At 39.4% G+C, this 237,043-nt stretch overlaps 14 protein-coding genes and 1 pseudogene across 28 annotated transcripts in view; 9 read left to right on the top strand and 6 right to left on the bottom strand.

Moving 5' to 3' along the window:
• Positions 1-15,683: 15,683 nt before the first annotated feature.
• On the bottom strand, positions 15,684-25,546 carry LOC144635861 (DDB1- and CUL4-associated factor 4-like). The gene is made up of 14 exons (XM_078494981.1): positions 25,058-25,546; positions 24,884-24,888; positions 23,970-24,130; positions 22,594-22,667; positions 22,369-22,480; positions 21,277-21,338; positions 20,879-20,957; positions 19,077-19,129; positions 18,538-18,608; positions 18,174-18,263; positions 17,639-17,739; positions 17,301-17,474; positions 16,756-16,873; positions 15,684-15,910 (listed from the first exon to the last, which is right to left on the bottom strand). The coding sequence occupies exons 1-14, from the start codon at positions 25,360-25,362 to the stop codon at positions 15,714-15,716; spliced, it is 1,602 nt and encodes a 533-aa protein (XP_078351107.1). The 5' UTR covers positions 25,363-25,546; the 3' UTR covers positions 15,684-15,713.
• Positions 25,547-25,840: 294 nt separating this feature from the next.
• LOC144635830 (XK-related protein 6-like) lies at positions 25,841-27,714 on the top strand. Its single transcript, XM_078494947.1, has one exon. It carries the CDS (start codon positions 26,332-26,334, stop codon positions 27,523-27,525), a length of 1,194 nt encoding a protein of 397 aa, XP_078351073.1. The 5' UTR covers positions 25,841-26,331; the 3' UTR covers positions 27,526-27,714.
• Positions 27,715-33,364: 5,650 nt separating this feature from the next.
• Positions 33,365-41,369, top strand: LOC144635812 (cytosolic phospholipase A2-like). Its single transcript, XM_078494925.1, has 13 exons — positions 33,365-33,490; positions 33,915-34,030; positions 34,126-34,163; positions 34,368-34,503; positions 34,651-34,787; positions 35,635-35,860; positions 36,590-36,707; positions 37,212-37,349; positions 37,794-37,907; positions 38,686-38,943; positions 39,504-39,691; positions 40,157-40,346; positions 40,941-41,369. The coding sequence occupies exons 2-13, from the start codon at positions 33,926-33,928 to the stop codon at positions 41,180-41,182; spliced, it is 1,890 nt and encodes a 629-aa protein (XP_078351051.1). The 5' UTR covers positions 33,365-33,490; positions 33,915-33,925; the 3' UTR covers positions 41,183-41,369.
• Positions 41,370-42,508: 1,139 nt separating this feature from the next.
• On the bottom strand, positions 42,509-88,714 carry LOC144635778 (uncharacterized). Of its 12 annotated transcripts, none has more exons than XM_078494865.1 (68): positions 88,356-88,522; positions 87,234-87,347; positions 86,478-86,602; positions 83,249-83,329; positions 82,981-83,099; positions 82,124-82,184; positions 81,476-81,529; positions 80,914-81,003; positions 80,635-80,679; positions 80,317-80,494; positions 79,765-79,862; positions 79,473-79,583; positions 79,236-79,292; positions 78,832-78,865; positions 78,621-78,700; positions 78,435-78,503; positions 77,955-78,056; positions 77,718-77,793; positions 77,345-77,451; positions 77,150-77,270; positions 76,760-76,785; positions 76,186-76,354; positions 75,956-76,056; positions 75,340-75,453; positions 74,179-74,235; positions 64,916-64,949; positions 64,714-64,793; positions 64,513-64,581; positions 63,909-64,010; positions 63,712-63,787; positions 63,451-63,557; positions 62,788-62,908; positions 62,472-62,497; positions 62,122-62,275; positions 61,414-61,514; positions 60,617-60,733; positions 60,326-60,382; positions 59,828-59,861; positions 59,612-59,691; positions 59,194-59,262; positions 58,372-58,467; positions 57,986-58,061; positions 57,762-57,868; positions 57,463-57,583; positions 57,332-57,354; positions 56,929-57,103; positions 56,335-56,435; positions 55,642-55,755; positions 54,237-54,293; positions 53,973-54,006; positions 53,455-53,534; positions 53,150-53,218; positions 52,877-52,978; positions 52,184-52,360; positions 51,590-51,707; positions 48,615-48,643; positions 47,645-47,902; positions 47,440-47,527; positions 47,248-47,342; positions 46,833-46,946; positions 46,375-46,431; positions 45,917-45,950; positions 45,503-45,582; positions 44,962-45,030; positions 44,771-44,872; positions 44,386-44,461; positions 44,103-44,215; positions 42,509-42,639 (listed from the first exon to the last, which is right to left on the bottom strand). In XM_078494865.1, exons 3-68 carry the CDS (start codon positions 86,577-86,579, stop codon positions 42,517-42,519), a joined length of 5,967 nt encoding a protein of 1,988 aa, XP_078350991.1. In that variant the 5' UTR covers positions 86,580-86,602; positions 87,234-87,347; positions 88,356-88,522; the 3' UTR covers positions 42,509-42,516. The 12 variants fall into 12 exon arrangements, with proteins under 12 accessions (XP_078350991.1, XP_078350999.1, XP_078350994.1 ...); XM_078494873.1 differs by lacking the exon at positions 87,234-87,347 and having other exon boundaries at positions 47,645-47,796; positions 47,836-47,902; XM_078494868.1 differs by lacking the exons at positions 87,234-87,347; positions 88,356-88,522 and adding an exon at positions 88,697-88,714.
• Positions 88,715-91,219: 2,505 nt separating this feature from the next.
• LOC144635851 (uncharacterized) lies at positions 91,220-93,918 on the top strand. Its single transcript, XM_078494973.1, has 4 exons — positions 91,220-91,559; positions 92,385-92,477; positions 93,167-93,292; positions 93,630-93,918. The coding sequence occupies exons 1-4, from the start codon at positions 91,491-91,493 to the stop codon at positions 93,726-93,728; spliced, it is 387 nt and encodes a 128-aa protein (XP_078351099.1). The 5' UTR covers positions 91,220-91,490; the 3' UTR covers positions 93,729-93,918.
• Positions 93,919-94,913: 995 nt separating this feature from the next.
• On the top strand, positions 94,914-101,727 carry LOC144635852 (DNA-directed RNA polymerase II subunit RPB9-like). Its single transcript, XM_078494975.1, has 6 exons — positions 94,914-95,081; positions 95,196-95,250; positions 97,460-97,533; positions 100,639-100,713; positions 101,057-101,108; positions 101,490-101,727. The coding sequence occupies exons 1-6, from the start codon at positions 95,017-95,019 to the stop codon at positions 101,547-101,549; spliced, it is 381 nt and encodes a 126-aa protein (XP_078351101.1). The 5' UTR covers positions 94,914-95,016; the 3' UTR covers positions 101,550-101,727.
• Positions 101,728-108,799: 7,072 nt separating this feature from the next.
• Positions 108,800-112,420, top strand: LOC144637176 (uncharacterized). Its single transcript, XM_078496310.1, has 2 exons — positions 108,800-109,012; positions 109,647-112,420. The coding sequence occupies exons 1-2, from the start codon at positions 108,847-108,849 to the stop codon at positions 112,418-112,420; spliced, it is 2,940 nt and encodes a 979-aa protein (XP_078352436.1). The 5' UTR covers positions 108,800-108,846.
• A 2,108-nt stretch (positions 112,421-114,528) lies between these two features.
• On the bottom strand, positions 114,529-116,511 carry LOC144635824 (carbohydrate sulfotransferase 1-like). The gene has a single exon (XM_078494942.1). The coding sequence runs from the start codon at positions 116,344-116,346 to the stop codon at positions 115,093-115,095; it is 1,254 nt and encodes a 417-aa protein (XP_078351068.1). The 5' UTR covers positions 116,347-116,511; the 3' UTR covers positions 114,529-115,092.
• A 5,225-nt stretch (positions 116,512-121,736) lies between these two features.
• On the top strand, positions 121,737-142,303 carry LOC144635858 (papilin-like). Its single transcript, XM_078494980.1, has 19 exons — positions 121,737-122,058; positions 122,697-122,780; positions 128,132-128,250; positions 128,717-128,771; positions 129,035-129,137; positions 129,552-129,682; positions 130,579-130,696; positions 131,288-131,368; positions 131,759-131,922; positions 132,968-133,109; positions 133,607-133,733; positions 134,951-135,155; positions 135,750-135,923; positions 136,770-136,949; positions 137,740-137,922; positions 138,453-138,594; positions 138,937-139,383; positions 140,094-140,612; positions 141,543-142,303. The coding sequence occupies exons 2-19, from the start codon at positions 122,709-122,711 to the stop codon at positions 141,704-141,706; spliced, it is 3,126 nt and encodes a 1,041-aa protein (XP_078351106.1). The 5' UTR covers positions 121,737-122,058; positions 122,697-122,708; the 3' UTR covers positions 141,707-142,303.
• Positions 142,304-144,639: 2,336 nt separating this feature from the next.
• On the top strand, positions 144,640-162,785 carry LOC144635631 (uncharacterized; annotated as a pseudogene). Its single transcript, XR_013567386.1, has 6 exons — positions 144,640-146,323; positions 147,711-147,828; positions 154,106-155,304; positions 156,219-156,252; positions 157,254-158,477; positions 160,134-162,785. The product of XR_013567386.1 is annotated as an uncharacterized LOC144635631 (transcript).
• LOC144635630 (von Willebrand factor A domain-containing protein 5A-like) lies at positions 162,133-164,766 on the top strand. The gene is made up of 3 exons (XM_078494717.1): positions 162,133-162,150; positions 163,137-163,615; positions 163,703-164,766. Exons 1-3 carry the CDS (start codon positions 162,133-162,135, stop codon positions 164,463-164,465), a joined length of 1,260 nt encoding a protein of 419 aa, XP_078350843.1. The 3' UTR covers positions 164,466-164,766.
• A 5,161-nt stretch (positions 164,767-169,927) lies between these two features.
• Positions 169,928-195,221, top strand: LOC144635777 (uncharacterized). Its single transcript, XM_078494863.1, is given in 23 exon segments — positions 169,928-170,074; positions 172,013-172,178; positions 173,108-173,211; positions 173,801-173,878; positions 174,306-174,393; positions 174,823-174,920; positions 175,356-175,455; positions 175,770-175,893; positions 176,768-176,826; positions 176,907-177,034; positions 177,509-177,547; positions 178,133-178,188; positions 178,674-178,772; positions 179,659-179,773; positions 180,675-180,779; positions 181,304-181,355; positions 181,907-182,010; positions 182,759-183,560; positions 184,122-184,196; positions 184,354-188,219; positions 188,221-193,527; positions 194,269-194,353; positions 194,708-195,221. Coding segments are annotated over 22 exon segments (11,754 nt in total). The 5' UTR covers positions 169,928-170,074; positions 172,013-172,162; the 3' UTR covers positions 194,962-195,221.
• Positions 195,222-196,219: 998 nt separating this feature from the next.
• LOC144634801 (uncharacterized) lies at positions 196,220-206,804 on the bottom strand. The gene is made up of 10 exons (XM_078493834.1): positions 206,601-206,804; positions 205,698-206,498; positions 203,935-204,169; positions 203,515-203,690; positions 201,580-201,810; positions 200,837-201,042; positions 199,522-200,059; positions 198,651-199,023; positions 197,948-198,121; positions 196,220-197,181 (listed from the first exon to the last, which is right to left on the bottom strand). The coding sequence occupies exons 1-10, from the start codon at positions 206,760-206,762 to the stop codon at positions 196,514-196,516; spliced, it is 3,564 nt and encodes a 1,187-aa protein (XP_078349960.1). The 5' UTR covers positions 206,763-206,804; the 3' UTR covers positions 196,220-196,513.
• A 14,384-nt stretch (positions 206,805-221,188) lies between these two features.
• LOC144635800 (poly(A) polymerase type 3-like) overlaps positions 221,189-237,043 on the bottom strand; it is an 81,293-nt gene continuing 65,438 nt past the window's right edge. For all 3 annotated transcript variants that reach the window (XM_078494903.1, XM_078494906.1, XM_078494907.1), the window contains one exon: positions 221,189-222,340. In XM_078494903.1, coding sequence (XP_078351029.1) covers positions 222,251-222,340 — 90 coding nt within the window. In that variant the 3' untranslated portion in view covers positions 221,189-222,250. The remainder of the gene's footprint in view (positions 222,341-237,043) is intronic.
• The window catches only part of LOC144635805 (poly(A) polymerase type 3-like), a 45,487-nt gene continuing 40,552 nt past the window's right edge, over positions 232,109-237,043 (bottom strand). The window contains exons 19-21 of the mRNA XM_078494916.1: positions 233,033-233,183; positions 232,378-232,517; positions 232,109-232,263 (exon numbers count right to left, since the gene is read on the bottom strand). Of these exons, the coding sequence (XP_078351042.1) occupies positions 232,132-232,263; positions 232,378-232,517; positions 233,033-233,183 (423 nt within the window). The 3' untranslated portion in view covers positions 232,109-232,131. The remainder of the gene's footprint in view (positions 232,264-232,377; positions 232,518-233,032; positions 233,184-237,043) is intronic.

Below are 237,043 nucleotides of genomic sequence, written 5' to 3'. Positions count from 1 at the left end.
CAGCGTGGTTCAATAGTATATTCCTGTTTTGAATTAAGCTTGTTTTATGAAACGTCATAAGGTTAATCTCTTGTTTTCCTTAATAGCTTTACACGATATGTTAAAAGTTTTTATTTTCCTTTTTATTTTTGAGTAAAATTATGTTATGTTATGTTATGTTAGCATGAGATAGACTCACTAGTCCGATCGGCAAGTACAAGTCCTTGCAACGAGATCGAAGCACTGAACGAAGGTTCTATGGTCGTTGAAAACGAGCATGCTGGCTCCCCTGAGCTTCCCGTCGAACAAGACGATAAACAAGAAATTAAAAAGATTAAGAAGAGAAGGTCGCTCGGCTGCCCGGCTTGGTTCAAGAGAAGACGCCGAAGAACATCTGCAGTGGCGCCAGCAAAGAAATCAGGTAAATATAATGATACGTGCAAGTAATATAAAAAATTTATACACTAGTGCTGACTAATTTGTGCAATTTACTTAAAGGGACACTGCCACGAGCTTCACTTCAAAATTTGAGAACCTAAAGACGTATCAGATGTATAGAAATCTACGAATAATGGTCCAGTTTGTTCAGAATTACTGTAACAGTTTACTGAAGCTGAAACTTATGATGTTTATGTGATCCCTTCAGGAAATTCTGTTTGATCTGAGTTAAAAACGCAGGCTATTTTTTTCAAGTTCTGCCCTTGTGGCCTGGATAAACAGCTAAATTAAAACACATCTTCCATCTTCCTGCAACACACGCATTCTGCGTTGTATCTTTACGAACGCTCTCCGCTAATCTCTGATTATAACTAGTATAATGTTTTAGACGCATTTCGTGTACAGGTAAGATAACTTTTTTACGGTACTGTAATTTGGGAGCGGTTCATAACTGGTGCAAAGGGAGTTATATTGATCTGTTTACAATAAAGTATCTAAGGCCAAGTAAAAAAAACAACAAATGTTTCTAGTCCCCGCCCGCTTCATTTTTGGGGCCGCTTTTTCTTAATTTTTGTTATTGGGCCCCGGAAAGTTGGAACGAACAAAAATAAAGGCGAAAAATCCGGACGAGAAACATTTATTCTTTTGTTAATTTGGCCTAACAGTAAACACAAATTGAATAGAGCGGTTTTCAATTGAGTGTCGTAAAACCAAAACCAAAGTAATTACTCTGGCCAATCACAAAGGACACAGATAATCCAGTGAACCAATCAAAACTCGAAGCAAATACATGTAGCTGGCACGAAGCGCGGAAAAACGTGCGCGAGCGAGTCACGATTGGTTTTGGTTTTACTACTGATTGGCTGAGAAAGTGGCGCGAGATTTTTAAGCCAACCACCAAGCGTAGTAATGCAAAATAAAAGCAAACGCAATTTACTTTCGACACTGAATTGGAAACCGCTCTATATATCCAGGTGTAGGGTTTGAGTAAGTTAGTCAAACGACTGCGCTAATAATCCTTTATCGTTTCTTTCAGAAAAGACTCCACAACACAAGTATGCCTTCGAGGCTGACAGTGGAAATGTGGATCCTTCATTCATCTTTAAGAGCGGTAATTTAGAATAAAAAAGAACCAAAAACAGGATAACCCGATTGGGTGTCGTATTACAATTTTGGTGGGTGGAGTAAAAGTGGTAGACCTTTTACAAACCCGTGGTTGTATTTTGCATGGTTGATTTCACAGGGCACGTTGACGTTCACGGCAATGAAGTGTTTGTCATCAACACAACAAAAGTCCCGAAAAGTAAAGACAAGGAGTCCGTGAAAATGATGTGCAAGTAAGTACGCATGCGCATTTTTTACAGTGATTTAGAACCCAGGTCCCACCATGCGCTTTGCGAGATCACACTGCTCATGTTCATTAATAAGATCGAGACACACTAGGCGACAAGTCGCTACAACATGTGGCCTCTTGTGACATGATGCCTTCCTGGAGGGTCCTGAAGGGGTAAAATGGGAACTGGGATTTGCCCATTTTGACTGGGATTTGCCTATTGTTTCACTGGGAAAATGGGATTTGGGTCACTGGGATTGGGATTCAGAAACAAAAAATGGGAATGGGAAGAGTGTCAGTAAATGACTAAACATACATATTTTATGCTCTGTAATATTCTTTAAGTCCGGCATAGAATAGTTAAAACGCTGAAAAAAATTTCGCGACACGTTAATTTCGCGATTTTGCGAGAATAATGTATTTTGAATCACTTTAATTTCGCGTTTTTGAGTAAGACACAATTTACATTTCCTTGGCAATATTATATTACTTGCTCTGGAATTAAAAAAACGACTTCATCAAAGGAACAATGACGTCAAAATTAACAAAAACGCAAGGGCGGGACTAAATCTTGGCAATAGCAACAACTGAGCAGTTCTCACAATGTCTACAAGTAGGTCATGCTTGTACGTGCATGAGTTATTGTTCTTGAATTAATTGACGATAACATCAATCTACATTGAAAATTCCTTCCTTTAGTGGTACTAAACTCATTCTTTCATGACCATTGAGATATGTGAGTCACTTAATTTTCGCGTCATGTTATGTTCGCGACACTTAATGTTCGCGTCACTTTAAAAATCGCGAAAATCGCGAAATTAACGTGTCGCGAAAATTTCATGTAATAAGGTAGTAAGTTGTTGTCAGTCAGGGTAGTGGTAGGTAAGGGATAAAAACTTGATAGCTTTAGTTAAAGCTACTAAAAAATTCTATTATTCTCTACAAGACAAGTGAACAAATGAAACTTTAATGATGATCTCAACAGTATTTTTGATAATAACTTGCAGAAATAAAAACATGATTTTGGATAGTCCAGTCCCTACACTATCCCTTTTGCGCCCTATAAAGGGGTAAAACCCAGGAGCGAGAGGTGAGAGTTCAGGATAACTTGTATGTGTATGCTCAAAACAAACCAATCAAAAACGACAGAGAAGTGTAGCATTTCTTACATGTAATGTGCACTCTAGGGTAAAAATAGCTCGCTAAAATGAAAAATTCAACTATGCAACCAAAGTGCGCAATCTGCAAGAAAAATTGTCGTAACCTGTCTAAAGTCATAATTAAAAGAATAGGTACTAAATCCACAAATACTAAATTTTTGAATTTATCATCTGTACGCGTGCATGTCCAAAGGTTCTGTGGAATATGTTTTGGTTTCCCCCTTTTTAAGGGGGCGAAGGGGGAGGGCGGGACGACGGATTTCTGGACATGCGCATGCAAGTTATTTCTGGACTGGCACTCCTGCGCCTGGGTTAATCCCCTATATAGGGCACCGAAGGGGAAGTTCAGGGAGTGGACTACATTTAAGACAATCAAAACAACACTGACATAATGCGCTTGAGACCAGATTTTCCACGCAGTGGGAATTTCACTCCTGGGACTGGGATTTAGACAAAAAATAGGCTGGGAAATGGGATTTGGGCAAAATTTGGCCTGGGAAATGGGATTTGGGCAAAATTTGGGCTGGGAAATGGGATTTGGTACCCCCCCTTCAGGACCCTCTTCCTGTCCTTACTCTTTGGGATCTTAGATGTGTTTGTCACCAACGCTTCTGATTTCAAAGACTTTGGACAAGGAGGTGAAGATGGTCACGCAAGTACGCATGTGCATTGTTTTTTAGAGTGATTTAGAACCCAGGTCCCACCGTGCACTAATCTATCATCACTTTCAGGACTAGTACATAAATTCTGGCAATGCCACCGTTTTCTGCACTTAAAGTGAAATTGCAATCTATTCCAACACCTTCACTGGATTTTCAGCTAGCGCTAAATGGTGGTGTAACTGCCGTTTTAAAATCCATTACGGGGACCAGTTGTTCAAAGGGTGGATACATGGTATCCATCTGATAAATCTCTGCCCAGTGGATAACAAAATAAATTGTACTAGTTTTATATCATAAAGTTATTATTTAAACAGTAAAATGCCTCGCAATTCCGAGAAATTGCTATCCTTTTTTAGAAGAAGGAAAAAGTTCAGCTACGTTTTTCAATATTTTGTCTATGTAGTCAAGTTGAACATTTCATTGAGAAGCACCTATCCACAGAGAAGTTTGGCCTTCTGATCCACGGCGTTGATGCTGGTAGTCGAAGCGCAAAGCTAAACAGTTTGCAGCTCGCCAAACAGTTTTACAAGCTATTAAAAACTAGGTAAGGGCTGTTTAGAACAAAGCATTTTCAACAAAGACTGCCTTACAGAGGCGTTAAAACGTATGCAGCATTTATATCAAAATGAGTATCGCATCTCCACTGCACAAAAATTCACCGTGACTAGCGAAATGGCTCAGTGCCCTTTTAGGCTGGGCTCGCTTCAAAACGAGTACGGTTTTCTATCAATTTGCTTCTGCTGTTTGGAATTGAGTAATTTCTTTCTTTAGAATAAATATGGACAAATTCTCAGCGTAGAATATAAAATAATCATAGGAAACATGTATTTAGCAAGCAGTCGTGACTACATTCACGGTGGTATTATGAGAATTTATTGGGTACAAACAAAGCAACCTGTTGTTGCTCCTAAACGAGCATACACAGCCATTTTTTCTTATAACATAGGCAAACGGAATCGACAAACACATTTGACAAAAATTTTGGTACAGGCTGTATTTCAGCAGAATAACCCTAATTGTTTGAAGCAGGGTATCCTGGGTTCCAGAGGTTTTTCTAGCGCGGTTATCGGGGTCAGTCATGTCTTTATTGTACGAAATCTGTTTGCAACATAAATCAGAGATGTACATGTGTTAAAAACTGTTTTCGGATAGAAGCGATAAGCCTGCGTTATAAGACCGAGGTACCAACCCACTTCTTAATGGGGAATGGGTGGGCGATAACCCTGCGTTGGTCTTGCATCCCACATAGGGAAGATAAGAAATGCTTCACTGCTACAGAAACCATGATAAATCAATTAAAAAGTTCGTCTTCTCTTTGAGCGAATCAGTGTTTTTATGGGGTAAAAGACTTATCAAATGTAACATTATTAGTAAGAAAATGTTAATAAAAAAAAAACACTTTAATTAACCTGTTCTAGCCAACCTGTTATGGTATATGTCATGTATTTTCAGTTGTTTTCTATTTTTCCAGCTTTGTCGATAGATTGGCATACTGCCTAATCTACCAGCCTGAATTCCGACTCAAGGCAGCTGTAAACCTGTGCCTACCCTTTCTGGCGTAAGTATGAGTATGATTTTGTTTGTTGCTTTAACCCCCTTAGTGCTAAATTATTGAAGTTTTCTATGAAGTCGTTGAGTTTTCACGCTTGATATGCGCTCTTGGCATGCTCATGGTTGCTACAACCGCCAAAAATTGCTCAAAAATTTCGAACAAGCACTTTGTGTTTTCATTTTTTCGCTAAGATGTTTTTTGTTTCATGCGAACCATTGTGCAACAATGTCACACGGGGCTGTGAAACTTTTGCTTGTTATCGTTTACATGTTCTTAAACTATACCATTTTTTGTAGGAACGAAATTGAGCGTAAAGTGACATTAACGAGCTCACCTCGATGGCTCGTTATCCACGGTAAGTATTTATTACAAACATTTGCTTAAAGTAAGCAGGTTTCAAGAGCTGTTTTTACCTGAAAAAAAAAAAAAAAAACACGGTAATTTCCTTTTACTTTGGTTTTGGATTACTACGCTAATTGATTAATGATTGACTCACAAAATAGAACAGTTTTCAATGTTAGTGTCGCAAAACCAGAAGCAAAGAAATCCCTCTGGCCAATCACAAAAAACGCAGACAAACCAGTGAACCAATCAAAACTCAAAGCAATAAATCATATACATGAAGCCGACACGCAAGGCGCAGGAACACGCGCGCGAGCGGTTTTGGTTCTGATTGGCTGAGAAAGTGGCGAAGATTTTTACAGCAATGCAAAATGCAAACGGTAAATTGCCAATTACACTATAAAAGAAAAACCAAAACCAATTGTGTCTTAACTCGTGCTTCCTTTCGCGCGGTTAGTGGCCACTACATGTAAGGCCAAGTAAAAAAAAATGTTTCTCGTCCCCGCCCGCTTCATTCTTTAGGGGGACCGCCTTCTTCTTTTATTATTTGCTATTGGAGAAGTTGGAACTGAAAATTTTGTAAGAGGTGGCTTTTTTCTGCGTTTTAACACGAACTCTGGCCAAAATTTCAAAGCATTGTACGCTAGGGCCGCACTTGATAGGTCAATTTCCTTGCATGATTTATTTTGCAAGTTCGCTTCTGGAGAATTTGACGATGGAGGAAATAACAAATAAAAAAAATGCCCGCCCGCTCGCCCTTTTTTTATAAAAATCCGGACGAGAAACATTTTTTTTGGCCTAATGATTGGCTTACTGAATTGTAAGTGTCCCTTGACTGGTGAATGGTCAGAGTAATAACTTTGGTTAATGCTTTAATTACGACACTCAAATGAAAACTGCACTATGTTTTGATAGCATAAGTAACGTGGGTGATTTACATTAATAACAAATTCTCCATGCCACGCAAATTCTGCTGCAAGAGGGCTACATTCATCCAATTACGAAAAATTTCAATAATCTTATTTCTGAATTAATTTCTTTCTTTTTGATTTTTTCAGGGATCCCAGATACAATTTTTATGGAGAATCAATTTACTTGTTAAATTTTTTGTTATGGCTAATATCAGTGTTCCGGATGTACTGTATTCTTCTTCTTTTTGTAAAAAACTCCTTTGAATATTTTTGTCAGGCTTTTTATCAAGTTTTTTGAGCATTTTGAATAGTCATGGCTGTGGTCCGGTCTTTGGCCACATCCAACACTTTGTTTTGTATTTTATGTTATTGCATTAATTACCGGAATACGAAAGGGGAGGCAATGTCTTTCTGGCTAATCTTAAATTCTTTTTTTTGTAAAGAATCTCTTTGATTTTATTTATCAGGACCTATCAGGCTTTTATAATTTCGTAATTCACTTATATTATGGGGAAGGGGACGGAAACATATTCTAACATACGATGTAAAAATTTCTTTTCATCAACTGTTATATTCAGGATTATTTCCATATTAATATAACTTTAAAGATGTTCCACGGGGTTCTGTAGCCATTACATTGGGCTCTTTTCAGAGATAAAGGGTGCTTTAGTGTACATGTTGTTGAAATTTGTAGGTGAGAACTGCCATGTTAGGAAGCCTGGAAGGTGTACAATCAAGCGGCTGGTGATGTTGGTGGTGGTGGGGCATGGGGGGAGGGGAGGAAGAGCACACAAAGGGTGAGTCCTAGTCTCTTTCTTTCCATCTCTTTTTTTTTCTCCTCAATAATCCTTTCTGTTCTTATAAATTCCCATTTCTTCCTTTTTTTACAATCCCCATTACATTCCCTTTCCTCAATTCCCATTTCATTCATTTTTCAATTCCCATTTCATTCCCTCTTTCCAATTCATTCTTTTTTCCAATTCCCATTTCATTTCCTTTATCCAATTCCCATTTCATTCCCTTTTCCCAATTCTCATTTCATTCCCCTTTTCCCAATTTCCACTTTATTCCCTCTTCCCAATTCCCTTTTTATTCCCTTTCCCAATTCCCATTTCATTCTTTTTCTCAATTCCCATTTCATTCCCTCTTGTCAATTCCTATTTTATTCCCTATCCTCATTTCCCATTTCATTCCCATATCTCAATTTTTTTATTATTCCCTTTCATGAATTTTCCTTTTGCAAATTCTCTTTCCTCAATTCTACTTTTTATCCCCTCATTTCAATTCCTTTCCTCTGCTTTATATTATTCCTTTTTTTCTTCCTTCCTTTCTCCTATCCTCTCCTTTCCAGCTCTTACTTCCTTTCCCCTATCCTCTCCTTTCCAGCTCTTACTTCCTTTCTCCTATCCTCTCCTTTCCAGCTCTTACTTCCTTTCTCCCTCTCTCCGTCACCACCTTTCATCCACCCTGTGCTTGGATACACCTCAGACTCGTGGTCTTTTTTCACACTGCTGACTGGGATGTTGCTCACCATAATGACAAGCACTAACTGTGATGGCTGCAAACAAAGTGGGATTTTTCGATTAAGGAGGACTAGAATGCCAAAAAAGATGTTTTATATGCACAAAATTAATCTGGAATTTTAAACAGGCAATTATTACTTCAATACTTTCTTTTTCTTATTTTCTCCTCTTTATCTTCAATTACTATTTTTGAATTAATATTTATCACTACTTTTCTGGTATTTTGTCTTACCTTCAAAATTAATGTAGCATAAACCTTGTCAATTGTTATATAAATTTTTTCAAGTTTATTATTGTATCAGTGTGCAGTAAATATTCCCTTTCTTTTTTCTAATAAAATAAAACGTTTGTTGTACTATTTAATTTGTTGTTCTTGAAATCAGCTTAATCTAGAAGCAGTTTTAAAAGGAACTTAATATCAGTGGCTGTTAAAGTTGCACTTACTTTTGCTGATATTAAAATACCTCATTTGTAGGGCATATTTCAGTATTTGTAACATACCGGTATGTGTATACCAGCTGCATCCGCTCTTTGGAAATATCAATTATTTTCAGCTCGAAAATAGTAAATAATATATCAATAAGCAAATGCCTCAGCTATACCCGTATGTTGCAAATAAATACGCCCTTGAAGTATTTCAATATGAAACAAAGAAATTACTTTGTCAACCTAAATTTTCTTGTTTATTGTACTTAAACAAATTAAGATGCGGACAGCTCGCTTATAGGTGAATATGGAAAAGTTGCTGTCAATTCAAATGGAGATCTGGATTATTTGCCCTCCCTTCAAAACAGAAGGTAAGCTGCTTGGCTCACATTAATTTATGAAACTATTAATGGTAAGTCAGCAAAAGAAATCCCAAAAGATACATTTTTACTTTCGCCTGGGAGTATCTTTTTTAACCATTCTCCAGAAGGCTTTTGGATCCCCGCTGTTATTTTCAACAAGCTTTCTATTGTAAGTACTTCTAGCCTTTTTGACTTTGCCAGTCACTTCTTCGCTATTGTTCGTTTATCTAGCCTTTTTCAAGTAAAAGTCACGTTGGCGTATGTCTTTCTTAATTTCCCGATTCATCCATGGACAATTGTTCACACCACGTACTCGCTTTTGAATAAGAGGTGTGTGCCTGTCAGCGACAGCATGAAAAGCAGAACTGAAATTCGACCACATATTGTCTACCGTACTTGGTAATTGTTTTGTTTGACCACTGGGATTGCCTAGTGAGTCCCAGTCGACACATTTCAGTTCCTCTGGGCAACGCACGTTGCTGCATTTACAAGTTGGGTAAAGTCAAGACATCTCAGGATCGATTTCAGTTGTTTAATGGATGTAAGTACTGCTATTTTTTTACTTCTTTTCATGAATTAATTCCATTTAATATTTTTGTCCTGAAGGCGTTTTTTTTTTAAGTTTTTTGTTTGTTTTGAATATTCATGGTTGTGGTCCGGTATTTGACTTCATATTTCAATACGAAACAAAGATTATTTCATCAACCTAATTGTTCTTGTTATTTCCCCTTTCATTTCCTTTCCTCAATTTCACTTTTATTTCCCCATGTCAATTCCTTTCTCCTGCTTTAAATCTCCCCTTTTCCCCTTCTCCCTTTCTCCTTTCCTCTCCCTTCCAGCTCTAACTTTCTCTCTCTCTACCACCACCTTTCTGACCTTTCATTCACCTGTGCTTTGATACACCAAACTCTAAACCTGTGAATGAATGTTACTGCTTTTGAATCAAAGTTGAATATTATATCTGGTTTTGGTTTTACGACACTCAACTGATCGGTTAAAACAGCTCTATGCTTTAATAACACAAGTAAATATTAATGTCAGTGATTTATATTAATATGTTAAACAGATTCTCCGAACCAAGCATTTTCTGCTGCAAGGGCTACATTCATCCAATATTATTATGAAATTTCAATAATCGTATTTCTGAATTAATTTCTTTCTTTTCTGATTTTTTTTTCAGGGATCCCCGATACCATTAATAAAGCAAGTTCTCCAAAGTGGATTGGTTTTCCAGAAATTTTTTTTTCTGGAAAACTAATCCAATCTGGAGAGCGTGCTTTTTTATATATCTTTGTTTATTTGTATTTTTATAAGAAATATCAGTCTTCTGGATGTACTGTATTCTACTACTTTTTGTGAAAAACTCCTTTGAATATTTTTGTCAGGCTTTTTATCAAATTTTTTGAGCATTTTGAATAATCATGGCTGTGGTCCGGTCTTTGACCACATCCAACACTTTGTTTTGTATTTTATGTTATTGCATTACCGGAATAGGAAAGGGGAGGCAACGTCTTCCTGGCTAATCTTAAATTCTTTTTTTTTGTAAAGAATCTCTTTGATTTTATTTATCAGGACCAATCAGGCTTTTATAATTTCGTACTTCACTTATATTTTTATCAGTTGTTGCTTAAAGTAGGGAAGGGGATCGACGGAAACATATTCTAACATACGATGTAAAAATTTCTTTTCATCAACTGTTATATTCAGGATTATTTCCGTATTAATATAACTTTAAAGATGTTCCACGGGGTTCTGTAGCCATTACATTGGGCTCTTGTCAGAGATAAAGGGTGCTTCAGTGTACATGTTGTTGAAATTTGTAGGTGAGAACTGCCATGTTAGGAAGCCTGGAAGGTGTACAATCAAGCGGCTGGTGATGTTGGTGGTGGTGGGGCATGGGGGGAGGGGAGGAAGAGCACACAAAGGGTGAGTCCTAGTCTCTTTCTTTCCATCTCTTTTTTTTTCTCCTCAACAATCCTTTGCGTTCTTATAAATTCCCATTCCATCCCCATTTTTCAATCCCCATTACATTCCCTTTTCCCATTTCATTCCCTTTTCCCAATTCCCATACATTCCCTTTTCTCAATTCCCATTTCATTCCCTTTCCCAATTACCATTTCATTCCCTTTTCCCAATTCCCATTTCATTTCCTCTTCCCATTTCATTCTCTTTTTATTCCCTTCAATCAATTCCCCATTTTATTCCCTCTTGTCAATTCCTATTTTATTCCCTATCCTCATTTCCCATGTCACAATTTTTTATTATCTATTTCAAAAAATTTTCCTTTTATACATTCTCTTTCCTCAATTTTACTTTTTATCCCCTCATTTCAATTATTTTCCTCTGCTTTAAATATCTTTTTTTTCTTCCTTCCTTTCTCCAATCCGCCCTTTCCAGCTCTTTCTTCCTTTTCCCTCTCTCCGCCACCATCTTTCATCCACCCTGTGCTTTGATACACCTGTATATCGACCCAGTGTGAAAATAGAAACAATGTAGTTGGAGGTCCTCCAACTACATTGTTTCTATTTTCCACTGGGTTGACATTCGCCATACTGACAAGCACCAACTGTGATGGCTGCTAAGTACCATGGGATAATTTAATGCTCAGGAGTACCAGAGTGCCAAAAAAATATGTGGATACCGGCATTTTTTTCTTCAATCTGGTTATATACTTAATTACTTTTTTATGTGTATTTATTGTGAATTCATCATGCAACATGACAACCAAGTCAAAGCACTATTCAGCTTGTTTAGTTTAACACTGTTATCAGTATTTTTTCCCAGATTTTTACTGTAAATATTTTAATACTTTTTTCTCGCAAAAATAAAAGCTTTGTTGTATTTAATTTGTTGTTCTTGAAATCAGTTTAATCTAGAAGCAGTTTTAAAAGGAACTTATCAGTGGCAGTTAAAGTGGCACATAATTGTTAAATTTTGCTGTAAATTTAAAAGTTTCTATAAACTCAACCGTTGCTGAAAATTCAAATGGCAATCTGGATTCAGTCATGGCCCTCTCTTCAAAACAGGAGAGCTGCTCGCCTCATATTACTTCATATAAAACTTTCATGGTGAGTCAATAATAGAAGTCCATTGCTTTATAAAAAGGCCCATTTATTATCTTTGACATTATCACAAAGACAAGCTTATCAAACTAACACTGAACTCTGAACCTATGAATGAATTTTACTGTTTTTTAATCAAAGTTGAAGAAACTTTTCAAAGCTAGCATATCATTTGTTAACTATGTGATCGTTTTTCTTTGTTATTTGTTCAATAGTTTTACATCGGTTTTAATTTTTTAACAGTTTATGTTGCTTGTTGTTATTATTATAATTATTATTATTCATTATCATGATTAAATTTCATCATCATTATTATTATTATTATTATGTTCTTTACGTAATGTTTGCTTTAAGTCCTTAGCGCCGAGACCAAACCATGGTCCTGGGGCACTATAGGGTAGTCAGTTTTTAGTTTGACAACACCCTTCTCAAAATATGCGCTGCACCCAGCAAGGTTATCTTTTGTAGTTGACTGATACTTATTTGGCCGGGGATTCTTCCAATATAACTCTCTAGTCCTTTTTTGATAGCTCCAAGTGCTCCAATGATAACTGGTATCGTTTCCGTTCTCATGCCCCACATTCGGCTTGTTTCGATTTCCAAGTAATTATATATTTGGATAGTTTTTCAGTGACTTTCCGGATGTGTTATTATTATTATTATTATTATTATTATAAACTATTATTATTACCTGCTGTGATGTGGAATAACTTGAGGTTACCTCAGATTACATTGTATTTTTTGACACTGGGATGTTTACATTATGGTTAACATCCCAGTGTGAAAAAAATACAATGTATGAAGCATTACTATGCTCATTGATTGACCAAAAATAGAGCTGTTTTCAATTGTGTCGCAAAACCAGGAAGCAAAGTACCATCACAAAAACACAGACAAACCAGTGAAGACAGTGACCCATTTAAAACTCGAAGCGATACATGTAGCTGGCACAAAGTGCGGGAAAAGGTGTGCGTGCGGTTTTAGTTCTGATTGGCTGAGAAAGTGGCGCAAGATTTTTAAACCAATCACAAATCGTAGTAAACAGAAATTACCAATTAGAAGTAAAACCAAAACCAACTGTGTGTTAACTCGTGCACGGTTTTGCGTGGGTAGTGGCGACTACATGTAATGATTGGTTTACTGAATTGTAAAAGTGTCCCTTGTGAATGGTCGGAGTAAGTACTTTGGTTTTGGTTTTATGACACTCAACTGAAAACAGCTCTATGCTTTAATCTGATTTGAAATGTTGAAATGGGCCCGCAAAATTCGCAATATTAACCGAGTTTTGAAAATTATAATAAACAGGGATCTCTTGGATGAAATGTTGTCTTTTGTATTGCCTGTTTCTTCCAGTTATAGGGCCTTTAAAAAATGGAAATCCGGGCGGGAGGGGGTCCTTGAGCTTGGAAATCCGGGCAGGAGGAAGGGTCTAGTGATCTGGGGAATCTGGGCGGGAGGGGGTCAAAAATTTTTGCCATCACCCAGTAACAGTGATATTACTTATAAATTTTTTTTATAAGTAATATCAGTGTTTCTGGGTGTACTGTACTTTTACTTTTTAATTTGTGAATTAAAAAACGCCTGACACAAAATATCCAAAGGAATTAAATTCCTTTGAAAATTTTTTGTCAGGCGTTTTTTAACAGTTTTTATTCTTAGAATATTAACTTAGAATATTTACAGCACACTATACAATAATTTTCTATTCCTTTCTTTCTGGAAAAATAAAATGTTTTTTTTTGTTGTTGTTCTTGAAATCAGCTTAATCTAAAAGCAGTTTTAAAAGGAACCTATTAGAGATAAAGAGTGCTTCATAATACAAACCTAATTTTTCTTGTTTATTGTACTTAAACAAATTAACATGCAACTAGATGTTGACAGATCGCTTATAGGTGAATATGTTAAGGTTGCTGTCAATTCAAATGGCAATCTGGATTGGCCTCCGTTTCAAAATAGAAGGAAAGCTGGCTCACCTCGCATTAATTACTTTATAAAACTATTCATGGTGAGTCAATAATAGAAATCCCTTGCTATATTGAAAGGACAAATTATTTTTATCTTGGATCTTATCACAAAGACAAGCTTATTGAACTTACACCGAACTCTAACTCTTTGAATGAATGTTACTGTTTTTGAATCAGGCAAAGTTGAAGACACACATTTCAAAGCTAGCATATCATTTGTTTTAATATTTGTAATATACATGTGATCATTTTAGTATTATTGATAGAAATGTTTTCAATATTTTGTTTTCATTTTTTTTTTAGTTTATCTTACTTGTTGTTGTTGTTATTATAATAATAATAATAATAATAATAATAATAATAATAATTATTATTATTATTATTATTATTATTCGTTTTTGTACAGGGAGCATAAATATGAAACTCTTTCAAGACTCAGAACCTGAAATCAGCTAAATCTAAAATGTTTTTAGATTTGGCTGATTTAGGCTTCTGTGCCTGGATGGGTGTCAAATTGGAACATAATCTTAGATTAATAACTTAAATTTAACATTTAAATATAACAGAATGCAGGAGCCCCATAATGAGAGGTTTGTAAACATAATTTCGCTGGTGTACTCATTGTACTTTGATAAGCTTGTACTTCCTGTATATTTACATATACCGGTAGCTTTCACAGAAAAGAAGTTTTTCTTTGTTACTTATTGTACCCACTGTTAGAATAAAAGTAAAAGGATCCATCCATCCATCCATCTCAGTCAGTCAGTCAGTCAGTCAGTCAGTCAGTCAGTCAGTCAGTCAGTCAGTCAGTCAGTCAGTCAGTCAGTCAGTCAGTCAGTCAGTTGTGCCATAAATATCAGCCATGTGTAGTTCCAATTATCCACACCTCCCCCACAGAAGGGATTTTTCCTCACACCCCACACTCCTCTGGAAATTCCAATTATATAAGCTTCTTAATTTAATTTCCTTAAAGCTTTTGGTCTTTGAGACCCCTCCCACCTCCAAGAATTTCCAATTCCTTCTGTGGGGTAGTATGGACATTTTCTGGAACCACACAATAATAATATTAAAATACAAGTAAAAAATTGACTTTGTTCAAGTTCCTTTTATTTTTATTTATTTTATACAGTCACCATCCAATTGTGCAGACATGTGAACAGAAAACAGAGTCCAGATGATTCATTTAGCATTCAAAATTTATTATTTTAAGAAAATTCCCTTATTGAAATTATATTATGTTGGTAATTTGTTTATATCCCTGTAATTGAATTATTCTCTCTAAACAGTCATCGGAAGAGATGCATAGCCTTGTAATGGCAACAATAGAATGTCTGATTCCTATTAGTACTTTGAAGTTCATTTGTATCAGACATTGCATACAAAAATAATTAACTTTTAACTCTTATCTTCCTTCTTTTTTGAGTCGCTGATGTGTTATTTATTTACCTCACCATCAATATCAATGTCTCAATTGTTCCAGAAAATATCCATACCTCTCCCATGGAAGGATTTTGAGTTTGAACTCTCCCCCCCCCCCCCCACACCCACTTTTCTTTAAAAATTTTGGCTTTTAAGACCTGCCATCCCCTCGGCATAATTTTCCAATGACCTTGCATGGGATTATTAAATTGACAGTAAACTTTGATAGGACCAAAATGCCAAAAATTTTTGTTTTGGTAGAGACAAACGTGAGAAATTGCAAAAATTGTAAAATTGTCTGTATAGAGTTCCATATTAATTTAATTAATATGGAACTCTATACAAGCAATTTTGTCTCAAATTCTTCCTTTTCCTTTTTTCTTACCTTTTTTTTAAAATTAGCGACAGCTTATATACTTTATTACTTTTTTTATTGTATTTTCTGCCTATTTTGCTTTCAACATGGTGGGTATACATATTTTCTGAAAACACACAATTTTGAACAATTCTGTACATGGGACAATAATTATTGTTGCTTTGTGTTTTGATCATACATGACCTCAGCGATGAACCGTAGACTTCAGTATGAGTAAGAATAAATTGAGTCCCCTGCACCATACAACAGTCCCGGCATGCCACCTTTCCCACCCCACTCCTCTGAGTAGTAAAGAGCAGGAATGGGGCTGAGTGTCTTGTCGACAGTTGTGGGGAATGGAATAATGTGAAGCAGCTCACCACTTCTAATGCTCCAGATACGCGTCATTGAATCTATGCCAGCTGTAAAGAGTGAAACAGATAAAGAGCTTGTAATTCATGCCATTTTACAGTATAACAAGTTCAGGCAGAAAGGTTATTATTAATAATGTTTGACTGTAAACCAAATTTTCATAAAGATAATTAGAGAACAAATTAAGTTAAATAAAAGAAAATCAAAACTGTGAAGGAGATTTTGATACATGGCCTTAATTAGCTTAGATATTTACAATTTTTATTTCTCTTTGTACTCCACAGTTTTTGTTTTGATTGCGAAGATATATATCAAACATTTGAGACAGTGTTTCATTGACTCTCCAAACAACTTGAATTTTGTCAAAAATACTCTGCTGTGTGTTGTATTTCAACTCTCATTTTGGTGTTTGGATATCCCAATCTAACACTTTCTCTTGTGTTTGATATAGTTACATCAAGCATCATACAATGCAAGACAAAAGTAGTTGCGACACCAGTTGAAGCGAATTTTTAATACATAATAATTTGTTTAGACTACGTCTTGTTCATCTAACCCACCCTTTCCCAAGCAATGTCGCAAAAAAATGTATGTCCTAATTTTGGTGTGTGGGTGGTCAGGCCATTTTCAACATTGCGCGGAGAATCTAAGTATTGTGCCAAGTGTCAACATTATGACCCGCATTGTAAGTCTGCAATGCGTGCAGAGATGGTCAAGTAATCTATGAACGTCATAGCTTCACAATGCAAGAAAAGATAAGTTATTTGGCATTATAAGTCTGCAATCTGTGCAAAGAGAAGTTATCAAGAATCAGATACACAATGGGTGTACGATGCAGAATAATTAAGAGGTTGATCTCTGGAGTGATTATGAACAAGTTACAACTGATGCTCACCAGCAAAGAGAAGTGAATCTGTAGGGTCCACATAGAAGGGTAGCCCATGTGTGATCTCATTAGTGTGACCTCTGTAATCCTGTACACAGGCCTTCACTCTAAGGTCCCACAACTTCAGCTGATAAGGAAATACTGAAAATGTTAGCTACAGAGATATTGAGACTTTATTAACAAGCATGTTAAAACTTTAAAATGTGAAGATTAATTATAACGTACAAGTTAATTGTTTTCCACTATCAAATTCTATGGGAACTGTGACTAAAGTGTCCCGGCAAAGCCATGTTCATCTCTAAAACCAAGAGATCATAAAATAACAGGGTTTACACAAAGGGCATTTCAATAAATTTTCAGTTTTTGATACCCCTGTGTAGAATATTATGGTTAAAGACTAGTGGCTTGCAAAGCACTGGTACCTGCACAATCAAATAATGGCACAGGTTTTTTCATACCATAAACTTAGAACTCTCATAACCATTCTTTCAGTCAGGCTATGATTAGTTAAACTCTGTGCACTCTATATTGTGCCTACATTTTCAACACCTTACCGATCCATCCAAACCGCTGGCCAGCAAATGGTTTTCATTATGCAAAACACGTATGCACGTGATTGATGCCAGTGCCCCCTGTCTCAGGCATAAGACTGGCCAGTTAGAACCCAAAGTACGCACATCACATGTGCGTATACAGCCATCACGTGATCCATTGTAGAGAACTGGGTTCTGAAAAATCAAAATTTTTAAAATTATTAATAAACAGAAAACCAAAAAGCATATTATATGGGCAGATGTCCTGAATGGATCTGTTAGTAAAAGAAAAAATGATCAAGCTGTAGGGGAAAGACTGCATTGATTATACCATCAACTTTTTTATATCATCAACTTACACTCCAAGAGAATTCCTGGGCAAACACATCGCTATCACACTTCACATGTATTACGCGTCGCTTTGTGGTCACATCTAATGTAAGGGCTACCTTGCTGGCTCCTGAAAAAAGAGACAAGTTATTGGTAGTTTTAGCATGAGAACAATGAAAATAATTTCAGGAAGACTTTCCAGTTTTCAAGAAAGGTAGAGTTTGCATTGTGACTGGAGTCCCATACAGCCAGACCTTATTCTAGTTTCTGTAGCGTGAAGATAATAGGGTAGTATTAATTTTTTAATCTTTTCTATATGGGATGGTGTCCATTGCAGGGAACCGTTACTCATTAGCTTAAAATTTGATGATATTTATTTAATATACACTTGGGTGAAGAGAGAGCTAGATTAGAGTTAAGTGCCTTGCCCAAGAACACAATACAGTGACCCTGGCCACCTGGCACAAACCCAGACTGCTGGAACTGGGGTGCTCCCCACTACATGCATTAGCCCACATCCTCTTCCACACCACATCATGACTCATCTGCAGTAGGCTTACATACCGATACTAATCATGTTACTATACAGAGGGTTTCTGTTCCAGGAGTTAGTCCACACTGTGCTGCCATGAACAGAACATCTGCCAACTATACCTGAATAAAAAGGATGAATTAAGTTTTGAAGTTTACAGTTTTAATTAGTTCATTGCTTTCATTATCATTGCCTCATTCTCAATTGAACATGATAAAAGTTTGATTAAGTATGCATGTTTACCTGTTATAAATTATTCCATTAAATATTTGTAGAAAAAATTATAAAGAATCACTATTCAAGCTGTTCCTTTACTGATTATAATTAACAGTAATGTAGTCCTTTGCACACATTGCAGGCCTACAATGCTAGCCAACATATATTTTGTAAGCTTACGTTGTGAAGCACCATCCACTTCAAATATCATGGTTTCCCCAGACATACTTCCATATCCAAGTAAAGATACTCTAAGTTAAAAATGTTAAGGAAAATTTCTTCATGACCATTTAAAGGGAACAAAGGACCTGAGTTGCAGGTCATGGCAGCGTCGCGCTTTGCGCGACTCGCAAAATCCCCCCGAAAAATAATCCGCCTGTTCTGCAGGCTAGGCTTGAACCCAGACTGCCTACATGTAGTCTGACATAAAAATACAGGGTAATGTCAGTGGGTTTTTGAGTAGCAGGTTCCATCCAAAAAGTAGGTGGCTATGAAACACTCAGAACTTGATAACACACACTCAGAACTGAGCTACCAATACTCCGAGTAGCCAGCGCAGTATTCGGAATAGCTGGTGAAATGCACCGGTTGCCGGCTTATTTTGACAACCCTGAAAATGCACTAACAATCAGGCTATTGCTACACATCTCAACTGAAGAACAAGAATACTATTTGGCTAATATTAGCAATTCAAGCTTGCTTAATATTGCAAAGGATACATGTACATATTCTTTGTTTCTTTATGTGGACTCCAAAGAAGGCCAGTTATTTTCTAGAAGACAAATCAACAATAAATTAAATCAGTGTACTTGTTATGGTATCTTAAAACATTTTTGTTAAAAAGTCAGAGAACACATGAATGCCTATGAAGTGTTAATCGAGTCTTACAAATGTGTGTGGCAGCGAGGCATGCAAGGCATGCAAGGCAAAGCAGCGAGGCATGCGAGGCGAGGCATACAAGGCCTACTCCAGATCAAAAGGCTAACCGCAAAATACATTTAGAAGCTAACTGTAGGCTAACCAGAGTGTCATTCAGGCTAACTGAAGGGCTAGTTAGGCTAACCGGATTAAAATGCACGCTTGCTGCCTTGCACTTTGTGACGACCCATGTCAATCACTTCCACTACTGTAAAATTAGTTGCGTTCGACGAAGGAGAGCGCAAGCCTAATTCTGTTTTGCGTCCTGTGTCTTTTGAGTTGGTATGCCTGTGCACTGTTATGCGGAATGAATCGAGCCGTAATGCGCGCGGGTGTATGGACTCCAAATTGGCTGCCCCGATTGATTTTAGGGGCAATTCTCGGCCGGGAAACTGGTAGCCACAGATGGCCTCGATTTCATGTAAAACAAGATGGCGTCCCAAACGCAGCTTAGAAACATTATTTTGCTTGAAAAAAAGGGTTAAAAACGTGTTGTCAAAATTGTATTTTTGCCAAAAATGTCATGGAGAACATTAGAAGGTTATCATCCAAGGTAGCAGAGTTGTCTTCAGCCACCGAACGTCATAAAAAGAGTGGAAATCGAGTAAGTCGATGCGTAGTTTCGTACGGAGTTCGTTCGTAGGTAAACCAGCGTATTTTACTGCAATTATTATATGTTGCACAAAACTACAAATTGTTAGAATTAAATGCATCGAGAGTGGGTATAATACGGATCTAAATTGTTTTATCATTTCTTTGAATTTGTGATATATCGTTTATTCCTAGAAACACTATATGTTTTGACGAGGAAATCGTTGTGTGAATGTAATATGCGTGTAGTGGATTACTGTGTGAATTATGTCTGTGGAATTTTAAATAGAAGTAAAACTATTTCCAGACGTTTGTGGAAAACGATAGTGCCAAACGATAACAGGTCAAGTGAAATAAATAATTTTTTTTGTGTACATAACATTTCATTCATTCTATGTTCTTTTGGCTCGTCACACAATCTTTCTCACACTTATCCTCCTCGCGTTTGGTTTGGTACTGAAGCATAGTAACTAACTTTGACATAAGGCACACTACAAGTAGGCCGACCATGTCGGTTTTTTTGCCACTGCCTGCTTACCTTGGGTCTATTTTACCTATAGGTCGAACGCACTACCCTGATCTCTGATTACTACTAGTTTTAACTAGTAACAGCAGCAGTGGCAACAATAATATATAGATTTAGGCAAGCCTAAAAGCGGAGCTCCCCATTTATTTAATTTTCACTGGAGCTTACAATGTTTTCATTCTAGTGAATAAGCGGCCAAAGTACTAATGTTTATGGCGGTTTATAGGTTCAAGACAAATTTAAATAGCTCACGGTTTAACCGAATGTCAGCAGTACGACAAAAATAATAATCTTAAAGCGGGGCAAAATCATTACTCATGGCACGAAAAATTACTTTAGAGTACAGTAAATTATCTGCTTTCTAGCAATAGAAAATAGTTGCATGAATGATTATTGCAAAATGTACTGAGAGGGTTGTACTCTGTAATGTACAGTGAAGAACAGATAGGAAAAGAGCATTAAATGGAAAATTAACTGCTTGCTCACCTGATTTTTCATCATAGCCATATTATGCACAACTTCAAGGTTATTGTTTTTGTCTTTTACAAGGTTATGAAATTGGACTCTGAGAAAATACAAAAAAATACATTATTAAACCACAAACAAAGCAACAGTACAGTCATACAATTCCTTCTTTCACAAATCCATCACGAGAAAAATTATAAAAGGTGCAGATGAGCTGGATAAAGAAAATAAGGGAAAAAACTTTCAAATTTTTTCTTAAAAGTTACCGGTACATAAAAATGTGCCATCTACAAGCAAATAAATAAAGTTAAAAATCCCTCAATATTTGAATTGAAATAAAATTTGGAAAATAGGAGTGATATCATGAATGTGCATTGCTTTGCTCTCTCACTGAGCTATATGACATCAAGATTGCTTACATTTGGTTTCCTGTAGGTTTAGTCTCATAGAGGGTGAGAATTCTCTCATGACAAGCATCTGGCTGTTAATAAGACAAACCAACACAGTTACAGTAAATAAATATGGTACAAATGCAAACTTGATTATATAGAAATGTATTAAATGATTATTATAAGCCCTGATTGGTCAATAGCTACATTTTTACAGCACTGACCCCTCCCATCTAAGTAACTTTTTTAAAATAACCACTTCTTACAGAAAATGTTGTTCCAAAAAATACCCATTTACCCATACTCCTCTTTCCAGGGAAGGTGTGGGGTAGGTAGGGTACCGTAATGATTCGATTTAGCGCCCTCCTTCAAATAAGCGCCCCCTTCCGAATAAACGCCCCCCTTCGAATGTGTTTTTGTAAATAAGCGCCCCCACTCCAATAAGCGCCCCCATTCTAATTAGCGCCCCCGTTCTTATAAGCACCCCTATTCTAATAGGTGTCCCTATTGTAGATAACTGCCCATACTGAAGTCATTGACGTCAACTAGATAAACTGCTGACCGTTCGCCGTACAGTTCATGTATATATTTACTGCTAAAATAAACAATTATTTTAAAAGTAACTGAACTTTCAACAATTTTTAACTGTTACAGTTTCTGTTATTGTTAGATACATTTGGTTGTTTCTCAAGAAATTAAATAAGCGCCCTGTCCCGAATAAGCGCCCTGTCTCGAATAAGCGCCCTCCCTCGAGGTGCCAAAAGTAAATAAGCGCCCCGGGCGCTAAATCGAATCATTACGATAGGTTAAGTCTGCATTTGGACCTAGTGACCTATCAGGCCAGAACTTATCTTGGTTTCAATAGCATTAAATGACTAGGAGTATTTCTTCTCCCCCTGGATGGGATGCTAGTCCCATCAAGTTGGTAAAGACAGGCACTGCAAGATTCTTGAAGTGTCTTTCCCAAAAACACAATGTATTGACCTTGGCCTGAACTTGAACTCAGACTGCTCAATCTGGAGTCCACCCTAAAAATCAACTAGTTAGAAAAAACGAACAGGTTGAAATTAGAAATTAACTGAGATCAAAAATTAGCTGCAACATAAATTATCTACTGGTTACCTCTATTCTTGAAACTGAATATCTATCCATTGGAAAGAAGTTATCGGAACTAGGATCTAGGGTTAACTTCTGCTTGACTTTTAACAGACGAGAAAGCTTTTCTAACATGTTCCTGTGAAGAGTATATCAGTGTATATTAATTAATTAAATACACAAAATTCAGACTTAATCTGTGGTTATTAAATAATTGTTTCATTTCTCATATGATACATTTTTTTCACTTACTGACTGGGTGTCTGTGAGAGGGAGCCATATTCTCTGTGTTTGAGGTTGTCAGCTATGGATATTCTTGATGGTTTCTGAAAGTTTACCAAATGATGTCAATGTTACTCTTTAAGTAGCCGATATATAACAGGGTCCCCCTATAGCTTGTGGAGTGTAGACTAGAGAGAAAAAAGGGGGACGCGGAGCAAGCTGGGCACCGTCTGGGAAGGAAGATAGAACATGCTCATCTTACCGATTTTTTTTTTTTCAGCTTGCTCCACTCAGCCATTTTTTCACCCTTGGCTAAACCTCATTGGTATATACTAAAACAGTGGATAGCGTTTTTGGCGCACGCTGATTGGCTACTCAAACTCTGAATATCCTTTGCTATTAACCTCTGAGCAACGGGCATGGAAAAATTGTAATCTTTGAAGGGAATAAACTAGTCAAAAATCATTCTTTTGGGTTATATTATCTCACGGTTTTCGTATACACTAAAACAACTAGTATTCACCTCAGTGTCCGTGGCTGGTGGTGGATATTCACCTCACTGCTTTGCGTTTGGTAAATATCAACCACTAGCTACCTCAACTTCGGTGAATAGTTGTTAAATATTCTTAAAGATATTAGAACAAATTTTGACCACTGCTGGGTTTAAGAAGTTGTAAACCCACACTGATTAAATGGAATTGCAATATAGAGGGTGAGATCAGATACAGTCAAATCCTCTCTTGTGAACACCTTGCTGTTACCTTATTGTTACTTATTTTCGCGGGCACTTAATTTCGCGAAAATGTAATGTGCATATTTTGCGGGACTTAATTTTCGCGATTAGGCCAAAATAATACATGAAAACAATTAAAAACAAGTCAGAAACGTTAAAAGAATAAATTTCCGCGGTTCTTTAATTTTACAATAATTTGAAAATCGCACAAACTGCGAAAAATTAAGTCCCGCGAAAATAAGTAACAATAAGGTATGAACACCCCGTTATTACAGACATGAGTTGCAAAATGCAAGAGTTTAAGTCCTGGTAGTTGAAATACAGAAAATTTAGAACTCCTGCTTCTAGGGACTTCCTTTATTACAGTCACTAAATTGTAGTCAAAGGTGTCTGTTATAGTCAGTTTCATCATCATCATCATCATCATCATCAACAACAAGCAACAACAACAATACTTTATTTAACCATGCGACACCTAGGAGCGCAAGCGCTCGTTAAAATGTGTGCATGAACGCAAAATTGTATCATCATCATCATCATCATCACTGTTATGTCTTGATCTTCTGTGATAGTGCCATTTGGAACACTCACCAAATGCTTTACCATAGAGTTTTAAAATTAAGAATATTACAAGACAGAGAAGACATAAATAAACAAATATAATATTACTCACTTTGTTGACTTTAATATTGCTCGGTATTACTCTGTTTTGGCTGACAGATGATCCATCTTTCCACCCTCCACATTGACATTTAACAAGCTTCTTGCCTGGATGATCCTTGGTGATTTTAAAGTAACGCTTTTTCTCTGGGTCATAGTAAAACCCTGGAATTTGTATTCATAGTTAAGGAATGACAGAAATGACATGTATAAAAACTGACCTACAGGGCTAAAAAAATATGAGCAATGAGCAAAATCTCCACTTGTATTATATGTTAAAACATCTAATAAGGGATAAAACATCTAATAAGGCATTTATTATTCCACTATTTTTTCAACATGAATGGCATTTTCAGTAGAATGCTTTTTTACCGCACGAACCAACCCACAGCAGGTAAAACCTGTTGATCATGTGGTACAGCAAAGCATACCATGTGATGCAAGTTTAATCATCGTGAAGATGGTGAAAAAAATCTTGGCTGTCCCGGTCTACTGTGAAGAGTAATGATATTCCATAAAGGTCGGGACACACTATGCGACAAGTCGCTCCGTGTATACTGCTTACAAACAAGTCGCTGCGACAAGGTGTTTGTTTGGTGCACAAACAGTGAATTTGGAAGAGTGGGAATGCGAACTAGTTTTCCATATTCAATATGGCGAAATACATGACGCGCTCTCATTGGTTAATTCATATTGTGTCGCAGTGACTCGTCGCAGACGTGTACACACGCTGCGACAACGCTTCTATTGCTCATTTTGTCGCTGCGAAGTGTCACACAAATTCAAACCAGTTTGAATTCGAGCGACACATCGCGGCGACAAAATCCTGTCACACAAGGTGACAAGTCACAGCAACACGTCGCTGCGACATGTTGCAGCGACGTGTTGCCTAGTGTGTCCCGGCCTTAAAACTAAAAGATGTTTCATCTCGCCTCAGTACCAGAACATTAGCTGACAAATTACGTCAGCTATTGTTCTGCTGCTGAGACATCGATTGTTATTGATTTTTGTCTCATTGAATTGGGTACCTAGGGGAAGAGCACTGTTGTAAATAACTGGCACGTTTTTTGACATTATTGATTATAAAAGGATATCTCGAACACAAGAGTTCTGAGGGGTTCATTCTCCTCTATGGTTTTGCCTTTCACACAACCTCTCTCGCTAGTCCCTGAATATGGACCAGAGGTATACCTTTCAGTTCTACCTCGTGACGACCGCTTTCGTCTCGACGCTTTGCTAAAGTTCATCATTTTAATGTTCAGCTGAAATGTCTTTGATCTTCCTTGAGCTGGAATGTTAAATTTTCTTCCACGAACCGCTACATTGCGGCAGCGAGTAGCTTGCTCCCCATTATATACATCGTGGTTTGGCATCAAAACTTCGTTTTGACTCATTCTGCATTGCATCCAAGCTAAAAGCACATTCAAAAGATGAAGCTTTTTCCACCGTCGGCAAGGATAGACCCAAAAGGTCTTAATTCATCAGCCGTTCACGTGTGTAGTTGTCTTGTTTCCGTGTTTGCTAAGCCGACATCTGTCCGCCATGTTGAAATGTATTTAACGTTCGCTCCCGACCCACGTGAGTATTCCTTTGTCAATTTTTATTGCGTGACATGCGAAATAATAATTGCGTAACCATGCCATTTCAAATACATACCGCATTTTCATTTTACATAACTAATACTCCAATTTTTGTCGAAGAAAATAAAAGACATTTGGAACGCCTGAGGTATTAATAATTAAAGGCATAATTAAATAAAATAATTAAAGCATTTTCTACTTACGAAAGCCGATTTTAAAACACACCCCCACCCTGTGCGTTTACTTTTTACCTTACATTGACAATGGCATTGACGTCTAATGAAAATTTGCATGTGTACGATTTTCCTTTTTGAAAGATTTCTTCCTAAAGACTTGTTTCACAAAATCGAAAGGTTCTGATTATTTGTTTTTTTTTGTTCATCGATCTAAGCTAAAAGCATATCGATGTAGCAAGATTATGGAAATGCGCCGGCTGTCTTGTTTGCAAAGTGATTTAAAATAGTCACGAAAGTGAAAACAGGATTCACACTGGAAGACTGAACGATGATTCCATCGAACCCTTTTGCGATCAGGATGAACGCAGGAACAGAAATACTTTAAGGATACAAGACACTAAATGACTGATAAAAGGTAAAGAAGTCGAGTAGAATTGTTTATTGATACACGCGTTATTGATGATACGGTATCTGTCACGCAAACTGGTAAATAATTTAATCTGCGGTTCGGTTGACAACAGGCAAAGGAAACGATACACCAGAGTCTCGCTGGAGCTCTATTTTGCTTGTTTTAATTACATCTCAGTTCAAATCGCTGTAATGTTGGCTTGATAGCGGCATGGCAGAGAATGCTATACGACTTGGTCAATACGAAATCCTCAAGTATTCGTTTGGAGCTCTCCTTACTTGTTCCGACGTAGCAACCGACATTTTGATAGCAACAACTTACTATCAACATCACCAATACGTCTGGTTCAGCTTTTGCCTCGCGTTTGCGGTGTTACCATCGTTTCTGCTAACCCTAGCATACCTTTTACAACGTTTTAGACAAGAAACGGCCATCACGCTTGTGAAACGATTTCTATTCTTTGCCAATCCATGCGGATCAGGCATTCTAAAGATCAAGCTTCTTCTTGTTTGTTTACGGCATTACGATGAAGTTTGGAGCTATCAGGGCTGGCTTGTCGACGACGAAAAGCTTCGGCAGGACTACAGAGCGGAGAAGGTGTACCATTATGTAGAAGGGCTTTTAGAAAATATGCCGCAGATGATCCTTCAGATTTACGTGACGATTATTCAAGATGAGAAAATATCTGATTTGCAGATTTTTTCAATTTCTGTGACATTTGTTAACCTTGTCTGGGTATTGACCCTGTTCGAATACAGCAGTTTTGTCAAAGAGGCTAAACTAACCCATTTCATTGCCGTAATATTTTACAACGCTTGCCTCATTGCGGCACGTGGGCTGTCAATCGTGACTTTCCTTGTCGCATTTAAATGGGTTACTTCAGCGGTACTGGCTTTCCACGAATTCGTATGTGTTTCCATATATTTGTACAAAAATCACGATTACTTTACCGAGAAGGAGGTATGGTGGATTGCCTGCCTTCTAATGCCTTGCTACATTTTTGTTTACCTGGGATTCAAAGTAAAAGAGCTGAATCCCAAATTCTTTGACATAAAACTTGGGCGATCCATAGTTTCTTCATCTCTGTTTTACTTTTGTTTTATAACTGAAAACGTTCTCATGGTTTCGTTATTTTTCACGTGGTCAACGGCAAGCGATTCCAGGTGGGATCGATGGATTTCTAAAATTATCACTGTCTCTGTGATTGTTTTATCTATATTAGGCACAATAGTACAGCTAATGTTTACTTTCGTATTCTTTCGAAAACCCCCGCGAGTGAGGCCTTATGAACAAGAAATCCCAGGTATAGAGGCACATCTCCATTCTGACAATCACGCGGGCCAATCAGAATCACAAGTAAAATCAGGCAAATCTAGGTATGGTCCAAACTTTCCCCAAGAATAATATCAATGATATAATATATTACAGAAATAATGTAAATCACGGGTAACCACTGAAAGCGTACCATCAGTCTGCTGTAAAAGAGTTCGTAAGGATCTGCAGGTTATCCTGGACTCTCTCTTCTCGCGCCCAGGTTCAACACCTATACGGGGCGGGCGGAAGAGAGAGTTCAGGGACTGGACTAAAGAATCTGAAATTGTGGAAAAAGATACACTTTTCCTACGAAAAACTCAAACTCGCCCAAAACGGTTTCCAGGAGCCTTCCAGACGTCGAAAGATAAAAACACGACAGGCGAGGTTTTAACACTTTTATTCACTTTATTTGCAATTTTTCGAGGGAAAGGGTCTTAAATTCCCATCAAATTTCAGAGCATTCAAACTCATATAGTATACTGGTAGAGCACTTTGGTTACCTGTGTATAAATAAGCAAGAATAACAAGAATAAGAATAACATGCTATAATAATATATAATAACAAATCGCTATATTATAAGTATATTGTGTCTTTTTTGCGCGTGTGGTAATTGTGGAGAGAACCAGCTGAGAAAACCTGATCGATGTAATGAGTGATCGAATTCGTGTCTCTTCAACTTGTGAGTGAACATGATCTCAGTTTGCGCCCGTTTTCAGCAGTTCGTGATGAGAATTAGTCTGAAATTCAGCCGTCCTCACTAGATGAGAATTTGCACCTCTTCAGCAAGAGATGTAACTTTGCGCCTTTTCAGCAAGAGATGTGAATTTGCGCCTTTTCAGCAAGAGATGTGAATTTGCGCCTTTTCAGCAAGTGATGTGAATTTGCGCCTTTTCAGTGAGAGATGTGAATTTGCGCCTTTTCAGCAAGAGATGTGAACTTGCGCCTTTTCAGCCAGTGATGTGAATTTGCGCCTTTTCAGCAAGTGATGTGAATTTGCGCCTTTTCAGCAAGTGATGTGAATTTGCGCCTTTTCAGCAAGTGATGTGAATTTGCGCCTTTTCAGTGAGAGATGTGAATTTGCGCCTTTTCAGCAAGAGATGTGAACTTGCGCCTTTTCAGCAAGGGATGTGAATTTGCGTCTTTTCAGCAAGAGATGTGAATTTGCGCCTTTTCAGCAAGTGATGTGAATTTGCGCCTTTTCAGTAAGAGATGTGAATTTGCGCCTTTTCAGCAAGTGATGTGAATCTGCGCCTTTTTAGCAAGAGATGTGAATTTGCGCCTTTTTAGCAAAAGATGTGAATCTGCGCCTTTTCAGCAAAAGATGTGAATTTGCGCCTTTTTGGCAAGAGATGTAAATTTACGCCTTTTCAGCAAAAGATGTGAATCTGCGCCTTTTTTGCAAGAGTTGTGAATTTGCGCCATTTCTGTAAGAGTTGTGAATTTCCGCCTTTTCAGCAAGAGATGTGAATTTGCGCCTTTTCAGCAAGAGATGTGAATTTGCGCCTTTTCAGCAAGTGATTTGAATTTGCGCCTTTTCAGTGAGAGATGTGAATTTGCGCCTTTTCAGTAAGAGATGTGAATTTGCGCCTTTTCAGCAAGTGATGTGAATCTGCGCCTTTTTAGCAAGAGATGTGAATTTGCGCCTTTTTAGCAAAAGATGTGAATCTGCGCCTTTTCAGCAAAAGATGTGAATTTGAGCCTTTTTGGCAAGAGTTGTGAATTTGCGCCTTTTCTGTAAGAGTTGTGAATTTCCGCTTTTTCAGCAAGAGATGTGAATTTGCGCCTTTTTTGCAAGAGATGTGAATCTGCGCCTTTTCAGCAAAAGATGTGAATATGCGCCTTTTTGCAAGAGTTGTGAATTTGCGCCTAATCTGTAAGTAGTAAGTATTTGCGCCTTTTCAGTTAGTACCGTGAATGTGCGCCTTTTCAGCAAGAGATGTGAGTTTGAGCGCTTTTTCAGTAAGAGATGGCGCCTTTTTTTGGCAGTGATCACTGATCTTCTCCTGTGTGTGCGCAAAAAATCTATTTCTCACGCAGCCATCGCACATTCAGAGGAAAAGGCCGGAAAACTCTGCGCGCCTTTTGCGACACAGTGGCGCAAAAAGGATAGGTGATATAGAACCTCGGTGCGTTGTCACCAATCCTGCCTCAATCCAAGCATGAATGATGAAACCCATCACCCAGGCCTTTGCTCCCTCTTGGTATATCCCTCGTACCTGTATCTGTATCTTCGTCCATGCCAATGCAACGTCTGGGAGAGAACTGTCTTAAATTGTTTTTCAAGCTTCGAAAACGATATCATGCATATAAAAATCCTCTTTGGGAGATCTCTGAGATCTAGTTTCGTAATTATTCTCTAATCCTTTTTCCACTGGTTTGTTAAAAATATCCAGTGAGACCGGCCAATATTTTTTGTTTGTGTTGTTATGAATTAACCAAACACGTCATTACTACGTCATCGGTATCGCCGCCAGCAACGAGCACACGTCTAAATATTTGTATTAACTAAACTTAAGTAAGTAAGTTTCACGTATGTATAAGAAAGTTAAGCACAATTTAGATGTCCATGACGTCACCTAATACAATAAGTCGCTATCAGTTCAAGCAGTGTTTAGTGTTGTTAAACAAAGTTTGAGTCTATTGTTGCACGCTGTTAATTGTTTTACCATCGTTCAACAATGAATATTGACACAGCACAAACTGCTATTTCGTGCCTTTGATTTATCACTGAAATACCTTTAGGTAATTCAGTTAAAGGTGTATGAAGCGGCTGTAGATCATGGGTTCTAGTCCTTCTAAAAAGGTCTCTCAGGTCACAGTCAAGAACCCAATACCTATGCGCTTCAACAATAATGATGTTCAAGCAACAAATACAAACGGAACGGTTAATAAAGGGCTAGATAACAGAAACGTTGCCGGAGAAGATTCCACGGACCCAGGAGTACAAATCACGCAACCTCAAGAGACACAAAGTTTGCCCGCTCATCAAGGTAAGCCTGGCAGCGTTACAAAACGAATGCTTCCCTTGGTTTTATTTTTATTGTTTGTAGCTGCCTGAGCACTTAGTTGTTGTGTTGAGTTGTCCCTTGAGTTTGGCAGAATACTCTCATTACTGATTGCAATTGTCGTCCTATGTAAAAAGTTTTTGAGAGTGAGTAAGAAAGTCAGTTGGAAAGGTTTGCCACTGCACTTTTAGTTGTATTCATACTGTACGTTAAAATCAAAGTAAAAATTGTACACATTTCAAATTTTACGAGTACTGGAACGATGTAAACAAGGTCAGTATGCAAATTTTCACTTCACGCTTCATTACTTTTCTTTTGAACTTTTTTTGCAAATGTAGTTGTGAATTTTCAAGCGTCGTTGCAATGGACTTAAACTGAAATTTATAGCCGAGCTGGTCTGCCGAGCTGTCACTTTCATATTTAGTTTTTGTTTCAGTTGTCTAACAAATTTCTGACATCATTTTGTTGGCTTTCCAAACATGCATCCAATCAAATAACAAACAACCGTAGGCGCTTCTATTCTGTGACCACAAAGGCGATGACATAAGAGCATAAGAGCCCATTTTCTTAATTTTCATTTCCTCTTACCGACCATTTTACACTCATATTGCTGTCTGAAACAATGAAATTTATAATGTCACTTGTTATGCTCCATAAATTGTTACGGAACACCAATACTCGGGCCGTTATCACAGCGCTATATAAATAATGTATTTTTTAAAACTTAATCGATGCCAAAATATACGGCGTCAGTCATATAATTACGGCATATAATTATGCAGACGAACACAGTAGAGACATGGATGTTTAGTGGCTGGCACCAAACGGTTGAAGATTCAAGGCTTTTGTGGAATCTGCCTTCGTTTGCTTGGTTTAATTCCGGATTACAGGGCTGCTCTTTACCTAAGTGTATAAAAAGATACCAGCGGTTTGTTTACCTTGACAGTGTATCATGAAAAGAAACAAACAATACACTGCAATTTTCACCTGTGCAGAGAGTCTTGTTTTTCTTCACCTTGTCTTAAGTTTTATGGAGGTTTTCTCCTTTGAATGCTGAGTTTGAAGTCGACTTTCTAATGGACCACTATATGACCCAAGACAAAACGTGATTACAGTTAATGTTTGTTAGTGGAATTAAGGGGCATTTTTTCATACTAGTGAATCCAAAATTAAAAAATTCTCACGCAATTCAACAATATCGCAATGAATTTTCAGTTATGAAGGCATCTAGAATATAAGCTATACATGCATAATCAACGTATACATGTATGCATTGCGAGCCTTACATACCACCTGTAGCACTAGTCATACGGTTGTTCTTCGAGCCTGTTTATGCGAAGAAAATTTGTCCCTGGTAGGAGGGTTGCCCTCTTCTCCTAGCCGTTTCTTAACGCCCGTTTTATCAGAAAAGTTGGTCCTGCCAAACGAGTCAAAACTTGGCCCTCCCGGTTTCACGCATGCTCCGAATTTCCGAACTTGTACCTTGAAGGCGAGTCAAAAATAGCCAAAGGGTTTATATAGAAAAAAGTTGGATTGCCCCCTTGGGTCACCCTGCCTTCAGAGCGAGTGACCCTCCACCCAGGGTCACCCTACCTACCCCCTCTCTTCCCCAAGGAAACTTTGCGATTTCTCTTCTAAGCCGCCCCCACCAAAAAATGGTACTCAGTGGCATAAAAAAAAACAAAATACAATTACAAAACAAGGTGCAATCGTGAGATAACATTACCTTGTATGTAAGGTGAAACAATTAGACTAGGATGGAGAAACTAATCCGGTGCGCCATTAGGCTCGTGATGTGTACCAGGACATGATTTTATTTTAAAGCAATCTGTTTTATTTATATTTGGTCTACAGATGCGAGTAAATCACATTTATCGTCTCCAGAGGCTAAGGAGGCGATCAAACCTGCAGGATCGCAAAATGATGTTAGAAAACAACCAAATTCCTCTCCCAAAATATTACAGGTATGATATTATCTCTGACATTGTCATAAGAATATTTTGGATTTAAACATACATTGTACATTGTTTTTAGACTCTAAATAGTCCCTGTTTCCCCTAACCTGAGATAAGAAAAACAAAGAAGAACGCCTGATCGCAAGTTGTTTCCTCTTACGGAATCCGGCGAAAGACACGCTTATATGCTTTGTTTCCTTGTTGCTGGATAGACTCTACCTTTACAAAAACTCTGCCACTAATCGAGCGTAGCGATATCTTGACGTGTGTTGTGTTGACCTGTTAACGAAGTTTTCTTTGTTTAAATTACAGGCTTCGTATCGTCCATGTTTATTACTAGAAGTCAAAGTACTTCGTGGACATCATATCACGTTAGGTTCATTTGATGACTTACGTAAGTACTCCTCAACTTTTAGTCTCGCTAGTCTCCGTGTAGGGGGGGCCAACCTAAAATAAAGTAGGTTGAACAGTAAAAATCAGTATCAACGCTATTCGTCAATGGCGAATCCACGATTGACTGTTTCAAAAATCGGTTGGAACATTGTAAAAAGATGTACAAAAATTGTGAAATACGAATTGTCTTTTTAGTTTCTTAAAAAAGTTCTGAAAGCTTTTCTGGCAGCAAAAAGGACGATAAAAAGGTATATTTTGCCTACACACGAAAATTAAACTATATATATCTTCCATCTAACTCTTATAAAAATAGTTTGGATTCGATGCCGGCTCTAAAATACCGCTTTTTGGCAGAATTGGGAGTTAAATTAAGCCGCTTGCAGGTGAACGGGAACTACAAAAAGTGACACAAAATTATATCTCCAGAGATATTTACACTATACAGTTCAGTTTCTGGGTCAAATCCTAAACTACTGCAATGCGATTTGTAACATAACAAATTTAACAAATTCTTGACGTATTTATGTCTTATATTTGCGTTGTCTCTTTTCTAGTTGATACACCGGATCCATATGTCCAGCTGTTTATTCCAACATCGCCACACGGCAAACGAAAAACAAAAGTTCAAAGCAACACAAGCGATCCAACATGGGACGAAGTCTTCTATTTTTATCTCGATCCGGAGAAGTTGAATTTGTTACGTAAGTGACACGGGCAACGTAAGAACACAGCCGCCTCTTATCTCTCCTGGTTTGACCCCAAAAACCAACCAGCCAGCTAAAACTTAACTAACAAACCAGCAAACAAACAAGCAAACAAACAAACAAACAAACAATCAAACAAAACAAAAAACACACAAAAAACGCCTTGCTCTGCTAGAGTGGTATAAAAGGCGATGCTCTGACATCGTTGTTTCAAAATAATCAATTGTGCTGAATCCTTATCGGTTTTATATATATTTGCAGTTGTTCTCAAACTTTTTGTACAGGCAGTCAAATCTAAGGTGGCGGACACAGTGTCCCCCATTTTGGATTTGACTGCTGAAAGGCCCTGGACCCGAGTGGGGACGAGATTGAAGACAAAATTAATCACCAAACGATTAAAGTTTTTATTTGTCTTTTATAGAAATAACACTGATGGAATCGGATATCATAAAAGATGACTTTGTAGAAACAGAAACTTTCGACCTTGGAACTTTGGAGATAAACAAGACTTGCGCGAAGACGTTCACATTTCGTGAGGTATTACACGAAGTAACACCACCTCTTGTTGTCGTTTCTCATGAAGGCCTCTGCACTTGTAATCCAGAACTGATTGTATTTCAATTTCAATTTAGGTGTCAAAAGTCGATATGGAAATGAAGGTGCAATATTGGTGAGTCCCATATTTCTCTTTCCGTTTGGATTGAAAAAGTTGTACTTGCATTGTAGCTCATAGTCTCCTGGTCGTCACGCAACGATATTCTCATCACTTACGCGTGACAAAACCGAACGGCTGCACTGAGGCGACCTCACTAGTTTTTGTCTAACTACATTACATCAAGTATCCTGAATTTTTGTAATTCGTTTGTTTTTGTAGCACTGCACCGACAGACATGCGTTACAGTACAGAACTTTGCCAGGAGGAGGAGAAATTTATTCTGGAAAGAAAAGATTTTGTTTTTGAATCCATGAAGACATTTCTTGGTGAGCGCGGACCACAAACAATCGATGAAGTAAGTTAAAACGAAGATATTGGTTGTTTATAGTATATAAAATTATCATCCTCGTCGATCGTCGTACAGGGGATTTCCTCCGAATATGGCTCCTGCTTATCATAGAATTGATATGATTGTATTAATCTCTATTAATCTGGTTCCCAGGTCCCGAATGTCGCTATTCTGGGGTCCGGTGGTGGATTTCGCGCCATGGTGTCACTCAGCGGTGTGTTTTGTGCTCTGAAGGACATGCACGTATTAGACTGTGCAATGTACACGGCAGGACTGTCTGGTTCAGCCTGGTAAGTCTTGGCACAGTACGCAGTACTTACTTATCCTCATCGGGCCCATGAGGACTCTTGAGCACACAGCAAACAGTACGCAGTATAAAATACTGATCATTAGATTTGTGATTTATTGATACTGATTGGGGTTCATTGTGGACATCTGACGCTGAACTGAAAATTTAGGCCAAATAATATAAATCTTTAGGAAGGCTTCCAGTTGAAAGTGGCGCGGAACGCAGTGTTTGTCTGAAAATTAGACTAATGATCATCCTCGGAGACCCAGGGTCAGTTAGTGGGGGCGGGGGAAAGTCTATACGGGCGAAAAAAAAATCGGCGAAGAAAAGTCAAGAACGAAAAGACCGGTAAGAGATTGTCCCCAAGGGCTCTTCTTTTCGTTCTTAACTTTTCTTCGCCGATTTTTTTTTTCGCCCGTATAGACTTTCCCCCGCCCCAACTAACTGCCCCTGCAGCTGGGTCTCCGAGGATGACTTATGATATGTTCACGATCTGAATAAGCCTGTATTAGGCATCTTAAGATGGAGTCGGAGCCGGCACGCACTTCCTTATTCCGTTTGTTATGCATGTAGCAAGGAAATTTTCCGGGGAACTTTCAGACAGGTTCACAGCATAAAAATGTGCGACTGTACGCTTTCTAACAAGTATGATCAATAACATAATTTGCTACTTTATGTATCTTTGTTTAAAGTTTGAAATTAAAATTTTACGAAAATAATCTGACCTCGCTTTCCCGGTACAAACTGTATTTCCCACGCGTCGTGTTTCGGCCCTTCTTTCAAAAAAAGACCGCGTCTGTCATATCTCTTTCTCGCGCTCACAAATGATGGCTTTACGATTCTCCAAGGTACCTCTCCACGCTGTACTCTCACCCTGAATGGCCCCATCTCCATCCAAGAGTGATCCGCGACACCTTGAGGGACAACATTAGCGATAACTGGATGTGGCTAATGTTTACACCTTCCTGGATGTACAGACATCTTAAAATAATTGTGGAAAAGAAACAACGAGGACAGCCAGTTAGTTTTACCGACTTGTTTGGTTACTTGGTCGGCGACACGATTCTGAAAGATGTAAGTTGGTTAAATAGCAGGGGCGGGGGGTACTTCCTATATATAATGGAGTATACGGGGAAGTTCCGCCCGAAAGGGTATCTTTTTCAGGCAAGACGTAGGAGTTTCTTGAGTTAAAGTATAGAATACCGAAAAACGGTGGGAAATCTCTCATTTAGGTATTTAAAAGACCTTTTCAAAACATTTCGAAAAGACGCTTCTAACAGTTGATTCATCTAAGTATTTTAAGGGGGTTACTCAAGCTAAGTGAAACGTTTTGTAAAAGGCACTTAATTTTTAACGGAGTATAGAAAAAAGACGCATTAGCTAGAATGTCCATTGTAGGTATGTGATAGAGGTGCGTAATATATAAATTGGTGATTGTTTGGACCTCGGGGCGGAGCCTCCCTCGATAAAACTCTGTTGATAACTCCGTTGTTTTAACAAATATTTAAAAATATTTTTGATTAACATTGTAATATACAGCACTACGTGTATGCAACATAACACCACCAATTTTCTTGTATTCAATTCATTTACTTGTTAGCTGTTTGTAACAGAAAATTGAATAGGTTTACCATTTTATAGGCCAAGCCGATTGGCTGAGCATGCGGCTAATCTGTCGGCACACACGAGGAGGCCTGTTGCAGGGATTTGAAGGATAAAGAAATATTTTTCTCAAACTCTTTTTGATGGTATAGGTTTACTATTTGTTCAGTGATTGATTTTCCTTTTCGTTTTTCATCACAGCGCGACGAAATGCCGTTGCTAAGTGAACAACAGCAAAAAATCGAGAGTGCCGTGGTTCCTTTTCCTCTGTACTGCTGTGTACATGTGAAAAAAGATGTCCCTGCTAAGAAGTATTGTGGTGAGTTCATATGTCGTGATCATTTAACACTATCTGGAATATTACCTTAACATCAGCTAAAGGTATTATCATTCTGAGAGGACTACTCTACCTTTCACAAGTGAAAAAACACTGATTGTGCGTTTTACTCCAAGAGTTATGTAAATACAAGCACTTACCCATTATTGTGACTATTGTAGTTAATAGTCAACGACACTTTTCACAAAAGTTAAATGTCCTTTGCATATGCGGACTTCACGCGGAGTTCCTCTAAAATGCAAGCAACTACAGAAACTACCTACCTACACTTTGTAATGAGAAGGTCAGGTTGCCTGCATTTCAGCCGCTTCTGATCATAACTCCCAAGTGAGTTTCTAACCAGCTATAGGCGGCAGCGAAAGTTCAGACAACACTGAGTTAAAGATCTATCAATACTCTTCTTGAGCTCCATATTAAATAACATAGTTTTTAGGCTAGGTAGGAAAAATGTTTTTTTATGTGTTTAATTTGGACTTTTACCTACAGAATGGCTCGAGTTTTCGCCGTACGAAATAGGCGTAGCACGATATGGGACATTCATGAAAACGGAATACTTTGGAAGCAAGTTTTTCTGCGGCAAACTAGTCGGACCGTACCCTGAACCTCCTCTTCACTACTTACAAGGTAAAATGAACACTCACGTATCTTCTAGTAGCCCTACTGGACTAATGACGTTATAGCTGATGGAATGACCGATGGAAGACGCCATTGATGCCAACATGGTTGACCCCGATGGCGATGAAGACATCGATGTCGAACTATGAACGACATCTCTAGGCTTTACATAAGCGCAGTTTAGATTGGTCCCCTACTTGCAAACTCTGTTTTTTATCGTACTCCGCTTACACTACTCTTCTTATTTGTTTTGTTGACGTTTAACGCTTCATATCTATTTAACGCCCCTCCTAGGACCCCTAAAATTTTATAGACGCCCGTGCGTTTAATAGCTCATTTACCAACCGCAATGACGCGGTGTGTCAGCCTCGTCCCCCTGGGGACGAGGTTGGCGATGTGTTTTTTTTTGAAATGAAGAAAGGTTCGACCTCTGTAATACTGATGCGCCCGCAGGTATATGGGGCAGCGCCTTCACCATTGTACTACACCGTGTTCTCCATGAAGCAAAACTTCCCAGCGACACAATCGACGATATGAGTAACCCTGGAGATCTGAGAGAAGAGCTACGTAAGTAATGACCTTTTTGTCTTCATTCTTTAATGTGAAAATTTCAAAATTGAAATCGAACCTGTGCTATGCTTCATATATTTGTCTCATTAGCATAAGCGCTTCATTTTCTGATCGAGCTAACATAAATATCAATTCTGTATATTGAAAGGACATGGCAAAATGTAAATAATGACGTTAGCAAAGATCGCCCTTTGTGCATGTGCAGAACGGTCATTTATGTGAGTTCTGCCAGACAGAGCGCAACTTACTTACATCGCACGTTACTTCCAGTAACTGGTATCCGTATACCCCTGGGTGGAGCAGGTACTGTGGGAGCAAGGTGTCATTTCTAACAACTCAACAGAATGCTCCGACCAGTGCTCGACTCTTCGGGATCCGTCTATCCAAGTTGAACAAGGTAGCCCTTTTGGTTTAGGCGCGTCTCTAACTGTTTTACAGAAAAACAACCGTAAATTAGCGCGACACATTCAAGTGACAAATAATTCACGCTCAGCATTTATAACGCAAACACCATTAAGTGCCTCTCTCCTCCGCAGAGGTTCCCGATGGGGCGTTCGGTTGTACAAAAAACCGCTGGGCATGGTGAGTGCAGGCGCATTACAAGAGAGATCCACTGCACGGGTAGATCCACTCCCGCGGCCGCTCTCGCCGTTTTATTTCGCCTGCACTCTTTTCGTACAGCGGACTCTCCCCACCAAAAACCTCTCAGGAGCCTCTGCGGAGGAGAGAGATTAAGTGCAGTGCATGTCAATTCACCTTTCTCCCTGTACTATAGGAGAAATGATTGACGGGAAGGATGATGATGATGATGACGATAGTGACAGTGACAATGAGGATGATGATGACGTCACAGACAACAACAACACAAGCGGTGAAACTAAGGAAAAAGATAATGATGACGAAGGTTTCTTCGGACGCTTCTTTGAAAATCTTGTGGATAAGCTCGCAGTGTTAAAAACACGCACTGGTCGAGCAGGCCTGGTACATAATTTTCTTCGCGGCCTGCAAATATTAACGGCCCCATTTCTCTCAGGTTTGTTGTCTTTTTAGAATAGCTTTGTTCTTTATTTTTTTTATGAAGGCATACATAACGTGTATGATTATTTCATCAGTTTGTTGGCCAGCAAATTTTGTGGCAAATCGACCAGATTTTCGTTAAGGGTAGACTTTGTTTAACGAGGGTTGCACATAACAGTCTTGCGACTGACAAAACCTGTGGCCTTCGAACTCCCGTTCGAATTGGAATTTAGAAATGTTGGTTTTTGTGGAGGGAGGAAAACCGGAAAACCGGAGAAAAACCCTCGGAGCAATGGTGAGAACCAACAAAAGACTCATATATGACGCCGTTTTCGGGAAACGAACCCGGGCCACTGTTGAAGACAAAGCTTGAAAACGTGTGGGACTAAAATATTATTTTGTTTCACTTTTTCGTCTCTCTACTGTTTACCCCCATGCATATTTTAGTTCTGGCAATGCATCAGTTTGACGAGTTTCTCCAGTTCTTGTCGCCAGGCTTCGCCAGGCTTGCATTACTATGTAAGAAGGGTCACTTTTATTCAGGAATTAAAGAGTTCAACCAATTCTGTTTCGCAGGCGAAGCTGAGGATGAGACTGATGCCGCTGACGAGTTAGCTCTCACATCCAGTCACATATACTTGGTTGACAGCGGGCTCGTGTTCAATTCCCCGTACCCTCCCCTACTGAGGCCTGAGAGGAAGGTGGATGTCTTTATCTCTTTTGACTTCAGCGCACGAAAAAGGGATGTTGAATTTCCTTTCGAGGTAAAGAAGTGTATATTTCATAACTACTGAAACGAGTAGCATGCACTGATTTTTTAGTTTTGTTCCATTTTGGTTATGCCATTATATAACGTATCATCCGATTGGCTGGCTCGTTTTTTTGCATGAGATCTATTGAGACATCCTTGCTTTAACGTCAACTTTAAAAGAAACCCAGTCGCGTAGCGTGTTAGGCTACAGCGGTACTTGATACAAAGAAATTATTTAGACCCTTTCGATTGGCTTCTTCCAGAGCATCGACCTTATATAAGCAGCACTTCTCCAGCAAACCCAGTTTTTGGGTTCCGCTCCAATGCAGTCTCCTGCTCCTTCTTATCAGTTACGTTGTCGTCACGCAACGCTTCTTCTTGCCCAAGAGGAATGTTGCGTGACTATCTAAGTAACGGCTGTGATTTATTGAAAAGAAGGAACTGCTTAGTTTGTCTTTAATTCTTTTTGTCCTCTCAGGAACTCTTATTAGCAGAAGAATGGGCCAAAAAGAACAAATTAAAATTTCCTCCTATTAAAGCCGAACAGAAATACAAGAAGCACGGTATGAAAGAGGTGTACGTGTTTCGACATCCTACAGATCCAACATGTCCAATCGTCATCCACTTTGTGCTGGCAAATAAAACTTTCAAACAACAAATTAAGCCAGGTTTGGCACTTGTTTATTTGCTTTTCTTGTTCGTTAAATATAATGCTAAGCCTACCAAACGGTTTGGGAAGCGCTGTGGCCTAATGGTTAGCGCGCTGGACTCTGGATTGAGAGGTCCCAGTTCGAGTCCTGCATGGCCGACAGGGGTCATTGCGTCTTGTTCTTGGGAAGGGCACTTATTTCGCCCCCTATCCATGTCCAGGAGTAAAATTAAAATGATTACCGCTATAGATTAAACGCTGGGGGTAACCCTGCGATTGACTAGCATCCCATCCACGGGGAATAGTAGAAATTCTCCTTCAATTGGTCTCTGCCAGTGCTATGGAAACCGGCGGAGAATAGCTCTGGCCTGATGGGTCACTAGGCTAGAATGCAAGCTTTACCTGTTACCCATCACCCAGGCCCCAGTTGTTGGAAGGTTGGATAACGCTATGCACCGGATAAATCACTATCCAGTGGATAGCGCAGTATGTTTTGTCAGCACTTATCCACCGGACACTGGTCGATTTATCCGGTGGATAATGTCAACCACCCTTTGAACAACTGGGGGATGATAATTTTTTTGACAACATTTCTTTCTCTTTAATTCTTTAGGCATACCTCGAGAGACAAAAGAAGATAAGGATTACGCTAACTTTTCACTTTTCGAGGATCGCCATAACTGGTACAGCACTTTCAACTTTCATTACCGCAAGGAACAATTTAATCGGTTGGCGGATCTTAATGAATTTAACACGCTTCTTGGTGAACAAACTATTAAAGACGTTATTGCTGAATGTGTACAAAGACGACGCCAACAGCGACTACAGTCTCCGGAATCTGAAGTACAAAGCTGATCGTCTTAAATCATGTTATTCTTACACGCTATGAACTTATTGATACTTATTATAAAAGTATGCAAAAATTATTTATTTACCCCTCAGATTCAAAACGTTATTTATTGAAAATATGTTGAACTTTGTTATGCGATGAATGTGCGCTCTAAGTTAGCGCCAATTTTCTGACGGGAATCCCAGTCTCTTTCATATGCCGCCCCGGGCTTCTATAATGCTAGACCGGTGAACTACCATGTAGAGAATTCAATAATGAGCTAGGACTGCTCGTTCTACGGATAATTTTATTGAATATACTACAAATGTGTTCAACTATCTGCCTTAAATTGTGGATACATGTACATTTAAACATGTATACATTATGTATCAGTAAAATAGTCTTGCCTCATTGGTGTAATTGTATTACAATCAAACCTGTATAAAGCAGTCAGCTTCTACGTCAAGCTGACATTTTCGGGATTAACAAGGAGGTTAACATCGGAATTATCTAACTTGGTCTTGAGGTGTAAAGTCTTTTATACATGTTTGATTGTTGGAATTGTCTACACTTGCTAGAACTATATCTATTAAATATATTTTGTCCAGGAAGTAAATATATGATGTAACAAACATATTCCTTATATCCCCCGCCTCTTTCTTTAATTTTTTGACTTCCGGCGTAAGGAAATTTTTTAATGTCATAAAGTATAAAAGAACTAAAATAGTCAAAAAGTATTACAACGACGGCTCACTGGGCAATATGCGAGCCTTATTTCCTAGCTTTTTGTGCAGTTAGACGTTTAAAATAGATTCTGCTGTTGAACGTGATTTCAAGTGCGAAGTTGAATGATATAAAGTGCATGTATGGAAATATATTCTATATAGTTATTAAAGCTATAAGAACGTAGATTTCGTAATGAAAAAAGTCTGAAAAGAAACCTGTCTGACATTAATAATGAATTCTCGAGAAAACTTTAGCTCATACGTCAAATACAGCCTGGTACCAGCTTCTGGGAACGAGAACTTCTCATTGTTAACCTGTTTTGAACTTGTAGAGAGACAACCCTTTTAGGTCGTCAATAAGATAAACTTGTTAAATACTCTTCTATTCTACTTTTTCTATTCACTATATATACAGTAACAATGTAATACAAACGCTAAATAACTTGTTATCTGGAACAGTTCCATGAACTTTCAGTTTTGACTTTCAAGATCTTTAGAAATGATATATACACTACTTTCCCTCTTGGTTTTTATTCTGAATCTGATTTCAATATTTTTATAAATATTGATATTGATTTTCGAAGAAATGTTTTATTAATTTTTGCAATCTTTTTTTTTCGCTGCATATTGACTGCCTATTCACCGATGATCTGAAGCAGAAGTTTTTCCAGGTCTCCTTTCAACTCGTCCTGTACCGCTGCTTTCAGAGTCTTGCCTGTTTTCTTCTCATATTCTGTTTTGATCTCGGCCAAATCAATCTGAAAGGAATTAAGATAAAGATAATATAAATAAAGGCAGAAGTGCGAAGATATGTATAATTTTGGTTTTTTTTTTTTTTATGTAACTACTCAGTTCGTTTAGTTTATTTCTATTTTGGGTAGTTTTTTGGCCTATTTTAGTTAACTCATTTTATGCTATAATCATTTAATTTTATTTTGGGAAAATTAAATGGTTGTTGTTGTTGCCCAGAATGACAGAACTAAGATGAAAGTCAGATGGAACAATTAAGATCTGAGGAACTCGAAGAAATGAAAATAAATAGGCCTTATCATGGTTTTCGATGCCATTTTGACGGACAGGCAACGCAGTAAGAAATTTCAGTGTTTGTATGGGAATCCGACGGCAAATATCTTTTACAAATTGAATTCTGGACAACTTATGAATTGTTAAGTTAAGATACTACGCAAAAGTTTTTATTCGCCGAGTTTGAAAGATGTAGCTGGGCTAGAAAGCGTTCGGTTACGTTTTTAATTTCCCATACATTTGTCTATATTTTTTTCCGCATGATTGACGCGGTTCGCGGGAAAAATTATAGACAAATGAATTGAAAGATTAAAAACGTAACTGAACGCTTTCTAGCCCAGCTGGCGTCGAAAACCGTTATAAGGGACCGATCGTTAATTACGTCCCAGGGGGGGGGGGGGGGCGGTGGTTTTCAAAAAAGTGTAGTGTTTCAAAACTGAACCCCCCCCAAAAAATTTTTAGGTAAAAATTATACCCCCCTTCCCAATTCTTGTTTGAATAATGTACCCCCCCCTCCTGAGGAGGCCATAATTCTCTCCGTCCTTCGACTCCTTCCTAAGACAGATTTTTTATCTTTTTTATTCTCTCGTTTATTGTTTGTATTATTTTACATTGTTTAAAATATTAAAGTTTAACTGTTTGTGTCTGTCAATGAAATTGTTGTCGTTTTTGCTTTTTGAAATTTCATATAGTTGTAGGTGGTCTAGTTAGGGTATTGTTGATAAGGCCCTGTGTACGAGGCTTGGTTACATAGCATTCAATATGGCTACTTCCAAATCATACAAAGATGTATTTGAAGTGAAGGCGTCGCTGAATTGGCAGGAGAAAAGGTCAGAAGTTCGAGAAAAGACCATGTCAAACAACCCTTCCCTCGGGACCCGAAATCGCGTCAAATTCTTTTCTTTTGGGATCGAGGATAGATCACTGACGTCAAATTCCCTAGACTGCTGTTGCTGTGTCATAAAATTTGACCCCCCTCATGTTTTTTACCAGAGAAAAATTACCCCCCCCCCAAAAGGGGCTTGTTTTAAAATTGTACCCCCCTCCAAAACCACCGCCCCCCCCCCCCCCCCTTGGGACGTAATAAACGATCGGTCCCTAAGGCCTATTACACTGCGTGGTGACAGGAAAAAATACGGGGAAGTTGTACGTCTCTATATACTCTTCAGATATTGTATTTTTCCCCGCTAAAACTCACCTCTGATCTCGTGACAACAATACGAGTGATGGCTTTGCTGTCAGACGTGAAACCGCTGACGGCTTTCTCCAAAGCTTCAGCAAAGAACAGAGGAGGATTCCTTGTGCAGCGAACTAAAATGACCCAAGAAAAGGAAATGTTGTTAGAACTCAAGTAAAATTTTTCTAATTGAGGACTTCAGTGACACAAAGATAATGAACCTGAAAGACTTCCCAAAATCAAGTTTCCGTTGGAAGTTTTTGGGAACATTTCACTTCAAGTGTCTAAATTATTATTACTATACCTATTGCCTCGATAGCGTCGTGGAAATCTCCGGTGAGCTCGTCATTCACAGAGTCCATGATATCAGTTTTGGCAACCTGAGTGATTTCATAACAAAAATAAATTTAAGTTAAAATTTCTACACTTGCGTTACAATTTAATAAATGAATTAAGGTGAGAGTGGGTTGTATACAAAATCAAAGCATATCTTATTTATTATAGAGAAACCTAGAAACCAGTTTTTTCTCGGAGAAGTGATGTCGCCATCAACTGGCGCTTGTTCCCCCCGACTGAGTAAGAGAGAGACCTCCGAACTTGAACGTGGTCTTGCAAAATAGCGAAATAATGAGACAAATGTAGGATTTATGATCCCCGGTTCCAATGAAAGCAGGTGCTTTCATACTCACATGCTTGTAAGCTTCAAACGTTGCTTGAAGTTGCGTGGTGCTTCTTGTTGTAAGAATATTAACAAACACGGATTCGTCTGTCCCCCATTTGTCCTCCCCAGCCTGCAGTCCAACAAAGAAATGAGTTTATCTCATGTCGAAATTAAAATCAATCATTGTACAATGCATCCTTTTTATCAATATTGTCTTACCTCAAACAGTTTTGTTGCATCTTCATAAGCAAGATTCTGGTCGACTTTTTCTGAGGTACTTCGCTTTCCCTGTGGAATAAAATACGGCACAGTTAGGGTTAGGGAAGACTATCAGAAGAGATAACTGATCAGGCAATTTATCAATCGCTGTATTAAACCATTTTCACAGGCTCACTGAGATAGTCAAAAGCGAAAGGTCATGTCCAGTCTATGCAAAAGAATACTGAAAAGGTGAAATGCGATTAAAAACAGTTAAACGAATTACAAAAAAAGATGATACTATTTTTTTTGAAAGAATCCAGAAGAGGTAAAATGCGATTAAAAACAGTTAAACGAATTACAAAAAAAGAGGATACTTTTTTTTTTGAAAGAAAGCTACAGATAACAAAAGAAAGGTTACCAAGATGACGTTTTGTCGCCCGTACACTGTTGCTGTTTTCATATAAACATACGTTACAGATAAAAATCAATCAGTCCCGGCTATGCATAGCTATGGTACTGTACCAGCAAGGTGAGCACAAGATTTAAGCTAGCGTCCTACCTCAGCCAATTTTATTAGAGTAGTTTGAAGGTCTCCGCTCGTTTCGCTTTTTATTTCTTCCACGAGTTCTTTTCCATGAGCTATTACAAAAAAAATATTGAAAAACAGGACGTTAGATTTTAATTTTTAACCATCGCACCTACAAAACGAAGAATAACACAGTTATCTGACAACCATGGACGGATTTAGCGGGGGTTCAAGGGAGACATGCCCCCCTTTTTCCTTGGAATTGTTTTTTTTTTTTTTTTTTTAAAAATAATGTAACCAATCGTCTTTCGAGAGTTTGTTGTGGGTATGGAGCAAGGTTACTGTTTCGCCAAAAGGTTTGCGCTCCCACCTTTCTGAATTTTCTAGATCCGCCCCTGACAACAGAAAAAAGATGAGTTAACTGATGACATTAACATTTGTACTTACTTTGTTTGAACGTTGCCTTGATCGCTTGAATTTCCTGCAAAAATCATGTAATCACGGTGTTAAACTCAGTTCACAGGCAAGCTCCAAACCTCTATTCTCTTAAGTGATTTTTATAAATCTGGTGATACATCAAGTCAGCTTCCCGGCCCTAGTCGTTCATTTTCAGTAAATTTCTTCCTTGGAACTGTGCTTTTAATTGTAAGAAAGACTCTTTTTCATCCGAGACTCTGTCAGAATAGAAAGACTCGATGAAGGAAGAGACAGTAGCAGTATTATACGTTTTTTAGCCGCATAGAAGTGATATTAATCGAATATTCAGATTTCATTCATGTCTTGACCGCGAAGCAAACATGCGCACAGCAGTTCTGGCCATGTGCTTACTTCTCTTCATCAGTATAATGCACTTTGCGCTTTTACAAAATGAAGGTTTAAAGAAAGTAAGATTTAAGAGCACTTACCTCGGAACTTCGCGAAGATAAAATCTCAATAAGCACTGCCTCATCCGTTCCTAGTCCCTGGAAATTAAGACAGAGTTTTTCGATGTCGTGAACAAAAGGCTACTTTTTTCATTGGGGCCAAATTAAGATACAATAAATAAGCGCGGTATATCATCATTTGGCTCATGATGTTGCCACTAGAGATCGAGATTGGTGTACATTAATTATTCTTCATCCAAAATGGCTACATCGTGAGGCATGCACTGAAGGGAAATATGCTTTATTACTGCAGGTTTATTAAGTTCTGAAGAAACGACGTTCTTCAACAGTTCTAATGAAAGATTAAGAAATGCGGGAATATTGTTGTAATCATAACCTAACAGGTTCATTATCTGTGTGAGATTCCTCTGACCCGGCAGTCCTTTCGTGAGCATTAAATGTTTGATTAGGGTTTGTTATTTGATTATCGCGGGACTTACCGACATGGCGTCATGGAGTGAATTAGCGTCGAATAATTCTGGCGTGGACATCAAAGCGATAATGGCATCTTCAAACTTTCCACCCAGTTCTGACTTCAATTCATCAACAAGGTTCTGAAAAGAAATTACAAACAGTTAATGGCGAGGAAATGCATATTTACAATAACAACACAAAATAAGTTAAGGACTAAAAGAATACCTTAGCGATAAAGCACTGATATCAGTGTCTAAGTTCTCCTTACATATGCACACATTTTATGGTACATGTTAAGAGAATTTGACTTTAGGTCAGCAGAAGTTCCCTGGTGATCATTTCTTTTATTTCCATGACTTGCATGTTTGACTAAGTATTGATATTTTACGGAGAAGTTGGAGGTCCATCGCTTGTGTTAAAAATATGAAAAAGGTAGCTAACCTTGTTGTACTCCTGTTGAAACTTTGCAGCAATCTCTTGTCGCTGTTTATTGGTGCGCGCTCCAAGAACTGCCATGATGGCGTCCTCGTCACTGCCTGTATGGTGTGAGATGAGGAGGTTATGGCGTCAGACATTTATAAAGATAAACATAATCTATACAATATTAGTGCTATAAAATAGTGATTTTCTCACCAAAGCCCTTCATGGCTTTCTTTAAGGCCTCAGCATCTTCTGCCGCATTGAAGTTAGCCGCTGGCTTCAAGGTACCGTGGTACTCGGGCTAGATATGAAAAAAAGGTAAACTTCAGAATAGTTTCAACTTGTGTTATAATTAAATTGTGATTGTTAAATCTGTTTTTGTAAAGAGGCGCACTTTAAGTCACTCATACTCGCCAACCTTTTTCTCAATGGTTAATTGTGGTCTTTCCTCCTTTTTCTTTTCTTCCTGGTTACCAGACCCTTCATCATTTCCTCTTTGTTTTTCACCAGCGTCTGCAGATTGATCTGAAGCTGTTACTTCCGGCTTGCTTTCAGCTGGTTTTTCTGAAGCTGCTACTTCCGGCTTGCTTTCAGCTGGTTTCTCGCTACTCGGTTTTTCCGAAGCCGTTTCTTTCGGTTTGCTTTCAGCTGGTTTCTCACTGCTTGGCTTTTCTTCCTGCAAAAATCATTATATACAAGTTTATTTTAATTGTTTGCATGCCTTCCGGTCTTCATAACCATCCTAGATCCCAGGCTCTCTCTCCTTTTCCACCATTGTTAACGTCAAGGGAAAACAAAAAGAGGAGATAGCCTGGGATTGAGGCTGTCTAAAAACTGTAAAACGTCAAACTCGTACCTAGGGTGTTCAAGTAACTTTGAATACGACATTGACGTAATGTAGCATCGATCTCAAACATGACTTGCGCACGAGAGGAGAAACACTGGAGGTTGAGGTGGGAGGAGGAGTGGGGAGGGGGGGGGGAGGGGGGTGGGTAGTGGATAACATGTCTACAAAATTTTGCTTATTTACGCCTCAGAGTCCCGGTTGTTCGAAAGCCCAATTATCTTAATCCAGTAAGAAATTTTGTTTTTTTGTTTAGGATCACGTGTAGTGCTCTCTATTCCAACCTCCTTTTCCCTCCCTTTCTGCGCCAATCATCATCAAGACCTCAGTGGCATCATTTTAAAATCTTTCAAGCGTTCAGATATAAAAATATTACGCTTTAGGTGGACAATTTTAACATCAATTGAATCCAGGATTTGCTTGTCAGGGAAATACCTAGAGTTGCAGCAATAAAAGCTCAATTCCGTTTTTCAAGATACCTTTATACGTTTATATAATAGTTTTGACAAGATTAACAGAGAGATCAACGGGAAGTACTTTTTACCTTTTCTGGTTCTTTGTCCGGCCCTGTGTCTGTAAATAAACATTTATATGTTAGAGAAAAGAGTCAGTAAAAGCAGTGTTAAAGGGAGAAGAATATTAATTAAGTCAGTAGAGTACAACAAGTTAGTAAGGGGAAGAATGACGATTTCTGCTGAATTAAGAACGTTAATTTACCAGCCTTAGCTAGTATTTCTTATATTATCAAAGGCCTGATTGAGAGTAAGTTCTAATATTAGACATGTTAGATAACGTATCCTTCTCCACATTCTACTTTTTTTTGTCTACCATGTGAACAATAGAAAGGATGGGTCGCGGACAAGAATGTCATCTCCAAAAATGGCAGCAGGGACAAAGGATGCTTACTAACGTGTCATGCCACTAATACAACTTGGAAAGTGCTCGGGAGCGTTCGTGCGATTTTCTGGTTGGCCACACTACACTTTGCATCCGTGTTTGGTTCGTCACGCAATTCTATCCCTTCCACTGCAAGGATTGTGTGACGTGTGTGACTTACCAGGTTGCGAAGTGGACTAGTGAGGTCAGAAATGAAGAATATTCTTGCGCCTAAGTAAAATTCTACATTCATGTGCGTTTAAATTCACCGAGATAAATATTGCACAGTGACACACTGGTTTTAGGGTGATTCTGTGTTCGTTTTTTAGTGCTGTTTTACTATGTACCCTGTTCTGCTACGTTTTGACGTAGAAAAGATTAAAAGAAGTGAACTGCAAATAAAACCACGTAAAACGAACACTAAGTTGTGCGACAACGTAAACTTTCGAAGATAAAATAACACTTCATAAAACAGACGGACAACATATGTCAAATTGCCTTGTTCACAACCTCTTGTTTTCGTCACATCGAGGAACAGCTGAGGGTAGGGGGTGGTTGAAACCTAACCCGTCCCAAGTTTAACTCCCGTCCGGGGAGAAGTGAGGGGGGGGGGGGGAAGAGCAGTACACAGAAAAGGCGGAATGTACAGTACCAGAGGTATAATCGTCTAGCAACCTTTGGAGTTTGGAGCAACTATTTGTGGAAGTTAGGGAAACGCAACGCAACAGGCGGGAGTGGAATACCTTTTGAAATTATACGGCAATACGCACGCGAAACATCTGTCCTTATGTGCAGAGAACGTTGAATTTATATTTTGTTGCTCTTCTCTATAGCCTTAATCAAAAGAGGTATCTGCACACGCTCAAGAGAAGTCCAAGATTCAACTCGAAATATTCCATACTGATGACGTAGCTCTACAGAAATCCGTGCAGTGTCTCTGATTGGTTGTTGCTTGCGCGCGAAAATTCAAAACCGAGAAACAACCAATCAGAGATACTGCACGGATCTCTGTAGAGTTACGTCATCAGTATGAATTTCAGACGTCTCCTGAGTGCGCGATGAAAGACGTCCATTTAGTCAGGCTACTGTTTGGTGTCATTAGCAAGGCGAAGCTCACCGAGAAGGGATGACTTGGGTAAAGGGTTGCTGTATGCAGGCAATGTTCATGAAATAGTCTCTACAAGTACGTAACTGGGGTGTTTTTAACTCGTTATATTAATTAATGTCCTTTCACCGGCGTTCCAAGTACCATCATGTTAGGAGTAACTACACAGCAAAAACATAATACTTGTTTGACACTTTGACGATCTTTCAGTTTGACGTTCCGTAACTTAGCTTAAAGAAGTCAATTTAAACTATCGTTTCAGTTTCAAAAAAATAGATGAAGAACGTTTTTCTAGTGTCTCCTGTTATTTCTATATCTTATTTATGTGACCATTGCTTTCAGATGGTTTATTTTACAAAAAAATTATATACGCAGCTGAAAAGTCTTGTTTTTGGCAATCACCCCCCTGAGGTGATTCGTTATAACGTAACATTCCGATAATATGCGCTTTAAACCGTTTACAAGGCATTTTAGTGCGTGGATTTATTTTCGGGAGGGGGAGGTGGGATATTATTGTAAAAAATTCTGCGTTTCAAAAATGTTTCGATTTCTACTTGAAAGGGTTGTTGCGTGTAGAAAATTTTGGGTGCGTGTTAAAAACCGCGTGGTGAAACCGCTATGTGAACATTACCGGAGGATTTGAAACATAAAACAAGTTCTATAGTCGTTGATTGAACAAGGCATGAGTCTTATATAGGACCTCTTCAATTCGGGGCATATAATCGGAAAAGGCAAGGTATCTTTCCTCGGAGGATAAAATTATGCCCACCGCTATATATTGGGGAGGGCTGTTTAGAGGAAGGATATTTGGGTCGGAGATTGGCGGGGCTTATTTTTAAGGGGGATGGGGGGTCTTCTTATCGTAATTTTTCGGTATTTAGAGAAAATAATTACAGTATAAACAGAATATAAAAGACAACATATATGCTGTCAACAAATCATGAATTTTGTAGTAGTTACACAGGTACAAAGCGCCTTAAATTCTCGATTTTGTGGTTGCCACATTTGGCCCCTAAACAAAGATGGCGTTAAAAACCGTGCAAGGGTCTACTTATCAAAGAACTATAATAAGTGCAACACAAGTGCTGTTGTTAATACAAAGTGCTTTTTTACAAGGTGCTTATAGAGAGTGCTTTACGTGGGCCACATACTTTACAAGGTGCACGTGCAGGAACCTACATACCTCACCGGGATCCTGCTGGTCGGTTGTGTAATTATATTACCTCATACAACTTATTTTACGACTAGATTACATCAACAAATATACACTGTATGTACAGGTGATAAGAAATACAGGGCCAGTTTTTCTGGCTGAAAAAACCAGGTCGAGATACGATATATACATTTATATAAAAGACAATGCCGTAATAATTTAGATATCAACCTCAAAATGACTCCGCGAGGTTCAATAAAACCTGAAAATGCGCTAGATAATTTACAAAAGATATAAAAATTGGAATATTCTAGTATAAAATGCGAATGTCACACGATTAATATAACTTTTTTTGACTCGATTTAGGACTTGACTTGTTTTATACCTTTTAATTTCGGTAAAAGAACTTTCTTCAATTCATTGCTACATTTCGTGTCGATTTCGCCAGCAAGCTTCGGTTTGTAGGTTGCGTTGTAGGATTTCTCTATCTCAGCTATCGCACTCTAGAATAAGACAATAAAAAGGGAGTTATCAGCCACTTAGTTAACTAGACGAAACAAGAGAAAGAAAGAAAGAAAAGCAAGGAAGCAAGGAAGTAAGGAAGCAAGGAAGCAAGCAGGCAAGCAAGCAAGTAAGAAAGAAAGAAAGAAAGAAAGAAAGAAAGAAAGAAAGAAAGAAAGAAAGAAAGAAAGAAAGAAAGAAAGAAAGAAAGAAAGAAAGAAAGAAAGAAAGAAAGAAAGAAAAGCAAGTAAGTAAGTAAGCAAGCAGGCAAGCAAGGAAGGAAGTTAGTAAGGAACAAACAAACGAACAAATAAACAAACAACGGATGTCATTGATAACGTTCCGTCGTGGAATAACTAAAGTTACATTAAAAAAAATTCAAAACTGCGTGTATTATCACGTAGTTTCAGCCGAAACAAAGATTGAGAAGTCTGATACTATGATAAGACGTCCAAGGACACACAAAATAATATTTCACCTCTCCCAGAATAATCCTAGCGACAGAAGGTGTAGATTTGCCATGAAGTGCAACTTGCAGCTTGTCCGCGAGGAACTGGTTCTGGTCTCTAATGCACTTAACAAGAGTCTGCAATCCCTCCCGCAGGTCACCTGACATCTCAGAATCTATTGTTTCTTCCATTTCACACTTGGCCCACTGGAAAGTAGAGGCAGCATAATGAACATTTTTATGAATTATTTATTTTTGCGGTAAGTGAATTTATATCATACATGATTACTGCAGGGGACCTACAGTTTAAAACTGGCAAACCGGTTTATAAGGTTTGTTTTGTGGAGTTTGGTGAGATGGCTTAAACCAGTTCAGGGCATTTTGCAGATGATAATAGGATTCAAAACGCTCTAAGCTAAATTAAGAGATGTGAATGTGACCGCATCCAAGTTCGGTCACGGATCGGTAACGGCTTAAATCGATTGATCCTAGAGAAACCGATCTACTGACATACTGAAAGAAAACCGACTAACCAACCGACAGACAGACAGAAAAACGACCGACTAACTGTACGACTGACAACAGACAGACAGACTGACAGAACATTAAAACAGCAGACCGCCCAACCTACTCAACCAACCGACCGACTGACTGACCGTCCAAACAAACAAACAAACAAACAAGCAAACCGTCACAAATTTTCCCAGCGAGTTTCGTGTTTACCTTCTTGTATTCTGGAAGCATGGCTTTCAGCTGAGGGAAACTGCGCTTCGTGAAAATCTCTATGAATGTTTCTTCGTCTGTGCCCCACTTCTTTATACCAGCCTGAAGTGAAGAGGAACACAATAAAAGAAAAACCCTTAGACTAACAGGTTTTTCGCATGTTCATCGTAAGTAAGAACAAAGAACTGATTTATCATCATAATCTTTATCAACTCACAACAAAACGGCCGGTATCGCGGATTCGCTGTGTTACTCATTTGACGTTATGCTTACCTCCAACAAAGATTCGGCGTCTTTATGAGCTAAATCATCGTTCACCTCAGTACTTTCGTCTCGCTGGCCCTGAAAACAGTGCATGAGTAGAAGAAGGACAGCTGAATCAGACGTTTATCCAGTTCATCTCGTGTACTCAAACAGACAACACGAGACTACCCTTCCCCAGTATTATGAACATTTTTATGAAAATTTTTTGCGGTGAGTCCGGGATGTTGATTTGCGTGAAATCAGGAAGGTAACAGACTTTTCTTTTCTTTTTGCTAATCACCCGAAGGACTCTGTGGAACATAGTAAACACAAACCTTGCAGAGTTCAACGAGTAATGTTTCAAAGTCGCCGCTTGTGTCATCCTTGATAACTTGCTCAAGCTCCTTTCTGTACTCTAAGAAAAAAAAATTTTTTTTAAACACACAATACCTTATTATAGGAAATTAACGATACATGTTATTAACGCGAATTTCAAAAATTCGCGTTAATTTTATTTACGTTAACACGTTTACTACAAGCATCTGACCAGAAATTTTCTTAAATTCGCGTTAATTATATTACGCGTAAATTTTGTTCGCGTTGTTAAAATGCTTCGTTATATTCCTATAATAAGGTATATATTTTTTAAATCTTGTAATAGATATAGTTTTAATACATTTTTTTATAAAATTGTAATAATAAACGTAATTCAGTCCAAGGACTGTTAAGTGTTATAGTTTTTAATACACGATTCTTCTTCTTCTTCTCTTCTTAAAATAAACTATTAATACCAGCATTCAACTGTTATAAAGTCGTCACCGAAAAAATACCGATATTATACAGAATGTCTTACTTTTCTTATAGGCTTGTCTGATGGCTGCGATTTCCTGGTGAATTAAAAAAAGTTTAAAAGTATTTCGTCATATAGAATTCGTTTCCAAGTATTGGTTATCAGCAAGTAAGCGAGGTTGACGCCCTGCGTCAAGGGACCCAAAGTCACGCATACCGATACTCGACTCGGTGACGTCTGAAAAGTCATCACCGAGTCGAGTAAAGCACGCTTTCGACCAAGATCACTGGGGAATGAAAAGGTCCTTCTTAAAAAAATTATACTTACCGCATTTGTTCGCGTCGCGAATATTTCAATCAATACGAGCTCCTTTGTAAACAAACCCTAAAAAGATCAAATTAATTAATGTTTAACAATTGAGTAAACGACTATTTACATCAACAAGTTTGATTGGTCAGTCAATTAGGGTTCTGTACGAGATGACTTCATAACTTGAATCAAACGAAGACAGCAGTGTGCAATAATTTTAACAAAACGGCAGCTGAAGTTGTATGAGTAAAAAACAGATGACGTAACTCTATTGTTTCTTGTACCGCCTCTAATTGGTTGCTGCGTAGTTAGGAATTTAAAGGAGCAACGTCACGATATTTTAAGTCATTTTTATGATTACTTTAAATTTAAGGAAACCTCAAAATAATAGTTTTCTAACGTAGAAAAACAACAAAGGGGTAATAGAAACGCGAAAATAAACAAGCATGGTTTTGACTGACCAAGATTGAGACGGATTACGAATGACAAACTTGAAAAAAACTTGCCAGTTTTTTCAAGTTGCGTTTTCCGTGACGTAGCTCCTTTAACAACCAATCAGAGACACGACACGGATCTCTGTGGAGCTACGTCATCAGTATGGAATTTTTCCCGTGAGCGCGTGAAGATATCAGAACTGGAGAAGCCTGTTAAGGTTGTGGTGTAAATGACATTGCAAAAGGCCCTCTTAAAGGCCCTCTAAACACTTGAACACTGCGAGTGTTGCGTGACTTGAACACTGCGAGTGTTGCGTTACATTATAATTCATTGAGTCGTACATGTAGTATGTTCAACTTTCTTATATGAGCCTGCAATCCTTGTGGTTGCCTCGTGGTTGCAGTTGGCCGCCATGTTTTTATGTAGAAAGAGATTTGGTGATTAAAGCCTAGTATTTCTGCAGGCAATCGTCTTCTCTCATTCACAACAAAGATTATTGCCCCCAAATAGAACTGAACATAGATTTTCAACCAAACTTTGCCTACTTGCAATTGTTGATTACCTTAAGGGGACTTAAATTATGAAATAAAAAAGTGGGGTCTCCATATTTGTGTAGGAGCAGGAAGACCTTGTATGGTCTTGTATATACCGCATAATTCCTTATTATTCCCTTGCGAGTACTGGCAAAGTACATATTTCCAGTGATAATTTATTTTTCAAACATAAGAATTAATCTGTTTTCGTTTCACAGAAAGAACTTGATCGCTACACCCAAAATCTGAGAAAAAATTAATAGGTCACCATACTCGTTTACGAGAAAGAGACGATTTATTTTTCTCGCGTACTAAGCCGCATAGAAAAAAGCCGCCATTTTGTTTATGTGCGCGCGCTAATTACGCGTAAACTGATTCTGCGCAGTAAGGATGCACAATGCAATACAGGGCAATGACCTTAAATTTAAAAGCGACAGCTAAGGAAAGCAACTCACCTTCATAGCTAGATGCAAAGTCCTCGCATCATACATAGCTTTGGGTAAAGACAAGGCGGCTAAAGCTTCGATAAGATCTTCGTCTAGTTTATCATCCAAGGATTCAAATAATTCCTGTTGAAATATTGAAAAGGTATTGATGTTAGATATTTTGTTACTCTTCCGAGCTAAAGATTATTTTTCTACATTTGTCCCTTGAGTTACTGGCTAACTTGTTTTGCGCTGTTTTTGTCACATTCCTACTTACAAACTTTAGTCACTTTTCATCATTGATATATACTTTAATAACTGTTGGCTCTTAGAAATCACTTTTGGTAGTTCTATGGTAACCAATTCACTTCGGATCCTAGGAATGCCAAAACTGAAAACTGGGAAAATCTCAAATTTTAGTGTAGAAAAATACTGTGAAAACAACAGCACCGCAAGTACATATTGTTCAATACCTTTCATTTGAATGGCGACACTTCCAGATACTTCAACATTACAGTAGTAACATTATAGTTTTGAGGGGGAGAGGGTTGAGCAATTACCCAAACAAATTCCAGGCACAACAACAACAAAAACAGCGAAAAAAAATTCATGCAAAGCAAGCCACGCAAAAAATTCTCGCTTAGAAATATTGCCCAACCCTCCCGGCCTTTCAAAAATATAACGTTCCCTCCTTAGAAACACATTACGCTCAAGGTAATTCACCATTTCATATCTGGAATTGTAATCCTCCACGAGTTTCTTGGCGTCATCTTTCTTCTCCAGATTCCTGCACACAATCTCCTTGATCTTCTTTTTATTATTAGCTTCGGAGGAAAGAGAAAAAAATAATGCATACCGTATTTATTCGATTAAGCGCCCTGGGCGCTTATTAAATTTTTGGACCTTGAGAGTGGGCGCTTATTCGAGGTGGGCGCTTATTCGAGACTGGGCACTTATTAAATTTTAACCATTTTCAGCAAGTAGTAAGTTCATTTTGCAACAAAAACGATGCAGAAATTTAACTGTTCGTTGAAAGTTTCTGTAAAATACTAAGAAAACTCGATCTTCGGGGAACTCTTTATGTAATACTTAGTCAATTTCAATCTCATTGTCCACTAATCAATACTCCTCTTGTGCACTTCAGTTTTTTAGGAGGGTGGGGGTGGGCGCTTTTTCGAGGCTGGGCGCTTATTAACTTTTCTTACCTTCAGTGTGGGCGCTTATTCGAGGTTGGGCGCTTAATCGAATAAATACGGTATTTACTAATCGTGCTCTGCTCGAAAAAGTCATGTGACTATAATGATTGACAGGACTGACCATCAATGGCTTCTCGGAGCGCGGAATATTCTTGTTTGTCGTCTTGCTGACTTTTCTTTTGTTGTGCAGGTTTCTTGTTAGCAGCAGGTTTAGCGTCCGCTTTCTTTGCCGCGGCGCCATCTTGTTTTCCTCCAGCCGCTGCCTTCTTGTTCTTCGGATCATTGCTTGCTTTTTCCTTGATTGGTTAAAATACATATAGCAAAAACCAGTGAATACCATTTTTCTGACACGTAACAATCGTTCGTTCTTTCGTTCGCCCGTCCGTCCGTTCGTTCGTTAGTAAGTTCATTCGTTCTTTCGTCCGTCTGTCCGTTCTTTCCTTCGTTCGCCCGTCCGTTTGTTCGATTGCTCTTTATTTCGTTCATTCGTTAGTTCAAATTTTGGTAGATGTGACAATACTAACCTTTTCTTTCTGTTCCTGACCCGCTGTAATAAAAAAAACAAACAAACCACAAGTTACTTAGGGATTCCAAAAATCAAAAAACGAAAAAAAATGGACTAGAACAAAATGAATTCAAATCTTAAAAGTTATACCTTTCTTTAGTCTAGGAAGGATAAACTTTTTCATGTTCTCGCTGAACTTTGCTTCAGCATCTTTGATGAGATCTTTACCAGAAAGCTTTTTGTACCCTCCTACCATGTCTGCTAGCTCGGCCTGAAAAGAAAAAGAATGTCATAAATTCCTTCTGCATGATGTGAATACAGCAAGAGGAGTATTTGTTATTTCATGGCCTACCAAGTTCACGCGTGTGACACAAACGTGCTGCGATTTGCAAGGTAGCTAATTCATGTACGAAAACTCAGTACAAAATAACACAATTCTTTATGTTTACCGTTGTACTCGTAAGAATAACGCGGCCTGCCGTGTTGGTGTCACCATCTTGTAAAGATTTCTGAAGTTTAGCAGCGTAGAAAGTTGCAGGATCTCGGGTGTATTTCACTAAAAAGGAAACAAGAAAAGTAAAAATATTGTTGAGAACATAGTGTAACGTTTTTACCACTGAACGCACGACAAGAAACCAGTAATAAACGTGACACTAAAAAGTTGACACTTTACCTAATGCTAAGAATCCTTTTTCCAAGTCTTGGCTCATTTCCTCTTCAATGGCTTCGTCCATTTCTTGGTTACAAATCTACAAACACAGAGTAAAAAAAAAAAGATAAGGATTGTCTGTCCTTTAGTGTCACAGTCCATTCCAAAATCGAAAGTAAGGATCTAATCTCAAAAGAAAAACAATATACCCTCCCGGTCTAAAAAGATCCAAAAAAGCCCGGTCTGAATAGGGTTAACTTCCTCCTCCCCCCACCTCCCTCCCCGGTATACTAAAAAGCCTGGCCGATCCTGCTTACTGGACTAAACCGCTATTTGCAACAAAGTGATGAGACTCTCAGGCCAATATCAAGGGCATACTGATGCTTTCAGTGCAGTTTGTTTGTGTTTACCTTTTTATATTCCTGGAACACTGCTTTAAGGTGAACAAAGCTTCGCTGAGTGAAGACTTGAACAAATTTATCTTCATCAGTGCCAAGATAACCAGCCTGAAGTTATAAATAAAAGTAAAAAGAGATAATTTTGAGTGAAAACTGGAGTTATTAGCAGCTCTTCATACTTTAAAAAGATCAATTGCTGAAACGCTATAATTCTTTTACAAAGCGTGTTAAGTCCACCAACATATTTTCTTTGTAATCTTTTTAAATTATGTACATATTTTATTACAGTATATACATTTTAAGGTCTTTTACCCCCCCCCCCCCCAAGTTTTCTATTTTTTATTTCTATTTAATGTCTTGCAGTGACGGGAGTATGCCTCTCTTTGCAAGATCACCGTCAATGCAGATGTAGATGTAGAACAGGCTACTCCATGCTTTGGTGAAGCGAGGTACTGTGAGGGATAAGTGTCTTGCCCAGGTACAAAACACTAGAATAGTAACCAGCTCAGTTTTCTCGATAAAGAGTCTACAAAGCTAAAAACTAGGCCACCGCGCCTTGGTGTTGCGGGTAAATGGGATGATCAGAAGGTCAACCGTGACACTTAATCAACATACCAAAAAATTCTATGTGGAATGTTATTGAATAAACGGAGAAAAGAAAAATATGATCAAACCCAGCCATAACCAGCACTTCGATATGGTTGAGGATAGATCCAAATAAACAAGAACAATAGCGATAGACTTGCCAATCAGTGAGAATGCCTCCCCGCCTCTTTTTTGTGTGGTAACGGTAAAATAATAATACTTCATCAGATAACAATCACAAGTGAACACCTGCATAAGAGCTTCTGCATCCTTCTTGGCTAAACCTCTATCAACTTTGCTGGATTCGTCTCGTTTACCCTAATTTCAACAAATAACAATTAATAATCATCGTATCCTTGAAACAAAAACGTCGGCAAACGCCAATTTGATAGAGAACTTTAAAATACTAGCGTGTATTTTCACGACGAATAAGTTTCACAAGTTATGCAAGTTACAATACAGGATCTGGATAAATTATACAACAGCGTTAAATTATTTGAATCCATTCATAACAATAACTTCTTTCTGGGGAATAGAACATATGTTCTTCAGGTTCTTATATCGCGAAAACGTTTTATGTGAAATTTCTCAGTATTGCCCTGTTTTGCTGCTTTCACATGAAGCCTTAATGATGGGGAAATGAAAACATTTCGGCACCAATACCAACCTTGCTTAATTCGACCAACAGACATTCAAAATGGCCACTTGTGTCTCCTTTGATATCCTTTTCTAGCGACCTGCCATACACTATCAATTAAGAAAAAAAAAACACAGTTCAGTGATCATCATCATTATCATCATTGTCATCGTCATCATCATTAAAAGTTACGAAGTCAGTCTCACTTCACGTTACATAATACTTGCAAAAATTACTTCTACTTACATTCTGTGTATGTCTCTTTTATTTTGGCCAGTTCCTAAAGGAAAAAATAATTTAATTAATTTAGTTAGTATAAAATGACTGCTGATATAATTGTAACTCGAGAAAATAAGCAGTCAGAGAGCTTATCGACTGTCTTTGCTTAAACTTGGACTTAACTTTCCGTTCAGCCAATCGATCAAACGCTTTTTTCGGGGCGCTCACCATTTATCACTGGCTCGTCCCAAGTTGTCCCTCTTTTGAAAAAAATGTTTTTCATTAGAGACAACTGGGACCGAATTAGCACATTTATTTCTTTTTTCTTAGACTTGCTCCTCCTGAACTAGCTCTGATGTAGAACTAGTGCTAACTAGTTCTATAGCCTTTCTAAAGCAGTGGAACGTAGAAAGAAAGCGCGAAGGCTTTTCGGTTAAACAAACAGAAACAGAAACAAACAAAAATGGCGGCTTCTTAGAATATTAACTTGTACTATAAGATCTATCATGAGGACATATCACTTACAGCGTTATCTCTGGAACAGAGAACTTCTATCAACACATCTTCATCAGTACCCAGGCCCTATGGAGTGATTCAGAAGAAAAAAAAACACTTAAGAGTTGCACTTACTATATAGATTACTTTAAAAGATAATACTACCGAACTAAAATGCGCGAGAAAACACCAAACCCTTATTGAACAGATCAGCCTTTTCTGTTAAAGCACACATACTGGAGCAAACTTTAGGACTCAATAAATAACGTAACACCTACTAGTAAATGAAGGCTGACATCATGTCCATGTTTCATATCTTACCTTCATGGCATTGTACAAAATTTTCGCGTCATATGAAGAACTTTCCATGAACAGAGATTCCACGGCGTCTTGTAACTGTTCTTCTTCCAAAACCGGTTTAACAGCTTCCAGTAAGTCCTACAAGCAGTGAAAAGATATTTGTACATCACAGTCTTAAAATTAACTAAACAAGACAAGGAAAGATTCCCAATCACAGCGCGCCTTATATCTCAACAACCCGACTATTAACCAATCACAGTGCGCGCAAAGTTATCTTTACTAGCTCCATCCATGTAATGGCAAAATGCGGGTAAGAAAAATTCCCAGTTAATGCGTGACACTTTCAAAATAGTACTGTAAAACAAAAAAATAAAACAATTGTCACAAAAGTGTCAATTTGTGTAGTTTACACAAACGTTTTAAGCTCGGCTCAATGCAACCACAGGGCTTTTTTCATTTCATTTAAACTGGGCGCGCACGCTCAGGCTTCCGCGCGCTCATGGGCCTTTAAAATCTAACATGCGATCGCGTACACAAATGGAAAACGGTTTTACACTGAAGAAGGGCTATGCCCGAAACATTTGAGTAAACTACACAAATTGACACTTTTGTGGCAATTGTTTTTTAGTTTTTTTTGTCTTATATTTCTATCCACGTAATCCAGTTTAAAAAGCTATTATTGACTTGTCATTAGTGATTATCAATCATTACCATAAAATACCAGGTACCTTCCAAATCGCGCTGTCACAACTACTCAAGCTCAAGCGCCATACAGCCAAAATTTGTATTGATCTGTTAGTGATTATCAAGGCCCCTACCTGGTCGTGTTTTTCTTTGTATTTATCTTTCAGTTGCTGTATTTTAGATTTATCATCGCAGTGTTTTGCTAAGATGTCCACAACCTTGTCCTTATCACCAGCTGTTACACAAACAACAAGGAAAAGCAAAACATTAATCAACAAATTAAACCGTCAGTGGTGCGCAAAGGATCTTAATAGTAGCAGGTAAGAAGGCAAAAAATGCCGACGTAAGGACGTAACGGCTGTTTGATTTAATAGACCCCCTTTACCACAGCAGTGCAGCAAAATAACATGGTTATGTTCAAAAACCTTTCAGGGAAAAATTAATAACTATTTTTGGGAGGCGGCAAAAGAACATTTTGGGAGCTGGTAGAGTTAAACTTTTGTAAAAAACTGCGGGGTTCCAAAAACAAAAAAACACGGGCAATACTACAGGAGGATAGAAAAAGGAAACTTAAAATAAATAATGGGCCATTTTCGAGTTACCCTTTCCCTCTCTTTCAAAACGAGTCCACGTCCGAAGCCATTCAAATAAAAATGAGTTTCACCTACAGGTCCATTTTTTTGCAAATCAAACTCACTTTCATTTGAATGGTTCACACGTAGATTCGTTTTGAAACAGAGGCAAAGTGTAACTCGGAAATGGCCTATCAAGGAAGAAGAGAACAACAAGGAAGAATTATCTAAGCTGCTGGTACATAACAGAGTGGATTTAGTTCGACTCACCATCGATAGCTTTACGTAATTCATCCGCGTCTTTCTCCACTGCAGCTTCTTTGTTCTCTTCCTTGTTTTTCTCGGCATTTTTGTCGGTTTTCTTGCTGTCCTGTCCTGCTGCAGCTTTAGGTTTTGCTTTGGCCGCGTCTTGTTTCGCTCCAGGCTGTTGATAACAATATAAATAAATGTAAGCTTTTGTTTATACGCCATGTTGCTTTTTATACAACAAGTATTGAGCTAACATGGACTTAGATACGCGCAAGTGTTCAAAAATAATAATTAAGGTAATTATATTATTTAGTACAAGGCAGAGAACAACTTGAATGGCACTTGTAAACAGGTTGAGAACAAGGCTTTACCTTCTGTTGTTGTTTCTTATCTTTCCCTGAGAAAAGAAGGAAAAAGGTCGTAAATTATGAACATCATTACGACCAAGAGAATATTGGACAGGCACGCTTAATCACATAGTAGAACACGCCAAATAATATCAAGTGACCAACAACCTAATTAATAAGTTGATTTCGCCTCCTCCCCCTCCCTATCTTTCTATGTTTAATTAACGACAATGTGTACTCGACTATAAAGCTGTACGTCGAAAACTATACAACTGTCGTTTCGCATTTTTATTTACGACATAAGATTACTTTTTTATTTTTGAGTAAAAAATCTATCCACCTCTTCCAAGTTTTGCCATTATCAGCGTCTTTGTATCTCCTTTGCATTTCTTGTTAACCTCATCTGCAAGTTCCACTTTATTTGCTTTCTTGTAGGCCGCTGCAAGTTCATCTAGCTGCGCCTAAATAAAATAATTTTCAATTGACCTAAGTATAAAGAATGATAGGGAGGCGTGTTGGCCTAATGATCGAGCGGTCCGGGTTCGAGCCCTGGGCTGGGTCATTGTGTTGTGTTCTTGGGCAAGTCACTTTTCTCTCACAGTTCCTCTTTCCACCCAGGTGTATAATTGGGTACCGGCGAATTAAAGCTGGGGGTAACCCTGCAATGGACTAGCATCCCATCCAGGGGGGGGGGGAATATTTCCAGTCGCTTCATGCTACGAAAACCGGGATAAGCTCCGGCCTGATGGGCCACTAGGCTCTAACGCAGACTTTATAAAGAATGGTGGTCAAATATGTACAGTATAAGTGCTCAACCTTTTTATAATTTATCGCCAAGCTCGAAATATAAATTCTCCTGCTGAATTCCGCGGATTTTTTATTATGTTAGCTCTAAGAATTTGGTGGTACAACAAGGAAACACTCGCTAGTTAAAGGTTTAAGAAAAATCAGAACAGCGATAATATAGCATCAAATACTAACAAAAGACATATAAGATCATTACCTTATCTTTGGTGAGAATAATTGCTGCTACAGCCTTTGTGTCTCCTTCCTTTAACGCAGCCTGGAGTTTGTTCAAACGGAAGTTCGTTGGATCACGGACACATTTAACTGAAACACAATAATTAGGTAATGAATTTTTTGCTACATTTCATTCGAATATGATAAACTTGTTAAAGTTTACAACGGGTCAAATATGGCGATTCACGTTATAAATAGCTTTCATTAAGGTCTTATATCTGAAGAAATGTTTTATTGTTCATACCTATTGTCAAAAACGCTTTTTGTAGATCGCCATCCATCTCAGCATCGATCGAGTCAGCAATGTCTTTATTGGTTAGCTGCAAGCCAAAGAAATCATCAGCATAAAGTACTGGACTTAACGTTTATATAAACGACAAAAACATGGTACAAGCCAAAGTGCCACTTCAACTGTGTGGAATTTAAAACATCATCTTTTACCTTTTTGTACTCAGGGAATGTTGCGCCAAGTTGTGGACGGCTTCGTTGAGTGAAGATACGAATGAACTTGTCTTCATCAGTACCCCAGCTACCCACACCCGCCTAAAAGATTAAAAACGTTTTCTTAACATTCCTTATTTTGCTTAAATATCTAACTCCAGTTTCTGTAACAAGGGTTCGACGTTCGAGTATTGTAGTCGTGTTTATATATTTTTTTTCGTGACAAATTAATTTTTTACGTGTTTTTAGTTGTATGTTTTAGTTTTTAGAAGTTTCTAATCAATGCTAATTATTCAATAATAATTTATTTTTATTATTTTATTCTAATATTTTGGACTCATTTTGATGCTATATTTTTATTCCAGGGCCTCCCTAAAAAGCACTTCAGTAAGTGGAGCTTCCTGCATAAATATTATACATTGTAGGCTAAGAGCCTACAGCTAATTCTGGGAATCCGCGCAGCCAACAGATTATCAGTACAGTGTTATCAGCCTCAGCCGATAACACTTACCTTGACCTCGATTATTCCGGATATCACAAAAACCTCATCCAATAATTGTTTATAATCTGTATTATTGTTATTCGTGAATTATCATTAAATCACCTCTTGAAGCTCCTTAGCATCTTTTTTGGCCATCTCCTTGTCAACTTTGGTGGATTCATCTCTTTGACCCTAAAATCAAACAGACAACAACAGTGATCGTCATTTATCAACAACAGCAATTGTGTTCATCCAAGCAACATAAAAGTGTTAGTAATATCATGATGGAATTAAGAGTTACTCAGTAAGAAAACTTATTCGTACTTTATTCAACGTCACAAGGATAGTCTCCAAATCACCACTTGTGTCTCCCTTCAGATCTGACTCTAATGAATTGTCATACACTGTGGAGAAATAAAGCACAGATTGCAGTCGTTTTTTTAGTGTCAAGCTTAGTATGAGAAATAAGAATATTAAAAGAGACATAACGAACTACAAGCATAAAAAGGAGTGAAATCGTTCTTACTTTTACTGTAAGCTTTATTGATTTCTTTCAGTTGCTGTGTAGAAAACGACAAAATAATTACATCAGTAACTCACATAATAACACGACTAAGTTTAAAACTGAATAAATTGTACCATCCGAGTAAAGATAGCAAGTCTTCGATCAATATAATCGATCGAAAGCAAAAGTACTGTAGTCACATTATAACTGGTATAAGAGCAAACCGAGCGCCACACCTTGGCGACCAAACCTTTCTTTCGTAGTACTGTAACATGTTCTAACTTATATTTAATTAAAGTTTGCCACAGCTATTGGAAAAATAACTTACCGCGTTGGTTCTTGTACACAGAACCTCAATCAACGCATCTTCATCAGTACCAAGATCCTGCATAAAGAGAAATAATAGTCATTAAAACAATGCAGAACACTCATTCGACAACTAAAATTAACCTTAAACAAGCGGGGAATTTCGAGAGGAAAAATTTGCTTGGCATAAGGGATAGCATGTTGAAAGGAGAGGGAAAGAAGAAAATGCTTGCAGGCAGCACTACAAACCACGATACAATCACGTGCATGTTCTTACTGACTATTTTAAGCGTTTACATCCATGTTTTATCCGGTATCGACTATTTACGAAGGAACAAAATGTCAAAATAAAGAAACTTCAACTGGGAAGAGAGTCAGAGGTTGCTGAGCTAACAAGCTGGCGCGAAGCCTTTTTTATATGGCAACAAGAATCACGTGCAAATGTTTTCACTTAGAAGTTACCTATACAGTCAAACGAGCGGTCCGTACGGAGGCTGTAAGGTTCCTTAGAAGAAATTTTTACATCCCATGTCAGGAAATTCAGTGGGCATTGTTCATCGCAAGAGTTAACAGGCCAGTGCTTTATGTGGTGTCATATATCAGCCCCTTAAAGGGAACTTCGGCTATAAAACAGTTCTGGCCAAAGTAATAAGTTTACCACCCGCAACTTGCCTCAAAAGCAGAGGTTCCCTTTAAGCTATTACAATGTGTATGAAACTCATACTTTAAAATGGTTTCTCACCTTCGTGGCGTTATAAAGATTCTTAGCGTCATATGCCGCGCTTTCCATCAACAACGATTCCACGGCCTCTTGTAAATCCTCATCTAGTATTGGTTTAAGCGCATCAAGTAAGTCCTGAAGACAAACGCATTTGAAAGGTTTAAGACTTTTGAAATAGATTGACAGTGCTGAAACTTAAGGCGGAACTGAAGATTATTGTTAAAAACTCTCGGCTGGTAGAGAATAAATTAATAAATACTACAATAGGAAATCTTATAAGCCTATTAAAAATGAAAGAAAGCAAACAGTAGCTGTGCTTACAAATGAAATCAGCCTTAAAGATGATTTCCATTCCGTACTGCACAATCTCTGTCTGCAATGTTAATCGGAGCCTCGCAGCGCTTGTTGTTGTTGTTGTTGTTGTTGTTGCTCAGCTCATCGAGCATTACTGAACGAAACGCGCAGTACGTAATGGCGTATTAAAAAACTTCATGAACGCTATTACCGAAGTGTAACGTCTAAACAAATTTCGAACAAAAATGAAAGCAAACCTTGAGATTGCGAAGTACGGACTGGAACCACCTTTAACTAACAACTAAGCTGGACGTATAAGTAGTAGATAAAATACGAGCGGGAGATTTGTATGGGCGTTTACAATGGCGAGCCGATAGGCGAGCCATTGTAAACGGCCATACAGATCGGACGCGAATATTTTATTCTACTTGTGAAATGAAAACAATAAATTGAATGCAAAGTATTGTTATGCGAATCAGTAGAGATCTGTATCAAAAGTTAATGAATACTAATTAGCTGAGCAGGAGTCTGTATCAAAAGTTAATTCTATTGTTTGATTTGTATTGGGGTTTATAGTTGTGTACATGTGATCTGAATACAGTGCTAGGATTGGTTTGCACCCTTATGAATAGTTAATGAATTTTACAACATACCTTATTATGTTTTTTCTTGTACTTGTCTTGCAGTTTTTGCAGTTTTGATTTATCAGCGCAGTTCTTCGCAAGTATGTCCACAATCTTTGTCTTGTCTTCAGCTGAATAACAAAAAAACAGTGTCAACAAAACGCGGCTTTGAGGTACGTCGGCATTAAACTTTTTTAGTCCGATTAATCTGGCTTAAAGGACACTGAAACTGTATTTACAGTTTGAGAAGTCCCCCCCAAAATTGCTCTTTTAGACGTCGTTTATTACCTTCAATTGCTTTATGTAATTCATCAGCATCTTTCTCCAGGGCTGCTTCTTCTTCTTTGTTTTTCTCAGCACTTTTGTCGGTTTTCTTGTCCTGGCCAGCTGCAGCTTTAGGCTTTGCTTTGGCCGCGTCTTGCTTCGCTCCAGGCTGTTGATAACAATATAAATAAATGTAAGTTTTCGTTTCTATGTCATGTTGCTTTTTATACACGACCAAGATTAATTACGAGACCCAGTGTGTCTTCATGGACTAAGATACGTGCAAGTGTTCAAAAATAATAATTAAGGCAATTTAATTTACTACAAGGCAGAGAGAACAACTTACCGTAGTGATTCGATTTAGCGCCCTCCTTCCAATAAGCGCCCCCTTCCGAATAAGCGCCCCCCTTCGAATGTGTTTTTGTTAATAAGCGCACCTATTCCAATAAGCGCCCCCATTCTAATAAGCGCCCCCATTCTTATACGCACCCCTATTCTAAAAAGCGCTCCTATTGTGGCTAACTGACCCTACTGAAGTCGTCGACGTCGAAAAGATAAACTTATGAACATTCACCATACCGTACATGTTTATATTTACTGCTAAAATGAACAATTCTTGTAAAAGTAACTCAACTTTCAACAATTTGTTACTGTTACAGTTAATGTTATTTTTAGTTATTTTAATATATATTTAAGTCTTGTTTTGAACATTTGGTTGATTCGCAAAAAATAAATAAGCGCCCTGTCCCGAATAAGCGCCCTGTCTCGAATAAGCGCCCTCCCTTAAGGTGCCAAAAGTAAATAAGCGCCCCGGGAGCTAAATCGAATCATTACGGTAAATACCATACAGAATGATATAAACAGGTTGAGAACAAGGCTTTACCTTCTGTTGTTGTTTCTTATCCTTCCCTGGGAAAAGAAGGAAAAGGGTCGTAAATTAAGAACATCATTACAACCAAGAGAATATTGGACGGGCACGCTAAATCACATAGTAGAACACGCCAAATAATATGAAGTGACCAACAACCTACAGTCGAAGCTCTCTTAACGGACACTCCCGTAAGCGGACAGCTCTACTTACGGCCGCCTTGTTTGAAACCCCATTTTAACTTCCATACAAACTCTGTATTTTTACATTCTCGTAAGCGGACATTCCCGTAAGCGGCCGCGGACACTTTCAGAGATTACGAATTAGACTTTTTCTGTTTTTTAAGCTCCCGTAAGCGGACAACCCAGAGAAAATCCTATTTACCACTTCTTCACCTTATTTTTATCAATGAACTTCACATCGCCGTTCATCACAATGATTTTACAGTAATTACAGTACCATATTTCAGTGCTTGTTTTGTCGTCATCCACGTCCGTCCGGTTATTGTTAGCTGGGCAAGCTCCCTTAAGCGGCCATTTATCCCCCACACATCTAGTGGCCGCTTGCGAGAACCATTCTCGTAAGCCGCCAGCTCCAGTTACGGACACTTTTTTCGCGTCCCGAGGGTGTCCGCTTACGAGAACTTCGACTGTAATTGATAAGTTGATCTCGCCCCCTCCTCTTCCCTATATTTCTATGTTTAATCTATGACAATGTGTACATTCTTCCAAGTAAAGCTGCACGTTGAAAAACTATTCAACTCGCTTCGCATTTTTTATTTACGACATAAAAGTACTTTTTTTTATTTTTGAATAAAAAATCTATTCACCTCTTCCAAGTTTTGCCATTAACAGCGTCTTGGTATCTCCTTTGCATTTCTTGTCAACCTCATCTGCAAGTTCCACTTTATTTGCTTTCTTGTAGGCCGCTGCAAGTTCGTCTAGCTGCGCCTGAATAAAATAATTTTCAACTTTATCTAAGTATAAAGAATGGTGGTCAGATGTGTACGGTACAATAACGGCTCAATCTTTTTATTGACAAGGTCAAAATACTGAACTTTATCTGAAACTTTATGAATTTCGCTCTGAGTATTTGGTGGCATATCAAAGAAATGTACCTTGTAGTTAAACATTAAAGAATCAGAATAACGATAGCAGAGCCCGGGTACCATGCCAGAGCATGAAATTCTTCGTGAGACGCCGTCACGCACAACAAATTACCTTATCTTTGGTGAGGATTATTGCTGCTACAGCCTTTGTGTCTCCTTCCTTTAACGCTGTCTGGACTTTGTTCAAGCGGAAGTTTGTTGGATCACGGACGCATTTAACTGAAATACAATAATCAAAAGCCCTCTGGGCTTAGTGTCTCGTGTCACTTTTTAGAGTTTATTTAAAAAAAGAGATCGCTTTTCACGTCTATTTATTGCTTGTAAAGTTGATCAGTTATATAACTCCAATAAGAGCAGAAAAAGATGACAGACATTGCACTGTATTGCACTTTGGTTCACTAAGCATACATTCTACTGTATACTTATACTATGACTTCCATGTGCTTTCTTCACGCTATATGAGATATCGCTTTGGGTGTTTATTCGTGAACGCTTAGCCTGTTAAGTGATAATGACATGCGAGTGGTGATGATTTTGTTAATTCTTATAACCTCTTCTCCTGATTTAGTATTGATATTGTGAGGAGAAATTTGGTTTTGGTCACTCTTGAGCCGGTCTTAATGTTTTTGTAACGCCAAAGCTACAACGCAGCGGCTGAAGAACGTGTAAATTACAGTCATTTTCTTCGCTATTTAAATCTACTGAATGAAATATGCTGCTAGGTTCTGCTTAATAGAAAACATTCGATCTTGCTTGACACGTGATTCCGCGCGAACGTACGCAATAAACTATGTAGTAGTGTTTAACTCGCACAAATCTCACTTTTAAAGAGAGACTTTAACTTCTACACAGAGCTTACTATGCTGTACCATAACTGGTCATAACTTTAAAATGGTTGGGTATTCAATCGACTAACGATTCAAACGATTCAAACCTTTTGTTCAAACGACATGTGTTATGTGTGCAAGATTAACTTTGACATTCAATCCCGACCAACTAATTGCTTAGATTACAATCCCTCTTTAACCCCGATACAATCTGTTGCCGCGGCTAAATTTAAAAAAAAGTTGTCTGCACAAAGATAAGAACAATGCTTACCGATCGAACAACTGATATTTACATCGTCCTCTCTTTCAGCAACATTTTTACCATTAGATACTAGTTACGTTGATATAAAAGCTATATCTGCTATATTCCACGACTGTAATCTCTATAAATACAGTTGTTACAGTAAATATCCTGTTGAAACATCCACCATTCCAAAACTCTCAAGATAAAATAATAGATATCAAATGAATGCACGCTATTCTTTAAATTGGCAACGTGAAGCTGTTATTCTGATACATCTCACAATTGCACAAATTAAAACTTTACAAGCGACCACAAGACAAGATACTCCAAAGAGATTTTAGAGCTTCATGTTAAAAACTGCTTTTCTCGCTCAATTTAAGTTGCGGTATACTAGCGTTATATGCACAACAACGACAACGAAAAATTTACAGGCAGGTCCATCTAATGACATCTTGTTGATTATTAGACACTTCTGCTTTTCAGATCCGTTCTAAAACTCATCAATATAATTTCTCTCTTTCGGTTAGTACATTGTATTATGCGTTTGTAATAACCTGGTGTATTTCATTCTTCTTCTACGCGTTTTCTGCTTGAGTTACAATTAATTTCATTGATTTTTAGTACAATCTTGTCGGCAAAGGTTAGAATGTTATTTTAAGAACGTAAAACTTGTCTGTATTTTTTTTGATAACTGCTGGCTGCAGCTCAAATATATCCAAAATTGAAAAGCGTACAGCTAATTTAAAGAAAAAAATGCGTCACATCTACGTGTATTCCTCTTAAGAGCTTCATTCATGCACTGAAAAGGCTGTTGTTGTCGTCTGTTGTGTCCATTGTAGCGTGGAATTCACAGCAGGATATATGAAGCTACATGTAGTGCCTCTTGACTCAGGTCAATCTTCGGGTCAAGAAAATAAAAAAGCAATGTATGTTTTGCGCTTTAGATTGACATTTCTGCTCTTCAATCCTAAGAAAACTCATCAAATATAATTTCCCTCTTTCGGTCATACATTGAGTTCTACCTTTACCTCAGAGCCGAGTGTAAACGAGGCCGGGCTTTGCAAATCGAAAGTGTAAATGTTTCTCTCGATGAATCAGAACCGCCTGAAAAAAGAAAGGCAAAAAAGTACGACTCCAGACTGGCAGAGTTCTTTTATTGAAATGTGGGAAAAAGTATGGAACAGCACAACGCTAGATTTGAACAAACAAACGCCACAGTTGACATTTTTAAAGATTTGGCATCAAAATAATTGTCTTTATCTAATCGTTTATCTTCTGTTATTAAATTGTTGTTATTCATGCCACAAAGGTCACCCCTTTCAATACAAAGTTGTGCAAAAGTCACGTAGCAATCATAGTCTTTTTAATGATGCTCGTTTTTTGTTCAACCTTTTTCAACGCAATTCTCCAACGAACTTTCAACATGCCAAATGCTCGTTCCACTACAGATCGTAGCGCACCGAACTTTAGGTTTTAAACTTTCGCTGCTCCTGAGTCAGGCGTCCTCTGTCCGGGTAGGGTTTCACTAGCCAGTTCGTTAGCGGATAGGCACTGTTGCCAGCTAAAGGAGGCCTTAATTCTGTTCCATTTTTATTGCCTGTTAGACCACTTAAAATTTGCTCGTTTGCTGCAAGTTCAGAAAAAAACGTCATCTCTTTTTAGCGTGCCTGTATTTTTACATAATAAGCCCTTTACAATAAATACTCCTAACTTACTGTTTGATAAACCAGCGCTTTAGTTGCGACCTTTGTAAAGAAACAATTATTCTTTGATGTGAAATTCCGGCGGCATCCGATCACAAAACAAATGTTAACATGGCGGGAAAATTCCGCGGCCTCACAAAGCAAATGTTGACATGGCGGGAAAGATATTGACATGGCGGGAAAAATATTGACATGGCGGGAAAATATCCCCCTGTACAATTATCTCGTGTCGTCATGACAACGTCGTCATGACGACACGAGACAAAAAGGCAATACGTTTTTCTATTGTTTATTAGAACATGATAAACTTGTGTAAGTTTACAACAGGTCAAATATGACGATTCATGTTGTAAATTTAAGGTATTACACCTGAAGAAATGTTTTAATGTTCGTACCTATCGTCAAAAAGGCTTTTTGTAGATCGCCATCCATCTCAGCATCGATCGAGTCAGCAATGTCTTTATTGGTTAGCTGCAAGACAACAAAACAAAACAAAAAGTATCAGCATAAAGTATTGGAGTTAACGTTTATATAAACGACAACTGGTACGAGCCATAGTGCCACTTCAACTGTGTCAACTGTGCGGAATTTAACGCATATCATGTTTTACCTTTTTGTACTCAGGGAATGTTGCGCCAAGTTGTGGACGGCTTCGTTGAGTAAAGATAAGAATGAACTTGTCTTCATCAGTACCCCAGCTGGCCACACCCGCCTTAAAAAAATAAAAAAAGTTTTTTTCTTGACAATCTTTACTATTTCCGTTCCTATATAACTTAATTTCTCCCAGGAAGCGCCACCAAAGACCAAACTCCAGTTTCTATAACAAGGGCTCGACGTTCGAGTACCGTACTCGGGTTTATTTTGTTTCGTGACAAATTAAATTTTGTACGTATTTTTTGTCGTATGTTTTAGTATTTGGGCGTTTCTAGTCAATGCTACAATAATTAGTCAATAATAATTTATTTTTATTATTTTATTCATATATTTTGGACCCATTTTGATTCTATTAATTTAATTTATTTCAGGACCTCCCGGAAAACCACTTCGGTGAGCGGAGCATCCTGCATAAGGATTATCTTTATTATTACTGATTATTTATTTTTATTATTATTAAATCACCTCTTGGAGCTCCTTAGCATCTTTTTCGGCCATCTCCTTGTCAACTTTGGTGGATTCATCTCTTTGACCCTAAAATCAAACAGACAACAACAGTGATCGTCATTTATCAACAACAGCAATCGTGTTCATCCAAGCAACATAAAAGTGTTAGTAATATCATGATGGAATTAAGAGTTACTCAGTAAGAAAACTTATTCGTACTTTATTCAACGTCACAAGAATAGTCTCCAAATCACCACTTGTGTCTCCCTTCAGATCTGACTCTAATGAATTGTCATACACTGTGGAGAAATAAAGCACAGATTGCAGCCGTTTTTTTATTGTCAAGCTTAGTATGAGAAATAAGAATATTAAAAGAGACATAACGAACTACAAGCATAAAAAGGAGTGAAATCGTTCTTACTTTTGCTATAAGCTTTATTGATGTCTTTCAGTTGCTGAGTAAAAAAAGACAAAATATAATAATTACATCAGTAACTCAAATATTAACACGACTTAATAAGTTTAAAACTGCACGCCATAGCAAATCAAGTTTGGTCAAGGCAAGCTCCGGGGGGGGGGGCACTCCCATATATGAGCTATATAGGTATGTGCCGCTGTGAAGGGTAGGGTTTTCAAGCAGTTTAGTCTGGGATAGGGTTAAGAAATCAGAAAGTTTTGGTTTAGAAAAGGGTAGCATTTGCCGGAAAACTGATCTGTGTTATGACGAATTTAGTCCAGAATAGGAATAGAAACTCAGAAGAGAAAGAGGCTTTCCTAAACGTAAATAAAATCATCGCAGCATCGTTGTTGACAGATGCTTTTCCATTAAAACACTGATAGTGATACAGTTCTAAAAAATGCAAGTCTGGGATAGGGTAGGGATTTACTGTGTCTAGTCTGGTATAGGGTTGCAAAAATCAGCTGAACATGGTCTGGTATAGGGCAAGGGCTTCAAATTCCCAGCGGCACACCCCCACCCAAAAATATACAGGGTGCCCCCCCCCCCCCCGGGGGCAAGCTAAGATCACTGAAAGCAAAAGTAGTCAGATTATTAATAACTACAATGTATAAGCGTAAACCGAGCGTCACGTAGGCTACAAAATATTTTTTCCGACTTTTCTCTGGTAACATGTCTTCACTTACGTTAAATTTTAGCTTGAACAGCTCAGTATTGAAAACGCGCTCCATTATAATTAGTTGTAATTGATCCATTTTAATAACTTACCGCGTTGGTTCTTGTACAAAGAACCTCAATCAACACGTCTTCATCAGTACCCAGGCCCTGAAGAGAAACAATAATAATTTAAACTACCTTATTATAGGAAAATTAACGTTTGTGTTAATTAAGGTATTTGAAATTAACGCGGCATAAATTAACGCGAATCGAAGGAAAAATTACTTCCCAATAAAGGAAATTAACACGAAAGAGAGGGTAACATTTTAAAATGAAGGAAATTAACGTGACGTATACAAAGAAAAACAGTTGTTGAGACAACAGGAACAAGTCTATTTCAACACTAGGCGTATAATCCGAGACGGAAACAATGTTCGCGATACTTCGAGCGTTCTTCACAGTTTCAGTGATACCAGTAGATTTCCACCCTGGTGAAATAATGCTTTATCCTAGGAGATTGGAACGTCTGGACTGTATCGAGAAATTGGGGCCAAAATAATGGAAATTAAGGTAGCGAAAATCAACGCTCCACTTAAATAACGGCGCGGAAATTAACGTTAACAGGTAAACAAAAATTAACGCGACTAAAATTAACGCGAATTTTTGAAATTCGCGTAAATTTCCTATAATAAGGGATGTAGAACACTCATCCGACAAAGAACATTCACCGAAAGCAAGCGAAAACTTTCGAGAGGTAAAATTTACTTGGCATAAGAGATCGCCTACATCCACGTCTAATCTGTATCGACTATTTACGTACGAAGGAACCGAATGTCAAAAAAAAGACATCTCACCTGGGGTTTTTGAAATAGCAAGCTGGCACAAAACCTTTTTTTTAGGGAAACGAGAATCGCACGCAAATGTTTTCATTTTGAAGTAAAGAGTCAAACGAGCGGTCCGTACGGAGAGCGTTAAGTTCCTTAGAAGTAACTTTTACATCCCATGTCAGCTGAATGATAATAATAATAATAATAATAATAATAATAATAATAATAATAATAATAATAATAATAATAATAATAATAATAATAATAATAATAATAATAATAATAATAATTTAATTTAAGTGTCAGGGTAAGTATAACAGAAATTCCAGTGCGCATTGCTCATCGCAAGAATTACCGGTCGTCCTGTGCTTTATTTGGTGTTACATATCAGCCACCTAAGCTATTGCAATGTGTATGAAACTCCTGCTTCAAAATGATTTCTCACCTTCGTGGCGTTATAAAGATTCTTAGCGTCATATGCTGCACTATCCATCAACAACGATTCCACAGCCTCTTGTAAATCCTCATCCAGTATTGGTTTAAGCGCTTCAAGTAAGTCCTGTAGACAAACGGATTTAAAGGGTTTAAGACTTTTGAAATGGCTCGACAGTGCTGTAGCGTAAGGCGGAACTTTAGACTATTGTTAGCGGCTGGAGAACGTTCCTAGTCTTACAATATGTGACATTTTCACCCTCTCAATAGTAGAGGAAAGCAAATGCTAGCCGTTCGTTCTCTACTCGGTCACCTTCTTTTGACATCCCGCTTAGAAAAGAAATTAGCCTCAAGCCTCACACGAAGGGATGTTTAAGCCTGGTTCTCATATGATCGTCCCGATCGTCGCTGTCGCTTCTGTCGCTTCAAAAAGTTTGCTTGCTCCAATCACCTCAGACTTTGCAAACGATAGAAGCGACAGAGACGATCGGGGTGATCATATGAGAACCAGCCTTTACTATCTAAGGTACAAATTCCAGGACAAACTTACCTATTTCTTCATTACTAACGCCACACCCAAGTGTAACGTATCAACGAATTAAATACACTAAGCTGGACGTCTAACATACCTTTTCATGTTTTTTCTTGTACTTGTCTTGCAGCTTTTGCAGTTTTGATTTATCGGCGCAGTTCTTCGCCAGTATATCCACAATCTTTGTTTTATCTTCAGCTGAAAAAATAAAACAACGTCAACAATATTGGGCGTCAACCCGGCTTTGGGGTGCGTCGAGGATTTTAGTGCGACTAATGTAGATTAAAGAACACATGTATTGTAATTGCGCTTTCAGACGTCGTTTACCTTCAATCGCTTTATGTAATTCATCAGCGTCTTTCTCCAGGGCTGCCTCTTCTTCTTTGTTTTTCGCGGCATTTTTATCAGTTTTCTTGTTGTCCTGAGCTGCTGCAGCTTTTGCTTTGGGTTTGTCTTTAGCTGCATCTTTCTTTGCCTTGTCCTGTTTATCAGCAGGCTGTGAATCAGATCCAAATAGCTTTCAGTAATATTGTATTATATTACATTGGATTGCATTTTATTGTATTGATTGTGTTGTATTGATTGTAAAAGTACAATCCGCAATCCGTACTGGAAGTTGCAGCTTGAATTGCAGAAGCTTCACGCCATACCCAGAAGCGAATATAACATTGAAAATGAAATTCCTTAGGATATTTTGGGAGTTTTACTTCGAATTTTTCTGACTCGAGCTTTCTTGCCTTGGTGAAAAAGAAAATGTTTTCAACCCTCCCTAGATCGTGGGAAGGTTGTCTAGTTTGCGCAAGATTGTATTTCATCACAACACCAATTTGCGGTGTATGAAAATTGAATATGATCCGATCAGCATGTCAGCTTCAGTATATTGACATCAAGTAATACTCACCTTCTGTTGTTTCTTTTTGTCTTTGCCTGCCAAATTAAAACAAGAAATTTAAAAGGTGTCCTTGTTAGAAACATCAAACTTAATAAAAAAAACTAAATTGCTCTCAAATAGGGCCACAGTACATACGACCGATATTACATGCCAACGGAAAGAAGGTATAATAATTGTTTTTTTCCAACTTAATTTACAATCTTCCTTCTATTGAGGGATGAAAATGTTAATTTTTTTATAGGGTTTGCCGGGTTTGCAAGAGGGAAAATCAAATGATAGTATACCTGAAAAGGCATCAGCTGGCAGCAAAGAACGACGCGCAAGCATTTGTATCTTGTAGTTTACATGCCATGACACAAATCATCACATCATTAACAAACAAAACAAGATTATACTCACCTTTTCCTAGCTTCGCTAGCATAAGATCTTTTAAGTCTCCACTGCATTTCTTGTCAATTTCATCTGCGAGTTCCACCTTATGAGCTTTCTTGTACGCTGCTGCAAGCTCGTCCAGCTGCGCCTGCAATAGCATGGAGAAGCAGTCAGCGGGTCGTCAAGTCAACCTCAAGCTTAAAGTGTCAATTTTATATTCACCTTATTCTTGCCGAGAATAATTCTTGCTACAGCTTTCGTGTCGCCTTCTTCCAGTGCTTTATGAAGTTTGTCGGAGTGGAAACCAGTTGGATCACGGACGCATTTCACTATTGAGAGAAAACAAACAATAGTTACATCTTAATCTGATAACGACATAACAAAAGTCTGTTAGTGTTGTCAAAATGGTTGCTGCTCAACTGTGAATTTTCGCACGCAGGTAACAACCAATCAGAAACACTAACGACCTCTCTAGAAATACGTCATCAGTGAGGAATTTTTCAGGGCGAAGAAATAACTGAGTTCGCGAAGATATCTTTTTACTGAGACTTCAAATCAAATTTGGGATTTAAATCTCTCTAGAATAAAAACTAACCTAGCGTTAAGAACGCTTTCTGTAGATCTCCGTCCATCTCACTGTCGATTGAGTCTGCGATATCTTCATTAGTCAACTGCAAATTGTGGGAGAAAATGTACGAATTAGCTCACCAATGAGTAGCTTTTATTTTAGGTCCGTCAGATTAGCAGTTACTAACTACTTCTGCGATTGCCCCTCATGTTATCGAGGTTGATTAGGGTTTTCTTAATACTGTAACAATTATCACACTCTTACTTGTTTGTACTCAGGGAATGTTGCGCCAAGTTGAGGACGGCTTCGTTGAGTGAAGATACGAATAAACTTCCCTTCATCAGTACCCCAGCTGGCAACACCCGCCTAAAATCAAACGATTAAAAAGAACTTTTAAAAAATCAGTATTTGCGATGGCATTATACATAAACTAAACTTAAGAGTAAAAGATCTCCTTCTCGAGTGAGGTTTTACCTCTCAGTATTCATCGTAATCTATAATCTAAATATACGCAATAAATAAAAGTAAACAAACTAAATGCAACTGGTCATCTGAACGAGGCCTGCAACGAACGAAGGAATGAACGAACGAATAATCGAGCTGACGAACGTACGCACGCACGCACGCACGCACGCACGAACGAACGAACGAACGAAAGAACGAACGAACGAACGAACGAACGAACGAACGAACGAACGAACGAACGAACGAACGAAAGGAAGGACAGAATAAAACACTTTTTACCTCCATTATTTCTTTTGCGTCCGACTTGGCTATTTCCTTGTCGACTTCAGTGGATTCATCTCTTTGACCCTATTAAGGTAAAAAAACGTTTGAAACCTTTGAAAACAGCTTATTGTAAAAATTCTATGACCACACTTTCACCTCTCTTTTAAGACACTAAAGTTAAAAATGCATCGAAGCTCGTACCTTGCTAAGTTCCACAAGTAAAGTCTCCAAGTCCCCGCTTGTGTCTCCCTTCAGGTCCGACTCTAACGAGTTCTTGTATTCTTGGGAAAACAAAAAGTACACCAGTTTAGAATAGAACTGTAGGGAACACAACTTGAAAACGTCACCTTTGTATTGTCTATGATTTTAAGTGAAAAAAAAAAAACAACAACAACAGCAACAAACAACTTACTTTTATTGTAAGCCGCTCGAATATCTTTTAGTTCCTGGACAAAAATAAGAAGAAATAATCAATAAAACAAGTAAGCAAGGTAAGTGTTTACGAGCTTTGTGTTCAACAAATTCTGGCGCGCTAAACTTCGGTTTTTGTAGAATGAAGTGGCTAGGAGTATTCCTTCTCTCCCTGGATGGGATGCTAGTCCATCACAGGGTTACCCCAGCAGTCTGTTCCCTTACAATTAGCCAGTACTCATTTATAGTCCTGGGACTGGGAGGAGAGGCACAGTGGCCAGGCCAGGGCTCGAGTCGGTACCTCTCGATCCAGAGTCCAGTGCACTGAGTATTCGGCCACCGCGCCGTCCACAATTTAAACTGACTGTCAGTGACTGTCAGTTGATACATGTACACTTAGCTTACCGCGTTTGTTCTCGTGCACAGAATTTCTATCAAAATGTCTTCATCGGTTCCCAGTCCCTAAAAAAACATAATTTTAGGACAACAGTGTTAAACAATGTCAGGAAGTATATAAATTTAGTGAGTATCAGTGTTTGAAGTCATACTGACGGCAGATAACTAGTAGCAGCAATGTCCTTAATGGCGACAAAAGACGTCTGTTATTCAGGCTACGCGGAGAAAATCAAAGCATCAACTCACCTTCATAGCTTCGTAAAGTTTTGTAGCGTCATCCTCTGCACCGGAGCCGAGACTATCTAAAACTTCTTGCATCTCTTCGTCTAGTTTTGGTTTAACATCCTCCATCAAATCCTGTTTGGTTTTTCATATGAGAAAGGAAACGCAATTGGATTTCAATGGAACGACATGAAAAACGCTTTTAAATACAAGTAGAAAACTTCTTAAAGTTATCGATAAATACGAAACTCCTTGATGCATGTTGATTTATAAAAACGTTGAATACATTCATTCCCAGCCTTTCCATTATTCTTACCTTATCGTAGAGTTCTTTGTACTTTTCTTTTAACTTATCCAGTTTCTTCTTTTCAGAGACTCTGCCGAGGATTTGAAGAATCTTTTCTTTGTCGTTTTCTATGGAAGATTAAAGACAGAGAAATAAAGACGTTTGAAATAAATCAAACAGAAAGTCTCGCTTACCATACTTTCCTCACTGCTAGCTATTTTCAATCCGACTGTCCGCAAGAGGGGTAGGGGGCGTTTGCGACCCGCACTTCCTCCTTAATATTTCGCACAGTTAAAAATCGCGAAGCCGTTTTGTATTAGAAATCCATTTTTATTGGCGTCAACTTGTGGATATATGGCTAAACTTTAATGAAAAAATATTTCTTGGGGTGCCAGGCCGTATTTTTGAATTGTGCTTGCGAAATGTCGTCGAACGTGTATATGTTTTTCGTAAGGCCTTTCACCGGAAACACATACCGAAACAACGATTTTCTGGGGCACTATAGTAAACGGTCCTGGCGCAAAAGAAATGGAAAATAGTGTTAACTTGGATATGACTAATTGTTCCACTGAGCTATCTCACCTTCAACGGCTTTGTGAATGTCCTCAGCGTCCATGATTACAACATGTTCTGGATACTCGTCTTTTTTCTTGCCGCCATCTTTGCCTTTCTTTTTGCCATCAATAGGCGGTAACTTCACCGACTCCTCTTTTTTCTGTTTCGCTTTTTTCTCGCCGCCTTTCTCGCCATCTGGACTGTCCTAAAGTTTTATAGGATCCAGAATAAAACACGTGAGCTATCGCCTCGTGTCGAACGTAAGAAAAAACAAAACAAAGAAAACAAAAAAACGCTGAAAATGCAAACTATGATCTAAATCATTTAACAAGACTGTTTACTTACAACAGGAGGTAGCTTTTCCCTTTCTTCTTCATCGCTTTCCTCCTCCTGTGAATTATAAAAAGCATTTTCGGTTAGTATAAATGGGTAAAGGAAATGTCTGCTCGGCTCCAGTCCAACAGATCTGAAAAGATAGACGGCCTATCCTAGAAGGTGTTGACTTTGTGTGGCATGGAGCGACTAGGGTATTCCTACTCCACTGGAAAAATTAAAATGTGAAACTTTTTATCAAGAGTTTATTCTACTGTTCTACTTTTTATGTGCTAGTGTTTTTTTTGTTACCTCCTCATCTTCGTCCTCAATTTCATCATATTCTTTTGTTCCGCCATCTAACAGCCATAAGTAGTACTGGTGCTTTTTATAATCTTTTTCCTGCAAATGACAAAGAAACAAGCTTGTTACAATAAGGGTTTACTATAGTGGGTATATAGTAACCTCAATTTGTACTAATGCGCGCCTTTTCCGCTCTCGGGTTTTTTCGCTTCTGGCTCGACATTCACAGGATCTTAAGCCTAAAGTCATTCCTCGGCTTTCCTACAGGAGACCAAATAAAGACCGTTGAGGTCTAATTAAGCTGCAAGGAGGCTGTACCAGTTTGATTTTCTTTTCCATGTCGATAACCCACCATAACACCGTTAGAGCTGAGCAGCAAGAAAAATTGATAAAAGAGAAGTTCACGGTAGTTTTCCAGCCACATTATGGAGAAAGAGAGAAAAATGGATTTTTTTCTCGAAACGATCTTTCCCTCACTCCCTCCCCCACACCACCCACGTGCACGCGCCCAACCTGGCATGCAGGTGCATGGTTTTATCCATTTCGTCAAAACCTGGCAAGAGTTTCTTACCCATTTGTCCACATCGTAGTATGGTTGAATGTTCTTCAGTCTCTCAACCTGTTTCTGAAAATACAAAAACATCCAAAACAACAAGTTATTGATTATGTACCTCTAGTATTACTAACTTTATAGGAACGCACTGCGTGCAAGGGACACAGAGCGTGCACTTGCAGTGTTTGTACTCATTGCGAGCCTATAATTCTGGCATTATAGGCACGCACTGCTTGCAAATGAAGCGACATAACACTTGGACTATCATGTTTGCAGCTCGTCAGGTAGATTGATGTTGGAGCCGTTTAAGTCTTGTTTGGCCTTTTTAATCTGGAATAAGGCACGATTTTGGCCGGTAGGTATGAGCACACAGTGAAACTATTAGACAGTGGTTGATGAAATTGACAAGCTAGATTTTCACATAGCTGTAGCAGTAGTGGGTGTAGATTTTTGTATAAGGTCTGAGACACTGTGTTGAGAAAATCATGTTTCATTTTGTTCCAAAATAGGCAATGTTAAAAGTATTCTGTACCATGCTTTTGTGTTTCTACCACCAGTCATAACAACATTTACGTATATATTATTATAAGAAAACCCAAATCTAAACAGTATTAGCAGTTAATTGTAATCAATAAACAAAATTAAAGTTAAGATCTGAAAACAAACCTCATTTTCCAGTTTTATTCTTCTTTGTTTTCTTTCCCGAAAGCTTCTTAACCTGTCGTTACTAAACAGAAAAAGTAGAAACATGGAGAATTGTTCAACTCTTTAACTATCTTGAACAGTATCCAAAGTAATGCTATGGTTTAGCATTAGTTTATATTAATTTTTTCCAAAACACCAATTGCTCACCGTTGAGACTCAATTGTAAGTTAAAATAAAAATTTAAGGAGTTTACATCCAATAATTGGATTCTCCTAGTCTCCTAGTCTTGCATAAGCCCAGTTAGTTGTTTATTAGCCTTAGGGTTAACTTCAACAAGAACATTTCACTCTGATAGTCAATTGTTTCAATTTTTTTTTTACATTTCCAAAATAATTCAATGTTTAAGGATAAAACAAATTACGGATGCACTGCGAACGTTTCGACACCATCATGGCATCATTGTCAAGTGACTAACCCTAGTGACTTGACAATGATGACATGATGGTACTGAAACATTGTCTTCATAATTTGTTTGACTTGACAATGATGCCATGATGGTGTCGAAACTTTGTGCATTCATAATGTGTTTATCCTTAAATTGTTGACCAAATGTACATTAATTCAATGTTTTATGCTAAAAATCAATCAATCAATCAATCAGTCAGTCAGTCAGTCAGTCAGTCAGTCAATCAATCAATCTGTTGAGAAGTCAGTCAGTTAGTCGCCCATCAGTCAGTCTGACCTGCTTCGATCTGTCTGTTGGTCGGACATTGGACGGTCAGTCAGTTGGTCAGTCATTTTATCACCAGGTCCATTGGTCAGTTGGCTGGTTAGTCAGACATCCTGTCAATGATTAATCATTTATTTGTAATAAAAACCTTGGCTTCCACTGCTTGTTCCAGTTGTCTACTCTTGCAGGGGACTGCTTAATTTTCATCAACTGTGAAAGAATGACTTGATTTTGCCGATCAATGGCAGCTTGCCTCTCCTGCTGCATCTGTGTCAATTTAATGAGAAAAGAAATTCAAAAGCTTAACTTATGAAGTTTAAACCTACATTTGCCCCACCCACCTATTACAGAAAACTTCTTTCAACTGCAGACACTGCATTTAAATCTCATTTTAAAGTACAATTCAAGCAACTTACCTGTATTTTTTTGACTGACAGTTGAAGATGCTGATGTTCTTTCGGCGGCGTAATTTCAAGAAAAGGCTTTACATTTTTTAACTAAAAAGAAAAAAAAAGAATAATTAATTTAAAAAATAATCGACGGCATAAAGTTTGGCTTTCTTTCTCGTCAATTTAAATTATGGAAATATTTTTCAAAGGCAGATCTCTCTGGAGACTGACATAAACGAAGTATATTTTTGTCAGTAGTAATTAGTTGACGTTCGTAAGTCTCTTGAGAATAAACCTTTTTACACCGTAATGGGAATGTATTTGTTTAACGTTTACATCTTTCAGTTCTCTTAACGACTGTAACGAGGAATGAAATGTAAACCGAAAGTGAAAGTTACGCGCATTATTCCTGATTTATAATATGTAAATTGTCGCAGGTAGTATATTACACGCGCGGAAAGAACGACTAGAACAATTTTGTAACACTTCGTTGTAATCGGTAATTTGATCAGTAGAGCTGATTGAAATGTTTGGCGAGATAATTATATCTTTGAGTCAATACTTCCCAACAACAGCTGAAAACACATGGACATATAACGATTGATCAGAAACGATTATAAACGTACAAGACAAACTGTTAAAAGAAACAGCTGTATTAAATTGCGAAAATATATCAGAGCGAATTGCTACGACAAAACGATATTTGATTTATAAACCTACCCGTTGATGATAATCTTCGTTTTGTCGCCTTCTCAATCGCCGATCGATAGGGTTGCCTCGAAATCCTGTACTCATAATGCGTCAAATAGATTTCACTGTTTGCTCATTCGATGTTTATGTCAGTCCGCTAGCAAACACGATCGTTAAATCTAAGTTCGCTGTTGACAGTCTGTTTTCTTTGCGAAATTGATCGGGTCGACAATTAGGTCGTAATCCTCGCGCACGTTCGATAAAGCGTTCTTTATACACGAACATAAAAAGAAATGGCTAGAACATAAAGTGATGTGTTCTGCCTTCATTATTGTTTTAGCGACGGAGTGAAAATTACCTTTGTTATTCAAATTTGAAGGTTAACTCAGTTTGTCTCGAGGAAAACATACGGATCTTCTTAGCAACTCGGTTTAGGACTGGGCACCGGCTGCCTTAGTCACGCCATCCAAAAGAATGCGGATAGCGTGACTAGAACACGCATGGACGCTTACCACTCATTTCAAAGTATCTGAAGTATCAACTTTTATAATATGCTAAATGTTCTTGTTGATACGGACTGTCACGCAGTTTGTAGTCTTACAGTTTCGAAGTGAGAATTAGCATTCTTCCATTCGGCGTTTCTAGGAATTTTGATCATTTTTTGTCTGGCGTCTCTGACTATGTGAAAAGACGCCTACAGTAAGGCGAAGCACAAACCTTGGTTTTTCATCAAAATTTCCCCCGTCTTTTAACTCGCGAGACTCGTGGCATCATTTTAAAACATTTGCGCAATTTAAATATTGAGCACTACAAAAGTCCAAGGACTATATGCAGTTTCAGATCAGAACCATTAATAGTCTATTAATCTATCAATTACAAATCATTGATATCATAACCCGCACAATAAGCGGTTTCTTCTTCATGACAAATCGGTTATTTAATTGAGTCGCTAGTCACTGGTCATATTATTCATGTTGATTGCTCAGTAGTATGTGACTGATACGCGCTGAGTGACGATCCTTTATTTCTCCTTTCTCATCACTTTTGATAAGAAATTAATCAACTCTGCGAGTCACAGAAGTAGAAAAAGTTACCAGAATTATTGGTTGCTTTAAAAAGTCCCACGAAGAGTTTTCAGTGACGTAAAAGTTAGCTTACGATACTAAGCAATGATCAACATATTTGTTGTTTGATCAATTAATATTTACCTTGCTTAAAAATCGTCAAGAGCTAAGGTAAATAAATCTCTTGAACCCATGCCTTTGTCCATAAGTGAACGGTCTACAAGTAAATTATCCTTTGTCGCTTTAATTCTGAATTAACTGTACGCGAATTGGGCGAAAGGTCGAGAACGGCATTGAAGCCTTAGCTTCAGTGAGAACTGATTATCAACTCGATTTATGAATCACGCAAACGCTGGCTGATCACGTTATTATCAATATCTTCAATCATATTTAACGTACCTTTTCATAATATTCCTCTCTCCTTTCTTCATTAATCCTTTTCTCGATTGTTTTATTACACGAGGGCATCTTTTTCCCAGGTACACAGCTATGCATGTTTTTTTTTTTTGCTGAGATGTACGTTTCACCGTCGGTCTTTAAAATGGCTTCCAGGAAAAAGTCACGCGAACTTCGGGAACTGATTAAAAACGCGCCCAATAGATAAGCTTTCCAAGATTTCCGGCCTTTAGATGTCTCGAAGGATCGAATATATAGAATTCAACGCTTTTTATGTACAAATGGAAACTGTTTCGCTGTTAAATAAACAATCGCGTGCCGAGTAGATGTTGTTTTGTCATGACGACGCCAAGTCTCTGTCCATTTGCATGCAAAGTGTCTCTAAACGGAAGCTCTTTCTTTAAAAGTGTTCATGTGGAAAAAAATGTGAAAAATAATAAGGCGTGACTTATTTCTGAATTTTTAACAAAAACTATAAAGTCCCTGAAGCCGGTTATAGTTATTTTCAACAATTAAAAAAAGATATCCAAAAAACAAATTGCGAAACTGACCTTTGCATTTTCTAAGTTGGTTTCTGGACGATTCGAGCAGCAGATAGCCTCGGCCAATTTTTTATTGTAATAATATAATATGCGTAATTATGACAACTTAGACAGGTGAAAAAGTTTCTACTGCTGGATCATTATGTGACTGTCAGCTATAGCTGGCAGGAGACAATTAACCGCCAAAAGCTAAAAATACAGCATTTTTTCTGTTAGCTCCTCGGTCAAATAAAATTAATCATAATCTTTTCTAGTTGATTGACCGAATTTTGCGAATTTGGGTTATTTCACAGTTTCGCGACGAAGAGTTTTTGGCCAGAGATCAGCCGAACTCCGTACGAAGTGCTTGGAACACGCAGAAATAGACAGTCTACATGGTCCAGAACAAAGCTGTAAGCGTTGTGGGATACTAACTTCGGGTGATTTTCACAAAGAAGGGTGGCAGTAAACCACCAAGGGTGGCAGTGCACCTATAGCTACTTATTTGCTGGCACGGGGTGATTGGGGTGCTGAAGACAATATAATACTGGTGTATATGCTAAGAAAAAAAAATATTATAATTACCCTTTTCTTGTGTCTTTTGTAGTCTTCATGATGCCATAATTTATTCAATAATTTATTGGCCGGTGGAAATCCACCATTCCTATAGGAATGTAGCGACGTCATTGCTCAGCGTTTGTCAGGGCTTCCTGAGGAAGAATTGCATGCAATCGTGATTGAAAACAGTATACTAAAAATAAAATTATTAAATTTAGTCTAAGTAATCAGAAGGTAATTCTGGTTCGGTTATTAACTTTAAGCCACCGGAGGCCACCTCACCTCTCCGAATCCCAACACGTCGAACATGCGTCTTATAACATGATTTTCTCATAAGAGACACCGACTGCTCAGACTTCCATGGGATGCGTAAAAGAAGTCATTTTTTACTATTTCGGCGGGTAAACCACGCTTAACTAATCCTAGCAATGTTCAGTTACCTCTTTTGAATGATTTTGAAGGTAAAAAAGCATGAAACATGATTGGAATGGTCTGTCGCTCATTGAATCAAATGGAGGAAAAACTGCACGTTTTGCAAACCAGTTCTCTCATCTTTCTAAAACCAGGTTTGTATTTCGTTAAGGCCACGCTATGGTTCCATGCCGAGCCGAAGCACGGAATGCTCTAGTTTTGTCTGTAGCAAAAGCCAATTTTGCTTCTTGGAGACTGGACAAACAATGCTTCTCGTGTGGCAAAACTGAGAAACATTGCGGAAACATGCGCGCGCTAACTGAGTGCTTCTGAACACATGTTTCCTCATTTTTCAGGCCTTTTAAAACTTACCGCCGATTCAGTCACTCTGTAATTGGTCGAGTTTGCTTAAACGTCTGGCAAAGGCCTTTTATTGTGGACGTATGTATATCTAATGCTACTGATCCAAAAGTACATTTGTTAAACCTGCGAAGTGATCGATCAAACATAGTTAATAATCAGGCACAGTATCTCAGCTGAATAAACTGAGCTAAGACTCTGCCGACGACAAGTGGGTTAATTGTAAAGTACAGTACTAGTGTCGTGTTGGCTTGGGCGTCTGTTTATTTTGTATACTGTATAACAGCACTTGAGATAACGTTAACCGGTCTTCGAAGTAAGAAAATTGAGAAAGGTTCAAGAAAAGTACTAGATGCAAACACGATATTAAGTTTTAAACTCGCATTTTGAAAGCTGGCCACATCCGTGCGACGTCTGCCAAGCCAGAAACGACACGTTTATTTTTCTTTTCATTGAATAATTCAGTTTTAATTCAATATGTCACCTTTTCGTTTGACCATGCAAATGCCGGTTTTGGTTCATCGTCCATAGACGGTTGTAGTTGTTGAGTTGTTTTAGTGGCTTCGTTCTCACTATGGCAAACGAGTACAGTTACATATTAGCTTTTCTTTATTCAGGAGCCATTATCTATTATGTCTTCTGGTTTATTGCATGAATTTATTTGTGCTTTCTACACTGTGTTTAAAATTGTTCGCAGTTTCAAATAATTTGAGTCACACGTCAAAATTAATGTTCTGGAAAGCCGCCACGTTTTCAGGCTCGCCGCAATAATACTGAACTCGTCGTATAAAGATTGCCATTTGCCGGGTGCATCCGCGAAAATGCCCGCGTTTATTTTATATTTTTACTAAACGAAAATTAATAACAACAATACAACGCATATTCAAAATCTCACAGTATTCGCGTGGCCTGTTATGTCAGCATAAGCTAGTGTTGGAGTCTCAGGCCATGCAATTTTCTTGCTGAGTTGTTTAGCAAAGCAAAACAGCATTTTGATTCGAAGGTGCTTTACTTTCAGTTCGCTTCTTATTGAATCAGTGAAAGAGCGATTCGTCTTTAACGGGGACGCCTTTAACGTAGAAATTTTCACATATTACATGTTTACAAATTAAACTTATGGAAATTGAGCAGTACCTTAGGTCGAACGTCCTTCGAAGAATAAGTTGAGCGCCTGCGATGCGGGTACATTTCTAGCCAAGCTGTCAGCATCGAAGAATTATTCGGCTTGGATGTGAAAATTTTAAGACAATTTTGAAATGAATTTTGATGAATTTACAACATTGAGTTCAAATCGACTAATCAGTCTAATCACGTATTGTAGCTTAAGTTTTCAACATTGCCATGGAAATAACGTTGATTATTCTGACACATTTTTATTAACTTGACGCCGATAAACCTAAGTAAACAGAAATTGAATAACATACAGCCAAACGCACTGTTTAATATAATGATTTTCAACACATTTTGTCGCTTACTGTCTTTGGCGATAATACCACAGCACAGATCCTTGAGCTAGCAGATTAATCGACTAAAAATCAGCTTTAGACGTTGGTTTTTCTTGGGATTATTTTGCTTATAACAACAACAAAAAAGAAGAAGATTAACGTGCCCAGCTGTTCGCTATTTAGCGCTTGCTGATTGGTTGTTCGTCGTGATTATTGCAGTATATTGTTGGCACATTATTGTAACGAATGAGGCCAGATCAGTCAGATTAGTGTTTGTGGTGCATCAATAACACATTTAGTAATTGCCTCATCTAATTTATTAGTGTGTGAGAAAAAACCTTTTTGTTTTGTAATAAAAATAATAAAATTGATTCATCGGAAATTTAAGTCATATTATTCGATCCGTCCTGCCGGAGTTAAAATAATTTTAATTCTAAACGTCGTTTAGAACGACACGAAATAACATTTATTACGCAATCTACGAGAAGTGAGAAAAATTAGACCGGGTCTACTGACGATGTAGTAGTAGTCTGTATGCAAATATACCGATGGCCGCACGAAACATAGTCCAGTCCCTGAACTCTCTCTTCCCCGCGCCCTTTATAGGGGTTGAACCCAGGCGCGCAAAGAGAGAGACTCTCTCTTCGCGCGCCTGGGTTCAGCCCCTATAAAGGGCGCGGGGAAGAGAGAGTTCAGGGACTGGACTACACGAAACACAGTGTTAACATTGGATCGAATATACTTGCACTTGTATTCGTACTTGGCTAAATATTGTACTACGGAAGATCTCTTGAGGCAGTCACGCGTTTTCAGTTTCCCCGCAGTAGAACAGTGAATTCAGACTAGACATCACTTGCAGCTCAGATCATGTTTGTTTTCCTTTTCCAACTTACATTGCTTAAATGTCGGAAATTAGTGAACGATTCTTATAGTTGATGGTTTTCCCAATTCTCATCAGTAATTCTCATCCTCATCGTAAGGAGAAACTAAAGTTTGATCAATCCACAGCAATGTTTGATGCCAGCCTCTTATTGTAAGCCATGGTGTCAAACTGACCGTCAAGGTTTTTTCCAGTTTTTACATCAGAACTAGACTCACAGACAATAAAACCTTTTGGACTTTGTGCTGGAGAATTGAATTAACTGACTTATTGTCAGGGCATTCGTTCTTGTAATTCTGGCGGAAGTGTGTTTTATTAAGTGACAAGCGTATCGTAAACTTTGCAATTTGCATGACAATAAGGGGTTCAGCGGCGTGTTATGAAATACTCCGGTTACTAAAGAAATATTGGATAAGATGGATTAAAACTTACCGCGTATTGTCTGTGTATTATTCAAACTTTGCCAGGAGTAGGTTTACAGTGCTGAGGTATTCCTAAATTGAGCGGTATATCTGAAATTTTTTTTATCGAGAACACTGCCAAAAACAGACTGTCCACACTTTGAGCCAGTTGCGGAAGCCACGAAGCGCAGGAATCCATCGCTAAGTATAGTTTTGTGCGGTGAAATTATTCCAAGCTACACTTTACCTCCAAATTTTGTCTCAAAAGGACGTTTGTCGGACAGAATGGCACATTCTGGCAACATATTGCAGAAGAAATGGCAGCAGATAATAAAATAATAAAATTGATTCATCGGAAATTTAAGTCATATTATTCGATCCGTCCTGCCGGAGTTAAAATAATTTTAATTCTAAACGTCGTTTAGAACGACACGAAATAACATTTATTACGCAATCTACGAGAAGTGAGAAAAAATAGACCGGGTCTACTGACGATGTAGTAGTAGTCTGTATGCAAATATACCGATGGCCGCACGAAACATAGTCCAGTCCCTGAACTCTCTCTTCCCCGCGCCCTTTATAGGGGTTGAACCCAGGCGCGCAAAGAGAGAGACTCTCTCTTCGCGCGCCTGGGTTCAGCCCCTATAAAGGGCGCGGGGAAGAGAGAGTTCAGGGACTGGACTACACGAAACACAGTGTTAACATTGGATCGAATATACTTGCACTTGTATTCGTACTTGGCTAAATATTGTACTACGGAAGATCTCTTGAGGCAGTCACGCGTTTTCAGTTTCCCCGCAGTAGAACAGTGAATTCAGACTAGACATCACTTGCAGCTCAGATCATGTTTGTTTTCCTTTTCCAACTTACATTGCTTAAATGTCGGAAATTAGTGAACGATTCTTATAGTTGATGGTTTTCCCAATTCTCATCAGTAATTCTCATCCTCATCGTAAGGAGAAACTAAAGTTTGATCAATCCACAGCAATGTTTGATGCCAGCCTCTTATTGTAAGCCATGGTGTCAAACTGACCGTCAAGGTTTTTTCCAGTTTTTACATCAGAACTAGACTCACAGACAATAAAACCTTTTGGACTTTGTGCTGGAGAATTGAATTAACTGACTTATTGTCAGGGCATTCGTTCTTGTAATTCTGGCGGAAGTGTGTTTTATTAAGTGACAAGCGTATCGTAAACTTTGCAATTTGCATGACAATAAGGGGTTCAGCGGCGTGTTATGAAATACTCCGGTTACTAAAGAAATATTGGATAAGATGGATTAAAACTTACCGCGTATTGTCTGTGTATTATTCAAACTTTGCCAGGAGTAGGTTTACAGTGCTGAGGTATTCCTAAATTGAGCGGTATATCTGAAATTTTTTTTATCGAGAACACTGCCAAAAACAGACTGTCCACACTTTGAGCCAGTTGCGGAAGCCACGAAGCGCAGGAATCCATCGCTAAGTATAGTTTTGTGCGGTGAAATTATTCCAAGCTACACTTTACCTCCAAATTTTGTCTCAAAAGGACGTTTGTCGGACAGAATGGCACATTCTGGCAACATATTGCAGAAGAAATGGCAGCAGATAGATTACGAAAAACATCGACGAAGAGTAAGTCCATTTTCTGACAGCTTGTGTTTGAGAAATTCTTTTGATGACTCTTCGTAGACTGATCATGAACTTTCTTTTACGCATGTATAGTCCATGTCAAGTACGTAACGTCAAACTTTTCACCATTGCTCTACCCCGTTAAGGGTTGAGCAGTGACATGGTTAATTCGCAGTCGGAGTTTGTTTTGAAAGAAAATGTAGCTAAGCTATGAAAATTAAGACAATACTGTGTAGTGAAAATGTGTAAATCCGTGTTTTGTCTATCTTTATGAATGCCTCTTTGGACCCCTTCTTCGCTGTGTTTACTTTGCTAATGTAGTTCCGATTGTGTTATGTCCTGGGTGTTTTTAGAACGCCCTAGCTTGAGTACTGGTCTCTTGAAAACTGTTTACATGTGATGTTCGTCAGTGTTTTAAGCTGACCCAAGCTTTGCTTGTGAAATAGGACTTGTGTTATAATACAGTGGTCTTTTCGTTTATAATACTGACTAACCAATCTTTGTAATTAAGCTGCTTTCGCAACTCCGGATTATCTTAAAGCATGTTTACTATAAACAGTAGCTATGTTTATTGGCATGAATACACAAAGATTTTGGTCGCATGCGGTGCGAAAAAAAGAACTCAGGGCGTCACGGTCATGGATGTCACATTATTTGTGAGTTTTCTGGCAAAAACCGTGTGCTATCCACCATGTACACAAAAGTGTACAGTTCTTTTTGCAGCCATAGATCTCTAAGGAGATAACAATAATTCATTAAAAAGTAAAGTAATCTAATAAATCTCACATGTTTCCCGCTAATGCCTCTCGACTGATCTTCATTTCACAGCTGAAAGAAACACAATCCAAGTTAAAAGGAGAAACCAGTTTACATTATAACGACGAAGAGGCTCAACTGCAAATGAGGTTTAGGCGACTTGTGGTATGTAATAAGTGCCAGTTAATTCATGTCTCGGCTATACCTCAAAGCGTTATACGTTATACAAGTCTACAAGCAGATAAGCACTCGACTAACCAGCTTAACGTAACGCGACAATTAAACTGACCGTGTATCTAATAAGGGTAGGCTAAAATTTGATTGTCTAAGCTCGATGACATCATAGCAATGATGTAAAAATAATAATGAATCAACTTATGACATCAAGCGAGAATAGGTGTTCGTAAAGATACCATTTAGCGTTCTGATTGCCCATTATATCATCATCATCATCATTATCATCGTCGTCGTCGTCGTCGTCGTCGCCGTTACCTTTATGATTATGATGTTCATCATTATCACATCCCCCTCCCTGACTCGTCCCCAGTCGTCTCTCAGTCTCGCCTATTAATATTAACGTGAGAAGTGCGGGAAGCCCGTTTTCAGTTTGACCCAGTTTCCCTGGACACAGGAGAGACAGAAAAGACGACTGGAGACGAGTCAGTCCCCCTCCTCTAAAACTCTTTAATGGACGACTCTAATCAAAGGAGACTCATGTACTAGTTTGTTCGACTGATGCCAGCCGCATCGAACAATAAGCTTCAATTTCTGAGCTCTTATATTTTTCCGTGGTCACTGAGACAATCTAGTTTCCAGGTTATTTCTTTTATTGACGTATTTACTTTTCGTTTCAGGCCGAGGAGCAGCGCCAAGCCGTAATCGACAAACAAAACAGCAAGTTGCTACAAAGAATTGTCGATATCATGACGTCGAAGAAGAAATCATTTCCAGTGACAAACAACAACGAAACAAGGAGAAAGGTAGAAAAGATGTTTATGGTGAAAAAATGCGTGCGTGCCTGTCTTTCTTATAATTCGCATTTGCTTTGGTTTTGCAATACTTCGCTTAGTGATGGGTTTAAGGAAACTCGCGCTATTTTTTTTATCCAATCAGAAGTAAAACCAAAACCAATCGTGACTCGCTCGCACACGTTTTCCCGCGCTTTCCGACGTGTACGTGTATTTACCTTGAGACTTGATTGGTTTATTTGATTGTCTGTGTCCTTTACGATTGGCCAGAGTGATAACTTTGGTTTTGGTTTTGCGACACTCAATTGAAAACTGCTCTAATAAAAATGTGTGAATTTAATATTTTCAGGTCAGCAAGCCAGGTGTGGTGGATAGCTCAACAGCAAAACAAAAACAAAGTTCTGTTAAACTGCCGGCGATAGCTCCAGCGACAGAAGAACCAAAGTAACGCAACAGTAGATTGCGGTCTGAACAACGTACCATGCAGCTATCGTGACTTCCATGACAGACTATTGAGCGTGACAAATTCTTAAAGAATATTTTAGAGAAATATTTAGAGATTATATCATTATTAAATTTTTACATTTCCTCGGCTATCCCGGTCTGGTGTGTCTTTTTATTTTTCTCGTCCGACTGATTTTTTTTTACGAGGTTAAAACGCCCAATCGACGTGGAAAGCAGTTACTTATAATTACTACGCTGTAGTAATTGGCAGTGTTTTCTTCCGATCAGGGAAAAGAGAGCGGTCTTTTTCTTGCTAAGATATTTGCAAGACATTGACTTTTTCATGTAGCCGGCTGCTGGCATAAAGCTGCCTCCGATGACAGTGCCATTAAAAGTGTTCTACTAGCTAGACCTGAGTAGTGGCGGTGCTTGATAAGAGATAACTACCATGCAACTCACATTGCAACTTGCAAGCTTCCAATCTCAGAAACGTACCTCAATCGATCTATTTGACACTGGGTTTAATAAAAACACTGTTCTTCCTGAGATGTTTACCCTGATTACCTGTGAAATGGCGGAGTAGTTGCTTTTCATATATGTATGAGAAGCATCTAGCGTGCGAGCTGTTCCTCGCATACTAACCAGAGGCCCCGACAATAAAAGAGAGGTTATACGGCAAACGGCAAAAATCGAACTTTTGGTGTCTGATTTTAGCCGTTTGTACAATTTAGGGAAATTGTTTGCATTTACTGTGATTAAGGGATTTTTTCCTATTTTTCGACTGGCTTTATTTAAGTGCTAAAGAAAAAGCGAGCAAAATCAGAATTATTTTTGCCGTTTGCTGTAATCGTTTGCCGTAAACGTCGTGTGTTTACACAGGCGATTTTTGTCGCGCAACTCAATGCAATTTTTGTCGCGCCTTCGCGGCGACTTGCTGCAACTTCGGCGCGATATCGCGGCGATAAAATCGCCATGAAATCGCTGCAAGTCGCAGGAGTTTCGAACCTGTTCGAAACTTGATGCAACTTCGGCGCGACATTGAGTTGCGCGCCAAAATCGCCTGTGTAAACGGGCCTCTCGTATCGTAAAAAAAGCTCGTGGGCGTAGTGGGCGCACGGAGGTCTGGCACCAACGTTATTTACCAGAGCCCGCAGTCATTTACCAGCGGTCTTATTGTGGTAGGTTCCAGGTTCCCAGATTTCACTCGTGGACGCCATTTTGATTTCTTCGATTGCGATCGTTTAGTCCCGATTGTTTGTTATATTCAATTCACTCTCTAATCCAACGGGAAAATGAGTATCCGGGGTCGTTCAGACGACGGACCAGGTTTTGTGGGCATCAAGTTCTGTCAAGAATGGTAAGATTATGTTTTTCTATTGACAGACACTGGTGAATGAATTGCCCTGGTAAATTTTAACTTTCCCTGACCGGCCGTCGATAAATGCGTCAAACGAGTACTTTGTCTCTGCAGCAACAACATGTTGTATCCTAAGGAAGACAAAGACAACAAGATCCTATTATATGCAGTAAGTGATTAGTTCATTGCCAGTTAATGTGTAAGTTGTAGCAGACTGTTCGTTTTGTAGCTCACTGATAACATTATCCATAAATACCAGTGAACGCGCGTAAAACTTTGAAATTTGACGGAACTCATTGGAAAAAAATCGAGTAACAGAATTTTAATTCCATTGCGTTATTTTCTACCCTTTTTAAAAGCTTAAGGTGTAAGTAATTACCCGTGATAACCACTAATAAAACATGCCAAAACAGCCAAAGGCATGAGGTTCTGAAACAGAGATTAAACCTTGTATAATTTTTTTTGATTCCTTTCATTTCATTGTCTCATATTCACTATCACAATATGAAACAAAAGGAAGTACAAATCAAACCTGTTTGTGTGGTATTAAAATCATAGTACAGGGTGCAAGAAATTGAATTTTCCAGCTTGCCCAACTGTAGCCAGGATGTTTAAGCTTGAAAGTCAATTTTACTAGCTTACAAAATTCTCATAAGCATGATGCTTATGTTGCTTCACTTGCAAAACGTAGCCTGACCGCAAAATCCACTAGCCCCAGGTTGGCAGACGGTAACTTTCATAACACTGTACTGTAAAGTACTTAATTGTTTTAACTGAATGTTCGTGTTTTTAATTATACGGTTGTAAGGCATTTTTGCCCCCGCAGGGTTTTGGCCCAGAGGCCAAAACCCGAGGAGGCATCATTGTAATCCGCGCGAATATAGAGTATATATATAGTATATACCAGGAAAATTCTCGATTTGACCAAAGTGAGCGCGCAAATGGTATCGGGAGTTGTGCAATGCCGACAAGGTTGAAAGCCTGCAAGTGGGTATCAGGAGGTGTGATAAAATTGCCTGTACGGTGATTGGTCAATGATGACGCAAGTAAACGATGACTGGGTGATGATGACAACCCAAAGCGTGAGCACGTGCACAGATGACAACAAGTAAACAAACGAAGCTTGTAAAGGTTGATTGCAGTTGGGCAGAATTTTGAAAAAGATAATTTGAAGTTTTATTCGAGGCCTATTCATTTCACAATGTCTAAAAGCCGAAAGCAATGCAATTGTTGAAAAGACTTCGCGATAATTAACTAAGTTACTCGCACTGAAGTAAGAAAATCCACATTTTTTACATCTGAGTGGCCAAAGAAGAAATATTTTAGGAACACGTACAAACATATCAAGCCATATCTTCAAATTTGTCTGCGATTTACGATAAGCAAGCCTTAGTCCAAAACCGCGATTTACCAAGCGCAAACTACTTGATCGGAGAAAAGCCTTGATCAGTCTATCTCCGGACGAGATTTACAAGAAATTTAAAAAAAAGATCTCGAGATAATTGTTTAAGACTCGCGGCAGGCGAAACCGGAAACCAGAAGCGAGCGACTTGTAGAAAGTCAAGCGTTTTCATTGTCAAAGGTGAGAAATCTCTCGGTATCCTTTCCTTTTAAAAAGTTGATCGTTGTCATGAAGCGTGATTTACGATTAGAAAGCCTTTGTCCAACTGACCATGATTTACCAGGCACAAACTACTTGAATGGAGAAAACTTCAAAAGTCTTGATCGGTCGAAATTCAAAAGAGATCTCGAGATGCATTGTGATTATTTAAAACTCGTGGCAGGCGTTTGCTTTGACAGAGGTAAGAAATTCTTTCGACATCCTTTTCTTTCTAAAGATTGATCATTCTCATGTCATTCTTCATACTCGGGCTCTCAGCCCATATATTTATAAAACAATTGGACCAGCTCAAATGGTAATTTTAAAACGTTTTGCTGTTTCTAAAGTTTATCCTCGCTGAGATCAAGACTTTACCACAGTGAAGTGAGTTCGATTCGAGCCCGCAAAGCGGCCCATTCAAAGCGACAAAGTCGCGAAAACGAGCCATGCAAGTCGCGATAGGTCGACCGTCCCGGCGTGTTAAATTAATAAAGACGACGGACTTTTTCTAAAGTCTAGCTTGAGTCTAGCTGAGATTCCCCACCACAGCAAAACATGGCAAAATGATGTCAAGATGCTTTTGCGTTCTTGTAATTAAATGATTTACCGTATCATAGTTACCGGTAATAATCATCTAAAATAGAAAATTAATTTCCAATCAAATGTCTGAATTGTAGAAAAGGATGAACAGCAAAGAAAAACCGATAAACATCGTCAAAACTTCGGGGGCAACCTAGTGTCAGCTATTTCTAGTTATAACTTATTCTTTGTGTTTTAGTGTAGAAACTGTGATTATCAGCAAGAAGCAGATAACAGTTGTATCTATGTGAACAAAATCACTCACGAAGTCAAGTAAGTACCACACTCCAGGCTCAGGGATGTAGCTAAAAAAACACTTAGCCAGCTGGTTAACAAGCCAAGCTGGCATTTTTGGCCTTGAAAGTTTACCTAAGTTCTTGTTTTCATGTGAAACTTCAATTTAAGTACTCTTTCTGCCAGTGAAATTAGCCGGCAGCCGGCCCTTTGCAACATCCCTGCTTACTGAAAAAATTAGCAAACAGTAGCAGTAAAGAATATAACCTTGTACACTGGATGGGGGCAGTTTGCCAAAGTATACATGTATGACTATAACCTTCCACACATTGGTTCCATGTGGGAGGCATTGTAGTCTAATCCTGAGCATGTTGGGCTGCAGATCAAGTGGCCTGGGTTTGAGTCATGGCCTGGATCACTGTGTTGTGTTTTGGGCAAGATACTTACATACAACTCTTATAGTGGTTTATAAATGGGAACCAGCAAATTTAATGCTATCTGGACAGCTTGATGGGCCACTGCTCAAACACAGACTTGGCTCTTTACCTTTTATAAATTATTTGTTCCACGCCTCAGTACTTCCAGTATTGCATAGACTTTGTCAATAATTTACATTGTACCTGCAGAATTTGTGATAGGAACTGACATGTTAAAAAAACATCAACTGAAGAACACCTTTTGTATCACTAATTGAAGATTTTGTATCCTAATGATATTAACTTGGTTCAACTTTCAGTGGAAAATTTTTTTTAAGGCTAACAAAGATTAGAGAAAAGTTTTATGTCGTTGTTAATACTTTAAATTGCATTGAATCATGTACATTGTATGTATAGTTTGTTGAAGGTTTGTCGCTGACTGTGTTTTTGATGTTATTTTCCAAGACGTTTCGGCTATTGCTTAAGCCTTCATCAGTTAAAAAATCAAAGCTTTCACACGCGATTTAAAATAGCAGCACGTTAGCGCGCGCTTTAAAAATAACGTGTAAAAGTTTGAAACAAAAGAAAACGTGGCGCGAAACTCATGCGCGTGACAAGGACTTGTAAACCTCTGGGATGACAGCATGGTCGTTCCCAGAGTGCGGATCCTTAATGGACAACCAGGCTTCCAAAAAGAGTCGCTTGTGGTAATTTGGCTCATGTCCAACTACATTGACGGCATTGAAATCCATGTGGTGATTATTTTCATGTACATGACAGGAGATCTTTGAGTCATGGTCGAACATGGCCACTGCCCGTTTGTGTTCCGCAATCCGGGTCTTTAATGGTCGCTCCGTTTGACCGTAGTATACAAAATTACAGTTGGTGCAATTGATTTTGTAAACTACGCCAGATCTTGGGCGGTCAACATCATTTTGAGCCTTTGGGCGCGGAAACAAACTGTTCACAGTTTTTAGCGGTTTGTAGGCGACTTTGATCTCTTGTTGTCTCAAAATGCGGCCAATCTTTTCGGAAATGCCGTGAACATAAGGGAGTACCACGAAGCCATTAGTTGGTAAATCTGCTGGTGGTTTTGACAGTGATCTCTCACACTTGTTAATAAAAGATGGTGGATAGTTGTTCTCGCGCAACACCGACTTCACTCGTTTTGTTTCTTTTCGTTTCCCTTCTTGTGTTGAAGGAATGTTCTTTGCCCTTCGTAGCAGTGTGCAAACTACGGATCTCTTATGACACACAGGGTGATGAGAATTGAAGTCAAGGTATCGGTCTGTATGTGTTGACTTCCTGTAGACATTCACCTCAATTCGTGTGCCACTCCTTGTTGTGATAGTATCCAAAAAGGGTAGTCCCTGCTCCGTGGTGTCCTCAAGTTCAACAATGAATTGTATACTGGATTTATGGAGTTCAGATGTTGATGAAACTCATTTACGTGTTCCTTTTTGAGGCATGCGTGGCTGTCATCCACGTAGCGGAACCACCACTTAGGAGGGTGATGAGCTGTGGTGATCGCACTTTCTTCAATCTCTTCCATTACAAGGTCAGCTTTAACAGGGCTGATCGGGGAGCCCATCGCACATCCAAAGATTTGTTTGTAGTAGATGTTATCGTGTTTGAAATAGTTTTGCTTAAGAACAAATTCTAATAGTTTCATGATGTTGCTGATGGACATATTTGTGCGATCTGCCAGATGTTGATCTTGGTGGAGCCTCTCGTTTGTAATGGTTAGAGCCAGGTTCACAGGAATAGAAGTTTGTTTCAAACTTTTACACGTTATTTTTAAAGCGCGCGCTAACGTGCTGCTATTTTAAATCGCGTGTGAAAGCTTTGATTTTTTAACTGATGAAGGCTTAAGCAATAGCCGAAACGTCTTGGAAAATAACATCAAAAACACAGTCAGCGACAAACCTTCAACAAACTATGTCATCCCCTGACTACAATTACACTATTTTCAAACACATTGTATGTATGTTGTGGTTCATTTTTACCCTTGGTACAATTTAGTGTATGGTAATGCATGGAATTGAACAAAACAACAGAAAATACTTGATTATATCAAGGGTAAAATTGAACCATCACTTTTCTGTAAAATATACAATACTTTTGTCATGCAGCTGATAGCTTAGCCTCCCATGCAGTCATGATCGCCCCTAAGAACGACTGCGTGGGAGGCTACTGATAGCTGAGTTTGCTTTTACATTGGTTTCTCTTTTTATTTTTTTTTATTTTTTATAATACAGCTGTACATTCCTGCTCATAACAAAATTTAAACTGGTCTGTCACTGACTGAAGTACTGAACATACATACATGTACGTGTAATAAGCAACGTTCACAAAAAGCTGTTTGATTTTGTTTTTTGTGAACGTTGTATATTACGTTTAAAAAAAAAATATTTACCTCTCCAAAAATGGTTTTTCAGGGTAAATTACAATAAAATATTAAAAATGTACAGCTAAAAAATAAAATCATTCTAAATATTAAAAAGGGTTACGTTTAAAAGGTTCAGTACTTCAGTCAGTGTCAGACCAGTTTAAATTTTGTTATGCCTATCCCTGGATGCAAATTCAGTATTTTTTGCACAATCTTGTTCAAGGAGGTTATACATTTTTGTATTCTCTGACCAAGAGATATCATGTACAGTTGTTGTTTTTGTCGTTTTTGCCATTTTGCAGCCTGATATGTTCTAATTTCATGTACTTTTTTTTACAGTGAACTGACACAAATTGTAACAGATGTTGTAGCAGACCCTACCTTACCAAGAACAGAGGAACATATGTGTCCCAAGTAAGTTAATTAAATCTTGTCCAGGGCCGTACCTAGGATTTTTTGTCTGCGGGGGCAAGTTTTCCTCCAACTGGAGTTCCTTTTAGTTTTGTTTCTCTCTTTTTTCTTTAGTTTTCTTCGTTTTTTTTTTAGTTTTCCTGGCAGGGGCAACTGGCCCCCCGCTAGGTACGGCCCTGTCTGTATCTTATTTAAAGAGCTGTAACGGAAAACTTAGGCAATTGACTGGGGTAGAGTAATTTTGTTTACCAATGACAAACTACTGTAGGCTAAATTTTTACCATGTGATGTGCCACATGTTTCTTGATACATTGTTGATATTTACTATTAATTTATTTCACTGAAGGTGTGGCCACAGGGAAGCTGTATTTTTCCAGTCGCAGTCCAGCAAGGCAGATGTAAGTCTTTCGAAATTTCTTAATACCTTTAAGTTATGAACCTTACCTGCAGTAATGAAAAGTAACCTTAATTTTTACAGTTTACCAGAGAGACAATTAAAACAATAATGTATTATTAAAGTAGGCTACATTGTATGTTGCTGCAGCCTTCCTGTACATGTGGCAAAGCCTAGCAGCCTATAATAATTGGCAAGCAATACATGCATAGAGCTATGTGGCTGTAGCCCATTGCACTTATTGTGGGGGAGGTCTATGCTTCTGAGTGATAGAAAAGATATACTAAAGAGGAAACTGTGATGCACGAATTTCACTTCCAGCAAATACTGAAAACTGTCATCTGTTGAAAGCACATTTCTAATCCACTTAATTTTGTTTTGACAGCAAATGAGATTGTACTATGTGTGTTCTGCAGTCAACTGTGGCAACCGGTGGACTGAATGAGAAAAAGACATGACAAGACATTATGAGGCTATTATAGCTTTCTAAGAAGTGTTTATAGAAAAAAAAAACACCATTACATGCGATCATAGCAGATGGAGTGGCCGAAGAGGAACTTCCTTCACTGTAACTGTGTTTGCATCGACTGTAGATCCTTAAGACTTTCAGCAATTATCTTTCATTTCTCTAATAGATTATTAAGATTATTTAGATTATTAAGATAGGAACAACGAAAGCTTGAGGGAAACAACATGACTGGGCAAAAGCAGTTGTTGGGTTAGACTAGAGACACCATGCTCTACACCCCATACATGTATTTATATTTCCTGGCACTTTTCGATTTTTCATTGCATTTGAGTATTCTACAAACTATTTATTTCTCCATTGTCATTTTTTATTGTTTACCTTTTTTAATTAGCAACTACTGGTCATTGAATAAAAAAAAAATAAGATTGATACATTGGTAAAACCCTTCTTATAAAGCTCATTACAATAAGTTTATGTGCGTTTTTTATTTTCTTTCATCAATAAAGCAAGGGGAATGTCTTAATTAATTTGAATGGCCTTGACGTCAGAAGTCATGATGCATGTGATATCAAATATCAATACCGCAAAGCAGTTCTTACATGTACGCTTGATTGCGCTCTGGACATCTTACCGCAAGGAAGTTGTTGCGGTTTCACCTTTAAGGGAGGGGGATGACTCTTAGCTACCAGTTTGTTGCTAAGGAAGGTTTCTAACTGTCACATAATTTTTGGAAATCACACCTCATACAGATGAAATAGGTGCTCAAAAGTTGCTCCAAAAATCCAAAAAAGTTGCTTTTGATTAAAAAAGTTGCTCAAAGTTGCCCCCAAAGATCTAAAACGCTGCTTTTTGTCAAGAAAATTTCTCCAAATACTATATGTTAATTTCCCTTTGAAGGTAAGATTTATAAGCAGTTTCATGCAATTTCACTGCAACAGGAAGTATCTAAATAACATTCTAAGGCAATTTTGTTTGAATTACAAGGATTTCTTTCACTGAGACAAAATCGTGGAGATATTGATGACGTCATGTTCGCTGACTACATTCTGTAATGTTTTAATGAGTCGAAAGTCGAAATGTCTTTGGATGTTCCACGAAAATATTCGGAAAACTTGGGAAACGTTCGTATGGCTACTCGGATAATCTTCGGAGATCTTCGGTATAGAAATTGCTCAAAATGCAACAAGTTACTCGAAAGGAAAAAAGTTGCTCAAAGGGGAAAAAGTTGCTCGAAATATGAAAAGCTGCCAAAAAGTTGTCAAGCAACTTGTGGCCGCCAAGAGATTGGGAAGGAAAACTGAGCCCGCGTGCCCGTGTGCCCGCGACCCACAGGGATCATGCGCGGATGCCCCTCATCGGGTAAATCTGGTGAATCTTTTAAAATGGGCTGTGAAATTTGCCGTTTCTTTTCCTTGTATTCGTTCACATTCCTCTTTCACTGGAGACTATGAAAAAAAAATGGTATTTTACTGCAGGCCGATTACTTGGGACGAAATGTACGGTGCAATCAGTTTGCTTTGACGACAGCGAAGAATGGCCTGACTCAAACGCAGCCATTGAAGGTAAGCTTGTTGAGGTTGTACAAAAGTTGTACCAGGAAAACCTGGGTTTCTGGTTATACATGCACACTTTTTATGCAGACTTAACCAATACTTTTCGCGTTTTGGTCAACTTATAAAAGCATTTCGTTGTTCATGAAATTGAGTCTGCGTGACGTTCACACCATTGCGATGGAAACACGGGAGTAAACAAAAGGTTGCCCCTAGAAACCTTCAGTTTGCTCGTCTCGTTTCTCGCGACTTGTCGTGAATTTCGAAGCGGAAAGTAAATTCGGATCGATTTTGATCTTTTTCGGGAAATTTTCTTCGGAAAGCTTAAACCCAACATGGGGTGTGGAGCCACAAAGGCTCATCGTCCGGGTAAGAGGAAATTCATTGAATTGATAATTTTTTTAAAACTTTTTTGGTCTCCGATTCCGTAGTCTAGGAAACTTGCAGCATAGATTTTTCTATCTAACATCTCTGCTTTTTTTTTTTGTTCTATCTTGGCAGTCAAGTCTTCAAAACGTCAATACCATATAAAGTAATAATTGCTTTTGCTAATTCTAAATAATTGCTGAATGGAAAAAAAAATTACGCGAGATTTCGCTTCCGCAAAAAAGGTTTATTCGCTGAAAACTTGAGAAGATTTGTAATTTAAAGAATTTTAGTGGCTTTTTTTTTCTGGCTGGTTTTCCGATGTGTGAAACCTTTTGTGGCATGGGCTTGAGTTTGCAGTCTCTAAAATTCCTGTAAGTATGACTCACGCTAACAATCTTTTATCTTGTCACAGATACGGACTGCATTGTTATAAAACAATGTCCATCCAAACCAAAGTGTTTGAAGAAAAAGACCATCTCTCCTCAAGCGACTGTAAGAACCAACAGATCTGCTGAGTTGAGAAAGAAGGCTGTTGAAGCCAAGTTAAGTAAGTTCATATCACATCAACCTTATTTTTAATTAAATTCAAAGTTATTTATCAAAAGCTGGTTACCATATATCTTGTTTTAGCTGGGGTTATTTTAGGGCTGTTTCCTTTTATTTCCTATTGGTTATTTTTCTCAGATTATCACTATCTTACTGGTATATCCATATGCTCTGAATGTAATTTGCTTCACTGTATTTAAAAATCCACTTCTATGGTAACAACTGCTATAAACTTTTGTTATGATTATTTCTTAGGTAACTTAAACACGACCACATCAGCTATGCTGTAAATTTATCGTGTCTAAATAAAAGATATTATTATTATTATTAAACCAAGGTTTATTGCAAAGTCAAAACGTTTTTGATCTAAGTTTTACAGATTTAATGTAAATTACATAAAAAAATATATGTACATAGTAGAAATATTTATTATTAATATTTTTCTGTTCTTTTCTAGAAGGCCTTGGCCAAACATCAACAAAAAAGAATGGAAAAATGCCTCAAGGATGCTTGAGCGCCAAACCAAAAACACCTATTAAGCCAAAGGTATGCTTTGCTATTTTTGACACAGTTATTACAAAAGTCAATTTCCAAGACCATGTAACAATTTTGAAATATTGGCCATGCCTTCCTCTAAATAATCATAATAATAGTTTATTTAGTTTATTCTGTATGCTTTCTTCTTGGTCTTTAGTACTTCCCCATTCTGCAAACTGCTTGTATTGTTGAGTAATAAACAGGATCATAAATTAGCTGACTTAGGAAAAAATACAGAAACAGTCCTTCTATCCCTGGTGCAAATATCTGGACATTACTACTCTTTTGGCTTGTTCCCATAGGGCTTTTTGATGGTTAAAATGATCACACAGAATGATTGCTGTTTATAACTATTTATTACCATTTAAGAATTGTTTTACTGTTCCTGGACCAATAAGGAATTGTAGTGCATACTTACAACTAATTTATCAGTAATCAGACTTTTATTGAATTTCAGGTTCAACCAATGGCAAGACCAACCTCTAAAGGTTAGACTACATTTGATATTGTAAAAAAAGTAACTCTAATCGGGATCCAGTGAACACAACACTGGAGCCTGATATATTTCATCTACTAGCAGTTTCAAAAAGCACTATCTAAGTTGTTTTATACTCATGCTGTAGACATTCAGTTGTTGATGCAGTTGCAATCACTGCTTAACATTTAATAACAATGGCGTGAAAATGAAATGGTTGGCACTTCAAACCAGATTAGCATAATTTCACAGGGTTCAGGTCTCCATCTGGAAAAATAAATGTAGTAGAAATTATTAACATTTTCTGTTCTTTTTCTAGAAGGCCATGGCCAGACATCAACAAAAAAGAATGGAAAAATGCCTCAAGAAAGCTTGAGCGCCAAACCAAAAACATCTATTAAACCAAAGGTATGCTTTGCTATTTTTAACACAAGTATTACAAAAGTCAGTTTCCAAGACCATGTAACAATTGAGTAAAATATTGGCCATGCCTACCTTCGAAAACCATAACATTAATTTATTTAGTTTATAGTACTGTATGCTTTCTTATTTGAATTTAAAAGCAGAGACCCAGGGTGTTCATTAGGCATCGGAGATCGGAGAATTCTCCTTCTACTATGTAGAATTCTCCGGCTAAATTTCAAAGGCCTATAACTATTTTTTTATAAAGAGTGGAACCTTAAAAAATCATTCTCCAGTTACTTTACACTATTTTCCTGCTATTACAATTCTTAATGAAAACCCTGGAGACCGATACAACATAGAATGATAAAATTTCTTCTTGGTCTTTAGTACTTTCTCATTCTGCAAACTTCTTGTATTGTTGAGTAATAAATAGGATCAGAAATTAGCAGACTATTAGGAAAAAAATATAGAAACAGTCCTTCTATCCCTGGTACAAATTCCAGGACTCAATACTTACATACTTTACATTTATTGGTTTCTAGCCATGGGGCTTATCAATGGTTGAATTGAACATTACAGAGTATGCATTGCTGTTTATAACTATTTATTACCATTTAAGAATTGTTTTACTGTTCCTGGACTAATAAAGAATGGTAGTGCATACTTATAACTAATTTATCACTTATCAACTATTATTGAATTTCAGGTTCAACCAATGGCAAGACCAACCTCTAAAGGTCAGACTACATTTTATATTGTAATAACTCGGATCCAGTGAACTCAACACTGGAACCTGATATATCCTATCTAATGGTAGTTTCAAAAAGCACTATCTAGATTGTTTTTTTTACTCATGCTGTAGACATCCAGTTGTTGATGACATTGCAATCACTGATTAACATTTTGTAACTATGGTGTGAAAAGGACCTGGTTGACACTTCAAACCACATGAGAAGGTTTCCCTCTGGATCCACCATGATGCCTTACCATATCATAAAATTTAAAGCAAATGCTGCTTCATGAGCATATTTTAAAGAGTGACCTGCAAATCCTTTATACTGTATTTTGAACCAAACTTATGCTGATTACTTTATTCTCATATTAAAGCATCCTAATCAACCTCCGCCATTTTCTCTGCCATCTAAATTTAAACATTTCGGGTGTTGAAAATAAATTCTTTTCCATTCTTGTGTTTTTTTTAAAATCATCGGTGCTTATTTTTGACTAGTTTGAACATATGGTTCAAAATCCATACAAACATCACTCATTTTGAGACAACAACCCCCAAAACCATACGAACTCTCAAAATTTATCATCAGTTTTGTGTCAGCTGTAAAACCCTGCCGTGGACCTACTTTTTGAAAGAAACTAAGGTGAAAATCACTGTGTTTGGCTAATGATTTTTAAGAGTATCACAGAAATCATAAAAACTTAAATGGTTTTGGGGGAGGCTGTCTCAAAATGTGAGACGTTTTGTATGGGTTTTGAACCAGTGTTTCAAAGTCCATAACTTCTTCTCTGCTCATCCTAAAACTTGACATCAAACCTGGTCAAATGACCAATCTCACCGTGATCTTTCATGTAGTGGTGCCATGGTATCAATTGGTTGAATTTGAAACTCGCCCCAGTTCCCTGCACAACTCTGGAATGTCCAACAGCATTTTTCTTTTGAATTACTTGTCCACCGCACTACAACACTAGCTTTAAATATTTCCGTGTCTAAATAGAGTTCTAACTTTATGCTTTTGCAATGCGGTAACATTTTGTAGCCATAAAAATAAAGCTCATGTGTTTTTATTGTTATTGTTGTTGTGTCAGACATCAAGGACCTTTCCACTGCACAACCATGTATGAACCACAGGGACTTGTCAACAGCGCAATCTGGTAGGAGTGCGGACATCAAGAAAGAGCCATCTAAAAAACCCTGCATGGTTGCAAACATCAAGAAAGAGTCCACTGGACAAGCACCTATGGTGGCAGACATGCAGCAAGAGTCATCTGAAAAACCACCTATGGTGGCAGACATCCAGAAAGAGTGCACTGGACAAGCACCTATGGTGGCAGACATTCAGAAAGAGTCAACTGAAAAACCACCTATGTGGCAGACATGCAGCAAGAGTCATCTGAAGAACCATCTATGGTGGCAGACATGGTGGCAGACATGCAGCAAGAGTCAACTGAAGAACCACCTATGGTGGCAGACATGCAGCAAGAGTCAACTGAAGAACCACCTATGGTGGAGGACATCCATCAAGACTCAACTGAAGAACCACCTATGGTGGAGGACATCCAGCAAGATTCAACTGAAGAACCACCTATGGTGGCAGACATGCAGCAAGAGTCATCTGAAGAACGACCTATGGTGGCAGACATGCAGCAAGAGTCAACTGAAGAACCACCTATGGTGGCAGACATGCAGCAAGAGTCATCTGAAGAACCACCTATGGTGGCAGACATGCAGCAAGAGTCATCTGAAGAACCACCTATGGTGGCAGACATGCAGCAAGAGTCAACTGAAGAACCACCTATGGTGGCAGACATGCAGCAAGAGTCAACTGAAGAACCACCTATGGTGGAGGACATCCAGCAAGACTCAACGGAAGAACCACCTATGGTGGAGGACATCCAGAAAGACTCAATTGAAGAACCACCTATGGTGGCAGACATGCAGCAAGAGTCATCTGAAGAACCACCTATGGTGGCAGACATGCAGCAAGAGTCAACTGAAGAACCACCTATGGTGGCAGACATGCAGCAAGAGTCAACTGAAGAACCACCTATGGTGGCAGACATGCAGCAAGAGTCAACTGAAGAACCACCTATGGTGGAGGACATCCAGAAAGATTCAACTGAAGAACCACCTATGGTGGCAGACATGCAGCAAGAGTCAACTGAAGAACCACCTATGGTGGAGGACATCCAGAAAGATTCAACTGAAGAACCACCTATGGTGGCAGACATCCAGAAAGAGTCAACTGAAGAACCACCTATGGTGGCAGACATGCAGCAAGAGTCAACTGAAGAACCACCTATGGTGGAGGACATCCAGAAAGATTCAACTGAAGAACCACCTATGGTGGAAGACATCCAGCAAGAGTGCACTGGACAAGCGCCTAAAGTGACAGACATGCAGCAAGAGTCAACTGAAGAACCACCTATGGTGGCAGACATCCAGAAAGAGTCAACTGGACAAGCACCTATAGGTACCCGAATCCATTAATACCGTAAGTGGAGAAACACAACCATGCCCCCCACTCACTCCATGTTAATTGCTAACATGTTTTGCATCATTTAAAATTGTAAGGTTTTGTTAGTACTTATTCACAAGATAGTGTTTTATTACTGCGAGTAGCGCTATCTTTATAAAATATTAAAGCTGAAAAAACTTCTTATGTCGCAACAGGTGTCTCCAAACTCAGATGAAGAGTTAAGCGATGCAATCGCTGAAATACTTCAATCACAAGTGTGTCTTCTCCAGGAGTTAGCAAGTTCACCCAAAGATTCCAAGCCTCTTGCAAGGCGATCTCCAAGAGTACGATCACCTACAACGGAAACAAGTAAGCAAACTCGATGTCTTAAAACCTCTGCCCCCGAAGCGACATGCAAGATAACATATAGACCTTTGCCAGTGTCAGCCTGATTTAGCCAGCTATTATTTAAAAGGGTTTCAAGGGCGTAACAGAAGAAGGTTTACAGTGTATCTCTAGTTCGTGTCCTAGTTACAGAAAGGAAACTCTTACACGGTATCTCAAATTTAAAGGGACTATGTCACGGATTTTACCAGATTTTTGAACAGCCAAAATTTATATTTGTGCGCATGAGACCTAGAAATAATAGTCCATTTTTATTAAAAATTGCTATATTAGAGCACTGAAACTGTTAACTAGCATTATTGGCTGCGGATGGCGCGGATGGAAATGGATTGCAGTTTGAAAACGTTAGGCAAACGTTTTCAAATTGTTTCCGCGCGTCTTCAAAAAATCGATATTTATAGCCGTAGCTTGATTTCTTTCCACAAATTAAGGTTATAACGTCCTTTAGATGTTCAAAGATATTGTTTTTTATGGGTTAGGTTGCCTTCCACTCATTTAAGAACAGTGTAGACCAAAAATCTGCGAAATCTCCGTGACATAGTCCCTTTAAAGAAATGTCGTTAAATTTTAAATAACTAAAGCTATAAATTCCTTTCAGACTCTGAACAAGTCGTGTCCCACATCCAAGCAGCAACAGACGGTGCAAGGGAAAGCAGTGACAGTCTACAGAATAGCTCCAACAGTTCTCTACAGAACTCCGTTCCTGAACTGGAAATAGTTGGTAGTAAATGCAAAATTATCCTTACTCCTTCAAGCCCCGAAGAACAGGAGAAGAAATCATCTATCAAGGGCACATCGCACAAGGGTAAATTACCGACTGCAAGTCGCATCCCTTCCACCGTGCAGCACAAGCAGAGTACCGAAACCTTAAGGAAGACCAAAAGTTCACGTCTTGTTCAAGAACAGCCATCCAAAGGAAAGGACCTAAAACGTGGAAGGTCTGACTCATCAGTTGCAGAAAAAGCACTGAAACAAAGTTCTTCGAACTACAAACAATCGTCCAGTACCGCTGCCGCTCAAAAGAAGAAGAGAGAACAATCAAGTAGTGGGCCCTCCACCAATCGGTCCTCAAGCAAATTACAGCGACCCCAAGTGCCAACGGCCTCACTGGTGCATAACAAGACAGCTGATAAACGTTTACGAACAAATACGCGTTCTGCTGCTGCAGAAAAAGATAACATAAACTCATCGAGTAAGACAAGGCTTCACACCACATCAGGTCGTAAAACATCCAATATGGCGTCTGTGAGTTTGAAAGGTCACGAAAGAAGCTCAAAAATGTTGAATTCTAACCAAATCGCAGATGGCAGAGCCAAATCTGGTTCCTCTAAACCATCCAAATCAAGATCTGGTAGCAACGTCGTAGCACCAACTGATCAAACCTCAGATGACAGAGCCAAATCTGGTTCCTCTAAATCAGCCAGATCAAGATCTGGTAGGGACGTGGCACTTAGTGACCAAATCTCAGATGGCAGAGCCAAATCTGGTTCCTCTAAATCAGCCAGATCAAGATCTGGTAGCGATGTCGTAGCACAAACTGATCAAATCTCAGATGGCAGAGCCAAATCTGGTTCCTCTAAACCATCCAAATCAAGATCTGGTAGCGAAGTCGCACTAACTGATCAAATCTCAGATGGCAGAGCGAAATCTGGTTCCTCTAAATCAGCCAGATCAAGATCTGGTACCGACGTCGTAGCACCAACTGATCAAATCTCAGATGGCAGAGCCAAATCTGGTTCCTCTAAACCATCCAAATCAAGATCTGGTAGGGACGTGGTCCTTAGTGACCAAATCGCAGATGGCAGAGCCAAATCTGGTTCCTCTAAACCATCCAAATCAAGATCTGGTAGCGACGTGGTCCTTAGTGACCAAATCGCAGATGGCAGAGCCAAATCTGGTTCCTCTAAATCAGCCAGATCAAGATCTAGTAGCGATGTCGTAGCACAAACTGATCAAATCTCAGATGGCAGAGCCAAATCTGGTTCCTCTAAATCAGCCAGATCAAGATCTGGTACCGACGTCGTAGCACCAACTGATCAAACCTCAGATGGCAGAGCCAAATCTGGTTCCTCTAAATCGGCCAGATCAAGATCTGGTAGCGTCGTCGTAGCACCAATTGATCAAACCTCAGATGGCAGACCCAAATCTGGTTTCTCTAAACCATCCAAATCAAGATCTGGTAGGGACGTCGTAGCACCAACTGACCAAATCTCAGATGGCAGAGCCAAATCTGGTTCCTCTAAATCAGCCAGATCAAGATCTGGTAGCGACGTTGTAGCACCAACTGACCAAATCTCAGCCAAATCTGGTTCCTCTAAATCAGCCAGATCAAGATCTGGTAGCGACGTCGTAGCACCAACTGATCAAATCTCAGATGGCAGAGCCAAATCTGGTTCCTCTAAATCAGCCAGATCAAGATCTGGTAGCGTCGTCGTAGCACCAATTGATCAAACCTCAGATGGCAGACCCAAATCTGGTTTCTCTAAACCATCCAAATCAAGATCTGGTAGGGACGTCGTAGCACCAACTGACCAAATCTCAGATGGCAGAGCCAAATCTGGTTCCTCTAAATCAGCCAGATCAAGATCTGGTAGCGACGTCGTAGCACCAACTGACCAAATCTCAGATGGCAGAGCCAAATCTGGTTCCTCTAAATCAGCCAGATCAAGATCTGGTAGCGACGTCGTAGCACCAACTGATCAAATCTCAGATGGCAGAGCCAAATCTGGTTCCTCTAAACCATCCAAATCAAGATCTGGTAGCGACGTCGTAGCACTAACTGACCCAATCTCAGATGGCAGACCCAAATCTGGTTCCTCTAAACCATCCAAATCAAGATCTGGTAGGGACGTCGTAGCACCAACTGACCAAATCTCAGATGGCAGAGCCAAATCTGGTTCCTCTAAATCAGCCAGATCAAGATCTGGTAGCGTCGTCGTAGCACCAACTGATCAAACCTCAGATGGCAGAGCCAAATCTGGTTCCTCTAAACCATCCAAATCAAGATCTGGTAGGGACGTCGTAGCACCAACTGACCAAATCTCAGATGGCAGAGCCAAATCTGGTCCCTCTAAATCAGCCAGATCAAGATCTGGTAGCGACGTCGTAGCACTAACTGACCCAATCTCAGATGGCAGACCCAAATCTGGTTCCTCAAAACCATCCAAATCAAGATCTGGTAGTGACGTGGCACTAACTGACCAAATCTCAAATGGCAGAGCCAAATCTGCTTCGTCTAAATCAGGAAAATGTCGCTCTGGGAGTGAAGCGGTCGTCGGAAGCTACAGAAAGAAATCTTCACCACATTCAGACAACAGAGACAAATCTGTCTCACCTGAACTTTACAATGGCAACAGTGCCGCCTGTAAATGAACACTTGATTAATGTTTTTAAATAAACTTCATTAATTGTAAATAAGAAGTAATCGCCTTGACAGAACTTTTATCAGATCAAATCATTTTTTTCTTATAAATAAAACACTGTAATAGTAGAAGATTTGATTTTTTTCACATGTCTGTTTTTGATTGTTTTGTTTTTTAATTTTTTTTCACATGGGTAGTAGGAGTGAGGCTGATAGACATTAACCCCCCCTGGCGCTTTTGCTCGCTTCCAAACCTCCCTCCGCCCTGATCCAACATGACAAATCTACTCAATCGCGAGCTAATACTCTCGCGCGCCCACGGAAAACGCCTGGCACGGCAGGCTAGGAGCGCAAAAGAGTGACCTCTTTTGGTTTATTAATATTCTTTGGTTCGTGCATATTTAATCCAATCAGATGTCAACTTCAAGCAAATCTCGGCTTTGATTGGATGTGACTAAACGGAAGAATGTGAGTTAATTAAAAGTTGTCACACTTTGGGCTCCTTGCTGTAAATTGTATCAGAAGACTGTTAGTCCGCGCAAGGAACGCCACATGTACGCGGAGTATGTTTTACAAAAAGTCGTTTTGCTTTTGGAATCCAAGTCTCAAGCTGGGCTTTCAAATAAGAACATTGTACAGTAGCATAAGCCTTAAGTGAAGAGATGATTCGCGCAAGCAATTGCAACTCGGTCTGAAAAAATATAGTGGTTTCGGGACTTTGTTGCACATGCTTTTGCTCCTGTATCAAGTCAAATTCGCTAAGGGGCGAAGCATTGTTTTCCAACGGAAGGGGTGGTGCATGGCCAATGGCTAAAAAGGCACAAAGAAAATCTTGTGCAGAAAGATTGCCAAAACGTTTAAATTAAAGCAACAATTTCCAGAAGGGTGGGGATTGGGTAGTTCAAACCAGAACCCCCCCCCCCCCCCCTTTAAACGCAACGAAGTACTTATTAAGACGCAAGCGTCTCGCAGAGCGCCGGCTGGCTTGCGGACGCAGAAAGAAGTTTTTCATGTGCATATTTTTTTGAGAAGCTAAATCTGCGCATTATAGTGTCATTTTGACAGTAATGTTCACCGTGCGCTCGCCATTCGAGAAAGTTTTTTTTTTGTTTCATTTGGCCGAACAAAATCTTAGAAGTTTGAGAAGATCGAAGTTGGCACTCGGAACACCAGCGGAAAATATTGCCTTCAAATGTCAGTCGTCTCCAGTCCTCAACCCGAACCCCGAGCGAGATGAAGGCTGAGGACTGGAGAGAGACTTGCCACAAGTCGACCACACGAGTAAAGCAAGCGACGGCTAACGGGAAAGCCGAAAATCTAATGCTTACCATGTCGACCTCAATCTCTAATGCCACAGTCGTTTAACCAAGTGGAACCCATAAAAACACACCAACAAGATGTCAAAAAGGCACGTTTGAGTCTCGAAAAAGTAGAAGCCGAACCCAAAAGTTTTGTACACATCGGTTTGACGATCAAACTCTCATCCAGCATTATATTTTCGTTCAAAATCCGTATCCGCATTGCTTGAAAGCTTTGTGTGGTATAGTTTCACTCAAATGGACAACAGATGTCGTTTTATGCCAAGTTTTTAAGCCGTTTCGTTTCACTGCTTGTTTTTGCGACAATTCCGACGAAGACTGACCGACCAAAGTGACCGATCCGAACGACTTGACATGAAGAGTCCTGAATCCACGCCAAAACTCTTGGCTTCTCCGCGATCCGCTGTATTTTCGAAATCCGTGAATCCGCTCAATATATCGCAAAAACCCACAATCTTAAGGTCAAATCCGTCGATCCGCGAGCCTATTCACCCCCTTGTTAAAGCATGTTTTACCCAACATTTGATCGTTTGACCGGTTTATTCAATAAAATATTGGATAAAAAACGTTTGTTGGACGAATAGCCACACTGTGGATGTGCTACCATACATACATACATACATACATACAACCATATATAAAACTTTATCTAAACTCAAATTTTGCTGTAGCTAAAATAAGCTAGTTTCTTCGAGAAATATTTTATTGAATTCATTTTTATTTATAATTTTTATTGAATTATTTTGATTGTTGATCATTTAGCCGGGGCTATAAACAGGTTAAAAGTTCTCGCAGTGCTTTTGTAAACCTCCATTGTTCTGCCTTGTGTTTTAATGTACTTTACTCTAACATCTGCCAGAAATTTTAGTGGTTATGGAAATTAAATTGTTCTAAACTTTCTGAGTTCAATAAAAACGTCTTCAATAAAACAAATAGTAATCCATCTAAACAATACAATACACACTAAACATGGTAAATACGAACAAAACAACGCTCCCAGATACTTTCGGAACTTCTGACGTGCCCGTGGTTACGGAGAGCGCCTCGTTCGCATTCTCTTCGTAATGGATCAAGGGAAAACTGAATGCCACGTGCCCTTCATCCACTTCGCGTAGGGACTGGGAAGGACTCTAAATTTCCACGTTTCTTTTTGTCGCAGATCAAACTGAGGTGTCAATTGCCTTTTGTAAGTTAAAGTGATCAAGACCTAAAAGTGTTAAAAAATTAAAAAAAAAATAGCCCCATCTGCGCTGGGTTTGGTGCCTTGTGTCCTGTGCCTTCTTAAAGTGTATCTTGCGCGCGAGCAAACTCTCCTCCCTGCCCTAAACTGCCAGCCTAAAAGGAAGGCTTAATCGAAGGCACTTTCAATGTAAAAACCAATGTTTCGCTTCGTAGTCTTCGCTAAAGAGCGGAATTTTTACGTTCGCTAGTAGTTCGTGCGATCTGTCGACAGTTCTGTATCCCATAAGCTCCATTACATGTCGGCAGTAATGTTCAATCAGATCAATTTCGTGTGGATGTACCTTCCATCTCCAGCGATTTGCCGCTGCCCAAGCATCGTCTTTGGTGCAAGTGGCTTGTTCTCCGTCCTGTTCGTGGTTACAGGCGCCTCTGCTCTGTCGTGTAGTTTCGTTTAACCAATTCCGCACGCTCTCCGGTACAGATAACCCCGCAAACTTGTACAGACCCGAGAGCTCTTTTAACGGATTCAGCGCCAGATCTTCGTAACGCTGAAATTTGATCCGATCGCGAAGTGAGTCCGGCAGTTTTCTGACAAATTCCAAATTATCCTCAGTTTCCTTACAATTCCAGTAACTAAATCGCCGTGTTCCCACTCTTGCGTCGCCTTTCAACTCTCTAAAAAAGCCCACGCTCAGTGCAGAAGCTATAACGGCTCGAGGATCTCTTACGAGAAGAATTACTTTGCAGTTGACATCCTCTGGACTACAAGCGGCCAAAATACTTTTGATGCTGTTCTCTGGAATACGAGGAATGAGAACTTTTATAACAGTTAGATCGTAATTGTCCTTACAAGCACTTCCCACTGACTCGCTAGTCATCGGAGGGCAAAGTAGTGGATCCCATTGCGGGTCTGTAGTCTCATAGGGGCATAATGGCGGCGAAGCAATGGCCTGACTGACTCGGGGGTGAGCTGGTTTACGGTAAAACTTCTCTATATCCGCCAACATCGGTGGTGGTTCGAATCTGCAGCGAAAAATGCCGGTTAAAAACTCCTTGGCATGCTCGTTATAATTCTTGTTAGTTTCCACCATGTTCGCTTCAGTGACTCGTTCGACGGTTTGTAGAGGTTCGTACATATAAAACACCGAAGGGTGGTGATTGAATATGTCTCCCATAAGCGTGGAGCCAGACCGACCGTGCGACACAATAATTAGGTTTTTTCTTGCTGTACTTGAAGGTTCTTCAAACTTCATTGCTGGGCCGGTAAGATGGTTATCAAAATCGTGTCCTTCTCCAATTTGTTGAAATTCGTCTTTGAATGCGGGCAAAGTCGACGGGCCAACAATATACGAGCCGATTAAGTACAGTGCGATCAGGCACACCAGCAAGGGAATTAATTTTATAAGCCTTGAAAGTCGGATTCGCCTTATTGTCATCTTAGTTTCGTTACATCAACGGCGATGAATTAAAAGACCATTGAAAAGTTTGTCAAAATAGCATAATGAATTTGCATGCGCTGAACTATTCAAAGATAATGTTACTATGGGTAACTGTGTCAAGTTTGAGAAGCATGAAGCGCTGTTCTTTGCTTTAGACACTTGACACAACTCCACTTTTCTGTTAAATTCTGTCGGTTGCTGCATTTCAAACAAACCCCTCAAAACAAAAAATCCTTAATTGAAATATCATCGCTTGTTTTCTCTGCATTCTTGGGTTGAAAACATTTTTTGTTTTTCTTCTCGTTGAGGGACTAGAATGTTCTCTAGTAGTTTTCTTAACCTTTACAAATAAACGAGAGCAAACTGTTGTCAAACTCGTATGACTTAAAAAAACCTATTCCATATCATAGCTTTTGTTAATCTATTTTCATTTGGTACATGTATAGTACCTAAAAATCAGTAATAAGTTATCATTTCTGTTTTCAGTTTTCCGGTTTGCTTCACGAACCCTAATTTATAATTCACTCATCGATACGATAGTAATATTTCTTTGCATTGAACGCTGAATACCTATTAAATAGCCGGCCACATTAGAGCTAACTACCGTTTTTTTAATTCAAAACTGTTTGCGTTCTAAGAGAAAAAATAAATATGGGACCAAACTGCGTAAAAAGAAAATTATTAATTACACTTTGGAAATCGACTTTCATACCGCCGCGCGGAAAAGTAAATTCGTTTACATCGGCTTTGTAGGTTTCCGGCATGTAAATACATATCTAGATCTCCTGAAATTACTTCAAACTAAGAAGACAGAATTGAAAAAATCCTAATGCTACAGAAGGTGAATATTTTCCAGGTTTTACGGAGAATTGATTGCAGTAGACCAGAAAATTATGCACCCTTGCTTGTTCAAAACATATTAGCGTAACTCTCTCGATTTTATTTAAAAAGATAAACTTTAATTTGAATTGTTTTTGTGCAAGCACCCAGTCATAGATGTTGCCCAATAAATGTCCGTGTAATTTTTCTTTTGTGAGCATTTTTCTGTTGATTGGTTTGGTTGCTAATGGATTTTGAATACATTATTTGTCTTACCGGCAAACTGGTTGAAGAACTGTCTGTCATGTTTTTTTTTTTTACGTAATTTACTAAAATTTCCTCTGGATAAATTTCGCTTTCTCTTGCTCGAAGTAACTGCGTCTTTATTAATTAGTTAATGTAACATATCTTACCAAACCTGTTCTAGACTGCAGTGAGTACTACCCAGTGTCAGTTTTTGATAAATTTGACGTTACTAAATTCGATAAATTCGACGTTCAGTGCGATTTCGCTTCGCTCCCCCGGTTACTCTAACTGCTAAGGCTTGTCGATCTCATGTCGATGGCTACAATTATGACTCAAACGAATGATTATGACACGGTTAGAGAATCTGGCCAACAGATTATTAGATTTCATTATGAATTACATGTACTGTCTGTGTACATAAGGGTCGGCACACAAGTCCCTGCGGGATATGTTCCCTCGTGTGAACTACCGGGCCATTTTTGTCCCAAAAGCTAGTCCACCCGTGCAAAATTTAGTCTCAGATTCCAAAATTTAGTCCCGTGAACATGACCCACGAATTTAAATTGGTTGAATTGAAGAGAAGTCCCGGGAACTTGGGTAGGCACACACGAGGGGACAAGTCGCTCTGTAGCCTGTTCCATGCTCTCGGTAGTTGGGAACAGGATGAAGTCCCTGTGACTAGTTCCCTGGTATAAAGTCTTCAAAGGAACTTGTTGCAGGGAGTAGTCGCGGGGACTTGTCTTGTCTTGTGTGCCACCCCTAAAGTTCGTTCAAACAAAGTGACCCTTCATGACAGAATGTGCCAGCAATCTGATTGGTACATGAAAATAGCTAGATTCCAGTTTCATGTGAACATGGTCAATTCCCTTTCTGGTGCGCGCGGTTATTCAACCCGATTTTCATGCTATCAGTGCAATTTATAGTGCCCCTAAAGTTCTTCAGTCAGTTTTTACAACTCAGCAAACTGATTCATTTTTTGAAAACTCTTCTCAAGTATAAAAAAAAAAAACAATTAAAAAAATTTAATTTAATTTTCGTAATCCCAGCTATGCTCTCACGGCTCCCCAAGATAAAAGTTTGGCAGTGACAATTTCAATTTTAACGTTTGTAGCGTTTTCTTCCTGATACGATTATCATGTACGCAATCACTTAGTGTCATTCACAAACTACATCTAGAGTCTTTTCCTGAACCTACCTATGCTGTGCTCAAAGGTCAGTTTTGGCAATACTAAAAAAACACTTCATGTAATAGAACACGAATATGCATGTTTGTTACGGTGTCAAGAACGCAAAAATTGATTCAAGATGTAAATTTTGAAAACACATTTTCGAGAACAATAATCATGCAGTTCCTGGAGTTATTGCAGGCACAATACTGTGTACTGTTCCGCCCACTTCCCTAAAAAAACGGCACGCAATGCATGCAAAAGCGATGACGTTTCACAAGGGGTCTTACATATTTGAGGAAATTGTCACTTAGTAGGCTGACACGGCGTGAAAGCGTTCCAACTGAGACATTTCAACATGAAGCAGAGTGAGATGGCATAGTTGGATCTGGTAAGTTTTATCACGGATGCATTACATTCTTTGTAGATGCTGAAAATTTTTTTATTTTTTCCCGGTCCGTTCGTTTGATAGTGTGATCTGTGAACGAATCGACGCAGCAAGCTAAGGTCAAACGGTCTCTGCTACCGGCCCTTATAAAGAATCTTCTACTATTAATTTCCCATCATTTTATTCTGTCCATTCCTCACGGGAGTATGGTCTCGCGGATCTTGTTGAGTTAAATAAACTTGACCTCGCGACGAATCCCCCCTGGCAAAGCGATACGTCATCGCTTAAAAAAATAATAAAAAGAATGGGCGGATGCCAGACAATATATTTTTGAATTCACTGATAATTAAGTTGTTTTCAAGTGTTTAGAAATCACCGCTGCAGGGACATGTAACCTAGACAGATTCTATGAATTTCCATTGTCTGTTTTTTTTCCCTAGGTTTTTATTTAATTACATATTTCCTTTGGGCAGTGTGCATTCTTGGAATATTATGGCAAGTCAACCCCAGAACATTTTTACATCTCATTACGTTGTGTGCTTTAATTGAATTACAGTACAAGAGAGGATCAGTGTTAATTCCCTTATAGTTTTATAATGTAGCACTGTTTATAAATTCAATACAAAGCAGAATATCTTTTGGTTCCTGGTTAACGAATAAATCGTCTGTTACAGGCAGTGCACGGCCTAGCTAACCAAAGAAACGTAAAAAAGAATAACAGAATAAAAACAAAATGAAATAAGAAACATTTAATTTATCAGTTGTTGCGGACCATTGTTACAAACGAATGTTTTTCCATACTGACCACATAATCTGCGGTTAAAGCCGAAAACCCACAGAAATGCGATTTAATGAATAAACCGGATAGGAATTCGTCAGTATACAGCATAAATAGTCATATTTTTTTCAAATAAGGTTGCTTATTCTTTCGTCAATAGAAAAGCAAAGTAAATTTAATAAGAGGTCTCATTACATACTTAATTAAGAATTTGTGTTGCTTTAGGCCCGTACAGTGGCGTTGGACTAATTAGAGAAATTTTTCTGATAAACTTGTTACAATTGATAAACTTTCTCTGATAAACTGTGATAAGCAAAACGATGACATTAATTAAAATTAATTGATGGGAGCAGCTGAACTATGAAATTGCTGACCTCCGTAGCTCCGTAGGCGTTAGCTCAATTATTTCGTAAATTCAGCTGTTAAAATAAAAAAAAGGCTGGTTTACAAGTGCAGTAAGAAACCACAAGCGCAAAGAAAAAAGAGTGTCCAATGTTTTTTTTCTTGTGCTTACGTCTTGCGCAAATTTACCGTTTGTTTGCGCCACCGGCTAATCTTGTAAGTTTGCGACAACGATGGCTGTTTGTGATACTTATCTCCTAAATTTACCTCATTATGTAATAGACACTGACCGAGAAGAGGCATAACGTCCAAATTAAAATAAATACTTTCAATTTAATTTGCGGGTTTTGCCCGGACGCAGTTGGTTTTTCCGGCTTCTGTAACTGCGCCTTGCCTTGCCTCGTTACCAGACCTTCACGTTTCCTTATCGAAAGTTGATAAATTTAACAACTTCTGATTTTGTAACAACTGGATATACAGTATTCGCTTATCAGTTACCGTACAGAACATGTAATTAATTCGAGTCCAATTATTGTCATCTGTAGAAAATATTTTTAGGCAGTCATCTGAATGCCAAGCGGTGAACAGAGAATTTCATAATTTCTTCCGCCTGTCTGAAGAGTCTAGAATTTCTGCGGACAGTTATTCTGTCAAAAACAGTTCAAAATACTCAACATTATCGGATAATTCTTCAGTAATTTCGAATTTAGCGAGAGCAAATTGTAAAGAATTTGTTTAGCTTCGAATATGTGAACGACGAGTTGTTTTCTTTTTGCACCGGCTTTTTATGGTGTGACTGATGAAACATTCAAAGTGAATAAATTTTGCCTCTATTATAGTTCCTCTCATTTTTGAGATCGTCATTTGTCATTAAAGCAATTCTGCATTTGTCTTAAAGATAATTTTGAAACTGCTCATTGCGAGTCCTTTTCCGCTTAAAGGAGCTATGTCACGGGGATTTTTCAGATTTTTGGTCTTAACTGTTCTGAAATTAGTGACGGTAGGCAACTTAATCCATGATAAACAGTCATGTATCTTCAAAAGTCTAAAGGAAGATATAACCTTAATTTGCGGATACAAATCAAACTACGGCTATAGATATCGATTTTTCTTAAAGACGCGCGGAAACAACTTGAGAGGTTAAGCCTTAATTTTTCAAGTTGCAATCCATTTCCATCCGAGCCATCCGCAGCCACAGACGCTTGTTATTTAAAACAGTTTCAGTGCTCTAATGATAATATAGCAATTTTTTAAAAAATGGACCATTACTCTTAGGTTTCTTGCGACACAAATATAAATTTTGGCTGTTCAAAAATCTGGTAAAATCCGTGACAAAGCCCCTTTAAAAAAGAGTTGAAATCCTGCACTCGCTCATTCCACATTATTCTGTACACTTCCGGTCGCCTTACTGTACCTAACTGTCAATTATAAACGATGTTTTTCAATCCTGAAGCCCCCGCAATAGAAACGTCGGATGTTTGTGGCTTTTGTCTAAACACAGAGTAAAGAACAGGCCGTCATTTATGTCAAGATGTTGATACTACACATTAATTGAGATAATCGAGACATGAAAGAACCTTTCAATGAGAGAATCAAATTTTTGTTGAACATACTTTGCATATCCAACTTCGCAACACCCATCTACGATTTCAAAACGTTCAGACACCAATCAGACGCTTAAAAATTCGTGTGTGAGGGTCGGCTAAGCTCTTGAAACAGTTTACCACTCCGGAAAAGGTGTGCTAGAATTGCTTTCTCTAGTCTGTCGATGAAACCCACCCCGTATTATATTTTCACACGTGCCTGCGATTCTATGAAGTGTTAAACCCGGCACATGTCCAATAATTTAAAGAACTAAGCTGCCCAGCTGTGTGACACTCCGTTCAGAGTCAGGGATCAGATCATTCCGGAGTTCGGAATAACACTGTTGTTTTCCTTTGCCTAGTGAACGCGAATCGTGGATTCCAAAGGTAAGTTCATCACGCTTCACTCGTCTCCCAAGCACGTTCTCCTCTTAAAAGTGTATAATATAATTGTAGTACTCATTTATCGCACAAATTTATTTTCTCTGTTGATTAAATCAGTGAATTTGCCTCATAGCTTTCAAGCACTGTAGCTCATATTGATTTATTTCACAATCGGAAGTTGCAAGTAGATTCTCAAAATGCGTTATCTAAAAAGGCTAAAGTAAATGTGACTATTGATCGAGCATTACCATGCCGGAGCAAACCAGCGAGATTTTACTCCGCGCCAAGATGGCATGTGTCTTGTGACCTATTCCCGGGAATATTAAAGTGTTGAACAGTGAAGCAATGTGACAAAAACTTGTAGGGCAGGGGTATATCCTATTTTAGCATTGCATAACCCATGAGATCAATTGCAACGGCACCTTGTTAAAATTAACAATCACGTAATAATTTCCTGTAACTTCGAGTCTCAAATCCCAGCGCAGCACAACAACTTCAGCTAAGCTTTGAGGAGTAAGTACTTCTCGATAATTACTAGTTAATTTATGTTTAGATTAGGACGTGTGAAATATAACAGTCTTTCAACAATTTATTCGTCAAATCGTCTCACGAACGCGCGCATTTTGTTTGTATTTCTTCAGCTGCACGAAACTATGAAGGTTCATCTCTGCTTCTTGTCAGTTTCGGTCGGACTTTGTTGGGTTTTGGCGCCAACCGGTTCAAAGGTGAGCAGTATTTCTTTCTCTTATCTCAGCAAATTTGTAGTTAACTGTTCTTTCGCGTGTTCTGCGATCGTGCGACATGTGTCTGTGGACAGTAAACGATCCGATATTTCGTGTAAACATTGTCTGTCTATAATTCTGTCCTGAAAGTTCTGCAGACAGACAAAGAAACCACGAAAGGTTAATGCAGGTTAGCTCGTCGGTGTTCACGGAGCTTAAAATGTAATAAAAGTGATCAATGTGAGGGGGTGTTTGAAAGACCTACAAACAACAAGAGATTTGTTTATCGACTCGCTCGCCTAATGCAGTTGTTTAAGCTCAACTTGGGGGGTAACAAAAAGAAAATATTGGTGTAACGGCGGTTGAAAACGAAAGCTGAAGAAAAAAAAGGCTTGGTAGGAAGGTCCTTTACATACGATTAGGCAATATTTTTCTACAGCTTGTAACGAAACGCCATTATTGAAGTTACAAAATACGGGCAAGGTGTGAAACGGATATGTCAACTTTTTTGATGTGGCAAGTGCCTTGAAGTCAACATCTTCTGCAACACAGTTTTGTGATTATGGTGCTTCGTTACTTGCTGTTTTTTTTGCCCAAAATGACTCTAAAACAGCGAGAACATCTGTTACGCCGAATTGTCAACATTCAAGCGCCCGAGAAACTCAGTCAAATGTAATTCTCTTCAAGGGAGGCTTACATCGGCCTGGGCATATTCCTAAAATACATTTACAGAAATGCATTCCTATAATTTCTTTTGTTACTGTCTCCATCGCGTGTTCAAACTCCTACCTAAATCGAACTCTATAAAATATCTCGTTTTTCTTTCGTTATCAGAGATGGCACGTGTTAGATATCAACTTTGAGTTTAACTAACTACATAATTTCCGCATGAATGATACCATAAGGCAACAGGACTGACAAAATCTTTCCCAACTTACATTCCAAAGCAACCGCGATCAAAGGATTATTATAAATCACTGTTTATAAATAGAGATCCTGGGGCGCACAGCAACTTTTCGTCACGGGGCATCTCTCACACCCAAACAGTTTCACTGAATGAGCTAATTATAACTGGGGAGAGACATGCAAAGTTTCGTTTTAACGAGTTTCTATTGGCTACGTTGCCTGAAATGTCACGGAAGTTTCGTTGTTTGCTCGTTGCACGAATCTATACTACATAATTTCAACGCACTTCACAATAGACACCATTTCATATCGTAGCAAGCACTACTCTTGTTTCAGACACAAGAATATACACTGTAGCCGACAGTCCCGACCTCTAAAATCGTACCCCGCGCCGTTTGCGAATTTGTCGTTCTTGTGTAACATTACAAACTCGGCAAAGAGGATTTTTCGCGGAAGAGGTGGCTGTCAACAGGCAAGGATGAACAGCAGATTAGGTCATTTTTCATTGTTACGCAAAAGTAAAGTCCAGCCTTCAGACAGAAAAAAAATCGTGAATTTTGTCTCGTGTCATTGCTCGTAAAAGACTTTTGGAGGTGTAATTAAAGGCCGTAGAGAAAGGAGAAACTGCGAGACTCGAAAAGGGTGTATGTGTTAAGATTATATTTTATTTTTTTTTTTTTTTTTTTTTAAAAAAAAAAAAAAAAAAATTAAAAAAAAAAAAAAAAAAAAAAAAAAAAAAAGAAAAAAAAAAAAAAAAAAAAAAAAAAAATCATTTTTTCAAGATGAGTTGTCCATGACTGAGCTCCTTTAAGTTTCTGGCGGATTGGGCGAAAATTACTATGAATAATAGTTAGATTAAGAACTAAAGAGAATGTTTAGTGGTCGCCGCTATCGCGGTATACTGCAAACACGTTATCATGCATTTTTTGGCTTGGAAACCTTTTTAAGAGGGCAAAGAGAAATTGAAAGCATGCTGTTCAAAGCGACCGCATCTCTGTGTTTCCGGAATCCGGAGATAAAGTGCGACATATGATGAATTTATCCGGGAATTAAACAACACCTCCCCAAAACAAATGAGCCATAATTCTTTGACCCAGATCGGTCATTTGCCAAGCCACATAACGAAGAAATTCCGAGAGATCCTTATTTCCATGACAAAAGCGCAGATTGTGGATATTTTGTGCGCGTGAGACATGCATAAGGTGCTTTGTTTGGCCAGTCAAAATCTGTGGAAACGAAAAATTTTTCTAGCGCTGGTTTAGTCTAATTTCATGTAATTTCAAAGCTGACAAAACAAACTCTTTTGCTATCATAATTTTGTTATTGATACTCCGTTAGTTTCTAGATCAGTAAGCCGAGATGTTATAAAAAAATTGAAGCAAATAAGTTTTTTACAGCCTTTTGAGAGGTCTAGGTATAGTGCGCACAAGAAGTTTGTCCGAAAATGTTCCTTATCATGGTTAAAAGTTTTCTCTAAAACAGATGATTGAGACATATCTTTGACTTTTGTGGGCGGTTGTAGTAATAATTGTGGGTTGTGTATATAAATCCAGCTAGAAGATAACCTTTGGCAGATAAAAAGAAAACCTTGCCTCAAGCTTCATATTGGGTATTAAAGAAAATCTAACTTTTTGATTGAGCATATTAAAAAGAACTGATTATATTTTGTTTATTGCATGAAGTATTTATAATACCCGAAACAAGTACGGTGTTTCGTTGATTGGAGAAGAAAAGCGCTTGTTTATTTTTTTATCAGAGAGAAATGTGTTTTTCGGGGGCAATTTAAAATAATTACAAACTTCCGATGACCTTGATGCGCACGCGAGCGAGTTCATATAATGATAATCAGTTGTTAACTCCAAGATATCGATCCGCTCTTTGTGATTTCACGAGACCTGTTGACATGTTATGCAAAATATTAGTTATTTATCAACGCTTATTGTCCATAAAAAGATAACATCCAGAATTTCTGATAAGAAAACCTTATCTTTATTGAACGGCTATCGCGGTTTTCAGATACAACGTGATAACGCGAGATTGTTGAAACACCTGAAAACTACATTAGCAGTACTAGAGCTTAATAGCGCTTTCTAGTAGTTGCCTCGGTAGTAAATAGACACACCTCCCAAAATGTGCGTGATCTTGCAAAAATGATCCTGTCTGAGTTGTAGGGAATCTCCTCAAATGTCGTCAACATAAATAAACAGCTAGTTTCGTGAATGATCTTGCACTCGCTGCGTGAGAGAAATAAGCAAATTCCTGTAATTCCTCTCATTAAAGTCGGTCTTTCTCTGTGAAAACATTTAATTAGTTTAATTTACGGGCTAATTTGTGAATAAGTATTGAATCATTTGTGACGATTTCGGCGGGAACAGTGAACAAAGTGAAACTGATTTGTTATCGTGCAAGAGTCGATGTATGGGGATTTATGCGTAGTACTCAAGATCACGGCAATCTCATTCCTCGAAGATTTCCTTCGCTGCTTTAATATCGCGTGCGATGACCGAAGATGACCATTTTCTTAGGCTAATCCATACATGTATTAAATAAAGCTGAATAAAGGTCACTGCGTAGATAATGTTGATAATGACAACTTCGAGAGCATGAGCGTATTCATGAAGAAAAAAGATTTTTTTGTTGAATTCTGGAGGAATGCGCAATATTCATTTCATCCAAAAAGGTAGAAATCTGGTCTTAAAAAAGGGCGTAAAATCTTGCTCTCGGAAAAGACGGCTCGATAAAAGAAGATTATTTTGTCCATTTTCCAGCAATTAAGCTAAAAAATAATCTCGAAGGATTAAGCGGATTGTGGCTTTTAATGGGAGATGTTCAAATTTTATCTGTCTGGAGATTTACTGAAAATCTCTCAGCTAAGAAATGCGAATCTCGCCTGGCATGCGTTTTAAGACAGTATTGGTATGAACCCCTTAAAAAAATCCCACAACTTGTGATATCTAATTCCATCTCACTAATACTTACAGTATTAATTCTCAACAAGTGTCTTTGCAATAGAAAAGGAAATCGTCAACTGAAATTCTGAGCACAAAACAATCTTTTTTTTGCCAAACAATAATCAATATTCCCTGGTTGGAAGTTGAAGAAGGTTTAAATTTGCATATGCACTTGTTTTGACTCGCAGCCCATCCCATCCGAGACAAGAGCAGCTCTTTCACAGTAAATCACTTTAATTAACACTTCTATAAGTTACGGAGGATTTTATCGGTTCATAAGGTATTAATTAGGCAAGGTATTACTAAATATCGCGTTTTGGATTCCATTGATATTGTCATATTCCTATATTTCCTGCAATGTGCTACAGAGACCTTCAGAATTTTAAAAAAGTAAATTACACAAAGCTCTTGGCATTGCTTTCCACACTAATCAAAGTACAATAAAATAAAGTAAAATAACTAAATGGTAATTTGCAGTGGTATATTGACAAAGCAGTGGCATATTATCTTACGGTATGCATCTCAGTGCACTCCTTCATCTTTGTACCGAGGTTAAAAGGATTTGTCTTTCCGGGACTCAAAATTTTAGCAAGAGGATTTTATCATTGAGTTTTCCGGCTCAACACAAGTTGATATGTCCATCTCCCACCAGTCTACCTAAGCCGTATAAAATGTTATCGTACTTCGCCTTGACCGAATTACCCGCCGGAAGACTGAAATATGTCCGCCTCACAGTAAACAATTAATTATCGCCGTTTTTTTCGCCACGAAAAACATGAGAAATATGCAAAACACTGCAAAACGCAGCACGTTCATTGACTACAGTGGCGGATCTAGGGGAGGGACCCGCGGGCCTGAAGGGCGGAGAAAAATTATTTTCGAGTGCACCCCCTCCCCTATTTCAGGATCTGGATGACCGCCCCCCCCCCCCCCCCCCCACTTACCTGAAGGTCTGGATCCGCCACTCCGGTCGGAAAATGTTTGTAGGTTGTTTGAAAAACATGGCCAGATAGAGTAACAGTTTATCTTATTCCAGAGAAAGAAAAATTGTTAGCTATTTCCATCAACCTTATCAATCCAGCACGCGACCTTGGGTAATACTGAATATCCAGGATATCGGCCCGTGTCTGCTCTGATTGGTTAAAAAATCGCCGTTTTCACAAGAGAATACGGCAGAGAAAATTATCCATCGGAAAACAATTCTCGTACTATGCTAAATAATGCAACAAAATCACGTATCTATGTTCTACGAGAAAAACGGACGAAACATGTAAAAAAAAACATTCCAAAATAAAAAAAATATATATCTTAAATAGGGAATTGTCAGAAGTCCATACTCCAATATGTACTCCTGGAATTGTTGGCAGATCGCAACGAGTTGCTAATTACGTGTATACAGTCCCTCGCATCGAAACATTTCTTTTTTTTAAACTCCACACAACAGTTTTATCACTTTTTTGCACGTGTCACAGACCTTTACTTCTCCACTGATTGCAGGCTCAAGACGACGATAAATCCGAGTCAAAATGGGGGCCGTGGGGCGAGTGGACCCCATGCTCCCGAACGTGTGGTGTAGGTGCGTCCTACCAGGAACGAGAGTGCCTGGAAAAGGAAAAGTAAGAAAAGTCATAACTGCCGAGGAAGAAAAGTCATAACTGCAGGTTGTCAAATGCGGGTTTCGCGTAATTCGATCGTCGATTTAAAATGCGTAAAAAAAATTGATTTAGGGGATTGACGGAGCCATATGGTCCATCAACTCCAGCGCATTAAGTGTTTTGTGCAAGGACGCAACACATCGATCCCGACCAAGAATTGAACTCAATACCAACGCACTCACACCAAGGATTGTATTTAAGGCCAGCCCACTCACACTGTGTAGTGTGTGATGGGCAAATTTCACTTAAGAGTTTTGGTGAACTTAAGCCGAAATATTGGATGTTTCCAGGAGATTTAAACCACGTACAGCTTTTCATGACAGCTGCGAATCTACATTTTTTTGTTAATTTAAAGTTTGCGCAAGTTACGGTCCTCTTATGGTCATCGGCTCCTGTCACCGACTATTTTCTTTCTTTTTCGATTTAGACCAGACGATTATTGCAAAGGAAGTAAGCGCATATACAGGACATGTAATATCCAAGTGAGTATTAATCTCTTTTTCTGGTTATACTTGCTTGCTTTAATTACGCTGTTTACTTGATAAAACATACTATAACAAGATATAAATATTACAAAACTGTGCGCGCTGGAAGGGGAAGGGAGAAAGGGAAGGCCTGATACTCAGTCTATAATAAAATCTCAGTTTAGCTCGAAACAACACGCAAGAGTTCTCTGCTACATGTCACCATTCTGATGTATATGATGAGTTTCAATCTTTTTCATGTCTGTCTGTCTTCATGTTAGGATTGTCCAGAAGGCTCAAGGGATTTTCGTCTTGAACAGTGCGAATCTTACAACAATCGAACACTTGATGGACGTAGATACAAATGGGTTCCCTACATACCAGGTAAGATACGGCAGGAACTGCAGCCCATCACAAGAAACATTAATGCCTATTCAGGCGTGCGCTGCAAACACCAACACAATAAGACGCGCTGGTGCAATAGTGGTCCGTTTCTAACATGGTAAATAGGACGCCATCTCTTTCGCCCGGAAAAATTTTAATTATAATTAAAAAAAAAAATAAAATTTTTTAAAAAAAAAAAAAAAAAAAAAAAAATATTTTTTTTTTTTTTTATTTTGGGTTAAAATTCTTCGTCTTCCCTCTTGCTAGTTACGGCCCTTTAAAATCTAGATGTATGGGCGTGGCACCGAATGTTTTTGCTTGCGTTTGCTTTTGAATTTTCCAGTTCAGACTGAGTCTAATTTACAATTCTACTTATTCCAAACACTGAGCGAATTTCTTTTCTTGTAATCCTAGTCCACGAGAGATGTGTTCTGAACTGCATGCCTAAAGGAGAATACTTCTTCATGCGGTGGGCAGATAAAGTGGTGGATGGAACGACATGCTCTGTGGACACGTACGACATTTGTGTGGATGGAAGATGCGAGGTATGACGAAAATCATTTGATATTTAACGCTAAAATTTTCGCGCCTTTTTGGTTCGAGGTATGACGAAAATCATTTGTTATTTGACGCTAATTTTCGCCCCTTTTTGTTGCGAGGTATGACGAAAATCATTTGATATTTGACGCTTAATTTTCGCGCCCTTTTGTTGCGAGGTATGGCGAAAATCATTTGACATTTATGCTAAATTTTAATTTTCCGCCTTTTTGGTGCGAGGTATGACAAAATTGATTGACATTTGACGCTAATTTTGCGCCTTTTTGGTGCGAGGTATGACGAAAGTCATTTGACATTAAACGTTACATCTCGCGCCTTTTTGTTGCGAGGTTTGACGAAAATCATTTGACATTGAACGCTAAATTTTCCCGCCTTTTCGGTACGGATCGTGCCCATCAAGTTCTGATGAACAAATAGTAAAACAATAATTGGCATCTTTCTATTATCTTCTTAAAAGTTTTTTTTTTCATTTAAGTTTAAAGAGTTTCTTTTCTTATTATCCAATCAAAACTTTGCGTAAATGGGCAATTTACTGGTGACCTAAATACACTTACAATGCGAACAACGGTTATACAGAGGGAATCAACGACCCACATCAACGGGACACCACTGAATCTAGTCGTAGTAAAGGAGTGGCAGACTATGCTTTTCCTTAGGCTAAAAGCAAGTAGCCATAATAATAAGGTGGTCGTGTTAACCTGGTTAACAATACAACAAAGGGTTTTTTAACAAGGTAGTCGTAAAGAAAGGTTCTACTGTACCAACACTCGCGTGGTACAAGCTTCCAATACGCGCGTGTTCGAACTTCAAATACGCGCGCGAAGTTAACACGCTGTTTGCTAATCCACGCGTGGTATAAACGTCCATTTCCTTTTTTTTTTAGAAACTTGGTTGTGATCTCATTTTGAATTCCAATGCAAAAGAGGATAAATGTCGAGTTTGTAATGGTAATGGAAAAAACTGCAGGACGCACAGCGGAGTCAATACAGAGGAAGGCGATGGTGAGTTCATGTCTATAAAATTTTAAATTATGTAGGTCCGCAATGCTTACTTGTGTCTACTGAGACGTCTAATATGAGCGCGCGCCGGTGTTGATGAAGGACCTGACACCTCCAGGGAGGCGCGGTGGCCTAATGGTTAGCGCCCTGGAATCCGGTACTAGCCCTGGCCGGAGCACTGACGTTGTGCCCTTCTCTGGGACGAAGACGCTTTACTCTCACAGTGCCTCTCGATCCACCCAGGTGTAAATAATGGGGACCGGCAATCATTTACTGCTGGGGGTAACCCTGCGATGGACTAGCATCCCATCTAGGGGGGAATAGCAATACTCCTAGTCGCTTAATTCTTTAGAAACCGGGATCAAGCTCTCATCAATCAATCAATCAATAATAATAATCATTCAATCAATCAATCAATCAATCAATCAATCATACGGTCTGATGGGCCACTTGGCTCATATGCAGACTTAACCTGACACCTCCAACCGTTTGTATGTAGGACTGGAACAGACGTTTACCTTCTAGATTGCTACTATAGAATATCTATGTCACGTAAACTTAATGTTTTCAACTGTCGTATTTTACTTGTTTCAGGGTACAAAGAAATTGTGGTGATTCCCGCTAGTGCCACTAACATCAACATTCAAGAAACGACTCCCTCGCCACATTTCCTGGGTACGACACACTATTCACTTTTATACGAAGTAAACATTCTCTCAAAGCGTCAATTAATCGAAAAAATCAATTTTAAAAGAAAGCGTCAATTTTTAAAGAAAGCCTTATTTCCTTGTTCAGACTAAATGATGCACTCAAGTAGAGTAAACAAAAATTTCGGCATTTGTAAGCCACTTAATTAGAAAAGAAAAAGGGGGAAATACTTAAACCGCTTAAAAACAAAAACAAATTCTCCTAAAATATTTTGGCTAATAAAGTGAGCGACTGAATCCTGCGATGTGCAGATTATTTGTATATATTTATTCTTCAGTTCCTTAAACTTTGCATTGCATGTGTATATGGAAAACATCTTTTTAACTGTTTTATTTATTATTATTTTTCACTTTTCAGCTCTTTCTGATTCATTCAGAAATTACTTCTTTAACGGTGACTACGTCATAACAAACCCTGCCAAGCACAAAGTGGCCGGAACCGTTTTTACTTACGAGCGAACCCGCTTTGGACAGGAGAGAATATTCTCCTTAGGACCGACTACAGTTCCTGTGCATGTCGAGGTATGCGTTCAACCCATACCTTTCCAAGTCGAATGTGTAACTTCTCTTTACTACTCTAAAGAAACAGAAGGTTTCCCTACTCGATAGAATTCTGATATTCGACCCCCCAAAAGTCCATACTAATGAAGTAACTCTACGAAGGTCCGCGTAGGATCTCCTGATTGGTTGTTACTTGCGCACGAAAATTCAAACCCGAGCAATAACCAATCAGAGACACAACACAAGTCTCTGAAGAGGTACGTCATCAGTATGGAATTTTTCGGGTTACCTTATTATAGAAAATTAACGCTCAATGAAATTAACGCGAATTCTCAAAATTTATTAATTTATGTCGCGTTAATTTTTGTGAGCGTTAATTTCCAAAACCTTAATTTTATTCCAAATACTGGATACTGTCCGAACACATAAATTATAGCAACTAGGAAACAATAACCTCTCTTCTGCACACTATTTCGCAATCTTTAACAATGCAAAAGCCTTAAAGATATGTCATCTGCAATATTTTCAGTTCATTCTTGCTTTCAGAAGAGCGGTTCTCGACATCCGTTTTTTGTACAGCCAAAATATCTTTAGAGACGTCATTACTGCGTTAATTTTATTTATTTTAAAAAATTTTGCCCCATCTCTCGCGTTAATTTCCTTTATTCAAAATAAAATTTCCCTCCTATTCGCGTTAATTTAAGTCACGTTAATTTCAAAGACCTTAATTTACTGGAGCGTTAATTTCCTATAATAAAGTAAATTTCAGAAGTCTTTCGAGTGGGCGAAGAATTCGGGTTAAGCGCGCGAAGAGAAGCGTTCGTCTACCCAGCCACATACCACGACAAGCCAACTTTCCAAGCGCTTATTATAACAACTTCTTTAAAAATCGTCGTGTTTAATTACATGCCACCTTGATAAAGTTTCAAATATTCTAGAACTGTATTTTCTGCAGCAGTGATACATATATATGTATCTAGGTAATGCATGCGAATGCCTTTAAGTTTCCTGCAGAGGAGTGACTTGCCAGTGCTTTTTACAAGGGATCATGCTGTTTTTTGGACAGGTACTTCTCCTGGGAGATGAGAAGAATCCTGGTATTTCTTACGAGTATTCCGTGCCAACATCAGTGACGACACTTCCTGAGCGCACCCAGTTTTCCTGGAGGACAGGCGAGTTTGATAAGTGCAGTGCATCGTGTGCTGGAGGTAAGTAGCAGGGCGCGCGCTCGACCGGGCATCCTGGAATCCAGTCCTGCACTCGGAAAATTGACCGTAGGGTTTGTAACGCGGCAGTCTAGAGTTCAAGGTGCTCGGCGGTACAATTGTCTCTTATCAATTCAGTGATATTATTAAAAATAATTTCAGGTTTAGTTCACTTCATAGTTTTCTCTAGCTATCAGTAGAACAGTGTATCAACAGAATTATTTGAATAGATTGCTCACAAAAAAGTAATATAAAATCGCGCGTCGAAGACCGCGTGCTAGCGCAAGAAGCGAGCTAAATCTGCTGAATGGCTTGTTCTGCGATCAGCCCCCGTTTTGATTTTCAAGTCTGCGCGTTTCCTCCGTATTCAGCGGTCCCATGCGAATCAAACGAGCGGCTCGGAGCAAGTCGAGCAAGTCTGATAAACCTCCCGTCGTACCAAAACAAGTGCAACATTTTAGCTCATTTAACCGGCAACTACTTTGTTGTAATTCTTCCAGGAGAGCAAAAGAGAGAAGTGTTCTGTGTTCGTGATGATAACGGAGAAGAAGTTGAGGATTCAAACTGTAAAGAAGACGAGAAGCCATCACATAAACAAAACTGTAACACGCAGTCTTGTCCGGCCAGGTTAGTTCATGTTTGTGAAATAGGACGAGAACAGGGGAAGAAGGGAAGGCTGGGGGAGGGGGATAACTAATGAAGGGATGGGGGAACTCCCATATGAACCAGACATGGATGCTTGTCGTATCTCCCAGATTGGTCTCCTTTACGAGTTTAATTCAAATTTTCCGACGACTAAATTTGCCCCTTTCATGTGAGAGTCTCTCCGGGGGAGGGATGAGGGTTGGGGCTGCAATATACCGGATAAAGGGAACAGGGGGAGGGGTAGGGTTGGAAAAATTATACCCTAGTGCATGTCATCATCACTTCACTTTTGTACAAAACGATGACAAAAACAACAACAACATGCACAATCTTTATTATTAATAAAATATGCAATAAAATTGATTTGAAAAATTCACGGTTCCTCTAACGATTCATTCAAATGTAAGTGTTATTTATGCTAATCCAAAGAACGAGTCGTCTTGAGATTGGTCGAAACCGTTGAAATTGTCGCGTTTTTATTGTCCATAAAATTTCAAAACAACAACAACGAAGACAGCAGAAACAACAACAAATTTAATAACAGCATTACGACAGCAATTTAAAAATACAGTAAAACGCCGTCTTATGATCACCTTGTTATTACGTTCAGTTTGAACGAACTGAGAGAAGCTAACTCAGTTATTTTTCTTATTTAAAGGGAACCTCTACTCTTGCGACAGGTTGACGTTCAATTGTTTGAAACAATCACTGAATTCAAAATTTTACAGGACAAGTTAAAAATCACATTAGATAGTAACAAAAAAAATGGAAAAGATTATTGCTTTTAATTTTCCCGCGCGCCGCCATTTTGAATTTTATTGCGTGTAATGGTTGCTCAATTGTTTCACACAAAAGATCCTCTGCTTCCAACCAATAGTGGCAACCATTACACGTCATAAAATCCAAAATGGCACCGCGCGGGAAATTTAAAGGCGATAATATTTTCCACTTTTAAATGTTAATTCTCCTTTGACCTGTGAAATCAGGAATTCAGGCATTATTTCAAACAATTCAACATCAACTTGTCATAAGAGTGGAGGTTCCCTTTAAGAACTTGTGAAAGTGGTCACACCGTAAATACGACCGCATTGACGACGTTTTTCATACCTTGATCAATATTTGGTGATTTGGTTTTGTCGCAACTTTGGTGCAAAATAACAGTCTTCTTCGCGACTTAACCTTAACTGGTTTATTTTCAGCTGGTTTGTAAGCGTCTGGAGTGCTTGCTCTCTCACATGCGGTCGAGGCAAACAGGTCAGACGAGTTCACTGCCAGCATACCGTGGAAGGAGGAGAGACCGTTATGATCCCCGATGAACGGTGCCCAGGCTCCAAACCGACTATTATGCGCTTGTGTCAGATGGAGAAGAGCTGTCCTGGATGGTCAGCGGCTCAATGGACAGAGGTAAGGAAATGGTTTGATACAGTTACAATTAGCCTGTGTAAGTAGACTGCAGAAAGAAGTACGCAGACCTCTCTACTCTGTACGCACTCAGTAAGCACTCGCGCGCGCGTTGCTATTAATACGGACAATTATTCTTGATTTTTGGCTTAAAAGTACAAAACATTGTAGGTTTTAGACTGCAAAGATCCGAATATAATTCCCGTTTAAGCTTAAAACTTTTGACATCCGGTTTGGGGAGCTGGGATGGCGCAGTGGTGAGAGCGCTCGCCACCCACCTATGTGGTTTAGGTTCGATTCTCGGAACCGGGGTCAAGTGTGGGCTGAGTTTGTTGTTGGTTCTCGTCCTTGCTTCGAGGGTTTATCTCCAGGTTATCCGGTTTTCCTCCCTCCACAAAAACCCACAGTTTTCAATTCTAATTCGATCGAGAATTCCGAGGTCACAGCTCTGATAAATGATGCCATTTTATTTTATTTTTTCTCAAAAACGTCCTTGCTTGACCTCAATATGCGAACACACGCCACTTATCAAATGTCATTTATGACGTGAATCAGAGCCTCAACACACCTGTCAATCATTATTTTGTTTCCTTGCAGTGTTCCGTCTCGTGTGGCATGGGATCGAGGCAACGTGAAGTTACGTGTAAGACGCTTGATACGAAGGTGGTTTTGCCGTCAGAAAGCTGTAACCTCGCTTTGAAACCAAAAGAAACAGAGAAATGCAACCCAGGCCCTTGTACTGTCACATGGTTGGCGTCGAACTGGAGTGAGGTAGGATTCTTGAGCGTACCTTCAGCTGGTAAGGCAAATAAATGGGAAAAATGAGGAAGGAGGAGAAATTTTTCACATGAATATTGAATACTTGGGAGTGTATCATCTTCATTTACTCTTACCCTTATCGAGTATACACCCCCCCCCCCTCCCCCCACCGCCAGGCTAATTGGATCATTAGATACGATTATGTACTTAACCCATTGACTCTGAACCAGCCTAAACCGGCTGCAAAGGATCCGGGCATTTGTCCCGCTTGTGACGTCATCACCTTTCACCCAGAAAGGCGACATCTATGCTCAAGTTGTGAAGCAGAAGAAGACCTTTCCAACGATACCTAAACCAGCGCGATTAGATTAATGCAGCTTGAAATATGCACCAAAACGCTTCAAAATTTTAGCGAAAAACTCAGAGGAAAATTGCCTCTTTCCACCCTTTGCTTGTCCATGGTAAGTAGTTCTTGCGTCGTTTGCGCTTTCGCGGAAATTCTTCTACTAAAAAGAAGCCTACTAGAAGGCCAAACACTGCAGCAAAAAGAAAGGAAGAAGAGAAAAAGGAAAAGCAAAAAAAAAAAAACAGAAAAGCCTAAACTATGTCAAAATTTTGATTTGTGCGCATGCACGAGCTAAAAAGTTGTTAAACGTGATTCTGGTGAGAAACAAGGATGCATTTTGTGTTTCGAGGGCCGTTTTGAGTGATTTGGAGCTATTTTAGCTTATAATAGACCTTAAAAGGTCAAAAACATCTAAAATGCGTTTTTTGGAAAATCTCCAGGAGTCAAAGGGTTAAATACGTCTCTAATAATTTTTGAAAGAAAAATTGATCGTTTGTTTGTTGACTTGTTAGTGTTATCCAAAATGTGGCAAGGGAATGAGTACGAGAATGGTTTACTGCGTCGGCATCACCAACAAGGACGAGAAGTACCCGGATGAACTGTGTGATAGTTCCTCTCGACCAATCAGCAAGAAGGAGTGTTCCAGTGACGCGGTGTGCCCGGCAATGTGGCACGCCTCACAGTGGAGTAAGGTGAGGGTACAAAACACACTTTGGACACTTAATACAATCGTCCGAAATAGTTTGTTGAGTGTTTTGCACGTGGGTGCGGTGTACGTTAGCAAAAAGCAGGTTAAATCCGTTTTCAGGTGGAATCCGTTTACGACCTAGATTAATCTGCTTCGACCTGAAGATAAAACTTTTACAATGACACAAGAGTAAAATCCAAACTTGATTTATCTTCCATGCACCAGTTCGTCATGACGTCTCGTACCGAAAAAATGAATCTTTGTTTTTTTTAATCGAATCTTTTTAAAAAAATGGCGGATAACTGACAAGGATCGTAAATCTAAATATATATCAGACTCCCGCTATCTGCGTCAAAAGTTTATGTTGCGTAACTGTTTCATTTTGTGGTGTAACACACATTTCTTTATTTTATATTGAGTTCTTCTTGCTCCAGGGACAACTACTTTTCAATAAGCCATTTTATATTTCCATGGGAGGCCCGGTGACCTAATGGTTAGTGCGCCGGACCCCGGATCGAGCGGTCCTGGTTCGAGCCCTGACCGGGCCACTGCGTTGTGTTCTTGGGCAAGACACTTTACTCTCATAGTGCTTTTCTCCACCCAGGTGTATAAATGGGTACCGGCGAATTATTGCTGGGGGGTAACCCTGAGATGGACTAGCATCCCATCCAGGGGGGAGTAGAAATAATCCTAGCCGCTTAATGCTACATATACCCGGATAAGCTCCGGCCTGATGAGCCACTTGGCTCGACAGCAGGCTTTACCTTACCTTATTTTATATTTCCGTTTGTTAGTGCACAGCTTCATGTGGCGTGGGTATGCAGATGAGAAATGTGATGTGCGCCAAGAAAGAGGGAGCCAAAATACTCAGAATCCTGTCCAACGATCAGTGCAAAAAAGAAAAGGAGATGACTAGAATACAAAAATGTTCTGTGCGCCCCTGTCAGGCGGGATGGTACATATTCCCCTGGGAGCCGGTAAGCCAAACTTATTTATGTATACTTATTTCTTTAAATAAGATTTGAAAATCTTAGTGGTTTTCGCTGTCAGTAACTAACGGGACAAAAAATAATGCATGACCAAACATCGAACAATCTGGACTCACATCAAGCTTTTTATTACTGATGAAATTATGACGTGCACGTACAAGGCAATCGAAATCAGCGTCACACAATTTTCGTTTGTGGTTTGCACTTTTTCACTCGCGCGGAGGTGACTAAGACGATCAACACATGCTCTAACGGAAAATGTTAAAAATTCTTTATCTTGATCAAACATGGAAACCATCTAAAAACAAAGTCGAGTGAGGAGGCTAAACGGTAAAACATATTTTTCCAACAAGTTATTGGACAAAGAGGTTTGATCGCTTAGCCCGGGACCCCACATTTTGAAACTTGACGTTTTGACTGTTATTGTTTCGTCGGAGCTTGGTATAACAGTGTTACGTTTAAAAGTTCTGTTGTTGCGGTTATAAGTTCTAAGAACTTCTTGTCTTTTTTTGGAACAGTGTTCGAAGACCTGCGGTCAGGGTTTGAGGCGGAGAAGTGTTAAGTGTCTTGCTGACTCAAAGGAAGACCCTGAAGAAAAATGGTGCAATTTAGACGACAGACCTGTATCGGAAGAAATATGTTTCGAGGAAGAATGCAAAGGTTTGTTAAATTTTTATGTAATAAATTTTTTTTGTCTGTAGTCAGCCATGCACTCACCTTTACTAAGTTTTCCTTCATGGATAAACTAGGTAGTTTTAACTAGCCTTTTCTCACATAAAGGGCATATTAACAAAACATTTTTTTAACCCTTTAGATGTGTGACCGCAAGTTTTCGCGTCATCAAAATCTAAGAAAATATGTATCCTAGGAAACATTTCTCTTAGTGAGCAACATTATTGGCTTTTATTGTTTCCTTTTATTCGTTTTATAGCAAATGCCCGTAGTTAAAGTGACAATGCAACGTATGTCTCCCTTACCATGATAACTCCGCTTCATTTGTAGTCCCAGTTACTGTGGCAACCACACCAAAAGAAACCACGACCACAGTGACGACAGAGCAAAGCAGTCCTCCTACTACCGTAACCATAGCAACAACGACAGCTGCTCCTTCTACTACGAAAGAGATTACAACTACGGCTGCACCATCGACTTCCAGTTCTTCTCCACCAACAACAGACACCCCCATTACCACCCCACCCTCCACTACCACCACCCTACCCCCTGCTACTACTACCTCACCCCCTGATACTACTACGTCACCCCCTGATATCACTACCCCACCCCCTGCTATTACCACCTTTCCTCCCGTTTCTACTACCGTACCGCCCACAACTACCCCACCCCCGACTACAACGCCATCCCCCACTACTCCAGAACCCACGACGGAACCTCCTACAACTGCACGGAGATTTCAACCAGCCAAGATCACTCAGCCTCCAAAGGATATAAGTAAGTAGGCTGACTCACATTGAGAAAAGTACTAAAAATTACTTCAGGACGGCTTGCACTGAAGCGTGTACTAAATGCCGCTTGCGCATGCTCGGCCAACTGGCCCAAAAAGCCAAGTTTGTCTATAAGGTAGAGACGTCAAATAAGTCACGTGTTGAATAGTTGGACAGGTAACTACTGATTTTGTGATCGGCCGAGAAGCTAAAATCTGCTGCTAAAAACGTCACAAATTAATAAAACAACTGTTGCAAGTGGTAAAACGGTAAGGCGAGTTTAGCTGATCGAAAGAACTTCATACTTTAAAAACTCGATTGATTTTGATATCGTTTAGCATTCTTAGTCCATTAAACAACCATTTAGACCTGTTCAGGGTGAATTCTTATTTGAGGTTTGTTATAGTAATGGTATCAAGATAAGCTTGGTATCGAATTCTCGCCCGAAAGTCGACGTTTAAGATTAGACGGGTATTTTCGCCAGCCAGTAAAAACGAATTGGAAAAACTACCGTACACTGATTTCTGTAGATAAGTCTTAAAGTGATGAACTTTTCGGGTCGAATCCTAGGCGTCTCTCAAGCGGGATAAAATGGCTGTGAGATTGGGGGGAGGGGGGTCTGTTCGTTCAGGCTACAAGAAATGATTTGATGTCAAAACCTTGTGATTTAACTGCACCATAGCACATTTTTCCTAATTTAATTTTTGACGTTTTTAGTGGCGTATGTTGGCACAGAAGTGTTGTTTCGTTGCCGGGCAACAGGCTATCCAACGCCTGTGGTAAGCTGGCGTAAAGGCTCGATCCCTGTCAGCAGCCTGGAAACAGACAGAATACAAATCCTTGCCAACGGCGACCTCAGGGTAGCGGATATCACAGAGGACGACAACGATGTTTACACGTGCATTGCAACAAACTTTGTTGGGCCAATGGACACCAAAGAAGCGCGTTTGGCTGTAATAGTTCCAGTCTCAGTATCAGTATCGCCTAATAATGCTACTGCGAGTCCTGGTGACGATGTCACGATCACGTGCACGTCACGTGGTATACCGACACCAATCGTAGAGTGGTATAAAGATGATACCTCTTTGAACAGTCAAGGGCGAGTGAGAGTATCACGGACAAGTGTTATTATATCACAAGTACAGCCGTCAGACAGTGGGTATTATCAATGCCGAGCCCGCCATAACTACGGCTCAGCCAGCGACAAAATGTATCTGAACATCATCGAGAAGAAAGGTAAGGTTACAGTGTGTTTGATGCGTTATTTGGGAAGCGGGGATGGCGTAGTGGTGAGAACGCTTGCCTCCCACCTACGTGGCCCGGGTTGAATTTTCGGTCAGGTGCCATATATATGTAGGTTGAGTTTGTTGTTGGTTCTCGCCTTAATCCTAGGGTTTTTCTCCGGATTCTCCGGTTTTCCTCCCTTCACAAAAACTAACATTTTCAAATTGCAACTCGGACGGGATAGAGGACTCGCCTGAAAACCAGTTGTGACTTAAAACTGCCAAGTTTAACGCAAGTTTCCATCCTTTTCCTTTAAAACTTAGGGTCACAAGGTAAGATTCCGTATACTTTTACTGTAAAAGAAGACAAAATATTTAATCTTCAAGCAACCATGTATTTTATTGTTTATAATTTTCGTAACATCACCAACATCACTTCGGCGATTTTACGAAAACTTCCGAGGATTTCCAAAAAAAAATTATTAAGAGTTTTGAAAATTTTCTGAAGATGGTCCGTTGGTCATGTGAACGTTTTCTATCATTTTCCAAAAACTTTGGAAGAATAACGAAGATTTCCGAAGACTGCCAAATTTCGAGAGAACAGGTTTTGAACAGGTTTTGACTGTACACCAACAATGTGCAGTTTATTGATTTTTCACCTAAACATGGCAGATAGTGGACGTTAGCAGTCGTGATGCTATCGATTATTTCACACGTAAAATTATCGTAATTTTTACGTGTGGCCATAACGGTTCTTTTAACAATAATCAATAATTAATAATAATCAATAATTAATAATAATAATAATAATAATAATAATAATAATAATAATAATAATAATAATAATAATAATAAATATAATTAAAATAAGAAAAAGCCCTGCAGTTTATATTAAAAAAATTACTGATCAAAAATAATAACGATATTTTGATTTTTTTTGCAGAACCAACCGAGCCTCCTTTTAAATGTGAAGACAATCCTTATATAGCTCACTGTCAAGTTGTTCGTCAAGTTAACTACTGCTGCATCCCTTATTACATGAAGGCTTGCTGCAAGACCTGCGAGGATCTTCTACCTAAATGCAAAAACTTAAACTGGCGGAATTGATATATATTTTAAAAACCTTTAATTTGACAACGGCATTTTAGTGCCGCCACAGCCGGTTATAGATAACAAAACATTCTGCCCATATCTGTTTCAAAGGGGCACGGCCTTCAAAGCTGCCACACTATTTTCAGCGTCAAAGCCAGAAGAGCTACGTTTTACTAGCTTTGTATAGTTAGATGTAAGCCGCTAGATCGATATATAAATATTTAAAGCATAATAGGACCTGAACCGCTAACGGGCAATATGATTTTTGTCCAGTTCGAATAAGAACCAAATTTCTTTCTTTTTTAACCTTATGCGGCAAACCGAGATATCCAGTTGGTGATACTCTATTTTGCATCAGCTAAATATGTTTATGTTTACCAAAATGATGAAAATGAAAGTGAAAATAATGTGATATTTGTCATGCATGTCAGTTTTACAAGAGGCATCAAACATTTTCAAGAAACCTCACTAATATAGTACCTCCAAAATCAGTTCTTCCCAGGATTTTCTCCTCCAGAACAACATAAACACAAAACGTCTTTCAGAGGACGGGTGGAGAGGTTGCAACTTCCTTCACTCTCCCCCGAGGTCTTTGTGTGTATGAGCTTGGATACTAATCTTTGTCTGTAAACCAAAAATTTCATAAAATTGCTTGTTTCTCTCACTAAGTTAAAAATATCAATTGTATTTTTTAATAAGCGTGTTTCTAATATTTGCAACACTTATTATAGTCCCTGTACAGCGTAAAACAAAGATAAGCGGTTATCAGGTTGGATGTTGCGCGAGTCGATGGGCTGAAACACATGCCCAGGCCCCACACAACATGCGCTTGCTTGGACAAGGTCTGGGTGGAGTCAGTGACCAAGTAAATTTAACAGAACTTACAAATCAGCTTTAGAAATGTAACTAAGGCCTGACTCGTGACGCGTGATTTTGATAGACTGATCCTGGCAGTTTGACCAAAATATCCTTTCTGACAACAGACAAATGGCCAAAATTGAGTTGAAAATGTGGAAAATAATGAATAACCAGTTTACAGCTCGGCGACTAGCGATTCACTGAACCCCACAGAACCGCCTGCCTTCAAGAGATATATTCATTACGTCTTATTTAATCCGTGTATACCATTTAATAAATAAACAGACACCAAAACAATACTGGGAGTTCTTTCGTATTTGCTTCTTTTGAAGGGATGGGGGAGGAGAGTTTGATGGTGAATATCTTTTGGTACAATGCGTTAATATGGCTAAGGGAGATGTCGTTAAGAGAGTTTGAAAGAACAAGAAAACCCGAGTCTGCTCTAGGCATTCGGACAGCTCTTCGCGCTGTTCCCCAAGTAACCGAACGTCTGGAACATTCTATCATCAATCCAGAAGCTTGTTATATTCAATTCTTTTTTTATTTTTGCAGAAAACTCCCAAACATTCTGATGTATAATGCAAGCCGTCTCTCTTTGATGGCGCGTAAATGCATAATAAATGGCGGAACACTGAGCCAGGCTAATACCAGGCAGACTAATGCCAGGTTTTTTTTAGCCTTTCCACTTTAAAATGGTCTCCGCGGTCCCTGAAGTGGGTGGCTGTACACATGTTATTTTTCTTTTGCTCAAAAATCGTCTTCTTCCAGTATCTGTGCTACTCGCGGCTTTTTGCTGTTTGTATATCGCGTTCGCTCTCTCGTTACTTTCGCGTTCGTCCCTTTAAAGAGCAAAAGAGAGGCTACTCGTAGTCTCCGATGTATCAAGGCTGATTTTGATATACTATGTGGCACTAAATTGTTTTGCGGTGGGAGTTTCATTTTGGGTATTGGCCTTTTTTTGTATTAAGCGGAATTTTTTTGCGATTGATAAAGAATGGTTTTTCTTGCAGGAAATAATTTTTGCGGTTTTCATAGCGTGCGACTGAGCAGGCATTTTCAGGAAGGCTATTTCAACTGAAATTGCAACATTTTTTTTGTTTGATTAATAATCAAAATATTCAGAGTGTCTCTAGTTAAACGTCTTGTTCTCGAGTGGCTAACTGCAAGCATTTTCGTTTACGGCACAACTATATTTTAAAAAAAGAAAAACGTTTTAATAGGCACCAAAATAATTTTCGATGCATGTGCAAAAATGAGCTTATATTTTCACTATGCATGTGCAAAGATGAACTGATATCTCACTATGGAATAAGTTTTTTTCTTCGGAGAAAAATTTGCGGAAATTTTTCTTTCCGGTAACTGTTTTTGCCGATCACGAAAAAAAGCAAAAATCGCAAAAATTGTAAGCCGCAGAAATTAAGTGCCACACGTACACGATTATTGAAAGCGCCAATCACGTTCGCAAAAAAAATATGTAACAACTCTCCAACTGTTAGAGTTCTCTTCTCCTCGTCACGTAATCATTAAAAATTGCGTGACGTACAGCCGATTCGCGTGACGTAAATTGTCAAACCAACCTGGCAAACAAAAAATAATTTTAATGCTGTCCTTTGTATTTGGAAATGCATTGTTATGCTCTAACGAATGTGAAGAATGATCGAGAATGGTTCAAGAGAACTCTTACCAAGGAATTTCAATCCGGACCTTTACCCGGAGTTTTACACAGGAAAAATAAGCGTGACGTAGCCAAGCGCGATGTGTCAAGATCCACTTTAATATTACTCGATCTGATCGTGATCACTGATGTAAAATTTGGGTTTTGAAAATAATCCAATCCGTGATCACTACTATGAGGTAAATTTTTCAAATAGTGCACGTTTTGTGCCACGTCCACAACTTTTCCGTTCCCCAGAATGTGAAAGCGGAAATTTGCGTAACAAGTGCTGGATCGAGAGTCACGCTTCACGTGTATTGAGAAAAAACATGGACAATATAATATGTTTGCACCACCAGAAACTCTTATCTTTTATTCTTTTATCTAACTGTAATTTGCACACCCAAAATTTTATAACTTGATGTGAGACCTATTTTCGCTGAGCGCGCGTTTTTGAACTACAAAAGGAAAACTTTTCCTTTCGCAACACTCAGCAAGTTTCGAATATGTGACATGATAATTCTAAAAATAATGCTTTGGAATTTCTTTGAACGTGCAATGATTCTCGTCAAGAATCAGTTGAAAGTTTTCGACCTTATAACAGCAAAAAATCCCATTGAAAAGTAAGCCGTTGAACATAATTTGTTATCCAGAGAGAAATGAACTTCCTGGCGTCCTCAATTTTCGATCGAAAATGTTGCAACTACACTTTCGATTCGTTCACTAGCGTGACAGAGTGACGTAATGTAGCCCAAAATACTCATTGCAAATCAGCTGCTAATAAAAGCAAGTTCCTCATTCGGAACGATGTTACTTGTAGTTTCAAGCCTACGTGTGCAGTTTTCAACCCATCGTTGCTTTCTTTTAACAGAATAAGTCGTCTGTAGGTAAAGAATTTTCAACATGGCTGGAAGATTTGGGCTCGTGCAAAAAAATGGTTCAAGAGTTCCTTTGGAGAGCATCAACATTCAAGTCGATGTACAAGGATTCACCGCACATGTGTTGGCGACCATGAAGTACACGAACAAGGATGAAAATCCTATCGAGGCCATTTACATCTTTCCACTGGATGAACAAGCAGCCGTGTGCGGATTTCAAGCAACAATTGATGGTCGAACCATCGTCGCAGAAGTGCAAGAAAAGCAAGAAGCTCGGGACACCTACGACGACGCCATTAGCAGCGGCCAGAGCGCTTTTCTGTTGGAGGAAAGCGACGAAAGTTCAGATATTTTCCAGATAAGCGTTGGAAATTTACCGCCCAAGAAGGAAGCTATCGTAGAACTGCGTTTTGTAACAGAACTTGCAGTTGAGGCGGAAGGTCGAGTGTTTTTTGTGCTGCCAACAGTTTTGAACCCCAGGTACTCGCCACAAGAAAGTGGTGCAAGTCTCAGCACACAAGTTCCGCGAGTTGCAGCTGTCGATTCACCTTACTCGTTCGAGTTTGAGATGAAAGTGAAAGCAATCTCGGCCATCAGCGAGATTTCTTCCTCGTCCAACTCCCTTAAGGTCGAGATAGACGACAATGATCAGACCCAAGCCAAAGTAACGCTGGCCGAGGCCCACCAGTTCAACAAAGATGTTGTCGTTCACATTTTGACGAGAGAACCATTCAAGCCACAAGCAATCGTGGAGAATGGAACGAAAATAGAAGGAAAGGAAGATAAGGAAGGCTTCATGGCAAGCCCTGTTGTGATGCTGAATTTCTTCCCAGAATTTAAAAGCTCGGAATCGTCGGAAAAAGGCGAATTTGTGTTTGTGGTTGATCGCAGTGGCAGTATGAGCGGAAGCAAAAACAACAGCGCCAGGGAAACGCTGCTTTTGTTCCTAAAAAGCCTGCCGGATGGCTGCTACTTTAATGTAGTGGGGTTTGGAAGCAGTTACACGACTCTGTTTAAAAAGAGTAAGCTGTACAATGATGAAAATTTGAAGGAAGCTACCAAACTGGCGGAGACCATGCAAGCTGATCTGGGTGGTACAGAAATCCTGCGGCCCCTGGAGTGGGTGTTCTCTCAGCCCCTCGTCAAAGGACACCCTAGACAGCTGTTCCTTTTGACTGATGGCGAAGTTGGCAACACACAGCAAGTTATAAATCTGGTGCAGAAGCACTCCAACACTGCAAGGTATCAATTTTTTGTTAGTTTTTAGGTGGATTTCATTTATTATTAGGGGGGGGGGGGGCTTCCAAATATTACCCAACCCTTATCCAACCCCCTTCCTTGGTAGGCAAAAAATGTCCCATTTTCCCTGTACTTCACCCGATTTATTTTTTGTTTGTTCATTTTTGCCCATAGTTTGCTGTACCCCCCCCCCAATTACTTTTCCAAAAATAATCCTTACCTCCCCCCATGGAAGGTGTTTTATTTGAATTCCCCCCCCCCCTCACACACACACACACCTCAATTCAAGTTTAGTTTCATACACTGTTTACATCCTTTTAAAGATATTGGCTTTTGAAATCCCCCCCCCCTTTGGAATTTCCAATGACTTTCTGTGTGGTGACCTTGGTCAATGCTCCCACACCTCCAGAAATTCAAGTTAAGTTTCATACTTCCTCTAAAAATTTGACTTTTGAGATCCCGACCCCCTTTTGTAATTTCCAATGGCCTTCTGTGCAGTAGGTTTGGATATTTTCAGGGACCCGGCACACAATGTAGCTGAAAATGTCTCTATGGGGAGCCATTTTAATTTTGACTGGCAATTCAAGACAGAATACCCACCAGAGCTCCAGCTTAAATGCCAGGCCTTATTGAAATGCATATTGCATATCTTGTATATGAAATGTATATCGCAGTATGACGCCCAAGGCAAAATAACATCTTGGGAGAGCATGCCCCCGGACCCCCCCCCCCCCCCCCAAATGGGCCTGCCTTTGGCGGGTGGTTCATTTGTTCTATGTAACCCCCCTTCTCGAAATTTAGGACCCGCCCCAGTACAGTGCATGTGGTTATAACATGTTGCGGATGAAATAAATGCAAGTTGATAGGTTTTCATAATAATTGTGTAAACAATGTGATTTGATTTAAAAGTTAGACCTTAAAAGTAATGACTTTGTTTGTTTGAATTGCACTTCTATAAAATCAAGTGACGGATATAAAATCTAATGGGTTATATTGTCTGATACCCATTGTTCAATTTGTAGCATTTGATGTGTTTTGTCCAATGTGAGTGCATGTAATGGAATTTCCATGGGTTAAATTTCATGATACAGGGCTGCAAATAACAGTCAGACATTGGACATTGGCCAACCAAAATTTGCTAATGTTCGACGAAATCTCAAGTGTGGTCGGACATGATGTCCGGACAATTTTTGGATTGAAAATCATTTTATGGCAACGATGAATAAAAATCTGTCCGACCACAATTTTATTTTGTCCGACCAAGATGGACAGGTGTCTTAGTAGGACATATGTCCTTTCAAGTGAAAAAATTATTTGCAGCCCTGTGATATGTTAACCAATGTTAGTCCTTATACTTCTCACCTGGGTAATTGTTGTTTATTTATTGCAGGTGTTTCACATTTGGTATTGGATCAGGAGCGTCCACTGCCCTGGTGAAAGGTGTGGCCAGAGCTGGCAAGGGTACTGCAGAGTTTGTTACTGCTCAGGAGGACCGGCTGCAGTCCAAGGTACATATGAATGACGTAAATTAACAAATGGTTCATGCTTTAGTGTGCACTATTGAGTCATGGTGCATGCAGGAAGTTTGGAGAGCAGAAAAGAAGCGTAAGAGTTGGGTGATGACTGAGTGAACATGTAACTCTAGTTTCTTGACTGCTCTCCAAACTTCATGTGTGCACCATCACTGGATAGTGCAAAGCTAAAAGCATGAACCAATTGTTTTACCTTATTGTTACTTATTTTTGCAGGAACTTAATTTCGCGAAAAAGGAGGAGGCATATTTCGCAGGACTTAATTTTCACGCTTTGGCCAAAAATATGAAATTAACACAAAAAATACAATAAAAGAACGTTTAACACCAATTTTAAATTTGCGGGTCTTTAATTTCGCAATTTTTTTTGAAATTGTGAAAATCACTAAAATCAAGTCCTGCGAAAATAAGTAACAATAAGGTATAACATTGCTGGTGGAAATGCACATCAAAACAATTCATGCAAGAATATAAATCTCTGGTGAAGTGATTTACTCACACCATCAGCGTGACCTATATTGGATTATGATGCACCAACGCTCCAAGTTTATTTTTTTACTTATGACTGCTTAAGTTTGGTTGCCAGTGAAAAATTTTAGCCGCTACATTAAGCTCACGCTTTCAATCCTTCTTCTCATTTTTAGTCGCCAGGGTGGCGACTTCGGTTCCAATTTAGTTGCCAGCTCTAAAATTGTAGTCACCATGGCGACTAAAATGGTCTTAACTTGGAGGGTTGTGCACGCTTACGAAATACACTGTACGTATACTGAAATTGATTGTGGGGCTCTGCTATAGCTATGTTATAATGCAATGTGGAATACACTGTACATTAAATGTTATGTCCAATAGGCTTCAAGTAATTTTAAAAATTATCTCTGGATAGTCTGAAGTGGTATCAGGAGTGATTTTTTTGTGATCACTTCCAAATCAAAGATGTAGGGGGAGGGGGGGGGGAACAGAACACAAAGGAAATGCTGGGATGATTGAGATGGATTGCAAACATGTTTGTAAAAATGTTGTCAAGAATTGATGTTGATCCATCCAAGCCAAACCCAATATTTGGAAAATTTGGAAAATTGTATACTGTATTGAGATCACACTTGAGAATTTTTTTTTTACTTGTTGGCATTTTTCACTTGTTGCCGATCAAAGTCTCAAGGACTTTGATCGGGAAATTTTATAAATATTTAACAGGCACTGTATGATGGTTTTGTAGCAGTAGTTATCTACTAGAACCTACATTCTAGCTTAATAAGTTGGTTAATATTTGACAATTATCCTGCGAAATCGCGCGGAATATCGCCTGATACTTAGCCGACAAGTTCGTAGGCCGAGTGGGCTAAAATCAGACGATATTCCGCAAGATTGAGCAGGATAATTGTTTTGTTATTCAACAAATTGTCAACGAAGCACATTCTGCAGAAAGAAAAACTGTAATTATGCAGCGTTTTACAAGAATTCGGACAAATCTTTGCAACCTATGTATATCGCAGGATATCTGTTTTGACCATATATGGGCAGCGCATGCACTTGTTGAATAATAATTACAGATATGTGGCTGCTCTTAAGGGTAATTCGCTGGTATTGCATTGCGCTTCCCATACTGCGCATAATTTTATGCATGATTAGCACCTGCACATTAAGATAATGACAGCTTTTTCTATACAGCTTAGCTGATATCATTTACATTCCATGTCAATCTTGTTTATTTTCAGTTTATTATTACTTCTTATTTTGAGGTTTCCTTCATTAAATCAGAAAAATAATCTAAAATATTGTGGCTTACACTGTATTCTATGTGAAGCATTTTTACAACAACAACAACAAACTTTAATTTATTTGCATGACCAAAAATATACATATACCGGTAGTATTGCAAAAGAACAAAACGTAACGAGAACAAGACTGAGTACTGTCCTAGCTAGGCACATGAGATATGTTTATGTTGTCCCAGGGGTTGGGAATAAGCATACTCCTTAAATTTTTTTGGAGGAAGAGGGGGGGGGCCCTCAGGCCAAGTGCATGGCCCATACTTACTGGAGCTTATCCCAGTCTCTGTAGCATTAAGGAGTTAGGAAAATTTCTACCCCTCCCTGACTCCCTGAATGGGATGCTAGTCCATCGCAGGGTACCCCCCCCCCCCCCCGCATTATGTTGCCAGTACCCATTTATACACCTGGGTGAAGAGAGGCACTACAGTAGAAACCCGCGTATAAGAACCTAGGTTTTTTCAAGTTAGCCTAAACAGGTTCTTATACAAAATGGTATTTAGTGTAAAATTAGGCTAACTAGGTTCTTAATTAGGTTCTTTTGTTCAAGAAATAAAGTAGAATTTTTAAATGATCTGGTCTTTAATGTCCAATAACAGTATTCTTGGAGGCTTCGGTAAGCAAAAATACTTACTATTTTAATCTGATTCTGTTAAAATCAAACCTATACTGTAACCTTCACTATAATTCCCAATAAATCTTGTACACAAAACAACATAACATGATAAAATGTCAAAGTTCCTCTTTAAAAACAGACTGTGTTATAAATATGTGACCCTCCACGGGAAAACAGGGAATAAGGCGAACGCACGCGCACGGCACGGAAGCAACATGTTCGCACGGTCCTAACACGACACGCTTATCGTGCGATTATGCGATTAAAACAATTGATTTCCAGCAACGTGCTTGTGGCCTTTGTTTGCATTTGGCTAACACGGTAGAGCTTTGTTTTATAACACAGTAGATTGACATGGTTATTTTCAACACGGTAGATTTCTTAACACGCTAAGCTTCTTAACACGGTAGATTTCTTAACACGCTAGACTACTCAACACGGTAGATTTTTTAACACGCTAGACTTGTGGAAATCCACCCGCCCGCGCAGGCTAAAAAAGCTTTTTGGCACATTCAAGCCGGAGCAAAGTCCTATTGTTTTCTTTCTCTTATGGAATTGGAAACAACTAAGCTTCCCTGATACAGTGTAAGTACGAACAATAGTGATAAAATTGCTCGATCATTTCCCTCCCCGGGGAAGTTAGGGTTTGTTGACACGGTCATCGTGTTAACATTTTGCACGCATTAATTAACACGGTGACCGTGTCACGATGACCGTGTTATGATGACCATGTCAGGATAACTGTGTTAAGAAGACCATGTCACCGAAACACGATGACCGTGTCTTAACACGCTCCTTTGTTTTAAGCGTGCGAGGAAAAACAATAGCTTTGCTACTAATGAGGAAAGTGACTTACATGGTGCTACCGTGTTGAGACACGCATCTTTTGTTTAAACGTGCGAGCGTGCCGTGCGCGTGCGTTCACCTTATTCCCTGTTTTCCCATGGAGGGTCACATATATTTTTGAGAAGATTTTTTAATTCTTATATTTTTGAGAAGATAATTTTTACTTTTTTGAAAATAAGAACCTGTTTTAGAATTTAAGCCTAAAATGGTTCTTATGTGCACGTGAAGGATGCTTAAAAATGAAATTTTAGCCTAACAGGTTCTTAAATGTTAGGTTCTTATACGCGGGTTTTTACTGTATGAGAGTAAAGTGTCTTGCCCAAGAACACAACATATGCTGCACCCCGGCCAGAGCTTGAATCCAGACTGCTCAACTGGAGTCCTGGGCACTAGCCATTAGGCCACTGCACCTCCCACATGCTTTTTGGAACCTTGCCTTATTTCAGACCAAAATATTTGGCACGCATACCTTGTTTTACAGCTACATTGTAATATCATTGATACCCTGCATGTTTTCGTAAAATTGTCATTTAAAATTAGTACAAGTCCTGTGCATTTTTAACACAAGACACCTTATTACACACAAGAGTGTACAAAACATACCCTATTTCAGAACTAATTTGTAAAGTTCTTTACTATTTTGAAGCAAAAGTTTGGCTCAAAAACCAACCTTTGGTGTCCTACATCAGATTACACTGTTATGAGACTCCCCCCATGTATGTGTACCAATTATTTTCATGAAGTCTTGCAAAACATATTTTTGAAAAAAGTGAGATGATCATTTCTACATCTGGACAAAACAAGCCTACTCGCATGCTATACAATACGTCTTGAGAGACATTTTTTCCTACTCTTGAAAAGTGGCCCTTATCTATATAAGAGACATATACAGTGTAATCCATGTGGACAAACGTGGGATTAGACAAACTATATGCTCTTGTCAGTACTCTGTACATGCTTAGGTCTCCTGTAACTCAGTGGAATAGCTTCTGACCCATTCCTTGCCCCTTTGGAAGAAATGGCAATTTTCTTTGTTTAAACTGTGAGTTTCAATCAGTGTGAGTCGATTACACTGATTTTCATACATCTGGCCAAGTTCTCTCAGTTCGCCATTCTGATTGGTTGACGAACAGCATCTCAGCATTTGCATGTGGATGATGCAAACTTTGTCTTGCACGCACATAAGTGAATTAGAGCTCTACATGCAGATACAGTTTGTACAATTGTTAGTACATGTACAAAATGTTTCAAAAGAGTCATGTCTGTGAGTAAACAGATGTGCGAAAAAACTTTGCAAATCTGATGCGTATGCCGATCACTTGTACATGTTGAACACAGTGCGCTCTCTTTTCACCATTTTTGACAGCAGGGTTAAGGCTTTGAAATATCATCTGAGCACGAATGGCATCTTTTTCTCTCCAACACTCTATCTCTTGAGCAAGCAAAATGGCTTTTACCAGATGTTCTCTCCCGAGGATTGAGAAGATCTTGGTACAAGTGTAACTACTAGAGACGTATCAAGACAGTATGACCACAATGCCACTCACAACAATGGGCAGGTGTTTTAAACAATCAAAACCTAGCTCCCTGTAATCAACATATTAAATTGGTGAATATCAAGTTTCGAAGTTCATGCCATATAGAGTCTTACTTTCTTATCAGTGCAAAGTTTTAAGTATGTCTAGCTTAATAGTTTGTACTTGTAAGTAGTGTTAATGATAGCAATGTAATGTGCTGTAAAAAAATAAAGCGTTTTAAAAAATGTCCAACCTTATATGCCTTGACCAGCTTGTGCATTCACTGCTCGTAAAAAAGGCAGTGGGCAGTTTAAGTTTTAGCAGTACAAAACAAAATCTAGCTTCACCCAACAACAAAATCTTTCCCAAGAAAATGAAGTCCAAAGAGCCTCTACCATCCATCACTGTTTAGAAGTGCACCAGCACCCAGAAGTAAATGTGGTTGAGTTGTGCTTACCACGTTTCTTAAAGAAAGATGGTCGTCAAGGGTCATCTTGAATGTAATGGTCTCGGCCAATGGCAATGTTTGGAAATACAGCAGCGCTAGCAGCAGTAGCATCTACAGCATCCGCAGTACATTTATTTACAAAGGCACCACGACAACCACCTCACTGCACCGCAACAGCTACCTCAAAGGATGTGAATTTCTGGATGAAGAATTATTTGGCGTGAACTTGCCTAAATGAATGATTTTATCTGTCCAAGTAGTGGTACATGATTCCACAAGACATGCTTTCTTTGAAGATATTTCTTCATTTATTCTGTAATGGACTCACTGGTACTCATATTTAGACTGTATGAAACAAAAGATTTATGTAGTTCCATCATGCATTGATCAGCAAAACGGTGTATGCTGTAACAATAAATTTTACCTCGGCTGGAATATCTCAATCTCACTTAATAAGGCCACTTGATCTGCAAGTCCGTAACTTAATTCAATTGCTACTTGAAAAAGAAATTAGTAGTGCGAATGAACAGTGTGGCAGTCTGTAGAATGTGATAAAGCTACTGTTGTTCAGTCATTTGAAACAAGAGAGACCTGATTTTAGACATACACCTTTGCCAGGATAAAGCGCATCACAGTTGTAATATTTAATTAAATGTCAGTGACTTTCGTTCTTTCTTTACCACACTTAGGATGTTTTAATGCTATTTTAAAAACCAATTTGCACTAAACTGTCGTCTTTATAAACAACTCATTGTTGCAATTATTTGCGCTAAAAATCAAAATGAAAACGACAATGAATTACCGCTATTTGTCAAACGGAAAGTTTAATCATGCATGGATGTGTAGTTTTAAAATGCCTTGGACAAAATGAATAATTCATACTTCACAAAGTTTGAAAGTATTTACAGTTCCAAAGTTGAATTTCACAAATAGCTTTAATATATGCTGTATAAACATTGATCCATGAGCTCATAATTTAACTGATAATTGCATGTTCTTATAACTTCAAAAATCAAAATCCTCTTAAGACTGAACCAGTTTTCAATTTCAACTAACAGGTTATCAAGACTTTAAGGCGCGCTCTGCAACCGTTTATCTCAGACGTGAGCATAGCCTGGGACCTAGCAAGTGGCTGGACTGTGCAACAGATTCCCTCATCTCTCCCTCCACTCTTCAGTGGAGACAGACTTGTGGTGTACGGTGTCCTCAAAGGTTCACAAAATGCAAATAAAAGTGGTGACAGTGAAGTGAGGCTGCAAGGAATCCTTGGAAAAGTTGAGAAAATTGAACATTTGATTAAGTTTCCAACTACGCACGTTGATGTTGAAAACAAAGGGAATGCCCTTCTTCATCAGCTAGCAGCCAAGAGTTTTATTCAACAAAAGCAAGATGATCACAGCGAAAGTCGTGACAGTGGGCAGGAGTTTGAAGAAGCCAAAACCTCCATTATCAGCATCAGCAAATCAGCTAATGTAGTGTCAAAGTTCACGTCTTTTGTGGCTGTTGATAAAGACAGTAAGCAGCCTGTATCAGCACCTTTACGAAAACATGTTGTTCCTTTTTATCAAATGGGCCTGTATCAAGCTATGCCAATGGCCCTGAGTTATCAAGCTATGTCAGCGCCAGTGGCGAAAGGGCTAGGGATGTCTTTTGCGGGATCTAAGAAGAAAGCTAAGTCTAAAGGCTTCTTCTCTTCAGCTCCCCCTCCTCCACCTCCACCAGCGGGTGGTGGGGGAATATCTTCACTTTCTGCACCGCCACCGCCACCGGCAGCAGTTTGCTTTGGTGGGGGAATATCTTCACTTTCTGCACCTCCACCGCCACCGGCACCTGCAGCATATATGGCTATGGGGGGATTCCATGGAGGCTCCCCTTGCCCTCCTCCTGCGCCAGACCGCATGTGTCAGAAAACGAAAGAATCTCCAGCAGCCATGTCAGTGATATCTTTACAGAAAGCATCAGGTTCATGGGAACTGACTGACCAACTGGTGTCCCTGTGTGGTACAAGCAGAGATGCTTTGATCAAAGGATGCCCAAAAGAGATTGCAGTTGACACAGGTGAAGGGAAGCTGTTATGGGCCACTGCCCTGGCTCTGGTGCTGTTGATGGGCAAGTTCTTGGATCAGAAGGATGAATGGGAAATGATTGCTGAGAAAGGAACAAAATGGATAAAGAAGAATTTACCGGCAGGTGTTAAGTGCGAGAGTGTGATGGAGGCTGCAGCGACTGCAGTTGGAGTTCAGATCAATCCTGCACAGTAATATGACCAGCAAGAACTGAAACTTAAAGTGACTGAATAGTTTATTGCAAAAAGTGATAAATATACCAAGAAATAGCATGCTCATGTTCTGAAAGTAAAATTCACCTTAAATGGTGACAATAATGTTGGAGACATCAGGTTCTCATACACTGTATGACAACTCGGAGAATAGTTTTAAGAACAGTTAAAGGAAATATGCCCTTAGAGTTACTTTTTCATTGTTAACAATTTAAACAGTTAATTTGTCTTGCATAGAGTGTACCAATTTGTAATTTTGTAGCCCTACGTAAAGCAGTTATTGCTGCATGGTACACAAATTTTTGGCACGGCTCGGGTAAAAATGGTACGCGTACCAAAATAATGGTTCGGCACGATTGCTGATAGATTTTGTTGTGTAAACGACTTTGCCTCACCCGTGCCAAACCAAAATCTTACCCGTGCTCGGACCTAGTCGCGAGGTAGTCCGAGCACAGAGAAAATTGGTACGCGTTCCCGAAAATCTAACCCGGCTCGAATAAAATGTGTAGTGTAAACGATTAGCCGTACTCAACCAACTCTTTTCTTATGAAACTTCGTTCAATTAATTTGCAAAAAATTCCACTCGATCGACATGGCGAAGTTTTAGACACGTATTTAAAGGAAAACAGTTGCCAAGAAAATCTCATGAACATTCATGGAAGAACTAGCGTGACTTTCAGCAGTCTTCTTTGGTCGCTGAGTTCGTGATCGTTAGTGTCCAGAGTCGAAAACTGAAATTCTGCCGTGGAAGAACATGATGTAAGGAGTTGATACAAATATGCGAGGAGAATAAAACAATAATACAAATAAATAATCGTTGTCGTTAATAGGGAAGGTACAAGCCATCACTGCTGCCATTTGAACAATAATCATATACCTTTACCCCTTTCTAGTCTTCTGGGAACAAGGCGAAAAGATGCGCGTCTCGTATGTGAGTTTAAATGAAATAGCAGCATGCGCACTAAGGCAGAATCGCGTATGCTGGCCAAGGTTTTGAGCCTTTTACCCGCCCCAAAACATTATTTAACGCAGTTTAGCACGGTAGAAAAAAGTACCTGTAAACAGGGTATATAAGTGCTATTCTTTTTGGTACGGGTACCAATTTTATCCGAGCCATACCGCGTGCCAAACTTTTTCTGCCGTGTTAATAGGGCTTAATATTATTATTTTAAGGCGTTTGTATGGCTAATAAAAATATCGGGCAGTACTTTACTAACTGACCATTGAAATCATTCAATATAAACATCGGAGTTTAGTAGCAGAAAAAAGTTTAAGTACAATGCAATATGTATATGAAATGTGAAACAGTTTTCAACGATGTAGAAAGATTGGTCAATTTCTTACAATATGACAATGGAACACTTGGGCCAGTAGTTGTTAAACATATCATTAGTAACAAACATATGGCAAATGTTTTTTAATCAGAATTTGACAAACTTGTAATATTGGTACTACATAGTCAATAGTCAATTAATATTTACCAAAATATTAGCATGCTGACGATAATAATAATAATAATAATAATAATAATAATAATAATAATAATAATAAAATAGCTGAGATTCTGGCGGGTAACTGATTTTTCGAACGCGCATGAAAGAAAATGTCTTAATCTGACTTCTTTGCATTTTCATTGTGTATCAATCTCATAAAAAAAGGAATAAAACAATTGTTTCTATATTTTCATCATCTGGTGATGATCTTAGCTGGATTAGTTTCCTCCCTCAACTGGCTGATAAAAACCTCGCCTACATCAGGGGCTCTTTCCACCACGTCTCGGGAGTGAAAGGACTTAGTTATCTTTTTTTATTAGAGTATAATAACATAGTAATGAAAATTTCATGCCAATTACATCAAAACACTTTCCGATTTTTGCAAGGCCAACAAACGTATATAGACTGAGCCAGTTTTTGACGTTTAACTAATAGGTTATCAAGACTCTAAAGAGTGCTCTTCAACCCTTCATATCAGACGTGAGCATAGCCTGGAACCTAACAAGTTGCTGGACTGTGCAGCAGATCCCTTCATTAGTTCCTCCACTCTTCAGTGGAGACAGGCTTGTGATGTATGGTGTCCTCAAGGCTTCAGAAAATGCAACTGAAAGTGGTGACAATGAAGTGAAGTAGCAAGCAGTGCTTGAAAAAGGCGAGAAAATAGAGCATTTGATTAAGTTTTCAACGCCACGCATGGATGTTGAAAACAAAGCAAATGCCCTTCTTCATCAGCTAGCAGCCAAGAGTTTCATCCAAGAAAAGCAAGATGACCACAGTGAAAGACACGACAGTGGGCAGGAGTTTGAAGAAGCCAAAACCTCCATTATCAGCATCAGCAAATCAGCTAATGTAGTGTCAAAGTTCACGTCTTTTGTGGCTGTTGATCAAGACAGTAATCAGCCTGTGTCAGGACCTTTGAGCAAGCACGTTGTACCTTCGTTTGAACACGCAGCTATTGGCATGCAATTGAACCTAAAGTGTGCCAGTTTCGATATGGCTCGTGCACCCCGGATGAAGAAAAAGGGAGGGTTTGGTTTTAGCAGTCCAAAACCGTTCGCAAAATCTTCATCCAAGAAAGCAAAGTCTAAAGGATTCTTCTCCTCGCTATTTGGAAGTTCAGCACCACCCCCGCCGCCAGTAAAAGCTTGCATTAGTGAAAGCGAGGCTGAAAAATGTGCTCCACGCTGGGTAAATGCTGCTTTGTCACTTGACAGTGCTATGGAAAGTTCTGCTCCAAGGGCAAACAAATCCCATGAAGATTTGGCCAGCTCGTCATATACCCCTCCTGCGCCAGACCGCATGTCTCAGAAAAAGAAAGAATCTCCAGCAGCCATGTCATTGATATCTTTACAGAAAGCCTCAGGTTCATGGGACCTCACAGACCAACTGGTGTCCCTGTGCGGTACAAGCAGAGATGCTTTGACCAAAAGATGCCCAAAAGGGATTGCAGTTGACACAGGTGAAGGGAAGCTGTTATGGGCCACTGCCCTGGCTCTGGTGCTGTTGATGGGCAAGTTCTTGGATCAGAAGGATGAATGGGAAATGATTGCTGAGAAAGGAACGAAATGGATAAAGAAGAATCTACCGGCAGGTGTTAAGTACGAGAGTGTGATGGAGGCTGCAGCGATTGCAGTTGGAGTTCAGATCAATCCTGGACAGTAAGAGGATAAGAAACTATCAAGAACTGAAACTTTAAGTGACTGAATAGTTTACTACAAATAACGATGATCATACCAATAAATAGCGATGGCTCATGTTCTTGAAGTAATGTGTACCTTAAACAGTTACAGTAATTAATTTGTGTTGGAATCATCAGGTTCTCATACACCGTATGACTACTCAAAGAATAGATTCATGTAAAAGAAAAGGGAATATCCCCTTAGAATTAATTTCTCATTGTTATCAATTTAAACAATTATTTATCTTGCACAGAGTGCACAACCATTAATGCAGTAGTTATTGCTGCGTGGTAAAAGGAATACATGGCCATTCACTAGCAACTGTATAAAAAGGACTGTGTGTAAAGCATGTTAAAAAAAAGGTACCTATAACAAGAGAAACTTGTATCGGAACTTCAGTCAATGTGACGTGGTTGAGTTAGTTAAATAAATGAATGTCAGTCAATCCTATTTGTACTTAAATCGCACTTTTCCATTCTTCTTGATATGGATTCAATTCCTGTGAAATTTCGTCCTGAATACAGAACTTGTTAGTGTCAACTGGAATGAAATTTAATAGAAGGAAATGGTTGGGAAGCATAAAAGGAGCAATGAAAGAGGCCAAGATTTAGGTTGGAAGGTTCACGACTCTGCACATCTTTTTTGTTGCCCTCATGCACAATGCATAAATTACATTATCGCAATGTTTCTATTGGTTAGTTGCATGAGCACACGTCACTACCTATCAGTTGTATTTCTTTAGGTTTTCTGCACGGTTTAACCTCCAAAATAGCGAACAAAAACATACAACAGAGAACTTTGCCGGGCTTTCTAACCATTTCACTCTATTAACTATGTTGGAAGTTTTTGTGTCGGTGACATGAGAAAAAATGTCATTCAATATCAAAATCGGAGCTAAGACTAACAAAATAAATTTTAAGGAATATTTGGGCAATACAATGCAATATGTAAATGGAATGTGAAATATGTTTCAACAACTATAACCGGTCGTAGAACGATTGGAAATTTCAAACAAAATGAAAATGGACGAATAGTTGGACGAATAGTTTTATAAACATATCATAAGTAACAAACAGGCGGCAATTGTTTCTTTTTTTAATCAAAATGTTACAAACGTAATATTTGTGTCACTTTACAGTGTGCAAATTTACATAGTTAATTAACGTACCAAATCTTAACATGCTGACGATGCCAGTCTTGGTAAAAGTAACAATAAAACAGCTAAAATTATTGAAGGTTCGTTTTGATAGAAAAGCTATTCTTTATCAGAGATGAAAGAACAGACATGACTTTAGCGCTATGCGGCAACTGGTTCCTACGCCTGAGCTTCTTCTTCGCTTCTTATTAGTTTATCCTGAACCAATCTGATAAAAGGAAAAAAAACATCCGTTTCTATGTTTTTAATAATCTGATAAAGATCCTAGCTGCATCAGTTTGCTCCCTCAAGAACCCTCGCCTGCAGGACAGGTTCTCTCTACCCCATCTTGGAAGTGAAACGACTTGGCTATGAGCTTCATCAGAGTATTGAAACGTAGAAACGAGATTTATATGGCAATCACGTCAAAACACTTTCCAATTTTTAGAAGACTAACAAACGTATATAGACTGAGCCAGTTTTTTGACGTTTAACTAACAGGTTATCAAGACTTTAAAGAGTGCTCTTCAACCCTTCATATCAGACATGAGCATGGCCTGGAACCTCGCGAGTGGTTGGACTGTGCAGCAGATCCCCTCATCAGTTCCTCCACTCTTCAGTGGAGACAGGCTAGTGATGTATGGTGTCCTCAAGGCTTCAGAAAATGCAAATGAAAGTGGCGACAATGAAGTGAGGCTGCAAGCAGTGCTTGAAAAAGGCGAGAAAATAGAGCATTTGATTAAGTTTTCAACTGCGTGCATGGATGTTGAAAACAAGGGAAATGCCCTTCTTCATCAGCTAGCAGCCAAGAGTTTCATCCAAGAAAAGCAAGATGACCACAGCGAAAGACGTGACAGTGGGCAGGAGTTTGAAGAAGCCAAAACCTCCATTATCAGCATCAGCAAATCAGCTAATGTAGTGTCAAAGTTCACGTCTTTTGTGGCTGTTGATCAAGACAGTCACCAGCCTGTATCAGGACCACTGATTAAACACTCTGTACCTTTGATGAGTATGTCATATTGCCTAGCTGGTGGCGGTATGGACACATATGCACATTCTGCAGGCCGGCTGAAGAAAAAGGGTGGTTTTGGTTTTGGTTTTAGCAGTACGAAAATGTACCTCTCAAGAAAGCCACCAAGCAAGAAAGCAAAGTCTAAAGGATTCTTCTCCTCGCTATTTGGAAGTTCAGCACCTCCTCCCTCGCCACCGGCAGCAGCAGTAAAATGTGCTTCTCCCCCATGCCCTCCTCCTCCGGCAGCCGCTTGTTTGGAAGACGCTTCACTGGACATGGCTTTTGAAAGTTCTCGTAAGGAAGAAGAATTTCATGGAGATTTGGACAAGTCTTCATGCCCCCCTCCTGCTCCCGGCAGCATGTCTCACAAAAAGAAAGAATCTCCAGCAGCCATGTCAGTGATATCTTTACAGAAAGCCTCAGGTTCATGGGACCTCACAGACCAACTAGTGCCCCTGTGCGGTACAAGTAGAGATGCTTTGATCAAAGGATGCCCAAAAGAGATTGCAGTTGACACAGGTGAAGGGAAGATGTTATGGGCCACTGCCCTGGCTCTGGTGCTGTTGATTGGCAAGTTCTTGGATCAAAAAGATGAATGGGAAATGATTGCTGAGAAAGGAACCAAATGGATGAAGAAGAATCTACCGTCAGGTGTCAAGTACGAGAACGTCCTAAAGGCTGCAGCGACTGCAGTTGGAGTTCAAATAAGTCTTGGAGAGTAAGAGGCTTGGAGCTATGCAAGCAATCGGCTAAGTTAATGACTGAATTGTCTTTATAGTGACAGTTCTGATAAATGTCATGACAGAATAATCTAAGATTGTTTTCATGTAAGGTGTCGGACTTATAGAGATCATATATAACTCCAAGAATAAATTTGTCTAATGCTGTTTATTAGTAAAAATTGTAATGAATATACGACCTGCGGCATAAGCATGAAATGAATCAGCGATGTAAGTAATTAAAGCAATCGGCTGAATTAATGAAATGAATTAGCGATGTGAGTAATGAAAAAAAATTGAGTCTAGAACGGGAATCGAACCCGTGTCCTCCACGGCGATACGCGTGCCTTGCTCTACCAATTGAACTATGAGGCCTTGATATATTATGAGTCGGTCAATAGTGGATTATAATATCCCACATGTGGAGTAGTTAAACAAGCAGAACTGACCTCCAGGCTCCATAATTCAATTGGTTTTCACGGATAAGAAAAGCAATTGCTTAAACTGCTTACTCATTGCGAAGATGGTTAAAATTATATGAGCAATTAGAAAACATAAATGTGTGCATAAAATGAAATGGATAACAATTAAATGGATGAGAAATTTATTTAAGTCATTTTAATATCCGGTTTACAAAATAAGTTAGTTAGCTAAGCTAGAAAATATCAAAGATGTAATAATACACTGAAAATAAACAATGATAGCGACTGCTAAAAAAGGTTAAGAAAGGTTATTACCGACAAATTAGGTACGTTGTTGCATAAATAAAATGTCAAAAAAGTTTATTGTGAGTGGGTTACCTTAAATCCGCAGTATTTTACGCGCTTAAAGTTCCAAATAATTGTTGTGTACTTTTTTAAAAAATGTGTAGTGCCATGCATGGAAATGAAATATCTTCGAAGTGACTGAGCGACTCCTTGGAAGTAAGATATTAATAGGGACATCACTTTTTTGGGAAAATGTCTTGTATGGAGTCTTGCTTATTCTAATTTGTTCCTTATTTGCATTTTATTTTGTGATCTACTTGAAGAAAGTAGGGTTTTCTCTCTAGCGATGTAGCTTCCAATAATAGTTTACATTGTGGCCTTAGTGTACTACACTTTTGAGCAGATAGCAACACCCTCGGTTTTATTCCATTCACTCATGGGAGAGTCCCAAATAATAATAATAATAATAATAATAATAATGATAACAATAACTATAACAATAATAATAATAACAATAACAATGATAATAATTATTATAATATTAATAATTATAATAATAACGGTATTTATATGGCGCATTTCCATACGCTAAATGCGTTTTGCAACACTATGCTGGGGATGTTTGACCAGACTGCATCAAAGCAAATTGCAATTATCGTTTTGAGTGAATTTAAATGGTCTCGAATTAGGATTTCATCCATGAAACACAAATGTAAAACTTTATTAGGAAAAGCTGGAGGGGCTAATAAAGTGAATGTGGGCCTTCTTAAACTCGACAAAAAGGGAGGGCGGTGTTCTTTTCTTCATTAAATAAAGGAAAGCAATACGGGCGTTATATTCATCAGTCCCCCCCCCCCCCCCCCCACTTCAAAATAAAATTATCGATATAACAGGTACACGACCCTTGACTTTTGAGGGTCGCGCTTTGCTAGTGATTCTTGAGTTCCGAGTTCTTGAGTTCTTTTAAAGACCTCGAAAACTGAAAGTGCATTGTTTTACGTCAGACAAAAAAATCGAAACAAAAGCACATAAATAATGGCAATAGTTTTTAACTTTTTACCTACAGGTTATCAAGACTTTAAAGCGTGCACTTCAACCGGTCATCTTAGACGTGAGCACAGCCTGGGACCTAGCAAGTGGCTGGACTGTACACCAGATCCCCTCATCTCTCCCTCCACTCTTCAGTGGAGACAGGCTTGTGGTGTATGGTGTCCTCAAGGGCTCGGAAAATGCAAATGAAGGTGCTGACAATGAAGTGAGACTGAAAGGAATGCTTGAAAAAGGCGAGAAAATAGAGCATTTGATGACGTTTTCAACTCCGTGCATTGATGCTGAAAACAAAGGAAATGCCGTTCTTCATCAGCTAGCAGCCAAGAGTTTCATAAAAGAAAAGCAAGATGACCACAGCGAAAGACGTGAAAGTGGACAGGAGTTTGAAGAAGCCAAAACCTCCATTATCAGCATCAGCAAATCAGTTAATGTAGTGTCAAAGTTCACGTCTTTTGTGGCTGTTGATCAAGACAGTAACCAGCCTGTATCAGGACCGTTACTTAATCCCGATGTACTTATGGTCGACAGTGACAGTGACAGAAGCAGAAGCAGAAGCAGAAGCAGAAGCGGATGGAGAGGCAGAGGCAGAAGCAGAAGCAGAAGTAGAAGCAGAAGCAGGAGCAGAAGCGGAGGCAGATACAGCAGCCGCAGAAGCGGAAGCGGAGGCCGAGACAAAGACAGGTGCAGACGCAGACGAAGAAGCAGAAGTAGAAGCGAAGGCAGAGAGAGAGAAAGAGACAGGGACAGTCGCAAACGCAGAAGCAGAAGTAGAAGCGGTGACAGAGACGGACGCAAACGCGGAAGCAGAGGCGGAGGCAGAGGCAGAGAAAGAGACAGAGACAGACGCAGAGTCAGAAGCAGAAGCCCAACAACTGCACCTATTAAGAAGAAGGCCAAACGTAAACGCAAGTCAAAGTGGGATGAATGCGAAGATTTTGTTCCTGATTATGCCAGCCCTCGGTCCCTCCCTTCTACAAGTAGCATGTCTCTGAAAGAGAAAGACCCTCAACCAGTCATTGCACTTATAATGCTACAGAATGCCTCAGGTTCATGGAACCTCACAGACCAACTGGAATCCCTGTGCGGTACAAGTAGAGATGCTTTGATCAAAGGATGCCCAAAGGAGATTGCAGTTGACACAGGTGAAGGGAAGCTGTTATGGGCCACTGCCCTGGCTCTGGTGCTGTTGATGGGCAAGTTCTTGGATCAGAAGGATGAATGGGAAATGATTGCTGAGAAAGGAACGAAATGGATGAAGAAGAATCTACCGGCAGGTGTTAAGTACGAGAGTGTGATGGAGACTGCAGCTACTACAGTTGGAGTTCAAATTAATCCTGGACTGTAAAAGGCTTTAAAAGCTGCATCCTTTTTAGGCAACGTTATCATGTAGATTATTGTAATGTAACTGAAATGTGAAAACAAACTCTCGGTTATCGTGATGTTTTGGAACACATTGTATCGCAAAGAACGTAAAGAATTGTTTGGAGATCATGATCAGTTTAGATGTCTTGCAGTTATTCCCGCAGTAATTTAAAGGTTAGGAAATAAAAGCGGTGGCTTTATTAACTTTGGTGCTTATCTCACGGTTATTAGAATTACATGTATTAATAATTCAAAACTATTGATTAAAGAAGAAGGTAAATATGTTTTTGTTTGCGGTTGATCTTATCCAGATTAAAATAGACGTTGGAATTATAGAGTTAAAATTTGAAGGAAAGCTAATTGTATTTAAGGCTGAAAAAATCTGAAACTGTGATTTTATTGAGCTATTAAAAAATATATCACAAGTCTAAAACGGATATGAAAACAACCACAACCATAAGTCACCGGTAAACTTGTATTTCCAGCATGCTCTGCCAGTAAACAGATGAAGCAAAAGGATCTTACTTGTTAAAAACCTGTTTATATGAAGAAGATTGTCCCTGGTAGGAGGAGGGGTAAGCAAGCGTTTTTCGTAGGGAAAATTGTTCCTCGTGACAGAACCAAAAATTGGCCCTCTTAGTTTTATGCGCGCTCTCTATGTCTCTATGGTCCTATAAGCTCCGACTTTGCCTCGCGATTACTTTAAAGAAAAGGACAGTGCCCGGACAAAAATATAAATAATTTGGCTCCACCAAGGGTCACCCTACCTTTTGAGCCGACTGTGTGATTTCTCATGTTGCCGTTTTAAAGAATTGTATAGAAAGTATCCTCACCCGGGGTGGCTCGGTATGGAGGGTAACCTTCTAAGAACCTAGAAGGGATAACTTTCTACCAGTAACATTTTCTAAATAGTTGGCTCAACAAGCCCAACGATCTTGGGTATAATTTCCTTGATAAAATATTTTTGACAGTTCAGTTCCCTTGACAGAATAGTAATGATCGCGTTCCAGCAAACAAACGCTGCTTTGGCGTGAAATGACGGTGTATGCTACACTTAAAAGAGATGGGAAAGATGTAACTTAATGCGGCGTATAAGCTACTCAGAAAAAAAATCGGGTTTTGTCGCAACAGGAGTCAAAGTATGACCTTTCACGCATCAGTTGAATGCTCTTCCAGAGAAGAAGAATTAAGAAAGTAGTCGTCAAAGAGAAATAAACAAGATGTTGAAATTTCTCCCAACATGTTCTGCACGAAATGGATGGAGACCAAAATGGAGAACATGTATGTTGATTAGGAGCTAAAAGGATAATCGTCTTACATTTGGTATTTTCGGCAACAGGCGTTATTTTCAGTTTGTCAAACTTTTTCAAATGTGCGCGCGGACAAGCTAAAAACAAATGGCAACTTTATAATGAGTTGTTAAAATCAAGTCCAGAGCCTTCGTTGATGTAGGGTCAAAGTCTGCGATCGAGCCAAGTGGCCCATTTAGCCGGAGCTTATCCTGATTTCAGTATCATGAAGCGACAAGGAGTATTCCTACTCCCCCCTCGGATGGGATACATCGCAGGGTTACCCCCAGCATTAAATTTGCCAGCCAACCCAATTATACACATGTACATTGCTGAACAGAGACACTGTGAGAGTAAAGTGTCTTGCCCAAGAACACAACACAATGACTCCGGTCAGGACGCGAACCCGAACAGCTCGATCCGGAGTCCAGCGCACTGACCATTTGGTCATCGCCCTTCCCATTCTGGGGTGCGGAAAAAAACGGCGAACGAAGAGAACTTTAACCTTTCTTAATGCCAAACCACGAATTTATATATTTTCCACTTTATTCTAACAGGTTATCAAGACACTGAAGCGTGCTCTGCAACCGGTCATCTCAGATGTCTCCGTAAGCTGGGAACTAGAAAAAGGCTGGACTGTGCAACAGATCCCCTCATCCCTCCCTCAACTCTTCAGCGGAGACAGACTAGTGGTATTTGGTCTTCTCAAGCCATCCCATGGTAACACTGCAGGTGAAGCTACCGTGGCTGGCAAAGAAGTTAAGGCCCAGGCTAGATTGCGAGGCTCACTTGGTCAGAAAGGCGCAGCGATTGATCACGTGATAAATTTCGCCGCCACGCTCGCAAAGGATCATGATCAGGCTCTTCATGGAACTCTGCACTGTCTTTACGCCAAGTGCCTCATTCAAGAAAAACAAGACGAGTATCATGATACAAGCAGACATTGGAATAACGGTGAACAAGAGTCGATGAAAGATTCCGTTATAAGCGTCAGTAAAGCAGCCAATGTGGTTTCGAAGTTCACGTCGTTTGTTGCGATTGACAAGGATAGTCACCAGCCAGTGTCGGGTCCATTGAAAAATCCAATGTTTTGTTATGGAGCCCAAGACGCTCTATATGAAACCGACAGCAGTTCTGATGATGATATGGGCTTTAGCTTATATGATGCTGTTGACGAAGACCTAGCCATGAATGCAGATTTTGGCTCTGTTGAAGACGAAGAAATGTATTATGATTCACCAGTCTTGAAAGGAGCCTGTGCACTTCCAACTAGAAGAAAGGAAAAGGGTGGTTTTGGCTTTACCAGTCCACAAAAGAAAACAACATCTTCACCCAAGAAAGCAACGCCTAAAGCATTTTTCTCTTCGCTGTTTGGTAGTTCAGCAGCTAAAGCTTCAGTTGTCGAAAGTGCTGTTCCTCGGGCAAAGGAAGAAGAACTGCCGGATAGGGCAAAAGGATTTAAAGGAGATTTGGCCAAGTCCTCATGCCCTCCTTCTGTTCCAGACCGCGTGTCTCAGAAAAAGAAAGAATCTGCAGCAGCCATGTCAGTGATATCTCTACAGAAAGCCTCAGGTTCATGGGAACTCACAGACCAACTGGTGTCCCTGTGCGGTACAAGCAGAGATGCTTTGATCAAAGGATGCCCAAAAGAGATTGCAAGTGACACAGGTGAAGGGAAGCTGTTATGGGCCACTGCCCTGGCTCTGGTGCTGTTGATGGGCAAGTTCTTGGATCAGAAGGATGAATGGGAAATGATTGCTGAGAAAGGAACAAAATGGATGAAGAAGAATCTACCGGCAGGTGTTAAGTACGAGAATGTCCTGAAGGCAAAAAAAAGAGAAAGAGAAACGAGAGTGTCTGCAGCCACTACAATTGCTGTCAAAATTTATTAGCCCGAAGTTAAAATTTTAATTTGTGTTGTGGTCTTTCAGGCTGGCGAACATTAAACAATTGCAGTTTTATATCCACATTGAATTAAATCAATAGCCTTGATTAAAGAGTTCCATAGAGATGAACATTTTTCTATTAATGCTGTTGTTGAGCAGAAAAGGTTGTTAGTTTGTTAAATTTTAGACTGTTTACATTTTAAACTGCTCATTTAGTGTTTTAAATCATCTTTGGTTCTGAAGTAAGGATGAACATTTTGCGTACGTATTACAATGGCCGGAACAACTTTAGGTTTAAAAGATACCTGCTTATAAAGCAGAGCATGTCAGTGATCCGTTTGTTAATTTGCGCACATTAATTTTTTTATCAAGATGTGAAGCAAATTAATGTTGCATTCATTGTAACGTTTACTTCATGAATAAGCCTTGAACATTAAATACAAGATGGCAAAATAAAAAAATGATAATAAATTATAATAAAATAATATTTCAAGAGGAGGCTCCCGTCACCTAACGTGTTTTTCAGGGAGGTCCTCAAGTAAAACTAATTACAAGGTTAAAAAGTCAAGTTAAAAAAGTTAAAATATAAAATTACAAGCATCAAAAAAATCAAAAGCAAATGTGCATTTACGTATACTAACCTGTAAGCGTAGACATAATGAAGATGTTTGAGATGGTAGTGCCTTATCGACCTGATGTTTAGCGACGAGCTCGCATAGTCCAATGCATTCTTTGTAAGTTTAATACATTTTAATGCTACATTTTTATACATTTTTAATACATTTTAATGCTACATTTTTTTAATACATATATGTTATGCACGAAATGTGAAATGGTAGGATATAATTGAATGGCAGAAGCTGGAATCAAATGAATCTTAAGGGGGGGGGGGGGGGGGGGGGGAGAAAAGCGAAGGGCTATGTAAAGTTTTAGCATTCTGACATGCAAATGTTCTTCGCATTTTGTTAATGCGAAAAACGATGTAAGAAATTTAACCTTGTACTAACAGAAGACAATAAAGCATTATGATTATATAATTATATTGAATTTTATTGTCCATTTCATGTAAATTTTTCGCCCATGATTGAGCTAAATACGTCACCTGATGCATATAGAAGTGGGGAATATTATTCCTGGGAAATCGCGCGGAATATCGCCTGATACTTAGACGACGAGGTAATAGTCCGAGTTGGCTAAAATCAGATGATATTTTGGCCGCAAGATTGAACAGCCATAAACGTGTACCCTACCAGCGACAAAGATAACCGTGAAAAAAAAATATAACCGAACTCCAACAACAAAAGACAGGAAAAGCCCCCCTATATGCCCTAGGCCGTCCCCCCCCCTCGTCCGACCGACCCAAATTTTGGGGTTTTCCAAAAAAAAGGTTGTGATATTCAAAATATCAAAGACTTGCTATTCCAGCGGTTGCTGGAAAGTCGTGGATGCTCGCAAAATGCATCTGTTTTCGCTTTTCTCGGCTGAGTTTAACCACCACATTCTTTCTCCATTGCCGCCATATTGATTTTGTGACCACGTTTCGTTGTTTCCAGGCTCTTAGTTCCAGATTGCTCCTAATTTTTTTTTTAAGTTCTTTTTTTTATCCTACCGACCCAAAATTAGGAAACGCATTTGACAGTTAACGGAGAAGAAAAGGGGACGGCCCTATCAGTTAAAAAAAATACTGTGCAGGGCCCGACCACAGCAAGCGTTTGAATAGCGGGGCTCAACTATAGGTCGGCAATAACAGCGCATATTGTATCTTTATCTCGTTGTCAATTTTGTTGTTACCCGTTTTGCGGGTAAACCTGCAGAACACTGATTATCAGTTATAAACTTTGTTATTAAAATAGCTACAAAACCAGCACAGAATTTCCAAGTTATCCACCCGCGTTTGGCCTTCGCAGTTACAGACGGTGGTTTGTTTTTAACATAACTGCCATAACAGATACGACCGCAGCTCAGAGAAAGTCCAAAATCGCAAGAGACCTTTCAATACGATCACCAGAAAGTTGGTTATTCACCGTGAAACAATCAAAAATAGCATCAAGCCCATTTTAAAACATTAATTGAAAGCGCCGAGATCGAGAAATTGGGAATTACTCATCGTATCGCTTGCTGCTAACCGAGTGTGACCCGACACTTAGAGTGAAGTCAAAATAATAATTCAAAATAAGTGAGCCATAGAACACATACGCCACATGCCGGATATTCACTGACTTTTTATTTAACTCCATTTAATTATTTATTATTTGTTTCCCTGCGCGTTTGGCTGGTCTCAGCTAGAGTTGAGTGTGGTTTCTCGCGTGGAGGCAATGTTTTGATCATTTGACGGCGAGAAAGGTTTAATCTTTTAATCCAGTGAATTAACAGATACACTTGAAGAAACGGTGGAAAGGATTCTCGTTAAGAAAGCGGTGAGTAGAGTTGTAAATGTTCTTTGGGTCATTGGTTCAGAAAAACCTTTCAAAGAAACCTTTCACTGTTTTACTGATCAGTCGGGTAAAACGTTCTTAAAAGCCCCTTGAAAGCAAAATACAATGGTAGTTTGAGTGAAAGCAAGCGGGACGTTTAAGTATAGACGAAAAGTTTATATCGAACACTGGACCCAAAATTGCGAATGTAGGGAATTTTGCTCCATAGAACAAATCAAGAGAAGACATGTATTTTTGACGTTCGCAATCACAAAGGCTCTGTCGCAAGTATTTGCTGTTTAAAATTTAATGCTCGCTACCAAACAAAGGCTTTAAATAACTTTTTAAAGAACGAATACTCTTGCGATCTTTGTAGTTTTCTACGTATGGGAAACTAAATGTTTGCCATGCACTTACGCAAGATAAATCCAGTTTTCTTTTCCCCTTATAAAGAATTCCGTTAATGACAAATATAGCACCTTTCAAACGTAAGGTAAACAAATTGATCAAGACAAGAAAACGTGTTTGGTGGTAAAAACGGGTACTCGGATAAGCGTAGCGGTGAAAAATACAATCAACGAATCGCTTTTACACTGACAATTACACAACAATGGCAGAGTTGGTACACATTTTTGAATTCCTAGGAACATTGGCGTGAAACACACAAGTGTGAATAAGCAAATGGGTATTTGTTAATGCAGCCAACTGCATCGAAATGTTAATTCTCCCTTCTGATTCTAATACGTTTTTCTAATGTTTGTAATGAGAGTTTGATGGCACATCAGGTCAATGCCACCTGCCAATAAGCTGTTTTTTTGTTTTTGATTAAAGGATTGCAGAAATTATTTCGGACATTTTACCTCTTATGGAATTCTTTAGTGCGGTGAAAAGGGCGAAATTTTCGCGTTATTTAATTTTGGAGAATATTTATAGCCATTTTCTTGGTATAACATTTCTTAACAAACAAACAACCTTCTTTTCTTTCTTGACCTTTCTTTTACTTTTTAAATTTTCGTAATTAAAAAAAAACTTTACGAATTAAACCCGAAAAATTGATGTTGCGTAAATGTCATTTCATAAGGTAGACATACAAATAGAATGGTTTAAGAAGTACCTAACTTTGCTCCTGTTATAATGATTATTCCAGAAATTAGAACGACAAAATTCTATCTACTGTTGTGTGTGACAGAGATTGAAAGAGAGAGTTAAGTTCCTGCCTTTTGGTATTCGCTACGGAGAGAAAGTACCAGAGCTTAGGATAAATTCCAGTTTGTCCAAATCATTCGTAACTACTATTTTCAAAACTATTCCGGAATAACTACATTACGTAAATTACATTAATGTAGTCGGAGCGACTACATTACTTGCAAAAATTTTTAATTTCGGACAAAAAAGTGTTCATAAATAAAACCGTCCGAAATTTTTAAGCGTCCGAAATTTTATACAGTACAGTCATAGTTAATGGAGCGAGACATTAACTATGTTACAGTTTAACGGTTTAGGTTCACAGCCGGCGGGCAAACAAACCCGATGATACAAGGAAGGGATTTGAGATGACAGAAATAGTGGCCACTTCGAGCTTCAAAGATGTTAGTTTCCTTTATAGAGCGATCTACAGTTGAGACAAAGCCCGAGATACCTAACGGTTTGATATTTGTATTATTTTCGCGATGAAGTATCTGTAAAACCTTGAGGATACAGTCACAGATGTTGTTGCAATCTAATTCGTGCTTTGTAGGCATAAATTTACTTAAGCTATGTTTCAGCAAAGTGACCGAAATTTTTTTCAGAAACTTGTCCAAAATGAGATAAAAAGTGTCCGAAATAAAACGTCCGAAATTATCACATCCGAAATTTTTGCAAGTAATGTATGCTGTTGAGAACATTCACCGCTAAGCACTGTTTACAAGCTTTAATTTCCAGCCTTGCACTTTATAACAGGTACCTTAAAAGACAACTTGTCATCATGTAAGATTAGAGAAATGGCGAATCCGCTTAACAGCCATCTTCAACAAATACGAAACCCAGGCCCCTGGACGTGAGCAATGATACGTGATTTGGAGTTGAAGGAACAAAGGATAAACAGCGGATATGAGCAAGGGAAAAGGTTTGTATGAGGATCATGCTGCAGTCCTGTACAAAACTGTTTTTAGGCACTTCTGATAAACACTGACAATTGATGATAAGCATTTCACTATTAATCGTTAGCAGTTTATATAAAAGGTCTTTTCTTTCAAAATCACAGAATGCAGTCAACTCTCTCTAAAACGGACATTTTCGGGACCGGCTCCAACTGTCCGTCTTGTAGAGGTGTCTGTCTTATAGAGCGTTTAGTTACAATATAATGACTGAAAAACTGCAGGGACGGGACCAACACCAGGTGTCCGTCTTTGATAGAGAGGTGTTCGTCTTATAGAGGTGTCCGTTAAGAGAGAGTTGACTGTAATATGTTACAACTGCCCCCCCCCCCCCTCCTCCTCCCTCTTTAATACTGTTTCGGCACGAAACCAGCATTGATAAAGGGGTGGGGATAAGGCACATGTTTCGTAAGAGCTTTAAAACAAAACCACACAAGTAACTCAATTCGTTTTTTATCCCACGTCGTAAACCAATTTCAATTTTTGAACTTGAGATCTGTGCAGTCAATTAGTTTTTAATTTTTTCGTATTTACACTAGAGGTCAATCTAACATTGGCCTTTACCGCGTTTAATAATTTATTCACGAGAAATATGTCAATTCCGTTGTCACGAGCATGGCACAAAGAAAAGCTCTGTGTTCCCAGCGGCAGTCGATACAAGGAGATTTGTGGAAAGCTAGTGCATTTATTTGGGCCCTGCATGCTTACCTGATAACCTCTGAACTGTTCTGATGAACTAAAATCGTAAACATCCAGGGGTTTATTGACCTTCATCAACCACGTGCTTTTCTTGTCATCCATCACCTACCGCAGTGGGTTAAATGGGCCTAAACGTGAAATGAAAAAAAAAAACGACTTTGCCTTTAAACTTCAGGTTTGCTTTCTTTTTTTAAATCAGAAGCAGGAAAAATTCAAGTTTACGTTCGAGTGCGTCCATTCACGGAGAGAGAAAAGGAGAAACGAGAAACAAATGCCATTGAGATTCATCAAGAACACTCGCTGGTAAGTTGTATCCAAAGGTGATGATATAGGTCATGCGTCATGTGACTACTGTGGAGTTTACTTACTTACTGCCCTGTACGCCATTGGCGGATTCGACGCTGAGGGCAGCAACAAAGTTTTTCCACTCATGTCTGTCACGTGCTTTCCTATCGATGTCTCCCCAGGTGAGGTTTAGGGTTGTTTACTGTGGAGTTTGGTATTTTGCCAAATAACTCGCCTTTACCTCGAGTGCATGATTCGTATTGGCACTTAAGCATGACTTCCCATAAAGTATGATTGCTGCTTACGAATGTCGAATTAGTTTCTACTCGACTTGGCTTTAAAAATTTATTCTCGCCAAACTTTTCCAAAGACTGTCGCGTAAGCCGGTTGTGGGTTTGATTTAGAAGAAACTAATCTCGTTTCCAGATCGCTAGATCTTTCCAGACGAAGCCACAAGAGTTCTAGGGACGAAATTTTAAGACGAAAAGATTCGTGTCGTGGGCATGTTGCGTGCGATTAGTTGTCTAAATAAAACTTGTTATGGCAATCATAAGAGGTAGGCTAGATAGAGGTATTCCACGCATTGTTTGATTTGTTTTATCATTAGATACGTGTTTTGGATCCAAGAAGCCGGACAAACTATTTTTTCGATGGCGTGTTTAGCCCAGAAGCAAGTAATCAAGAGGTGAGGGAGACTGGAACGACTGCTTCCTGTTTTCATAGCTATGTGTGTTCACGATGATAAGAAAGTTTGCTAGCGTGACAAAGCAAGCGTGACAAGTGTTGAATGATTATTAGTTGCGTGACAATAAAACGGTTTTTTTTACGCACACGAGACTCATTTTTCTCATCGTGCGGTTAAAACGTCTGCTTCTAAACGAAAGTAATGCAACTTGTTGTTCTGGCTGTTTATTAGCTCTTATCCCTTTTTTTCGGGTTTACCAAAGTAAACTACACGTTACAATAATCTATCTAAGTTATCTAAACGGATAGTGTGCTTAGGTAAACCTGAAAATATTTCACAACTAGTCAACACGAAGTCGAAGCGTTTCTCTACAAGGCAAACAAATCGATTGAAACAATTAAATTTACACTTTCTTTACTTTGTTTAGGTGTACCTCAAAGTTGGAAAGCCTCTCGTCTATGCCGCGCTCAATGGCTACAAAGGGACTCTTCTGACATACGGGCAAACTGGCACAGGTAATGAGTGTAACATGACGTAGTGATCGGCTAAAGGCAGTTTCGCATCTGTTTGCAGGCTAAACAACACTGAACGGTACTCTCGATTCCACAGCCTTTAATGCTTCTTTTAAAAACAAACTAAACCAATTCGACGGGAAAAGGCCACTCATTTCGTGTTAGCTGGATTTAAAATTCTAAAAACTCAAAGAAACAATCTTTCCAATCTTTTATAAGAGTACGTAACCCGCTGTCTTTCATGCCCCACATTCAGCATTGAAAACGAAAACAGAGGTTTCTTGTTTGAATCTGAGTCTATTTCCTGGAGAAATGTTTCTAAGAAAAGTGCATGCATGGCAATGAATAGTCAGGCAGTCACACCTTTTCCGAAGACATCATATAAATTGTTGTGCAACATTTTTCCATCTTCCCATCTCTTTAAACTTTCAGGTAAAACATTCACACTGCTGTCAGACGATGGTGTTACTTCACGAGTTGTCCAACACTGTTTTGAGAAAATTGACAACGATGAAATTCACACCTATAAGGTCAGTATGAAATTGTCGGTGTTTTCCTCTCTCCTTCCGCTCTGGGGTATCTCTTATTTGTATATAAGCCTCGTAAACTGAGGGAAATGTCCAGAATTCTTGCTCCTGAATATTAATAGACAATTAAATATCAGGGTCGGTCAGGGGTTTTAGGTATACGGTATCGGGGCATTTAAACTGGGTATCTTTCCTCAGGGCCTTTTTGGGTTGACTGTGTTTCCAAATTTTGGTGTTTTGCGTTTTGGGGGATTTGGGTATCCGGGTACATGCTTTTCAGGTATCTGGTATACCGCTTACCCCCTGGCCGACCCTGAAATATAATGGGGAGCTAATACTCCAATTCGCTTCTGTGTGAGATGTCTGTGTGAAATCAGATCATCTGCAGGCGTTAAAAGATATCTAGCTTATCGCCGTCATGATTTTTTTTTTGCTCAGGTCACGTGCTCGTTTTTGCAAGTCTACCAAGAAAAGGTCTACGATCTTCTGAATCCGCGTTTCATTGTGGACTTACCAGTCAGAGAACATCCGAAGAAAGGTATGCGTCTTTATTATAATAAACCATACAACGAGACCTGTTGCGACCGCCCTAAGCTAAAACTACCAAATACCAGGGCAGTTTTAGGATCAATGGTGCGCATGCTTTTAACCTACTACCTTCTAAAATAAGATCACTATGTGACTTCAACAAGTTTAAGTCACTTGCGAAGCAATTCTTCAAGCGCCAGTGAACTCAGTCTCTTTAATGTGTTGTACACTATTTCCTATTTAATACCAAAGAGTATCATATCCCGTACAAAGTTTATGCATAAGAGGAGCCAATACTGCTGCTGTTATTTCATCAAATTTCAGGAGTATACGTTGCAAACTTGACCCAGCACGAGGTGAAAAGCGCCGGAGATGTGTTCGCGCTCTTGGAAATTGGAAAGCAACATCTCGTTATCGCGGAAACCAAAATGGTCAGACATTCCAGCAGGTACAAAATTTTGCAGCCCTATTTTTTCCGTAGCAAGCTGATCTCTCTTTTTAAGCGTACTCCTTCCTCTGCGCGAGGGCTAGGGACGTCTGAGATTGGACCCAAAAAATTCCAATCTGATGACGTAGCTCTACATAGATCCGCCTCTGATTGACTGCTGCTCGGTTTGAATATTTCGCGCACAACTTACAACCAATCAGCTACACTCTGTACAGCTATGGCATCATCAGGCAGCTGTCTTAATTTGGGGTGGAAGAGAGTTGAGCACGTAGGGTGGCGTCAAAATAATGATTGTTCAATATCTCGTTTTACCCCCCTCCCCTCCCGCCCCCCCCCCCCCCGGCCCCCATACAAAAAAAAAACCCCCCCGAAAAATTAAAAAACTCCCCCTATTACGGACTCTCGTTAGTACGGACACTAAACGACGCCCCGAGCGTGTCCGCTTTAACGAGAGTTGACTGTAGTGGGAAGCTCGGTGGCCTAATAGCGTGCTGGCCTCCGGATCAAGCAATCCAGGTTCGAGCCCTGGCAAGCTGGGATCATTGTGTTGTGTTCTTGGGGAAGACACTTCACTCTCCCAGTACTTCTCCTCACCCAGGTGTGGCATGGGTACCAGCGAATTTAATGCTAAGGAAAAACCCTGCGATAGACTAGCATCGCATCCAGGGGGAGTAGAATTGCTCCTAGTTGCTTCATGCTATTGAAACCGGGTTAAGCTCTGGCCTGATGGGTCACTAGACTCGAACACAGACTTAACATATTATCTCGTTAGCTGTGTGAATCTTGTCATTTAACCAGAGTGGAGCCACATTTCCTCAGCCATTCAGCAAACTAACATAAACGCTATTTGTTTCAATTTTCCTTTTCTCGACAGATCTCATTCCATTATGCAGCTGATTATTGAAAGAAGACTAAAAGCACATATTGCCAATGGTAAGGAAAAAAATGTATGCTGTTTCCATTGAACATCGGTCAGAAACAACACGACTGTTACAAACGCTATTTTATTTCAGAAAAACCACCGAGCCAGGGTGCGACGACCGTGACTCACGAGGCTGTTCAAGAATCAATCATGGCGGTGGACGAAACAATTAACAACCTCATAAAAGAACTGAAACAAGAGAGGAAAAGCCATCATAAGGTGTGTGATTGAATCTTAACTCCTCCTTGACTTTTGAACCAAAGCCTAACGGGCAGGCAGTGAAAATGAGGCAGCTGATCTAATGATTTGTAGTATAATAGACTCCGGATCGAGCGGTCCGGGACTCCGGATTCGAGCTCTGCCTGGGTCGTTGTGTTCACTTATGTCCAGGATTGAACTTAAGTATTTTTTAATAAAACAAACCAAGTTCTGTCTAATATGAAGTAACTATAAAAATGTCAAATAACACAGTCAAACATGAAGTACTTGGTGAACATTTATTAATGAGGACACTTTTGATGTCTGTCAGGAACGTGCATCTTATAGTTCAATCCTGGACATATCTAGATTTCCGTCGAACGCCCTGCGCAGAGGGCGATCTGGGCACCAGATTATCATGAAGTAACAGTATGGCTGGACACTCGTTTGTCGAAAGCACTAATTGTTTATTTTAATTTCCTTTTACAACGTTAGCGTGAACGTGAATGTTTAAAAGAGTTGATGGAAAAAGAGGTGAGTTTGTGGTAAAAAGAGCAACAGTGGGTAGTTCAAACCCTGTGTAGATTTTTGTCTTAAAGAAGACGATCGGATCTAGACCTCTAACACCAGTTAACTGTGCATCCATCCTTTGCCCCCTTTCCCTCTCCCCACCTCCTCCCCCCCCCCCCCCCCCACCCGCCACCGGAAAATGAACGATAACAGAGGAGTATTGACACAGATTTCTTAGCGGTAGATACCACACACGAAAATACGGCTTGTTTTAAGAAAGGAAGGGTGTCTCAATTTCAAATCTCGTCAGCTAGATAAAAGAAACTGTTTAATGCATTGTTTTGTTCTTCTAACAAGACAGTAAAACTAAGTGAAAAAGTACCTCAAAAAATGTTCCCCTGCTCATAAAGGTCTTAGCTTACCATCGTAGAAGCAGTGAAGGAGTTTATTAATAACTGAAATTTTAGAGGGAGGTTTCGGCCTGTAAGAGAATGAGAAAATAAGCGGGAATTTAAAGTGAAGCTAAGAACAAGCACCACGATTTCTACGAGCTTTTCACTGCTGAATATTGCAATTTTCGTTTACCTGGCATTTTTATTTCTATTGCAGCTAAACAACGGGAACAACTTTGAGGGTGATCTCATTGTGAAAGGCAAAATCAACTTGTAAGTAGTGAATTTCTAGTGAAAACTGATTGTAAGAAATCGAGACTGAATCCAGTTTGTTCAGATGTCAGGTTGCAACTTGAAAACACACGTGGAAAAAAACTTATTTTAGTTACCGAGCTTGGATCTTTCCTGAAGTTTCCTAAGGGCATTCGCAAACCAATTTCCAAGCAATCTCGTTCAGATTACGGTCAAACTGATGGGTTAACATGAAAATCCAATTTCTCTGTTTGTCATTTTTAATCTCGCTTTCCTTGTCAATTTTAATACACTTAACATTGGATCAGTCTTTGGAGATACAGCCACCATTGCAATCCCCTAAAAATAATCGGGAATAAGAGGGGAGGGGGCGGTTGTAAAAATAGGTTCTTACTCGCGGGTTTTTACTTATGTCATCATCTCCTTTCCTCGACAGATTTTAAACATTGGTACACTCTGGGGACTATTTGTTCAAGCAAGTTCTCATTTCACTGGTTTGTTTGCAGGTGTGATTTAGCTGGAAGTGAGCGGTTGACTAAAACCAAAGCTGAAGGAGTGCGTCTAACAGAGGCAAAGTATTTAAACACGTCGTTACTCGAGCTTGGGTAGGTAAAGAAGTTAACGAATTATTTATTGACTACAGGCGCATGCTTGCTTTTGGCAAATACGTACATTAATTAACGAGGCGCTGCTGGTAGTTCATCTTTCCGCTACAAAGCCTTTTCTGTAAAATTATTCGTGGGATTTTCCTCATGTTCATTTATTAGGGGGTTAAAGCAAGCTAAAACGGCAACGGCGCTGAGCAAAAGATTTATTAAGAAATACATTAGATCTGGAAGTGCGTTATAAATTTTTGTCGTTGGTCTTGTCCCTGCCTTTTGTGAGTATTTTCTGTACTAAACTCCTTAGTAGATGGGCACCTCTCTAGACGGACAGTTGGAGCCAGTCCCGCCGTTTTAGAGGGTCGCCTGTACATTTCTTTGCTGTCCTCTGCAAAACAACAAAGTAAAATGATCAAATTCTACCCTTAATATGGTGAGAACGTGAACCACAGCAGCGAAGTTTTCAAGTTTCTATTTGGAATTGAACGCTGTCTTAACAGATTCAGCTGAAGATAGTTCTGACACCGAAAGAAGGACTGAATTGATCTCTATTGATCGCAAGATTCCTATGTAAAAAAAATTCACTCTTTAATCGACGTTGTCCTTGGCGTCGCCGTCGTGGCTGCATTAACTCCCTCACACTGAAATAACCACTAATCCTTCTATGAACACATTTACATCTACATTTTGTTAGGTCGGTAAAAAAATCTTAAGATATCACACCAACCGTTAAAAATAAAAATAGAATGTTAAAAATTACAATAAATAAAAATGTTAAAAACTAAATAAAACTAATACAATAAAAATTAAAACTGTTAACTAACTTAGATCACATAGTACGAATAAATACAAATTACTTTGGTAACCCATTTTCACCGTTACTCTTCAGGAATGTGATCCACGCCCTTGCACGCGGACACAAGCGTCACGTGCCATACAGGAACTCTACTCTCACCAGGCTCCTACAAGACTGCCTTGGCGACAATGGCAAAACTAATTTCATCGTAAGAATTTCCTTTTTTTCGTAATTCGTAATCATCTTTTCGGTGTAGAGAAACAGTGCTTTCCTCAAAATAAAATTGTCGATCAACATTAATGGTGACAAGAGCATCTAGAATTCGTACTCGCGTATGGTTTCAAGATTTTGCGTTTTTAGACTTTTTACAGAGTTGGACCTTTTTTGAGTTAAGATTTACACAGCGAAAATTGAAACGCACAGCTTACTAAAACAAGGAAATATAAAATGATAGCTAGGCAAACACGTTGTTCCCATGCAGTTCATCATTCATTTTATCGCGAGATTTAAATTTTTGAACCCAAATTTGGCCCAATGTAATTATGCAGACAAGCTCGAGTCCTCATCTGCTGGAAATGATACGAACTGAATGCCCAACGTCTGGATTAAGCAGGTGCCGAGTACTTGAGCCAGTGATTGCTGTGAAGTCAGTGTTTTTACTGTGCACACCACATTTTCCTTTTAGAAAGTACCCACCCTGGAAAGTGTTTTTGAATTTCTCTGTTTTCGGTGATCGAAAGCGCCGAAATAGTGTGGACACAAAGAAAACACGCATTAAAAAGTATGCGTTACTTGAAAAAAAAAGCATAAATGTAAACAGGGCCTGAGAAATAGGCCTCTTCCTTTAGATAATGAGTTTAGACTATAAAATTTATGGTACTGGAATTTATATCCTTATCTCATATCTTTTAAACTGTTAGGATGAACATATCAGATATATTGTGAAAGCGTTTATTTAAAAAAAAAAAAAATATTTGAAAGAGGAGCTATCGCCTTGGTCACACGACGTTTTCTGTTAAAAGAAGGCGAGAGCTTCTGTTTTCCTGTTTTACATCCTCTCTTGGTTTGACCGAAAATTAATTTCGTTTATTGAAACATTATTTCCGCAGATTTGCATAGCGCCTTCCCTTGGCGAGGTCAACGAGACAAAATGCAGTTTGAACTTCGGTCTACGAGCCATGAGAATAACGAACGTTGCACGACTTAATGTTGAGGTAAATACGGACATAAAAATCACTACTTTGAGTCTAGCCTGAATTTCAGACACCTTCGTCCCACTCTCGGGAGTTGGCGCCGGGCCAGAGGGGATGTCTGAAATTCACGCACTTTGAGTTTCCTATTGAATTTATTTGTTGGGGGGTACTTAGAGAAGTTAGAGAGGTACTTCTAGTAATAGATAGAAGAGGTTATTGGATAGCGCAGTCTTAACAGAGTGAGGAACACATATCAACATCCCATGTAAGCGTTCAGCTTGACTGAAAAATATTAAGAGAACGTTACGAAAAGCATTGCTGTTTGCCTGTAACTTTTCCTTTTGGCCAGAGTCGGCTGTGTGATAACAAGTAGCGAAAGGAACACTGACCTCAAGCGAACCCAATATTTTGTTGGAGACTACAATGGAGTTTTCCAGGAGGTATCGCAAAGTCGTGCAAAAGCCTTCTTTAAAGTGCTCAGGAGGTCGCAATTTTCAAAGCAACGTTTTCTTTTGCTTATTCTTATTACGTAATATGTTCAACAGGTGGACTATAAAGTATTGGCTGAAAGGTTAGCAAAGAAACTTGAGGACCAAGGTAAGAGAAGCCATCATTTAGCAGCATATACAACGACAACATTAATTTAAGCTTCAATGATAATAATTGAAAATGTTTGCCCATAGAACTCTACTATTCTGCATGGGAACATGTATGTTTCGTAATTAGGGCTTTCCCCTTACAGAACTTGCAGTTGGCGCAAAGCCTTTATGATTATACGTGCCCATTATAGAATGACACACCTTTCATAGTTATAACGTTGGCCTCCAGAACGAGAGGTCTGGGATGTAGCCTTTGGTGAGGTCATTGTAGTGTGTTTTTATTTAAGCAAAAGATAATTACCTTTCAGTTTCTCTGTGATCTCTATTCAGAAAAATAAATGCATGTCATATCGGCGAATTGTTGGGGGACCTTGGGGTGAGCTAATCAAACGCTCCGTGCAGCAATACTCCTAGTCGCTTTATGCTACAAAAACCGCAGCTGCATTTGAGTACTGGCGTCGATGAGCCACTAGCCTCTGAAAAAGCTTCAGTTATTAATACCTCACACTTTTAAAGTAAAATTAAACGGTATGTGAAATGTGTTTGCAGATATGAAATACAAGTTCGAGAAACTGGAATACCTCAGAGAAATACAACGTCTGAAGTCCGCGATTAGCTGTTATCAGGAGAGTGAGAACTTTGCAGGGAAAGATGTAAGTTTTCCATTCATTATTTACTATCACAAAACAGCAGCGAATAAAGCGGGATCAAACGAGAACTAAATAGGATGTATGATCAAACTCTTGCTCTTGGGTTTCATGCCTCTTACTTGCAAACCCTGCTTTAATATTGGCGACGAGAGTTTTTTCACGTTTGCTAAACAAATAATGTCAAGTCTTGCGTATGGTCCGCTCGTTTGGGTCGGGTAGCAGCTCTGGGGAAAACACCCAAAAAAAAAAAACCAAAACAAGAGGAAAAAACAAACTCACCAAAAAAGATTTGCAAAACAGCACTTATTCCCCCACTGCAAGGCCTCAAATGAATGTTATAGCTTGCTACCCATCGAGAGAACAATAGAACAAACAAAAGGAACAATGCACCTAGCCCCCTTTAAGTCCTTAAAGAACCAGTAGAATTACAAGTTTATGAGAGATGCTGAACTACTGGCTCGTTTGACCACGCGTTGATGATCAGAGTCGATCAGAGTACAGAAACTCTCCACTCTCGTCCAGACTCTTACCACTCATTAACTTTCTTTGACTAGCCTTCTCGTTTCGTTCTGGTTCAAATAACCGCCCTTGAATGAACTTACAAGTACAGTGGTGGATCTAGGGAAGGGCTCCTCTCCCTTCTTTTGATAAAAAAGTAATGATGGGTCGAAAATTTTTTTTATTTAGGTACATTTGCAACGCACTTTATCGTTTTGATGCGTTATGAGTTTTATTCTTTGTTTTTCCGTAGCACGAGAAATTAGTGACAGTGATTGCTAACCTTTCTAAAAGCGTCCAGCGAGAAAAGGAGGAGAAGAACAACCTTCAAACAGAGCTGGTGTGCCTCAAGAAACAGGTGTCTCAGCCAATAGGAACCAGCGCTCCTGATGTCGAGGCTGTTTTACTGGCTGAACTCATGTCTATGGAGCTGCTAGCAAATCTGCAAAACCCGAACGTAGCAAAGGGCGTTCTTTCAGATAGCACTTTACCAGCCAAGGTCAAAAGTCACCTCGCATTAGCGGACACTCAGGAAACGCTTCTAAACAACGCCGGGTGCTTCTTACAGCTATTAGACTTACATCTTGACACTGAGCTGGATGCCAACGGAAGAAAGCTTGCAGCATCCGAGGCCAAAGAATACCTGCAATTTAATTTCTCCAGGGCAGGCTCAGTGGAATTGTTTTCCAAAGACTGCTCCATCAAAATTTCCCCCAGGGGTGTCCCCCAAGAACCGTGCCTTAGCCTACCCATGTACAATGCAGGTACGGATGAGAATGCCTCTGGACTAGCAGGAGGAGTGCGCAGAATGCTGGGTAAACTCATGGGTAGAGAGAGTAAGGACAGAACGTCAGTGTCGCCTGGTACTCAGCCCAGCAGCCGCGCATGCTCTACTCCCACCAGTGACGTGAAGTCTCGAGCACGTGACCACGACGAAGCTATGATTAAGACCAAGGCGCTGTTAGCACAGTTGACCAGCTCCAAGGAGAAAGTGGAGCAACAAGTGCTTAGTTTGCTATCGACACTGTTTGACGAACAAATAACCAAGGGCGAAGGTTGGTGAAGACTAACATTTGAAGACTCTTTTAAAAGCACGTACCTATTTCCTGGGTAGTTTATAATTAACAAACGGACTACGAACCGAGGTTTCTTTAGGAGAATATAATACAATAATCGACGAGACGCAACCGAGTTGTCTATTGCTCATAGAATACGAGTGTGAGAAGTGTAACTGGGGACAGTATAAAGGAAAGCAGCTACACCTCGTTTACTTTTCGCTCATAGAAAACTCGGGCTCGTAGTCTAATTGCTAGTTAATAAACCAGTCTACGTCAAGGAGTTGAAAACGAACAAGATTCGCGGGTTTGAGGATACACCACAATTAATCCCTACGACAACGTTTATTAGTTAGCTACCTGACAAGCTGCCAGCCTTATCCGTACAATCTTCTGTTATTAGTCTGATTAGTTGCCGCTAACAACTTTGCTACTTCTACTGAGCTTTTCTGGCCAATGCCGAACTAACCCCAAACGTCGTGTATTCTATAGCTAGTTAATCGGCCAATATATTTCTGACAAAAATGAACTTTTCTGACATGGATTCTTTACAACCATCAGGACAAAGTCCACAGTGGAACGAGTTGGGAAAAAAGCTGACCAAGCTAATCATGTTCCGAAGAAACAATATGCCCGGTAAGTAAGACATAGGACCACAAAAATATAATATGTTCTACTTCATCAGCTTATGAGAAGTTTTAATGTTTGGTTCTGGAATATTAAAGCATAATTTTGAGGGCTGTCGAAAAAACAACACGACCTCATCACATAGCTGTTAAAAATTATTTTATAGGTTTAAGTGAAGCAGATTTGTGGGCTAACTCCGAAGACTTGAATACAATTCTGGAGAACTGTCTTCGCTTTGTCATCATTGATAAAGCTCTACTGGCTTGTCTGTTGGTGATAGAGCTCTTGGATCTAAGACAAGTGTGTGGAACATTTGAAGACAGAAGAAAGCCTCCGAGTAAGAGTATTCCAGAGAAAAGCACCACGCAGGAAAATCTTCCACAAAGCATTTCTTCTCCAAATAAATCGCAGGATGAGAAGTCAAACGTGAAGGGAAACGGCAAATCGCCCACTGCCAGTGGAAGCAAGAAAATTGTCTCCAACAGCCAAGATAATGGATTGAGCTCGCCACAAGGTTCCTTATCCCCAAGACGAGAGAAGCTAAAGCATCTCAAACACACCAAAACAGAACTGGAAAGAGAAATCTCTGATGTGCATGAAGACACGACAACCCTTGAAACAGAGCTGTTCTCGACCATGGAAGAGAAAACGAAGGTTGAAGAAGAATTGTACGGAATGAAACACCACGTGACAAAACTCAGATCTGAGTTGTTCCATCTAAAGCTCGAAAAATCCAACTTAGAAAGTGACGTCAAAAAATCTAAAAGCCAAGACAACTTACAGGAAAGTACCGATTTGGATGGGTCAAAGCCCTCTTTTGAGTCGCCTAAAGAGCCACATAGAGGATATCCTGAGCTCTCTGACGTTATGGAAGCTTCGCACGAAAGTAATGACAGCGAAAACAGTTCGCAAATGTCCGATGGAAATGAAACCAGAGAGGCGTTCTTAAAAACGTGTATGGAAAATATCTCAAAAATTTACACGCTTATGCCGAACCCTGATGAAGAAGTAGCGAGTGAGGACGAACTTTCTGATGATCAAGAACCGACACTTTCAGACGCGAACATTGACGACAGTGATGAAGAGATCATTATAACAAAACTTGCCCGAAGTCTTCGTTCACCTTGCACAAGCCCAGCGAAAGAAAAGTCCTTTCAAGCGTCATCGCCAAACAAGGGTGGAAAAAAGCAAACTGCTGTTAGCATGGGGAACGATGCACCTGAAGACCTTGGAGGCAAGTCGAAAGAGGCGCTAGTAAAACAAATACAAGAACTCAAGAGGAAGCTACACAAAGCTGAACAAGAGTTAGTTGAAGCTCGAGAAGCCAACGAAGATTTGGAAGAAGAGCTTGATCACAAAAAGGGGCAGTTAGCAGAGGCCCAGGAAACCATAACCAGCCTGGAAAATCAAAATGTCGAAGAGAAGGAAACCTGCGAACAAGTGCGACAACAATACTTTAACGTCAAAACTCAAAACGAAATACTCGAAGGAAAGATAAAGGCTTTAAGATCGGAAATAGAAAGAGTGTTAAGAGATTGCAATACTACTAATGCTGCTGGCAAAACTACTGAAAGTCCGCGAAGAGATAACCCACCGCCATCACCAACAAAGACAAGAGCAAAATCTCCATTAAGGTCACCGGCAAAAGGAAAGGTTCCTAAAATTGACCTGCGAACTCCTCCACCAAAACAGCTTACTTCAAATGAGATGGAATTTATTGCTCTTATTGAAGAGAACGCAGAGATGAAGGTAAAACTGGGGAAAGCCACACAAGAGAAAGCTCGTCTGGAAAAGTCACAGAAACTTGTGGAGGAAAAGTCCTCTAAGATGAAAGCTGCTCTTCAAACAAGCGAGGATGCGTGCAGTCGATTCAAACAAGAGATAGCAGAACTGACGAAACAAAAGGTCAGACTAACGGGTGAAGTTACTGATTTACGCAATAACAACTCGAATATGGCAGAGGAGCTTCAAAAATATCGGGAAAAATCAACGCGTCTCGAGAAAGATATTGAAGCAATCGCTTATATGAGCACCAGACTCGAAAAGAACAACAAAATGCTGGAAATGGAGATATCGAAGATGGAATCTGAGTTGAGCACTTGGAAAGGCAAACAGGAATCATTGTCTCATGAATGTCAACGACTTGACCAAGAAAATCAGCTGGTAAGAATGGAAAGGGAAACAGCACTACTTGAGCTAGGAACCATCAAAAAAGAAAAGAGCCAGCTGCTAGAGCAAAGGTTTTCAATGGATGAGGAAAAGGTAAGAAAAGAGAAAGAGCTAAAGGACAGCGAGGAACGATTCCATGAGCTGGAATCCGAAGTGTCTGAGCAGAAACGACTCAACTCAAATTTACAAAAAGAGCTAGCGGGTATGGCAGAATATCAAGAAGCGTTAGAAAACGAATACTCCAAAGCGAAAACCGAGGAAGACAAACTTAAGCAAGAATTGGCTAGGGTTAGCTCTCGGTTAATGGAAGTTGAAACAGAACTTTCCCTTGCTACACAGAACGCCCGTGACGAGGTGGCTAGTGCTGGATATCCGCGAAAGCACGAGTTGAACCCGAGAGGGAAATCGTTCACTGGAACACCTAGTAAAAAGTTTTACACCATAACCCACACTAGCGAAGACGAAATTGCTGACACGTCTTCTTCCATTGCGGAATCCCCTGCAGATGAAAGCAAACAGGTGGAACACGAAAACCAGCTTCTTAAACTTGAGAATAATTATCTCCAACAGCAGTTAGCGGAGAGCGAACACGTCCTTGCGATGTACAGACAAGACCTGGAAAGTGCTCATGATCTTATAGACAAACTACAAGCTAAGGCCAAGATATTTGCCGGTGACAATACGAAGACTGTGCCTACCGAGGAGGATTGCAAAACGCCTTCAGACAAAGACGACACCGTTCAAGAAATTGGAGATTGCTCAGAAAATGCAAATGACGAGTACAAGTTACTCGTAGAAAAGCACGCTGAATTGACCAGAGAATACGAAATCCTACGACAACAATACCAAGAAGCAGTCACTGAGAAGGAAAAAGGAGCAGACACAGCGATGACTGAAAATCAAGCTTTGAAGAAAGAAGACCTGTTTATCGATGACAAAACCAACAGGGAAATTTCAAGCAAACAGCAAGATTTCGCACACCTACAAAGGACCTTGGAGAAGCGAATAAAAGAATTGGAAGCTGTCAATTCGAAATTCAAAATTACCGAAGAAGACCTATCACAAACCCAACAGACCAAAAACGAATTGCTGAAGTCACTGGAAGATGCTAAACGAGTACACATGGCGCTGGAAGAAACAATAAGCGAATTGGAAAGCGAGAAGAAAGACTCGAAGTCAGCGCAAAGGTCTTTGGAAGACCAAATAACTCGTTTGAAGGACGAGAATGAAAAGTCAAGAGCTGAAATAATAGAATTGACCAGAGGTCATCCACCAATGCTGCAGCAAACTGCGAAAGATCCTGAACTTGGAAAAAGTGGCGACAATGAAACCAAGATGCACAAACTTGAAGAAGATCTACTGAAAGTTATAAGCGAAAAACTAAAGCTTGAATTTGAATTAAGAAGTGCCAACAACGACTGCGAGAGACTCAAAAGCGACCTTCATCAGAGCGAATCCGAAAGGAATTTGTTAAATACTCAACTTAATGACAACATTGAGCGAGCTGCCAACTTAGAGATACGACTGATGGAGATGAGATGTTCATGTGAGACTATCAAAGATGAGATTAATACACTCAAAAATCAGAAAAGGCAAGAAAGTTTCCACCTTCATGAGGCAAGTGTTTGTAAAGAGATATTAGAAAAACGACTGGAGGATGCACTCAAAGAAAATAACGTTTTACATCACGAGCTCGAGACCATGCGGGAAGAAAGAAAGGAAACGCTTAAGAAAATTGCTAAATTAGAAAAAGAAAAAGACCAGCTTTCGAAGGAAATAGATGAAGCCAGAAAACAGATTCATAAAGAGGACGTTGAGAAGGCAAAGGCGAGTTCCGATGGAATGAGCGAAAAAGAAACTGAAGGAGCCTAGCGAGACAATGAAACTGGACGGCCTTCAAGAGTTGGAGGAATACAAAAAGTTGCACAAAGAAGACCAAGAGCAACTAATTATCCTGCGAGAGGAATTTGCAACAATTACCGAAGATCATAACCAAATAAAAGCGGAATTAGATGAGATAATTAGTGTAAAAGAAAATCTCGAAAAGCAGGTGGAAAATATGAAAAATACGACAATGGTTAATAGAGACCAGTTAGTTTCGGAGTTTGAGCGACAACCTGCAGAAGAGGAAGAAACCAACGTCCAAGATGACGAAAGAGTCACATTTGATACACTGGAGATCGAAAAACAGACAAAATTACTCGAAAAAGAGAAAGGACTGTTGGAGAAAGAGCTCACAAGGGTTCAAGACGAATGCAACAAGCTCAAGGAGAAACTCGAGGTTATTAAACAAGCATCAGAAAAGGCACACACACAAGAAGAGCAAAGAAAAGAGTTAGAGGAAAAGCAAGTACAGTTAGAGGCAGAACTTAAAAGGCTTCGCGAACTGAACCAAAAACTCGAGCACGAATGTGAGGGTTCAAATAAACTAATACAGGAGCTAGAAATAAAGACCAAGGCTTTGGAAAGTTTACAGAAAGAGCTTCACTGCTTCCACGAAGAAAATGACCGCCTTACCCAGGAGGTTGACATTATTCAACACACAAGTAAAGCCATGACTGATCACCAGTTAAACAAGGAATCGCTCGAAACAGAGAAATCTTTGCTGAAGCAAGAACTTCAAACTGTGCAAGACCACAACAGGGAACTTCAAGAGAGGGTAGAAGACATGAGTGAGAAACTTATGAAAGTTAACGAGGAACAGGAGAAAATCATTTCAACGGAGAAAAGAAATGCCGCCTCGTTACAAAATGAGATTGACAAGTTTCGAGCCATGCACGAACACCTGGAGAGTGAGCTGGCAACAACTCAAGGAAAGGTTACAGATCTGGAGAGTGCGAATGACTCTTTAAAGAAAGAAAACAAAGCTTTAAAGGGTAGAATAAATAATGAGGCGCAACGGAGGAAAGATGGCCATAGGAAGGCACCCAGTTTAGAAAACAAATCGAAGACGAAGTCAACACACGAACAAAGTGGGCCAAAGGAAAGTAAAGAAGTTCCTACAACAGAGGGTGAAAAAGATAATGGGAGTGAGATAAATTTACGACAGAAAGTTGAACAACTTGAAAACGAAAAGGTTCAACTGGAAAATGAACTTAATTATCTAAGGAAAGTCGACGTCGATGATTACGCTGCTGTTCAAATTGGCCAAGGTGTTTCTATTGCAACACAAACGACTGACGACCCTCCACCAGAAAACAAACTACTGTGCGAGTTGGAAAACACTACACCGACTACCAGCCGCGACCAAGGAACAAACACGGAATCAGAAAGTGAAAAAGAGAGGGCTCCCTTGACAGAGGACGTCAAGTCAGGTTTCTCTGTTATGGCAAAAGAGAACCTGTTGCTGGAGAAGAAGGCGTCACACTTCGCCAGAGCGCAAATGCAGCTAGAGCAGTCTCTTTCCAAAGCACTGAGAGAAAATGCGACTTTGAAGAGTAAAGTAAGCGAAGCAGAAAACGTCCTAGGGATTCTTCGGGAGAGGGTGCATGAACTGGAGAAGAAGACGCCAACTTTAATGCAGGTCGTAGACTTGAAGAAAAGTGTCATGATATCCGACAGCGAGAGCGATTCTGAGGAAAGGGAACTAGCAGTCGAAGATCACAAGAAAGAAAGCCAAAATGACGATAGTGTGAATAAGAGTACAGATCAACCAGACGCAGAGGACGAGAACACGTCGACGAATGACAGTGAGGGCTGTTCGTTGAACCCAACCCAATCAGATGTTGATCAGTTGAGAAGCGAACTTGAGAAACTAACGAAAGAACTGGAATGTCTCAAAAGCCAAAAGGAAATGGTTGAGAGTGACTTGAAGCAGAAAAACGACGAGTTGGAATCCCAAATTGAAACAGAGGAAAATTCCAACAGGCAAGAACAAGAAAATTCACTTCTGAAGCAAGAAAGAAAGAGTTTACTTGAAGAATTGGAAGCGGCAACAAATCAAAGAAACTCTGTAGAAAGTGATCTCAGACAAAATAAGGAGTCTTGCCAGAAACAAGAACAGGAAATGAAACTCTTACTTTCATCTTACAGCCAAGAAAAGGAAAGTTTGCTAAAAGAACTGGAAAATACCAAGTCGGACTGCCGTAAAGCGAAAGAGAAACTTCGAGAACTACAGCAGGTCGAGTCTGACTTTGAAGATATCCGAAAGAAGAGTACAGAAGCAGAAAAACTGATCACTGAGCTCGAAAAGGATCTGCTTTGCCAAACGGAAATGAAAAACGAGATAAGACGAGAGCTACAGAGCTGCCAGAACCAGCTCCAGGAAATCGAACACCTGCAGACACAGTTACGTACTTGCCAAACGGAGAACGACGACTTGCACGTAATAAACAACCAGCTAAATGAAGAGATTAAAAAATGGAAAGATGAGAATAACAATTTAACAGGTGAACTGAAAAACGCCAAGCTTCAATTGCGATCGATGGAGAAGCAGAAGAAACAAGCCATGAATCGGAATTTAAAAATGAAAAATCTTCAAGATCAAAGTGTCCAAACCGAATCAGCTATTAATCATACAGTTCAAGTAAATGCTGAACGTGTCGAAGACGAGTCGACACAAACAGATGTAAAGGTGTCAAGCGACACGGATGTTTGTGGAGAAACCAGTAAAACGGAAAGTGAAAAAACCTTTCCACAACCCTGTGAGGCAGAAACAGGGTCTCAAAAAACAGATCAAGATGGAGATGACGGGTATGTTGCACTAGAAGCCCCAGACATCTCACACACCAACAATGTAGAGCTTGAGGTTACTGAAAGAAACAGCTTTAGGAGAGCTCCTATTCCAATAATTGTGGTGAGCCATGTTGATGATATTGACACGAGTAACACTGAAAGAACAGCCACATTAAATCTTTGTATAGAAGACTTCGAAATCGACTCGCCAAACGACCAGAGCACTCCTGATGAAGAAAACGAACATAGCTCGTCTCCCACCAATAAAGAAAACGCCAAAGCTATTCTTAATGGTGTCAACGAGCCACCACTGCAAGAAGATGAAAGGCCTGTGGGAATGTCTGTGTGTCAACAAGGGCAAGGTATGGAAAGCGAAGGGAAGGAATCCCAGGAAGAATCAGTGACAAAGATTGATCCAGAATCGGATAGTGAGAAAACCACCTTGGATGGCACAAACCAGACTAGCTTAAAAAACCCCAATGAGAACCATTTAGATAATGAGCCTGAAGATATGCTGAAAGATGTGGAATTGCAGAAGATACCTTTACAGCAGGAGGAGCTGTCGTGTAAAAGTCAGAGAAAAGACCGATCCGACAATACACAGAACGATACTCAAAGTATAAGTGCCAGACGTGAATTAGAGTGGACAATCTCTAGTTTAAAGTCTGAGTTGCAACAGCGTGCGGAAGAAAACGAGAAAGGCCAACATGAAATTAGCTTGTTGGTGGAAAAACAGTTGTCTATGAAAAGGGAAATCACCTCTTTGCTAAGTGAATGCGAATCACTCAGAGCAAAAGTGACGATACTGCAAACACAAAACGAAGCCGTTTTAAAAGAACAGATTCTTAATGATGAGGAAAACGAGGAGCTCCAGCAAAACTTGCAAGATCTACTTGAAGAAAAGAATTCAATAGAGGAAGCTAAGAAAAAACTTGAAGGCGAGAAAGCAAGACTCGAGATCGAGTTGTCAGACGCGATAGAAACAAGAGAAGCGGTGGAGGGAGAACTACTTCGCTTCAGGTCTGAAAACGGCAACGTTTCAAGACACAGAATGGAGGGACAGCTACATGATATTAGCGAAAGATACGCCAAGTTAGAAACGGTACTATCGTGCGTTCTTGATGAGAATTCAAAAATGACTGCAGAGGTTTCGGCCTTACGTGCTGAAAACAGTATGCTGAAGAGTTTCAAGATCATGGAAATAACTGACAACTGTACTCAATTCTCACCGAGAACAACAGAAGATGAAAGTGATGGAGAAGGAACGCAATCTGCGAAGAGAAGAAAATTTTGCACCAAGACCACTGTCTCTATTGCACAACGTTTGCCTCTTGGTGAAGGTCCAACCAATCATCTACCATTGACCAATTCCACTCAATCCACACAACCAAGCCAAGTCCAACAGGACGATGTAGGAGCAACAGCCGATGAACTTCCGGAAGCTCCAACTCCGGATGCGCAAGCCAAAAGTGAACCTCTGGTTGCCACTCCAACGAATGAAGATGGAGTTGTAAAAGCAAGTCTTGAAGCAAAAGGTGTTGCAACTCTTTCACCGCAGGCTAATTTCGAGAGAAAAGTTGCCGAAAACTCCGAGAAGGACGCTGCGTCTGTGGTTAAAGGACTGGGCAAAAAGCAACGAAGAAAGACGTTTAAGGAGAAGTCCAGCTCACACCAAAAATATGACATACCTGATGATGCCGCAAAGGTGGAATCGGATGACAACGACTCGAGTATGGAGGTCCACACAAGCAGCTCTTTAGTTTCCGTCACAGATCTCGATATAAGCATCTCGTCTGATCAAATCTCCTCAGAGGATAGCTCCATAGTGGGTCCAGAGATAAGAGTACTCCAAAGGATGCAGAAAGAACTCGCAGAGACAAAGTGCAGCAATGTCCTAGTTAAAAACGAGTTGTCCATTATAAGGAAGCACAACTCAGAGCTTCAGAACCAAGTGCAGAAGTTACTCAGCAGAAACAATCACCTTAAGACGAAAATGTGCGATAGGGTATTGACCGTGAAAAGGATGGAGAAAGAAGTGTCTAATATCAAAGATGAGAATAACAGGTTACAAGAGCAGGCACTGATCCTGCAAGACGAAATGGCACGAATCGAGAAGGAAAAGGCCAAATTTGAACGCAATATGTCATCAACGAAATCAGAAAACAAAAGGCTCAAATCTGATTTGTCGAACATCAAAGCAGAGAGCTACAGAACAATGAAAGAACTAGTGAACTTACAGAGCGATAATAGGCGATTGCAACTAGAAATTGAGAGGTTAAGAGATGAGTGTCACAGCCTCAAAGGAAATTATAGTGACCAGTCTGTCTCACTGGAGTTGTCACCATGGGGATCAATGTCCCCCGGGGATAGGACCACGTCACGGAGGAGTTTACAGGAAAGACCGGTTAAACCAGAAGCATCGTACCTGCAACAGAGAGCTGCGAGCGATTTAACGTTTGGTCAGCATCAAAGGCCAACTGAACATGCGCAAAGTCAGGTAAGTGAAAATATCTTTTACCGTTGAAAGAGCCATCTCGCAAATGATTAGCAAAGATATCTTAGAAAGATACACTTACCTGATTTACAAGATTTACGTTAAGTTTTCTACCAGACTAAGTCTCGAAACTGAGTCGCCATATCCTACAAAGGAAATGCCGCATAAATCCCTCACAGCTTCCTAGAACCAGTTAAAAACACTTCTCAGATATAATTAACCCATGTTGTTGTGGATGGAACTCGTCCCCACGTAACGTTTCCAACTTACGGCTTAACTCTTTCATATTGCTTACTATAAATTTAGACATTCACTAGTGATATAAAAGCCGTGACCAGAGCAACGGTCAAATAACCACCTTAGTGCGTAGGCCATTTTGGAGCTGCATTATGCGTGTAGAGCAATTCTGCTTCGACTGAGCTGCCTGAGAATGAGCAAGTCAAACTAAGAAAGAACAAAAGGCACACTGAGGTGAAAAACATGGCGATACAACGCATGGTGGAAAAGAAAATTGATAGTTATGACATAACGTTTCTTAACCATCAACATCCTCAGAAGTGACCGTTAGCCAAAGTGCAGTTCTTAATCATTCTGTTCCTTAAAAGGTACCCCCCCCCCCCTTCACTTTACATTTAATTTTGTTTTTTATTTGGCTAACGGTCACTTCTAGAGACGTGCATGTTGTTGAAGCATACTAGTGTTGACGAGGTGAGACAAACCCGGTCTAAATTTATTTGATCGTAGGAGTTATCACCTCTGAATCTTTCCGAAGAGCTCCAAAAACAAAATACTGATGGAGGCGAATATGGCAAAAGATCGACTGGATCAGGTAAGTTACCGTTACTGAAATGTTATGTCAATACCAAAGAAAAACCGATTAGTTTTATGGTGTTGTCGATTTGTGTTCAAAACGTTGCCTTACATCACCAAATTTTTCTTGTTCTGAGCTCTGTTGATGATCCCTATTCGAGGGTGTTATCATCATCACACTCATCGTCATCATCAATTCTCGTCGCGCCGGTTGGCGTATAAGGCTGTGGGTGTTATAACGTCTCTTTGAAAAAATCGTTTGTGACGGTCCCACTGGGTGGGTAATTGACAAGTCATCCATGCGTCTTCGAAGGTTTTGTTTAAAATACCACTACAACACATTAAGCGAAGTGACTATTATTTCTCAAAACAGCAGACTCAGTCAGCAGTGAAGAGAGATCAAGGCTAACAGAACCTGTGTCGAGGCGAGGAAGCCAGCTGTCCTTCACGAGTGAAGCTAGTCATCCTGGTGAAGCCAATAATCGAGAAGAAAATGAACACAACAGCGAAAACGCTGAAGAAGAACACGACCAGGAGGAACAAGGGGCAAAAGGGAAGAGCAAGAAAAAGATCAAAACGATTTTAAGGAAATTACAGCACAGCAAAAAGAGTAAATCGTCAAAATAGTAATGCATGTTGAACAAGCATTTCGTTTTGTTTAGACGCTGAGGCATGCTCTTACGAGAACTTTTCCTCTTGATTTCAAAAGGATTTTGTAAATACACATATAGTGGGAAAAACGTCTTTACCAGTTTGTTTTTAATAAGGTGAAACGAGCTAAACACGTAAAAAGAAAACTTGCACTTGCAAACTATTTCAGTATTTTAGAGACAATGCTTAAAATAAGCAGATAAAGAAGCCTTTGTTAAGAATTCGGCTTAACCTGGCTATATAAAATGAATTTCAAAAAAAAAAAAAAAAAAAAACAAAAAAAACTATATTTTTCGTTAATTTTAACTGGATCGTACAATAACCTACACCGTACCTATGTACTAAGATAAATAGAATGAAATGGTTTCCCTTTTTTCGCAAAATGAAAAAGTGTAAGGATTAACTGCCGACACAATCCACAGTTAATGTAAGGGACTAAATGCAGAAAAGATGGAAAGCCAACAAGAAAAGTTTATTTTAATATCATAAAATGTATGTAATAACTTATAACACTTTTTGTTCTAAAAAGACAATGCTCTGCTTAACACGTTTCATCTTAACTCAAAGTTATTGAAATGTATTCAAGCACTGTAAATAAACAAATAAAACCAAAAAATTACGACCTGAAAAGTAATGCAACAGAACAGGTTTCCTCTTTTGCTTTGTTACAGCATGGGTGAACACGGCTCTCTTCGCCCGCTAAACTCCTCAAAACACGCCTGCGATTCAATCGGAAAATTCCAAATCGGTGATACAAAGTGGATTAGCTCTACAGAGACCCGTGAAGTGTCTTTGATTAGTTGTTAGTCATTTCTGAATTCTTGTGCGCAAGTAAAAAACACAAAAACTCCGAAAAGCCCGTGGGGACGAGCCAATAAAGCATACACATGTATGTATGTAAAGAGACACTACACGAAACCCGTAGAGTTACGTCATCAGCACATGTATAACTGTTTGGGACGAATCTTTGACGCGAGAAGACTCGATCGCCTGAAGACAAACACCTTTTTACTCGGACTTACTTGTAATTCCACTATTGCGCCATTTTACCATATTAGAGCAAAAGTCAACGCGCAAAAGATGCCATCGTTTTTACACTATAGAATAGGATATAGTCGGATAAAAACAGCGGGTCGGACAAACTTACGGAATACGGTCCCAAACGTAGTGGAAAAATAGTGGAATAATAAATCCCTTATTCGATAAGGTCATCGAATAAGGTGTATTTACTACCGACCCGTAATACCTACATGATCGTTCATGGATACCAACTTGTCACACACGTTACTACATTTTCTATTAAAAAAAACATTGTAAACCAACAGGTACTTACACACTTAAACCCAAAAATTAAACTTCTGCAAATCCGGACCACGTGAAGGCCAGCATAAACAAGAAGTTTTCTTTGCTCAAATGTCCTGTCATTCAAGTCAATCTACACAAGTTTGGTATTTACACGCCAAAACACTTCACCAACTTTTTTTTCCCTTGACCTCCAGCATAAGAAGTTAAGTTGGAGCTTAAACGCTTAAACCCAACATTTAAACTTAAAAAATTGCTGCAAATCTGGGTCATCAATACTTTTACCATGAACGCCAGCATAAACCTGCATAAGCAGTTTGCTGTACTTAAATGTCTTGTCGAGTGTGTCAACGTACTTCTCCAGCACAGTGAGTCCCATCACCTTCCCCAGAGAAATCATACTGGGGCCCAATCTGGGATCTTCATACTTCTCATTCTTCATCAACAAACGCACCATCTCCCCGTGGATGTACGCATCATCGAATGTTAGCGGCTCCTTGAAAGGGTACTTGCTGTACGTGTCGACGGCTTTCATTGGATCCGACTTGATCAATGAGTCAGCCAGTTCTATGTAAGCATCGTGAACAGATGGTGCCATTGAGATCACTTCTTCGTACAGCTTGTGGGCTTCGTTGACGCTGTCACCGCCTTTACGCATCAGTACGCGTGCTAATCCCAGGCGGGGGTGGTAGGAAGGTTTGTTGGGTGGCCCACTCGGCTTCTGTTCAGTTGTAGGACTGGGCTCTGCAGGTTTGGTCGGAGTTGAAGCAGCTGGGGATTTTGTTTCAGTTTTAGCTTGTGCCGATGGTTTAGCTGCTGCTGGCTGCTTTGTAGGAGAACATGCCCCTGATTTGTGAGCTGAAGGTGTTGGTGCTGCTGTCTTTGACGATGATGCTGTAACAAGAGCACAACAAAACACAAGTGTAAATGCTTTGATGGGGAGACACGGCGGCTGAATGGTTGGTACACTGGACTCCAGATCGAACGGTCCGGGTTTGAGCACTGGCCGGGGTCACTGTGTTGTGTTTTTTGGCACAACACTTTACTCTCATAGTGCCTCTCTCTCTACCCAGGTGCAAAAATAGCTACTGCCAAATTAATGCTGGATGGGTGAGCCTGCGGTGGACTAGCATCCCACACAATACTCCAAGTCGGTTCAAGCTAATGACACTGGGATAAGCTCTGGCCTGATGAGCCACTAGGCTCGAACACAGACAGTAAATACTTTGATGTTATCTTGTTATGTACTTGAAAGAAAACATACATTACTCTAGACTCTGGTTAAGATTGTCACGCAAAATAACATGAAATGTGATGGTAACTGAAAATACTTGAACCAGTATTGGTGATCGGGTGTTTTTGTTTTAGTAAATTTTCCGTGGTTTCTATCAACCTATATATCGGAGTGAGAGAAGTTAATTGAATTAAAGGCAGGTGAGTTCGAGGATGAAGGTTTCTCTCATTATCGGCATTATCTGAGGGGCCAAAAAAAAAGCCGAACAGTGTAACTCACCCATTTTAAGATCTAGGTGTCTCTTGGGCTTTTAGTAAAAGCAACAACAAATACCTTTTCATTTTGATGGACAGAAACCACCGAAATGCAAATAAACCTAAATCGGTTGAAAAAGGGTTTTAAAAAAATTACATAAACTACGTGTACCTGGTGTTCTACTAGTTCCGGTAGTACTTCCTCCTCTGCCCGCACCCCTCCCAGCAGACTTCGTAGGGGATGTCTTGCCTCGGGCTCCACCAGTCGGTGCCTTTGCTGCAGTCGTGGTCCCGCCTCGAGTGGGAGTAGTACTGCCTCTGCCCCTCACTGCTGCCCCACCACGAGCTGGAAATAAATACATACATGCTATACTACTTCACAACATGTCATATAATTTCCTTTTTTCAACTTCTAAATCCCAAAAAACGATCAGTGTTCATTACATAAAATGCACAGAAGAATTGATATATCAAGCAAAGAACCTTGTTGGTAGGATTATTATAATGCTTATTCACTGCACGTGTAGAGAACGCTCAATTAATTTGAAACAAACTAAGTTTCTGATGCCAGTGCCTAATAGGAATACCAACTTGTGTTATAATCTTGTCCTGTATAATAAATGCTCCAACTGAAAAGTTGCACTTAAGACGAAAAAATAGTTTTCCACTCTTTGACTGAAGAACCACACAAGTATTTCGACTGCCTCAAACCACAAACTTCATCAAAGAACACTTCAGCACCTTGAGCACTTTTCCTTAACGTTTCAATGAACATGTCTGTACACTGTCAATGCAAGGCGGCAGTTTTCCATTCTTCACTGAATTTCATCTAGACATTTTCTATCAGTGGTATATTGAGAATTAAGCTGACTTACCTGTTGTAGATGAACCTCTTCCTGCTTGGGCTCCACCCCGGCCAGCTGGGGAGGTAGCTGTCTTGCCAGTTGGCACAGCAGCAGCAGTCTTTTGAGTAGCACCTCCAGCAGCTGCTTTCTTTTCTGCTTCTTTCTTTGCTGTGTGCTCTTTAAACCACTTCTGTTCACTGAGCTTAGCTGGGGCCTCTCCACCTACTGATGGGGAACCCTCCTGCTCAATGCTCACTCGATAACTCAGTTCAGCTTCTTGGAGACTCTGTTTGGCATTAGTGGAGGTAGGGTCATCGTTGTCATGGGAACTTAGTTGGGCATCACCCAGGCGATAAAGAGCACGGCTGTTACATGGTTGAAGTAGAACAGCTTGCTGGCAGGTCTGTTAATGCAGAGAGTATTAATAATTGTTTTTTTTTATTACAGTAGGAAAATTGAGTGGCTCTTGACAAACATTAAGGCCATTTTAGCATCTCATTGGGCCCATAGCCCTATTCTTTATGCAACGATAATGGACAAATGATGAAAGCAAAATGAAACATGTCTGATTAAATTCTCCAGGATTTAAAGTTAGTAAGGGACAATCATTAAAATTTAACAAATCAGAATGATTAATGGAAATTGACAGCAAGTGTTAGCTAGTTACTATAACAGTCTTGTTGGAACATGAAAATCCTGCACACATGAAGATGCTGTAATGTACATGTATGTACAAGCCATTTAGAACAGTTTTAACCTGTTGAGTATCAACCCTTTAAATTAAGTTGCTTACTTCACTAGGCCTTATGTACCCACAAGGAAGCTACATTCACAAATGTAAAATAAAGATGAACATTTTTGAGCCAATAAGCATTCATGACTGTGCTTTCATTATTCTCACCTTTTCTTGCAGTTCAAGAATTTGCTTTCCAGGTGGAATAGTTGAGCAGTTAAGCAAGCCAGATAAATTTTCACAGAAACGAGAAACCTCGCCATTCTTTCCATCTGCTTTGTCCTTTGCCCCTTCCAGCATAATTTGAAGGAGTGTGAAATGACTCTCAAATAAGACCCACTCTACTTGATGGTATGTGTCACCTCTGGCCACAAGGCACGTCAAGACCTGTGTTGCCAACATGGCACTCAAATGCAAGGCATCATCTGTGGACATCACACCTGATGGTCTAGTTGACATTTGTTTACATAAGTTGCCAAGGAGAGCACATCCTTGCAGCCACTGAACATTGTCAAGTCTCAACAAGTTGTTGGAGGAGAGAGTTGTTTGTTGCGGCCATTTTTCAGGATCCTTGCTGGGGTTGTCTGACTCAGCACTCAATTGGTTTAACATATGTTCTATTCCTTCAGACAAATATTTCACGGCTTCTTCTTTTCTTTTGCCAGGCCCATTTTTCTGTTGGCACAGAGCCAGCCCAAGGTAAAACCTGTCAAGAAGCAAAGAAAAACATTGGTACTAAAATCTGGCATCCAAAAATGACAGTACACTGTACAACCTAGAACACCTAAGTTAAATTTGGGCTACAATAATGTTTAGTGGTTTCAAAGTTATGTTAGTGGTAGGTTAGGGTTAGCTTAGGGTGCTGTGAGCTATTTGTCATGAAATGATGAAATAATGAAAAAGATCACGTCATTGCAGGCTCTTCAAGGGTAATTAATTTATGCCATCATTAGGGAAATATTTGTGGCAAGTATGACTGCAAATTGTGAGAGATTTCATACACAGAAGTATAAAAGTATAAAAGCTTAGCATTGGAGAAAGGTTGCTGGAGATTTAAAAGGGTTGAATTTTGGGGCATTTGCATTTCCTTGAAATCTTTCATAAGGCACTGTAAAAATCCCCAGGGGTGTAGCTAAGAAAACACTAAGCTGGCTCATCAACAAGCCCAGCTGCTTTTGTTTTCAAGTGCAATTTCAGCCGGACTTAAGTTCTATTTCAGCCCATTAAATTACAGTGTACACGTAGCCAGCAGCCGGCCCTTAGCAACACTCCTGAATCGACTAGATAATTTGTAAGTTTAAGCCCTCAAGTTTAGCAGAAGGTACTGTACAGTCTATAAGTCACAGCTCTAAAGGCCTATTCTTGTATTTGTACACAAATTTATACAAAAAATTACATATTACAATTTTTAGTTATTGTGATTTACAGCTACAGTTTGTACTGGTTGCTAATATTATTGAATTGTACAGTACAAAGTACTGACCTTGCATCAGTATTAGTTGGCTTCAATCCCACAGCAACTTGAAGACAAACCACAGCTTCTTCTGGTTTGCCTTGTAGGAGAAGCATTCTACCGACATGCAAGTTGTAGACATGGTTGTCACTACCATTTGCCAGGGCATCTAAATACTTGAGATAAGCTTTTCCAAGAGCCTCTTCTTCATTAGTTGCCAGTTGGGCTGTTTTGTTCTACAGAAAAGATGTGGCATTCACAAGATGAGACACACTACAACAGCAAAAACAATATGATCAGATCACAGATCTCTATAAAGCTATGTCATTTGTACAAAAATTTTGTCGGGGCTAATTTTAGAATCTCTAAAACAGCGGCTGGCAAGAATTGGGCATGTAAAGAGAGACACTAGTTTATAGTCACCTTCCTCTTAACGGACACCTGTATTACACAGACATCTGGTGTAAAATTTTTTTTTCCTTTTTATTTTGGGCGGGCCTTGCCCTCCGTTTATAAAATTTAAATTAGATATTTTTGAAAATTCACTTTTCCAAAATCTAATAATTCAATACTAACACGTGTCTGGTCCTGTCTTTGCCGTTTTTTAGTAACTGAACTCCCTATAAACGGACACCTTTTCTTTTCCCCCCCTCAAAACTAGTTTCTACTACCTGTGGCTAGTTGGCTACCGTAAGTCTCGAGCCCAAGATGGGCAGTTGGAGCTGGTCCAGACAGTGTCTGTCTTAGAGAGAGTATGTGCAAGCATACTGTACCTGAGTAGCCTGTTTTGATTTCCACGCATACAACTTTTGAACATAGTCAGCCCTGTCCGACTGTCCTTGGTCCAACAGATAATGATATTCTTCATCAATGGCCTTGAGCTGCAAGGCTAGAGGAGCATTCCTTCCTGCACCACGTAACTCACAGATGGCCTGAATGTCATCTTCCTTTGAACTCTCCTTGGATTTCATATTAAAATCCATCTCGTCATCATCAGATGATTTCTGTAAAAAAGGAAACTCCACTATAAGTAAGGGTTATTTTTAGGCAACGAGGGGATATGTGATTTATTCACCGAGGGCGCAGCCCTCGGTGAATAAATCACATATCGCCGAGGTGCCTAAAAATAACCGGCTTATTTTTCACATGGGCGAGGTATCAACAGTGGCTCAAACAATAAGAAAGATTTTTTTCTTCGTTGTTTTGATGTAGGTGCGCTGAAATGTGCTGAAATGTTTTTCCCGACACACACTTAACAACAGGAAAAAGGTTCCGAAAAGGCGCACTGGGGTTTCCACATTGTTAAATTTTATAATAAACAGGTTATTTTTTCATTTTTGATACGCCGACCAAAACAATCAATATGCTTGCCAAACAAGTTTAACAATAGATTAAAGATTCCGAAAGTACGCATTGGAATTTTGTAATTGCCTGATAGTTCCGACAACTTTGTAACCACATTTTTTACCACTTTACTGCAAAGTTGGCAGAGGTGAGCGAGTCTGCGAAGGAAAGTTTTTATTTTGCGACAAATCCAGGCAATAACTTGGAGAAATTGCTATCCTCAAAGAATATCGAAGAGGTCTGCGAAAACGCTCAGTTTAGAACTTAGGAGGCGACAGAAGGGTTGTTTAACTTTAACCAGGCGGAAACAAATGGGAAGAAAACGTCGAAGAGGCTAGAGATATCGTCGAAGATGACAAATTAAAGAGCTGCTGGCCAGGAACAGTGAAAGGATCCCGAAAAACACTAAAAAAGGTAACCTTTTGGTGTTTGAATGTTTGGAGTGTGTTAGCAACCAAACGGATTGAACTGCAACGGAATTCTGAAAAAGAGCAAACGTCGAGGCATGAGTACCGGAACGCATTTCTCGTGTTTTCAATTAAGCAATTGCTCAGTAGTATTTAAAATGTAACAACAGTCAAGGTAAAATAAATCATAACGTTATTAAAGTAAAGTTGTGTTTTGTTTGTAATGCGAGGCTTGTGGCTTTGCTACGAGGGGAATATTATCATAATATTCCCCTAGGGGATTATCAACTTTAATAATCCCCTAGGGGAATATTAGATATCAGCCCCGCTCTCCTCTTTTACAATCAAAGCCGCCCCCCAGCTTTTCAGACAGTTGCTAATTAGCGGGGTCTATTCAATATAATCAGCCTGGAAGAACAAAGGAAAATGAGCCATGTGAAAAATAACCAAATTTAAAATACATGTACCAACTCAAAACAGTAATTCTGCTAAACTGTCGTAATGTTTCTTCACATGTACATCAGGTTAACAAATTTACCCGCCTGGGCTTTTAGTAAGACCCAACACCTGCCAGAGCTCTGGGAGGTATTCTGTTCTGAATTGTCAGCAAAAATTTATGCAGCTCCCAATAAGGGGGAGATGTTTCCAGTTTCTTAATTGCTCTGCATAAAGACAGCCACCTACTTTAATTCTTGACCCCTTACTCTACATGTCACTGAAAAATCTCATAATATTTATTTTTATCTAGTATCATAGGCCCGCAATGAGTGCAGAGGGCTAGTTATAGTAAGGTGAAAGGTGTTGTTAACTCTTAACCTGAGCCGGGTATTTGATAAGCAGAATACTCTGCTATATAGCTGGAATCTAGTTTAATCTTTCAGACACTCAGGCTGATTATTGCTGGGTCATGTGATATCGGGCATGATATCTCATGCCGGATACAATAAACTAACTTACTGGAGGTTTGATACCATACAGATCCTGTACATAATGTTGTTCCTCTAAAACCTGCCCCAGCTGAAAATGAAGATCAGCTCTTTTGGGCGACAACTTGATTGCCGTGGCAAACCACTCTGTAGCCATCTCAAGGTACCTCATTGGCGAAACCTCTCCGTCAAAATGACCCGCATTTCCTGAAAAATCACATGTTCTATAAGAAACCCTTCCAAGCCACCTTAACCATAAAAACAATTCTGAAAAACTGATGTTTTGAGCATTAGCCCTTCTTCATCTATACAATGTATATCAAAGAGTATACTTTGATAAAAAGCTACATGTAAGATATTCACTGACATACATGACTGTAGTCATGTATAACCAGATTTCTATAATTCTAGCCTATCACTAGAGTACATACACCAGTAAGAGAGATTTTACCGTGCTGCGGCAGGACCTTGAAACATTCTTTAATTTGCTCTTCTGCTGTCTTTACTAACTTGTCAGCAGATTTTTCACTCGTCTCTTGCTGAAGTTTCTTCTCCCATGCTCTGATTTCAGACTTGTGTTTTACTCCTGTGTTGGGATGTTTAGTGGTGCACATGTATGACTTGTGTTCCTCCAGCTCATCAGTGCGGACTGGCCGATTACAATCTGGGCACCCTTTGCAAGAATCCTTTAGGACATGTACAAGATGAAATTTTAATAACCCTGTTATACCAACCAGCACTGATGTCTATTAAATCTCTGTAACCTATGTAGGCTGTTAAGTAGGTATGCTGCCCCAAAGGGTAGGGTTTGAGCCATTTTAGTTTGAAACCGGACCTGAATCTTGATTTACATGTAAATGACTGTGTCCTAGGGTATAAATGGCTACTAGTGAACTGTTAGCAAAGCCTAACAAACTGCTTGGGGTAACCTGCAATGGAGTAGCATCCCACCTGGGGTGAGTAGCAATACCAATGCATCATGCTACAGAAACTGGGATAAGATAAATATAATAATGAAAACACAATAAACTTAAACTACAAAGTCATGTATGTATGACAGGAACATAAAGCAATTCAGGGTAAGGATAATTTTCCGTTATTTGGTTGGCTATATATTTCTGCCATCCCGACGGGATCATCACCTTGTAGTGGTGGGGTGGCTTGAGTGCCTCTGTGACCCCTAGAGCTATGCCGGCGGGAGTTCTAAACTCCTGGTAGGGCCACCCATGCCGGACAGGTCGAAGGGTAGAGGCCTGACAAAGAGTGATCCCCTGGCCCTCCTGTTGGAGGTTGGGCGTAGGGCTAGCAACCCTACCCTGTAAAAAAAGTCATATGCTACAGAAACCGAAACCAGTATAGGAAACTGGTGAACGCCCTATGCTCCCAAGGGGGTATAAAGGAACAATGATGATATATTTCTGATTGGTCAACAGCTGAACATTCAGGCCAGACTGGAAGACCCCAGGGGTACTCAGGTACATTGTATGATAGCATGACCAGGAGGTGTAAAGACCTTTTTGGGGTTTAAATTTTGCTATCCAAAGACCTCTTTTGGGCTGGAAATTTTGAGGTGACTTTTTTGGGTGAATAATCTTGGTAAAGACTTCTTATTAGGTTGGGAAAACATGTAACCCAGAGTTCTAATTTTTAGGTCAAAGGGACTATTTGGAAAGTTATATTCTATGCTGTTGATTTTTATGGGGAGTACACAGAGGCGGCGAGGCTGGAGGGGAAGCTAAGACTGTCCCAAAAATACTCTGCAGGTTTTCATATTTGGAGCAACTTTTTCCTGTTCTAGCAACTTTTTGTTTACTGAGCAGTTTCTAGACCAAAGATTTCATACAAACGTTTCTGAACATTTTCTGAACTTTCCAAAGATAAATGAAGTTTCCCGAAGACTTCCAAGAAAGTTTTAAAGATGTTTGAACTCACTCAGGAAACAGAATATCTTTGACATGAACCAATTTTATGCGGTGCTTGCGATATTTTTGGCACCAAAACATGGAGGGCTGAGCCTGAAAATTTTCGTTCGCCCCCCCCCCCCACCCCTTGCTCTGCCACCTATGCTGCTACATGTTTCTCAACTGGGTTCTCCCCTGGGTGGGAGACATTTGAGAGAGTGGGGAGAGGGAGTGTCACACTGTCATGAAACATCGACAAGAGGAGGAAAAGAGAAGTACAACTGTATTTCTCCTTTATTTACCGTCATCTTACCTTTGATTTTTCCTCTAAATCTTTGACTGGTACTATTTCCCCAGACTTCTCCACTAAAACAGGCCTAAATTCACACTGCTTCAAATGAGGGCCAAGATCACAGAGCTTCAATACCTCACCACACCCCCAGTGCTTGTAAACACAGAACACTGTTTGGGAAGATAATTCCTTGTCCAGCTCATATTCATCAACACGCCACGCGTCAGCTAGCGGGGAGCCGTCTAGAGGATCCTGTTTTGAGGTCCGAGTTAGCTCATCAATACAACTCTTGCAGAAGACATGCTTGGGTTGGCTCTCCTTGATTGATTTCGGTCGATAAAGAACTCCCAAACACACTGGGCATTCAAACTTCGATTGCTGTTTTTCATCTGAAAACTTTATCGGCCTTGAAAGCTTCAGTCTCGAAATTACCAACACATACGTTCGTTTGTTGCTTGCGTCTGGTGAAGTCACCTCCACTTCAACGACCGTCTCACCATGGTTTAAAGTTATGGGATCTTTTGATTCACCGCCATTAACTTTCAATGCAGTCTTTTTGTCAGCTACACTGGGAATAACCTCAACAGAGGAGCAAGTAAATGGAACGAATGCAGAGTAATTGGTGATGCTGGAAGTGAAATCTGGAGATAGGCTGCAAAGGACAGAAAGTTTGAGGTCTGTGAGCGACGCGTCGCTCGCAGACAGTCGAGTTACGTGAATGAAATAATTCTTGATTGTGCTTCCATCTTCAGCTGTTACTTCGATTTTTACGGGTGTAACTTCTCCTTCTCTTAGAGCTACTGTTTTTCCACCGCCACTACCCTGCAGAAACAAAGAAAGTTAAGCTTTTAATGGCTAAATACCTGCAGAGTGCAGAATCACAACACGTTTGGCGGGAATACGAAATAAGATTTGTTGGCTTACCGAAATGGAGTACGAAGCCCCTGAATCGCTTGTTAGCGGATCGATTTTAATCTGTTTCACATCACTTCCAAGAGTTACTGTGTATTCAGTTGTGTTCGGGTGGAATTTCGGCGTTAGTTTTCCAGGAGATATAGAAAGCTTTTCCAAGTCCGCGTTATCCATGTTGCCATGCCACGAAATGCGTGAAGATGGCTCATCAAGGGATCTGGGTAACTAGGTCACGCAACTAATATTGCGTGACACAACTCCACGAAACACGTGCACAGCGACGGGAGGAGCTTCTGGACAAGCCGATTGAGAGTACCAGATTTTCAGTACGTAGACCTGGATCAGTAAAAATACCTGAGATGATCAATAAATGGGGTCGATTTGATCATACCATCTGCTATCGGTTGCAAAGTGGTGAAAAAACGCTGCACATTTATATGTTACTGTACACGTGAAATATTTGTTTTGGCTTCTCATAAAATCTTTGGTTTTTGTATTTTTGCATTTTCTTTTTTTACTGTTGCATGACTTTTAGGTTTTGGGAAAATTTTCTAGCTTAAATTCAGTTCGCTTTTCTATGTAACAGGAACGATTACGAGCAACTGGTTAAATATATAAACAGGAAACGTTAGAAATCGTACTCCTCGTGTTGAATCTTGAAATAAATTGCCTCCCGAAGATCCGAGAGAGTCGGCTGCTCAAATCTAGCCTGTTCCAGTCGTTCGGTTAGTGGGGAACGGCGCGAAGAAAAAAAAAGGCGAGCGAAAAAATGGGGAGGCGGCTGGGATGTAGGGAGGTTATTCATCGCGCCGTCCCCCCACTCCCCGAACGCCTGGAACAGGCTGGGTCAAATCGGGCAAATTGGGCAAACTTAGCCGGTCCACATGGTCTTTTAGGTCTATCAAATCTGAGGTCGCCGGAATGACCCTGGTCATGGGGACAAAGTTCAAATCGGTTTGCTTTCTCAGACTTTGTAAATCTTTATAGCTTGCAACATTAACAATGACAACTAAAGCAATTTTAATTTAACAAAAGTAACGAAACTGGGCAACGAAATCTTCTCATTTGAATATTTTATTTATTTCAAATATTTACAGTATTACTTCAGAAAAAAATTTTCATCGCTTTTCCTAAATGGGGTTGCTCCCTGTTCATTATCGACGTAAAACGAGGGTTGTCACAACAAGATATTACTGAAAGAATATCATACACCTTAAGCAATGGATCAAAATATTGATGAAAATATAAATTGTATTTCTTGCTTCAGTTTGTGCCGATTTTTAAGATTCTTCTTTACTGATCTTTCTAAGATTTTTAAGATTCTTCTTTATTGATCTTTCTACAATCATTATTACTACTGGCTCTGCATGGCACTGCACTAAGAACGACTAGTTGACTTGACTAACATAGTCGTTAAACATGTTCAGTGAACATGACGAGTTAATGAGCATAGGTAAAAAAAGTCAAGTCTGCGTCGAGCCAAGTGGCCCATACCGCCGGAGCTTAGTTTCTGTAGCATTTAGCGACTAGAAGTATTTCTATTCCCCCTGGATGGGATGCTAGTCCATTGTAGGGTTCCCCCCCCCCCCCAACATTATTTCGCCGGTACCTATTTATACACCTGGGTAGAGAGAGGCACTATGAAGGTAAAGTGTCTTGCCCAAGAACACAACACAGTGATCCCGGTCAAGGCTCGAACCCAGACCGTTCGATCCGGAATTCAGCACACTTACCATTATAGGCCACCGTGTCCCACCGCCTCTAACATAGGGTTGATGTCTAAATGGAGGAAGTTAACACCCCAGGGGGCGGGCGGGGTTAAGCGGTATTTTACGGCCAACATGAAAAAACACAGTTTCGAAAGAAAATTGACTTGACATGGTCATTTAAAGAAATTCAATTATCAGACTTTTTTCTCAAGCTGCGAGCCAGTTTTTTCTTTTCCTGTAAGGACGGACTTTCAGTTGAGTCGTTCAAAGTGAGTTTTTGAGAATCAGCAATTAACTGAGATACAAACGACACCGAAGAGACATTCCGCTGCTCGATACCGTTTGCAGGCGCTGTATCTTGTTTACTTTCGATTTCAGACATGACAGTCACAGTACAACGTATCGATATAGTCTCAATGCTTTGTTTCTTTTCTTCGCGAGCTGCACTTTCAGGAATGTTCGTGGTCCTCTGCAGTGGACGGCTGACCACTTGTGGCGCCCGCGAGTCTGCAGCGTCAGTAAAAACCTCCTCGCATTCTTCTTCTTCGAGTCTGTTACAAAGCACTTGTTCCCGTGACACTGTACGGTGTGCATTGCTGTCCGCCCTTGCAAGGAGTCTGTTACGCCTTTTTTGCTTTGGCGCATAATATTTTTGCATTTCTTGGTCTCCCATCTGCAGGTTATCATTCATTTTGCCATTATACAGCAAAGCATCTCTCTGGCCTGTGATCATTGCTGCCTTCATTTCTCTCTCGTTTCCTTGCTGCGTGCGTGACGTCATTAGATCTCTATGTTGACGAATGTTTCGCTCTAAATAGGATTTATTCTGCCCTTCCTCGCTTTTAACGCCATTTCGCAGAGTAAAACTAGCGGTACTTGGATAATTCTCTTTCATAGTGTTCTCTACCGTGAAGATTTCTTGTCCTTTAATTTGCCCAGCAGAAGCGTTTCTTGTTTCTGACAATTTAGAGGGTGTTGATAAAACTGAATGGAAACGATTGCGTTCCAGTTTAGGCCTCTCGAGTAAACGGCTACCTTTACAACCTTCCAGCACGCTATGTCTCCTAGTAACTTGGTCTTCTTGTCGTTTGTTCATGGCCAGTTCCTTAAGTTCCTTGTCGTTTGTACTGTTCCTTGGTGTCCTTAAGCTGTATGCTGGATTGAAGTATGACTGCGTTGACCTTCTCGCACCATGGTGTTGTGGCTTTATATAGGGAAAGCGTACGACCTCGGTTTTCTTCTCGTTTGTCATCGCACCCAGTGCGTTCTGTGTAGATTCTGAAGCAACGCGATTCTTCTCGGGGCTATGTTGCTCAGCTACTGAAGGCCATTGGAAATTAGACAACATTTGTGCTGGGGCTGAATTCGGTGTTCTGCGCGAAGGCGAAATGGACGGGAATATCCTGGACGGCGTTCTCGGCTCTGGCAAGGGAGCTGAGTTTGTGCGGCAGTAGGGAAGCTTGTTCACTCCTCGCCGAGCAGTAACCAGCGACACATTGTCAATTGAGATTATTCCTTGAGGGGACTTTCGATTGGCTTCTGACTTGGACAGCGTTGTTCCTTTTTCATGGAAATGTCGATCGCCCGGCGAGGAAGGTGAAGCTGCCTTTCGCTGTTTTTCTCCACTTGAATTTGATCCAATAGCAGGAAGACATTTCGTTTCCTTCGTTTTTGGCCTAGCTCCTTGTAAGCGATATATCTTCTCCTCAATGAGCACCCCTTCGTCCTCTTTCGACATGTTACTTTGCTTGCTCTGTTTTTCCATGACAAATGAACAGGCTGTAATGGATCGACCGTACGTGGTAGGTACCTTATAAAACATATCAAAGTGAAGTTCAACAAGTCCTTTACAGTTCGAGCGGAAATTACTTTTCGCCGCCAGCCAATCACATTATGAAGCACAACAAGTCAAAAGTATGGCCGTCAGCCAATCACAAGGGGACTTACGGCTCCATTTTGCGGCGCTAAGAATCATCAATATTCGGGCGTTTCAAACATTAATTACCACTGAAAACCGGCCCGTGCTGCTTACAGGTGTAAGAGACAAAGCCCACAGAACAAGAGCCCCAATAACACTAATCAAAGTGAAGTGCAACAGTCATTTTACAGTTCGGCGAAAATCTCCTTTGGCCGCAAGCCGATTACAATATGAAGCACAACAAATCAAAAGCATCGGCGTCGGCAAATCACCAGGGAGTGTTCAGGCGGTACAAACATACGTCACAGCTGAAAACCGGCCTGTCTTACAACATTCATCACACACCACTTTTAAAGTACTAAGCAACAAAATACTGCATATTTTCTTTTTCAAATCAAAATCAGACTCCAAACACGGACGACTTTTAAAATGCGGCACTCTTTGATCTGTCTGGTAAGTCCTTGGTTTGTAATTCAGAACAGGGTGTGGCATCCGAGGATATTACAATTTACCGCTGACGGTACAAACCAAAGCCACGCCTTGAGCCTTGAGTTAAGATTCTCTGACCACGCCCATGTTAATCCTTGAAGCTCATTGGTCCTCGGTGATGACTTTGACATTTGTGGCTTCACCTCACCAGTTTTAGTGAATTTATATGAGTAAAATCATCATCGCATTGAAGGTTTGAAAGGAAACGTCGTCCCCATTCGCTGCATTAAAAATATCAATTTTTCATTTAAAAAGAGTTTTGAAGAATACAGCGTCAATTCTGCGATCTGTCGGATCGGTGTTTAACTATGCAGAAGGTGTGGCAATCCGGGTTTTCCAACATTGTAATCTGAAAGGATTCTAAACCACGCCCAGCTTTAAGAAAAAAAAAATGATTGGCTGGCGGTAAAAGCTTTGACATTGGTGGCTTCACTATTTTCAGTCCAGCTCTGCAGTAAAATCATCATACTGCCCAGTGAACGAATGTACGTACAACGAGCGCAATGTACTTATAGCGCCAAGAGTGGTTGTGACTTCCACTTCGCTTCCATTCGGTTTTCAATAAATCTTACTCGGTAAACTCATATCTACTGTAAACAGAAATTGTTAAAGTACAACGCAGCGACAGAAAAATACAAGTTTCTTCCTAATTAACTAATAAATTTATGGTTCATCGTCTCAATTCGCGCGTATCAATGAAGCACAAAATATTTATTATTCAACTCTGCTTAGTGGACTGGAGTACAAATAACGCGCAAGACCAGTTTAACAGGTTATGTGTAGTCCTCTTATTCCTTATTTAAGGTTACTGTAGACCTTCAGAGGCCAAATTTTGCGAAATTTTTTTCTTTGCTCATTCTAAAGCTAAAATTCTGATTTATAGTTTGGTGAAAAAAGTAAAGTAAAATTGTTAAATGAACGCGAGTTATCGAGGAAAAACTTCTTTTCAGAAGAGTTAATAAATAGCTAAAGGTGTTATAATCCTAATAAAACATGGGGCGCTCCGTACATTTTCCGCGTTAAAGTTCATCCGGCGACTCGAGTTACGCAGATTTGAATGCTTTATTTACATCGAAAGAGCTGTGCTGTTTAGCGAGGGTTAGGCCACAAAGATCAGTGAATTTTAATGCAAAAGTCTGTAAAAAATTGATATGAGTTCGTCGAAAAGAGATCAAAAGAGAGAACACATCTTGGACGAAACATCGTATAAGAAAACCGGGTCGAAAACGAAAATGAAAGAGGGAGACTAGAAGAAAGCCAGAAGCAATTTGATGTTCAGTTGGAGCTTAAGAACAAATCGAACAATAACACTCAAGGAAAAGCTTTCCCGAGCGAATTCATCCCCGCTACGGCACTTTGTTTGGGATCGCCGGTCAGCCGATTTTGGCTGCTATTTCGCCGCTGGTTTCCCGTCCTTTCCCGCTTGCTAGCGCTTCATTTTTCCTTTTGTTTTCCCGTGTTAGAATCCATTCTGGTTGTCCTTACTTTCCACATTACTAGCTGCTAGTACTCCAAATATTCGGGCCAAATTTACGGTTCTGGGAAATTTTTTGTTCCCTGAAGCCAGCGTACAAATCAATTCGACCATGATTTGATTGCGAAATAATGTTTTCAGTGAACTGCAATGGACTACCGTAGAATTCCGGTTATAAGCCCTGGGCTTATACAACTTCGTAAGGGGTTTTGGGTGGGCTTATAAGCGGAGGGGCTTATATCCGGGAGGGCTTATAAGCGGAATGAAAAAAACGTTTCAAAACGACCCACGGGAGTGTTGATGGAAATACGTTTTTAAGTTAAAAACACATAATAAAGCAACATTTAGCCCTATTCAGTACTGTCATCTGGTAGAGGGGGGCTTATATCCGGGGGGGCTTATAACCGGATGTATTTTTTTGTTTCCAGGATGATGGGCCTATAACCGGGGGGGCTTATAAGCGGGGGGGCTTATAACCGGAATTCTACGGTATTTTGGTGAGGAGTCTCTGGGGACACAAGCTTGTGTTTCATTGGTCGGCTGCATGACCGCGTTGACAACCACTTTGATAAGTGTGATAAGCTTGCAAACCTTTAGGTGCAAAAACCTCGGGCTTTACTTTTGCGATGATTCCACTACTTCAAGCGAATTAATAGGGTATGTAGATTTGACGGATTTTTACGAAACTTGGCCAAAATGTTCCTTGGTAATTAACGCGCCAAAGCGTGTGAGGCTTTTTCTATATTTTAAATATTCCGCGTTTTACACCTTCTTACGTGACGAAGATCAGCAAATATTCTCATCGCCGAGTTTACAATAGATTTTCTCAGCAACCAATAGGAATATCCAAAAAGCCTCACACACTTTTGTAGTCCATTACCTGCTGATTGACACTGTGCAGTTTGTTTGGTCGTACGTGCGAACACGAAAGCAGGTAATTCAATTTAGCAAACATCGTCAGTGTTGCGGTTTAAAGCTTGCGCGAGCTTACCATTAGACCTATTCTTTAAAACAATTATTTCTTTAGATTCTACATTTTATTAGCTTTACAGTGATATATACTTTTCAAAGGTTTTGTAAAAAGAAACGCGCGTATGATCGATTTTCCGGAAGGCACCTCTGAAGGTCTACAGTAACCTTAATAATATACATGAAAAAATTTCTCAAATATGATTGGCTTAGAGAAATGCAGTTTTTAGTAAATTCGATGCAGAAATGAGGAAATATAGTGCAGAAAAAAGGAAATTCGGTGCAAAAAGGGAAACAAACAGAGCATTCTGATTGGTTAATAAACAAAGGCACCCACAGAGGGCCAATCAAACGCTTCCACGCGATCTGAACGGCGCGAAGTTTGGATCTGCTTTGAGATGCGAGTGAAAAAAAAAATGGCTGCCGTTTTGAGCACAGTAGAGGACCAGAAGACAGCTCTAATAACAAAGCACTGAAAAGCATTGGTTTTTGGTTCTCGTTTCGGAACAACTGGTTTCTTAAGAAGGAAATTGCCGACGAATTCGAAACTACAAGCCCACTAAGCTTCACGCTTTGCTTGAGCGAATTTATTTACGCCGAATTCAAAAACAAACACATTGGCGAAGATAATGGACCAGATAGCCTCAAAGTAATGACTACATCGCTTGAAAGACACTGTAATTAGAGAACTGTACGGGACAGAGAATTGTTTCGTCCAAGGAAGTGTTAAAATGAAAAGCGAAACAGCTTCACTTGGTTGGCCGTCGGCGAGTCGATAGCGCTGAAGCAAAGCTCGACAAGTAGTAGCTGGAAGAGGTAAAACCCTGAATCTTGCATTGAGATAATTCGTTAGCCAGATAATTGTATTGAGATAATTCTGCTTAGCCAGATTTTTCGGCTAAAAAACTTTTAAAGCATTGAGAAACCCGGCCTGTACGTTGTTTGGGCTTTGACCTTGTTTTGAATGAACGCGTGATTATACGAGTTTGAATAAATATTTTTTGTACGAGATTTGCGCTTGTTATTTTCTCGCAATTTTTTCATGAATATAATTAATAAGTAATCACATGATTTTTCTCGTGCAATTTGGGATAAATAAGCACTCGTAAATTTTTCAAAGACTACAAATTGCACTCACCCTACGGGCTCGTGCAATTTTGTTAGTAGGCTTTTGTACATTATGCTAGCATTTTTTCGAGCATTTCAGTGAGGCAAAAGCATTGAGCATTATTCGAGCATTTTAGTGGCATTTTCCCGGAAAATTGATTTGAGGACTAAAACTCAAAATTCAACTACAAATAACTTTCTAGAGATAGTCAACTACTTTCTGTACTAAGCTTTGTAGATAATTTCGAGGATTATGTTTTTTTGGCTGTATTTATGAACTTGTATACGTTGTTGTTGTTACTTGCAACACTTGTACGTTTTTGAAGTGTTAACAGTTAACACCATGCGAAAAACTTTGAAATTAATTTTAAAAAACCGTTTGTATAATGATCATTATCCGAGCATTTTAGTGACTTTTTTGGGGGAGACCGAGCATTTTAGTGGGAAAAATGGAGCATTAAGTAATGTTTAATAAATGAGCAGCTGTGTTTTATCAAGTTTAAAACACGAGGCGCAGCCGAGTGTTTTAGACTTGATAAAACTCGAACTGCGAATTTATTGAACGGCTTCAAAATCTTCTGATGTGGATCAACTCATTCTTGCACTAATATTTAGATTTGGGGTTATTTTGGCCTAGAAAATTCGACGCAAAGTTGAGCCGTGTCTTTATCAGATATAAAGACACTCATTAAACATTAATTTCTTTTGTATTTTCTTTATGAATTTTTAATGAGTTTTTGAAGGTGAAACATTTTAGTGGGGAAACAAAAGCATAATGTACAAAAGCCTATTTGTTAGTCTTTGAAAAATTTACTCGTGCATATTTATCTCAAATTGCACTCGAAATCATGTGATTACCTATACAAATATTTTCAGTTAGCGTGAAGCATGGCTACATATTTTTACTTGTATGTCATTTGTATTTTGAATTGCCATACAGGCTCGCCAAAATACTGAAAAACTCGTAAAAGTTTATTCCTATATTTTTGCTTTTTACGATGATTAGCAAGATTTACCACTTCTTGTAATGACAACCGGACGCTAAATAACATGGAGAAGCAGTTTCATTAATACCCTTCACAGACCGATTTCTTTACAGTATAAATCACATAAAACGATCACTCGTTGTTCGACTCTTCGGGCTAATTGAAAACACCGGTCCTCACAACGAAGTTTTAACGGGCAACGGAGGCTCAATGCCATGTCCAGGATCCAAGTGATGACAAATTCACTGTGAACTGCTGGTGGGAGATGCCGTGGCCTAAGAGTTAACAAATTGGATTTCGTATCGAGTGGCCAGGCTTCGAGCTTGGTGGGGGCTCTGCGTTGTGTTCTTGGGCAATACAATTTACTCTCATAGTGCCTCTCTCCACCCAGTGTATAAATGGGTACCGGTGAATTTAATGCCGGGAGGTAACCCTGCTACCCCATTCATGGAGGGGGTGGAGTAGCAATGCTCCTAGTCGCTTTATGCTACAGATACAGTTGAATCCCGATAACTCGAACCCTTAAGGGAAATCGAAAAAGGTTCGAGATATCGGGAGTTCGAGTTATCGAGGGTAAAATTAGTAAGAAAACGACTTGGAGGGGAATCAGAAAAGGTTCGACTTAGCGGAAGCTCGAGGTTCGAGTTATCGGGAGTTAACTGTACCGGGTTAGGTAGGCTCCCGCCTGATTAGTCTCTACTGAAACTCGTCATGAATTCACCTTATTTATTTCACCACCGAGAAACGAGGATAACGAGTCAACAATCAATCAAGGTTCGTTCATCTATTCCATTCTCCGCGCCAGGGTCAAGAGAAACAAAAGTCAACAACTACAGTAAGTTTTCCTCTGCCATTTAGGTGTAGCTCTGTCTCACTTGTCGTACAAGAAAGTTTCTAGTTAGGCCTGTAAATGCTATCTCCTCGTTAGTAGAGACCTTCAGATCAGTGCTTATGCTTTCGATTATGACACTTCACACCAATCCGTATCGGTGGTCTCCTTTTCAACTGGTAAGCAATAGGGAAGAGTGACGGCTCCGCAAACGTAACTGGTTTGAAATTCTTTAGTCGTACTCATACTCAATCTCGTACTCCGATTAGGTCACCACTCTCTCGTGCAAAACAGAAGTAGCGCGCCGCATCAGTGCCTATTTCAAACGCACCACGGCAATAAAATACGGCAAGTAAATACACAAAAGACCATAGAAATATTAAGGTTGTTTTATTATGTTCGTGTAAATGTTAAAGACTTAAGCACTCCACACAAGATTTTCACTTTGGAAAACACACCAGGAGTAAAGCATCTTTGCTTACACACTTTATAAATATTCAAATGGCGTACAAAATTCCTCTATGTGATAATGATGTAAAATGACTTCAGTTTGATCACTTCAAAGATTCAACCCATAAACAAGACGCCCTCACAAGCGTCTTAGTAAAGGAACTACGCCAACAAACTTGGACTAATACCAACACAGAATTCAAAATATACATTTTAAGAGTAAATTTTTTTGTAGACCGCTTGAAAACAGGAAAATGCGGTACAAGCTTTGAAAATCGGCTACCTTCATTTTTTGCTCAGAGATACCTTATGGAGAGTTAATAAACGTGGTGTATTTTTTTAGCTTAAATCTTTTTTCATTTTCGAGAAAATAATCAAAAATTATAACGAGCGCCCGCCGCCATGAAATGCCCGAAACGAGAGCGACGAACATGGTCACAAGAACTTTGCTCCTCAAAAGCGCAAAATGAAGAGGACCTTTCTCAAGTTTGTATATTTGTACAGGAGGCATTAACGAATGATTTGAGTCTAAAATCAGGATAATTAACTGAACTCTGAAATCCAGGCGAGCGTTTAAAAATCACCAATTTTCCATTGTTTACAGATTTCATTTTGGAGCAGTTTTTCACGAAATACTTTTCTTATGCGGTATAACTCAGATTTACCTAAGATTAAGGCTAAGATTAGTAGAAATGATGTACTTTTTAAGGATATAAAAATTTGCTTGGGGCTTTTAATATTATCCGAGAAATAGCCCGTCCTATTTCGAGGAAATCACTCGACAGCAACTTATGTCAACAAAGCAAATAATCGAATTACGTGGTACGCTTTCTCTTTAATAAAGCCAAAATTCGAACAAAATCTTATCGTTTAGCTCCATACGAGTTAATTACCGTAAATGATCTAATAAACGCCCTCTCTCAAATAAACGCCTCTTATCTAATAAAAGCCCCCTCTGAGGTGTTACGTTTGTATTAGACGCCCCTCTCTAATAAACGCCCCGTGTCTAATAGACGCCCCCTCCAGGAATCATCTCAAAAACCAAGGAAATGCTCCATAGAGTAATTTCACGCAATAAAGTTAGTTTTTTGCTTGACTCGGACATCGAAGAGACCAACAACGCCAACATGGTTAACCCTGATGACGATAGAAAACGTCGATATCGAACTATGAACGGCATCTCAAGGCTTTGCATTAGCGCAGATTAGATTAGTCTCCTACTCACAAACTCTGTTATGTATCTTACTCCAGTAGAAAACTACCCATCCTATTAGTTGTGTTGACGTTGCTACTGTTAAATTGAAATTAACGCCTCTCTCTAATAAACGCCTCATATCTATTTAACGCCTCCCCTAGGACCCCAAAAATTTAATAGACGCCCCGGGCGTTTATTAGATCATTTACGGTATTTTGTGTTTAACCCTTACCTTGCAAAAACAGAGGTAAAACATTGTTTTCTCCCTTTCTTTCGTCGGCAAATTGTAATTTCCCACGGGCAAGCGGCTATGGTACTCATGACTCAATTAGGCACTATCAGCGAAGCCCTCGTTAACATCGTATTTCTCGACAATTTTAACCACATTTCAGGTTCCAAGCGGCCGTTCATACAAGAGACTTGATAACAAGATGAACAGATGCACTTAACGAGGTTAAGAGCCCCAAAATGCGACATTGAAATTCAAAGAACGGTTGCGTGTCATTACTCGTGGATCCTCGTGAATGTCACACAATGAGAGTATGTTACAACACGAACCTCCCGGGGGGCTGGGGTGGTGGGTACTGTGCAGGGGTACTCCTCGAAAGGGCTGCATTTTTTCCATACTGGAGGCTTACAGATCGGATCTCACGAGGTGGAGTATGGAAAAGGGTATAAAACTGCCGCTTAGGTATTTGAAATGCTTTTCGAACAGACCCACCAAACGGTTGGTTCATGAAAGTATTTTAAGGGGTATTTTAGTGAAGAATTCTCGACAGGAGAAGCAGTTTCCCTATTGTTTATATTTTGCTTGGAGATATGAAATTTATCTTCGAGTGTTCAAATCGATAGCTCACGAGTGAGCGCAGCTATAAAATTCCCAAAATTAAAAACAAAATACGTTTAGTTGGGAAAATAACTTTCAGTTTAACAAGATTGATTTTTCGCAAAAAAAACTTATTAAAAATGTTGGAAAACGCGTTTCAGGGCTTCTAGACTTCAAAACTTTCTGGGGGTATGACCCCAGACCACCCTAGCAAGATATTACCTCGTCTATGCCAGAAGTCTGGCTTCGGTCTTGAGCACTACATCATGCACCAACTAATTTCTTAGTCGAAATCATGTCTTGAATACAACAACTGCAGTAATTCGTACGGCTTTTTATTCCTATTAAAATCACTGCAAACGATTCAAACGACGGCAATGCTTGTTGGAACCCAACCCCCCACCCCCCCCCCCCAAAAAAAAAACACTATGGGTGGGGCTCAAGCTATCCTTTTCGATCCCCGGAAGATACCATTTGGCATTTTCCATGCCAGTCCACACTGACCCGGGTAGATTTGAAAACGGAGAAATCTGAAAACGCCACGTAAAATGTTCTCTATCCACATTAACCCGGGTAAATTTGAAAACGATACCCACTTTGGAGAGCGTTTTTTTTAAAAAAAAAACGTTTTCGGTTATCGTAAAAGAAGTTTGATTGTGGACGGTTGGCCTAGCCGGAAAAAAAAGATGCGTTTTCAAATTTACCCCGGTCAGTGTGGACGGGGCCCTATATCTAGACTGCAAACAAATCATTAACTGTTTTCTTTTCTTTAAGGGCAGCCCAAAACGAGACCTGGTGGCTAAAATTACTCGCATCCTTTCCTGAACACCCTAGGTGTGACCAAAATCCGTGTCTTACACACCTAAGCGAGAAGATGAGCATCATTTTTTTTAATATGGGAGTTCCCCTCCCCGTCTTCATTACGCAGAGGAGTCTTTCATAAACGTTTTTACGTTTTTCAGCTTGCTTTAGGTGGCCATTTACACTTGTCAGTGCGTGAGCGCTAGGTACAGCCTGGGCACCTTAAACGCGGTCGCAATAATTTTCGTCTCCATTTACTCGAAAACGGGGTTAGAGTTTTATAATATAATCACGTCATGTGCTACAAAATCAACCGCTGGTATCAGACGGGTCGTTAAAGCTCGATTTTCACAGACCAAAACGGAGAAATAGAAATATCCACACTGTGTTAGGTCAATCATTTTTAGGCCTAAAACTGCCGTGGCTTGTTTTAACCACATAATATTTTGTTTAACCACAAACAGACCATTATTGTTACTGTTTGTTTTGCTACACCACGATAACATTCAAGTTAAATTACACGGAGAATTAAGAAATGAATAATAAACCCCTTCTAGCTTGTCTGTGATGATAATAGCAGCTCAAGGCTTCACATCCGGTGATAAACCCCTCCCCCCCCGGAAATAAGCCCCCTCCCCTGGATAATCACAGGAATCCACAGCCAACAGGGCTAAATGTTGCTTGATTATTATTTCCATCAACAGTGCCGCGGCTTGTTTCGAAACGGTTTTATTATTTCATCCAGCTAACAAGCCCCTCCGTTTATAAGCCCACCAAAACCACTAACGAAGTTGTCCTGGCCCTTTACGTTCGGTATTTCTCAGGGTATTTGTAACCAAGCCTTCTCTCGAGTGACATGTCATTGCGTGACAGATCAAGAAGCGAAAGTCGAACCGCCATTTTCGCTTTAGTTGATCTTCTGCAATATTAACGGCCAAAACACGGTTTTTAAAACGTGAAAACAAGTTTCTTCTATAAGGTGGACGGTTGGAGCTGTCAAGACGGAAATGCGATGTTTTTTGCAAGAACCTTCCGGCATAGTTATTGCTGATTTACTCTGAATTCCGAATGTGCGATTTGGGAAAAACCGTCCGAGTGGTGAAATATTTGGAACGAAAGCAGGATACAAAGCAATCTTCAACAAATTTTTACACAAGGTAAGCTAAATATGTTGAGTTTCGGATCAAGTAGAGTGCTAACTAATAAGATTTTGTTGTCATTTTTGCTTTGAGAAGGGAAAGCGTAATTCGATTATCTGCGGTTGTTGACATGTTGGTGTTGTGATTTCGTCCAAATAGGTCAAATGGAAAGGGGTTGTTCTTCGTGGTAATTTAAAGCCCCAGACTAATTTTTATACCATTAAAAAGAACGTCATTTCCACTTATCAAAACCCAAGTTTTAAGTGATTCCGAGTTATACCGCATAGGAAAAGTGTTCCTTGAAAAACTGCTTCAAAGTTTGATTTTTAATCAATCAAATTTTAGTGATTTTTAAACAGGCTCCAGAAATTCAAATTAGCCTTAATAATCCTATTCTTAGACTCAAATCATTCGTTAATGCCTCCTTCACAAATAGAAAAATTCTAGAAAAGCCTGCTTTATTTTGCGCTTGTAAGCAGCAAAGTTCTTGTGCTCTTACTCGTGGTATAAAATTCGACCATTTCATGGCTGTCGGCGCTCGTGACAGTTTTTATTTTTTTTTTACAAAACAAAGATAGCTTCGAAAGAAAAAATCACACCACGTTGATTGACTCACCATAAGGTATATCTGAAAAAAAATTGAGAGTAGTCCTGTTTTAAATTTTGTACCACATCTCACTCGGTCACGGAAAAAATTCGCTCTTAATTACTTATTACTTTCTCTGTACAGGCTCATCAAAAAAAATGCATGGCATTTGGCACAAGAGATGAACAGGTCGGAAAAGATCACGTGCAAACAGTGTGTACAACACGTGCACACGCGTAGTGTATCACGTGCGTGAAGGAGCTGCGACTACTTCATCACCAGAACATTAACTGACCACGTGGCTAGTAACTTGTTCGTTCGTTCGTTCGTTTTGTTTTTCTTTTTTTACGAAATAAAATTGGCTTTAAGTGGATGTTCGAAAACATTTCTTTATCTGTCCAGTTGTGGAAAAACCAATCATTTAAGCTCTATCTTGATGGCGTTCTTATGGTCGCGCAGGACCCTTGCTCATTAATTAATTCATTAGCCAAATTTCTTGACGGGGTGCTATCTTCTAAAGCTTTAATTCGCTACATTTTGAACATCGATTCCTCTAAAATTTATCAAGGATATTAGGGGATTATGGAATTACATCATGATTGTCCTTTTACTGAGAGATGACCGTTAACTGTGATGTTTTGTCCAGGTTTTCAGTTAGAACAGCGCACCGAATTAAATGATTATATAACCTAGTGATGAATCATTACCTCTTTTGTGTTCTGACAAGAACGAAATTTTCGATTTCAAAATCTGCTAGAAGTTAATGGCTTCTAAGGGAGTAAAAATATGAAATATAAACTTGAAACGTGCTATCTTCATTTTGAGAAGGAAATTTCAAAATTCGCTCTTGTCAGAACACAATAAAGTACACCAAGTTTATGTTCCTCGCGAATCATTTCCTGAAATTCTATATCGGCGGCGAAAACTTGGACACAAAATTGCAGGTTTTTGAGGCTTCCGAAGTCCTTTCGAGTCAATGTTTACAACAACGTGTGCTATATATTCACAGCTATGAATCTAATTATGATAATTCGCTTTGTTCCAGCGCACAGGACACAAAGCTGAGAACAATTACTTGTAATTACTTGTACAAAGAACTTTTAAGACAAAAATTCTCATTAATATTTCGTTTGTTGTCGGCTTCAGTCGTCGCAGTTCGTGTATACTCTTTAACTAAATACATACTAATGATTGCAAGGGTCCTGCGCGACCTTAACAACTGGAATCTGGCTTGCAGGCGGTGGACCTTCATCGATTAACTCTTTTTCAGGATCCTACAACGAAAAAAGACAACGGTTTCAGGAGAATTGAAAGCCTTGTGGGTCATAAACGGCGCAAATAGCAAAACGGTAAAGCAGAGAAACATTGCTAACTAAGGGTGCTTTCCATTTGAAAGAACTGGCCGGCCGGCCGGTCCGGTTGTTTTAAATGTGAAATAGCCCTTTCCCACGAGATTTTCCCACAAATCCACCACAACAGTGTATAACATTTATTTATTGACTGATTTGACAGGACAAATCTGACTAACAACGGAATTCTGTTCTCGAATGTACTGGACTGGCCGGCCAGTTGTGACAAATGGAAAGCGCCCTCAGTTTCAATTAAAGACAGTTTTAGCGACTGCACATTATTTTCCACGAATTGCAAAATTTTACGTTTGCTTTTCCTGGGGTAAGTCACTCACCAGGTTCGTAGCATTTACTTGGTCTTGTTTCATCTTCTTCCCTGCGTTGTTGTCCTCATTTGTCGGAGATATCGACCGTTCGACAGCAGTCGATACGCTTACCTTTGATTCTTCTGTCTTGTTTTTCTGTAAACAATAAATCAAGGCATTAAACAACAAACCAAGGAAGGACCTGATCGGAGTACGAGTTTGAGTACAGCTTTTCGTACCGATAGAAAAGGATTTCTTTTCAACGGGTCAGCAACAGGGAGGAGTGAGGGCTTTGAAAACGTAACTGGATTGAAATTCGAAAGTCGTGCTCGTACTTGTACTAATTCCCTGTAGGAGAATCGTCGTAAAAACACTCCATGAATTTTCGATTCATATTGGCCAATCAGAAAATAGCACGAGCGCTCCCGAGTACTCACGAACACTGTGACCTTTTTTTCCAGTAGCGAATGGAACAACTTCTGGTTGAATGCACTGAAATGAAACATCACGCTACTTACATCAGTCAGGTTTTCTATTTTGCCATCTGCTGTCTTTGTACAGTTTTCAGTCATCAAAGAACCCTTGGTGGTGCTTCCAACGACCTGTTGGTTGCATTGAATTAAAAGAAGCTTGTTATCATTTTCAGTCATAAGTAGGAAATAATTCCCTTTCGGGAAGTGGTCATAACAAGTGTAATCAGCGAGGACCCACCTTGTAAGGGGTAGGGGGGTTACGCAAGATACCAGCGGTCTGATTAGCCAAATAGAAAAAAATTACTGGCTTCAAAAATTGAGTTAAGACTTTCATATTTGGTGTGCATGAAAATTGTATTGCTGGAGAAATGGCACAAGGAGGTTTGAATCTTTTTCTTAATCTCTACTCCTGATAGAGTGGGGGCTATACAAACAAGAAACCATCTTTTTAGGTGGGGGAGGGGGGTTACATGAAGAGACCACCTGTCTTTTTGCAGAGTGGTGGGTCCTGTCTGAGTACAATAGTTTTGACCATTTCCCTTAGTTAATGATTCTCATACATTCCCTTTTTATGTAAGTTCCGAAAACTTAGTGGTACGTCAACACGATACTAGGATCTCCTAGCTGATTATATTCTGTATTCTCATCAGCTGTCTTCCCAGCAATGCATTAATAGCGCAAAGAACAGCAAGTGGAAAAATGGCGAGGGGTTTGGGGCGTGCACCCCCGGGGGAAGGGGGGGCACTCCCCTATATGGCCTATACGGGGACGTGCCGCTGGATAGGGTATGTTTTTTTACTCCTCCGGCCTTGAACAGGGTATATAATTTCAAGCACCTCTGTCCTAAAAAGGGCCTGAACCTGTCCTAGACAGGGTATGGCTGCAAGACTGTCGTCGAGTATTTACAATGTTTTCACTTACGCTTAAATGAAAAGCATTATTTTATTTGCTGGGATCGGTGTTTGCATTTCAGTGCATCGAACATCGTGTATGGGACGCGATCACAATAAAGCGCAAATGATTGTCGATGTGTCCTTTGTCTTAAAATAGGGGGTGTTGTCCTACACAGGGTACGTATTTTAAGTTTTTATTGTCCTAAAAAGGCTCATGACATAACATGATAATTAACAATTAGATTATGAGCTCGAACTTTCGATGTGATAGCTGATTGGGCCGAAGGCTGAATGGGTTATCACCCTGTAAAAATCGAGAGCGAATAATGTAACTGTTTTAGTAGAATTTTAAATTAAAATTTGGTCTCATCAACTATCATTTGATAGAAATCTAGAGCTCATTTTGTTATTTTTTTGTAGAATTCAAAAAATAGTATGCAAATTTCATAAAAGGAAAAGGCTGAATATGCCACTAAAAATTCTGTCAGAAATAATGTATTTTTTTCTTCTGAAGGTAAGAACCTATTAAGAACCTAAATAGCCTACATTTCTGGTAATAACCATTTAGTCCATCAGCTAGAGGGGTTGTATGGCTCACTTAAGGGGAACAAACGAAACTTTTCTTATATTAATCTTTGACTATAAAGCATCAAAAAAATGTGTGATAGCAAGGATAGAACGGTAGCTTTTACTGTGTAAATAGAATTTCAAATTTGCTCTCATATCCTTCTTTTGGCCGCCATCTTGGATTTAAAAAAATCCTTCATTCTTTTTATTTTTTCCTAAATACAGACGATATTTTGCTAAGGCATACATTTGAAAGTAATACGTATTCCGGACATTATTTTAGCATTGTTAACGGTTATTAAAGCTTAAACTAAGTCATTAATGACGTCACAATGTCCGCCATTTTGTTTTCAGCTTGTTTTCCTTTTGCTTCTCAATCATCTGTTATAACAAAATTACTATTAAGGCGTTCTTCATCACAATGCTAGATGTAAAATACGCTCTTAAAGCTATTTCTAATGTCTTGTTCTACGTTTAGTCAAGTATACTACACCATGAATCAGTATACCCCAAATCAGATTAGCCTGCAAACAGGCTCCCGAGTAGGGTTACGCGAGCGAAGCGAGTGGAAGAGGGGGAGTACGGGGGCGCAGGAGCCTGTGGACAGTCCTTTGAAACCGCCGATCCATGATACCAGATTCTGGTATCATGATCTGATTGGTCAGACCGCTAATTTTTGACAACTGCGCGATGAATATTGGCAGATGCTGTCAACACAAAGTATTGCGCTACAAGTTTGCATATTCTTGGCCGTCGTGATCGATTATGATCCCCGATTCCTTCGATAATGTTTTCCCTGCCCATCGACATTTGCCGGGCGAAGTTTAGGGATCTCCTTCAAGATTTTTCCGTCACATTCTCTTCGTTGCTCAAGGGTCAATCTTGTTGGCGTTTTGCCGAAGGTGTTTCACCAGTCGGCGATCGTAACGCCGAAGGTCGTTTGGAGCTTGGCTGAGTCGTACACTCAGAAGAATTCTCCGGCTGTTCCAAAGATTTATTGGAACGGCCGGTAATCATTGCACAGGAATGAGAAAGTCGGACAAGTTGTCGAGCACAAGAAAGACATGACAGCTTTTCAATTTCTGCAGCTAAAATCACACTTTCTTGGTCAAGAGCCTCAATCAATTCTTTGTTTTTCAGCTTGTTGAATACTGAAACCACTGGCACTCGTTTGCCTTGAGGCAAGATCAGTAAAAAATTTTAACAGAAACGGCAAATCCGATCCGTTCCCGTTGAAATGTTATGAGAGCCGATGCATTCGAGCGTAAAAAAATAATTTTCAATAGGTCTAATTACCTTACTGGCAGATTTGTTATAGGATACATTACAAGTGGGCGGATGGGCGGAATCAAACAAAGTCTACCGGCTCCCCTTCAGGCCCCCGCTCTTCCACTCGCTTCGCTGGCGTAACCCCACTCAGGAGCCTGTTCACAGGCTAAAATCAGATAGGATAGCTACGTCCACACACAAGGTTTGACTAGGGCTCAGTCTAGTCCAGTCCCTGAACTCTCCCTTTTGCGCGCCTTTATAGGGGTTAAACCCAGGTGCGCGAAAAGATAGTCCAGGATAACTTGCATGCGCATGCAAGTTATCCTGAACTCTCTCTTCGCACGACTGGGTTTAACTCCTATAAAGGGCGCGCAAAAGGGAGAGTTCAGGGACTGGACTACTAGGCTCAGTCTAGAGATTGTTGAGTACAGAAGCGCCACAATTGTAGAAAGTCATCCTTAACTTCCTTAATCTAAATTTTCTAGTATGTACTTAGTTAAAATTCTACTTACAAAATCTGTGATGAGAAGAGAATTATTATGCAACTTATTTGTATAAATAAAATAACGGGCATAAAGCAAGGTGAAATTAATTTTTTCATTAGCTTCTTATTTGCAAGATTGGAAGAAACCCCAAATAAATATTCTTGGTCTGATGGCATAAAGGTAGACTGATTACAGTTATTAAACCATTGCACCACTTTTGACATGAAGTCTTCAGTAAAATGACAATCTGAAAAGGTGTGTTCTATCGAATCTTGTTCTCCACAATATAAGCACTCGCTGTCGTCTTTAATACCGAATTTACAGAGTTCTTTTTTAGTTACAACAACTCGATGCAGAAATTTGAATTGGAATTCCCTCAGCTTGTTTTCTTTGGAAATCTGTTTAATGGATCTGAAAATTCTATCCCATTGTTCTGTATTTATTGGCAAGGATTTGCTCCATTTCGTCGGTCCGGTATGTGAACAATTATGAGCTTTCGTATTTAATAACCTGTAAAAATCCTTTACTTCGGCTGTTTCAAGATTAACCTTAGTTGAATCATCAAGTTCGATAATTGAGTGGTTTTCCAAAAAGATATTTTTAAGAAAAGATTGTAAATAATTGTTCCTTGTCCTAGACAGCAAACTGCCCGGGATTGCACTTGTAACTTGATAGTAATTTAAAAAGTTAGTTTTACATTTGTATTTCGTTTTAAATGCTTTAAATGAGAGCAGCTGGCCTTGTTCATCTAACAGGTCACTGATGGAGATAATCCCTTTAGAAAACCATTCTTTGATGAAAAACGGTTTGCCGTCTATTAGTATTTCTCGGTTGTTAAATAAAGCCATTTGCCCCAGATCATAATTATAAAGAGTTTTGAGCTCATCGAAGAAAAATAGCATGTCCTTATAGAAAGTTGGTAATTTTGAGTTTAAGAAAGACACATCATAATTACAATGTAATAGAAAGTTCAGTCCGCCTAGCTTTTTCAAGAAAAAGTCCGGTACAGATTTCCAGTTCAAGTTTCCTTGCTTCAAAAGACGTGGAATCCATGCCAACCGCATTGCCTTTATCATTACATCAAGATCGGGCATGCGAATTCCACCTTTATCATAATCTTGATATAAGCTTTCTCTTTTAATTTTATCTCTTTTTTTGTTCCAAAGGAAACTAAAGAGTTTCCTTTTAACAGTTTGGGTGGTATCCTTGGGCACACTGGTGTTAGATGCCGAGTATAAAATTTGCGACAATCCAAGACATTTTATGATTAAAACTTTCCCAAATAAAGTAAGACTTCTTGAACTCCACATCTCTAAATGAGTCTGAAGTTTTTGAACTTTTAAGTTGAAATTGTAGTAATCGTTAGTCTTTTCGCCATAAGAAAAGTATATTCCAGGCCATGACAGCTGTAACGGCGTCGTTTTGTTGTTGCGCCATTTGCCCAGCCACAGTGCTTTGGTCTTTTTGACATTAAGTTTTAAACCGGAAATAGAGCCGAATTCTCAACAGAAGTCATATCTGCGCAAAAGAGATTGGTATCATCTGCAAATTGGTTCACTTTCATTTCGTTGCCGTAAATATTTATTCCTTTAACAAGCTTACTTTGACGAATTTTACTAGATAAAATTTCTGCGCTTAAAATAAAAATATATGATGATAGGGGACAGCCTTGTCTTACTCCCCTTGTTGGCTTGAACCAATTAGTCGCAAACCCGTTGTTTAGAACTGCATTTTTAACATTAGTGTAAAAGACACTCGTCCACCGCTTTACACTTTCACCAAAATTAAAGAGACTTAACACGCTTTTAATGAACGGCCATTCCAATGTGTCAAATGCTTTTTTAAAGTCGACAGATACCAGGACACCCGTTAATTCTTCCGTTTTAGTGTATTCCATAACATCACTTATGAGTCTCAAATTTTCACCTATATATCGCCCCTTCATGAAGCCTGTCTGATCTGGGTGTATCAGTTTTGAAAGAATTGTCTCAATCCGTCTAGCTAGAGCTTTTGATGCAATTTTGTAATCAGTATTTAACAGAGTAATTGGTCTCCAGTTCTGAAGTTCGACTAGATCGGAATCATCCTTGGGAATTAAAGTGATTACTCCAGGGCGTTGTGAAATAGTCAGTTCCCCAACTTCAAAAGCTGCGTTTAAACTGTCCAAAAAGTGGCCTCCTATTAACTCAAAAAAGTACTTATAAAATTCTACGGTGAAGCCATCCTCGCCTGGCGATTTGTTTTCCTGAAACGATTCTCGAACTGTTTTGCATTCTTCGAGTGTTAGAGGGCCTTCTATTTTGTCTCGATCTTCGTCCGAGAGTTTTGGGAAGTTTAGATTTTCGGTGAAAAGGTCAAATTCTTCCTGTGATGAAATTGTTTTTGAGGAGTATAAATCCTCATAAAAAGCCTGGATGGCTTTCAAGATTTCCTTTTCTTCTCTTATTTCTACATCGTCTTCTGTTCTGATTTCGTTGATGGTTTTTCTATTGTAGTTTCTTTTTTCCAAGTTGAAGAAGTATTTGGTGGGTTTTTCGCCTTTTTCTATCCACCTACATTTAGATCGAAACATTCCAGCCTTTCCTTTACGATCGTAAATTGAATGAAGCTCTGTTTTTAACACTTCATATTCATTTAAAGTATCGCTCATATTGAGCAGCTTATTACCATTACAAATTATGTTATCGAGGTAATCAAGTCGCTTAGAAATTTCTTTCTCCCTCTGGGAGAGAACTCTTGACTTTTGTTTTGTAAAGAGAATAGATTTCTCTCTTATTTCCATTTTCATTAATTCCCAAAATAGCTGCTTGTCCTGCACAAAGGAATATTTCTCACGTATTTGGAAAACAAGGTCGCGAATATGTGCTGTGTGATCTTCATCATCAAGCAAAGTGTTGTTGAATTTCCAAAATCCGGGACCCCTTGGGGTCGTCACAGGCAAAGCTAGACAAAGAAAAAGCGTTTTATGATCAGGTGCGATCGAAGTGGTAATTCCAACACTGCCAACAAACTTTACCAAAAATCTTGCCACTAGGAAAAAATCGATTTTTGACTTAACTTGTAAAGATTTAGATTCATACGAAAAAAGTTGTGAATTCGGATGTCGGGTTCTGTAAATGTCAACTAGATCAAACGTTTCCATGTACACGTATCCATACTCCTTCTCAGGTCACTTTTACATCGCCATTGTCATCTACTATTTTTTATTACTATTATTTTTCTATCATACCTTAAGTGTATAACCTTTAGATTCGTCAAATTGTAATTGTTTGGTTTATTGCATTGTATTGTAATGTACCTGTAAATGTATGTTTATCAATAAAAATTAAATTAAAAAAAAAATAATAATAAAAAAAATAAAAATAAAATTAAAAAAATCCTTAACCTCCTTCATCACTTTAATTTTTCAACTCTTCTGGAGCCGGCTTAGATCTAAGCTACACAAATTCAATAACGTTAGAAATACTGTCAACTTCCCAGCCGTGGCCGTGAGGGGAGGGGATTACAGAAAGCGATATAATGCTCTTCTCCAGATTGCGGCTTGGTCATTTCATCTTGTAACATGGAGTCGTGGAGATGACTCGCATGGTGAGAGCCTCTGGCTTCACTTTCCTCCCTTTGGCGCAGTGAATCTCATAGCACAGCACATCCACACTCTGGCGCGTCTTCCCGTACAGCTGACACACTAATGCTTCCGTATCTTTAAAGATATCCTTGCATACTGCGCCCTCCTCCCCGATACTCTCTATAGCTCGGACATACCTATCGCTGCGTTGGATAACCTAGACTGCTTTTCACTTTCCTTTACCAGAAACGGCGGAGATGATAGCGTGTATGCCGATAAGAGCTTTCAATTACAAGAAGTAGTGCTTGTTAATGCCTGGGTAGAATTGCTTCTCCAGACTGTTAACAACCAGACAAAAGGTCCACTGTTCTGGTCATTGCGCCTCTTCCCTTCTTTATGAGGCACTTTTCAAAGTTTCGGCTATGGGAAAGTAGCAAGACAAAGACATCAGTGTCATCAGAGTGGACGACACACGTGCCTGCCGCGTGACGAGCATGGAGAACAATATGGGTATCAGCCTCTTTGTGATTACACACAAAGGGCCTGATTCGTATGAGGCTGCCTCCAGTCACCAGCCCTGATCTTTCGCTGATAGGTACGTAATCTGGTTGCTGAGCGTGCTTCAAAATGCTTCTGTCTTCCACTGTGACACGAGGAATTTGACAATTTCAGACTTGTTTGCCGTGACACTAAGTAGCTTGTTTCATGACTTCATTGCATAGGCAGGGAGTATTCTTATACTGTACACAGTCAAAGGTAGACACCCTTTTTGACCTTACAACATTCTTGATCGAGACCTCGCGATACACATCGAACACTACGCTTACGCGACTGCTGCTGTTCTCTGGGTATTTCTCGGTGACTGTGACGTTTCGATCTAGCTGTTGGACGAGTTTGGCTTTGGTTTTCTTTTGCGGGAGTCCATAAGGATCGGCAAGAGACCAGGGAAGAGGACCAAGAGTATAGGGCTTACCACAAGTTGCTCGAGATTTCCCAAAATGTTGCCCGTAGTTTCTCAAAAACTTGCTCAAAAGTTGCTCCAAAAATCCAAAAAAGTTGCTTTGATTAATAAAAGTTGCTCGAAAGTTGCCCAAACAAAATCTAAAACGTTAGCTTATTAAGAAAATGTCTTTAAATTTATGCTAATTTCCCTTTGAAGGTGAGATTTCTAAGCAGTTTTGTGTAATCTAAATAACATTTTAAGGGGAAAATTTGTTAAATAACAAGGAGAAAAATCGTGAAGATATCGATGACATCATGTTTGCTGACGAGTTTTGTGATGTTTTAATGCAGAATGAGCCGAAAGTTGAAACAGGACCATTTTTAAAACATCTTCAGATGTTTCTTGAAAATCTTTGGCAAATTTCGTGAATCTTCGGAAACGTTTCGCATCGCCTTTGAACAACACTCGGATAATCTTCGGTCTAGAAATTGCTCAAAATGCAATAAGTTGCTTGTCCATAAAGAAATATCTCTGCACTGGGCTAGCTTTGAATCCAAGGCACCGCATATAATACATCCGTCCGTTATTTATCATAGTGCAAGGAAACACTTTTGAAACCGAGCGAAGAAAGAAAACCCATTGAGTGTCGTGGGACCATGTGTTTGAAATACAGGGTTGGGTAGGAGAGTGGCGATTTTTTTTTTGAGGGGGCTTTATTCAAGACACTAACAATGTTTACAGCTATCTTATCTACTTGCTCTCTTTTTCTTCTAGAAATAATTTGAAAATCCGCACTTTTTGCAATATTTATTGGTACAGTCATTTTGTGAACGTTAATCAGGCTTGGTTATAATTGAAAAACTAGAATGAACGAAAACATGTTTTTAGTTCTAATACATATTTCTAAAGTTGCGTTTGAAATGCGATTCGTTCACGTTAAAAGAATACAAGCAGCTTTGTAGTCGTCCTCAAAAATCCAAGATGGCGGCCAAAAGAAGCGTATGGGGGGCAAATTTAAAATTCGATTTACTAAGTGAAAGCTACCATTCCAACCTTGCTATCATACATTTTTATGATGCTCAATAGTTAAAGATTAAGATAATACATGTTTCGTTTGTTCCTCACAAGTGAGCCACAAACCCAAATTTTCGGGTCTCAGCTGATGGACTAATTTATGTAAGAACCTGTTTAGGCTAAATTGGGAAAATGCAGGTTCTTACTCGCAGGTTTTTACTGTACTGATTGCAAATGACTTGTAACAAACCGTGATTTCTGTATTGTCCACTCGAGCCCTTTTGCTGGCGTTTTCAGTTTCTGAAGGAGAACCAGCTCGCTTTAACCCAGCAGGCTATGGAAAAATACAATACAAAACAGTAGTGTGAGCGCAGTGGAGTAAAAATAAATCGCAGAAGAAAAATCACTGCTGTGTGGTGTAGAAAGCTTAGATATCACTTACACATACCTTGTCTTGTGAAACCGCTGACGGCTGACTGGGAATCGCAGTCGTATCTGATGACGTCACTTCACCAACGGTTGAAACAGTTGACGTCATGCTGGCGGCGTCCATATTGCCTTTTTTGTCGTCTGAACTAGTAAGGGAAGCTACACAAAAGAAATTAATTCAAAACTTTAATATTACTTCCAAGAAACACTGTAGCTTCTATAAACAGTCGCCTCTTTTAGAAGGGCAAATTCTTTTCCTGTCACACATTCAACCCAAAACATTTCAACTCAGGCTTGCCACTCATTAGAACTTAAAAAATTCCCTTACTTTTCCCTGACCTCAAAATAATTGAATACATGGATTTTACTTTATCAACAAATCCATTTTGTTTTTTTGTTTTTTGTTTTAGCCAAAATTCCCTGACGTTTCACTGACTTTTACAAGGATCAAGATTTTCCATGACTTTCTGCAAAATTAGCTGACTTTTCCCTGATCGTGGCAACTCTGTTTCATACTGATGACGTAGCTTTGCACAGATCTGTGTAATGTCTGATTGGTAGTTTCTTGATTCTGAATTTTCGCACACAAGTAACAACCAATAAGACACACTACACAGATCTCTGTAGAGCTACAACACCAGTGATGTTCGGCTAAAAAGGTTTTGCAGACTTACGTATTTCTTCGCTGTTTTCAGTACTGCTCCCAATCCAGTCTGCACTCTCATTACTTGGCTCTGAAGTTATCTCCAAGCTCAGATCACTGGCATTCAGCGATGAATCAAGAGACAAGTCTGCTTGAGCTGGCTTCACTGCAGCAGCTGGGGCCTAATAGACAATGTCAAGATATTGTGATTTTGATCATAAGTGTTAGAACAGCTTACAGAAACACGTCCCCTTCCGATGTCACTTGATAATCAAACACAAAGTCAACAGGGCAAATTGGGGGCTGTTGGTAGAAATCTCTTGAATTCATATGAGTTTGAACTTACATGTATTTTGGGTATTGGGTAAAGCACTAACAATAACATACGGTGCACACAATTTTGGGAAGGTAACCTAATAAGTGCTGCTTGTGTTTTTTGACAGTGTGGCTGTGATTTAAAGCTACCAAACATTAGAATACATTACAGCTCTTACAGTAATATACATAGAAGCCTATGACAAGAGGAAACTTTAGAGTACTATATGATAACAAAAATCTCTAAGCTACCGACCAGCGGTCATTTGTATTTAGAGCTACTCGGCTTTGAAATGAACTACCTCGGATCCTAACAGATGTGAATAGTTTAAATAATTTTAAGGCTGCTATTAAGGTGGCTTGACCCAGTTTTTTCTAGTGATACCTACCAACTTTGAAACCCTCATACCTAAAGGGATTAATGACAATGACATATCCACTATATCACATGGATTACACATAGACTGAACTGCAATATGATATAATTTTTTTGGAGATCGGAATGAATATCACGTGCCAATGACGTCACACAGGTTTTAGCTCTGAACCGAATTTTAGCCCATAACCGCATTATCTTTCGAGATCTTCCACGCTACGTATACCTTGGGTGTTTGCCTTTAGCTCTGCGGAGTTTCATCAAAGTCTACAAGAGGAATTTTGAAATATCTTGGAATTTCTATTGAGATGGTATAATTTATGCGTAAAATAACGATAAGACTTCATATAAAGAAATTTGCTACTCTTTTAATGTTTAATGAAAGTCTTAAGCCCTCATTCCTTTTACAAATGTCCCATATACGATATCCAAATGGTTAGAAGTAGGTAGACTTGCGCGATTTCGAAAAATAAGGAAATATATTTATCAGAGTAAAGCTTAATGTTGAGCTTTATTTACCATTTCTAAGGATACTTTCGCGAAAAGAGCAATTATTTCAAAACTCGTCGATGATTTTTCTTGAAAATTTTTCAGGGTGGCAATTGATCAGTACACTACATAATGCCTGAATTTCATGCTCGTTGAAAACTTCTAAGGTTGTCTAACATAAACGCAAAATTGAGTAAATATTGAAGCGATGTCGTAGTTTTGAATAATTTTGTGCTCTGGGATTTCCTATTGTTTTGAGTTGGGCACAACATTAAATTCCTGTGCTCCCCGCACAGGAAAAGCGAAAACATATTATGGATTAACCTTTAGCAGCCTAAATTTGCTGACTGAAAACGAAACATTGAACATTTGGCGAATGCGTTTGTGGTTAGAAGCTGGCGAGAGGAAAGGGCAATGGCGTAAGTCGTTTTTGTTTACGTAGTTCTCGTTCATTTTGTTATATATTTCTCATTTCTTTTCACTGTTCAGTCGCTCAAGATTGTCGATCGGTCAGGTTCAGTGTTGACATGACATTCGTGACACTTAACCCTAATCTTAACACTAGCTAACCCTAACGTAACTTTATTTTAACTGCAAAATTTAATCCTCGTCTCTCTTTGAAATTAAAAGGTTATTTGGCTTTGTTCCCGCATGTTATAGTTTTTCTTGAAGACAAGGTGCAAACCAGAAATTTTAATAAGAAGACAATGTTTTTCCGTTAAATTGAAGACCACGCGCAAAAATTCAGGCACTTTTCAAAGAAAAAACAATTTTTCATCCAAAAAGTCACTTGGTATAGTTTTGCACCAAGCTTTTCAATTGCCACCCTGAAAAAATTTAGAGAAAAATCATCGATGAGTTTTGAAATAATCGCTTTTTTCGCGAAAGTAGCCTTAGAAATGGTAAATAAAGCTCAACATTGAGCTTTACTCTGATTCATATGTTTTCTTATTTTTCAAAATCGCGTAAGTCTACCTACTTCTAACCATTTGGCTATCGTATATGGGACATTTGTAAAAGAATGAGGGCTAAAGACTTTCATTAAACATCAAAAGAGTAGCAAATTTCTTTATATGAAGTCTTATCGTTATTTTATGCATAAATAATACCAACTCAATAGAAATTCCAAGATATTTCAAAATTCCTCTTGTAGACTTTGATGAAACTCCGCAGAGCTAAAGGCAAACACCCAAGGTATACGTAGCGTGGAGGATCTCGAAAGAAAATGCGGTTACAGGCTAAAATTCGGTTCAGAGCTAAAACCTGTGTGACGTCATTGTCACGTGATATTCATTCCGATCTCCAAAAAAATTATAGCGGAGCTCCCAAGGCGCCGAAGGCGCCTTGTGCGGAGCCCCATAGGCAGGCAAATGGTATGAAAGAAGGAACACTATCGAAATGAGTTTTCATGGTCAACATGGATAGCGGCATGGTTCGCGGGCGCGTACGTACGGCGTACGTACGGAGTCGCGCAACATGGCCGCCATAGTTTGATGGTAGAAATAGTGAAGCAAGAAGGCCGTATAAAGGCGGCCGTATAAAGGCGGCCTTTAAAATTTAAAGAGGTTTGAAAAGAAAAACAAGAAGCAATGAAACAAAATGTGGCTGAAAATTACGTGTAGAAAGTAATCGACCGCCAAAAAAGTGGACATTGAGAGCCATAATCGATCGATGACTTTCGTGTCTATCTGTAAAGCCAGCATCGTACCAATCTCGAGCCCAGAGTGTCTCCCGGCTCCGCGGTCCGTCAGCGGTTGGTCAGCGGTAGGGTCGCCGGTACACACTCTGGGAAACTGAAATGTATTTCTCTTTCTCTATTGGCCCTCGCAGAACAATAGAAATCAACACGGAAGTCTGAAAATCTTCCCCGGAAGTAAACCAAACCGGAAACCCTGGAAAAACATTTTTTTGTTTTCCATGGTCAAATGTTCAGAAGTATCAGCTTAATTTTGTAAAAACACCTAAGAAATCGTGATATGGTGCTACATAAATGAAGTATTTCCTAATTCTACCCTTCTCTTTGAACGTAAAAGATACCATGAATAAAAAAATGGACTTCCTTTAAGCGTCGATACTGAACGAAAATTTAAAACAACAAACGACGGCGTCACCAAGGACAAGGTCGATTGTAAACTCAATTTATAGTTGAATTACAAATCTCGCTAGAACTACTGTTTTCATTCAAATCTCCGTTCCAGTTGAAAAACTGAATATGGCAGACAGTGCACGATTCAAAATAATAACTAATGACGCAGAATTTGAACATTACGCGTTGTTGTTTCGCTGAAGAAAAAGAATTGAACAAAAATTACACACACACGTGTGCACGTGCTGAGTCGCAAAAATGCTAATTACGCCTTTTCAATAGCGTTGACCGGTGTGCATGTGGCCTTTAACGTCTTTATTAATATCACCGCCATTCGACGAGGAAAAAATTGTTTGCTCGAAAACATGCAACCTATCCTGAAAAAATGCGTTTTCAGCGAGAAGCCTTTCCAATATACAAAAGTCACCAAACAAAAATATGCGAAAGTCGCCAAACAATTTTTTTTTTATGAACAGAACAATAGCTTGTCCGTGCGTTATGCATTATGTAAATTTCTTAGCCGTCCTCTGCAAAACAACAGGAGGACAAAACGGGGTTAAAACAAAGCTGTTCCACAGAAAAGCTGTTCTTCATGCACTTCCCAGCTCACTGAGAAAACGCACGATTTCTAACGAACGAGTCATCAGATTTTCATGAAATTTTACATGTTATACTTTATTAAGCAAGAAAACTGCTTACAAAAAAAGCCAGCCAGTTGGGTTCATTGCTTTTTCTCAGCCAGCTGGAAAAAGCATGCAGAACAGCTTTTCTGTGGA

This window comes from Oculina patagonica, chromosome 13 (assembly GCF_052425735.1).
Source record: "Oculina patagonica isolate OP01 chromosome 13, crgOcupat, whole genome shotgun sequence".
In the NCBI taxonomy this organism is placed as follows: Eukaryota; Metazoa; Cnidaria; class Anthozoa; order Scleractinia; family Oculinidae; genus Oculina; species Oculina patagonica.
This window is presented reverse-complemented; position numbering and strand designations above follow the sequence as displayed.

Bases quoted from the DNA above. Each gene is read 5' to 3' on its own strand.
- LOC144635630 (XM_078494717.1), top strand. The intron at 163,616-163,702 runs GTTACTTAATCC...ATGGAGAGGCAG, and splicing joins AACCAGCCTGTATCAGGACC to AGGCAGAAGCAGAAGCAGAA.
- LOC144635852 (XM_078494975.1), top strand. From the start codon at position 95,017: ATGAGTATCCGGGGTCGTTCAGACGACGGACCAGGTTTTGTGGGCATC. The intron at 97,534-100,638 runs GTAAGTACCACA...TTTTTTTTACAG, and splicing joins AAAATCACTCACGAAGTCAA to TGAACTGACACAAATTGTAA. The intron at 100,714-101,056 runs GTAAGTTAATTA...ATTTCACTGAAG, and splicing joins GAGGAACATATGTGTCCCAA to GTGTGGCCACAGGGAAGCTG.
- LOC144635830 (XM_078494947.1), top strand. From the start codon at position 26,332: ATGGCAGAGAATGCTATACGACTTGGTCAATACGAAATCCTCAAGTAT.
- LOC144635824 (XM_078494942.1), bottom strand. From the start codon at position 116,346: ATGACAATAAGGCGAATCCGACTTTCAAGGCTTATAAAATTAATTCCC.
- LOC144635861 (XM_078494981.1), bottom strand. From the start codon at position 25,362: ATGCAATGCAGAATGAGTCAAAACGAAGTTTTGATGCCAAACCACGAT. The intron at 18,609-19,076 runs GTATCCTTTGCA...TTTTTAACTTAG, and splicing joins GAAACAAAGAATATGTACAT to AGTATCTTTACTTGGATATG. The intron at 17,475-17,638 runs GTAAGTTGATGA...TTGATTTTTCAG, and splicing joins CCCAGGAATTCTCTTGGAGT to AACCCAGTTCTCTACAATGG.
- LOC144637176 (XM_078496310.1), top strand. From the start codon at position 108,847: ATGTCGCAACAGGTGTCTCCAAACTCAGATGAAGAGTTAAGCGATGCA. The intron at 109,013-109,646 runs GTAAGCAAACTC...AATTCCTTTCAG, and splicing joins ATCACCTACAACGGAAACAA to ACTCTGAACAAGTCGTGTCC.
- LOC144635858 (XM_078494980.1), top strand. From the start codon at position 122,709: ATGAAGGTTCATCTCTGCTTCTTGTCAGTTTCGGTCGGACTTTGTTGG. The intron at 128,772-129,034 runs GTGAGTATTAAT...TCTTCATGTTAG, and splicing joins ACAGGACATGTAATATCCAA to GATTGTCCAGAAGGCTCAAG. The intron at 129,683-130,578 runs GTATGACGAAAA...TTTTTTTTTTAG, and splicing joins GTGTGGATGGAAGATGCGAG to AAACTTGGTTGTGATCTCAT.
- LOC144635778 (XM_078494868.1), bottom strand. From the start codon at position 86,579: ATGACGTCGCTACATTCCTATAGGAATGGTGGATTTCCACCGGCCAAT. The intron at 79,863-80,316 runs GTGAGATAGCTC...AATCTTCCATAG, and splicing joins CATTCACAAAGCCGTTGAAG to AAAACGACAAAGAAAAGATT. The intron at 79,584-79,764 runs GTAAGAATAATG...AAAACCAAACAG, and splicing joins ACAAAGAACTCTACGATAAG to GATTTGATGGAGGATGTTAA.
- LOC144634801 (XM_078493834.1), bottom strand. From the start codon at position 206,762: ATGGATAACGCGGACTTGGAAAAGCTTTCTATATCTCCTGGAAAACTA. The intron at 206,499-206,600 runs GTAAGCCAACAA...TTGTTTCTGCAG, and splicing joins GGGCTTCGTACTCCATTTCG to GGTAGTGGCGGTGGAAAAAC. The intron at 198,122-198,650 runs GTAAGTCAGCTT...ATTTATTTCCAG, and splicing joins AAGAGGTTCATCTACAACAG to CTCGTGGTGGGGCAGCAGTG.
- LOC144635812 (XM_078494925.1), top strand. From the start codon at position 33,926: ATGGAATCGGATATCATAAAAGATGACTTTGTAGAAACAGAAACTTTC. The intron at 34,788-35,634 runs GTAAGTCTTGGC...CGATTCTCCAAG, and splicing joins GGACTGTCTGGTTCAGCCTG to GTACCTCTCCACGCTGTACT. The intron at 39,692-40,156 runs GTAAAGAAGTGT...TTGTCCTCTCAG, and splicing joins ATGTTGAATTTCCTTTCGAG to GAACTCTTATTAGCAGAAGA.
- LOC144635851 (XM_078494973.1), top strand. From the start codon at position 91,491: ATGGCACATTCTGGCAACATATTGCAGAAGAAATGGCAGCAGATAGAT. The intron at 91,560-92,384 runs GTAAGTCCATTT...TTCATTTCACAG, and splicing joins ACGAAAAACATCGACGAAGA to CTGAAAGAAACACAATCCAA. The intron at 92,478-93,166 runs GTATGTAATAAG...TTTTCGTTTCAG, and splicing joins TGAGGTTTAGGCGACTTGTG to GCCGAGGAGCAGCGCCAAGC.